The following is a 288358-nucleotide window of genomic DNA, read 5'->3' as shown; positions in this document are numbered from 1 at the left end:
ACTTCGCCAGGTCCCATTAGCATCTAACCTCCCTTTTTCCTTTCTCAACTCTCTTCCCTTCCTGAAACCCATGAAATCTCTACCTACCCTGGGCTGAGGAGGGCACAACAGAAACTAACCCCTTATTCTTTCAAATCTATTTTCTAAATTGGGACCTTAATTTTAAGTTACAAACACAATGAGGTTGACTCCTTTATTGTCACTTGTTTTGCTTTTTGTCTCCTTCCTAAAGTAGCCTAACTTCCAGAATACAGAGGAAGGGTGAGGGTTATAGGAAATACTAGGAGGATAGAAGCACTGGTTAATATCTCAAAAATGATCCCACTACAATTCAGCTATGTTTTCCATTGAGAAGATGGGACATTTTTCACAATATATGAAGAAGAGAATATATTAGCCAGGACTTGAAAACAGATTGGAGTTCACCAAAAGAAGAAAGTAAAAGAGGATCAAAGATGTGAGCAAGGCTTTACCTGTATTTTTAGATCACTAAATAGTATGGGAATTAAGAACAATTTGTGGAACCTCATAGAAAATGAAGGTTCGATATCATTAATAGTATGAAATGTCCACCATGAGTAAAAAACTTGACCATATGCCACTTTATTTTATGTGGTTAAAGGTCAATTATAAATTTACATCCCTTCCTCACTTCAAAAGTTAAAAAACGGAAAAATTTCATTTAAGAAAAATATGACTTGGGTAAGGCCCCAAAGCAGAGGTCAGATACAAAATCAAGAACTTTATTTTCTTTTCCTTCTGTGGCAAGTACCTATTTGACCTGAGCCTTCCATTAGAATAAGTGAGTAATGAAACATGGTATTATGTATGAAAACAGATCCCTAATGACACTGATACTTCTGAACTAGAAATTTTTCAATCCATGTTACATAACTGTATGTTTGATCGACTCTATTGTCAAAGAAATATGGGGACCCAATAGGCAAAAGCAGTTATTTTTAATCACCCATCAATGGAAAGTTTCCTACCAGCCATCTGTATCACAAATTTTATCAACACATGTGTAACCTCCCTTTACTTCAGCGAGAGTTGGGTGGGTGTCTGCGCACTAGAGAAATGAATTCCAAAAACACACATCACTCTTCCCAATTTACATTTTCGGTATCCTGAATTTAAGCATGCTCAATGAATCTGACAGGGAGTGCTACTGAAGTCTCAACTCTAAATAAATAGTTTAAAATAAAAAGTTGTATAAATATCAGTCTGTGCCAATGATGCGGTTTGGGAGGGAGTGCTATAAACACAAAGTAAATTAAATGGGATCTACTTTTGTGGGGTAAAAGGCTACTTAGACTGGTTATTATAGAGAAGATTTTGTTGTGTGGTGCGACAGCACGTACCCCTGTGGCCAACCTACAACTGGTAGAAGAAACAAATCCCACCCATACCTAGGAGCGGTGCCACAGCCAGACCACAATTCCTATGAGGGATGAACTTAATTTGCTGAAAATGAAGGCCAGGCTCTGTTGCAGCTCATTAGCTGGTTACAGACACACTGCGAGAGAAGAAAGTGGAATTTAGTCGATGTTCCAACTTCTACATGTGCTGTGAATAAAACAGACTATTGTTTTTTTGATAAAGAAGTATTGTTTTGAATGTGCAGAGTGGCTAAGTAAAGCCAGCAGAATTTTTTGGCCAAATATAGTCTCTTGCTCACTCCTAAAAATCCTAGCTTTCAAATTAGGAGCTGAAGTCATTGAAAAAAAAAAAAAAAGTTTACATTCCTGCAGCCTGCTGCAGCAAAGCCAAACAAATGTTTGGCTTAAAGCTCACTTACATCTCTTTCATGAGCCTTTTCTTTAACATGGAAGTCTGAAAAATACCATTTCTTATACCGAGTCATTTAATGTCAAGTGTTTTGTGTGTGAGTGTGAGTGTGAGTGTGTGTGTGGACACACACATTCAGCAACAGTACTATAGGGTCCGTGTAGTGGTTTTAAAGCATGTGGGTCATATTTGAATTCAAAGAAACCATGGTTTTACAGCTTCTGGCGTAATTTAGGTCACAGTCACAAACTGTGATTTTTTTTAAGCATCATTAACCACTGAATGGACAGGGAATGTGTTATTTTCAAGGTGCTTCTTTGGTGCCAGTTCAGGCAATAAAAACTTAAGGACAGGGGTCAAACTGGGAGGGTAACCTAGTATGTAGTTGCCCTCCTCATGCACTTTTTTACCATAAAAACTCAACATGCTTTTTGGCCTTTGGTCTCTAAGGCCAAGCTGGGTAACACGGAGTAACAGCACCAGTTTGTTAGCGGCAGGCATCTTGATGACCAGTTTCGGCGTAATCGGTCAGATTGGTGATTGGCCACTCTGAAGAGCCCATTAAGATTTCAAAATTGTGGAACTGAATCTGCAGTGGTCTCGTATTTTTCAAGATCGTGGGTAGGTTCTCCTTACAATATTCTTCATGGATCAGCCACATTTTTGCTATAATACAGTTGAGGTTTGTGATAATGATGACCTTCACTGAAAATAAATTCCTAATCTGAGAGCAGAAAATGAAATGCTTCAAACTGAGGTGCTTTATAACTAACTGGTACCTGACAATCCATGCCCAGACCTGGGGAAAGGAAATGGAGGAAGCCAAGTGTTCATCATTCTCAACCCTCTCCTCCTAGCTGCCTACAGCCCTGTATGTTGGTGGTGTTGTTTTGTTTTCAGGAGTAATTTGATGTTGAAGGTAGATTTCCCAGGTGGAAGTGATTGGTATGTCGGGGGAGGGGAGCAGAGAGTAAGCAAGTCTTCATGGTCAAACATGATGAGAAGCTGGGGGCCTCCACAGACCAATTCTAGTTCCCTTCTCAACTTGTAAACACTGAAAAAAAAGCTCTTTCGTTACAGAGGGCCATTGTTACATGGAAGGCATAAAATAAAGCATTTACTAAAAAACATGATTTATATATTGAATTCTTTTTTCAATATAATATCAAAAAAACTGGGTTTTTATTGTCACATCCACAGGATCCCCAAACTCACTCTTCAGATGCCATTTTTTGTAGTGGCAGCGGCGTTAATATAATTTTAGCCACCCAGATTTACCTGCATAATTTACATCATCAGTGTAATAGTGAACATATCAGCATCAAAGGAAGAGTAGAAGAAATATACATTTTACTGAACTTTTTTCCAGGCATTACAGATATAGATTCTTGTGCTTTTCAAGACTGTTTTAAGATATTACAACTTATACTATGCTGAACACCTGAAACTAATACAATATTGTAAATCAACTGTATTTCAATGAAAAAAAGATAGTACAATCTACCAAAGAATGCTTTTGATTTATATCAAAACCTCTGAGAATTAATCTTGAAGGGGCTATAAGAGAAAAAAGGAAGGTCATTTTTTGAGAGAAGTGATGGGGACTGACTTCAATTCTAAACAGAGTACCACATCATTAATGAGCTGGCCCCAGACATGCATTCTCCAAATAAATATTTGTTGAGTATATAAACTAAACACTTTAATTTTAACCATTTTTATTCAATAGTTTCTAAAATGTTTTCTAAATGCCCTTGCCTCCATAAAAAAAATCTTTTAGAATACAAATTTAAAATTGTTTGTCATATGTCATCATTGTGAAGCTCCACATTATATTACACAACTCTGTGTCCTGTTTGTCCTTAAAGTTGGCTGCTTTCTCCTTCAATTCCAGGTTCTCCATTAAGACATTTCTACTACTGTGCCTCTCACAGATGACATGTCTAATATCATTTCACCTTCTCTCTTCCAATCTGCTCTGAGATAGAAAAACAGATCTAAATTTGTCAATTTATGCTAAATAATCATCAGTATGACTCTGGATAAAAATCTACTACAGAAATTCCCTAGAAGTTTTGCAACTAAGTTTTCTGCCAAAGAGCTTACGTTGCCAAAAGCTCAGTAGTCAGGTAAGGAGTTATTGTAGCAAGTTCTGACTGCCTTTAGACTATTTCAGAAAGTCAAGGAATACATACACAACTGAAACTTGAGTTGACGACCAAATAAATTTTTCCTTAATAAGCATTTAAGTTTTGAGGCTAACTTAGGTCCTAAACTTCTCTAATCCCACCTCATATTTGAACACTAGCTTACAGCTTACAAATAAGTTCCACATAATGTAGGATTCCATTTTACTTTTATAACGTGAGTATGTTTGGCTTTTTCAGGCAACAAGGAATAGAAACCTAGTCAAGCTAACTTAAATTAGTATAAGGCATTACAGAATCTTTAAAACAAGCCAAATGGACACTGGATCTTACTGGATCTTACTAAGAGATGGGAAAACAGTTCAAAGTACAGTGAATCCACAGAGTCTAGTATCACATTGTCACCTTAACAGCAGGAGCACGTTTCTCCCTTTGCCATGACTTCACCATTATTCTCACCTATTTTCTTACTTTAGTAAATTCTTAGTAATATTCAAGACAACCTAATAAAATATTTTTAAAATATTTTTAGTGTTTAAAGTATTTTTATTTTAATAAAAATACTGTATAAAATATTAACTATTTTAAAAGTATAAAAATATTTTAAATGTTTTCATTACTATATGAAGGATTGAATGTTGCATACTTTAAATAACTAAAAATAAAGATGGTACTTAACACTCACACACACACATACAAAATGTTTCACTAGTAAAAAGAAAAAATATTGAGCTTTTGTGTGTGAAACCTTTCTGGTAAACCACAAATAACTTGGCAATTTCTACCTGGGTTTCCTTACATGGTTGATCTTCAATTAAAGATACAGGTCTGAGATGTTATACCTTTTATTTGCTCCAGAGAAAGAGGAATCATTTAGTTATTGAACTTCAACTCTTAAAACGTCAGTTTCTAGTCTGCTTGTTGTCTTGAGTGCAAACTGAGTGTTCTCTTAGATGAGGTGCTTTCACTTAGGAGAGACCGCTTTTTTAGAAGAGAAACCCAAAAATCTCAACCAGAATATAGAGATTTGTCAGGAACATAAAAGTCAGCAAAGAAGCATTAACATCACAGTCTCCTCAGGGGGATGAGGGAGGGTACAGCCATCGTTTTACCAGCTTCTCTGACCAAGTCTACTTTTACAAAGCGTCAGTCTTGGTATCTTGAGAAAAGAAGCAACTGAAAAGGAAGTGTGTTGGAAATTTCCAAAATACAGAGAGTCTGTTTGGATACAAACAGTGAAGACAGGCTTCTATATTTAATGATGGGGCCTGGGTTGCCTGTCTTCTGTGATCACTGGCTCTGTGTGGTACACTTTGGTGAGTTTATGATGGTGTAATCCTCCGATGAATGAAGCCCTCCCTCCCTCCAGCGCTGTTTATCCTTAGCTTATGCACACAAAGACCAAAGAAAGTCGTTGACATGTCCAGTTTATACACTGAACCCTGCAAAGAGCCAGCTGACTCAAGTGAACCAAGAAGCTCTTGTGTCCTGAGCGTCTCTCATTCATTCATTCACACACACCAATATTTACCCTGCACCTACTATGTGCTAGGCACAACAAAAGAAGAGGTTAAGTGGGGAAAAGTGAAGATGAGGGACATGGCAGTGGTAGCTAGGGAGGAAAGGGGAAAAAATAGTTTGTGTTTGTATTAATAAAAGGGGAGATTCTTTTCCTGACATCCTGTAAAAACTTGTGACTGTAACGTGTCAGTCATATTAATTAAATTCATTTCTATTTGAACCATAAGATTCTAGGGAAACGACCCCATGTTGATGGAGCCTTTATTATTCTCACTGAAATCCCTATAGTAGTTAAAAAATAAATCTATGGTAGTTCTCTGAAATAATTCAGACCTAAAGAATATACAACTCCATATATTTCAAGAGCAGAGAATAATGGAGATAATAAAATGATTTGTTGCTTTTTGTAAAAAAAAATAAATTTCATAATTATAACTACCACTATGTGTCCATTTTACGATTAGAAAAATAAACAAATTAAAGTGAATACTTCATAGCACCTAAAGTCTAATACCTCTGACATAATCACTGGAGAGAAGAATTGGCGGAGAATGGAAGACAAGTGTTTTTTAGCAGGAGTTTGGAGGAGTTGTAGATCACTTTATATCTTTAAAGATGAAAGGGAAAAAATTAGTAGTCTGCCCAGTGGCAGACTGTTTTAATGTCATTTTGTGATTTGGAACAACAGAGATAGCACTTGTTCAAAAAACTGTTTTCAAGTCATGATTTCTAGAAGTCACCCCACTTATCACTATGTCAGAATATTTTTCTCCAGACCATTAGAAGCAGGTTTTGCTTCTATGCTGCTTTCAAGGATTCCAAAGGTTCACTCACAATGTCAGACTACAATAAAATTCAGCGTAATGTGAACCATTCTGTGATATTGCCTTTCCTTATTGCCTTTCAGTTACACTGTTCTAAATGCAATAAAGGAGAAGTTGTTCTGAATTGGACAGATAGAGAAATGAGTATCATTCCCTGAGTTGAAAAATCACAGACTGTAATATGCTAACAGCTTAGAGGAGAATTTCTTATATTGATGGTTGGTTATGCGTGTTTGAACATCTGAGTAACCTGAAAAGCATATAAGATTGCCTGTTACACATCGTGGTGGTTTTTATTTGGTATGCATTCCACAATGGGCAATAAAGCAGTGCCCCCGCCAGCTGCAAATGTATTGATGCGTTTTTATGGAGAGTAAACCCAAGCAGTACCATGGTCACAGAAAAGTCGAATTCATGGCCACTTACTCTGCAGAGCAGCCCCTGTGAAAATGAGACACTTCTTTTTACATAGAGGCTTGACTCTTAGCAACAGGTCAGAGCTAGGGAAACAAGCGCTGCCCAAGATATTCTGGGGGCTGTAAACCCAGGAATGCTCTGAGAGCTGCCAGTGGGGCCCCAAATGATCCTAAGCAGTTTGCATACAACCTTGGCACAGTACAGACCAGTCTCTCTGCATTCATTAGCCTGAGGTGAGTTTCTTGACGGGAAGGCAGGAGCACATGAAGAAGCTTAGTTTTCTATGCCTTCCGTGGACACGCAAGCAAAGCAGAAACTTGAGGATAGCAGCACTGATCTTTGCAGGTGATGTCAGGAGCATTCCAAACATGAAAGGCAGATTTAAAGTACTCAGAGTATATAATGGTTATTTTACATACGGTCATCTGTTTATTCGAAGATGAAAAGAAGGACTGCCAGGCAATTCTGGCCTATAAATACCACTAACCCCAGTCATTATTGTAAGTGTTTCCTTCACCCTCTAAGAAAAAAAAAAAAAAGGAAAAAGCTTTAAAAAAAAAACACTCAAAAGTAACATTTCAAAAGTAATTATACTCATATTTTGAAGTAACTTATCTTAAGAGTATGAATGATTCCTGTCCAGCTCACATCTTGGGTCGTTTCATGCAGAATTCCCACTAACGATCCCTTTGCCCAGTACTTAAAATAAACCCATCTATTCCTTCTCCCAGAAAGAAAATAGCAAAAATCTCAATGGTCGCAGTGAAATTATCCCCTGTGACAGAGTGAGTCATCTAAGCACTGCAGGCAAAAGCTCCCTTCTTGCACCCTGTCTTCCTTCCGGGGAACCTGCACCACTGGCATGTGACTGAAAGACAAGCTGCTTGACTTCACTTTATATACCTGGCCCAGTCTGAGGAAGTTTTGTTTAAAGTTAATGTTTCTATATAAAATTATACCTTCTTGCTGACTTTCACCATAGAGTTAAGGCAGTAGACCCACAGCAAGCAGTTCGTAGTAAAACATTTTTAATTTCAGTTAAGAGTCCTAACATTTGCCTCAACGGACATTTCTTGTGACTTTTTCTCATACATAAGCATTAATTCTGCAAAATAGCAGAGCTGATTCTGTGTGCTTATTATAACAAAAGTAAATATCCACAATTTCTTATCTCTTTGACAGTTTTCCTTTAATATCATAAAGGCACACTGACTATAGCAATTTCATAGTTATTTAGTAAATGCTCATTTGTTAGAAAATCATTATGAAGATTTTATTGATTAGATTCCACCAGTCTTACCAGTAATTTTACACATAATGTTCATTTAGTAACATCTTCTTTTTCTCTTCCATTCTACTCCAATTATTAAATTTTTTAATATAAATTTATTTATTTATTTATTCATTTATTTATTTATCTTTGGCTGCGTTGGGTCTTTGTTGCTCTGCGTGGGCTTTCTTTAGTTGTGGCGAGCGGGGGCTACTCTTCATTGCAGAGCGTGGGCTCTAGGCCCGCGGGCTTCAGTGGTTGTGGCTCGAGGCTTCAGTAGTTGTGGCTCGCGGGCTCTAGAGTGCAGGCTCAGTAGCTGTGGCACACGGGCTCAGTTGCTCCGCAGCATGTGGGATCTTCCCGGACCAGGGCTCGAACTTGTGTCCCCTGCATTGGCAGGTGGATTCTTAACCACTGTGCCACCAGGGAAGCCCTATTAAATTTTTAAGAGATGCAAGTTTCATGATTTCTATTCGTACCTCAAATCTGATGAATTGATTTCTTAAGTCACATCCTTTTTATCTAAATAAATAAAAAAGCATAACAAAATACATACTATTGATGACACATTTTACTTCATGTCAATGAAATTAATAACTTTTATAAAGTCAACCCATTTTTTCTGGAAATTTTTCAAAAATTAAAAAAAATTTTCCGGGCTTCCCTGGCGGCGCAGTGGTTGAGAGTCTACCTGCCGATGCAGGGGACATGGGTTCGTGCCCCGGTCCGGGAAGATCCCACATGCTGCGGAGCCATGGCCGCTGGGCCTGCGCGTCCGGAGCCTGTGCTCCGCAACGGGAGAGGCCACAACAGTGAGAGGCCCGCATACCGCAAAAAAAAAAAAAAAAAAAAAAAAAAAAAAATCTTCATCTTAAATATTGAATTTCCATTTTTCTAAAAGTTTATTTCAAGTTTCCCAGCCAACAGAGAAATTCTGAGTTACTCTAACATAAATATATATATATATCTACCAATATTCACAAGGTTCTTTAAAATTAAAAATCTCCCGTCTGCCTAGTTCTAGGCAATGTATTTACTGACACAGGTTTTAAGAAACACAACAGGAAACCATCAGTGAGTGTATTATAAATCCCTCTTAAAGGTACCAGTACTTCCTATCATCTGTAAAAATTTAGAAATACAATAGAGAGAAAGGCAAGAAAATCTATGTACAATGCCATATGCTGAGACAAATATAGTTAGAAATCTTAGACTCATGCCAAAAATTTACTGAATGGTTATCTTGGTGGGATCAGCTCCCTCCATCAAGACTGTGCCCAAACTGACAACCTCAGAGAGATAAGCCACCACCTCGGCACCACTACCCAGTGAGAACCAGAACCAAACATCCTGAGAAATTCCCAAAGGCAAAAAAACAAAGAAAGATCATAGGAAGCGAGGGCTGAAGGGAACTTTAGGGTCACTGGTGGGGAAATCAGTTATTTTCATGGAATGAGATAAGAGTTGAAGAAACCATAACATTTTTATAATTAAAAAGTTAATGAATATATAAGTTCAAATAAAGTACTCTGAAAATATAGGTCCTTTAAAAAAATCAGAAATAGCTCCAGCATGATTCAGTAGATTAATTATATAACTAGGGTTTAGTGATTCTTCTAACTTAGATAAAATGAATAATAGGCAAATTCAGAGCTTCCAGCTCCTACTTTTAAAACCTCTCTCTCCACCTTTTGTTGTCTCTTCCAGGCAACACCTCTGTATCCTATTTCCTTAGGCCTATATTCACCAAACTGATCAATGATCCAATTAAACTGTTAACTGTAGCAGTTTAGCATGTTAATCCTGCAACAGGTATTTCCACTGAAGACTACAAGCTCTCAAGACCCCTAGAAATGACTAGAAGAATTTTAAACAGTTGACAAATAATGAGAATAATGTTCAGTTCACAAAGGGCTTCAAATTTGTCCTCAGGGGCAGCCATCTAGTCACATACCTGTGACAGTCCTGATGGTGGAAGCTACTGGATTATAGCGATGATGTTTGCAACCAAGATGAATGGAAGAGTTTTGTTAGAATTACTCAATTATTAATTGTTCACTTCGTAGAACTGCTAAATAATACTAAATACCACTCAGGAAAAGAAAAAATGTTTCTCCACAACATTTTCATGATGCAATTTGCTGGGAATGGGAAAAGAGATTGATGGGAAGTATGCCTTCCCTCAAGAACATACGCATCTTACTAATTAAGCCATGTGTTGTAATTTTATCTAAGCAAGCAGGAATGCACATAAAAGCGCCTAAATTGTACCATAAGAACTTGATCTAAAACACAAGCGTGGAATAACATAACAATAGTAAATTATCACTAAGTGGAAGGTAGTAACACTAGTAGTTCAAAATTCATAGTCAGCAAAGCAGCGCTACACAAATGAAAGCCCCAGGCATGTGCTTCACTTGGGTGGCATAGTGGTACAGAATCACACATCCATGCTGAAGAATTCTGTCTGTGAGGTTTGTAACAGCCAGCGAGGCAAGCAAAGACACTCACAACATGGCAGTTTTTAGAGGAGAATTATCCTTTGGATAGGGGAGATTGTATCCATGTAGTCCATGGCCTAATGGACAATACTGCTGTGAAAATTCCACTGTTTCTGCAACAATCTTTACCCGCTCCCCTGAGCTTCTTAAAGCCATTGCCACTGTGTACATCTCATTGGAGATTTCCAGTGAGTCAGCTACAAAATCCAGAGCTGCTTCAACGTTATCACCATGAACTTCCGTAGTCAAGTTTTTCAGAATTAGTCAACAGTGGAAGGCCATGTCCCGAGACCAGACAGACCACTGGTCTAGCAGGACAGGTACTGGAGGCATCTAAGGAGCAGGTACACTAAGAAGTCAGGTGAAGACTGGGCACATGCTGGGAGCTCCGTGAAGAACTAGCAAGAACTACAGGAATTCAGAAGCAGAAGTTTTTATATGGTTGGGGTGGGGTCATGTGGGGTGGGCGGGGCGGGGGGGGGGGGTTGGTAGTGAAGTACCCGGATGTTTAGATCATAGATTGATTCTGTGCTTGAATGTGTGCTCGACTCTAAAGGCCCACACTAAGGTTCTGGAAAATTGAGTGGTGTCTATTTAACCAAGCAGAAACAGGGCAAAAGACCTTAGAACAGAAAGGGATAAACAGGTAGGTGACAGAGTAGTGAAGGAGGCCAGGAAACAAGATTGGCCCTCTACAGAGGTGAGGCTAGATTAGCTAGAACTATACTGAAACGTCCCACGGTAATTAAGTCTTTTCATCTTCTACTTTTTTAATATTGCCTTCTCTAACATTCCAGAATCAGATTATCAGCTGGCATTTCTCGTTTCTTTCATTTACCTGAAGTACAAGTCCCATAATCCCAATTTTAGTAACTTGTCCCTTCCAATCTCCTAAAGGCACGGGAACAAACAGAAAGCTCGTTAGAACTGTAACATAAGAATGAGTAGGCTCTGCCTGGGTGGAAGAATGAAGAGCTCTTCTACCATGATGGACATTGTGGACTTGCTTCCTTTGCATTTCTATGCCCTTTTGATTATTTCTTAATTCCTAGCTATGGTCTTAATGTTTAAAATTGACCAGTTACTACGTGAGGTATTAGTATTTCAGGCTTTATAGTTAATTTTCTCTACCAACTTTAGTTCTGAACTGTAGTAAATACTTTTAAAAATGGTGGACAGGTGGTTCTGTTACTTCTTTACGAGTTGCAATGTATCTAAATTAGCTCTTCTGTATGAAGTGTTACGCTAAAAGCAATGATGAACTGCACATGAAAATAAGCACATTATTTAAGGTAAATGAACCCAGTATGGGCTCTTGAATGTCAATTAAATGCATGGAGAGTGTTTCGTTCGTAGATAGATTTCCCAACATGTCTGGTATATGAGAGATTCTGACGATACGTGAACTCTCACTAACAATCAGAGGCTGAGGCACAAATAATGCAAAAAGCTACATCACCATCAACAAATATTTATATGGCATCTACCGTAGCCCACATACTATGCAAGATCAAAGGAATATAAAAATGGATATGATATAATCCTTACGTTCAAAAGGCTCACAGTCTAGCCTGAGGGATAAAGATATTTTCAAGTCCTGTAGGGTGTGATACAGTATGAATAAATGTCAAAATAGGCACAAAGCAGAGGACCTACTGCCTTTCTTGGATGGTCAGAGAAAGTTTCACCAAGGAGATGTCATGTGAACCCTATCTTGAAAGAGTGAATACATGTTCCAAAGGTGGATACAACTGACATGGTTTCCTGGCAAGAGACATTCCAGATATGGTCAGAACATGGTAATGTTTAGTCATTCTTAGCTTGGGTGCAGCTATGAAGAAGCAATGGAGAAGAGTCTGAAAAGTGGAAGTGCAGGAAGTCTTTCTGCGCCAAACGGAGGAATCTAGACTTTATCCTGGGGGTGATAGCAGGTCATGGTATCTCTTTAATCATAATTGATAATCCGTCAAAAACACAAAACATGCAATTTTAAAGTTTGTGATCTATTTAGTTACCCTCTACCCTCACCCCATGTACAAGTCTTTGCATATTACCACTCCCCAGAAATACAGCCAGAGCAGAGTGGCCCTGGGCCTCTTTTGGAGGATCCGGGCCCTGGAGAGAAAACCTCGCCAGTCCACAGGCGGCCATTTATTTTAAACCTAAGTTCATCCCCAAACCCTGGCTAATATTTTGCAGTATACCCAAAAGACATAGAATCCAACCCACCAGTAAAATATTTCCGGACGCTAGAAATGTTCAGTAAAAGGGATTTCATCTTGCACGCCCCAGAAAAACACAATAAAACTTTCATACAAGTATTTATAGCATGATTGATAACATCACTTTTGTCTCATGAAATTCTCAGTATCATGAGAAAGTTCAAAAGCAAATGAGAAGCAGTCACATCCTCCTTCATCCACAAGTAAAATCCAGTCACCTTGCAAAGAGTAGTTTTATGGCCTTCAGGAGTGATAGGGTAAGAAGAAATGCAATTGTTTGAGCTACTTACATGATATATTTCTGATATCTCACAGAAGTCCCTAAAGAACAACTTATCTTCACTTCTCTCCTGCTAGCTATTGTGTCAGGACATGAACTCAAAATGTGTATTGAAGAATATGATTGTAAGTGTTCACTCAGAGAAAGGAATTTCTATTTATACTGTATGCACAAGTAACGGTTTTATTTTCCTCACACTTTGCTTTTGTCTTTCAATAACATATCTATAAGTGGATTGAACCAAAGCCTTGGGAACATATTGGCAGTGAGAAGATCTGAGTTCCAGACAGATTATGCACTTCTGGACTTACACACAAAATCAAAATTAAGGAAGAGGCTAAGACCAGAACTTCATAAATCTCATAAATGAGATACCATTATTCAAGTACAAAATGTCATCATCAATATAATTCTAATGAAATTTTACAAAATAAAAATTTGTGAAAATGAAAATCTGCAGGAAAAAAAGAGCATGTCTATGTTTTGCCTGCCTGCATGCCCTCCTCTATTGATACACAGTTTGCTTCTCTTTATTTACTCATCTCCTTTTTTATAAACCACTCATGTTTTTTTTTATCAGTTGTTTAATCAGAGGAGCTAAATGCTCTATGGGAAATTTCTCCTTTCTTATCCCTTGGCTACGTGAAAATAAAGATGCTAGCTGTGGCAAATTTTTCACAAGGATTTCTGCTTCCTAAAATGTTTAATTGACAACAGAAATAAGACAGGTATTAAAGGTTACCACAATTATATTGATTTTCATTTTGTTTCCATTAGCAACTTTTTGTTAACTTTTCAAATTATGCATTGTAACCTTGACCCATTTTGTAGATGCCTCAATGGAGCTGAAAGGCAGTAATTTGGGGCTTAAAATTTGAACTTTCAATGTTATATTTTTAGTACAACCTAAAGGTGTTCACGGGAAAACGTGGATCTAGATTAGAAAATACATACATGTGTTATGAAAGCCACTACGCTTTCTAGTTCAAGTCTCTTTTTATCCTTAATTTTTCCTAAAATAATTTTTTCACTAATATTTTTAGCTAGTAACTCGCTCAGTTAATTGGATGAATTTTAATGGTGAGTTTTTAAATGGTGTCCCTTTGCTAGTTACAGGAATGAAAATATTTTAAAATTATGTATGCTAATTTAACACTGCAATATAAATGTATACCTTTTTTTTTTTAATTTATAGCACAAAGATTTTAGACACTGAAAATGGTATTCCAATTCCTACAAGAAATTGTTGAGATTCAGGAATCATGAACCATGCCTAAGTTCTTGGAAACTATGTGTCTGCTATGGTGGCTGTTGGCTCCTGTGAATGGAAAAAAGTGCCACAGAGAATTTCAACCAACATGAAGCAACTGTTCCAAAGAATGTGGCTTAAGATTTTCAAAGACCAGTCAGACAGTTAAAGCATGCAGCTGTACTAGAAGGTGACCAAGAATAAGAATAGATGAATCAAATAACAAATGCATTACGAGACAGGTCTGAATTGCCAAGACTAACTTAAGTTTTGTATTTTTACCTGAAGAGCATTCACATTTCAAAAGAAACTGAATTAAAATAATATAAACAGACATAGAGTAAATTTAAAAAATGAGCAGTGGTAAACAAAATGGTAAATAAATCATGTCCAAAGTCAAAAGTTATCTTGACAATGGGAAATACCTAAATCCTATATGTTCTTTTGAGGATAGCATACATGACCATTTTAAATCACACTAAAATTCAACTACAAAATTCTCCCAGAATAAATTAGCTTCCAAAAATCAAACATTTTCAGAGAGCCTATAAAAAAAAGATAAGTGTGAAGTGTAGGCCTTCTGTGGAATCACCAAAATCTCTCAGCACTTTATTCTTTCTAAAAAGTTTCCTGCCGAAATATAATTTAGAGAACATGCAGAAAATAAATGTAAGATGGGCCAAAAAAGTATGAGGCCTGAGACTACAATGACAATTTAGAGAATATAAATGTTATTACACGTCAACCCATCTCTTCTTGGTGAACGCAACTCATTATTTCTGAAGGAAATCAGGCTTGACCAACACCATTGTGAATTACTTATGTAAATTAAATATGCCACTTCTATAGAAAACTTTAGGTCAGCAGCAGATGTTGGTAAATTCCTACAGAAATGCATGCCCAGAGAGTGTTTTTTTTTTAAATGGCAGAAATCTGCTAGCTATTCTTGCCTTATCTGCAACAGCTGAGCAATCTTTCAGTGCCACGCGGAGACGGAAAACTTGGCTCAGACATAGCGTGGACAAGCTTGCCTTAATCACATTGCTCTTTTACATGTGCACAAGGACATCAACATTGACAGTACAGAGTAAAGCAGCCATTTGCTGAAAACAACTGTCAACGTTGTCAAGTTTTTGGAACCTCTTATAATGTGATTTGTATGACAAATCTTGTGGCATTTTGTTTGTCAGCAACAGTAGTGAATTTCCATGTATCTGGGAAGGCAGGAGAACTGTTCAGAAGTGGATTCGGTTTCTTTACACAGACTGCGTTAAGGGAAAACAGTTATTAATTTTAAAATGACAGATTTCAAATAGATCTAGAATTTTTTAAGTGGAATTTCATTTAACAAAATCACAGAAGTCTCTTTTCCCCCTTCCGCTCAAACCTTGAAAACTTGCAATAGTCGTTCAATTTTCTTTCATTGCACTCCGGGTTTTGAAAACTGTTACTGTAAAAATATTAATATTTTCTGAGATGGGAATCTGTAGCAGTCATTACTGGGGTGTGTTCTAAGTGACAACAGTGGGTTCGGTCCTTTCCTCTAGAACTAGGTGTGCACTGCCATGCAGCTCATGAGATCGGATGTAACAAGTTATAACTAACCGAGCACACTCCAGTGTTATTGAACAATGTGCTTATTAAGAGACGATTACAGAGATCTTATGGTTCATTAGTTTTTCAACATTTCCTTTATTCCTGCTCTGAGCTGCATTTTTCATACAGCTCTTTCTTAATGTGCTTCACACGTTTGTCCTCAGCCAAGGTCCTCTCCCGTGTGGGTGGAATTCACTTGGACAGGCCATATGACAGACGGTGTACCCTCCTCCCTGCACCTGCCATAAAATGCCCTTGGGTGCCTGAGACCAACGTACCCACCCAGCCAGGAAAATCTCAGGTTCTGCACATCTACACTACTTATGTTCCTTTAGAAGAGATCTGACAAAATCTAACGAGAGAATCTTTTGTATGCTTCTTCTCATGTGGGTCTATCTGGTTAGAGAATTCCAGAAAAGATATTCTCTCCCTCGTTATGATTCTTTTCCCCTCTCCTCAAAATATACTGAACGTATTGCCTAGAATCACCTCTGTAAATATTAGGTACTCAATGGTTTTTTAACCGAATTGAAATTATAAATAAAACTGAGACACAGTTGGAGAATGAATGCTTCAAACTCCATGATACCCAGTTCACCCTCCTTTTTCTCTTCCCTTTATTTTTCTGGGTGAGTACTGGATGAGGTGCTGAGAGTAGCAACAGGAATATAATGCAAGCCATAGATGCAAGTCACATAGGTAATTTAAATTTTCCCAGTAGCCATATCAAAAAATAAATAGAAACAGATGAATTAATTTTAATAATATTTTTATCTAACCCAATATATCCATAATGTTATGTAAAATATTCCTGTTTATTCGCAGTAATTTTTTGAAATCTAGTGTGTATTTTATATGTACAGCACATCTCAGATAGGACCAGGCACCTTTCAAGTGCTCAACAGCCCCAGCAGCTAGTGGCTACCATGTTGGACAACAGCGTTCTAAAGACCTCAGTTCTAGCAGTACTATTTTGTCCACTTGCTTATGTGACTTCAGGTAAGTCTCTTTTCTATTGAGTCTCATTTTCTCCATCTCTTAAAAGGGCTTTAATAATTTCTGTCCTATTTTATCTGCAGGTAGTTTGTGATGAACACATGGGAAAACATATTTTAAAGTATTTTGAAAGCTAGAAAGTTCTCTCAAGTTTTAAATTTTTGTTGCTACTTCCTCTTTCATTCCCTAGAAATCCCTCACTCTTCCCTTTTTTCTTTTTTCTTTTTTCTTTTTTTTACTGGCTGCTAGTTAAAAATCATATATGATAAGCCTTGATGTGTTTTATGGTTTAAAAAACTATTGTCAAATGCTTAAAGTACCAGTCTTTCCCCTCCCAATAGCAGTTTACCTTAATGAAATCCCAAGCTTACGATAATATCAATAGCTTGCCTTTTCTATGATGATCACTATTTCTAAAAGACACTTACATTCCCTGGTTCTGGTACCCTTCTTCCGTCTTCTAGCTGGGCTTTGATACTTCTAGACTAGAGTTTAGCTGAGTGTCAAAGATAATATAGAGGTAAAAAGGTAGGATGTCCATACCAAGATTTATTTTAAACACCCAGCTTATTCTCTATTTATAAAAACAGTTAAGATTGAAAATTATACATGCAGTTGAAATTTCTATCACTCTATTCTTAGTACAACCTAAAGGTGTTCACAGGAAAACATGGATTTAGAGTAGAAAATGAAGAGTTTTATGAAAGCAACCACCCTTTCTAGTTCGAGACTCTTTTCATCCTTAAGTTTTCCTAGAAGAATTTTTCAGCTAATATGTTTAGCTAATTACTTGCTCATGGGTAGGAAATGCCTGGGTAGGAAACCTCACCTCATATTCCCACTGCTCCATTGCTTTAAATTCTAGAAACCTCCTTTGCCATACCATGATCCTTACTGACTTTTCCCCTCCAGACTATGCTACATTTGTTTTCGTCCTCTCCCTCTCCCCCTCCCTCTCTCCCCCTCCCTCTCTCCCTCTGTCTCTCTCTCCCTCTCTCCCTCTCCCTCTGTCTCTCTCTCCCTCTCTCCCTCTCTCCCTCTGTCTCTCTCTCCCTCTCTCCCTCTCTCCCTCTGTCTCTCCATCCCTGTCTCTCCCTCCCTCTCTCTCTCCCTCCCTCTCTCTCTCTCCCCCTCCCTCTCTCTCCTTCCCTCTGTCTCTCTCTCCCTCTGTCTCTCTCTCCCTCTGTCTCTCTCTTCCCCTTGTCTGCTCAGCAACCTCACTAGGTGTGTTTTCAGCCTAAAGCCACACTGTAACCACAGCCCTTTCCTCCCCTACCCTTTCTCTAGAGCAGCTTGTACCTAGTATCTGGCAGGCTGGAAGCTGTGGCAAAAGAATTCTGAACTTTTTGTTTGTTTACCAACAACCACTATCCTGTGTCCTATAAATAAAACACTTAAAATAAATCATAAATTTAACATATGAAATATATTAAGTTATAAAACATCTTAGAAAGTAGCAGAATCTAGAAGGATCACTAGCTGCCCAACTCTGTCCCAGTAAAACAGCAAGTCTATCTGAAAAGTGATCTAAACGTTGTGGGGTTTTTTTTAATGCTTTTGAATACGATCTTAATCACCATTTCCAGTGATGTGTCTACATACCAGCTGCAGCCCTGCTGATTAGAGCATCAATACCAATTGATTTTCTAACACATTCTTGCAATGTCTATTGTATCTCATTGCACACTGTACACTATTGGTATTTAGCCAAAGCTAAGAGGAAAAAAAGATTTTGTGTACAGAACACATGGGCCCCAGAGAGTTTCATAATTCCCAGGAGAACAGAAGAATCAGGTACTGAATGTCAGGCTAAATGGTTTCTAACAGTTAATGTGTTTGGTGGCCACAGGCTCAAATAATTCTCTTGTCTAGAGCCAGGGTCACTCAGCTGTATAATGACTTCTAAAGTCGCTCCTTCGAAAAGGACTAAGGATTCATGGCTTTAATTTTGCCACCGATCATATGAAAAGTACACTCCATAGAGTACTGAGCAAGCATTCACTCTCAGCTTGCACTATAATGAAATTCTAATTGTTTCTAAAGTTTAAGAAGGATAAAATGGTTAATCTCCATGATGACAAAAGGAAGCCAGGAAAATAAAGTGACACACTTGAATGAACTGTGAGGAAATAAAGTGCACAACATGCGATAATGCCATGACTCCGTGTTATTGTGCATTTCTGGGCTGAAAAGATATGGCTTGATGGGTAATTTGTCATGCTGTGCAATAGAGAACAACAGTAAAGAGACTTCAGACAGAAGAAAATTACACAAATAGTAGGGTGGAAAGGTATAATTGAAGATGGCAAAAGATTGAAAGAAAGACATTTAAAATTACTGTACTGACCTACTAAATGCACTTGGGCGTGGAATCCTGGCCTCACAAGAAGAGGCATTAAATGACTGCGGGCTGTGACACTACTGCGGAGTAATGCCAATCTCCTGCGCTCTCAGAGGAGAAAAACACAATGCACAGCCGAGCTTCGACAGCCTCGACCTGCTTTCTTTCCTAGAGGAGACAGGGCTTCTGGTGAACTTAAGAGAAGTTTCCTAAATAAGTTTTGTTTTTTTTTTTAAATTATGAGTAGATTTCGTTTAGTATCTGGGGGGCTTAACTCCTTAACGTTCTGAAGTCAGTAGATCTCCACTCTGTAAAACTGCAAAACCACTGTAATATTTTTATTAATGAATTCAGGCGAAAGGATTTTGCTTCTCACATCTGGTTAAGTTTCTTCAGCAATGAAGAGTCCAAGAGAGCGGCATGACATTGTGCAAAGCACATCCCTAAGTCTGAGAACAGGAGACACCAGCACTAGCCCGGCCTCCTCTGCAGGCTCATTAATCATGCAAGGCTCTGGGCAAGGGGCTTAACCTCGCTAAGCCCGGTCCTCTTCTAGCAGAAGGAGAAGTGGACCACTACTTTCCAAAGATTTCCAGCAGTCCCATGATTCTACCCCAAACAGCAGAACCTCCAAAAAGCTTCTCAGTAAAGGTTATCTCCTTCTCCTTCCCAGGCTCTTAAAGCAGGGGATGTCCCAATCAACCATACTTTGTAATGGCAAAGGTCATTCATCTCCTTTGTTCCCGTCAGTTAGAGAATATGCCTTCTACTTGTCATGATTACATGGGAAACTTATGTAATCATGACAGGTAGATTTGCAGTGTCGGTTAATCATCAAGTTCTTTCTATTTCTTACATATAACTGCATAACCACAACGTACCATAAAAAGTTCATCTTAATGACAATGAAGAACTTATTACAGGAATGTGATATTTACATTTTGAGGTCTTAATAAAACAATTTTGTCTAGATGACATCATAAGGAATACATTAAATTAAGAGATTTCAAACTTGTAAGGGTACATTTAAAAGTACTTAGAAAGACTACACAAAACGGACTTGTGACATACTCTGGGAAAACATCTAGATTTGCCTTAGAGGTCTTTAGAGACTCACTAGACGGCTGCAAAAGGTCTCTAACATCACAAATACGATTGGGGGCCAGATTTCATTATGAGACATCATTATATATTTTTTCGTTATTCTTTTTCTTCAAGTTAAACATTTCAGATTTTTAATATTTGTTATGTTTTATATTTATATATTATAATACTGAGGATAATGAGTAGCAAGTACTATATACAACTCTATCCAAAAGCATCTTTTCATTAATTTATTTCAACATATGAAGCTTACTTTAAAACTTCAAATGGAAAATGCATCGTAGTAGAATCTACCAAAATCTTTCCCCAACTCCATGGCCTATCACTAGTATAATACACATCAAAGAATAGACAGAAGGGTAATTTCTGACTAATATCAATAAAATCATGTATTAATTATTTAATTAGAAATTCCAAAAATCATAAAACTAAAAGAAACATCAGAAAGTCACCTGAGGGACTCCCTTGGTGGTCCAGCGGGTAAGACTCCACACTCCCAATGCAGGGGGCCTGGGTTCGATCCCTGGTCGGTGAACTAGATCCCACACACATGCCACAACTAGGAGCCCGCATGCCACAACTAAAAGATCCTGCGTGCCACAACCAAGACCCGGAGCAGCCAAAATAAATAAATAAAATATTAAAAAAAGAAAGAAAGAAAGTCACCTGAGCTGGAGTTTTATCATATGGGTTAATCTTTTGAAGAATGTAGTGAGGAAAGACTCAGTCTTCCAACAGACAAAGACGCATCCATCCAACAAATGAGTCCTGATGAATTATAAGGTCTCATCCTACTTTGGGATTGTATAGATACACATACTATGCTTGAGAAAATTCTATTCAAAATAGTTGGTCATATCAGAGTCAAAAAACTCCTTAGAATCCACAAGACTCAGTTTCACTGCCCACATTTTATGACTATTTATAAGTCTAATCAGGACCATAAAAGTTATTACCATTCTTATCAATGTAGAAATGAACAGGTCCAAATGCTGTCATTTAGTAAAAGAATAATAAATCATTCATTCATTTCTACATTTAACAAAATTTACTAGCTCCCTATGATGCTGGGAAGCATGCTAGGCACCAGGAATAGAGGGGCAATTAGACAGGCATGAACTCTGCCCTCACAGAGTCTAGTTGAGAAGAGCAGGCAGTGAATGAGTAACAGTGAAGTGTGGTGAGTGTTAAGACGGGATAAGTACAGGGAACCAGGAGACCACACAAGGCTCCGTTAAACCTCCCAGGCAAGATAAGGTGAAGCTGAGACTTGAGGAATGAGTAAGGAAGCTGCTTTTATGCAACATACTCTCTCACTTCTGTGTCTTTGCACCCATTTCCCTCATTCCCTGCATAACCTTCCCACCTCCTCATTCCTTCTCAGCCTCTTGGATTTAGCTTGGGCAGCATCTCTTCAAGGAATTCTTTCCTGAATCCCCCATCTCCATCAATCTAGAATGAATGTCCCCCCCTGCCCCACCAATGCTCGCACTGAACCCATACATATCTGTACCCACCAGTCCTGTAATTGCCTGTATAGGCTTGGCCTCTTGGGCTAATAAAATCCAAGAAGAGGTTTCTTTGAAGCTTCTGGGAAGTCTTTCTAGCTCTTCTAGAAAGGCTCTGAAATAGCCCCTGTCACTTGATAGCCATCTTGCTACTAGCCATTGATGAAGCTGTTCTACCAAGAAGGTAAGGAAAAAGAATGAAAGGGAAACTAAGTCAAAACTACTGGATTAAAATGTACCTGAATTCCACCCTCTGGACTTTCAGTGGTGGAGCCAACAAATTTCCTTATTCCTAAAGACATTTGAAGCTGGGTTTTCTGTTACCTATAGCCTAAAGCATAGTGACTGACGGAAACACTATAGATGAAAATCATGTCTTTTCTCCTTAGCATCCAACATACTATTTTGCCCATGGCAATTGTTCAATAAATCCTTCTTAAATAAACGAACTAGGTGATTCAAAGAAAACATCTGACAGCAATGAAGTCAAAAATTTTGTACCTAAGAAAACTGAAAACAAATTCAGTTTTCAACCAGAATTTTTAAGTGTTTTAAAACTATAATTAGAGGGACTTCCCTGGTGGCGCAGTGGTTAAGAATCCACCTGCCAATGCAAGGGACACGGGTTCAAGCCCTGGTCCGGGAAGATCCCACATGCCGCGGAGCAACTAAGCCCGTGCGCTACAACCACTGAGCCTGCGCTCTAGAGCCCGCGAGCCACAACTACTGAAGCCCGTGCACCTAAAGCCCGTGCTCGGCAACAAGAGAAGCCACCGCAATGAGAAGCCCGCGCACCCCAATGAAGAGTAGCCCCCGCTTGCCGCAACTAGAGAAAGCCTGCCACGCAGCAACGAAGACCCAACGCAGCCAAAAATAAATAAATTAATTAATTAAAAACAAACAAAACAAAACACTGTAATTAGTAAGTATGATGCTTGCAGAGGTTTCCTATACGGTAAAGAAAGAAAATCTTGTCCTCTGCCGTTCTAATCCTCCTCACTCATAGTCGTTTATGTCGCCCCTACTATGCTCACAAGACAGTTCCTCTTACACCCTTGTTACCCAGGGTCCTCATATTTTTTAGCCACCCCACTTTCAAAACCTGCTCTCCAGAAAAAGCTGGTAAGCTCACTCACACTGAGTTCTATGGATCTGATTTAAACAAAGCGTTTGTTATCATTTCTAGGGATATCTGCAAAATCCAAAAATTTTAATCTCTGTGCAACCTCAGATATCAGCAAACAAGTAAAGGAGGCATTTGGGGAGCCCGATAGCCAACTCTGTGGTCATGAAACAACAGGAAGAGATGCCTGATTTCCTTGCAGACAAGGGCAACTCCAAACATTGTCATCAATGGCCAGCCCTACAGCTCGACAGGAACCTACTCTTGTTCCATTTTCTTAAGAACAAAATAATCCAGTAACCAGTGTACCACATCCACCAAGTGATATTCATGCCTCTAAGAAGTTCTGACTGTAGACTTTATCCCTGCGATGGGATTTAACACCATCTGGTCTGTATCGCATTTGGAACTGAATAACACCATGATAATAAGAAGCATCTATACTAGAAATTCCCCTACCTCCAAGTCCTATCAGGTAATTATAAACAATACTTGCTTTACCCCAACACTGAGCAAACTCAGGATTCTTGGTTACAGACCCCAAACTCAGATGAAAAGTAAACTCAAAAAAAAAGTAGATGTCCCTAATGTTCCAACCTGGAACAATTACAAATTGTTTTGGCTACCTTTTATTTGGCAAATCAGATATTCCAGAGCCACCTTTATTGCCAAACATAAAAGCATCCCACTGTACACCTCAACAGAAGTGCTTGTATATCCTTAATGTCTTTCCAAGCAATTTTATGCAGTCAGCACCCTATACATAAGGAAAGGAATGGATGTGTGCTTTATGGGTTTCTTATAATAACAATGAACCTTCATAATCAGACCCACTCCTTAATTTTTGCTTACTTTTTTATGCAGCTGCATTGATACTACAGAGCGAGACAAACACAAGAATGAACATGAGACTTGAGTGAAAAAAAAAAGAAAAACAGCAACAGTACAGCCATCCAAGGAGCAAGTGCTGAGCTTGTGAAAAAAACAGCTCCCATTCTTATTAAATAATAGTGTTCATGCAAGGATGTCTGAAGTACTCTGCAAGGCTAATTAGCACAGATCAATGTACACTTACCTCTTCAGAAGGCTGAAAGGTGTGTAGTGACTATGTGTCATTAAAAATTTACTTGACCATGGGCATCAGATGTCCATGAGAGAATGACCCTGGTGAGCACTCTAAGTTTCCATTTTGCTCATATCATCCTCAATACATCAAAAATGCCACAGACACCATTACTATCATTCATGCAGCCTCATAGCAGCTGACGTGCTATACATGTTTGAGAGAGTGGTATCAATTAACTATGTTATCTATGAAGCCATACTTGCAATTACTACCACTTCACAATTTATCATTAACACATTTGGCAGATTATTTTTTCCAAAGTAAAATTTATTTAAAGGTTAATCAAAATTCTTAGAACGGCATTTATTATAATGTGATTTCTGATAATTGACTAAATCAGTGGCTCTTAAGAAAAACACCCTTGTCTCGGTCCTGCTCAGTATACACCACAGCGCCATTTGGGGAAAAGAAATACACACTAGAAATGTTCATTTCAGACCTCGTCATGGAAGATCATATATTAATGTAAGCAGGTGGTACATTTATGTGCTCATTAGCAATCCATCATTAGTCCAAACGCTCACTACTAGGAATAAATGTACAGCGAGTTATTCAGAATACCCAGAAATAGTATTTCTTATTTAAACATTCAGAATAAGCTGACTGAAATAAGTGCACACCTTGAACTTGAACTTTCAAGGCGCATCACTAAAGTCAATCAATTATGTCAGGACACTCTTCTATAATAATCTCAATTATAAAATTCCTGCCCCTCCCTTAAGGCAGGCAGCAGTGGGGGAGAGTTCCGATATCTAAATCTTTTTAATTCACTGTAACTGCAAAAATTCCTGACGAAGTGTGTGTTTAAATTTTATGCTTTAATACATAGCATGCCACTAAAAACCATATTAGTTATGCTTTATGCTATTTAATCATATGTCAAAATCTGTAAAATCTGTTCTAGCATGCTAAGGTAATTTAACTGCAATTAATCAATCAAAGAAATAAATAAAATGTAATAAATGCCAAATAATGTAATGTCTTTGAAAACAAACCACTATATACACATTTATTCTAAAAATACTTATTAGCCAACACCACTGAAGGAAAAACAGAGTGAAAATTATATTTACTGAATCTTCTTCCCATTAGTAGCTAGCTTGCTCTAAACTTACAAATGGTTTAAAAAGGTCTTTGTCATGCTCTGGCTTTCCAACTAAAATGTGAGCAACTTGAGGGTCAAAATGCTTCATGTTTTTTATCCCCTGTGCCTAACACAATGTCTTAATTATAACAGGTGTTTGGTATTTATTGGATGAAAGAACGAATGATTCAAATATGCACAGACTAGATTCTTTCATCATAATGTTTAGGACCTAGGAAAATAGTCCTACTTTTCCTTCTGGCAAAAATTGTATATTGTACTTTATTGGCATTTAACTAAAGTTAGTGTCACTTTCTCCATTAATTCTTTCCTTTTTTCATAGAGTCAGTTAGGAACCAGCAACGAAGGTTGGTGATGTGTTTTTGTACTTCTTCCTCCAAATGAAAACAGTGATTGTCTTTTCAGGGATGTAATTTAACAGTTTGATGGAAACAGCTTTGGACCAAGACTAGGAAGGACAATTATAAGTCCTGGGTCCAGTCAGCAAGAATTCATTAAGCATCAAGTACATTCCCCACACTATGCTACAAATATACCAAAGGAGTCAAAACATGCCCCTGTTTTCCAGACCATAAATCAGAGGAGAAGACACATACGTGTTCATTCAACAAGCACTACCGACTACACTCTACTCCATGCAAGGCATTGAAGGGGAGGAGGACAGCCAACAAGTCTCAGTTCTCAACAAGGGGCTATCAAAGAAATGAACCGGTAACTGAATGTCAAGCAAAAAGTCATGAATATCTTTGAAAAAATACAAACGAATTCTCATTGGAACCCTAGAAGAGAAAGCTGGTGAAATCATGGAAGTCTTAAGGAAACAGGTGGCATAAAAAGAGATCAAGAGAATCTCCCAGATAATGTAAATTATAGTACATTCACTAATGACAAGGATTGAAAGTAAGGGTCCATAAGTTTTCAGAGCAAGTTATTTGCTTTCTTGATAATGACTGAATTTGTTCTTCTCATCAAATTCGTTTTGGTGACATAAAATGATAACTTTTAGATTAATGACCAACCACTCAGTACAAGGAACACTGAAGAATTTGCCTTTAAAGGTTCCTGATGATAACTGTAGCTGCGAAATCTCAAGACTGAAATTATCACGAGGATATTACAACAAACAAGACTTGCCTCTTCCACCACTACCCCACTCACCGACATGTGGCTATGAGCACTTGAAATGTGACTAGTCCAAACTGAGTTGTGCTGTAAGGGTAATAATATACACTGGACTCCAAAGACTTAGTTACTAAAGAAAATGTGCCAATAATTTTTATACTCATTACCTGTTGAGATAATATTTTTGGATATATTGAGTGGAATGTGTATATCATTAAATTACTCTCACATGTATCTTTTTACTTTTTACTGTGGATACTAGAAAATTACTGAACTGTGCTAGTCTAAAGGCAATGTGAAGAAGAATAATTTTTTGAAGTGTTTCATGCTAGAAAGGATTCAGCAACATGCACTGGCATTTTAATATGATGGGCAGATACAAAAATTTTATGTAACAAACCACTCAATACATTCCTCCCCAAAACGCATCTCTCTTGATGAACTGAATCTCCTGCCCCACTCTGATCTGATAGTGAGTGGCATCGGCTTTCACATCTCCCTTTTTCTCTGACTGGCAGAACACTTGAGTCTAAAATTCAAGTTACTCAACTTCAGGCTTCTTTGCAGGAAGGCCATGAATTTCTGGTTCAGTTTAATCCCACCCCTTATTTCTTACTTGGCTTGGTTCTGCTCCTTACTGTATGCGTCTTACTGAAAGTTATGAAAAAGCTTTTTGGAACTAGGAAGAATGAAATAGCAAATAAGAAAGTGAGTGAGCCTCTGACTATGGTGTAATCAGTGAGAGGTCACTCTCCGGAGACTCACTATGTCTGTGGCCCTCCTCCCTGTTACAGGTGTGAGGCAGAATGGACTTTTAGCAATACCAGGTCAGTACTCACCTTTGGGATCATAAATACAGCCCGGGCCCCATCCAAGGCTGTCACCCAACCCAAGGGTCAGTGAGATAGACAGGCATAACATTCGAAGGGCACAGTGAGTTCTGCAGTCCCATGCAGCTGTAGGTAACATGGTCTCAAATCAGGCAGAGAAGGAGTGACTACTTGAATACCTAGAAATCAGGAAAGGAGTGGTCATTATCAGATCTGATCACATTCCGTAAGCCACCACAGTGCAATCTAAAGACAGAGACAGCATCCAAAGACCCAAGTTGACTTAGCAGAGACCTAGTCCCATAAAAAGAGAAAAGGGGATAATTTCTGTGACTGTGAGGCCACACAGGCCCCTGGGGCTAGGCTCAGAGTCAGGCCCTCCCAGATCCAGTGGACTACAGAGACTCGAGCTGAGAATGAACAGTGAGCCTAGCAGTTTTAGTTGGGCCACCAGATGTACCCACTGAGGGAGAAAAACTCAGAGGCTCTAAATATGCTTCCTGTTGTCATTGGGTTTGGTCCAGGAACTGACAGGATTGGCTACAGGTGGGGGCATAAGTACGTTCAGCTCAATTTTGTTCAGGTACACACAGGGCAAGGAAGTCAGATGGTGGCAGTGCCTCTCTCTTTATAAAGTGGAGGAATTACATTGGTGCTCATTCAACTCTTATTCCAAAATTAATGTTTCAAGGATATTTAGGCTACCTAGAAAAAACCATTTCAGAGCTTCCCAAATCTATGAAAAAGCCACTGCTTCCTGTTAATCCCTATAGCTCTCCAAGAAAAATGCTTGTAATATTATTTAACAGTATTACAGAACCAGACTCACATGGTACAATCTTAAGGTTGTAGGAAAAGTACACAACATGTGGAATGTTATGTAACCTTAAGAGTCCTTATAATAAATACATTAAAAAAAATAAGAATAAGAAATAAGTAATAATTTTCTAAGATATACAGAGATAGGATAGGATACAGAAAAGATCATGGTCATATAAAAATCAGGACCACCCAGTTGGTACAAATTACCAGAAAACAAGAAAGAAATATTCTGAGTCAGCTGTATCATTGACATGGTCTGGTTTGTTTTCATAAATGGTTTTAAAGGATTTAGCACACAAATAACAAGTTTTTATTTCAGAAAATCAAAATTAATAAAATGTCAAAATAAAAAGTAGTATACAACTGGACACCACAAAAAAAAATGAGAAAAAGTCTCAGGATCTGATCAATAATAAACTCTCTGTTAAATCTAAAATATATTATTTCTATCTTAGCAAAATTTGAAAAAAATGGATCAAGACCCCATCGATTCATCAATTTTTTTTAAAAAAGAAGAATGAGTTCAAAAGATAGAGCTAAGTATGAATTTCACAAAGTAGACATAGGCAATTTCATATTGGCTGCTATGTTCATAAAGGTAAATGACACAAACAAAGCTGCCTAATCATACACCTTGAGACTCTATTTCAGGGAGACTCAGATTGGATTAAAAAGTCTACGGATGTTTGCTACCCAGTGAATATTCCACTAACACACACAGGTACAGACTCAGACACCCTCCTTAGTCCAAGGGCAACTCCAAGGAGGTCTTCCTCACACTGAGAGGAGGGGTGAGTTTCTGGAACAACAAGAACAACAACAAATAACATCAAAATATTTCCAGGGTTTCGCTGGTGGCACAGTGGTTGAGAGTCCGCCTGCCGATGCAGGGGACACGGGTTCGTGCCCCGGTCCGGGAAGATCCCACATGCCGTGGAGCGGCTGGGCCCATGAGCCATGGCCGCTGAGCCTGCGCTTCCGGAGCCTGTGCTCCGCAACGGGAGAGGCCACAACAGTGAGAGGCTCACGTACCGCAGAAAAAATATATATATATATATATTTCCAGCTTATACATTGTAAGCCCATCTAGTCATGGATTTGTGAAATACAGACACAGCCTAATAAAATTCTAAGAAGACAACTGAGTTGTCACAATGTGACAAGAGTATAAATTCACATTGAATGGCTTTTCTAGTGCTTCCTACTAAATATGAATAGAACCAAAATATGTCTCCCAACATATCAGAAACAATATATATATTCTACTTAGTTTCAACGGGGAAAAACTTTTATAACTTAAGAATACTCAAAATATGTGACAATCTGTCACTGAATTAAAATACATTACAGTAACAAGTGACAATGTATGTACAAAACCCACTGCAGCTCTGTGTTCGTCCTCACACACAAGGGCTATTTCTAAACAGGTCAGAGTAAAACTCTGGCTGACGGGGGTTGATGGCAGGATAGGACCTGAGATGAGCCAAAACTGTGTGTAATCCAAAACTCACTGATACTTAAATTTGGAATAGGTCTTTGAACTTACATCTGAACATGTCGTAAGAACATGAGACTCCTGTTACTGTATACAGGCTCATCCTTATAAAATGTTTGCCTTGTATGGTGACGATATTTTACTGAGGCCTTAACGAGTAGGGCACATCGCTCTGTGTGGTAAGGGTGGAGGAGGGTTACTCACAAGCCTTCTGCAAGTCCATTACCACTAATACACGCCTCTCAAATAGAAGCAGGGCCTGACTGGGAAGTTGTAGGAGACAAAGGAGCAGTAGAGACCATCGCCTCTGGACTTGGGAATAAGGTACTCCTCCATACACATACCACATAGTACTTTCCATTAACTGAGTATTATTACAATGTATTGTAACTGGCTATTTCGTTCCTTGTATCTTCCATGAAATTGCAAGATTTTTAAGAAAAACCATTTGATTTTGAAATAATTAAAAATTCACAAAAAGTTGCAAAGAAATGTCCTGTGACTGTGCTGTGTACCCTTTCCCCAGTCCCTCTCCCCACTCCCAGTGTTAACACCTTGCATAACTACAATAGCAAAACCAGGTAATTAACATTGGTACAATCCATAAAGCTTATTCAGATATCACCAGTTATGCATGCACTTATTTGTATGTGTGTGTATATGTGTGTAGCTGCATGCAACTTTATCACATCTGTAGCTTTGAGTAACCACTCCACAATCAAGACACTGAACTGTGACACCACCACAGACTCCCAGTGCTACCCTTTCATGTCCACACCTACTCCCTCCCCTCCCCTCTCACCCCTGGCAACCACTAATCTGTCCTCCATCTCTGTAATTATGTTATTTTATGAATGTTATATATATGGAAACAAGCAATAATGTATCTGTCTAAGGTAAACTCTTTTCATGCAGCACAATTTCCTTGAGGTTTATCCAAGTTGTTGCCCATAGCAATAGTTGATTACTAGTTATTGCTAAGTAGTATTACATACTATGGATATATCACTGTCTGTTTAACCATTCATCCATTATGCTCACTTAGGTATTTCCAGTTTGGGGCTATTAACTAATACAGTTGTTATGAACATTCATGTACAAGTTTCAGTGCGAAAATAAATGGCAAGATTTTGAAGGGGATGGGTTGTGTCATATTCATCACTGTATCTCCAACACTTTATAGAACACACAGTACGTACTCAAAATACTTGCTGAAGGAATGAATGAAAGAACCACAACATTGCCTCTAAATGGCAGGAAATAAAACAGAGCTTATCTTGTGGAAAAAACGTAATTAGTTGGGAGGAAAAATATCAGGAAGAGGTCCTGGAAGTTGCACAGACAGTTTAAAGACTTTAGCAGTGTTCCAAAGTACACACACACACACACACACACACACACACACACACACACACACTTCAATTCCAACATTTTTCACTTTGTTTCAAGTACTGAGCTCCATGTGAAGATAGTGTTTGAATTAATAAGCTATGGTTAAACTTTTTAAGAAACAATTGGAGAGACTTCCTATCCAGCCAAGATGAATTAAGAGGGGCTGGATGTACCCTCCTTCTTAAAACAACAACAACCACAAAGCTCTGACAAACTATATGAAACAATGATTTTTAAGACACAGGACATCAGGCAACAAAGAACAGTTATCCCTGAGAGATGAAGAGCCAAGGAGGTGAATCTTACGAATGTCCTGCTTACTGTCTTGAGGGTTTCTTGGCAGTGGCACAGGGAGGGTAACTCAAGGGACACAAACTCCCTGAGCTGAGGAAACAGAAGTGAAGGCATGGCAGAACAGGGTGGCTGCAGTTCACAGGTCAGAGCCCATGGCAGAGAGCTGCTGCACAGAGAAAGCTCTCCTAAGATCTGCAAAGAGTCCCACGCGGGAGTTTAGCAGAGTATTGATCTGGGCAAATGTGTGAGGAAACTACACGAGGCTGGGTATTCCTAACCCTAAGGAATAAATGGATCTAAGCAATGATCAATACCTGCTAACATCTCAAATAGAGACAGAACCAGTAGTTTTACCCAGCCTTCTCCAAATGAATCTGGTCAGGTTCCTAGTCTTAATTACCAACTAATAGGATAGACATGGTACAGAGGACCTTATTAAACAACTCCACAGGAATGCATCAGCAAATACAAGCTATGGAAAGCTCTACAAGCACAATCCAGTTTTCTCAACAAATAAGGAAAAATAAATACACTGAGGGGGAAACCTATAGATTAAAAGAGAAGAGAAATATCAACCAATTGCAAAGTGTGGATCTTATAAGTATTCTCTTTCAAACAGTAAAAAGTAATTACAAAAAATTTTGAGGCAATTGGAAAAATTTGAATATTGATTGTACCTATTTGACAACAATAAGAAATACTGACTTTTTCAGTGTGGTTTATTTTTTAGATGTGGCTCATTTTCTCAATTTTAAAAAAAAGTCATAATCTTTTAAAGATACCTACTGAAATATTAAAGGATGAAGTGATGTCATGTCTGGGATTGGCTTCAAAATAATTTGGGATGAGGTGAGAGGTGGTAAGGGGATATGATGAAACAAAGTTGCCTACAAGACAATAGTTGTTGAAGTAGGTGTAACTGTATGCAAGTTCATACCATTCTCTCTACTTTTAAATATGTTTGGAATTTTCATATAACAAATTTAGATAAATAAACTTAAAAACACACAAATAAATACATAATTGAGGTGGTAGTTAAGGACTCAGCGGTCACAGTCTGAATGAAAACAATTTCTCAGACACAGCGAGATCAGAGACGATATTTTACAAGGACACTGAAGACTGATTTGCCGGATTTCCTTACCGGAGGACCATGTGTTCTCCACACAGAACACTGTCTTTTAAGCAAGGATAGACCTTCTCTCTGAAAACCGGACAGTATACAAGTGGTTGACTACCTAATCTAAGACACCAAAAGATATCAAAGGAGACCAAAAACCTGGGTCTATAAATGTGGTTGTTACTTCTTCCTGTTCTTTTAATAAGGCAAGGTGTGTGAGAAGTCTAATAGAGCATGTTGACTGCTGTCCTTCCAACGGCATCCTTGCAACATAGCTCATTCCATTCAGTTTGGCCATTCCCATGTCTACCGTTTGCTTAACAACTCCACTTACTGCTCACACTTTTTAGTTTCTGGGTTTTGAGATGAGGGGAAAGGAATCTTTGGAGATGTCCAAAATTCTTTCTCAAGTCAAATAATTCATTAGAAAGTATGTTTTATCTAAAAACTGTTTTCTTTTTTTTTTTGACAGTAGGAGGGATATTTTGAGTAGCTTGTCCAAGGTTCTGCCAAAAGAAATCTCTCTCTTCTTACCTTATATGAATCCTACCCTCCAAAAGGATATGCCCAAGTCCAATAAAGGGAGCTCCTAAGAGGATGAGTGTTATATCTTCCATTTAAAAAAATTCCTCACAGTCTATAGTTCAATATCCTACAAATAACCAATATGCTACATATATGCAAGAAGTGAGTTAATTTACTGATTTTTTTTTAAATGTAACTTTTAAATTCTCAGTATTTTAAGTAATTATTCTGTCTATAATACTACTGTACTAGTACTATTATTAAAATATCATCATGCACCCTAATGTTCATTTTCACTAAATGTCTGAAAAGGCCCTGGGAACAGATTTAAACCCTGATGTGTGCTTTGGGAGCAGAATCAACTTTGGGGGATCAAGGCCCGTGAGCATTTGTGTAGGCTGGTTACATTTTGGGAAATATTTGCATGGATGTATTACAGAAATTGTAAGTGAACTTTTCAAAATATTTATCACCACAGTTAGAACTTTTACTAAAGTGTTTTTCTTTTTAGAAACAGTCTTGCTTACAATGGCCATTTTAAAAGTTGCTAGTCTGAGCTTATAAAACAATATTATAATGTCTTCCCATCAACTGTATTAAAAACACTTATCTTTGGGAAATGTTATAAAAAATTTCATTACAATGATAATTTAAATATTAAAGCAAATATAAAAAATGATATTGTGTGATAGAATACCAAAGGATTAAAAATTCTTTGTGAGAGGGCATTTTAATTTCTGACAAAAACAAAATATAGTACAGTAACCACTAGTCACATATGACCTATGTAAATTTAAAGTAATTAAATTTAAATAAAATTTAAAATTCAGTTTCTCCATTGCACAAGCCAATTTCAAGTGCTCAACAGACACATGTGGCCACTGGTTACCATGTTGGACAGTGCAGATAGAGAACATGTCCATCATCACAGAAAGTTCTATTGAATAATGATGGTCTTTGTTAGAGAGGCCACTACTGATGAACTGATGTGCATATATCAATTTGTTTCTATTGTCATTTTCTCTTTGGTATAGGAGGTTGAATTAAGCCTATCAGATTTAAATGATTTTTCTGGAAAATCTATATTCTAATGTAAATATTTAAAACTGTGCCACAAGCACTGCAGTGTAGATTTTCTTTTTCCTCTCGCTATAGGGAGAACGGAATTTTTTAAAATTCCATTTCCTCAAGATAAGGAATTATAACATTAGCTAGTTTTCCCTTTCAATTTGCATTTTCTTTCTTTATAATGATCTATTCTAACCGTGCACTGCTTCCGAGTTTACCCAGCAATTGCCACCAATTACCTTTATTTTGTGGAAAGGAATTCCTAGTTTAGAGGGCAGTACTTCAGGCCTCCACCTCCACACTTTTGAAGTTTGTAACTAGCATTAAAAAAAAAAAACTCTCACAGCCTAGCCAGGTCCTCCGACCAGGTGAAGGGTATGTCTAATTTAGCAGAGAAACTATGAGTGAGATCATCTCTGTCATTCATGCTTAGCAAGGAACCAGGCTGCAGAGCAAAGTCAGAAATACAACAGTAACAAAAGTAAATACAAATAATATGAAAAACTCCCAAACCACAGGGCTAAACCAGCTGCATTTAAACGCAACTCCTGAAAACCTTGATGAAAAGTAATATGTCTGTGTTTAAAAGACTAGCTAAACCACATAGCTGACGCAAATGGTAAAAAAGATCTATAATTACATGAGTATACTTTTAAGTATTTCATTAAAAAGTAAACTATAATGAATAATCATTTAGCATTGAAAATAATTTGATTTTAAAAGTAGAAAGGTCAACTATGAAAAACATAATAAAGTCCAGGTAAAGAAATACTCGAGGGCTCCCCTGGTGGTGCAGTGGTTGAGAGTCCGCCTGCCGATGCAGGGGACACGGGTTCGTGCCCCGGTCCGGGAAGATCCCACATGCCGTGGAGCGGCTAGGCCCGTGAGCCATGGCCGCTGAGCCTGCACGTCCAGAGCCTGTGCTCCGCAACGGGAGAGGCCGCAACAGTAAGAGGCCCGTGTACCGCAAAAAAAAAAAAAGAAATACTTGAAAGAACAATCCAATTATTTTAGAAATGGATCTTTCTCCAGAATAGCATATTGTTTTGAAACTAAATTTCCATAGTAGATTCCATAGTTCCTGAAAATTAATTAGAGCCTTGAAATTAGCTACAGAAATGTACCTTAGCTTGGGGACAAAAAAAAAAGAAAGAATGAATGAAAATAATATGCCAACCTCCCAAACCGTTCTGCTAACAGATTTTTGCATTTTGGAAATTACACTTGCTTTCAAGATTCTTTGGGTCATTTAAATACTTAACCTCATCTCTTTGCTCACTTGCTCATTCCCCAAGCAAGTCTAAAACCAAACAAATTGCTATAAATGTTTACCAACAAAATATTATTTTCCAAGTCATTTTTCTTAACTTTTGAAATTTAAAAGGTTTTATTACAATTAGGTAACTACTCCTGGCACAAGGCCTCTGAAACATTGTTTCTCAGACACTAATGGGTCTTGGAAAAGTTTTAAACTCTTAATTCATTAAGACTCTGAGTAGCTGTTTTGTACCTAAGAATGAGAATTGATGGAGAAGTTGGGACTAAACACATAATTTTCTCAAATATGAGGAAAACATAAGGGTTTTGCTACGATGCATGTAACAATCAAGAACCTGTTTCTTTTTAGCAAGCTCCTAAAAAGTAGCTCCCATATAATTATTAAATAAAAACACTCACTTATTCAGTACTCAGCTAGCTTTTAAACCCTGAATAAGAGAAGTACACAGTGAGAGAGGTACTTACATGGTTTCCTTGGATACTGGATGATGCCATTCAGGTCTATGTTTTTATCTGAAAGTGGTGCCCTGTGGAGAAATGAGGCTTGGTGAGTGGCTGTTTATACAAAGTAAATAAGAACTTTGTTTATTTTACAAAGCACTTTTGATTTTGACCCAGATTTCTTCTTCTCATCACACCCAACCCTGGTAAATGGCAATAAAAATATGGTAGAACAGGTACTTTGCACAACTCTTTTAAACACCACTTAAGAAACCATAATTAATAAAGCAAAAGCTCTGAATGCCATGGCTAAGCACATTATTCCTTGGGCTGCTTTATATATCTTGACTACTATATTTATGTCAGATGTATCAATGAACACTGCCTGCCTCTCTCTTTTCCTTCAAGAGGAATTGCTCTCAAACCATCAATAAGGAAATTAATCTAAAAAATTCACATAAATGATAAATGTCCTTACCGTAATCACAGAGTAAGAGAACTCTAGCTTTAGCCCGCTCCTAAACACCCAGGTTGCCACAGACATTAGCTGCCATTTTAAATGTCGTAGTGGGATCCCAGATTCCCAATCGTTTAAGTGCTATGAGCATACAATTTTGACATTCAGTCTCTCAGAACTACATGCATTCTAATTTTGGTAGCATGATTAATCCCCCCTATGTGATGAGTTTTAACCTTCTAATATATCTTTGGATCAAAAAGAACAAATGAGCTACAGCAAAGAATGGCAACTAACTTTAATGCTTAACACAATTTAATAACCTGAAATGAAGTAAATGTGTGTTATGTTTCCATTAAAAAGTTTCCAGCCACAATTAACTGAACAAAAACTCGTCTTCTTCCAAGATCATTCTTGGAAATGTAATTTTAAAGTCTGTGTGAAATAAGAAACTTACTTTTTACCATATGAAAGCAATCTCATTTTTCAGGAATGATTTTTGGATAGACTTCTGATTTGATATTTTCCATTTGAACTAGCAGCGAAGGGGCTAGTAAGGGGGGAGGAGAGGAAAGCAAGTCTGTGTTCTTTTGCCAGCACTGACAAAGGTCTGGTTGTCAGTGATACCTTTGCAGCTAAATTTACTCCAGAGTGACAGGAACAGGTGCACCTTGGCCTGCCAGACACTTGTGCACAGGGATCACGCATCTTACGGCTTGACGATCAAGGGGGGAAAGCCTGGGTCTTCATAGAAAAGGAGAGGAGGCAAAGGAAGCCCAAACTGGGGGTTTCTCTTCAAAGCCAGCTGGTCTGGCTTTATGCTACAGGAATTTTTTTACCTGTCAGAGTTTGGACAACAAAGCCCTCAGCAGGTGCTGACGGGTACAACTTCCTGGAGAAGCAGAAAGGCGCTGGTGAGTTTCAATTGCCAAAATATACTTTTTAATCTCTAAAAGTTGATTTTGTTATCTTGGAAGAGGCACTGCTGAGGTACCTACATTCAGAAAGCTGATGAGACCATTGGAATCAGAGCCAACTAACTCAACTGTGGGTTTCCCTGGTGTAGAAAGTAGGGCTGTTACCATTTGACAACTTTTTAGAGTGAAAAAAAAAAAGTTTTTTTAAAAGAAAATGCTTCATATTTTAAATGTTGGTCTCTTTCATTACTATCTTCAGTATCTGAAAGATGAAGAATTAATTATATATATGATACTAGACTATTCAAATAAATATACAAATATCATTTCGTCTCCTTTTTATCTAATTCTGTCATAATCTACTCATTCTAAATAAAATGTTATTTTTCAATATTTCTCCAAGTAAAAATGTGAAATGGTACATGCTCTTTTCAAAAGTTTCATGGGCTAGAATTTTTTATGCATACATGTGACAGGAATATGATTAGAGAGAATATGAAATTAATTTTATTTTTAATACAATTTTAAAACATGTATTGCACAGAATATTTAATAATTAGAAGTGGCAACGTTTTCTTGTTACAAAGAGTTTCTTCAGAGAAAAATTTTCAGAATAAACAATAAACACTACTAAAGCATGTTTTTACGTCATTGATTTCCAAAATTAGAACATTTATGTAATTGGTATTTTTATTTTGTGAATTCAAAAGTTTAGGCAAAAATATTTTTTTCAGAATAGGATTTCAATTAATGCAAAATATGGAAAAATGAGACCACATGTTAGGACATATTTTTAAAAAGTGATTCTATTTCAAGGACTCATTCTTTTAACTATGCTTCACAGCATTTCTCTACAAATTGTTGTATTATAGCAAATTGAAAACATTTAAGCAAGTAGGGAGCTTAAAGCTAGGGACTATACATAGTAAACATATGAAACCATTTTAATAACCAAAATCCATATTCACAAGTAACATGGACTAATGAATGTAAAGGATGCGCAGCATACATTGATCAAGAATGCTATAAATTATTATGCATAAAATCAATTTTCTTGGCTGTGGGGGGCAAAACTGGTGCTTAAGAAGAGAAACGTTCCTACCAATATAAATTAACACTATGAGGCAATTGTTTTATTCAGACAATCCCATAAATAATTTTCAATCTACATGCTTAACACATTGTTGCATAGTGGGAAAATAATAAGATCTGATTTTTTTTAATGACCACTGTTATCTAAAACAATTTTCGGATCAATGATGACACAGATATGTCACAAATTTATACGTATCATACTCTTTCAGACTAACCTAATTGCAGTTTAAAATTATGAAATATTTGTGGTTTAAAAAGTTACCAGAAATTATCCACCCCACCAAAAAAATCTAATATTTTTAAAACACAATCTTATCTACATTTTAATGAAACCATATTTTGAAACCTCAAAACTCAAATCTGATTTTCATTAAAATTATGACATGTAGAATATGGTTCAGAAGATTAAAGCATATTTTATTTTTTAAAAAGGAGTATACTTATTGTGGTTTCAAACTGCTATTTTTATGTGATATTTTGTCATCTTCGTCATATTGATTCTGGCACCTGAGTAACCATGGCCACTGAAATTTTTAGATAACTTCATTAGTCTCTTAAAGAATGAATATGTATTCCATGCACTTCATAATTTTTTTTATTTACCTGGTCTGTTAAATACTATATTCTGAAAGAATCAAAGTACTCGATTTTAAAGATGACTAAGTACTGCAAAACTGAACGTACACTTTTAAGTCAACTTCGAAATTACATTTGTTAAGTTTTTGTGTGCAATACAATTGGCTATAATTATAAATACTGTTTGTCATTAACACTAAGTATAAATAACACAAAAGCTTCTTCCAAATTATTTTTTATGACTCTTGTGAATTATTTAAGTGTGACTGAACCTATTAGAAACACTGTTAGGTATAGCCCAAATTTTTCTAAGTAACTAAAATTTATAATTTTAACCCTGCCCTAAATTGTTGGCTTAATCTAAAATTCTATGATATTTTCTTTTACTTATGAGAAAAAGCTTTAACTCCTAGTTTGACATGCAACTACACGTTTGTCCTTTCTGATAAACTTTCAACTTTCAGGTCAGTAAAATACCTATGCCAACGCCCGCAATGTATGGGAATGGTTTCTTTTAATAAGCCTTAGTTAGAAACTTGGCTTAAAGTTGCAATGACTAAAAGTTTAATTGTAAAACACATGCACTTTAAGCATTGTTTGCAATACATCTTCATATCTTAAGGACAGCTTATAGTGGAGACAAATTAATTATTCTCCCCTTTCAGAAAGACATTTGAAAACCATTTTGTTTACCTTGTATATTCATAGGGAAAATCTTGGTTCTCCCCGCAATTAACTTCAATAAATTTTATTCTGAATATCAATCTATTTAATTTCAGGACAAAGAAGTTTCCAGCTAAAATGGTTTACTTGTAAGTATTTAAAGAAACAAAAATATTTTGGCAGCTTTATATGTATCTCCTCATTGACCAGCCACCTGACTGACAGCTGTCAACTGTCTGTGGGCCAAATGTAACCCAGTAAAGATAAAAATTACATATTACTCATCCCTGTTGATAATACCTGGTGCCAGTAGGTTTTCAAATAGGAATAACTAGACTGTAGATATAAAGAGGTAAAAGAGGAATCATTTTAACTGCCTACCATGGCTCCTTTGTCACTAACTTGTTTCCCCTTCTTTTTCTTATTTATCCCATTTCTCTCAATGTCCATATATCACACCTACAAAGAGTTAATTTCCTTAAGGAAACTTCATATGTAAGTAACAAGTATGTGTCCATGAAAATACTGAGCAGCCAGGTAATGATGGCCACACATTTCCTTCAATCAAATCTCCTTTTAAGCTCATGGAATCTTTGAAAGAGTCTTTGAAGCTTTCAACTACTCATTTTAAAGAAAATGAAACAGAAGCACAAAAATGATATTTACCCAAGGTCACCAACCTGAGGATGTAGATGCAGACTTGGAACTGTCTCACAACCTCATGATTGTTTTTTCTGTTAGACTTAAAACACGTGGACTGTAAAACTATAAGTAAAAAAGAGCACATGGAAAATTAATGTGAGTTACATTTCTTTGGAGAACCATTTTCAGTTACCAAATTTAATACCTTAGTAGAGAGATACAATTTTATCAGAGCATATTAAAATGTAGTTTTAACAAAGAGCAAAAATACGTTAAACTGTCTGTGGTATAAATTCTTCTTTAATTTCTCTTTACCATTTAAACTGATTTCCAAACTGAAAATATTTATGGTGCCTATGAAGTAGCAGAAATAAAATATAATCAATGGCAGCATATATGTTTAGAAGATGAATGCAGAAATGAAAAGTCAGGTTGAAATTTTTTTTATATATTAGGGGATGATTCAAAATACCAAATATACCGAAGTATAAGCATATGTATAATACTGAAGTGCAGAATATATTAAACCTTCACATAACTGACTCAACAACGAACTAGCTTGTGTATGTATGTGTATTAATTACTAAAGCTCTCTGGACCCCAGAGGCTTCGTCAGCAAGTGTTTCCTAACAGCTAAGAAATTCTATAACTCAATAATCCTGTATTGATATAAGTATCTGATACTTATTCATATAATTATTAATTTTATTAATAAAAATTTATATTGCTATAATTTGTTGATAATGCTGTACAACACACTGATTCAAGGTCATGAAAATATATTCAAATTTTTTCTGACCCTTCAGAAAAGAAATTGTTTAGGAGATATCTACCACGTTCTGAATTTAAAGTAATCTATATTAACCCTGGGCTCTGGAGAAATATTTGCCTTTGAGAAGTGTTTGCTTAAAATCCAGACTTGGAAATGAATTCTTTTACAAAGGAGTGGGGAGCTTAAAACATTGATATAGGATATGGGAAGAAAATGTGGGCAGGGTTTCCCTGCAAGGAATTCATCTAAAATAATCTCCAACAGCTCTATGATACCATTTAGCAACTAAATTATATATCTAAATTTACAAATGAATTTGCTTATTCTATTACATTTAGTCCAAATCAACATTAGTCATTAATCAGCAAACCATTTAACAATATGCAATAACAGTATGCAAATCAATTGCAAGCAAAATAATCAGTACAATAATATCCATTTCTAACAACTGGGAAAGACAGAGGTGTCGTAGCAAAATATGCAAAATCACAAGACTTTCAAATAAATTCAGTCATCTCAAAGGGGTGTTAGTGAAAGTGAATGACTTGTTCCTCATCTGCCTTTGAAGGATCATAAATGTTATCTCCTTAGAGCTGAAGACTGCTGTCCAAAGAGCACCAGAGCAGAAGTAGGCAGCTAAACTGCAGTCTCTGTTTCACTACTTAAGTCGTTTTGTAACTGGAAACAACTCATGTAACCTCTGTGAGGCTACTGAATAGATGAGACTCTTTGCTGGGCTGTATGTAAATCATAGGAAAGGAAGTTTTAGTTATCCAGTAGAAGGGGTTTCCTCTGCTGGGCGTGAAGTCCCAAAAGGATTCTAGGACATACTGGTGGGATTCTGCCTGCAACGGCATGCCCTGCCCTCTCCCTATTGCTGTAAGTAGCCCACCATGTCAGCATTCCAAATAATTAAAACACCAGTATTAACCTATGAAATCAGCAGGCAAAACAAAATCACTTTGTAATACACTACTGTCCGGCTGGCCATATTTTTCCCACTTGGGTAAATGGAACATGAAAGGTCTTAGCCTCAAAATGATATTATCACTCATAGCTTTGAACTTTTCAGTGTATTCTATAAGGCTGAGTTGATACAAAGGACTTAATGGTCATTTAATGTTTTCAGTTTTATGAAATGGGAGACTTAAAAATTTTTTTATTGAAGTATAGTTGACTTACAATGTTGTGTTACAGGTGTACAGCAAAGTGATTCAGTTATACATACATATATATTCTTTTTCAGATTCTTTTCCATTATAAGTTATTACAAGATATTGAACATAGTTCCCTGTGCTATACAGTAGGGAGACTTTTTTTTAACCAAAAAAACATTCACTATACTCACTGCCGCAAGCCAGCATGTGAATATGTTTGTTCGCGTCAGAAAAACATTGGTACAAGAAACAGGCGTGGCAGAGAACCCCTAATCTGAAGTGTTATAAATATCTGGATCCCAGAGAGGTTAATGGAAGCAGCTGGGTATGGAGAGAGGTTAAAAGGCTGGGAATGTGGATCCCTGTGTTGCCTGGGATGCCTGTGTTGTAAAGGCCCCTCATGCCTAGTAATTACTCGGCAGACAGAGGTAATTACAAGGACATAAGGAACATTTGTATTGATTGAACGCCTCTTTCGTGAAAAGTCACATCTCTTAAGTGATCAAGAACAACGCTAGTCCTGGGTTTAGGGAATCTAGGCTCACAGCAGCTGGCAGTCACTGAAGCATGCACGTGTTTGTAGGCCAGTTGTCACTAAAGGTAGAGGTTCCTGGATCCAAAGCTCATTTTACAGGTTTTGCCGAGATTCTGGAATCCAAGGAGCATATTCCACCCAAGAAAAGATAAGCACTACCCCTTAGATAAGTGAAGATGAAGAACTGTACAGAAATTTAAGAGAATTAGGTCCTCACACTGCTTAATCAGTTTTCTAATTACCATGGGCAGAGTATATGTGACACGTATTTTTTTGCTTGTTTACAATATGAACCAAGACAGGCAATGGAAAAATTTGTACCATTTTGAACTCTCATTCTTACTATTTTGAAAGGCATTCACTAACTTAAAAGCTCCATAAAACTTGTTAAGATGAGTTGGGAGAACAGGAACGAATAATGGAGAAAAGGGAAGGTTATGGAATTAGGACTTCACAGATTTTACGCTTACCCCTACATTAAGGCAGTGGTTTGCAAACAAAATGTACATTAAGAGACAGCGGAGGAGCTAGTTAAAATGCAGGTTCCAGAGGCTGAGGCTCAGCGGGCCTGCAGTGGGGCCCAGAAATACGGGCACTCTGATAAACTGTTCTCTGTGCTCAATTGTTCAGTCCTCACTAGAGCCTTCTCTTCTTTAAGAGGGTAGTTCTGGTGCTCGCTTCGGCAGCACATATACTAAAATTGGAACAATACACAGAAGATTAGCATGGCCCCTGCGCAAGGATGACACACAAATTCGTGAAGCATTCCATATTTTTAGGGAACAAAACTGAATTATTTGTGGTGAGGTGGATGGACCTAGAGACTGTCATACAGAGTTGAAGTTAAGTCAGAAAGAGAAAAACAAATACCGTATGCTAACACATATATATGGAATCTAAAAAAAAAAAAAATGGTCATGAAGAACCTAGGGGCAAGATGGGAATAAAGATGAAGACCTACTAGAGAATGGACTTGAGGACACGGGGAGGGGGAAGGGTAAGCTGGGACGAAGTGAGAGAGTGGCATGGACATATATACACTACCAAACGTAAAATAGATAGCTAGTGGGAAGCAGCCGCATAGCACAGGGAGATCGGCTCGGTGCTTTGTGACCACCTAGAGGGGTGGGTTAGGGAAGGTGGGAAGGAGGGAGACGCAAGAGGGAAGAGATTTGGGGATATATGTATATGTATAGCTGATTCACTTTGTTATAAAGCAGAAACTAACACACCACTGTAAAGCAATTATACTCCAATAAAGATGCTAAAAAAAAAAAACAGGTCAGTTCTGCTCTACAGTAGCAAGAAACTGGAACTTAGGGACGTCAGGTCCTGAAAGGTCAAAGCAAACGTGTGGATACAGCTATAGATGTTACATGTCCACTGTTACTTACTGTCTGATATAACTGTGCTTAAGTAGTTTATTTATTTTACTTATTTGCATGTGGATTGGCAAATGATAAGGTTCACCCAATACTAGTGATAAGCCAAAAATCATTCTCAAGTTCTACTTAAGTTTCAGGCACTAGATAGTATAGCTTGAAATCTGAAGAATGGCTTGAACTGACTCTTCAGGCAAGTCATGAAAAAACAGCACAGACAGTGCTTATTTTAAGTATGCATGCATACACATTCAAGTTTCGGAATACTCAATTAGTCATCACTGACCTATGGAGTTTAAGAGGTTACAGCCTAGTGATAATGTAAGGAAACCACAGGCTTTAGTCTCCCATGTGCAAGTCATTTTTGTGGCCATAGGCTACACAAACTAGAGTCTCACAGCTGCATAAGGTGAGGTGAGAATGTGTGGATGGATGAACACAAATCGTTCGCAAATACTAGATAAACAAGGCAAGCATGTGCTTTATTCACTGTGAGTTAACCACCATTGTAATCAAAGAGTAATTATAGTGATTAATAACAAAAATAATCATAGAAACTCTTCTATGACCATATTGTCTACAGTATATATCATCGATTGTTTAGAAGTAAGCTCCTTTGTTAGTGGTATTTTATTTGGAAGTGATTCAGAGAAATAGAAAAGTATTATTAATGAAACCCTATGGTTGTGAAACAAAAAATGTAGCTTTCCAAAGCAATGAAAAAAAATCTGATTAATTGTTAATAACCAGTTGTGTCGGGGGTAGGGGGGCTTTGCTGAGTTTACAACCGAAAATAAAAGATTTACAGCTGAAAGGAAAGAGATGGAGCAGAAAAGATGAAGGAAAGACGAAAGAAGGGGAAGAGGAAGGAAATGGAAAAGATGGGAGTAAATCTATTGATGAGCTATTTAACTATTTCTGAAGGGGTCAAAAGGAACAGAAAAATTGTAGAATGTTTCTTATGCATCCCTTTTTAAGTAGTGTTCAAATTTACTTAGAATCATATTTCTTCATTTCTGAATAAAGTGATTCCATTTGATATGGATGCTCCATATTTACAGGTTTAATGCTATACAAGGTTGGAAAATATTTATGTGCCCCATCTTTGCACATAGCAAGATGCTTTATCAGTGATTTCACAGAGGAGATAAAGTGCAGAATGCATTTTTCCCTCCAAGCTTGTATCTCTCCCCAGCCCTTCCAAATTCTTCCCTCATCCAGGTAGCAACACTATTCTCATCACAGGGTTCTTATACCCCCTTCAAGATGTTTCTGGAAGAATAATCACTAATTACACCTCCGGTGGCTTTTGGAGTGGGGACAGAAGGGAGTGCACACAGAGTGAGACCCAGTGACAACCCAGTAGGCTGTGGCCCACGGGACCTGCAGTAACTGTGTGCCTCCTATGCAAAGAGGGAACGGAAAAGGTGACCAGAACAACAGGTACTAAAGAGCACCAATTTTTTTTAAATAATAAGTGGACAATTTTTCAAGGATCAGGATATTTTGCTGATAGAGAACACGTTTTCCAATCCCAACCTTTTCAAAAACAATAAAATTTCTTCCTCAAGTAAGAGCCAGGCTTCCCACTGATTTGCACCCAGGACATACCTATGTCAGCAACTGAAATGGCAGCGGGCAGGAGGGAGCTGAGACATACTGAGAGTCTCCTCCCCAAAGCATCTCCTGACCAACACAGCAGGGAATTTGTGGAATCTGTGTAATCACAGATACTCCTTTGGATTATAAACTTTTTTTCAGAAAACTTTTGAAGAGAAGTTCATTGAAAGGAGTAACACGTTTCTACTGCATCACTAAGTAAATGGGGTTGGAGTGCCTGTCTCCTCTGGTAGAACACAGTCCAAGAGAATTCTGGAACGTAAAGAGACTTCTGAGGAAGGAAAGGACCTTGTGGGTCACATCAGGGAAAGGCCATGCTCAATAAAGAGCTATTATTGATTTTAAGAATTGCTCCTGGGTGGGTGAGTAGAGCATGCCAGAGTGAAAGGAGGACAAGCTGAAGGTGAGTAGAGGGAAGATGGCGACACAAAGACAAGCCTCAGCAGCCTTACCACACAGATAATGTTGATTTGAAAGGACTTAAAAACTCAGATTTAATAGGAAGCCACTAATTTACATTTATGCTAAGTTTCCTTCAATTTAAGAGTAAGATTATGTAATCAATAAGCAATTTAGAAGATGTCTGATGTAGCCTTATTCTGGGCAAATGGATATATAATTATTTTCATAAGTCTGATAAAACCAAATATGAATACAAAAAAAAATTCTCTGAGAAGAATGTTATATGGAACACTGACGAGGATAATATAAATTGGTCACCCCAAAACATAAGACTTCTTGATATAATGTATATTGGTTTGATCAACATACTGTCTTAAATGTTTTATATTTATTTCAAATATGAAATGCTCTAATATGAAATAAAACTGCTTTGAAACATGAAAGCTGATAGAAAAGAAGTCAGCTTCTAAAATTTGTTAGATAACTGACATTGAGATGTTTTTCAAGAATATGTGATAGCCCTCGAAAATGAAATAGTATAATGATGGCTAACATTTATTGAGCATTTTCTACATGCCAAGCACTAAGCGGCTACACAAATACAATTTCATGTCCTTTTGTCAGCAAAATTATCATCCAGGGGAGGTTCTGCCACTTTCCCCATTTTACAATGAGGACATTTAGAAAATTAAGGTCAAACAGTTATTAAGCATCTGAGACTGGATTTTAACCCAGGGTCTCTGATTTACTCTTTCCTGTCTGTTGTACATTCTCTGGAAAGGTATTTCCCACAATGTTCATACAATGATGCACAACTTTTCATTAGTGAAACTGATTTTTTTTTAAGTGATCAGACCTTTCATGAGTGTTAGTCACTAAAATGTCTCCTTAAAGGCTACACCACATTCATATTAGGGACACCCTTGAAATTTCCCTTTTGTATCTGCGATTAGTGTCAATTTATGAGGCAGATATCAAATAATCTGCTGCTTTATAATCACATCATAGTTTCTAACAAGCACCTTGTTCATTACATTTGGTTTGGAGTTAGTTTTAGCAACAAATTCATCCTTAATGATAATGATTTGCCAACAATCAGACTGTTAAGACTGCAGAGCAAATTCCTAAGGATATTTCTGTTGAGACTTAAATGCAAAGACGTCATTACTGAAATAAGCAAATAACCTTCTAAAGCATCTACCTTGAAGAGGATGACACAGGGTTAGACGCATATTTGTGAAATCTTTTCTGGTGGAGAAAAAATATCGATTATATCATCTCCTGCTCTCATCATGCCTGTAAGTGAGCAAAGTTTATTATGAGTATAATGAATCAGTATAGCATTGTAGCTAAAGGCATCTATTGGAAACAAAGCAACATAGTTTCACATCCTTTGGCACTTAAGAGCTATGTGACCTGGGGCAGGTAATGTTACCTCTCTAAGTTTTCGTTTTAAACCTATATAAAATGGAGAGAACAGTACCTTCTAAAAGGTTGTTGTTTAGATAAAAAGAAATAAAGCTTATAAAGCAGTTAATACAGTATTAATCCAACACTGATAAGTAGTGAGTAGCCATTAAATATTACGCACTCTGAACTTACTTATTTCAACCCACATTCTAATAAGATAGTGTTATTTTCGCACATATACTGCAAATATATTTGTATTAATAATATGAATATTATTTATATAGAAATATTTAGCTACAATTTATTTTAAAAACCTTCTATAAGAAATCAGACCTCTTTGGTTTGGGCCTTTGACGCAATGAACTAGTGTCTACTGGTAAAACAAACTGGTTTTAATCACTGACTTAAATTTTAAAGTTTTATGGCATTTTACTTTTAGTTCTCATCATATTCCAAAATAATTTAGATAGACTTTATCCCAAATAATGAAAATTAATTCTCTCTCTACCTAGTAAATTAGAATACAGATATAATTATTTATCTCCTTGTTTTTAAATCTAGTGAGTATTGGAAGCATATAAATCTATGCGTGATCTTGCCTTTTTGAAAAAATAAAATTTTATATTGTTTTGTTTGGTTTAAAATTTTAGCTTATAAATGAAATATTTTAGAAATAATTTTTAAGTTCTCAGCTAAGTAAAAAACCATCATTTGGAAAATTACCTAGAGTGAGGAAACAAGGTAATGTGGTAGCTTTATTTTCTCCTTTCAAGAATCTTTTGTCTTAACTTGGTGTTCTTAGTGAGGAGAGCTAACATGAACACCACATATAAAAGGCTTATTAACGATCTTTGAGTCTGTTTTTTTCCTGTAGTGCATATTTATACCTATCATGACATCAACAGGAATCATACACATCCCAAGTGGGACTTATTAAATAAACAAAAAAATGCAAAATGCCATGTTTCTGTTTTTCAAGAAGTGGCAAACAGTCTCCTAGACATAGCTGTAAAGTTGATTATGTGTCCAACACAGACTACTTCTAGTAGTTCCCCCCTTCCCAGCAGGCCTCTGCTGAGCCCCGTTGCCATAGATGGCCATCAGACATTTGGAATGACATCAGGAGATAATCTGAGCAAGCTCTGCCCTAAAGAATTCAAGCTAGCAGGAGACCAAAGATATCAATGTCTTCTTGGCTGACAACAGCATAAAAAGGTCAACCAGGGTGAAAAGAGGACGGACGTGGAGTTTCCAGCGCCTTTTCAACAACCAAGCAGCTAACAAGTATAAGGAAGCATACCTCAGGAAAACAAATAAAGACAAAGGAAGCCCAAAAGTATCCAAGAGGCACCATTCCTGTGAAAGGGAAATAAGGCAACCTATAGCCACTGAGTCAGGAAATTTTAGGATTAAAGAGGTCTCTATCTCTTGAAGGTAAAACTCACAAACAGATCTCATCCAGAACTAATCCCCACCTCTCTTACAACCTACTTCTCCAACTTTTTCTACTGTGACAGCCCAGTATGGGTGAAGATGGAACTTAATGATGGAGAAGTAGAAATCCTTTGCAGGAGAATAAGAATGGCTAACTTTTACTGCAGTTTACCACTTTCCTAGCTCTGTGCTTCACAATGAATAGCTCGTTGAATCCTCATAACAAAGTTTTGAGGGTAGGCACTTTATGTTCCACATTTTATCCATGAGGAAACTGAGGCCAAAGGGAAGTTCAGTAAGTTGTGCATAACCACACAGTTACCACGGGATAGACCCAACTGGCTTTTGATCACATAGATTCTCCCTAGTCAGACCAGCCTTTCATTAGTCAGCCATGGAGAGGTTGAGGTTTCTAGCACACTGCAAGCACTTGAAGAATTTAAAAGATTTTCTCTTAGGCTATCAGATTTCAGGGAAAATGGGAAGAATGCTTTCTACCATGAACCACATGCAAATGGTAAATTTGTAAGAGAAATAAGACATTAATTCAAATATGCATCAGCTCAGGAGAAATTCAAGCTTTAAAAAACATTTTCTTGTTATTTTTAAAAATTATTTATCATTCATGAGTACTCTTATCTGAACACTTAGGGGTCCTTCACTAAGGGTTAACTTAAAAGCTAATTACCATAAATGGCCAGAATTAATACCAACATTTCACCCGGAAATAGCAATAAGAAATATAGGGGATAATCATGGCAAAACCAACCAACCAACCAAAGCATTGAAGTTAGAAAGTTTGTGCTTTGCCTCTAAATCTGTATAATGCCTTCTGTTGTCTTTCATGTCTCAAATAGTGTAATTTGTAATTAAGTTTTGTTCATGTTATAAACCTTTCCAGTCAAATGCCACCCTAGTGATATCAGTCTAAGACATAATCAATATATCTGATAACACCTTCATCGAATTTGAGGAAGATTATGCTTTGCTAACAATTCTTACCTTATGTAACACCTTTCCTCCCTGCCCTTAAGAGTGCTTTCAGCTGTAACTTTAAAAGGATAATTCCATTTCCTCAGAATTTTTTAAATAGAAGTAAGTACAATATTATACCAATTAGTCTCTTTAAAAAGGCATTATACAAATCCAGGACACTACCAATAATAAATTTTTAGTTTGGGAGATAGCATCATTCCCCATACACCTTATTCTTTATTAAATGGAATTTCTTCCTGGAAGAATACTTAAGAAATATTTTTCTCTTGTAAAAGGAAACTGTTGTCTAAAATCTTCTGTCAGGTCACCTTTCTGTAGAGTTAATTTGCTTCACTAACCCCAGGCAACTGCCCTGGGCTGGCACAAAGTGTACTATACCCTGTCAGGTGACCTTATCTCCTTTCCAAATTGATGTCATGATTTGGGGGCACATCTCTTAACTTCCCTTCCTTGTAAAAAATTAGTTACTGCATTAAGTGTTCCCTAAGACCTCTTTCAGCAGGAAGATACTGAAATTCTGACTTTACAACTTTTCACACTAGTGCCAAGAAATACAAATGCCAAGAGTGTCCTAAAATTTACTGGTATCATAAAGCAGGTTCTTTCTTTTTTAAACCATATTCATTTTAAATTCTATAGCAGCACATGCCAACAGAACTCTATGTCATGACGGAAACGTTAAAATCGGGCAGTCAAATAAGGTAGCCACTAGCCGCCTGTGGCTATTGAGCTCCTGAAATGTGACTAGTGTATCTGAGGAACTGATTTTAAATTTTATTTAAGTTTATTTAACTCAAAGAACCACAATGTGGCCAGGGGCTGCCATATTGGTAGCAGCTTATAGCTTCAAGAACATGACAAGATAAACATTCTACATCTTTGATTTATTCAGCCAGGTACAGCACTACGCCTTTGGAGCACTAATCTTCCCAGAGCTCCACAGACAGAAACACAGCACAGGCATTTCCACTTCGTGCTGATAATTTAGCAAGAGATCCCCGTACTGTTCTCACGTGCAAACCAATAAAGAGCGATGGAAGAGGAAAGGAAATTTGGGGGATTTTTTGTGTTTTCTCCCTCGTATCCCATTTCTCCTTGTAGTTTGTGGCCTTTCTCTAGCCAAGATGCGTACATATCCACTGAGGGAGCTTCACTGCTAGAGCAAACGGTTGTTTGCTGGTTTTTTAAAACAGTCCTATGGACCCCCCGAGAGCTTGGGCTAATAAATCAAGCTCGTGGACCCCCGTCCCTTCCTCCCGGTGTGCCAGGTGAGAAAGCAGGCTGGCTGGCGCTGGACCCGGGCGGCGGCCCGACCTGCGCGCACCACCCCCTCGCTCTCCCAGGCTTGCGAAGTGCTGCGGCGGAGCGCTCGGGCCGCCTGTGCCGCCGGGCGCCGACAGCGTGCCAGCGCTTTGTGCACGTGCGTGGGTGGGCTCACTCTGTGCGTGGCTCGGCGCTTGCGCCCAGAGTTGCGGGGTCGTCTTTCGCCAACCAAGGGTAAATATCCTCCAGGTCCCCCCACCAGACCAGTAGGGCACCTCCCCTGACGCCGTCACCGCCCGTTTCCAAAACCCACCCACCACCGTTGCGTCCTCCTCCGTTCCCGGGAGCCCGCCACGCGGCCTCCTCGCCAAGCCACCGGCCGTTTGCCTCCCCCGCCAACCCGCTCCCAAGCGGTGACTTCCCCGCTATAGACGCCACCCGGTGCACGCCCCGCCGAGGCAGCTCGGCCTCCCCTCCGCGCGCCCAGGCCCAGCAGGCCCCCACAAGGGCCAGAGCCCGCTTCCTCCTCGCCTGGGGCGCTCGCACGTGGCGCACTCACCCCCTACCAGCTGCCTCCGAGCTCTAGACACGCTCCCGGGAGGGAGCCCCCGCTCAGCTCCGTCCGCGCGGGGAAAAGTGGGTGGGGGTAAGTGGAGACCGACACAGAAAGGAGGGTATAGGTGGTGAGAGCGGTGTTAGAGGGGAGGACCGGCAATAATTGGCTGGCTTTGCGGCTGCTGCGCCTCTGCTGAACGCCTAGCCAGCGAGGATTCACTTTCCACACAAATCAACCTGAGGGACTGCTGCTGCCCGCAGTCAATAACTCAGCGGACTGAGCTGCTGAAACTAGAGGCGTCCCGAGTCTGGGTCTTTAAAAGGGGCTGTCCGGACTGAATCCCAGCCTTGTTCTTCCCAGACAAAGGAGTGGGCGCCAAAATGCAGGGCGGTATTTTTAACCCCCATGCCTACCCCGATCCCATGTAAAGATCTTTTGAAATTAAAGGGCACACACATAGAGGTATCTAGAAAAAACAGTTAAAAGGGGAAGTGTGAAAATCCTTTCTTTGAATTGAAGGGTTCTGTGATATTTCAAGAAATGGGTTAGAATCAATGTTCTGAAGAACATTTAACAATTTTGTAAATAAAAGGTAAAGTCTATTAAATTTAGCCATGCATATGGATACTTTTTAATGAGCTACACATTCGCAAGAAAATTAGTGATCAAGCCTTATTTGGGCATACTGATCCAGGAAAAGGAAGAAATGTAATTTGTAGTGGCATTTTAAAAAGCTTTAACATAGCTTTCAGACATTATTTCATGAAGATTGCATTTCTGTAAGGTGAAAAGGCCCTGGGAGATGTGTATTATGATTCCTGCTTAATAGACTGTAAAACCAAGCAGAGCTGGGAGAATGGTAATTCACCAGGTCACCTAGTACTGACTACCAAGTTGAGACTAACTCACTGTGGGCCTGAGTCTAAAAGACTAAACTCACCTAACACCCCTAAAATAAAAGTGGCCAAAATTCTTCATTTCTCCTTGACTGTGAAGCAACTTAAAAATAAAAATAAACTTAAGAATGTCAACCCAAATATAGAGGCTTTGTAAGTCTTAATGACTCTTGACTATGAAAAGTCTTCTTGCTAATACAAATGGGAAAATGGTTATTGACCTTCATGGTCTGATATGTCTCAAGGTTGGGAGGACTAGACCATTCTGAAACCAAGGAAAAGTCCATTTGTGTGTTCAAAGTCATTGAAAGCTGGCTTCAAACGGAGACTAGAACACAAGAGCCCTTGTCTGTACTCAGTACAGTTAAACACTCCTTGGAAGGATCAGGTATTATTGGTAATAGAATTCATTAAGTGTACTGAATTCACATCCTTAATCCCAAAGTATTAAAATTGGCTTTTAAGCATATAAAAAAGCCCTTTCAGCAACTTTAGTTGCAACTTCAGTATCCCAACTAGACAAATTTTGTTAGCTTGAAATATGATGGATTTGACTTTCTTCCTTGTAATTCTTCATCAGATATTAAAATATACAAAAATAAAGATAAATATAGGATCTTTAGATATGAGATAAAGGATATGATTAAACCTTGGCTTGGAATAACAAATCCTTTTTATATTGCAGATTCTCAATCACAAGCAGTCCATATGGTGTATACTGTGCATGGACTGAGGCCGTACCTAAAGAATTTTTGAAATTTAACTATTTGGCACTATTTATTTTACAGGTTATAGGTATTATCACAATTAATGATCATTTTAATTATTTTATATTCAATACACGTTCATTTGGTTTAAAATTAGAATTAACATTAATGTTAGTTCAGATTAGAAGTTTTAGAAATAAATTAATCTGAATGTATTTTGGTATCAACATTCTTTAAAAAAATTTTTTTAACTATTTACCTTGTACTTATGCATTTTAAGGTGCCAAAGAAGAGTTGCAAACTGTGAAGTAACTTCTATGAAGAGATGAAGTGAAGAATGGAAGGCAAATGACTGTATGTGTATGTGGTAAGTGCTTCACGTTTGTTATCATCCATCACAAAGTTAATTCATAAAGGTAAAACTGCCACAAACTTTGTCATTAAGTACTTATAATGTTAACATGTATAAAAGTGATAGAGTCTTGCATAACCATTAGGTGACTTATCATATAGCAATACTATACCATTTTGCTTAAAGCTCTCATGTCACCTTTCAGGGCATACCTTTGCAAGTCTGTTTTACAATTAATCCATTTCAGGGGAAGTTTTGTATGTCATCTCTACTGTAATTATAAAAAGATATAACATTTTTTTATGCTCTTGGAATTTGTATCTTACTATTTTTTATATCTGAACCTATAAGTTCAGTTATCATGTTTGTGTTGAAAGTATTCTGGCTGAAGAACAGATACTATACAGTTGAATAATATTGAGGGGTAGATTAATCTATAGACTTTCTTCATTTTAGGGTGGGTTGCTGTGGCAACCGCCCCAGCTTACTTTAGAATAATTTTTTAAAGCTCACTTCAAGAGCTACACCCAGCGTGGGCCAAGCTTAAAAGCAGGCAGACCCAGAGCACAGGTAGACTGCTGATTTAATGTAGGGAAGTAGTAAGAAGTGGAGGGTGGAGTAAGATGATATGCAACCCTGAACAGAAATTAGAAATGAGCTTTCCCTAGAGTTAAATCCTGAGTCATGCTCTCTGTAACTTCTGTGGCACTTTAGTTAAATATATTGCTAAATGATTCTTTGGGGGGAAAAAAACAAGTTAATATGTATTTACATGTTTAATAAAGCACTTATGATACTTATTTAATGAAGGAAATATTTGGTGATTGGGAAGAAAAAAAGCTGGTTTAAATAGCACATCAGTCCCAGACATCATTTTCTCTTACAGGAAGTGTCACCTTTTATTTAACAGGGTAGGCCACTAGCTTCCAATTGGCTTAAAGGGTATAAGAATTTTCTACTTTCCAATCGTAGAACTGGAATAGATTGGAGAAATCATTTAACGCGTAAGCAAACTGAAGCCCAGAAAGGACACGCTCGTTAGTTGGGCACAAATCTTGAACCAAAGAATCCAGGCCTCCTAACACCTAGTACATGCTTCTCCCGACACCAGAAAATACTCTCATCCTAGCCAAGTACCATTTGGTGGCCAGGATCAGGATGATTTTGGTTTAAAAAAAAAGAAAAATTCAGAAGTATTTAAAGATGAACACAAAGCATGTCTTGGATTAACCACTTTGTGGATTACCAGTGAATAATTTTAAGTCTCAGGCGGCTTTCTTCTATTGTATATTTCTGCACACTTCTGTTCCACTTCAACTATAAAGGCTCATGGGAGGGAAACAAATGCTAATATTAACTTAGGTCACACATAATTGAGAAGCTAAATCTGCTGAGGGGAATATCTTATATTTTAAAAGGCCAACTGTGATATAATCCAGATCTAAATTGTTTTCAAACTATCCACAATGTGGGGTTATACATACATTTGAATGCTTGTATTATCATTGATAGTTATGGGTTTGTTATAATGTTTATTATTAAATAATTCTTAAAAATGTTAAAAGGTAAAACAGTTTTCTTTTTGAAGGAAAATAAAACTAAAGAGTACTGTGGTAAGAGTCATGTATTGCCTATGTCTTATTTGCTCATGTAAAATAAGCTGTTACAATTCATTATGTTAATTTCAGACATTATGGCAATAAATATTCCTACAAACAATTTGCTTTGTCAGGACGTTTGTGAATCTTGAAAAATTAACTTCCACCCTGTATAGACATATCTTAGTATTCAAAATGTCGATGCACCTTTAAATTTTTGGATTTTTTTTTGAAGTTGTACCTTAAATGAAAACCTGATACAGATTATCTCTGCCATATTATTGAAATGAATTCATGGTAGTAGCAAACTCACCAGATGAAAAGCAAACAGGCAAACAAATATATTGTAGATACTAATCTGCAAGAAATAATAGTATTTCAGATAGTTTTTGCTTTGTGACAGTTTGCCATGCTCTCCTATAACAATGGCAAAAGATTCATCGATTCGGGGCTGATAGTCACAATGGAGATGAGCCAGAAGCCTGAAGATTATTCAGATCTAGTTGTACTTGCCTGTAAAATCAACCTTCCCCTTTCAAGTGAAGCCTTGGGGCAGACACCTAAATGTTGAGCCCACTCTTCTGAGAAAAGCTACTCAGATCAAATAGCCCCTATAATGAAGAAGGAGGCTTTTTGATTCACACTGCCCTCATGCATTAAAATAGTCTGGAGGCACAGTGCAGAATTTAACGGGAAATGGAACTAGTCATTGAGTTAAACACACAGTGCTGAGAGGAATTTTTTAAAGTGAGGAAATAGCTTTAATTAGCTAGATATTTCAGTATACTACTATTGTGTACTCTGGTACATTCAGTATTTTTATTTCCCCAATGTATTTTCTCTTCTTCTTTTCACAATATTAAAAATTTTTAATTTGGTTTAAACATTTTATATAGTCTGTAGTTCTACTGGCATGTAATCTTATCTTTTCATGGTTTGTGTACTAGTTGGTATATTTTATCTTTGGCTTTATTGGGCGTGGTGTAATTGGATAGGGAGGGGAGGTGCTCAATCCCTAGTAGCCTTTCCTAAATCTTGAATATTAACCTTTTTTCTTTTTGATAAGGAAAAGTATTTACTGGGCTTAAACCTTAATATAAGTATCTTCCTTATCAGTCTCTATTGCTGCTTCCTGTGCAGCTGAAACTCTTCAGGATAAGTGAAGTCATCAGCTATCGGATAGGGAAGCCTAATGCATTTGGGAAGTTGGTTTAGTTTACATGTTAATGCCTTGGATAAAATCCAGTAAGGTGTGGAAGAGATATTGTGGGAGAAGGGAGGGGGAAATCTCCGAGGAAGCTGCCGCCTCGGTAAATATTTCCAACCTGATTAGAAAGTTCATGGCCCGGAGATGAAGTCGAGAGTTCAAATACTGGTAATCCTTTTATTATTTTGTACATTACTAACACTTGAGAAGCGTTTCGGCTCCCTTTCTAGCCCTCCAGCCTCTCAGGGCCGAAACCCGCGTATTCTGGGCGTGAAGGAAAAGCGCGCTGGAATCGAGTGCTGCAGACATCCTGGACTGGGGCTTTTACGCGTGAGTAACGGAGGAGCGCTCGGACCGGTGGAAGAACGAAGTGGTTAACGCGTCTCCAAACTAGGGGTGGGGGGGGAGTCACAAGAGCAACTATTAGGGTCGCGCTCCTATTGGTCAGAGGAAAGATCCCGACTTTAGAAGGACTTTCCTGCAGGCTGGCTCGCAGCGTCCCCGGGGAGCGAGCGCGCAGCAGCCGGAGACTCGGTTCTCCGAGCGTCCTCGGCGGCGCCGGCAGTGAGCAGGGAGCCGCCGCTCGCGGCGTTGTCTTCATTTCGAGCAATAAAGAATTGTCATTAGGTTTGCGTATGGCATGTGCCATTACCCCACCGTAAAACTAAAATTAGCAAAATGTCAGGAATGGAAAGATTGATTCACCAAGATGCAATTATCATTTAAAAGTGCTTGATTGAGGTACTGATGTTCAGTGATTTATTCTGCATACCATATACATAATTAAAGTAGTGTAGTGGAGTAATTTATCAATCTAGTTGAGACGGGAGGGGTGAGGAGGGAACTGCTGTTATGTTTGTTTTATTAAAATGCTCCGAGGTCTGGTCCCGCCCCCCTTTTGCAAGAGTGAAACTGATGATTTCTCCAGCTCCTGAGAGAGAGAGTCAACGGTTTGGGATTGTGAGGGAGAGAGAGGAAGAAGGCAGCGCGAGGCAAAGGCAAAGGCAAGGACAAAATAAAATAAAGGACAAGAAGGCAAGAGGCACTTCATGGGATGTGCTGCTTAGAACCCCAAGCCGCGTGCTCCGTTTTCTCTGCCACCCCCGCCTCCCCTCCCAACATCCTTCCACTCCCCCCGCCCCCCGCCTTTTTTACGCGATGTTTCAAAGGCTGAGAGCGGCTCGCCTTTTCCCATTCGTCTTCTGTCACTTCCTTCCTGGACGCAGTTTTCTGGACGAGTCTGGTTACTTTTAATCCTGCGGGCCGCTGAGAGCCACTTTCTCCTCCTCCTCCTCCTCCTCCCCTTCCTCTCCCTCCTCCTGCTGCTTGGAGCGGCCTCGGCGCGCGCGAATGCGCGGCCCCGAGCGCGCCTCCCCCGCGCGCGCTCCTTCCGCGCGCGCGCGCACACACACACACACACACACGCGCACACACACACACACATCGTCTCCAGCTCTCTGCTCGCTCTGCTCGCAGTCAGACACTTGAGCACACGCGTACACCCAGACATCTTCGGGCTGCTATTGGATTGACTTTGAAGGTTCTGTGTGGGTCGCCGTGACTGCATGTTTGAATCAGGTGGAGAAGCACTTCAAGGCTGGACGAAGTAAAGATTATTGTTGTTGTTGTGTTTTTTTGTTTTTGTTTTTGTTTTTTTCTGTCTCTCTCTTAAGAAAGGAAAATATCCCAAGGACTAATCTGATCGGTTCTTCCTTCATGTAAGTACCTCTGACATTTCTCCAGGAAATAGAAATAGCCGGGGTATTGTCTCTGAAATCTGCATCATTATATTCCACGGCACTGGGTCTATCGCTGTGCCTCTTTGAAGGCTTGAAGTTGAGGCTTGTTGTGCGTTCTTTTCTTAGATTCCATGATTTCCTTGTGTGTTGCTGAAAGTAACTTTTTAGATAGTCCTATCTGTTTGCCATCAGTTATTGAAATCACTCCTGACTCGTTCTTGTCACATCAGTGTGTTTAAAGTTTCATGAAGTTAGTTCACATCATTAGCATGTTTGATATGGTGGAGCATGTGGAGCCTGGTGGACTTTAATATTTCACAGAATGTTCCGTGACCTTGAAGTACATGCCTTAAGATTTAGCTGTTAGTTCACTGTGGAAAGATGCTCCTATGGGTCCCACTAAAGACTGATTTGCTTTGGGTTATGCTTCTGAGCCACTAAATCTTCGGATTAGTTTGAGCTAAAGCATGGCTGTCTGTCAGAGTATACCTTTGTGCATCTCCTTCCATTACCAAAGTGCTGTCTTGATAAGAGGGCTTCTTAACTGGTGTAGACAAAAAGTAATACACTGGCCATGGTAGTCTACACATTTCACAATTCTTGTTGGGATTTCAGTATGTGCATTGCTCTTTATGTCAAGTCAAATACATAGCTGTTTAAAAACAAATAAGGTTAAGTCACTTAAATTGCCTTCTGTTTGGACTTTGGATGAAAGTTACCAAACTCAGTGATAAAGTTTGGCACAAAGGAAGTATATGTAGACATGGCACATTGTTCATTGTGTTATTAAATATTATGCAAGTATTTAAATTTAATGTTAGTGTTATCTCCTTCCCAGAATATGGCTATTCATTCTTAAAGGAAATTGTATGTCTGAAACATGTCTGAGACTATTCTAGGTCCACTAGTTACCATTTTGGGAGAAAAGCCCTCTTTCTTCACATTTTAGGAATGTGTGTCTTTTGTATAAAATTCCTTTATATGTAAATGCTGACAGTATAAAGCAGAATCAGGCTCTCTGCCAGTTCTTTAACGGTCCTCAGTGGAGAATTGCTTTGACACAAAGTGCATTTTACTATTGTGAATCTGATACTAACTCTAATAGTAACTGTCTTGTGAAATAGTTAGTGACTGCCTGTATTTTCTAAGTGCTGTAAAAGGAACTCTAGCTACCTCATTATACCAGTCAAAAAGAGTGACCAGCCTCTTTTTCACTGGCACCTTGCAATAGAATTGCAGTTGCAGAGTAAAGATGTTTATGTAGAATATAATAACTCCAATCCCTAGAGACTTGGTAGGATGTGGAAATGTGACCACCTGTGAACCCCATTTAACCTCTGTATGCATACTAATTTTAGCTTTAAAGAGATTGACAATCTCCAATTTGAAACTAAAACATCTTATTTAATTTTAAAAATAATATCAGTTTTGGCCAGTCTTTGAAAACGTTGAGTATGTACCAATATGGCACAAGGAGTTTTGGTTGAATATAAAGCAGTTAATAAACCATATATTTGTCTTCCAGTATGTGCATGAAATTATTTATTAAGTTAAAGAGGTAGTTCTAAAGCAAGTAGATTCAGAACTTGACAGGTAAAAGATGTACATGTCTAATGTCCTATCTCAAGAGGGAAAAAAAATCTCTAAAACTAAGTATCTCATTCTCTTTGTAGGAAAGTATATTTGGCTATGTATTAGACTTCTAACTCAAATCTAAAAGTTTTCATGAAAACACACTTTAAACTCAACGTTTGTTTAAGATATGGTCCCCTAGTCGAGTTAAGGAGACAATAGTTGGCAGTTATCCTTACTTCAGGTTTTACTAAACTTTATAAAAATCTGTTTTTTACTAATGTAATTCACACGGCTTTGGAGTATTTGTGGCATATTTTCCAGACTTCTTACTAAAGACAGTATGTTACCTCATTCATTAATTACTCTATTTACATTCTGATTGCTGTGGAATATAGTGAAAGAGAATATTAAAGATGTAACTTTTATTAAATTTTAATCTGTTTCTGGGATTTAAGTAACAAATGAGCACTTTATAATGAGTCAATTTTCCAGCTTTCCTGAGCTGTTCATGCTTTAAAAGTATGCAATCATATATGTTAACTTTTCAGAACAAAAACATATCAACATTAAATACATGAAATTTAAATAACAAGGACTTTACCTTGCCTCTTTTCTTCTTTGTAAACATATTCAATTTTCAAAATTTGGGGGAAGGGGTTCATTCCATTAGGGAAAAGGGCTATCTAATGATTCAAAATTGAATCCTGGAAAAGCATCATGTTTTATATTTTTCAGATGTCTGTGAGTGTCTTCCTTGGCCCTCACTTTACCAAATCAATAAATTGCATAACACTACAACCATATCTTTCCAATAAGTGATTTATTGTATTTAAACTTCTTTTATAAAAAACTAAGCTAAATAACTGCTCGGCATATGTTAACATTATATTTCAAAACTTTCTTCTGTTTATTGTAGTATATTTTGTGGGTTTATTTCCCAACTCTACGTGCGGTATATTTTGAGTCTATGAAATCTCAGAAAGTGACAAAAATGGGGAAATATCTGTGCAGCAACACTTGTGCTTCATAACAACAAAAAAATAGTTATTAAACAGAGAACCCTGGCTTCAGGGACACGATTCAGAACAACATGGAAGAATTTCATATGCAATTAAGGATCACAGAGTGGACTTTAAAGAGACTATTAATAAAGTTCTACTTTTTTTTTCCAAAGCACATCCTCTGAGAAAACACCACACAAATTAATATCTAAAACTTATAAAAATGCACATATTCATTTTATGAATGCACTGATTGCCTGGACATAATGAAAAGATTTCATCACTGGTGCTCAGTCTGTGTGCTGCACGTGGAAGGGTAGGTGATTAAGATCCCGTCCTCGCACTGTACCTTAATCTCATGGGCGCGCGTGGACTGCCCTGCACTCAGTAAAGCCTGACTGTTCACCGAGATCTGTCATCTTTAGGAAATCAAACCAGATTACAGAGGCGATTCACAGAACCAGGAGCGACAACAGAGTCTGTGCACCTTACAAAAGGCGGATTACGCAGTTCACATGTTATTTTGATAGGTCAAAGATAAAAGCTGATTGTTGAGGAACGGCAAGACACTCCAATTTCAAATGATTGCTAGATAAGTATACCACGACCCTGTTGCTTCATCATTATGAAGAGCCATTCACACAGTAGAAAACTCAGTTTTCAAATGACAGGCTTTCAATAGTGAAATAAGAGAAAACGTACTTCTTATATACATCCTCATTGCTTTCATTTTAAGTTCCATCACTTCCTTCTGAACAGACTTAAAGTTCTGGATGCTATATGAAAGTTATTATTATACGTCTTAATTGCAGTAGACATTTTCAGAGGCATTGTAGAGAGCACAAAACAGAATTTGCCAGAAATAAAAGATACTCTCATGGTATTGAGTAACCAAGCAGAAAATGCATGGTAGTCAATAGCCATTATGTTATTCTGTTACCAAATATATTCTTCACAAAAATGTGGAATTACATAGTTAATGAATCCATACATTTGAAATAGATCTTGATAGGTGTTTATTGGTCAAATTATATCTATTTCATGCACGTTTTATAAAGGTCATTCTTTACAAGATATGCTGTTTTCAGAGAGATTATTTCAGAGAATAAAGTTTTGGTTTACATAATAACATTTTGAAAACCCCTACTCTTTACGCATCCAACTCTACAGTAATTTCTTGCTTCTTTAAAATTTGAAGTCCTTTTTTACCCAACTGATGCCTCCTAGTGTTTCACACAATAAAACACTAATGAGTCACCCATAAATGTAAACATTGCATTTTCATTGCCTACATCTTCTGTGATACATAAAATTAATATTTATGTGTTTAATTTTCTGTGCATTATTATAATAAGATAGGAAGTTCCAGTGAATGAGATGTTTCATCTGAGTGGATTTGTGGCACACACTAGCAGGTTTTCTTTGACCATAACAATATCTTATTAAGTTTTAATAAGTTTATTACCTTCAGGTCCAGTTTATATATTCACTTTATATCCACTCTTATTCCAAGTGAAAAACATAGGCGGAGTAGCAGAGCTTCCATTTTGTAGGCCTGGAAATTATATAGCTGAGCTCATCCGCAAATGCCTGATGAACAAATTGCAAAAGGACTAACCGTTTCATTTAAACACTAGAATACCTTAAAAGAGATATAAAATTTTGCTCACACTGTGTCTTTACACTTGCAAATTTCTATGTAAAAATGGAATAAAAAAAAAAAGAGGGTTTAGGAAAATTAAAAGTAAAGATAAATGCACAGATTCCCACCAGTATGGAGTGTGTCTCTTTATTAGAAAATAACAATTAAAAAAAACTTGCTTTGGGAGCATAGTATTCTACATAATAGAAGGAAAACTTGTTGGAAGACAATTTATGACCAGAAATTTGTCAAATGAGGTGGAAGTTAGTGGATACCAACTTTGATGTGAGTTTTCTGTCATTAGGATGGTGAGCGTAGACTTTCAATATTCATGCACTTCTGTGATTTCAGACAACTTTCTGATTCTGCTTATGAAAGATGGATACTTCAGTTTCTGAGTATTTTTTCTTTAAAGTATTTATGAAAGAGAGGAGGCATTTGCCTAATGTCTAAAGTTCAAAGGATGCCCTCAGAAACCTGTAACATTTATGGGCCTCCTCCTGAGTTGTCATACCACACACAAGTGCACAAAAACACTCACAGATTTCGTCCACTAACACAAGTGTTCTGAGCGTCCAAACATAGACACTAGGCTGAGACTGAACGTAGTTCATTTCCGTTACCTCTGTATGCATCAGTTAGTTGTCCTGATTCAGAACACACGCACTTTAACAATATTTGACTCTCATTTAAGATTTTCTAATTTGGTCAGTAATACAGTGCTATTCCAATTCTGTGCATGTTGGACATATTTCAAAGAATGTTAGGGGGTGTGTTTCTTTCGTTCAAGGAAGCAAGCATGTAGAAAGGGGTGGACCTTTCCCACAAGAGCCACATTTCTTCCCTTGGAGAATTGAAGCAAGTATGCAGTATGTAAGTGAATAACAGCATGAGAAAGAAAATAATTTCTAATCATGTGCTATAGTTTGTGAGCAAAGGAAACTGTCAGGTTTTTCTTAAAAGCAGTTCTTATTGATAACCTTTCTCACACTGAAAAAAGTCTATGCTGAAAAAAGTCTGAAAATTTTATTTTAATATTAACTTCTATAAAGTACACTAGAATTAATTTTTCTCAAAAGAAGATTTCAGTAGTAACCATTTTACAGATGTATTGAGGTATACAGAAGTAAAGAGAGCTAAAAGCACCCATTCCCTATCTCTCTTAAGAATAAATAGATAGCATCAATATTCTTATGTTAGTTGTTTTTGTCTGTGCAAGAAAAATAATTAAAGAAAATTCTGTAACAAAGAATACCATTGAAAAAATAAGATTATAGAAAAGATTATCCAATATAGCATTATCTCACATTTCTTTGGTATTATTTTAACATTAACTACAAAAAGGAAAGTCATATTCCTACTAAGTATGGAAATTATATGATACCTGTTGTATACATAATGTGGGTTTGAGGTGATAACATGAGTAGCATTCATTTGTCATCACCATAATGCATTTGTTGTACATTGTCATCGTATTGCCTAAGTTAAATCTCTGTATTTATTTTAAAAATATAACCAGTCGTAAACAAAGTTCAAAGTATACATGAAGATTATCTTTTGAGGATATTATAAACGAAATTGGTGATATTACAAGCGATAAAAACAGTAAACTTATTATGGGCAGATTTCCACAGGAATCATTACTCTTTAATAATGCAGATGTTATAGAGACTTTATTAATTCTTAATGCTGTAAGTCTGAAATGAATGGAGCAATGTTGTTCATCCTGCAAGTGGTTGCGATTCATGTAGAATGACAGTGCAAATCTTCTAGTAATGATTTAAGTAAAGTACCTTAAACTTGTTTCTAGAGACTGGAGAAACTGATCTCTGAAGCAGTCCCTGGTGAGAACCTGCTTTTTCCAAATAGTATCCCGAGTGTGGTCTGGTTTTCCTCTTGTATCTTGTTGTCATAGATAAGATGCACAGGAAGAATTCATATAAATTGTTCTTAGATACCATGGATCTCTAGTATATTGGATATAAAAAGCAGTAGATAATGGTCTTGATAGAATGCGAAGTGTTTTTTAAAACAGCTAACAACTATCCCTCTTGCTTTTTCACACATCTGTGATTCTTTCAGCGAGTTAGAATGATAGCAAGAGAATGCATCTTTCCCCGAACCCGGAGATAGGCAGCTTTGGCTTAGATATGCTTATTTATTTATTTGCAAAATTAGAAAATAGATTCACGAATGTAAATAAGTGGGGACAGACAAGGAAATTAGTCTACTACCTAATAGAGTAAACATGACTTTTTTTAACCTTCTAATTAATAGTTGACCACGCGTGAGGTATACAACCAAGGCTTATTATGGAAAGCTGGTATTATTGCTGAATGTAACATGAGGGATTGGGATTTCTTTAAAGTAATTTTGAAGATGTGATTATTTAGCAGAAATATTCACTGGAGCATTTTATTTTTAGAAATCATGGTCACACAAGGAAGCCTTTATAGGACCGACTACCTAATTGCAGTCAAAAATCTCTTTAATGAATGAACACACACACACATACAGAAGAACACACATTTTAAGAATATAATGGCCCTATATTTTTCCATTTTTTTTGCCACATTCTTTGTATCTGAACAGAATGTATGTGTCTAAGCAGATGTTTTAAGTTATATCCTTCATGTAGGTGAGTCTGTAAATGTACCATTTAACTTAAATGGCTTTGTGGGAAGGTAGTTTGAGGAGTTTAAAAAGGGAAAAAAGAACCCTCCAGTTACTATAGTTTCAGCTCTTTCTTTTTAAAAATAGTAATTACACTCAGGATAAAGAAAGAAAAATAAACTCTTTTAATTCTTTGTAACATCCACAGTTTCTAAGGTAGAGGTCTGATGTATTTTTATTCCTGAATATGCAGGGCAGGTACTGGCAGCAGAGCTACAAAATGAAAACTTCCTGGCTGCAGACCAGATACAGCGCACAGTGCCACATCATAAACTTCCCCTTTTCTGTCTCGGAGTGATTTCAGCCCGATGTAATGTCCTTTTTTCCCCTTGCGTAGGCTAAGGACCAGAGGGCCTTCTTCCTGGGCAATCGCTTTGGGAAAGGAAAAGCATAACATTTCCCTTCTATAACTTGAAAACTCTGCCTCTTAAATCACTAAGACATTAACTGCAAAGTGGATTCAGTATGTTTCCTTTTTCTTCCCATAGAGCAGTTTAGAGTGCCTAAAACAATAGGTGTAAGATAGAAAATGAGCCCTCTTCTCACCCTCCCTCCTCCAGCACATGCAGGCCCAATCAGATGTCTGTATTTTTTTGTTTTGCAGAGAAAAATATAATGGTTTCTTTTCAATGAAGCCTGTGCATTATATTCCAGATATGTTAGGTCATTTTGTGATGCAAATTAACATTGAATGGTTTTTGTACTTATCTCGGGAAATAGCAATGTTCTACCACAATACGTGGCACTACAGTAATTTTTATTGATAAACACTCACACTTTTAATGATTACTAGGTCAAAATACAAAGGGAGAAAATATGGGCTCTAGTTTTCAGGTTTGGTTTATACTCTTCATTTGAAAGGTACCGTGTAAGTAATGTGCTTATTACTATGCAAAATACATCAACTTCTAAATACCTGCATTAATATTCTTTGCATTTGAAACTGTAGTCCGAAAACTCGTACTTCTCCTTGTAAAATAGAGTAAAAAAATGGTTAAAACCAGTCTTTAGTTACCAGTTACATTTTCAGCCGTTACCAGTGTGATTTTTAAAAATAATTTCTAGCTGCCATGGCTCCTTTCAATCAGTGGTAGAATTCTTATTTGTGTGAAGTGTAGTCAGATTACTGCCAGCACACCTTTCTAAAACTAGCCTTCTCTTGTAGAAATGTATTAAGTGAGAGCCTTAAGTAGAAAGTGTTACTACATAATAAATATTTGTTCCAACTTTATTTTTAAATTAGATTATTGATTTAATAGTATACAAATAGCATATAAATGTTAGTTTATTTATTAACCCACTAAACCAATTATTAATTGCCTATATAAAATTTACCAGATAAGACCAACAGTTAAACGTAATTTAATTTTATTTCTCCTTAAACTAAAATAGATAAGAAAGATCATTTTAATTATGTTTGAATATCAAGCAACTATTTTCTGTGGATGCAAATGTTTCCTAATAAAATGTTAAGAAATTAACACAACATGGGTCTTAAAATGTAAAAGGTAACTCGTAAGAGTATGATCACGATGGCCTATTCTTGCCGTAGGTGTTATGAGCAAGTGCCCTATACCTGGCACACTTTCAAGGCCCATTAGCAAGAGGAAAAAATGTTAAACTTTTTTTTGCATATATTAATATACATAGGAGTCAATAATTTTTTGACATTTATTTCTTAGAAAATTAAACATCCTATTTAAAAATTCAGATTCAACCTTTAAAATTATGCTTTCATTTAGGATATGGTACAAGACTTCTTTATCTTCCTGGAATTCTCCTGAACCATAGGATAATTTGAATCATCACCACTAGATAAATATTGTTAGACACATTGCAAAGTTTCAGTTGTTCAGTATGTACACTGGATAAATTTTTAATCGAAAATGGATTAGCTTGCTCTATAAATATTATAGAACTATACATGATTAAAACATTAATCTCTTGGAGGTTCCTGAAGTAGGTGATTCTCTGGGCAAGAATTTAAAAATTTTTAAACTGTTAATGAGTAAATTACCAAGTACTTTTTTTAAGCTGCCTTATTTCTATTCACATTTGACGAACCTTACTAAGTTGTCAGATGGTCTTTAAGTAAAGGTTTTGTGTCCAGAAAGTCGATCTTTTCACCCTTCTTCTGTAACAGTTAATATAAATATGTTTAAAAGGTATAAACCCAGACATAGTTTCGTCAGGATTATTTTTCTTAACTAAATGAAGACGAACAAACCTGGCTATTTTTTTAAAAAGTGTATCTATTTGTTCATTTCTAGTATTTATCAAAAGACCACTTTTAACCTAGAGTCTGTCTAGGTTATAGGTTAAGGAAATAATTTTGACTATGTTTTTCTTTTCTTTCACCTTTGAGTTTTTCTCCCCCTTACATAAACCAAAAAGAAAACTTCACAGTGGCATTAATGGATTTGCAAAGGGCCGGGTAAGATACTCTGAACCATTGCTTGTTTCCTTACTGTCCTTTGGTTGAAATGAATGGGCAATGTCCCTGCTAGGACTATTTGATCTTTCTTGAGTTAGTGTGAGCACTATATGATATTTTTTGACTTCTCTCATTTTTTAGCTTCAGAAATCAAAGAATTCTTGACCTCGTTATTTTCTTCCTCAATTTTTATTGTTTTTGGATTCTCTCCTGAGTTCCCATCTTGCTTCAGAATATTTGGTATTGTGAGAAAGCAAGTGCACTTTTAACTTGTTCTGACTACACGTGTGAGATCATAGAATGGTTTCAGGTGTTAACTTACCATCTTACACTTGAGAGATTGGTGTGGTTCATCACAGCCCAATGCCATGTCACAAAAGAGCTCCAGACACTGATCTTGAAGCAACAAAGGCTGCAGAATGGTGTCTTTGTAAGGAAGCACTGATGGCTTTGGAGTCAGTGAATGGTATGTCCACGGCAAAAATGCATAGCATTATGAAGTCTGAGGAGATGGTACAGTTATTGGACTAGTTGAACCAAATTATGGCCTTGATTATGTTAAGTGAAGTGTTGGGCCAAATCTCCAAGGTGTGTGTGTGTGTGTGTGTGTGTGTGTGTGTGTGTGTGTAGAGGGGGAGATGGGTGGGGAAGAGCAAAGAGAGTGAGACAAAAAGCCTGAGAGGATGAGGATGAATGCAAGTGAAAGAGAAAATCAGTTCTTTTGATTTGCAGACATAAAGAATTTGAAGACCACGTTGCCATACTTAATACCATTTCTTTAATTTTACATATGTGTGCTATTAGACAAACAGACTCATAAGCAATACAGAGTAATGGTTAAGAGCAAAGACCAAACTGGGTTCAGAATCCAGTCTTCCATTTACTGGTTAGTGTCTGTAGGTAGTTTATTTAACCACCAGAAAGCCTTGGTTTCAGTAACTGTAAAGAGTTGTTGTAAGGATTAAACAGGATAATACATATAAAAATGAAAGTAAGTGGTGAGTAATTAGTAAGTTATTATATCATTATACTATATTTTAATCATTTTATCTTCCTGCCAGTGATGATCACTTAGAAATGCTTGGTGGAATAATTATTTTGGACTTTCTTTTTTCAATAATACTTTCATACCATTAAAATTGAGTCACTTTCAGGGCAAGTCTCTAATTCTGCTGTTATATGAGGTCAATGCTAATGATCACTCAATACAGTATACTCCAAGAAAATCAAAATCTTTCACAGATCAGATGTTATTAGATAAATATCACATTATTTTTAGAACTAGAAATGGAAGCAAAGAAATAAAATAATTTCGTCTGTGATTTTTAAAAGTCATTTATTGACAGTTCTGAATTCCACATAGATTATTGCTTAGTTTTAATAAAAATTCAGTTTGGAGGAAGTGTTTGAGGTACATAGAGTTATTTTGTGGTTTTAATAGTGACAACAGCCTCACCAAGAGTTCTAAAGGTTTTTTTTTCTCTTAGCGTTTGTATTAACCATTTTTGAAGGATTTATCAGCATTCTTTATTTTTCTTATTACATAATTTTGATTGTATGTGGAGATAAATTAATTTGTGAAGAATGAGTGTCATTTTACTCATCTTTCTATTCCTTCACAATCACTCTTGCATATAATAGGTATTCTATAGATACTTGTTGAATAAATTAATAAATATTGTTTACTTGTAAAGATAAAATGCATTTTTATTGGAATAGTTAAAAAATAAGTAAAAGACACTTCTATCATCCTTTTTTCCCCAGATTTGAGGGATTGTTCATTTTAATTATAGTTTGTCAACTTTGAGATGACAAACAAATGAACTTATCTTAATCTGGGTATTTTCTTTATGTGAGAAGAAATATAGAGTGGTAAAGAAAATGCAGAAATTTACCTGAGGATTACACCTTTTGATAACACAAATAAACAAATTTAGGTAAAATGTGGATGAAAATGGGAATAAATCTGGTCTCAGAGTCTGCTTACCACTTTTTTGTTCAGCTTTTATATTCACTTAATTTCTCAAAAAAAAATCATATTTTAGTTGACAAGTAGTGTCGATGAGGCCTGCCCCATTTAGACAGCCTGTGGAGTTGCAGCCACTTGAAATTACTCTCATGCTCTTGAATAACACCCCTCCAGTGTGCACCTTGCATTTTGGCTCTCTTTTCTAGCCCTGTTTTAATGCCTGGCTAAAGAGTGCTCAGTGCAAGGAATACTTGCAGAGTGGACTTCCCTATGGTAAAACAGCATGGACAGCTCCCAACACTGCAATCAAGGATGCCTCTAAAAGCTTTAATTTAAAAATAATAATAATAGTAATAATAAGTCTGCATGAAGATGATGGAGCCCTCTAAGGCACATGGGCTTAGAGAATTATTCCCATCTGCAACCCCCTCCCCCTGCTTAGTAGCCCTTTCCAGGGTTATGATTACTGGAAAATGGCTGTTAATCACCAGATTTTTTTTTTTGACTGCAGCTGCTTCAGTCAGACTACTAATCTATTAAACAACTTCGTCTCCAGTTTAAAATTTGCATTGTATACTGTATAGAATAAAATTTCATTGTAATCAGAGCATCCAAGAGAACTTCCTGATATGATTTATAGAAGCACATTTGTTTTTATGTATGGACCTCTCTAGCGCTATTGAGCCAACTGTTTAAACAATACTGTGGTAGATCAGCATAAAATCAAATATTGTAGGACTATTGAGTGCAAGCAGCATTTAAAATAGTCACATTTGCAGAATGTTTGAAGTGTGATATCCCTAGCACTTGGCAATATACTACCCATATAATACAGAACTTAACCCAGATATTTAAAATTTGACTTAAACCTGAAAAGGTTCTTAGAAGTTTAGCATTCTCTTACCAGACTGTGGTAGAGTGGTTTGGCCTCTTTTTCTACCCTAATGCTTATTATATTTGCTATAATTTGAAGAAATAATCCAAAACCTGAGTCAATATTTAGTGCAAGGAGAGGACAAACAGTTCTAATTTACAAAGGACCCTCCCTTTTAAAACACATTCTTATATGTTAAATTGACAGGCTACAAGAGGAGGTTGGATGAAGTTCATCATGTTGGAAAGAATGTTTCAATTAAAGTTGAGCACTTTCTCTTCCAGGTCTTTTTTTTTCTCCGTTTTTTATTTGCTGTGCCAAGGTATCCATGTGCGTTTTTCCACTGTCATCTGGCTCATTCCCAGCAGATGCACACAATCTGTTCTGCTGTCACTAACAGGGTTCAGTTTATGAAAAGAATGTGTCAGAACATGCCACTATAGTCACTTTTACAGGTTTTTTTTAAGAGTAACTGAGAATATATGCGTTGCCCTAGTTTTATTGTACTCAGCCTTAAAGAGATTTCTAAGAAACTTTTATAATATTCAAAGGCCAAACGCTTTCTTCCAAACATATTTTTGACCAAATATTTACTTTTCATTAAAAATAAAATTTTAAAAGTTCACAAACATCTATAATGATGGACAGAATGTATTGTTTTTAAATTTAAGAGTAGATTTTTATAGGAATGTTTAAAATAAACCAAAGATTTTTATGAAAAATCAAATTTCCAATTATAAAATTTATTTTATAATCATTAAATTACATATACTGAAAACAAGCCTACTTTCCTACTCAACTCAAGGATTTCTTTTTTTAAATATTGTGATATACTATTTATCAGTTATTTGACTTGACAGATAGTATTGATTTCCTTAAGTCTTTGATATCATTAAATTAAATCAAAAGCAGTTAAACTATCAAATACACTCTTATTCTGTATAAAGACATTTGATAAACTGTATTCTCAAAGTAATGTAACATTTCTCTTATGTAGATGTTCACATTTTAAAAGCATAATAGGTAAATATTTCTGCACTTAATTTTTACTTGCTAAAGTGTCTCTATTCCTATCAAAGATTCTGAATAAAAATTCAGTTTTGTTGTCTTCTTCATATAAAGCAATTTCTCTGGTTTTATGTACCAGTAAAGAAAAACTGAGCAATGGAAACTTGCATTTATTCCTGAAATAATGAACTTAATAAGTTAGCAGAATTTGAAGTTTATGTGTAGTTAGTACATACTGCATATATATGCACGTGCAGATAGATAATGGACACATTTACATTGTGTACAGATCTGGAGATTAAGTATCTCCAGAACTGAAGATTTTTAAATGTACTTAAGTGCTAATTGTAGATTTTTAAAATAATTTTTGATATGAAGATCAACTCAGAGTTCAGGAAAATTAAACATTTTAAATCAAAGTTATAATTCATATGAACTGAAAATAAAGATTCAGAAACTATATCAATGAATAATCTCATACAAATTAAGCATTAATTATATATATTTATATAGGAAAATTAGTTATTAGGTTTCTACATAAAGAAAATTTATGAAATACATGTTAAGATGTAATTTATGTCATTTTTCTGATTATGAAACTGATATATTAGCACATATAGAACTCAAGCAATACACATAAAGAGACCTTTTTGAAACAACTTTGCAGATTTTAGCAAGAAAATAATTTTCTTGGCATTCAGTGGCTCTGTTGTCACATCATATAGATTAATTGCTAAATTGTCTTTCTAGAGTTATATCAAATGATTGTTATAGTAGGTTTTCTTAATACCTGAAGAAAGAAAAATCCTTGTTGATTATATTTCAAATATAGCAATGTATACATGTCTATCGTAAGTTGATTTTGTTATATTTTTGATGATGGGAACAGGGCACATATATTTAAGATGAGTGACAAAGGTCAGTTCTACAGGTCACTTTTTCTTGCCAACATTTTAATTTATTCATGACATTACATGTCAGATAACTTTAGTTTTTAACTAGTCTGTAGGTATTTGAATTGTTTCGTTTTGGTAATCCTGAATATTTGCTCTTGGGATAAGAAGGCTATTCTATACCAAGAATCACAGAGAGTGAACTGAAAAGAATGTTTGGTCAAACCCCATAAGATGTCGGGGCCTCTTACTCATCCCCTCAAAGCCATCAGCAGCGGGGCTGGGTTAGTAAAATAGCCATTGTGCATTACAAGATGGTAGACTTGACCTCACTAACTACTGCTGGTATTGGGGAAGCAGTCACAGGGACGGGAGAACGATCAGAATCTTTTCTTTTGCTACAATCTAAATATACAGAAGATCATTTCGAGACAAAACTCCGTAAGCAAACTTAATTATACTTATCCTGAAGGACTAATCTTTAAAATCCGCTACTTATCACTCAAAGTGTAAATACAATTTTAAATTTCATTGGGGAAAAAACGCTTATTCCTCTTAGGGAGAATCACAGAACTTAATATTTGCCAGTATGGTTTGCATAGTGAAATACTTTTATTTGTTTATTTATAAATTTATTTATTTATTTTTGGCTGTGTTGGGTCTTTGTTGCTGCACACGGGCTCCCTCTAGTTGCGGCGAGCAGGGGCTTCTCGTTGCAGAGCATGGGCTCTAGGCGTGCGGGCCGCAGCAGCTGTGGCTCGCGGGCTCTAGAGCACAGGCTCAGTAGTTGTGGCACACGGGCTCAGCTGCTCCGAGGCATGTGGGGTCCCCCCGGACCAGGGCTCGAACCCGTGTCCTGTGCATTGGCAGGCGGATTCCTAACCACTGTGCCATGAGGGAAGTCCCTGTGAAATAACTTTTAAATACCAAATCTTCTAAAAAGATAGGCCCTTTTATTCCTTACAAAGAAATAATCAGATTTTTTTTTCCTAATTTTATTTTTAAAAATTAAGGGAAGAAGGCTTCCCTGGTGGCACAGTGGTTGAGAGTCCGCCTGCCGGTGCAGGGGACACGGGTTCATGCCCCGGTCCGTGATGATCCCACATGCCGCGGAGCGGCTGGGCCCGTGAGCCATGGCCGCTGAGCCTGCGCGTCCGGAGCCTGTGCTCTGCAACGGGAGAGGCCACAACAGTGAGAGGCCCGCGTACCAAAAAAAAAAAAAGTTAAGGGAAGAGCCATTTCGAAGCTTGAAATTTTCCTGGCTCTCTAGAATATAAACTGTGGGGCCAGTTTATCTCAAAAAATACTTTTGAATTTTGCCAGTTGCCTCAATTTCCGACATGGATACCACCCTGCTTTGTGGTTGGGAGGTAATTCTTTCTTTGCATTTGCTTAGTCATAGGTCTTTTTGGATCAAAGAAAGCTTATTTTTGTAAAGCTGTCCCCAAAATATGTATTATTCATAGACAAGAAACCCATCAAAGAGTCTCACTGCACGGGTAATGATAGGTTAGACTGCAGTGACCAGAAGGCTCTCCACCAGCTTTCTTTGGGGAATTTAAAGACAGTTGTAGCCTTTTTCCATCTGCATCAACATATGTTGACCAGTTGGTTTTCAATTCTTGCTGGCTTGGTGGCTGGAAGTAAGACTGATCTTCTATAAATATAATTGATACTTTCAACTATGACTTAGGAATTCCACTTTTACTTTTATTCAGCACCACTACTCAAGATGTCTCTGAATTCCAATAACTTTTATGATATGTGTAAAAAGCTTGTATTATTAATTTGAAAGCATTATTAATTATAGCTATTTTTAGGCAATAACAATCATAGCTAACTTTCTTTGAGAGCTTACTGTATGTTTGGGCACTGGTCTAAGGGCTTGAACATTAACAAGCATTATCTCATTTTTTCCTCAAAACCAAACGATATAGGCACTATATATATTACTATCCCCATTTCACAGATGAAGAAACTAAGACAAAAATATACAACTTGCCTAAAAGTCATCTACTTTGTTAATGGCAGAGCTAGAGCCTCAAACTGATAGCCTGCAGAGTTCACTCTCTTACCCACTGTGCCAAAAATCTCTCAGCAATGAGATAAGATAAAGGAAATGACTGAACTATAGAAACTTAATTTTGCGTGGTGTCGTGGGGAAAAGTGTTCAGTAACCCCAGAATGATATGATTATAACTATGTTTGCATGATATGTTAGTATGGTTTTTAAAGAGAAGTGAATTAGTTCTTGGTCGATGATATGGTTCCATATTGTTAACCTGGAAAGGAAAAATATATATATATATTTTATCAACTATTTGATAGATTTTCTTTTCATAAGCAATGTCTTATTACTATTTGTGAACATAGATTTTTCCAGTTATAATATTAGCTTTAACTGAAATGTGAATGCCTAGTTTTATATCATCTCCATCTAGTGACATACAGTTTGCTTCTCACTTTTTGAGCTGTTTTAATTTTTAACCTTTATTTGTAGGAATCATAGTAATTTATAGAGTTTTAATTTAAGAATGTAAGCTGTGTGACAGTTTGTACATGGATATTAAATGGGTTTCAAGAGTTAGTTAATTTAACTAGTGCAGGTGCATATTCTAGAGAATTTTTATTTCAAGCACACCTTTCAATTTTCTCATTATAATTAAAAAAGAAAAATAACAAAACGTTAAAACCAGAGATAGACTTGGAATATTGACAAGTTAGAACAACTTGCATCATATTTGAAAACTAGGAAATGTTATATCAAGTTTATTCATCAAATGCATGGCTTTTATTTTTTAATTGAATATTTCTGTGTCCAGTAAAAGGCCTTTTGAAAAAGGAAAAAGATCACTTTTAGAATTTTACTAGGAGAAATAATATAAACTTTCTTTCTTCTAATAAACAGTTTTCTTGTTTTTCATAAAAGCATTACCGTGCTCTTGACTAAAAGTGAGGACAGAGAGGCTGGTCAGAGGTCAGACAGGACTCAGATACTTCTGAATTACCAAATGCATACACTTTGAACTGCAAGATTAATAACTACTGTATCTTTACATCATGGATTCGTTGACAAATTTCTACAGTGAACTTAAGTAACTACATTTGGTTCCGCCTTATTTCACTGTTGAGGAGAATCAAATGCGTATTTGGATTACCTTGCAAACACCAAAATAATCTGTGTTCTCTGTATTTCACAGTGCTTTCAGTAGAAATGTGACTTGAAGATTTGAGAATTAGATGTGTAATTTGGAATTAATTGGTTACAACGATAAATGGCCTCCATGTCACTTTGTGGTGCCCACTGGCAAGGGGGAGTTTTGTGTGCTTTATGCAATATTAAGTGCCACTGGTAATGCTGCGTTCATTCCTATCTTTCAAACAAAACAATTAAGGCTAGTTAGTGTACTTGCTAATTTGATTTTGACTATAGTTGTTTGAATTTCTTCTTTGGAACCTTCCAACTGTAGAACACACTCTTAAGACTCCATAAAACGCCAGATTTTATTTAGTATCCATATACAGCAACAAGTATTCGAAATGCATAGGAAACAAGGATTCACTATTGAGGTCTGGATTACCCTAAGACTGGGGAGGAAGTCATAGCTCTTGGCTAATTCTGTAAACGATAATTAAATACAGTTATTAGTAATACTTTCTGGAAGTGGATTGTGATGTACTTAATATTGCATTTCGAAAGCCTTCTCAAAAATTTTGATCATTGAAGGACTACAATCAGCTAACAATTTCTCACAGAATCCGTTCAAAAACTGAGCTGTAATTGATCTTGGGTATATGTTAAGTGACAGGGTCATACGTATAAAACATTGGGTGTCCTTCATACAGTTAGTTTAGAGCAGTGGTTCTCAATCGTGACTATAAGAGAGCTTTTAAAAAATGCTCGTGCCCATCCACCTCCAGATTTGGAGTAAATCGGCCTGCTGTCTTGGCATTGCTATTTCTCAAAGCTATCTGGGTGATTTTCACACGAAGTCTGGGTGAGAACCACTATTTAGAAGAAGATAAATGTGAATTTTGAACTTGGTCATACAACTCCATGCATTCTGGAAGTTAAAGAAACGAATAAGCTTATAATTTGAGAACGATCTTGGGCTCTGCCCACAAAATGTCTAGTGCTATTCCCCAACACTTCCTCTTGGACATCAACTGAGAATTTATTAATTAATCAGTCAGTTCATTCACTAAGTGTTTACTGGGAGGTGGCTTGCTAGGTGTTAGGGATACAAAAGTGAAAGATGGAGTCTCTGTCCCTGAGGAATTCAGTCTGATGAGGGAGATGAACGTGCCAGATGCAACTGTGAATGTAATGTAATCACCACTATCTTACAGGTATGTTGAAGGTTAAATGCTTAAGTGATAGAATGTTCAACTTTTTCAGGAGATGACTGGTCAGGTCAGTCTTCACTAGAAGAAAGGACACCTAAAGTGAGTCTTAAATGATGAGTCAAATCATTGGCAGTATTCTGGAAAATGGAATTGTTTTGATTCATCTCCCCTCCAAAGTGTAACAGAATTTAATAAGTTTTTTTATATGGCCTGCCATATTCTCAGCTTTGCCTTCCTTTTTGGAGAGGCTGTCCAAGGCCTTGCCCAAGTCTCTTTTGAAATTGGGAGCAGCTAATGAAGCTAAGAGGATGGTACTGGAAGTAGGAAGAACCTAGCTAATCCGCTTTCCGTTCTCTGGTATGACAGAAACCTCCCTGTTACAGATCTGGAGGTGACTGGAAGGACTTGTTCTTCCTCCACACCCACTCAGGCCTTGTTTCCTGGACACAGCTGAAAGGAAGGGGGGCCTGACCCAGGTCCTCCCCTGCAATTCACTGTTTGGACAGGGGATGTGGAACAAGTTATGAATGAGGGAGAAGAGCACCAACAGTGAGATGCTACCAAGAATACTTCATATAGTGGAGACTCAACTTTTATCTCCTACAAAAAATAATTTTAGAAAAAAACTTCACTTGGTATTTTCCTGTTTTTTCTTGTTCTAAAATAAATCAAAAATAGGGCTTCCCTGGTGGCGCAGTGGTTGAGAGTCCGCCTGCCGATGCAGGGGACACGGATTCGTGCTCCGGTCCGGGAAGATCCCACATGCCGCGGAGCGGCTGGGCCCGTGAGCCATGGCCGCTGAGCCTGCGCGTCTGGAGCCTGCGCTCCGCAACGGGAGAGGCCACGACAGTGAGAGGCACGCGTACCTCAAAAAAAAAAAAAAATCAAAAATAGATAAAAGACTTTAGGGGTGTCATACCCTTATGAAAAAATCTTGTGTACTTTAAAATTACTCTGTAAAGGTACTCTAAAAGAAGAGAATAAGCTTGTAAGAACATAGCAAACCATGACTTTATAAGACATGTAGAATCCAAGAAACTGGGCTTGCTCTTCCTACATTGCCAAACAAACATAAAACACACACACACACACACACACACACACACACACACACACACACACACACACACACACCAGCTTCAGAAGACAGAAAAGGCAAGACATGCAGAGGAAATAAATATACTGGTACTACAAGTTACATAGGAAAATGTTGCATTTCTTCATAACACGCTTTACTGTAAAATGAGCCACATCCAACTTTACATAAAGGGGGGGTTAGATGGTGGTCTTAATTTTATAATGGAATAAAATTCCAAGTCTATAAATAAACTTTTCATTCCAGCTTCTAGGCCATGTTATTTTCACAAACCAGATTTCTCATGAGATAAGCCCAGCTTCATATTGGGAGGGAGGAGGGGGAACTGGACTGCACTGTTTGATTAATCATATCCCAGTGACTAGAGGAGAGAATTAAATTCGTTATGAAAGACTGGGAACTTTGGTCTAATGGACTGACTTTTTTGGAAGTCATAAAATGTACTGGATTTGGTCTTAGATAGATAATGCATTAATATCACACATACAATTAGAAAATTATCACCTTGAGTAAATTAAGTATACAGCGTTGAATTCAATTAGCATATTATTAGAAATTTACAAGTCAATAAATATCGTAAGGTGTGTTTATTTTTTTAATGCAACTGGAAACTCCAAAAATTCAATATGATCCAGATGAAAACAAGTGATTTTATTAAGCCCTCGAAAGTCCTCAATGCTGGTTTTGCAGGAAAGGGGCATATTTATCAGTACTGTTTTATCTCAGAAAGGAAGAGCTTTCTATGATTGCAACTTATAAATCTGTTGAGAGTCAGCGAGGTTATCCAGATGAGTTTTTTTCTCACATCATGCAATAGCTGAGAAGCTCTTTCATAGTAATCAGCTCAGAACTAGACTAGTAAATTTCAGGAACATATACACCCGAATTAAATAATGCTACAATATACCTGTAAAGGGGTGCTGTATTTCTAAGAGATTTGAATAGAGTGGACTTCAGATCTGGCTTCACATTCGAATTCTTGGAGAGCTTTTAAAAAATAACAATGCTGAGGAACCAGCTCCAACAATTCCAGTTTCATTGGTCTGGGATGGGTCTAGGGATCAGTAATTTCTGAAAGTATCTCAAGTGATTCAAATGTCCAGTCAGCGTTAACTGTTAACATTCAAAATCTTTAGAACTTTGGATCATCTTTGAACACTAAGGTGAAGTATAAATAAGGAACATTAGGATTACCTCCCTTCTAGCTATAAAATTGAGAAGAAAATAAATTGATTTCTTAAGTTATAAAAGGGAAATTATCTCCTCTGTACAATCTTCCTTTTACCAGTTTATGAGACCAGCTGCATCATTCCAGTTTCTAAATTATTGGCATTTCTAAAGATGAAGTAACAGGGGAAGTGATGAACTTTATAAATAGACTGCATGAAATATTTGGCATGAGGGGTCAAGATGTAGGCGAAGCTGGAAAAAGACTTTAGCTTGTGTGTTAGCCAGAGGCCAACAGTTGTTAAATTCCCTAAATTTCCTTAAGGAAGGGAAGAGGAAGAATCCCTTTAAGAACATAATTTTTTTTTTTTTCCTCCAATGTGTAGTCAGTAAAACCCAGAGGGAAAAAAATGCACCTTTCAAGCCAAAATTAGGTCATGCCAACCACAGCAAATTTGGAAGCTCTACTTCAAATGTAGTCTTGCAGGATTGCTGTGGATCATCTTAATGTCATGCACGTGGTAACGCTGACGCTTCCAGATCATGGCTGCGGGGCTCTGCTGAGCAGGCCAGCTCTGCTGACTGAGCCTGACCGAACCCAGTTAGGCTGCAGTTGGCACACAGACATGACATGACCTAAGGTTGTGTCTGAAAGGTATGCTCTGGAATATGGCATTTTTTTAAGGTGAAAAATTTACAGTTTCTAAAAAAAAAACTCAAAATCACATAACAGTTCATTTTGTTTTGCTTTATGATTCTAGAGGGGAAAAATGTTAAAGGAAACAGGGAATGGACAAATCTAGTATAGTGGCCTGCAGGCATGGCCTCCTGGTAATTAGGAGGAGGTTGCCAAAGAGCTACCTCACCATTAAAAAAAGAAAGAAAGAAACCTACAAAGTAATAGTTTCATTCATGTATTCACCTGTTCACAGAAGTGGCAGGATTGTTCTTTTTCCAGTCTTGAGGGATGTGGGAGAAAATTAGAAGGCCCTTCATTCATTTCATTGGCACTTATCATTACTAGAACGTTGAGTCTGCTGTAAAATGCAATATATTTCCATTATGTGAAAGAAACTTCTGCTTTTTTCCTACCTGCAGAACATAGTACTTCATGGGTGTTTCTATTCGTTATTTGAGTGATGGACTGGCCATAAAAATATAGCTTATTTCCATTACATAACAGAAATTTATACTCTTTTCTACTTGCAAAAACTAGTTAATAAAGTGATAAGGCTTGTAAGGTTTAAACGTTTTTATTGTGGAATGCGCTAGAGAACTTTACTGAGTTGTGTAAGGAAAGTCTGAATATCTGTCATAGTATCCCATGTGTCTGTTATGTCCTCAAAGCAAAAAGCTAAAGCCTGTCTTTTGTTGAACACTACTGAATTCATTCCCACCAAAAAAACAAAAACTCAAAAGAGTTTTGGACTTGTTCCTAAATGAGCACATATATTTGCAGCTGCGGTCTTTGTCACCATTAGCTTTACATCTGTGTCATACCTGCAGAAAGAAGTTTTTCTCTTCCAGAATAACTTTCCAGTGTGTACAGTTAGTTGCATCAGTCTAGTTTCCAAGTTATTGACGTCTCTTAGGATGAGGTAGCAGTGGATATATAATATTCTATCTGTTATGAACTGGGATATTGTGCAGGAGATTGAAAAAATAAAAATACTCTCCTTCTATTATAGAATAGAATTTCTGCATTCTTGAATGACTTAATATAGGAACTTTCATGTGTTAAAATACATTCCCCTTGATTTTTCTGGCGTGCTGGTTCTACAGTCTCTGATAACACAGGAAATAAAAGGCCCAATCAGTACTGCATGAGGATTCTAGACATACTTCACAGAGGAGAAAACACTTGAAGTGGATCTTAAAGAAAGACCTTGAATGTGTCTTGTGTTGTCGCTGCATATCTTGCCTTTTGAGTAGAGACTCTAGTGTGTCACTACACACCCAATAATACAGTCAAATCCCCCACTTATGAATAATTTGGTCCCCTCAATTTTTTTTATTATTGGAAACAGATAATTTATTTTTCATGGAAACAGTTTTTAAATGGCTGTTAACTTCTCACATGAGCCCACAAAAACCCATTGTACACTTACAGTAATTCCTTTTAAATAGCAGGAAGCCATACAGGTGTTGTAAAACAAATAACTGAATTAGACTGTCCAAACTTTCCTTCACCAGTAATGCTTAGCCAAAGCAGTCTCTGATGAGGCAGGTGGAATTTTTGTGGAAATAATGAAAATAATTTCTAGGTTTCACAATGTAGTCTAGTACATAGAGACCTCAGAATCATATGTAGTGTTCCTTTAAAGTGCAGAATTCCCACTGCCACATTCCTGGGGAGACCTTTCAACAGATGATTAGAATGTTTATAGGAGTTTAAGGATTACTGCTTAAAGATCGCAAGTATTCTTAGTTTATCATTTCTTTTTAGAATAGCTTTCTCTGTTCAGATGTATAATAAGCATCACTCTAAATGTTTTATTGGTTATCTTCAGCTAACACGCGGAACATACAAGAAAGAGAATTTCTTAAGGGATAACTGAACAAGAAGAGAACAGAAGGCGAGTAACAAGCATGTGTGCCTGGATAAAGTGCCTGAGAAGGATTTGACTAAACTACCATTAGGACTCGGGCACTTGGGCTCCGGCCTCCATACCTTATCAGTTGCACTCTGCTGTCCTCCGTGGCCCCTAATAAATTCTTACTGCACTGCCTTCTCCAGGAATGTCCGAGGTCAAATTTAAGGGGTTTTGCCCAGGTTCCCAGAATCTAGGCACGTGCCTGCCAGGCATATGGTTAATAGATACTTACTGAATGAGCAAATGAACTCTGCCACTCACTTCCTCTCAATTATAATCTCTGTGGAGTCTTGTTCGCTTAGGGCCCCTGATATGACCGGGAAAGTGCCTCAAACATATTGTAGATGGATATTCTCCATAAATTGAATTGAATTGAAGAAAAATTTGGTGGGACTTGAATTTAGAATTTCTTCTAAGCCCTGGTTGTGAGGTGATTTGCATATGTAAGAAAGTGGAGATTATGCATTGAGTTTATTTGAATTAGACGTTTTACAAAATGGATTTCATGATCAGAAAATGCCTAAATTTGTTGAAACTAAGTTAACAGAAAGAGAGTACCTTGCTGCATAGTTTTATGAGTCTAAAAACAGTACTCCATATATTTAACTCAGAGTTTTTTTTGGTGGTGCTTTATTAACTTCATGGTTTTTAAAATCCTCCTTTGAGATTTTTCTCTGCACCATCTAGACTTGGACCATAATTTGTGCATAATTCAAATTGCAGGAATATGAAGGAAGAGAATAAAAATTCATGGCAACACAAAGTACATTATTTTATTCGCTGCCTTCTAAATTACTCTACTTATAAACTCAACTAGGTATTTTATTCTTCTCTATTAGAGAAGAATAAAGGAAAAATATCCAAAATTATTAAAAAGAAAGGTATCACCTTATTTCTTCATGTAGTACTGTCTTAAAAACTTTAATGATTCTTTTCTAAAAAGTAAAGTGATTTGGGGGAGTAGATAAAAATATTTTCAGATTATTTAAGAAAATAAGCTTGAATATGGAATATATTTTCAACATTTTTAAATGTTTCTCAAAGTATTCTCTATAGCATTTATCAGGACTCTTTCAGATCCCAAGACAGAGAAAGACAGAGAAAGAATTCCGAAGCCCCTTTATAAGTTTGTGTCTGCTCTTCAGGTTTATTCAGCAAGGACAGCACTGGGACTGACACGCTTGCAGGGTGCCTCCCGGTCTGCCAGCTCATCTCTCTTCCCGCATACAGAGCCACTTTGGAGAGTAAACCACACGTAGAATGGGTCATTCCATTCACATAAGTACTAAAATTGGAATGTGTTCTCAGAAACACAAAAGTAAAACCTTAAAGACTCTACTGAAGACAATTAGGATTCATTGCAGTCCTTTCTTCTTATGACAATAGAAAGAATGTCAACTTTTGTGTCTTCAGTAACCATGCTTCTCAAGGATTTAATGAAATGATATATGTACCATAGCACTGTAAAACGGAAATCCTGTACAAATATCAGTTATTCTTAACCTACCTTAGATTGTAAACTCCTTGGGCTTGGGGACTGCACCTTATTTGTCTTTGTGCTCTCTCTGGCCTAAATAAGTCTGTTACACATAATAGATGTCCCATAAATGTTTGTTGAATTAAATTGAAACAAGTGAATGAAGGGTAATAATTGTTCCTAATTCAAATGAGAGAGATTTAGGAAAAACAATTAAGTGCTACCACTATGAAAACTTTCCCTTTGGAATTATCTTTCCTATGCCTGACTTTTGTAGAATTTTATGTATAGCTATTTTATGGTACTAATTTCTGCCTTGTACTAAAGTTCATGTTTAAATTATCTTTCCCAGTTTTGTAAAATTTAAGCTCTTTGGAGGACAGAGATGAAGTATTATTATATGTATTCAGGATATACTCTCTGATGGATTTATAATATCTAATTTAACAAATTAACTTTTTGCACCAGATCTGCTATACTACCTGACTGGCTGAACGATGTTGATCATAACCAAAGATACTTCCTTGGGGTAGGCATCCAGTTCCTTTTGTGAAATACTACTGCTTACTATTCTATGAACCTATGGTAATGATATTATTTATTGTATACTAATACATATTTTTACAACTGAGGAAACTGAAATTTAGAAGTCACATAGATTAAAACTTTGGTCTCTGATTAGAAAGCATGGTTCTTATATAGCTACAAAAGAACTGCCATCAGTAGCCTTTATTTCATTTCATATGTGGTAATAGATGAATGATGATTCTGCATCTTTCTTACATTATAATATTATATTTCTTAGATTTGCCCACCATGTAAAAATTATGAATTTTTGTGGTTCTTGTTTATGTCATGAGTGAAAGTCATGAGATAATACTGTTGTAGCTGATAAAACAATGTTGAGAGACACATTTGTGATTCATTAAAAGACATAGTGTAACTCATTGGCCCAGTTTGGAGTTTAAGTTTTATCCAACTGATTCACGTAAGTTGGGGGTTTTTTGTTTTGTGATATTCATCTGACTAGGTTGATCTCTTATTTCATAAATATATGAGGAACCAAGTACATTGGAAAGGGTTTATATCTTTTGTAAACCCATTAAGTCAACATCTAATGAAAGCTAATTCAAACGTTTTATTTATTCCATTGCTAGTTAGTTAGCATTGGTATATGATGGGAGTAAGAAAAACAAAATGATAGTCAAATCATGAAGTTTTATTCTTCACCAGCAATCTTCATGATACATTTGTTTCAATGATACTGTTATCTAGAAATGATAGTCATTTTTATTTTGCATAGATTTCATTTATTCAGGCAATTCCTAATTACCTGTATTTATTTAAGTATAGCAACTTACTATTGGTGTCAATTTATTGAATGTCTAGGCATTCATGTAGCTACAGAACATTTCTTCTCAGTTGTCCTAATGGAAGATACTTGGCTAGCAAGAGTACACAATTGTTTGATAATTGACTTTTGTTCAAGGGTGTACAAGTCCAGCCTAGAAGACCTCATTATCCATTAGGTACCCACCTCAGCTAGAGCTACATTTTAACACTGCATTCTTAAGAGCAGCATACATATCATTTTAATTATCACTTGGAAATATAATAATTATGATAAAAATCCTTGTTAAAATTTTTTTCTTGTTGTATAGTACACTTATTTCAAACGATAGTTAATGCAGCCAGAAGCCAGTGTTTAAATAAATTGAACATTGCCTTGAATGTTCTTTTATAGGAAATGACTTTAGAGTATGATTCTGACTCTTCTGATTCTTCTCTCGTTGTGTTTCACGTACTTTCTTCATCTCAGCCTCCATCTCTACCACTGGTACTTTTAGATATGTATTTTTCCTTATATTTATTAATAGAAATAGCTTTAAAATTAAAGTTTTAGTTATATAAAAGAGATATAAGATACACAGTAAAAGGCGTGTGATTTTTTTAAATATAAAGTTTGACTCTGTTGCTAATGAATATTGAATACACACTTCAATATATAGTTCTAAAATTATTTTAATCATGTTATCATATCTAAGAAGATACTAATAACCTTTTGTTCACAACTATACTACTAACAAATATAAAGAATTCTGCATAAATTATTTCCATATACAATCACTTTTAGTCATTTAAATTTCCATTTGTTGTTTTGGAGATGTTGCAACCTAAAAATACAAATACAGTTTGATAGTTTGTATTCTAATAGATATGTAAATCCCCTACAGATTGAGTCTGATTGTATTGGTTGCATTATAAAGCTTCAAGTAATAATTACCCCCATACATTTTAGTACAATTAGAATTCTTTAATCTTTTTTGAGATGCTGAAAATAGATTTTAAAATTTCAAGTACCTAGGATAAATAATTACAGTCTATTCACATAACTATAAATGCATAAATTATTATTTTAATTTTAAAATATAAGATAGAGAAGCATACCTTACTAAATATTGAATTTTTTTTTTTTTTTGCCGTACGTGGGCCTCTCACTGTTGTGGCCTCTCCCGTTGTGGAGCACAGGCTCCTGACGCGCAGGCTCAGCGGCCATGGCTCACGGGCCGAGCCGCTCTGCAGCACGTGGGATCCTCCCGGACCGGGGCACGAACCCGTGTCCCCTGCATCAGCAGGCGGACTCTCAACCACTGTGCCACCAAGGAAGCCCTAAATATTGAATTTTTATACCTTAAATTAGCTAGTTGGCCAGTCAGAATGTGAAATTAACATTGGTGGTTTATAGAATGTTAGCATGTAGAAGCTGAAAGTTAGTAGAAAAATCAGCTGAATTTTAGCTGACAGATGTTCACTGAGTGAATTCACTAAATCTATATCCAGTACTTATAAGACAGGTTGATTGATATCAAAATGTGTGGATGTTTACTGGAAGATAAAGCAAAGACTTGGCATTATTCTAATAATTAAACAGAACAAATTTTAAATTGAAAAAAATACATATTCTTCATTTTAAAATTCATTATGTATAAGTTTTTAATGATATATATATATATATATACACACACACATATATACATATGTACATATCTAAGCATGTAAGCATGTAAGTATGTATGTATGTATGTCAAAGGAATCACCAAAGTCAGAGCCAGTACGTGAGACTGGAAGTTTTGCTCGCTACTCCACTTTAAAATGAAGGGCATTCCAAACATCCTGGCAGCCCTAAAGAGCAATGGCCTTCCAGGGTCTGCTCCAACTCTAAATTTCTCCATTCTGTCTACTTTGGCAGTTACCATTCCTATGTTGTGTTCTTAAAGCAATCAAAGTAAGACCTCATATTTCATTAAAATGTTGGAATCTGTTTAGCATGACATAAAAGGTTGATGCTGGAGTCAGACTGTGTAGGTTCCAACCCCAGAGCCACACTTACCTTGTGCAAGCGAAGTCCTCTTTGTCTAAGTTTCCTCATATGTGAAATGGATGCAGTAATGGTACCATAAGGTTGGTATGAGGATTAAATGAGTTAATACATGTAAATAGAACAGTGCTAGACACAAAACAAGGATTAACAATCATTATCCTTTTTTTAATTTTTACAATCAAGAAATTTTGCATTGAAAGGGATTTTGGTTTTTGCCTTTTGAGGAGGAAGGTCTAGGAAATAGATTTTATAATTACCTACATCATCCTACAAATTAAAGTCATTAAAGGCAGATTTACTACTTGATTTTATCTTTTCAAAGTTTTTCTTTAAATTCTTATAGTAGAATTTTAAAGTTTCAATATTATTAAATTTGAAATACAACTAGGGAATACCAGAATTACCAATTTCTAGAAGTTTCTTAGTTTTGAAATGTTGATGAACAACAGATCATTTCCTGAAGGAATTTGCAGATTCATCTCCCTGAAACGTAAGAGAAAACTGAACTTTAATAGTGGTCAGTCATTAATTCCTTTGAAATTAATTTAAACATTTAGACATAAATCAAATGGATAAATGTGTTGAAACCTTTATTGTAGATTTTTAAATTAAGCCTTAGACAACATTTTGTACTAGCCAAATATCACACATTTTTAGTGTATTTTATTATGTCTGTGTGACTTTTTTTTTTTAACAAACAGGTTTCACAATCCTTGTAAACAAGAGAAATTTACCATAGCATTCAGTAGCATAGCCAAACTCATGTGGGGCTGGCTTTTAGAAATGCGATACTTAAGATTTAGACAGTCGAAGCCTGCGAATGTATGAATGTCATTTATTTTCAAATTAACTGATTTAGAAACAAGCAAATTAAAAGTACTTTAAAGTGCTTGGCACAACCATATTCTTCTAAGAAATATTTTACAACATTGAAGAACTTGTGTATCCATCTGGGAAAACAAAATACTCCCACACAGGCCACTATAACTCTAAATAACCAGTCCATTGGCAGAGGGAATCTTTCAGCCAACTCTTTCACAGAGAACAGTGTCATTAGGAAACAGAATTTTATCCCAAAGTATGTCAATTTTTGACCAAAATCTAAATTTTATTTTTTCTTATCAGTGTGGCCCCCTCATCAGTGGGAATGAATTAATGGCTTTTTTTTTATGTGCTTGCTGAAGTTGCAAATAACTAGTTAACATTGTGGAGTGAGAAGTTACACTACTTAAAGTTTTCAAAATGTGTCTCAGTTTATTACCTTATTGTGACTAAAATAATTACAACAAGAATTAAACATTATATATAAAGCATTTACCTTATTTCCTGCTATTACTTCTATGTAGAAAGATGTAAATATGTGAATTTTTATCTTAAGGAGATGGTTTTCATCCACATATGGTTTACCCAGTACTCTGCAAAGTAAGAGATGTTACGTAGCTAGAAAGTTGTACCCATTCAACCAAACTTCTGGAAGTAGGTTTGTTATTTTCTACTAAACAGTTTTCAGCCTCTATAGCTTCGGATTTCAAATACAGATCATTATTAGGTTATTAAATCATGCAGATTCTCTCCACCACTTCCTCTGCTATGTGCCTTTGGGGAGTTTTTTGTTTGTTTGTTTGTTTTGTTTGTTTTGTTGTTGTTTTTTTGCGGTACGCGGACCTCTCACTGTTGTGGCCTCTCCCGTTGCGGAGCACAGGCTCCGGACGCGCAGGCTCAGCGGCCATGGCTCATGGGCCTAGCTGCTCCACGGCATGTGGGATCTTCCCGGACCCGTGTCCCCTGCATCGGCAGGCGGACTCTCAACCACTGCACCACCAGGGAAGCCCTGGGGAGTTTTCTTAAATAGCAAATTATTCTACATCATCTTTGTAAAAGTTATCGTAGTAAGATTATAAATTTCGCTAAAATATTATTTATGAATTTTAGTTACATCACCATGTGCCCATTTACTAGTTATAATAAGTTTGCAGAATGGAATTTATTTGCACTTTGTGTATTGCCAATTTTTACTCATGTACTTTTTAAAAGCAATATATTTAATCTGATTTTTGTAATTTAGATAATAGTTTTTTGAATTCAACTTCAAATTTGAGAAACTGCTTTGTAATGTGTTTGTGATCCAAGTCATTACCAAGAGTTGGGCAACTATAAATGAGATAAACAAAATAGAAATAGTGATCTTATGTGAAAGCTATAGATTGGTGTCTGATCTAGTCTTGCAACTATGTATCTTACCAGCCTGTTAAAATCTAAAGGTCCTGAAATTATTCTCTTTTTTTTCCAAAGTCGTCGTTTTATAGATGAGTTACTAAATGAAAAAAAGAAAAGTGGTAATAGAGGAAGTTGGCATGGAGAATTGTCACTGTACTCAGCTCTTTTATCTTTTTCTAAATATAGTTTTAAGATATTGTTCAGGTCAGCTGATATAAGCGGGGGAGTGCTTCTTCATGTCTTCTTTCTTTCCCAGTCATTTCAATAATGTTTTGATGAATTAAAGTATATAAGTGAAACAAAGAAATCAGCACCAAGTTCTCATATTAATCTGAGAATTGAAACTGCTAATTCCCCAGATATTTTTAATATATTGCTAATCTCAAAACCAGGACTAAATTGGTATTCCAGGACTAAAGTGGTAAATTTTTAATAGAGATGTCTCTTACAAGCAGGTCTTATTATAACATACTAGAATATCATTTATTCTTTGAGGGTGTGATTTATTCTATTTAAATATAAGCCCTGTAAAGGAGATGTGTTAATCTATTTTTACTCTAAGTACATAAATATGTCTGTTGCATTCTAGTCAGTAGATGTATTCAGAAGCCAATATGCCTCCACTCTCACATTTCTTCTGTAAATGATGAATAATATTGATAAATGAAAATTACAAATCTGCAATAGAGCTTAACTACTGAACACTAAATCATTCTGTTACTAACTCTGTGTTCCAATGACATTTTCTAGATTAAAAAAAAGTCATTCCTACACTTAAAAAATATTTTGTGCTTTTGCAGCAATATAAGCAAATGTGCATTTGAAAGAAAATTCACAATGCAGCCACAAATAATTCCTTTAAGACTCAAAGTGCCATTTTCAAAAATGGTTCAATTTTCAGAATGGAATATTTAAAACCTCTTTCCTGCCAGACTTTACATTCCACATGTTTGGTACAATTAAAATAGGAGAGTTGAAGGAATGGAACTCTTCCATCTATATTTTGGAAAAACATATTCACTCACCTCAATTTGTCAGTGTGCATTAAGAGGGAGGTCATTATGCAGTAGAAAAAGAAGAAGAAGGCAGCTCTAACTCATGTGACTGACATGTACTGAACATGGCCATTAATACAACTTGGCAGTGACCTTGGCAGAATTACAGGTAATCTCCTTGCAGGGTTAAACTATTTGAATGATATTTCTACCATGTTAAGCACAAAGAGAAGTCTCTTTGGAATTTTACCCTTTAATTTTCTTTTATCCTAACAAATATATTTTTTAAATGATCCCTTACTTATTTTCTTTATCCGTTTGCTCTCTGAATTGACAGTTTATCCAAAACATTGTTGCTGTAATTTTTCTGTCATTATGGGGAACTACTGTATATTGGTATCACTTTCATAAAGAGTTGAAGTTGATTTTATTTTTATTATAGGTGTAAGTATGTAGTCAAATTTTATTATACCACTCATAACCAAAGTTCTAAAAAGCAGAAAACCTATATAGAGAAGATATAGGTTGAGAACTCAATGTTGAAAAAATTCCTTTATTATGTATTTTATAAAAACTCTCGGCACTGTTATTATTATTACCATTTAGGATTTATTTGGATTATATAAGTTAAAACATGTATTTTTATCATAACTTCTTGGATTTTGCAATAGAAATTTCAAGTGCATCATTGTTTATTTCTTCCTACCTCAGGTGAGTTTGTCACATAAGAAGGGAACTTTGGCACAGAAAAGATTCAGGTAAATTAATGGAAAATATCATGACAAATAGTAAAGTTGTCATCTTATTAAAACACCCTATTGCCATTGTAATCTCATATTTAGTAATAATCTGTACTGAAATGCCTATAATATGTAAGAAGTTTCACATAATGGAAGTTGGGCTTAGTAAAAAGCCTCTAAGCAGGTCGTAATTTCTTACAGTTGCTTCTACATCATATTTCAATACAGGAAATGAACAGTGACTATAAAGGAAGAGCATTTTTTTCCACAAATGTGGATCCATTTAAAAACTATTCCTTCCTGAATTGTTTCTGGGGTCTTTTGGCAATTTGAACCAGCTGTTGACAACAGCATTTATAGGAGCCATTGACACTGGAGGATATGACAGTTTCTGTTTGGTGTTCATTTTTCGTAATTTTAATTCTAGTTCAACTTTTAGAAGCAGGCCAAATTAGTTAATTTCTGGAATTAAAGCAAATTCACTGGTCATTTACATTTTTGAGTATCACATATATGTAGAGAATTAGAAAGCTGCTTTCAATCAATGAGTCATTTATAGTATACAAGGTGAATTATTTTCATACAGAGCACCCTTACGAATCATTTGATAAGAAGGACATGGAAATTTATTAGGTAAGGCATGTTCAATAGATTACAGTATCCTGAATTTCTCATCAGTTTACCTATAAGTTTAACCTTTAGCAACACCTATTTCCAATTCATTGTCAAGGTGATCTATATAATCAGAATTCCATATTATGTTTATTTTACCCAGGAACCCACCAAATGGAAAATTAGAGGTATCTTATCTCTGGCTATAAATTATAAGTAAATGGTTGCTGGCAGCCATAACACTATTTAAAATCTTAACCATGGGGAAAGAGAGTTGTTCTTGAAATAACTGTAGTAGAAATACATTAAGAAATATAATTTCAATCAGGAAAAAAGTTAATCCAGTTTCAAAAAATGACATGGAAAAGTCAGAGAAAATGAAACACCCTTCTTTAATCTAAGGGGAGTCAAACTTTTAGGTTTGTATTTAGATAAAAGCTCAGATCATGAATGTACTGGATTTTATATATTTTACTGTCAGCTGATTTAGGACTTTCACATATAAAATTTCAAAACTAGATGATGAAAATATTTCGTTAGAAGTTTGTAAGGCCCCCTAACAGATGAGGCAATATAGCAGAGGAATATGAGCTTAGAATCTGGAGTCAGGCTCCCTTATCTCAAAACCTAGCTTTGCTACTTAGTTATGGTAAAGTTGGGCAAGTTTTGTATTTTTTCAGTGCCTTGATTTTTTTTCTGAACCAGAAATATAATATGAATAATGATCATGATAGTACAAAATTATCCAGGTATAAGGTTCAATTGAAATAATAGAAATAATATTCCTGGGACATGTTCACTCAATGAACTATCATTGTCACTATTACTAGGATGATTAAAAATTGTTTCACAGGAATAAACTATCAAACACGAACTAAAATTCTGTTGCCAAAATTTCAAATTTTATTCTTCAAATCTTTTTCTCCTTCCACGTTTCCAATCTGAAATAGACTCTCCTAACATGATAATTTTCTGGATTAAAGAAAGTCATAGATATTAGTTCCAATAGATTATAAAATCTTTCATTAAAAATAGAAGGAACATGTATATCATCTAGTTAATGCCTCTCACTTTGTCATGGAGAAACTGTGTATTAGAAAAAAATGAATTTCAGAAATATTAAAAATTTAGTTTAAATGTGATTGCGTAGCCTACATTGTCTACCTAGTAGTTGGTCTGTCTGATTTTTGCACAATGTCTCAATAGAATTTTAAAGATAGACTTTGATTTTTTTAACTTAATTCCAACAATTTATTGGTTTACCATTGATTTTTAAAATAGAATTTAAATAATACATACACACACAAAATATTTTAAGTGATGGAACGTGTCTGTGTTTGGGTGTTTAAGCATAGAATACAGTTAAAGTTTTAGCAAAAGACAAATGGCTAATGGAAAAACAGACCTAAATAGAAATGCTTTTTGTGACGTGATTTTTTAAAAAATAAACAAACACAAAAGAAATCTAAAGAGACATTTTGCAAAGCAAGGCAACACTACCCCAGACATTAGGATCTTCTAAAGTAGCTCAGTCTGTTGAGTTTCCCAGATGGTTGTCAGTGATGTGCCTATCTCTGCACCATACTCTTCTTCTCCTCCTAGGGCAGGATTGGAGGAGGGGCAGTAAGCTTCTGTGGGTAGATGGCTGTGGTGCTCACATCATCACATGCCCTCTCCAGTTCATACATTTCACTATAGGATGGTGCCTCGATTTCAAGGCTTCTAGAAAAGAAAAGTTGCTTTCCCTCAAAAACCATTGAAATCCTATTCTATGTTAACATCTTTTTAAAATTATTATTATTTAGGTTCTTATAAATACATGAAAAATTTACCAAGGAAGTTGGCATATTGGCACACATCTAGCCACATGGAAGAGTTGTGTTCTCCTTTATCTTACTGTTTTCTCCTCCTGAGAATCTTTTCAGCATACTTAATGAAAACTAAAATTTTGATGAAGAATTATCACAGTATCTCCCACTTCTTTGTTTACTGTCATTTTGATGGCTGATGCTATTTCCATAAATTCTCAGGGAAGGATTTTTCTTACTGTGTGTCTTTTATTTCTTTTCCATAGAGTTGATGTCTGTAATTGCACTTCGTTTCTAATCTTCTATCTTTTACTATACAATAGGGAGCCACTGATCACTTGTTTCTGCCCTAGTATAATAGAAATATCCAAATATTTCAGTCATACCTTACCCAGACATACAATCAGGAAATGTGAAAATGAGTGGCTTTCTTAATTTATTAGAATTTATTTCTCTTTCAGTAAAGCTAAGACTATTATTCATTAATTAGTTTAGTTTTTATCAAACCTGCTGATTGCATTATTTATTTAGATTTACATTATTTTAGGATCCAATCCCAGGCAGGAATTAAATATCTGAAAAATTCAACAATAGAAAAAGATGAATTTAATGGAACAGATTTTCAAAGGACTTGGAAATACTTAAAAGGTATTCTTAGAAAATTTAGTATGTAGGATGGAGGATGCACAAGTAGTCAAAAGACTACTTCATCTTGTGTCACAAACTTTTAGATAGGGAGGAGAATATCTGGTTGGCTAAATACAGAAAGACCTTATGAGGAATGGGAATGAAAAAGTATTATGAGAAAAAAAAGAAATTTGAAATAATATGAAAATGAAAGTTCCAAGAAAATAGTAAAGACTTAAAGTAAAGTAAGTAAGGCTTTTAAAGTAAAGGCTTAAAGTAAAGGAGAGTCAGAATTAAGATACGATATTTACGAATTTATTCAGTTTAACCAAAAACAACAGCAAAGGATAAAGAGTAGCCCAATTTTCATGTGAAGGGGAAAGTAAATATAGCTCATATCAGGAATATTTTAAGTTCCATGAGGGCATGAATTTTTATCTGTTTCATTCATTTTATTCCTTTAGATCCCTTAGAATAGTGCCTGGAACATAGCAGTTACCCACCCCCCCAAAAAAAAGTGGTTGAATGAAGGAATGAATTTAATGATTTTTTGCATATGTAACATAGGTTTCCATATGTAACATATGTACGTATGACCTAAGGAATCAAGTGATATTAAATAACAAAGCAAATTTCATGGAACTCCTGAGCAATTCTGGCTAAAGCCTAAGATAATTTTAGTAGCAGGAATTCTTGTAACATAATGCCATTGCAAGGCCACAAGCTACTATTCTTAAGGATTTTTTAATAAAGGCTAGAAGGTAACTATCACAGTGATAACATTTTTAAAAGAAAACAAAGTGTGACCCAAGGAACCACCATTACTAACTCTCTTATTTGCAGACTTAAAAATATACAAGGAAAAAAATATATATATATACAAGGAAAAAAATCACTATGATTTGTCATACATTTGTTATACATCCTGTAACACCCTGGGTGTGAGTATAAAAACTGGTCCTATGAGAATATTTTAACCTTCACTGTAGAGTGTGAAGGAGAAGGGATAGGTATAATCTCAATTTTCCAAGCCTTTTGATTTTGTTCTGTATGACATCCTCATCCATCAATTGGGAAAATATTCCTTAAACCAGGCAGATTTGAATGGTAGCTAAAGGAACAGTGAAATAAATAATTTGTACATTCAATTTAAAGGGTTCTGTGTAAAGAGAGTTTTTGAAGTCTGGCCCTTGAAAAGGCAAGATCAGAACGCAGTGTGACCTTGGTAGACTGGAGAACTCGTCAGAAATCATGAAGTCAAGGGAAAAAAAAATAAAAACTCTTTAAATACAAACTGTGGAAGAGTTGGCTGGAAGCAAATCTGGCAGGGGAAAAAATACAAAATTGGAATAAATGAAAAGGTAAACATTTACTTTAGAATTCATGCAGTGTGTGGATAATTAAAATTATGTATCTGATAGGAGTATACAAGAGCCTTTTTTTAGTACTATGTATATTTTTGGACTCCAGAGCTAAAGGCAGGTATGACTTGAAATGAAGAGCCACAAAGATGGGGGAAAAAAGAGAAACTAAAGCAAGGAAAGTATGACAAAAATAGATATAATTCAATTCACAGTCTTAAAGCACATGACATGAAAACATGATCACCCGGTGTTGTTCTCTCTACAGAGGCTACAACAACAGGACTGGGCCTAAAGCATTCTGTGAGGGATTAGCTATAAGTAAGAATTTCCTGAGAGCGAGAGTTGTGAGATATCAAAATAGGTTAGTGAGGAAGGTTATGTTGCTCCTTTTCCGGAAGGCCTTAAAAGAGAGGTGGAATCTTTATGAAATAATTTGGGTATGGTATTATCTGAAGGAGGGAAAAAATGATATGACCTTGCATGGCCCCTGCCGCTATTAATATCCGGCATCTCTGCTCTTACCTTGGCTGAATGGAAATGTAGATATGTATTTCTACAAAAAAAAAAAAAAAAAAAGACTTTTGCTCTTCTGTAACATAGCAAAATTTATCTTTCTCATAAAGAGAATTTTAAGGCAAGTGAAATGTCCAAGCCCACCCTGAAATTCTCCATATTAAATTCAGAGAAGCAGTTATTAACTATTCATCTTCACTGATTTTTTTCAAAGGAACTGGATAGAGACTGTGCCATTATTCATTGTTTTCCAATTCATAAGTTATAAAAGATGAACATTTTTATACAGTTTTGACTTTCAGAATCCTCAGGAATGTGGCCAGATAATGATTTGGTGTGTTAACTAGTTGCTTGATGATCATGTCCACTTTTCTAACATCTAAAAGTAACGTGTTCCCCCTCCACTTCTCAGAACTCTCTTATTACTGGATCCACCCACAGGCATGAGTGACACCAACATAAAAGTTATTCCAGAGGTGTCTTCGCTGTGAAAGGCAGTATTTGCCAACAGGTCCTTTCTTACCGAGTTAGAAATCTCAGAGATTTCCTGTTTACCACAAGCCCTCTCAAAGTGCCTGGGATACATAGGCAGCCATTTTGAGCTTCCACTTTGCAGTCACCTGCCTAGCATCTTAAATTGAATTCAGTCTTGGATATAATGTGCCATTGTTGCTTATGGAGTTTTTGAGTGTCACTGACCTATAGTGCTCATCAACTGGTACAGTAAACATGTATAAATATATAAATGAAGACATATGTACCATAGTATTCTGCCTATGAAAGTAGGAGAAAAGGCGATACATGCTGAAAGTATACAATTACATCCTCATACTCTGTAGCTCTGAGGTACAGTGTGGAAAAAAAATGATGTGAACTTCTGTAACACACCAGTGTGTGATTTTTCTTCCAACCATCATAAATATATTGCAAAGTAGGTCAACTGTTATTGTACAGTTAATTTGTATATTTTATTAGGTGTGTGTTTTATAAAGTTGATAGCCATAAAATGACTTCTAAAAGAATATATTTAAAGAGGCAGCATTGCAGTTATACCCAGAGGTCTCAAACACAAAGAATTCTAAAGAAGTAGGTAAATGTATAAAATTCTAAAGTGGAAACTCTACTGCCCATAGAAGAATATTGTAGTAGACCATAATTTGAGGAGATGTAGAAACGTGGGAGAGTGAAGAGATAATGACCAGGGTAATACCAGGGTTGGTTAGATCTGGGTTAGAAACCTCCCCGAGGTACTTTGAAGGAGAGCAAGATGACTGCCCCAAGCCTGGTGGCAAGATATCTGTAATACTCTCTGTAAGCATCATCTTATCATAAATGAAGTTGACTCTTCCGACCCATCCTCAGGAAGACACCTGTTTTGATGGTTACCAAGAGTCGAGATGAATATATGCTGATTCATATACACTCACCTGTTTTCCCTGGTGAGCAGCCACATTCATCTGTAGAAAGGAGGGGGAAAATACCATTGGTGCTGATCAGCCAGTAAATACTGATATTTTAATGAAAGGTATCTAACTCAAGTTTCATCCTGTTCCCGTGCTAGTACAGTGAAGTAAACTCTTTTTTTGCCATCAAGAGTAAGAGAATGTTAGATACATTAAAGAACATTGATTTGAAAAGAATTTCTTAGATTCCACTAAATCCCTCTGAATATCACATTTTCTGTATAGAATTTTAACTTTAAAGTACTCTTTTGAATATTACCTTGCAGCATGGAGAAGTAGCAGAGTGTGTGATTCGAATACGAAGTCTAGGACTGGATTGATAAGGGTTCACATTATAACTCTAACACTAGCCCTGTGACCGTGGGCAAGTAATTTAACCTCTCTATCCTCCAGCCTTTGTTTCTGTGAAATGAAAATGGTAGTAGTGCCTTCCTCATAGGCTGCTATGAGGATTAGAGTCAATATATGTAAAGTTTTTAGTGCCATAATATTTTATAATTTATAGCTAATTATTTATTAAATTTCTAAATATGATTAGTAGTCCAAAGTGCAGAATATAACCTTGATCTTAACTGCTTATTTTGCTTGAGGCTGAGGTGAACCAACTTTTCAATGCAAAAAAAAAATGAAAAAACAATTATATTTACCAGGCAATTAAACATTTTTGTCAGCTTATTGTTTCTCTAGAACTATATCCTTTGGAGAAGCATTCTGACCTCATTGTGCCTTACACCTTTATTGAATTTATACCATTTAGGAACTTGAAAGGGGGCTTTAGAAATTGAACCCAGCTCCCTTTATATGTCTGAGGAAAATTAGACTCAGGGAGTTGACTGGCCCAAAGACCTGCAGCTCCTGGGTAACAGAACCCACCCAAGAGTCTGATTCCAAATAGAGCTTTCTTTCCACTGCACTCTACTGCTTTCTGGTGCTTTGGACTTTGGAAACAAATCACACTAATTGCTAAATATTTTTATTAATATTTTTACTTTAAAAGAACAGCAGTTTTCTGCACCTGATGTTATTTTGTATTCCTTTGTCAAGCTAAGAGAATAGATTGTTGTTTTATCAATTATTCAACAATAGTGTTAGGTTTTTCTTTGAGCCAGGCACTGAGCTAAGTGTTGGTTTGGGGCCTATATATTCAGTAGTCAGAGGAAAGAAGCTTGATCCTTTCTTTAAAGCTAGCATTTCCCAAGGGATATTCCTGATACATTTGTAAATACTACAGATTCTGGCATCTAGCATATTAAAGACTATGAACAGTCCTGTAGCAAAGAAATCTATTTTCCTAATTTTTTTGATTTCCTGATTTTTTTTAGGGTGTGGAGGGGTAGGGTGGGCGGGGGATCACTTGTTAGCATCCTTAGAAACCAGTGATCTGTGGAATCCACTTTGGGATTTCTAAGGAGAGTCATGAGCTTGCTTCCACCAGTGGTTGCTTTTTTTTTAGACCCTAGGTTTTAGAGAATCAGGATGAAAAACTGTCCGTGTCAGTAACTTCTGATTTTTGTAGCACGGCTTTTTTATAGGGAAAGTACTGTAATACTTTCCATGTAGTAGTATCTGCCAAGGATGACTTGGGCTTTCCTTGAAAAGAACCTGGGACAGAATGTGTAGACATGCTGAGATAAGGAGCCTCCCGCCAGGCCTTCAGCCCAGGACCCAACTCCGCTGCCCCCTCCCCGCCCCGCTGCCCGCGGTGCCCGCCCTGTGCAGCTCATTTGCCTGCGCTGCCTGCATCTTACAGAGGAAACATTCTGTTCGTCTGAGAACACCTCTATTCCTAGCTCTTTGACAGTTTCACTTTCCATATCCCCTCAGTTCTAAACATGTGGAAAAAGAGATAAAGAAAGGTGATGAAATGAAAAAATCGAGTGGGGAATGCTTCAAATAGAGGGAAGAAACTCGTATTTATGTGTCTGCTTTGTATGCGGCTATGACTGGGTTTTGGAGGGGGAGGAAAGTGTCCTCCAAAGGTCATCTTACAGGATAGGGAGGGAGGTGAGTATGCAGTGTGAAGTATTGGTTAGCACTGAGAATAAAATAAAACACTGTGCTAGTTTTTACTAGAATAATGTCTATACTGTGATTCATTTAGGAAAGGAAAGAAGACATCTTGATTAAAAAAAAAAGAAACTTTGCAAATTTGTGATTCTTTTTCAGGGCATTTAACCAATAATAATGAAAATAGATTAGTGTTAATTTAGGCTTCATGGTAAACTGTACAACTTACCGTACTTTAAAACTGATAAATTATGTTCACCAAATAGGACATAAAAAGAAAATGATGGAATAAAGGATCAAATTTATACCACTCTCCCAAAACATGACAGGGGAGGGAAAATTGAAAATATATACCCATTTTTCCTTAAATAAGGTTTCCTTGAATAGGAAATTTTGACCCCTCCCCTTACTTAAAATACTATAGTTTTTCATTGGACATTTATATTTTACAACTTTTAAAATTAAAGTGTCTGTTGTTCTTCATTCTAATTTCCTATTTATTAAAATTCATAATCCTTAAATTTTGTATTTTTCCCTTAAAAATACCTTAATTTTAAAAATACTAGATGATTCAATTTGTCTATTCGTTCTAAATTGGAAATTAATCTGTTTGGCTTGAGGCTACATAGCTGACTCCAAAGATGTGTGAATGTTTCCCATACAGTGAGACACTGGGAAACATTGTCTCATTGATTATCACTGAGATCTTAAAACTGTGCTGATTGCTTGGGAGTTGGGTCCTATGAGAGAGGAAATAAGTCAACCTAAAACAATGACTGTTACATTAGTAATGTTGTGAGATTGTTTATTTCTAAAAGAGTTTTAAAAATACGATTTAGGGCTTCCCTGGCTGCTCAATGGTTGAGAGTCTGCCTGCCGATGCAGGGGACGTGGGTTCGTGCCCCGGTCCGCGAAGATCCCACATGCCGCGGAGCGGCTGGGCCCGTGAGCCATGGCCGCTGAGCCTGCGCGTCCAGAGCCTGTGCTCCACAACGGGAGAGGCCACAACAGTGAGAGGCCCACATACCGCAAAAAAATATATATATATACGATTTAAAAAATATAATTCTGTATTTTACATTTGCAGAAATTTTGTGTTGTGTTTGTCAGATTGCTCATGGTACTATCCATATTTAGCACTGCAAAATGAACTTATATCCACAAGACCTATTTCAACCAGTGGGCATTACTTCAGTGAAATAACCACATCTCAAGGGAGAACACACCGTTGGATCCAACTAATATAAATTTAGAAACCTTTTGCATTATACTATATTCTCTGTGTTTCAAAGTATTTATAATTTCCATAAAATTAAACAAGTTTACACAGAGAATTTCAGAAATCGAATTGCATCCAACTAAATTTTTACAAATGAATGTGGATCTATTTTTTTATTTGAGCCTCACAACCTCATTATAGAATATATGTGTTGTTATTCCCATTCTATAGCTGAGGAAACTTAAGGTTTAGGAAACTATGAATTGGCCAAATTTATACCACCAGCGACAGGTGGAGTGCTGGAGTGTTCACCCTCCAAATGCAGCCTTGCTCCATCCATGGTTTACATCTCTCCTCAGATGTCATCTTTTCAAATAACCCTTCCCTGACAGCGTTATTCACCTCAGTCAGCCTTTTCCTGTTCATTCACCCCTACCTAGCCTGTTCTGCTGTGGTATTTTCTCCGTAGCAGTTTTCTCTCTAAAATCATTGTATTCTCTTGTTTATTGCTTCATTCTCCCTTTAAAGCCTCGGGTTCATGATAACCAGGACCTCTGTTTGGTTCACAGTGGTGTCTCTGGCACCTCTTAATCGTGCTTGATGCGTTTATGTCTCTGTGACTGTTGATCAGACTTTTTCATTGATATCTGTAATATTAAACATCATGATTTTGGCTCTTGGCCTCTGATGACATCAACTTGGCCAGGATTTGATTGCCCACGTGGTCCAAGCTAGAGTTTAATTTAACATCTATAATGAGACTACACCAAATACATATGCCTACATATAGTTCATCTGCTCCAAAGCTGGGGCAGATAGACTGCCTTGTGTCTTGTTAGAGGATCTGCACTGCGTACAGGCACCTTAATCACATTTCTGACATTTAACCGTCACCATTCCTGACCACCACCCCTGACAAAAGTTCTGATGTATTCAAGCCATGCGTTACACAGCCCTAGCGTGTTTTACAGTCAGAGGGGCAGTCATGTAGAGTCCTCTTGTCCTGGAGTTTTACACAGATAAAGGGAGGATATAGTTTTGAGAGGAATGCTCCAACTACAAAGTGCATCCTGAAGGCCATTTAGCTCACAATGAAGGTCTGTGTTTTAAAATAGCACTATAACAAAGTAACTACAGAGTTTTGGCAAGGGTTTCAACTATTTATAGAAGTAAGTAAGGCATAGTAAATAGTGCCACAGTACCCAGTTCTCCCTTTCGCCATAACCCCAAACTTATGAGAAGCACTGTAATTATATTTTTCTACTTACGAAAAAAAAAAAAAATCATAGTAGCCATTATCAGTTTAACCATACGGAAGCTCAGGCTGAGATTTCTTTTTTAAATGCATAGTTTTGATTTTCAACAGCTGCACTGGGTCTTTAATCATATATTATCTTTATGAAGCCTTTTTCTAACATATGTTAATTGGCTGTTTTCTGTGACAAATTATGAGCTCTTACTTTGATGAGGTTCAATTGCAATCATGTTGGAGTCGAGTACATAGAGTTTCCACCCCTGCTGGCTCCTCAAACCACTACAAACATCCGCACGTCACTGCAGTGCTGAGTAATGGCAGGATTTGGGCTGGCTGATTTCGCTACAGATTTTTTTTTTCCACGGGATATTTTCAGCTTCTTTGTACTAAATCTGTTGCAGGGTTTGCCCTTTTTAGCAGAAGCATGCTCTAAAATTAACATCAAATCTTATTGGAGATTACTATAATACAGTGAGAAATATTTCATAATACAATACCCGAGCGTCTGTTGTGCTTTACTAAAATTTTAATACATTTGTTAGACATTTTGTAGCAAAGTCAGTCATTTGTGGGGTTGGTGTTTTCTAAATCATCAGCATTTTGTAATAAATATTTTGAATTTTCCTCTTTGCATGAGGAAAAGAACAGTTATTTATTGAGAGCTGATCAAGTATGTATTTAGCTATCATAAAGAAAATGCACATACTCTTTTTTTCCAGGTGTTGCCAAACATCAGTATGCCAAAGATTCCATTGTATTTTCTTTTTTCTTTGTAGTTCCATCTGTTGGTCAAATGATAAAAGGAATTACATGTTCCATCAAGGTTAATGTCCTATAAGATGCATAACATCCATCCGGTCATCTGTCCCAGTGTCCGTTTTTAATGTATGATTAGGATGAACAGATGTGTTCTAATTCTTCTACTCTGAGAACTGTGACAGATAGCCTGCATCAGACACTAGCAGACGGTCAGTGATAGCTATTGTTAGACTAGGTATAAAAATACAGTGCATTTGTTTATATTCACAGGAAAGTAGTCAGGGCAGTGATTAAGGTCTTCAGAAACTGTTTCAAACACCAGTCATATTGAGATTAATTTCACTGTGTTTCTGCCTTGCCACCTAAGGTAAAGGATCTGTGAGCTGAGGTTCTCCAAAGCCAAAGCTAGGGGTCATATTTCCATACAGGTATTAAGAGTTTAGAATAAGATGAGCCAGATGTGAATAGGAGCTACTCCTCAAGAGGCTGTTTTTAATCAGCCATTTCCCTGGAGTAGCACACAATCAATGAGCTCTAAATCCTGAGGCTACCTGCGCACATAGGAAGGCCTGGGAACATCATTATAGAACTTACAATTGAGTATACGTGAAAAAATTAGAGCAGAAATTAAGGGTAAGAAAGGTTAACTTCAGAAGTCTTACTTTGGTACTGCTGTTTTAGAGGGTCTTAAAGAGATCATTTCAAATGTTCAAAAAAGAAGGAATATTAAACTCAACTAAATGCAGGTACTACTCTATTAAAAGATCCTTGTAAGTAAGCCAAATGAAAAGTTGTTATTGATTTATGTTAGCCAGAACTGTTTAAACATGTGTATTGTTTTGAGGAGGTACATGTGCATGAATTTCATCCTGAGTAAGTAAAGTTTTTTTTTTTTTTTCATTAATACCACTACTGCTAGGGAGAAAGGCGTCAGGGGTCCTGCATGATCTTCAGTGTGACTGTGGAGTCAGGCGGTGCCCTGTCTTGAGCTAGTGGACACAAGGAAATTTAGTTCCACTTGATAAGACACATATACTTAATTGGCTTTAAGAAAATAAACCAAGAATGATGTGTAAATGAAACAGAGAACTTGGCACTTGACTACATGGAAGCCGTGAGCCATGTGGCTTAATTGGGGCCAGTTGGGATCATTTAATGATTGCTGTCAGAAGATCAGATGTAATTCTCCTTATAAGAAGACCACAGTGGGATAGAGTTAAACAAATTGTCATCAGAGGTTTCAGATGAACAAAGCCTTAATTAGGTTGATTAGGATGCTGTAAAGGAGATGAAGAGAAATCGAAAAATTGATGAATCACGGGGGTTCCATGTTGAGCCACATATAATAGTAATATCAAATATCTTTTTTTCGATTCGAGGTATGACTGGCATTTTGACTATTATATAAATTATCATAGAAGGTTTTTATATAAACGTTTTAAATTTCTAAAGTTTAGAGACAAAAGTAAATGACATTCAGCGAATGTAAATAGATGATTTATCAAGCATATTCTTCTTAATGTAGAACAAAAACATTGGCAGGAGGACAATAGTATTTCTTCTCATTTCAAGGTCATCCTTAAATGTTACATAAATTGGTAAGGTAAATAACAACAGAGGCAAATTATTTTCAAGGACATAATTTTCAATCATTAATGTAATGTTTGAATACAGAGTATTATTTTTTTACTTAGAATGTCCTTTTAACCATTCATATCACAATCCTAATAATACTGTGATTATTTACTAGTGATAATACTCAGGACTACTCAGTTTTACCCACATATTATGTACTCGTTTTACCCACATATTATGAAAGACTAAAATATGTGTTTTCCATTTTCTGCAGTTTTATAGGAAAATATTACCTCTGTACAAACACATACAGACACACAAATGTATTAGTAAGGCTGAAGACTGTGTCTCATACACTCAGGCTTTTGAGGAAAAAATGTGTAGAATATTTACATTTTAATAATGAAGTATGATATATTAAAGATTAAGAAAATAATGAATGTAAGATTTTTCTGACAGGACCATTAGATGCCTGGGAATTCAGATTTTTGCCATAAGATGAAAATTTTTTTTATTATTTTTTTGTGGTACGCGGGCCTTTCACCGTTGTGGCCTCTCCCGCTGCGGAGCACAGGCTCCGGACACTCAGGCTCAGCGGCCATGGCTCACGGGCCCAGCCGCTCCGCGGCACGTGGGATCTTCCCGGACCGGGGCACGAATCCGTGTCCCCTGCATCGGCAGGCGGACTCTCAACCACTGCGCCACCAGGGAAGCCCAAGATGAAAATTTATAATAGCAACATCTCCCATTTCAAGCCTAGCTTGCGTTGAAGGCGGACAGTTTTGTTTCACTGATATTGGTGTTGTGTAGTGCTTAACTTGCTTTGTTCAATAACAGCAACAAAAAAATCCAGCTGCATTTGCTTTTGGAAAAGTTACAGCTGGGGAACAGAACACACTCTGTGATGCTTAGTAGCTCTTGCTTTGTGATGAGGACACTGCGGATTTACCTTGTGGTGAGCCCTGCCACATCACGAAGTGGCCTTTGGAAGAAAACATGGTGAAAAATTAGGAAAACAAAGACTTGCTAGAACCCTGACTTAATTACTCAATATGATGTAGAAAGACTAAAAACTGTGGTGTGGTTGGATAGCACAAGGCTTTTGACATATTTAGACTGTTTGGAGTTTATTTTAGCGTGGGGGTTGGAGAATGCCGTTTAAGCTCCAGTGTGAAAAAAATGTCCAAGGCAAAATATACCACGGGTGATAATGACTGGGAAGCTGTGCTTCCCTTGTGTTTATTAAATTGTTTATAATGCAATACAGTTGTTTAAAGGTAAGTGTCTCCTAAATTCTAGAATTGTGTAAATAAAATGATTTATATCAGTGATAATGGCAGGTTAGGCCCACTTATTAAATTAATTGCAGGGGTTTTCAAAACGAGTTCCTTTTTAGCCTTATTATATTTCTGACATACATTTCATCTCCTTTTGTCCTTGGGGAAAGATATTAAAGTAGGACTAGAAACATTAATGTAGAGTTTTCAGCAGCCCTGGTCATTGGGAAAATTGATGTATTTCCCTAGTTATTTCTACTTTTGCAGCCTGAAGCTCTTCCATGACTGATACTTATGAGGAACTTCTTAACTTTTATAACACTGTAAGTTTCTCTTCATATAATGATTATTGTTAATGGATAAATGAGGTATTACCTTTAGAAGTTGCCCATCATCATCTCTGCAAAGTAAGGTCTTCGTGGTATATGTAAAGACTATGGTTCACTTGATAACCTTATTGTGTATGACTTTCAGTTTATGCCTCAAAACTGAAGCAATCTTGCAAGTAGTAAGCCATGTTCCCAGTCCTACTATGTACCTAGTCTTCACCTATAGTACCACATTTAATGATTACAACCATCCTGCAGATGAAGAAGTACATTCCCAACTTTTTGTAAGGCAAGGGAAGAGTGGTTCCAAGTGATTAAGTCATTAGTCTTTAGTCACTCAGCTTCTTAGTACCAAGTTAGAGTTCATACCCTGAGCTTTTCTGACTCCAAAATCCATTCAACTTCCACTTCTCAGTATAAATTATTCTTATTCCATATATGAGATGCCATATAAATATAATGAAAGATTAAGTGAGGTTATCAGTCTGCTTCTGTATAAATGAAAATGTTCTTAATAGTCATTAAAAATAGTGACTGAAGAAAATATTCACCTGAGAGAGAAAAATCTTAATGAATTAATTCATTAATCAACTCATAGTTATTAACTCCTACTATATGCCTGGCACTAGGGTAGAAACTGAAAACGCAAAAGTCAGATAAAACAGACTTGGCCCACAGATGTTGAGGAAGATGGCAGACAGGCAATTTCAGTTGTGACAAGTGCTACAAAGGAGGACATGGTGCTATGAGTCCTTATAGGGGAATTTGATGTGATCAGGAGAGCGCGAAGTGCTTCCTGGAGAGATGAAATGTGCTGAGACAGAAAGGAAGGGAAGAGGTTAAGGAGGCACAGAGGGGAAGGAGGAGCGCTCCAGGCCGCAGGAATTGCATGTGCGCTGTGGCAGGAAGGAGCCTGGCAGGTGTGGGGAACTGAAAGACAGTTGACATTATGTTACTGTTCTGAAGATGACTCAAAATTCATCGTACTGGGCTTCCCTGGTGGCGCAGTGTTGGGGGTCTGCCTGCCGATGCAGTGGACGCGGGTTCGTGCCCCGGTCCGGGAGGATCCCACATGCCACGGAGCGGCTGGGCCCATGAGCCATGGCCGCTGAGCCTGTGCTCCGCGACGGGAGAGGCCACAACAGTGAGAGGCCCGCGTACCGCAAAAAAAAAAAAAAAAAAAATTCATCATATTAACTTGGAATAAATTGAGAAAATAACTCTGTTTATATTCATGATAATGAAATCCAGTGGGGAAGAATGGGTAATTTTATTACCCTTAAGAGGATGTCTTAGCTATGTGTCTCTAGGACAAATTCACCTTGCATTCATAGCTAGGGTAGTATAACATTCTATATAATACATGGTAAGCTTAGAGAGAAGTGAAGTGACTTTCAGGACCAAAGAAATATTCCCTAACTCATAAGACATCACATAGTTGAATAACAGTAAGATTAATAATTATTATATCTTTTGAAGTTCAGAATACTTCTTAAGAGAAAAAAATTAAGAGATCTACTTGTTCCTTTTAACCAAAATATAATTACATGCCTCATGTGTCTTTCAAACATATCATAAAGTAGAAAGTTAAATGTATCTAGATGCACCATAATGAGCAAAGTTTTCCACTTAAACTAATAATGAATCATTTAATTGTTTGAATTAGTAATACCAGGCTTGCAGCAACTGGGCTTATGATCATTTTTGTCCCTTGCTAAGTATACAGCTTGTATTTATTTAGCCGTATAATTTCTTGTGTGATATAGCATGCTTGCTTTTCAGCTTGGAGTTTTTACAAAACATTTTATGAAGATGCTAGTGGTAGTGAAAATGTGAGTCAGTGAAAAAGTTATTTGCTAATATGAGTAAAAGAAAACCAGAATTCTTTATTGCAAACTGACATCACATATTTTAATGTTTTGTCATTATTCATAGGCTGTTTTTATTTAAGTGACTGCACGGTGCTTATTGTAGCAAAATACATGCTTTGCACAGATAAGTTTAGCAGCAGAGAATTAATTTCTTCCCACATCTTTCAGTGTGGCATGGCAGCCTCACTCTAAGATCAAAACACAAAACTGAAGGTTATGTTTAATTTCTAAATCAAAGTGTTGTGGGAAGATGATTGAAATCTGAAGATGACTCAGATTCACTTGATATGTGGTTTTCTTCCTACAGAAATCTTATGGTAGACTGCCATTTCCATGTTAGAAAGAAACTAATAGTGATGAGACTAAAATAAATAGTTTCACTGTATACTGAAAGTTTATGTTAGTTACTTTGGTTCTTAGTCTGAATTTTTTTAAGAACTCTGAAAGCTTCAATAACATAGGAATCTCTTGCCCCCCTGCCTCACCACCACCCAGTATATCTTTTTTTTTTTTTAATTATTGGGGCAGAGAAGTAATCCATGTATTTTCCCAACAAACATTGATTTTTCTTAACAGTTTTCATGATTCTGTTTTTTACCAAAAACCAAAGTATCCATCTGGCTCTTTGCTGTATAGAATTCTTCATTTGCCTCGAGGGAGTAAATTAAGATTATATGGCTGCATTAGCTGTGTCAGATGATTTGGGTGAGGTATGGTAAATGGTAATTGCAGTGTATCTCCTACTTCACCAAAATGAACTTGTTTGTTTTCTTATTTTTATTTCTTAAAGCAGTCATATAAAATACTAACCTAGAGTTGAAATGGATTTTTTTCTCAGGTGTTTTAAAAATAGGAGTTAGAAATGTTGTCCCCGTGTCTGGATTTTTCTCCTTGTCCCTTATCTGAACCTCTCAAAGGCCTCTCTGTGTGGGGTGAGCAGCCCAGCACACTCAGACAGTTCTGCTCAGAGAAGGAAGTGAAGAGTTTTGGTTCCCATTTTACACTTCTGGAACAGTTTAGGGAAGGAAGCACCTTTACACCTTTTATTGTTCGTGGTTGCTGACATCATATCCTTCCCTGACCAGTCTGTGCGTGTTTCCTGCCATTCTGTCAAGATTCTTCTGTGTTACTGGGAGGGATTTGTGGGAGGGAGGGAGTGAGGGGAGGAGAGGGGGAAGGGAGGGAGGTGTGTGTCACTCAGGGAACTTGTTTGTAAATGAGAGAGCCAGGGTGGGAGAAGGATCTTTAGCGTCTGTCCACAAGAAATTCTTCTCTCCTTGGGTCTCAAACCACTTTGCCTTCATCTGTCTGCTTATGCCAAACTCAAAGTGAACAGAAGCGTCCCATAATGAAGTTCCCCTTTTTAGTAAGCAGCATGATTTTATTTTTCTTCTTTTTAGGTTGGCAAAAAGAAAAAACGCAGAAGACTGTAGGTCTATAGAGTGTAACTATGGTAGAGTATTTGTTTTTCTTTTCTTTTTTTTTTTAATTACTGATTGTTTCTCTGTAACTCTGTCATTTTCCAAGAATAATTCTTTCATGTGGAAAGAAGTAGTGGTAAGGCTGCTGGAATTATTTTAAGCTTATGGTTGATTGTACATAAATGAAAGTTCTCAGGGTAACTCAAATTCTACTATGTGCAGTTTAGCTATTATATTCTTTTCTTCATATACATACAAAACAATTTTTCAGATTACTGAAGTTATATAATCTCTTTTCAGCCTCTCTAGGCCTCCTACAAATTAACACTTGAAACCAACCTTACAATATAATTTTTGCATAAAAATCAGGTTAGAAAAATAGTTATGCTAAGAAAACAGCTACTGAGCTGTTGTTGACCTTCCTAACTGAATTTTTACTGACAGCCTTGAAACCTGGTGACCCATAATCTAATGTTCTAAGCAGAATGTTCCAAGGCACATTTTACTTCATGCAAACAGTCTCATCCTCACCATATCTTACTCTGCATATGTACTTAATCATATCAAATTTTGCATTTCAGAAATGTTCAAAAGGCAGCACACTTCAAGAAATATTCATTTTTATGGGAAATAAGAAAATGTTTTAATTTTATTGAAATTTAAACTTACATCTCTCTACATTACCTTGCATATTTCAAAATGTCATCTTTAATCGATTATTTTATATATATACATATTGACACGTATCACTTCTTTCTGGCAAAATACTTCCCGTAATGTTTTAAGAATTAAAAAAGAAAATCCTTGCTCTGCTCTTTTTAAGACGCGTCCCTCATTTCAAAGTTGTGAAATATGGGGTGGTGAGATGGAGGAACTCTTCTAAGTTTGATTCATCAAGAACTCTGTCTTTCCAAGGAGACTTTTCTCCAGGGATGTTTCTCTACTCGTTTGGTTATTTGTATTTTGAAATCAGGATCCGCAGAAGTTTTCTTCTTCCCCGCCTCTTCCACACTCTAATCTGTTCACCCTGACCTTCCACCTTAAAGTGAGTAAGCGCTTAGGCAGGCATAGTCCTGTAAGCCGATAGTGCCGCGGCCTCAGCTCAATGAAAGAAAGGAAATTGTCCCATATGCATTTGCTGTGGATTCATGGGTTGGCTTTTCTGTGATCGAGGAAGCCTGTTTGTCTCTTTGGGTTCTTGCACATGCATGGGAAATACCATTCTATCTTGCTGCTTGCTTCTAAGGTAAGACTATAGGAAACACTGGAAAGTTGTCCAGTTGAGTGATATTTAAGACCGTCACTAAAAATAGGTAGATGTACCGTGTTTGACAACAGTGAATATGCAGTTGTGCTTTGTGGATTTTTCATATTTTAATGTGACTTTTTTAAATATATCTTACAGCTAATTTTTTCCTATTTGTCAAATGTGTGTTATTTATATAACTCTAAAACTCTGAACTACTTCCAACATTTAAAATTGCCGCTGGAGTAATAGTTTTGATGAGCACTGTGTGGTCGTGATACTACTCAACATACATATATTCTCAGAGGCAGAAGTGAGCTACAGTTTAATAGAAGGCACTGGGCAAAAGAGAATGGATGGTCTTAGTATTTAAGCAGCACTTAATCCACCAGAACTAATTATATCATAATAGCTTCTGCAATTAGATAATCACAGAAAACTTAAATTTAAAAAATTTACTCAAGGTGATAAAGAATTTAGAAATTAAATTAAAGAAATCAAAAGACAGCCGATGTGATCAGACCAAATGTGTAACAGTTCCAATTCCTGTTCCAATAACTTTGAATTGGAGCCAAATAATCTATTAAATAGCCAGGACAATGGCTTAGTATTACATAATACACGTGGGAATTTATCAGGTCGGTTGTCAGACACCAACTAAAGTAAACAGGGAAATTCTGAGCAATGTGTGAAGTAGTTGCATTCTTTGACATAAGGATAGAATAATTGAAGCTATTGCTTGCAAATGAAGAAGCCACTGTGGAATGCCTTTTTGTTAACTTCCACATTTCACAGCAATTCACTTTCATTCAAATATTTTCAGATATAATTTAAAACAAAGAAAGATACATACTTTTAATACACTGGATTCTCTGGGTTTATCTTACATTGTTGATGATCACTTCTTTCATTTTAATTCATGGCCTAAAGATATCCAGTATATGGCAAGCTTCTATAATTTTATATCTTGCTCCCCAAAGAGATACGATGTGTCTTTTTAAAATATTTAAATTTAAGGAACTGATGGCTTATAAGAAATATAGTCATAAATGGAATAATACTCTAATTTTCATACCATTTCTTTCTTTTCTATGAATGATTATCTTTTTTGACTCTTGTATTCAAGATATAGCTTAAGGGCTTTCAAAAGGAAAAGATTTCAGTGCTGATAGCTGCTTGTTATGTAAGATTAAATATCCCACATTATTTTTACAGCGTTCTCATAGCAGTGACTTTTTAAAAATAAGATTAAAGGATTTAGATTTAAATTCGTTGACATTTACATATATCAAATAGCACTTTCATAATAGTCCATCCTATTTGCATAACGAGGGACGTTATCACCTCTGCTGTCAAAACACGAGATTGTTTTCCCTTCAGAAATGAATTAGCTGCCCTACTTAGCATACACAGGTACATAAAGGTTCATTAACTCTCTGATTTAGGTAATTTTTCATAACAGAAGGGTGAAAATAGTCACCTAGTTTCATTAAAAAAATAGTAAGAAACTCTGCAAAAGATACATTTCAAGTGTTGGGCTTTAAAGCATAGTTTTCATCATTTAAATGACTTGTTAAATTACTTACAAGATTATTTTAATCATAAGAACAAACCATTCCTACTTGATATGCTCCTACATGTGATATACCATGTACTTTTAACAGATGCTTATTTTCATTCATTTAATTTGATTAGTTCCATAGAGTTTTATTTTTAGAAAATTAGAATATTAAAGTGGTGCTTAATTTTTATTTTTTTGTTCAGCAGGAACGAATGCAGGAATTTGGGAACTGAGCAGTGCAAGTGCTGAAGAAGGAGATTTGTTTGGAGGAAACAGGAAAGAGAAAGAAAAGGAAGGAAAAAATACATAATTTCAGGGACGAGAGAGAGAAGAAAAACGGGGACTATGGGGAGAAAAAAGATTCAGATTACGAGGATTATGGATGAACGTAACAGACAGGTGAGTGGGGTAAACTTCTGTGTGTGTTGTTATTTACATGGGCCATTTATTACACTCCCCCCCAGATATGTTAAGTGTACTGAAAACATTTTGAGCTTATAAACATCCATTAAGAGAAGTTTTAGTGAATTAAATGTGGTCAGTTTAAGTGCTGATAGTAAAGGGAAAAAAAATCACTCTATCGGTAAGAAATATACTTTACACATTGATGATTATTCACTTTTTACTTCAACATGAATTTTAAATGGGAACTGCGTTTGCGTAACATGAATAGCTTAATAATTAAGAGTTAATAAACATAATATTGCTCCACTGCATGCATCATCAAGCAAAGATATTCTTATATTCATGGGAACGAGGCCTTTTGTGGTCATCCATTTAGAGGTTTATAATATAGACTAAATATCCTGTATCAAAATGGCTTCCAGTCTATTCACAGTAAAAGAGACTTTGAAATACATCCAAAACGTTTAACATTGTGCTGACAACAAAATATTAGTCTCTTCAAACACAGAAGCGAGAAGTATCAGTTAACTCATACCATTTTCTTTAAAGCCTGAATTTTATAAACCTAGAGGCACATGTTATCATTTTTTTCTAGAACTCCAGTGATATCTGTATGATACAATTAATCTATTCTAAAGACTTTATACATGCAAATGCTCTCTTCAGTGAAGACTTGTATATTATGAATATCTGTGATTTGCCTCTATTTTCCTTCACCCTTGGGGAGAGTGGATTTAGTTAGGGGAAGTAAGAATAGCCGGGTGGTCTGTATGCATCCTAATGTTAAATAATGGTTAAATAACAAATGTTTAACCTGATGTTAAATAGCAAATAATGGTTCCTGAGAGATATTACAGTACTGCCAGATCCCAATCATTGCAGATGGATAATGGAACCTACAGAACAGACATTCCTTGACCACGGGGGAGGAGAGCGTTTTGGCTGTTGCCCATTTACACTGGGGAAAGCTAAGAGGACAGCCTCAGAGACGCCCCACCGAACTGTAATTTCCCCCAACACTCTTTCTGCCCTACTGTGCCTTTCTAGCTTCTTGGACCTTCTAGTGAGACTAGAACTGATTCGTGCTTTAAAACTTTTTATTGCTACATGTGTAAATTATAATGAATAGAAGTTGTTATTTATGCCATCAAAGCCAGTATGCCATTAAGAGGTAACGAAACTTTGTAGATTTTCAGATTTATACTCCTTTAAATTATTACACTTAAGGTACATATGACTTGAACTATTTTTGGCTGAAAATTGAGCTAAAGGATGAACAATGCTAAGATTTACGATGGATTCCTTCAGTGTTTTCCTACACATTGTGTATTGCTATGGGTCAAGCCAAAAAGCAATAATTCTGTCAATATAAAACCACAGTATTTTTAAATTGATTTATAGGTTGAAATTTTAAAACTGAAATATTGAACATCATATACCACTGACTATTTAGATCTTACTGTTTGGACTAGCACCTGTTTGGGGTGCAGTCAAAACTTTATATGAATTAGCATCTACACTTCATTAATAATGCCAGTTAATTTTGGGGTTCATGAAACTTATCGTATCTTCCTTTTGCTTACAAGGACAAAAGAAAGGTTTTGCGGTTGAATTCATGAGCTTTCATTATGCTTTATAAAGGAATATAAAACTCACACAGGCATGCGAGAACGTTAACACTATACTTTTGAGCTAACAATTGAACGTTTTTTCGTAATTTAAATATAGTTGCGTCTACAATTGCTGTTACTCTCACCCATGTTAGAAGTCATGATAACTTTAAGAGAAGAAAACATATTTAAATTCAGCTTAGTCAATCCTACTTTTTTTAATCTTGAAGATGAATTCCTTGGTTTTATTCTATAGAATTTAGGATCTGTGTAGTCTTTTCTTCGTCTTTAGGTTCAGTTGGCCCTTTAATTCAACACTCTTAAATGGAATTGGTAAAATTGAAAACTTCCATGTTTTAATATATATTTCAGTGATTATTTTACATGGCTATTGACAAACTTAAACAGCCATCTTACTTATAAATATTTGTCATGCGTGCCTCTCATCTACTGTAAGAGTGATCATAAGAGCCATTTGGGAGAGAGCCTAAAAGATGTAGGTCATGGGCTTCCCTGGTGGCGCAGTGGTTGAGAGTCTGCCTGCCAATGCAGGGGACACAGGTTCGTGCCCCAGTCCCGGAAGATCCCACATGCCACAGAGCGGCTGGGTCCATGAGCCATGGCTGCTGAGCCTGAGCGTCTGGAGCCTGTGCTCCGCAATGGGAGAGGCCACAACAGTGAGAGGCCCGCGTACCGCAAAAAAAAAAAAAAAAAGATGTAGGTCACTTCTGATAACCAGCACCAGCAAATCTGCAACAGCATGTCATACAGAGTGAGGAGACACCCCTAACCTAGGCTCCCTTTAAAGTATGTGTTCACATGTTGAAAAGAGAAACATTAACTGCTTTGCCCTTTTTGAAGCTTCTCCGCTGTAGACTCCCTAACAGACCCTCACACGATAGCTCACTGTCATCTTTTCTCAAAAGCAGTAAAAGCCTGCCCTGCCATTGCAAGTGTTTATTTGGCTATACAGAGCACAGGGTGTGTTTTTACAGAATAAGAAATACTGACTTAAAGTGTGCAGTGAAATATTACAGAGCTGATCCGATAAGTTGTATATCATTGAGAAATAAAACTGTGGTAAAACAGAGTGGCTGACTGTTTAAATTGAATTTTGCCCTTTATTTTTCATTATGGCAGTAGCAACAGCTAAAAATCAGAAACTCCAATTGTATACATAAAATAGTTTAGGGGAGGGAAGAAAAGTAACAGCTAGTTTTTTGTTTTTTTTTAAATTTTCCAGAGTCTCCAAGTTTATGAAAACAACTTATTTCTCAATCTCTAAGCTAAACGAGATGGATTTCTTAAGCTAGTATGTAAAAATAAATAAAATCATGAATTGTCAATTTGTCTTACGGAAATTTTCAGATAACTTAAAAGAAGCTACGTGTTCCAAGAACTACATATATGTTACTCCATTGAATCTTTAGTAATTCCATTTACAGCTGAATAACTCATTTATTTATTAAATCAACAAATATCACTTGTTTGCAATGTGCCCAACATGAAGTATTCAGCAGTAAGCAAGAAGAATCTCATTCAGCTTATTGTCTGCCACAGAAGTTAGCCAACTGTTTCTGTTAAGGACCAGATAGCAAATACTTTTGGCCTTGTGAGCCATGCAGTCTCTGTCTCAACTACTCGTCTCTGCCCTCTTAGTGAAAGCAGCAAAGGACAATGTGTATATGAATGTGTCTGTGTTTGAATAAAACTTTACTAGCAAAAACAGGGGGCAGGCAGGATTGGTCTGTGGGCCATAGTTGGTGGACCCCTGGCCTGGTGGGATGAACCAGACATGAAATATGCAAATATATAGCAAAAATTCTGTTCACATGTGCTATGAATGCAGCTCTCCAAATGCTATGAAGGAATAACAGGAGGTGCCTTATTTAGATTGCGGGTGAGAGAAAGGCCTCCCTGAGGAAATGCTGAAAGATGGGAGCTAAAAGATGATTCAGAGTTAGGCAGGTGACAACATTCCAGAGGGAACAGTGTTTGCGAAGCTTCTGAGAAAGTAAAGAGCTTGCTAAGGAGCCTAAGGAAAGCCTATGGAGCTTGAGCCTGGTGTGTATAACTTTAGAGAGATGAGAGAAAAGGTTTAGATGCTAGGGAGGGCCCAGATCACACAGAGCTTTGAAGTCAGATAGTTAATACTAGGAGGTGGCCAAGATATGAGCCCAAATCTTTCAGATTCAAAAACAAAACAAGCTTTTCTCAATCGCGTCACTCTGCGTTCTGTATAATATAATGGCTAAGAGCATGGTTGTGTGTCATTGCTTCCCCCAGTTACATCATACTGCATCCAGTGTAGTACCATGGTGAAGAACATGGTTTTTAGAGACACACAAACCTTGTTCTGGCCCTAGTCCTGCCACCTGCTAGCTGTGTGACCCTCCAGCAAGTGACTTAACCCCCCTGAGTTTTCCCTCATCAGTAGAGGGGAGATTAAAAAATAGTACCCACTTCATTGGGTCATTGAGATGATTAAATTGGGGGATAAATGTAAGGCACCTAACATATAATAAATGCTCCATAACTTTACCTGTCAGCTATTCCTGTTAAGACTCACCATTAGCTATTATAGTTAATGTGATTTCTATCAGAACACGTGTGCTGTGTGGCACAGTAAAGAATGGCACCTGAAACCTTCATTTCAATAGGGTGTTACCTTAAAAGGGTATCAGGGAAATGGAAGGAAGAGTGGAACAGAGTAGAGCTGGGGCACAAAGGAGCCTTTGGAAGCTAACAAGGGGCAAGAGAATCATTTCAGAGCAAGAGCCAGATGATGGCAGAGGATGGCTTGTGGACAGGAAGGAAAATCACACAGAACATTTATAGCTTGTGACGAGGATGGGGAGAAGTAGTTTCCCAATTTCTATGCTTGTGGGACTTATTTTCAAATGTATGTTACTGACCAAATTATTTTGAACTACTTATCACTATTTTTAATCACTTCTAGCTTCCAGCTTATTCTCACACTACAATTTCAATCTCTCCATCTGCATTTTTTGTTCTTACTTGTGAGTTACCTTCATCAGTTAGGCAATAATCTTACCCTCCTTCATATGGTACCAGTTGTTACTGTGCTTCTGAAACAGCCATATTTTTAAATGAGTTTTGTCCTCATATGACTCTTTCTGCAAACAGAATATACTTAGAAATCTGTTATATCAAGAAGAAAGATATATGAAAATTAGGCATGCTTAACCTAAGTCTGTTTTCTTGTGTGTTTGTATTTAAAATTTTCAGCTTTCCCACTTTGAAAGGATAGGAGAGGCAAACCCGAATTTATTTGTGTGACTTATTATAAAAAGACATTTAAATATTTGAATAACTACCAGAGAAAAATATTTGCCGAATAACACAGTTACGGCCTAATATAGTAAGTTAAAGAAAGGAGTTTATTAAATGTCTTAAGTTCTTTTCTTCTATCAGACCTGGCACACTAACAGTTTTTGCCAGCAAACAAAATATCATGTAATTATCAGTGCAGTAACTGGAGCACAAATTAAAGACAATTAGCAGCATTCTCTTGTTAATAGAAAAGGAGAATCCCCTTATGACTAAAAGGGATTAGCCATAGCTGTTAAATTTTCTGACTTTTTCCCTTTTCTTATGTCCTTATCTCAGTTTCTTTACATGACTTATAAATTATTTCAAATGGGCTCAGAAAAAAAAAAAAACTGGAGAAATAGTTCAGTGTAGATGCAGCCTCTGACAGTTTCTACATACTGAGGTTTTTCAACTAAATCTGATATTATCTAAACTAAACTGAAAAATAAAGAGTCGCCTTGATTTTCTCAAATGACTCTTTAAAAAGAAGCAGATTTTACTCCTTACTCTCCCCTGTTTTCCTCTATTTTACGTTCTTCTTAGAATTTTAACTAAAATTTCAGTGGAATTTTTACCGTAACATTCCTTCAAGGTGGTATCTAGAATACCCATAAATAAAAGGGCAGATTACAGTTCTAAACTTGAGAGTTACAACCTACTAACCTAATATAAAATTTGTGGAAGTTGAGATAGATTCAATCTTTAAATGTGAGGATAATATAGAAATACAAATAAATTGCTTAAAGAAAATAAGTTTTTGATGAATTCTAAACCATGAGTTAAAGAACAGAGTCATCCAGACACACTGTTTTATTTTGTCATCTCCACAAAGAGAACGTCCAAACTTGTCACTTGCTTATATGCATATCGAGCAAATGCACATTATTTGAGAGGAAATTATGCTTTAAATACTGTAGAATAGTTATCCATGTTAGTCAGTGGATATTTGGAACCTTGCTTTAAATCAAGTGAATAAAAATTTCAATCAGTGCAAAAGTGTTGGGTTTTTTAATCCCTAAATCCAAAGTAAACCTGCAAATAACTCATGATAATGATCATTAGACTCCTTTTCTTCTCAATATCATTTCTTTACAGCTGACTGCCTCCCCTATACTCATATGAAAATTTTTATTAAACTCATTTTATAAAATGAGTAAATAAATAAAAGCAGGGTGTATCATAGTAATACTTTAGGACACAGTAATGCATCTCAGAACTGAATTGCAGGGTATATTGATGCTGTGCATGCCTACTTAAAGGTTCTCCGTGCATATAAGTTAAATCATTCTTTTGTTAATCTTAAAATCACCAAGGGGAAAATTTTTTTTTTTAGAGAGTTGGAATTAACTGGTGAGAGACTGAAAAAGAAAGCCAGAAGGGAAAAATGACCAACTGTATTTTTGCGAGATTCCAAATCAAAGAAAGCAGTAGCCAGGGTACTCAGATGTATGTTTAACAGCTGTGACATCAAGCCATCCCTTTCTCTTCTGTTCCTATCAATTTGAAAACAATTCAGAAATGGTTTCCCCACTCTATAGTTGAATCATAGAGATAGTGCACAGCATACTTTCTGTACATCCCATGTTGTGTGAGACTTTTTTTTTAATTGGCGTATAGTTGCCTTACAATGTTGTGTTAGTTTCTGCTGTACAGGGCAGTGAATCAGCTATATGTATACATATATCCCCTCTTTTTTTGGATTTTCTTCCCAATTAGGTCACCACAGAGCACTGAGTAGAGTTCCCTGTGCTATGCAGCAGGTTCTCATTAGTTATCTATTTTATGCATATTAGTGTATATATGTCAATCCCAGTCATGTGTGGGACATTTTATACTTACACAGCTAGATCTGTTCCTTTACTGCCAAAAAGGTATTGTTCCAACTGCCATCAAACTATTCATTAGCTTTCCTTTAGTAGGAAGTCCAAGAGAGGCCAAAATGTTCACAAGGAAAAGCATTAACTATCTCCTCTTGAATCCTGTCACTGGATTTAAGATAGAAGCTCCTCCTTGAACTTGAGGGCTTCAAGACTTTTTGTTGTTTCAGTTCTAATTTGTGTATTTCACATAATTTCTATTTAATTAACTGTAATTTAGAAATATTCCAATGCTTATATTTATTGTGTCTCAGTCATTTTGTGTAGCAAGTTGACACGGAATGGCACCTTCCACCTGTAAGTTCATACACACACCATTCTGTGTGCTACAAATCCCCTTTTGCTTTGCAAATGCCCGAACTTTGTATGACATTGTACTACTGAGAAACCAACACTAAAAATATTAACATTATAAATAGACCGCATAAACCAAGAGGTTTCTTCCAAACTGTAGATTAAAGAACATGTTGCTGATTGTTTCAAAAGCCATGCACTTTGCAGTCTAGACTTCCTTTAACATTGTAATTTATTCACTTAAAATGAGCTCCTTCTTAGTAAGAGTATTTTTAAAGTTGACATCCCAACATAGTCTTACTGAACACAATTGGAACTCCTGCCCCCGCCAAGAATAATGGCTTTGTTTGGAAACAAAACAAAACAAAACAATGACAACATTGTTAGTTAAATTAAAGTAAATGAAATTCCATAGTATGGAATATGTATTTGTGTTTCTTTTGAAATATGTTGGACCATTAATAGGAATAAGAGAACCACTCTAAATGTTTGGATATTTGACTTTTAATTTTAAGTTGGAACAGTTTAGCTTAAGAAATCACTAACATTTAAGTAACATTTCAACAAATGTAACTGTTTGGAAACTACAACGGAGACCGCCTCCTGCCTTCTGTCTTGCAAGGATTGATTTGGAAGGCCCTGAGGGAGAAAATATTGGAGTTAGGAGGTAAAACTGAAGCCATTGTGGAAAGGAAGAAGTTACACTCTTCCTGTTATGACAGGAAACATAGACAAATGTGCTTCCTGAGCATTTGCTCAGCAGGGAATGAAGTAGTCTTTGACCTTTACCTTAGGTACATTTTGGCTTTGTTAAACTAGTAAACATGTTTTTGCCCCCAAAATATTAATCTGGTTTATTTGATTCTTTTCAGACTCAAATTATATATTTCATGTACATGAGGTATAGAGAAACAAGTATTTATTTTATGACTGCATCTGCAGACTGGATTTAGAATGTAAATCAGCCCCTTAACAAACCAAGCAAACCTCAACAGCATGTATAAAAAAATTTAAAACATATTGTGTTATATATAGTCTTCTCTTTTTAAAATCCAAAACATTCTTAGGCTTAAAAATGGACCACAATAAAATGTTTTAAATCCTAAATTTAATAATTATAACTCATCGTCTACCTTTTCCTCATGTACATAAATATATCAGAAATCAGCTATGACAAGTTTTAAAACCCAAACTTTGAATTTGTTAAGACACTCAAGTTTATTAATATGCGTTCAGTTATTTAACTGTAATCTAACCCATTGTTTTATTATGTTTCCTCGAAATAGTGTGCAAGGCACAAGATTTAAAGTCTTATTTTGGTGTTTGGGGTGTTGACTTAGGGTGAGGGGTCGGTAGAGTCCTAAATTCCACATGCTAAGCCCCCTATTTTAATCCTTCTATCGCATTCAGAATTTTAGGAACTACTGCTTGAAACCCTTTGGAAATCCTACTGCATCGCAGTGAAACGCGGCTCAGTTTGCTGAAGGCTAACGAGGACAATAGTCCTCTTTGCAGCAGAACACACTGCTGTCTCATCCTCGCAAGTTATGCTGGAGGGTTACAAGCACATGGTAGCAGTCTGCTTAAAAGAGTCCCTCACTGCTCTTTAAAGAGCCTTTCATTTATGGTGGCAGGCCCCGTCATTGTATAAAGGAGCGCTTGTCTAGAACACAAGTCTGCAGTGGCACTACTTCCTCCCACCGAGAGTAATCATCAAGCCTAAAGCTCGCAAGCCTTTCTAATGACAGACTGAATTAAACAAAATAAAACTGAAGAGGAATACTTTAGAACAGTTGCACCATTACTTACTGTCAGGAACAAGCCAGGGGAAGAAAAAGAGCATTTAAGAGGGCATTTGCCTTTTTTTCAATTAAAGATTGTCGTTGCAGACTCTTGACTCCATCCCTAACCCTTTAAACACATAGGAAGACCTAGCGGCTCTGGATTAGAGAGCGCATTGTATCCGTGAACTGCCCATCTTGTCCCTCATTAGTCACTCCTTTTCCTTAACTAGGAGGAAACTGGGAGATTCTTTAGGCTGTGGGTGAGGAGGGCTGGATCTAAACTATTTCCATAGGATTACAGTTGTATTCCTCGTGACTCTATTTGGACGAAAAAATCCCTGATAAAACCTCAAAACTTTGAAAATACAATTAGCTAGGTATATGAGTCCCAAACGCATTCTAAAATTATGAAACTAATATTACTTTACGATTTAAAGAAACGAGTAAAAAGTTTCCCCACTCACTGAGCAGACTCACTGATAAGTTCAATAAGATCAGGCTGAAAGAATTCTGATTGGTGGGACGAAGTATTGGAGACCCATAGGTAAAAGTATCCTTGCTTCCCTTAGTAAATGCATCTGAAGTCATTTAGAGTTAGGCCTCAGTTATTCTCAGAGATGTGAATAGCTGCTCTTTCCAAAGGTCTTTTTCTTTCATTTATTCTTTCCTGTAAGGTGCAAGGACTCCTACCGTTAAAATATGGTAGGAAAGTTCTCCTGAGGTGACTTTATGAATGGAGCCAGGATTGGGAGGGTGAACAGAGGCCTGCGTGTGGTGTGGAGACTCATGATTAAATGCCCTTTCTGTTACACAGTAGTCTAACTAATTTCTGTGCCCTGTAGGAAATGATACAGGACTTGTCCTCTGTTTTAGAACTTGTTATTTACATTGACTGTGTGTAAATCAGAGACCCACCTTTTTTTATTCTGGCTGTAAACAGGCTTGTATTTGCTACCAACCAAAATGCCCCTCATTCTGTGAAATTTAAGTAAACATCCATAAATATAGAACTCGTGTGTGCCCACTAGTGCATGCATGTGGTTCTCACTGGCTTTAGTGGGAATGTCTGGAGGTCTGAGGGCAGAGGTAGCTGCAGAGTCCATACAAAAGGAGCTTTGGTTTATTGTCAGAACCTAGAAACCAACTTCTTCTCAATTTTAGTATTATTAGTATTATTTTTTTTATTTTAACCTAGAAAGCTGTCCTTATACTAATTAATAAGTTGTGCACCACCCTGCTGTGCTCATCAGAATTGCTGACAGTTCTAGGGTACCTGTACAGTGCTTGATGAGTGGTTGGAGGGGGCCATGCTGTACCGACCTTCAGCCCCTGAAATGCACAGTTGTCTAAAAGAGGGAGGGAACACTGACTAATGGAAAGAAAGATGGATTTTGTGTGAAGAGGGTTCTATTTCTAGTTCATCAGTGTGGATAAGGCAGTTCGTGCCTTTGTTTACAGTATCATCTGAGAAATGGGGATGATAAACTGTGCCCAATAATAAGTTAAAAGAGATGTTGTCAAATGGAGCAAGATAGCTTAGAAAGTCTGAAAACTTCTTAGAAAAAAGTCACCAAATAAAGTCAACACTCTTATCTAAAAACAATTATAAAAAATACGATATGCTCCAATTTCACCAACAAACCCACACACAAAATTTGACGCAATCCAGTTTTTCTCCTATTCATTTTTACTAAATGTACATTTTTACTATAAGTTAATGTGACAAAAAAGAAAAATAACTGTGAAATTTTCCTCTCTCAGTGGCAAACTTCTTATTAACATAATTTGAGCGTGCATGGAAATTCATTTTTAGCCATTCAGTTTTGATTGCCAAAAAAAATGAGTAATTATTCCATCCATCTATCCATTCATTCATTCAACGAATATTTAGCCAAGTATTGTGCTGGGACTTCAGGTTACAAGAGCAGACAGGAGATGTTCCGGGCTTTGAAGGGAAGCTTGAGGTTTAGTTGAGAGAGCGATCTTTTACAGTAGGTAACAAGAAGTGACTGAGCCTGATGCATCATAAAAAAAATACTACCTACCTTGTATAGTGTTTCACAGTCAACAAGTCACTTACACTTGTGTGTTTCTTAGTTTAACTCTCATCGTAACTCTGTAAGATACCTGTCATTACCTCCACTTTACAGGTGAGGAAACTGGGGTACGGGTAAGTTAAACAATTTACCCGAGGCCAAGGACACAAGGCTCATACATGGCAGAGCTTAGATTTGATTTTCAATTCCCATGTTTTTGCTTCCACAGTACAGAGCCCCAGTGATGATGCATATATATTGCCTCTTTTAAAATATTTTAATGTGAATTTGCTATTTTATCAATCTGGACAGTTGTTTTTCTGTGCATTTTCAGCACTATACCTAATTTAATATTGTCTACTCCAATTCTTTACAGTCTTTTATATCTCTTCTAACTACAAAAAGAAAGTCATCCAGTTTTATTTCTTGGAATATTAAAATTAGAATGACTATGGTAACATATTGATGAGATTGAGCAACCAAAACCTAAGACATTCTACAGAATGAAATTGCAGAAATAGATTCTTGTTATAAACTGTATTCCATTCACTGTAATCTCCCCCTTTACCCAAAGGTCTGTGCTACGTAGGCATAGAATCTGAACATCTAAATCTGGAATAAACCTTTTAAAGGTGTCTAGTCCAGCTTCCTGTTGAATTCAGGAACGCCTTCTAGACCTTCCTTGATATGCAGCCCTACTTGAACATGTTCAGGAATGAACTGCTTCTTACTTTATGGGACTAGATCCACTCTTGGACAGTTCTCATCACTAGGTTTCCCCCTGTTTTGAACCTCTTTATGATTTTCAGCAATGCTTTCTAACTCTGCTCTATAGAACAAAACAGAATAGCTCATCTACCTCTTCACATGGCCACGAAGTCTGCAGATCTTGGGAAGCGTTTGGCATTTCTCTTTTATCTCTGTTTTTCCGGGTTAAACATTCCAGATTCCCTCAGTGATCTCTCCTGCAAAGTTATTCTCAGACCCTACATCGACCTGTTTGCCATCCTATAGATGCTCTAATTTTGTCGGTGTCACCCAGTGTCTTCTTAAAATTCTCAGAGCTGAACATAGTACCAAAGATTAGTTAGTGCTGACTAACTAAGAGATCATTAGGATAATTAGTTCCCACTGTGGAACACTATAACTTTAGATCCTTTTCCCCAAAACAGCTATCATGTTAGTTTTCCTCCAACCTGAGATTATGTAATTCTGTTTTTTTTTTTAATATGAATGAAGACTTTAATATTACCTCTGTTTCTTTTCGTTTGTGATCCAGCTTTCTGTAGAGTGAGCTATGTATGTATAGAGACTCTACCATCTACTGGGTTATCACCCAGATTTGTGTAGTGTGTGGATCTGATAAGCACGCAGGCTACATCTTCATCTACACCACTGATAAAAATGGTGCCTGGGACAGGAAAGTTACTCTTGAACTCTGTGGCCCTTTGCAAGAGACTGTCCTTAAACTTAGCACCAATTAATTAATTCATATTTAAATCATCTACGTTACTACTAGCTAATCTCAAATATATAATATTGTGATGAGGATTTCATCAAATACGTTGCCAAATACATGTTCTTTAAAAATCTGATCTCATTAGAAAGTTCAGTAAATTTTTGCTCAATGAATGCAGTCATCTGAATTCTTAGATCCTCCCCCCTTTACCTCTGTATCCTGTGATTGTAAAATTCAGTTTTTACCTTCACACTTTTCTGTCCTTCATGATGAGTCATCAGGGCAAGGAATAAAGACCACTTTCCTCTGAACTTTTTGAATTATTTTCTTCTTTCTTCAAGAAAAGTAAAACAATAAATTGTCAAAAAGACAAGTTTAAAAATTATTTACTTTTAGCAGAAAATTTTATTGAGACATTCAGTTTAAAATAGAGTATTTCCATTCCATAATCCATTCGTTCATTGAGTATCCATTGGTCAGTCTTTGTGAGGCCAGAGGTGGGGTTTTCAGGGAGCTCAAAAAGCCAGCAGGAGAGGCAGACTCAAACAACCAATCAACTCTGTAATATTAGAATAAGTCTCATAATAAAGGTTTGTAAAAAGCTCTAGAGGATAACAACGAGGGAGGAATGAGTGTTATCTGAATGTGACAATGAAAGCTTCATAGAAGAAGTTGACATTTAAAGGAAGCCTTACAGCACCATGGGAGCCTGCCAGCGGCCAGATGGAAAGGGGGAGGGACGTAATGCCATGATCAGCTTTCTCTGAGTACAAGATAAGAAATAACCAATATGGTAGGTTTCATTTCATATTCCTCTTGATTGGGTTAACATCTACTGTTATTTTTCTTGCTCAGTCTAGAAGAAGGATTGGTCAGAAAACAAAAACTGAATTCACCCAACTCTGGATAAAAATACAATTGAGATCATTACACATGACTGGAAATATAACATTATTAGCCAAGGAATACATTTTGATTCAAATGAAGGAAATTCCTTTGGAGCTTTAAGGAATTAAATGACTGTTTTTCCTCCAGCCATGAGGATGAGACATGAACAAGGGAGATACATATTTACATGTAGTAGAAGCCCGAACACCCAGCACCGATGTCTGATGTGGAGAACGCTCAGTCAGCATTGGTCGGCACAATGTTTGGCATGTAAAAAATGCTCAATAAAAATTGCTTGAATTACTTTCATGTTTCTGTAAATAGATTTTCCTTATTTCTTTATAAGGAATATAAATTGTATGGAGCTGTATTTAATGAATGTTCCTTTTCTCAATTTCAAATTCTAATTTCAATTATTGATTCATACCTAATAAGTTCTAGAGTAATTGTCAGCATGAGATGTGTGATGCCTGCCCTTATGCTAGGATTTAAAACTCGAGGTTAACATAGAACTTAATACTGAATGTCTTAATAAAACATCACCATTACATTTGAGGCTGTTTCAAGAGGTAAAGAAAAAAGAAACATAAAATGCTCAACGTTTACAGAGTAATCTTGCTTTCCATACATATGTTACATATGAAGTCTCTTTAATTTTGAAAACTAAATGTAAATTATAGTGCCCACTTAAATAATATTGGTTTTATTGTCTTCTTGGTGCACCTTGATTGATGTAAACACTGGAAAAGAGCATCTCTTTGCCTAACTGCTGTAAAAACAGTTTTCCATCTCACCTAAGGTTCAAAATATGTTATTGAAATAGAAATGGACTTGTCCCCATTACAAACAATTGTCAAGTTATGGAAAATGTAATCATTACAATGCATTATTATATTTAAGTATAAAAGCTCTGAATTGCAATCTTTGTCATTGAGTGGCATATTTTAAACGAAGGGTAATATCCCAGTTCTCTTAAGAAAGCTTAATGCTGAAAAACAATTTTATCTAACTGTGAACAATGAGAAAAAGCATTATAAAATACATTTTGAGTATGCTATGAAGAATATGAACATAATACAGAATTAAACTTAGTGCAATTAAGAGTAGGTTTTGAAGATATTTTCTTAAATGCTTTAATATAGTCATTGTCATTGCAGTTTGCAGTTTTAATGAAAAGAAGCCATATGCACTGACTTTCTGACAGGTATTATTAAATAAGCATGCATTATCCAGCAGCCTATTTGGTTACACAAAAGTTGAGGAGTACCTAAAAGTAAACAAGTAGTGGCTTTAATGATATTTCTGTGCTGAAATGTACTTTGAGGGTGAGTGTTGTAACGTGCTAAATTCTGAGGTTTGAGTACAACAGAAACCATACTGTATCGAGACATTCCACCTACAGTTTGTGGTCATGAAAGTCTGATTAAAAGTGGTTTTAGATATATGAAAGTATTTTGGGTCAGTGCCTTCCTTCTGCATTGAACGTACTCTGTAGCCTACTTCACTAAACAAAATACCAATGTGCAAGTATATTTGCATGACTAAATTGCATCTAAGAGAATTCTTAAAAGACATTTTGTATAAATCTGTATAATTAATGGTGATACTTTTTATCCATTCCAAAAAGATAGTCTTTATTTAGCTCATTCCTAATACCAATCATGACTCATCTGAATGAACCAGAATAAAAAAAGTTTCTAAAGTAGTATGATAATCAGATATGAAAATAAAACACTGGCTATGTTTTATAAGAACAGGTTAGTAAGACAGTCAATAAACATAAAACAGAAGGTGAGACACTGGAAATAAAACACTAGCTATATTTTATTAGAAGCACTTTAGTAAGACAATCAATAAACATAAAACAGAAGGTGAGACATTGGCAATCATTACAAAGAAAAATTATCCCAGTTGCAACGTAAATAACATATCTGAGCAGATATTGACTAGCCGATGTGGGCTGGTAAATACCTAAATGCTGTATTTTCCAAAGAATGATCAGTGGGAATTCCATAGTTCAGCTTTATCTTTCTATCAGGAAGACTGTAGTAAGATCCTCCAATAGCCTTGATCAGGACTCTTTGAGCCACTAAGACAGGTGTATTTTGTAAGTTCTTTTCCTGTAAGTCAACTAAGAAAGGAATGGGAACTAAGATTTATTGAGCTTCTACTTTAAACACAAAGCTTGATACTGTAACATATGTTATTTTATGTAATCCTTGCAACAACCCCACAAGTAGGTGTTATCTCCGTTTTATAGATGAAAAATCAGACTCGGAGAAAAATCAAATTTGAAGAAGTTAAGTGAATTTCTCATGACTAATAAATAGCAGATCAGCATTCAAATCTAGGGTCCCCTGAATCCAGACCCCATGTTCTTCCCTTTCTATCATGCTGCCTTCAGTGCAGATGTGATTAAAGAATATAATCATTATTAAAGTGTAGATTTATCTTTTTAAAATTCTGTTTATGAGTTGTTAAATAAAAATTCGGTGGGGAAAGCTATCACAGTTTTATATAACATACATCACTTTGATATTTCTAAAAATGACATAATAGTTTTCCCTATTTCGTTTTTTATACTACAGATTTTTAATGTGTGCCCATATGTCTGCTGTTCTAGGCACTGGAGATACAGCAGTGGGCAAAATAAAAATGGTACATGCCCTTGTGGAACGTGCACCGTAGTGGAGGAGACAGACATTAAACAAATGATCACACACAAAATTATACAAGTTATAAAATATGATAAGTACTATAAGAAAAAATAAAGGGGTGATGGGTAAAACAATAAGTATTAACAGAAGTGTGGGGAAATGAGGAGACCAGGAAGTCAGCTTTTCTGTCTGCTAGTGCACACTTCCTGTCAACACATTTATTTAGGCGTGTGGGATAGGGGACATTCCAAGTCCACTCAGCGGTCTCTAGTTTGGGTGACTGAGTTTATGGTGAGATGGGGGACCCAGGAAGGGGAGCAGATTCGAGGGTGAAGGTGAATTTGGGCTTTGGGGGTTTGATATTCCTAGGACTTTTAGATAGACACATGAGTGGAGGACATCCATAGGGTGGCTGGAGACAAAGAGAAAGAAAAGGAGCGGGACTCTAGATTTAGGAGTTACACCCGAGTAGGTAGTAGATAAAACTGAGCTGACCTCTGCAAGATGGGTTGGATTTGAAGTTGAGGAAAAAAAGTTAGTTATTATTTTCAAAGGTGACTATTTAAAAGTCAGTCAGCATTTCCCAGGGTAGATGCCTCAAAAACCTGGTTCAGAAGAATGATAGTAAGTGCTCCTCAAAATAAATAAATAAGCAAAGAAATCAACGTTCTGTCAGCAGTAAGTTTGGGAAGCAGGTTAAAGTTTAAAAAGTTCCTCAGCCTTTAATATACCGCTGTGCCTCATTTCCCAAACACATTGGACCATTGAACTTTCTGTCTTAAGGAGTATTTTGTAGAAATAATATTCTACAAAAGACCTGCTGGGAAACACTGGACCATGAAGTATAAAGGCTTATACTTAAGAATGTTCATGGTTTTTGGTGGGCAGACTGGAGTTTAATCAAGAGAAGACTGAAACTGGGGATAGTAAAATGCATATTTGCGCTGGCAGGTAAAAGTATTTGAAGCCAGAGAGGGGAGCTGTTGTAGCCGGCCCATCAGGGAATGGCCGTGACAAGAGTAAGGTTTTGAAGATTAGGATGAATCGAGGAGGGAATGGTTTCAGACAGGGAGATCGTCTAGGACAGGAAGCTGATAAAGACATGAATGATAGAGATGCCTGGGAAATAGACAAGAAAGTGTGAACCTGAGAAACATTTTGAGGGGAGGAATTGTGGGACTTGGTAATAGATTAGAGTAAAAGAAGAGAAAGGCAAAGATGGCAATACAGTTTCTGGCTTGGGAGAGGAAGAAAGATACACAGAAGAATGAAGCCAAAGCCCTAACAGAGTTATGGCTAAAGCACTTCCCAACTCCCTGCTGGATTTCTAGAAAACAGAATACAACTTTGTCTGAAAATACAGTCAGATCCCTTCAGCGTTTTCAGTTCAATGGCATGAGACTAAACAGTTTTGAGAAATTTTGAACATAGATCTAAAACACTATGTCCATAATGTCATGTCCAGTCTTCACATGGCCCAAAAATAAGCTCCGAATTTATAATTAAGAAATATGCTAACCCTGCTGAAATGGACTCTTTTAAATCTTGAATTGCTCAAAGAAACATGAACAGTTCTCTGGTCACCTTCATTGAAATGCCCTACATTAAATCTGGCATTTACAGTTTCACATTCAGCAGCAAGCTAGAAATCACACATTTTCAAATTCTAAGCAGAAATTAGTTTTAGATTTATTTGCTTTCTTTCCAAATGTGTTAGTGCCCGAGGGCTCTGACAACAACACACGTTGTTTTACAAAGGAAAAAAGTACTGTTTTATTTTTAAAGGCATGCTTTTTTTTTTCCTCTTTAAAAAAAGTGTCTGCTTTCTTTTTTCCAGGTGACATTTACAAAGAGGAAATTTGGGTTGATGAAGAAGGCGTATGAGCTGAGCGTGCTGTGTGACTGTGAGATCGCGCTGATCATCTTCAACAGTACCAACAAGCTGTTCCAGTACGCCAGCACGGACATGGACAAGGTGCTGCTCAAGTACACCGAGTACAACGAGCCGCACGAGAGCCGGACGAACTCAGACATCGTGGAGGTGAGCGCAAACAGGCAGAGCCACGGGTGTTCAGACCTCCCCCCTCCCTTCCCCCCCACACAAGCACATCTTCCTTTACCCAAGATGTTCATATTCCCACAGGTGTACCCAGGTTTATCGCCCCAACTATTACTCCACCCTCTCTCTTTCTCAAAATGCAAGGTAGGGCGGTATGATAATAGGGACTACATGAATCTGGTCCTTGCTAGAAATCAGGCACCTGTGTCAGATTATTAACCTCATCCTTCAAGAGTCGTCATTGTCGACCACAGTGTCAGGCCGCCAGAACGGGGAAGTGTGGCCAGGGGATGGCTCGCCCACATTTTAGATGACTTCTCATGATTTCTTTTAAGTATATGCTAGTTTCCCAGCAAAGAAAAAAATATTTAAAAATGAGCTCACCCCAACTTTTCATTTGTTTTTCATTTTATGTCTCTTCTTTCTAATTCATTCTTCCTAATGTATTCATGCTGAAGGAGTAAAGACAATTATTCTCCTAGAAATCTTTTCCCCAAAATTATATCATTTAATATAGCACTGTTAATATACATGGGATCAGAAATCTGATGGAAATGAATTTCTAAATGTTACTTGGTATTTTATCCAAGTTAGATTTAAAACATTGTTCCATTGTGCCAAAAATAAATAAGCATGGTGTTGAAACTCAAAAATATTTTTGATTTGTTAGCATAAGTAACATTGCTGTACGATTTTAAATGCTTCTCACGTGTATCCTATTTAAATGTTATTGCCTTATAGTACCCTTTGTAAGCAATGAATACTAAACCAAAAAGGAAGAGGTGTAATGAGGTATATGTCCCCGTTATACAGATATAATGCCCCCCATCTGTCTGTTTTCCTCACCTATCTATCTCCTTGTGGTTTCCTAGATTGTGACTGCTTTCCCAGAATTAAGAGAAAATAAATGTTTCGAAAGTATGTATTCAGCATCAATCTGCCAGAATACAAGTTATTCTTGCCGTTGCTTAAATTGTTTAAACTGGTTTAAAAAAAATCTAGTTCTGATCAAACTAATCCGCCTCTCACATCCATCTTCTCTTTACCTGTTATAATTGTCTAAGATTAATTCTCGTTTCTTTGCTTTTATTTGGAAGTTTTTTTTAAGTATTGAGCTGATCAATTAAATTTTTTTATTTTTTGCCTAGTAGGCCAAGCAGATAATTTCAGAGAAACAAAAGTAGTTGATGAGTAGACCAAATGTGGTGTGTATTTAAAATACTTTCAGATTCGCATTACTACACATTTAGTTTTTCATTGACTGATAATTTTAATTGTGGGCTTGCCTTGATCTTGAAATTTAAGATCATTTATAAAACTTACCTAGTATGTATTTCAGATAGTATTTTATTCATGTGCACATATAAGTATGAAAATACATAGACATAAATATTAACAGACAGTTGTCAGTTGTCAAACCTCATGAGTGCTTTCGTGTGCATGCTTGTGTACATTCACGCACATTTAACATAAGTTCTGAACAGAAAACAACTCTATACTCAAAACTCCACCTCATTACCAAAATCATTACAATTGCAGGGTAACAGAAAAATCTGAACTGGAATTTGTCATCAGATTTGAACTGCTCCAGTTCTTAATATGATGGGAAGTGCAGTAGAACCATATTAAACTAGTTGAAAATGTGCTGACTTTTAAAATTTGTTTTCTAAGGAGTTTAAAAATCTATAAAATTGTATTGTGAGGGCTTTGCTCAGGAATATACTATGTGGTTTAAAGGAGATTTAAAACTTCGCATACTCTAGAGATTTTCATATTCTTGGACAGATGGGTATCTGAGGTAGACTTCTTCAAGGTCATGAGAAGAACATTGGGTTGAAAGTCAAAGGGCTTGCACTTTAACCCTTGCCTTGCACAGTCTTACTGGGTGACAAATGAGCTACTTCTCCCGGGGTGGGGAGCAGTTTTCTCATCTCAAAAATGAAGGCAGTGAATTTGAAAGTCTGTACAATGTAATTCTTTAAAAAGCAAAAAGAGAGTAAAGTAGCAACTCCACTATTATCCTGCACTTAACATCAGTAGATGAAAGTTGTGAATCTCTCAAAACGACATTCTGAGGCTCCTAGACCAAAACTAGAGATGGTTTGATTCTTTGGATGAAAATAACATATAAGTCTAACACGCTGACAAAACTAGAGATGGTTTGATTCTTTGGATGAAAATAACATATAAGTCTAACACGCTGTGGGACTGCCCTGCTCAACTACATGAATTACACAGTCTTCACCCATTCGGCTTTCCCACACTTTAGTAATAACTGAGATGATGGAGAAAGAAGTAAAGTGGGACCCCTAAGCTTGACAAAGTTTATACCATAAAAATACATAGAGTACTCTCCAAAGTGCATTTCACTAAAATCAGTATGCTTGAGATACTTGGTGGAGAAGAGGGGATCTGGGTAGGAAGCTGCGTTTTTAGTGAGTTTCGCAAGTAATTCTTATACACACTAAGTTTGAAAACCTCTAGGAGACTAAGACATAATTGTGTTGGAGGCTAAGAACTTGTGATACATCAGCGACTTGAGAAATCCATTCTTAGAATGGATCTAACACAAAGTTGAAAGTTAGGGTAGTTTGCTACTCCTGGGTAAAATTTTAAATCCTATTTATTTTAATTTAATGTAATACAGTTAACTAAGTTTAATGAGGAGCATAATATGTTTCATGAAGGGTCATTAGTTGTATATTTCCCATTTGGACCATTACCCCTCTCCCTTAGCCTTCTGAAAACAGTTTACTCACAAGAAAAGAAGATTGGCACAGAGAGAGAAATAATACGATTCCCTGCATTCAGACTGAAATACAAATTTCTGGGCCGTACCAGAGTAGTGTTACAAGGTCATAGGAAATTGTGCAGCACGTGGGTGTTGAAAAAGATTCCTTCTTTTAGCAAAAAAGCTCTTTGTAATTATCATATCTTTGCTTGATAATTAGCACTACTGTTACAATGGCACAAAGACTTACAAAGACTTAATAGACAAACTGGGATCTTTTTTTTATTATTATTACATTATAATGCAGCTTGAATATCTGTTTAGCTACAATATATAAATATGCCAGATTTTGTAAATGTGTTAAATTTTTAATCCATTGGTTAGAAAAAAACAAAAAACAGTTATTGTATTAAAAGCACTTCCTTTGAAGAAAGTCCATTTTATTTAACTCTGTGATAAGTATACTAGATACTTATCCAAAATGCTAGCTTGTGAGGCTGTGGAAATTCAGTAGAGGCTCTGATGGTATTAAGGAACTGCCCCCTTCATCTCTTCCACCTGTCTAGCTCCACTCCTCATTCTCTTAGCTGCCTTCCTGCTCTCACAGTTGATGCTGAGCTCTATTCTGGAAGGCGATGTGGGGTTGAGCCCTTCAGGATGACCTGAAGATCGCAGATCCCACGGAACATGCTGTAAGCCCGTAAGGCCATTCCTTCACTCAGTGATGATTTAGCAGGCACCAGCTTATGCTCAGCACTGGTCATGGAATTCTGAACCAGGAGACAGGCATTTGTGTTAAGGATATAAAAAATATATAAAAATCAGCTTGGAAACGATTGGAGGGCAAAGGAGCAATAATCTCTTTAATGTAGTACAAGCTACTGAAAGGAAGGCTTAGGCTAAACAATTTAATAAAACTTTCAAACAGGTCGTTGATCATCAGATAATTCCAGGTGACCCTTGGAGTGACAGAAGTCCCAGACAGGTCACCTCCATATCCAGCACATGTTTTCTAACTGCAAAACCCGTATGGGAGCATCACTTAGCACCCTGCCAGGAGGGAGCCTCTCACCACTCAGTGACTCAGTGATTCTATTGAGCTACTCATCTAGTCTGGGCCAGTGGCTAAGAGACTAAGTGTGGACGTGGAATAAAACACAATGCCCCATGCTGCTCCCTGGCAAATCAAAAAGATGGATGTAACACTTATAGAAGGAACCTTTGATCCACAGCTCTCTCAGTAGAAGATTATTGGCTTTTTTATTTTTTTCAGATGCAAGGATGGGCAAGAAGACAGTGTGTGTGTGTGTGTGTGTGTGTGTGTGTGTGTGTGAGAGAGAGAGAGAGAGAGAGAGAGAGGGAGAGAGGGAGAGGGAGAGAAGAGCAGGGGCAGGGAAGAAAGTAAGGGGAGAATAAGAGATGATATTTACGTGAAACTTTATTTTCTATTACCTGATTCCTGTTTAGATTTAACGACTTCTAAGAACAGTTGTTCCAGCAAAATATCTCCTTGCACAGTAATACTTAAGGTCTGAATTGGGTCTGAAAAGGCCTTAAAATAGCTTATAAACTTCAGTGTTCCACAGTGCTACTGGAGGTTATCAATAAATTAACTACCTTTACGTAGTTGGTGAAAATTAAGAACAATTTTTGTAGAAAAGCAAATGCAGTAAATAGTGGAATTGGACTTCTTTACAAACTCTGTATTACAAAATTCGTAAGTAGATGTAAAATATAAAAATATGTCTCTTTTACTTGAGCTTTCATTGTATCTAACCCAATTAAATAGGTTCCAGTTTTATACTTATATAAAAATATAGATACATGACATTATTTTTATGCATACTTTATAGATGCTTTTCTTAAAAGAAAAAGCACATTCACTTATTTGTTTGGTCATTTGTTGAATTTTCATTCTTTCATGTGTTCACTGAACAAAGATTGGCTGAATTCCTGCCATATGCTATGTGCCATGGAATGCCTGGAGATATGAACATAAACAAGGCCCCTCAAGGACTCTTGGTCCTTAAGATTGCTCACAAGGCCATGCATGATCTGGCCCCTGTATTTCTCTTCCTCTCTAGCCTCACCTTTTGCTATTTCCCTCCAACCAAACCCCCCCAGTTCCCATTCTATACTCAAGCCACCTAATGATGTTTATATCCTTCAACTTCTCCAAACCGTGTTTGTTTTGTCTTCAACATTCCTTACTAGGCCTTTACTTGGCTTTTATTTATCCTTCATTCAAGTCAGGTCCCAGTTTATACTTTTGGAAGTGTCCTGGAGATGCCTCATAACTTGTGTTAGGTGCTTTTCCTGTATTATAGTCATAATATGTTCTATTTTTCCTATCAAGGCACTGTGGAAGCTGTTATTCAATTGCTTGTTCCACACTAGGTTTTAAACTCCTGGAGGGCGGGGACTGTGCACATTTTGTTTACTATCACATCTCCTGGGCTTTAATGTGAGGTCTAGAGAATGTTAGGCCATCAGAATATATTTGTAGAAAAAAATAAACAGGGGAAGACAGTTATAATAGGATACAGCCACATGATTATCATACAGCATAATGTTATTCATTTAAAGTATGAAAAATATTTGTATACCTCCAATGAAACAGTTTATTAAAATTTTATAAATTTTATCAAAGCACAATCAAAAACTACAGTAATCTAGACCTGTGCCATCCAATACAGTAGCCACTAGCCACAGACGGCTAGTGACTGTCAAGTGGGACAAGGGGAGATGTAGAATGCATTGATATCCGGAAAGTTCTATGAGACAGCACTGGTCTAGACTGAAAGATGAAAAGGGAGGCATTGAAACTTATGGTGTTTTCAAATCAACACCAGGATTAATCCTTCAATATGAAATTTGAGCAGTGCATTTCAGAAGTGAAGAACTGTGTAGCCTTGAGATTTTAGAATCCAGAACATAAATGTTCGAGAGACACCAGTTTGGAACTAAACACTCCTCATAAAACTAAAAGCACATTTTACCCCTCACACCAATAACCACGCAGTCGATCGGTAAACTCACTGTCTGGTCTGAAAGCACTTTCGAGTTGTCCAGGCTGACAGGGAGCACGAGCCACGTAAGCTAGGTAATGTGTGCTGTTTTTTTTTTTTAAATGTGAAGCTTGTGAAGGGGAAGATGGTTAGGTCTTTCTTGTTACTGTTTTAAACTTACTTGAAGCAACGTGGGCCATTAATTTAACTTTATAATTAGTAATTAATTTCTTTAGAAAAGCAGTTTTTTCAGGAACTTAGAAAAATAATTTTCTTGAGCTACATTAAAAATTCTTCTTAGGTTACTATAAATTATAATTAAAATAGTTCTTACTGCGAGTAGCTCAGTAACTCTGCCCTGTCCTCTGTTAAACCAAGTATATAATTGCTTTTCAATAGATAGTATTGAAAAATGAAGATAGGATTAGTATATTCTGTAAAGATTTAAACCTTCAGTGTTGAGGCTTCTAAGGAAAATGAGAAAGAAGTGATTTTTGTCAAAAAAAAAAAAAAAGGTTTTGTATATTTCTCCTAAATTGTAATGCTCATTTTTGTTTATATATCTTTAAAAGACTTTTACTAGTCCCTGTAAATCGTATTTATATTTGTTCCCCAAAGTCTAAAAGGAGAAACGTGTCTAAAAATATATTCATATTTCTCATTTCTATCACAATGGATTTTTTATATGTCAAATTTGAAAATCCATTCCTTTTTTAAAATAATGCTCTTGCTTAATTTGCATACGTTTTGTAAACATGAAAAGCTGCTTCACATCTCAGTTATTAAGAAAATCACTGTTGAACAAATGAAGTGCGTGTTAGATTACTTAAGTTATATGCACAAGGCAATAAAACTGAATTTCCTCTCATCTCTTTCATTGCACAGCTCTAATGGCTTAATACTAACACAGAGTCAACAGAAAATTGTTTAATAATAGTAGGAGCAGAAAAGACAATAGGTTTCAAAACACAGCCTTTTGTCAGTAGTGAAACTGCTTTATCATTATCAACATCACCATTTTATCATTATTATTTTATATGAACCACCTTGAACTGGAGCAGACCAAAGTCCTCATGATTTTTTTTTTGTCAGTACCTGAAAGTGAAAGGGGGAAACATATTTAGCCTGGATCATAATCGTCAATATTTAATGATATTTACAGAGTTCATGGCATGTAGAACTTGGTGTTGGACAGCACATTTGAACCAAATGTTGCATTCTAGCCCTTGATAGCCCCTAGGTAAAAGTAACATTGTTTGGTTTAAAACATATCAAATAAGATATCAAAGAGAAGAACATCTTTACCTCCTCAGGATTGGTATTAAATATATGGCTGTGAAATATTCAAAAGTGAAGTTTTAGGAACAATTTCAGAGTCCTGCCTAGAGTCAGAATAGAAGATGAGTCTTTGATCAAAGGATGTTTATTATTTCAACTGCCTCACTGCGTTTTTTAAAATTATTATTATAAATCTATTTCCCTCCCCTAAAGGAAATGATGATATTTTATTTATCTCTGTAACTCCAACTGCCAGCTCAACGTATGGCATATTGTAGACATTTAATAAATATTATATATATATATATATACACACACAACACACACATACATATTTACATATATATACATACTTACGTGTATATATAATATGTATAAACAACTTACTGATGATCATTATGGTATATTAAAATTTACCAAATTTTCTTCATTGAAGTCAGATCGGTTCTAATAGTAGTAAAAGTGAGAATCTTTCAAGCGAACCAGAGATTAATAAAGGTTGCTGCTGTGTAAGGAAAGAACAAATAGGCACAGGAGACCACATAGGAATATTCCTTGTAGTCCTGGTGGAAAGTAAAAGACTTTCAGACCAACCTATATGGATTCCTGGGGAAAAGAGACACAATGCTAGTACTTTGGCCAGGATCTGACAAGAGATATCAGAGGGTCTCAAACAAAATGCCTCTGGCCCCGTCTGAATCACTGGGGGATCTAACTGAAAGGCCGCTTCTAATTCAGTGAACATGGGGCAGGGCCCAAGAGTCTGTATTTCTGACAAGCTCCCAGGTGATGCTGATGCTGCTATCTGTGAACCAAGCTCTGAGTAACAAGGATCCAGACTTCCCTTTCCAAATATCTATTTTCTCCAGCATGGAGTTTGAAAGTACATTTTTGAACATTTATCATACCGTAAAAAAAAGATTTTTTAAAACCGCTATTTGGTGAAACTGACTCTTGAAAGCAAGTGTGTTAACATTTTTGGAAGTACTACAGTATAAAAGGCCTGTCATCACACAGTGAGGTGAGCACTGCTTCTCCTGGCCACCTCCCTTGTGAGTGCCCATCAGCTGGCAGTGGCTCCCTAGAGCATGTGTTGAGGGAGCTTCTGAGTTCCAGACCAGACTCGGCAGGCAAGTGTGACATGAATGGTTGGGGGTGTGTGCTTGTGGGTACAGGGAGTAGTGGCAGCTATGCTTTCCTCATTATCCTCATGAGCAAAATAATTCATAGGACATTCTGGGAAAAGACTCCAGACTCGATCATTAAAAGGACTATAATTAGGCAAATGCTGCATATGCATACAACAGATTGGGTGGATAGATTATCTTATTGGAAATATATCTCATTTTACTAATAGCTGTTTGGCATGTTATCCAGTCATGTCTCAGCGGCATTTAGTGTATTCTGTGTTACCCTGAAGTTTAGCCACCTGATGGAAGTTTTGAATAAGGAAAAAAAAATTCCCTGTCAATTATTTCTAAAGGTCATAGAGTTAATGACTAGCTGAGAGGTTAATTAGATTCTGAAAGCCTCTTCATATCAATTAAATCTCTTATCTTTATGTTTTAGTAAATAAACTCAGTAACTGTTTAGAGCTACTGTTTTAGGATAAGAAATGCTGTAAACAGTAAACCCTACAATGGGTATTTGGTTTTTTTCCTCACATATGATAAAACATTATTACAAAAAACCTTATGTATGAATTACGAATAGTAACTCTTATTCAAGAATTTCTGAATTAAAAACTTTTTGTTTTGAAATACCATGCAGATTACTCCTTAGTCATAAACAAATGCCATCACTATGACCTCAAGAAAACCATTTAAGGGAGAAAAACTAAGATCAGAGTTACCCTGAGAATGAGCTGCAAATCTAAATCCAACCCCACTCTCTGTTCCCCACTCTCTGTTCTCTAAACTTTTGGTTTGAAAAGTAACCAAACCCTTTTCAAGGTTACTTGTACACATTTGTGAATAAGTAGTATATTTAGTGCTTATGGCTGACAATTACATATTCAGTCATTTCTATCATGTGAATTCTCTTTGGATAATATAACCAGATTTCAGATGAAATGCAACAGATCTGCACTAATCATTAAGGTACCCACTAGCTGCATGTGCCTATTTACATTTTAATTAATTGAAATTAAATAAAAAGTTTAGTTCTTCAGTCTCACTGACCACATTTCAAGTGCTCCATTGCCACATGTGACTAGTGCCTCCCGTATTGATCAGGATAGGTACAGAAATGTTCATCACCCCCGGAAATCTTCTACTGAGCAGCCCTGATGTAGGGGTGAAACTGGCAAATCTAGCGTTCTTATTCATGAGGTAACTAGCATGATGGTTGATGGATACAGCCTAATAAAGGACCCGTAAACTGGAGAGGCTGCATCCAGCCATTCCATCTTTCATTTCCGCGGCAGGCATTGGTTATGTCCCCAATGGGTGTCAAGGTCTGTGCCAGGGCAGAGAGAACTAATTAGGAAAGCTGGGTCACTCAGCGTTTACTCCCAGGAACAGAATATTTGTTAAAGTAAATGGGGTTCTGTGGAGTGAGATGAGAGGATGGAGGGAACACTGAAGCTGAAGTTAACCCGAGGAAGAAGAGAAAATGGAGGAAGGGACAGGAAAGAGACGCAGGAGAGCAGAAGCAAGACAGATCAACTCTAAATTTTTCCACCAGGAAGGGAACGCGCAGGCGTGCACAGGTTCTTCTAATGTTTCCTAATTACGTATGCGAGGAATTTTATCTTCAACTGGGCTTCGTGATTGGGTTCTCCTTCAGTGTGGTGGTTCTGAATTAATTTCACATGGGGAAAAAGAAAGCTGCAGAGTGATTCCCTAAAGAATGTTTGTTGATGCATCATCATGAGAGTTTAAATTTTACATTTGGGAAATGGAACTTTAAAATTCCCACAAATTTGGAAAGAAATTAAGTTCCAGTGGTGGCACCACACATTAGTTCTCTAACGTGGGGCGAGTTATTTAACGTTCTCAGGCTTCAGATTCCTCCTCTGAGTATTGTCGACCCTGACCCCATCCTTCCTCACAGGGCTGTGGTGACGATTACAGGCTATAAAAGATGTCAGAGCCCATTGTCAACTGTTAAGTTAGATAAGGTGTTTTTATTTTCAACATCAAGGGAAAAGTTCAGGTAATTAAAACTGTTTTTACCAAAGGACAAAGAAGAAGCAAATTAATAGGTATATTAATTTTATATTAATAGGTATATCATTTAATAAATATTGCATTCTTAAGTAACTATAGCATTTATATAAATTAAGAAGATCTAATAAAGGCCAATGAATTGATTTTCTTCAACAAGCATTTGTGAAATGTTCCCTATATGCAAGGCATTGTGCTGAGTGCATTAAGAAATGCGGCACTGGGGCTTCCCTGGTGGCGCAGTGGTTGAGAGTCCGCCTGCCAATGCAGAGGACATGGGTTCGTGCCCCAGTCTGGGAAGATCCCACATGCTGCGGAGCGGCTAGGCCCCTGAGCCATGGCCGCTAAGCCTGTGCATTAGGAGCCTGTGCTCCACAACGGGAGAGGCCACAACAGTGAGAGGCCCGGGTACCGCGCAAAAAAAAAAAAAAAGAAAAAAGAAATGCAGCACTGATTATGATACGCCACTGCCCTCCAGGGCCGATACCCCATTGTGGACACAACGTGCACAGTATTTGTTCTCTCATTCAGCAGATACTGATGAACGTGAAGGCCGTGTGCCAAACATTGTGCTAGTTACTGGTGATGCACCGTGACCCTCCTATCCCAACAGTCTGAACCACGATAAGACTGAGAGTACAGTGGGATAACTGAAGGAAATGAAAGTAATTACAACTGTGAGCACCTGACAGTATCCACCTCTTGCTGGATTACAGATGAAAGCACAACTTTGATAAGTAGAGTAGGTTGATAGGCTAAGCCAATCTTCAAGACATTTATTCCCATTTAAAGTAAAAGTGAGACTAATAAAGGTAATGATATAGAGATATATAAATGCCTGTGTACACACACACATATCTATGTGTATGTGTGTTGGGCTGGCCAAAAAGTTCATTTGGGTTTTTCTGTAAGATCTTATGGAAAAACCCAAACGAACTTTTTGGCCAGTCCAATATTTGTAGCAGCCTTTAATTTTGTTTCCCATTGGTATTGGACTTTTTAATATATGGTTTCTCTGTAAACGTGGTTACAATTTTTAGGGAAATTCTATAGAATACAAATGTTTGAAAAATGCGGTCAATATATTATTACCTTTAAGTTTGATAAAAGGGTCTCTGGTGTTGAGAAAGGAAACCTTAAAGTTACATTGGACATCCTCCTCTGAACTTTACAGATGAGGTTCCCCCCACCCCTCTTCCTTAAATTCTAAAACATGCTACATCTGGCTGAGAGGATGGGAAATTGTTACATGCCTGTGTAACATTCTTATAACCTAATAGCTCTACAACTCTTCTTGCAGTTTAATCATTGGAGAATGTTCTTTGTTTTTGCAGTCACTGTTTCACATAGTAACAGCTTGTTGTATTTTGGTCTGTTTGCCAGAGGGAAGGTTTATTTTTAAAACCCTGAACTCTGAATTTTTCTTTATTTTTCCAAGATTGAAAGCAGCTGAAATGCCTGGAGTTACAGGTTGAAGGCTGCTTTACAATATGTGAAGGGAAGCTTCTTTCCCTCCTCCCTTTGTGTGTGTGTGTTAAAATTTTTTCCTAACAAATGTCTTCTAACTGGTAGTTGTCTAAAAATAGAAAACTGCCTAACTAAAAATAGCCTGGCTCTCTTTCGAGCCAAGGAAAATGGAGAGGAATAGGCGTGGAATAGAAGGCTGAGTAATCCAGTTCTATTCATTCAGAGAAACCTTTGAGAATGCGGGCGATGATAAAGTGCCCTCCAAAAACCACAGGCCTGACTCTCCCTTCAGACTTCTAGGTGCCAATAAACATTTTAGCCCCAGGACACATTTTTTTCTTTCTCATAGGTTGTAAACATTTTCTGAAAGACAAAGCTTTGTTTCACAGAACCTGACAAACTGCCATAACTAACTAACTTTCCTAAGGTCTTAAAAATTCATATTTATAACATGTATTTTAAAAGAGCATTTTAAATGAAAGTATTGTAAAATAATGTACATAGTGTAATAATTAGGAGGCAACTGTTATAATAAAAACCGCTTACTGCTTGCAATTAAACTTGAAACTTCAGAGTTTCACAGAAAGAAAATTATCCTGTGACTCATTGTAGCTAAAGAGAGCAGCTGACTTATTTTAGTTTAGCTCCCCTAGATGTAAAATTCTCTTGTTAAGTATATATCCCCTTGATATACCAATACTGAGTCTCTTTCTTACAACTATAGTTTTCATCCAAGCAGATTTTCACTTTTAATTTTTTAAATGGAGTAGAAACTACTTTGAAAAAGAACATTTTGAGAGTAGGATGGCTGTCAGTTTAGAGAAATGGAATTCTGAATAAGCCATAAAAATATATATATATATATAAGCCAGTTTTGCAATGGTAACGCTTTTTTTTTTTTTTCCATTTTGTTTTGCTTCAGTAATCTGAATAACCAGGTCAAACATAGCAACAGGGTGTGGAAATGTCAGCACAGTTCATGGGGTTATACGGGTCTGAGCATTGTTATGTTCAGTTCCTGTAATGCTGCTGGTGATAAGACTCTTGAGACAAAGGACGATAATTGATGGAAAGAGACTTAAATCATTGCTAGAAGAATCAAGGTCCTTGTATCTGTGTACATCGACTCTTTTGGTCTCCTTCCGTCTTGTAAAGCATTTTGTCATCTTGCATGGTGGCCCCCTACTGCTCTTTGTAATGGATGCAGACCACAAGTGATTCCTTCATGCCGCATACAGGGTGTAATTGTGTCTGTGTGGTGTATTAGTAATTACCAAGCTGAATTCCCATATTGTATCTTTACTGCAGGCATGGAAAAATAGGACATACAACCCTGCATAGCCATTTTCAACCTAGATAGTGAGCCACTTAGAGCTACATTCCAGAGACAAAGCCTTTTATATGCACACTTTTTAAACAAAATTTTCATTGTTGAGTCATTTGTGCTATGCAGGATAAATTCAGTTTTGGAAATAATTACCTTTGATAATATATTCACTTCTGACTTTTTAGCAAAGCCTTTGTAATATGGAAAATATTGCTATTTTAATTGCTAAAAAATCATTTTAACATTGCTAGATAACAGTGATACAAGCTAGAATAACCATGCTAGACTATCATATGGCGAGAACAGTGCATGAATTACTACATAGAACAGATTGTATAACATTCATAAACATTAAATAATATAATTGTTTTATTAGCACTTTTACCTTACATAGTGATATTTTCATATATAATTTATCCGTCTTGGCTCAAGCATTGTTAAACTTCAGAAAAAGCTGACAAATTTTTGTTACAGTGAGCATATATAAATTAATAATTATTTCTTTGCTATAAAATTTGCATCCATTCTTTATATATTTTGTAACCAATATTGATTTGACTACCTCCTAATCACTGAGGATTTGCAATGTCTACAGTATTATTTATCTGTAATAGAAGCCAAAATAACACAAGCAGGATGGTTTAAACATGAGAAGGTGTGTTTATTCTATGCATCAAATGCTTATAATGACAGTTGAAAACTATTAAATACAATAGGAAAGAAATTAATATGGCTATTTCATTAGTGATAACCAATGACATTAGATTTATTTTGTGAATTATCAAAGCATGCAAGGTTTTAATTCCATTTTTACCTCCAACTTTAAAATTGGGCTTCCAATATGTATATTTTAGAAGTTTACTTCCACTTTTATCTGTAGATGTTTTTATTCTAGCAATAATTGTTAAACTCCTAGGATGTACAGAACTTTATAGTGATGCTAGGAGAGATGTGTTTGGAAGATATGATCTGTGACCTCACAAAACTTACAGTCTAGCTAAGGTAGAAAATACACATGTGAATCAACCAGACAAAACAACATAACAGGCATTATGAGATATTGGGGCGGGGGGCAGCATATAACGTAGTGTTTGGGAGCATCAATCAGTTCGCAAACTGGAGCTAAACTGCCTAAGTTCTTATCCCTCTCCACTGCTTACCGGTTGTATATCCCTGGGCAAGTCACTTAGGCACTCTTCGTCTTAATTTCCCCATTTGTAAATGGGGTTTAATAATAGTACCTAGTACATAGTTATTATGACAATTAAATGATTGAACATTTTTTAAATGCTTGGAACAGGGTCTGGCACATAGTAAGGTTTATGATGATGATACCTTGTAATCAAGTAATAACTATAGGAAGTAGAATATTTTAAAAGTCAGGGAAGATGGCCATAATACGTAGTCACTTTTAGGCACAAACAAGTCAAGTGCAGAACGGTGGTTATGAATTGATGAAGAGGATGGGGGCAAACCTCTCAAAAGACAAATTATGCAAAGATCCACAAGAAGAAAGGAGCAAGGGCATGAAAAATATTGGTTTGATAAGAATAGAAAGTTAGGGCTTCCCTGGTAGCGCAGTGGTTGAGAGTCCGCCTGCCGATGCAGGGGATACGGGTTCGTGCCCCGGTCCGGGAAGATCCTACATGCCTCGGAGCCGCTGGGCGCGTGAGCCATGGCCGATGAGCCTGCGCATCCGGAGCCTGTGCTCCACAACGGGAGGGGCCGCGGCAGTGAGAGGCCCATGTACCGCAAAAAAAAAAAAAAAGAATAGAAGGTTCACGTACAGAGCAGTAAGAAAACTGGCAAGGGAAATGAGGAAGAGGAGGAAACAGGTAAATCACAGGTAAATGTCTGGTGCAGAATTAGGTGCAATACGGGAGGTATGAGAATGATACTGTATGGTCTCAAGCAGTAGAATAGCATAATGACAGCCAATTCTTGAGGAAGATTCTACAGGAAAATGTAAATAGATAGAAGCAATATAATTGTAAAACGTAGATGTGCCAAAACATTTTAATTTTTTTAAGTAATGTGTATGTGTATATGCTACAAAGCCTAAAACTTTTCATTATACTTAAATATTTTAAGCCATTTATGTCATCCTAAAAACATCTATGATTATAATATAAAAAAGTTGTTTTTGAAATACGCATGTAATTTCAGTTTGCACTGATAACATGCACATGGATTTCTCTGACTGAAGATGATATGTCAGCTGTAGTGTCTCAAAGGAGCAAATTATAGAGACCTCAGCAGGTGTATTTAAACTATATAAGCTTCTCTAGATTAAACTGAAGAAGAAATCAAAATCTATAAATTTTGAAGTTCCTAATGAAGTATGTGCACTTTGAATGACCACATAAACAGGTCAGGATTCTGGATACAATACTGCCAAATGTAAACACTCTATCCTTACACTTTCATGTCTATAATCTAAAAGTCCAGCCTTTTTGTTGTTGTTGTTTTTACTGAAATATAGTTGATTTACAATGCTGTGCCAATCTCTGCTGTACAGCAAAGTGACTCAGTTATACACATAGAGACATTCTTTTTTCATATATTCTTTTCCAGTATGGTCTGTAAGACAGCGCATGGTGTGGGAGAAGGAACAGATGCAAGTTCTAGAGAGTCAGACAAGTGGGTTTCTCCCACTTTCATAAACTCCATTCACTTGGGCAAGTTTCTTAATCTCTGCTGAAGTTTAGCTTCGTAAGCAGTAAAACAGGGATAGCAAATCTTGCTTTTGGTTTTTTTATAAGAATTAGCTTATATAAGGTACATATATAGCCATTAGCACATGTTGGGCGCATGATGCCCATAAACATGTTATTTCCTCTCTTGCTGCTCCTTCCTCCTACATGTGTAAATGTAGGCAATATTTTCTAACTTTCTACTCTCTCTGTCTCTTTCTCTCTTTCTCTCCTTCTCTCTCTCTCTCTCTGTCTCACACACACACACATTCATACCTTGGACATTGACTCTTCAGTATATCTTGTGATTACATTCAAACAAAATGTCACACTTTGTAAATTGTTACATATAATACTTGTGTAATAAAGTCATGAAATTCTTCAGAGATAAGATCTTCACTCTACAGATTTTAAAACTAGGGAAAAGGAAGAGAAAGGGAAAAGCTAGGAGTCACAAGTAACTCTATTAACTAAAGCCAAAACAATTGAAAGAAATAGGTGGAACCCTGTCAGATAGAGGGGCTTGCCCAAGTTCTGTTGGTGAACTCTGGTAAATAGAGTTAGGATAGAATTTATTCCCTGGTGTTCCTTTTGAACTACTATGTATCCAGGGAAGAACAGAGTGAAAAGAGAGAAGGGGGGTTGGGGGGTGAGAGCACATGAGGGGGTGAGCTTGATTGAGGTTTTAAGGCAATGAAAGAAATTAGCAAAGCTAAGACAAGAGGGCCCTACACTACTAGTTTCTTTTCTGATGCAAAAACAAATAATTGATTTCATTAAAATACTAGCCAGCCAACAGTGTTTATTATGATGATATTGTCAGCAATAAAATATATCTCTCTTACATCATTTCTAGCTTGTATCTTTGCCCTGACTCCCTCAGTATTTTGATGGCAGTAACAATACATGCTCTTGGAAGTGAGCCAAGCACTCTAAAGCATTACACATTTGGCTTAGTTCCAAGTGAACAGGTGTTTTAAATATTCCAGTCACATACCCACAATGTATATTGCTACTGGGGAAAGGATATTGTTTCTGATGTTTGTTTGACACTCTCCTCTGAACCACACCTATTTTGCACTCTGAAGACCTAGCAGAGATGAATTGTGATTTGAGGAAAGACAACCATCAGAGCCCTAATATTACCTATAGGAGGTGCAACAAATTTATAGTTCTGAACTCTGCACCTGATATCTGGTTACTGAGGCCAAAGCACATGCTGATCAACATTCGAAGAAATGAGGAAACATTTTAGTGCTTTCCATGATTGAGTTCCTACAAACATGAGATATTTTATTTATATCAGAGAAAAATATAGTAAATTATATGATAGCAAACTATTTGTTACATTATGATTAGGGAAAGAAATTTGTTTTCCATTAGACACCGTCATTCAGTTTGCAAACATCCTAAAATAAAACAACCTAACTATTGTGGAATTTAAATTATGTAAGTGAAATATTTCCTTCTAGGGGAAAAAGATTAAAACAGCTATGCAGAAATACATCTACCCAGAAATAATTCTGAAGATCTTTTCAAAATTCTTAGCTTCATGGTATAGTGCATACACACACACACACACACACACACACACATGCAGTGCATGTTTTCTAGCAGATGAACTCAGATATATAACTTCCATCTTCCTGTGTACCAGTTCCTATGTAAGATCAACAAAACTTTCATTGATTTCTATCTGTCCCTTTAGCTTCAGCAATGGAGTAATGTAATCATTTGGGGTAGGGGGGCTTCCTAACTTCTCCAGACATCTGCTTTGACTTCATACCTCATCTCGGTATAGATTGGATTCCTCTGACCATTAGTCAATTATGTGCATTATCTTATGGAAACAGATTTTGGACTGTGTTTTGCTTCCTCTTTTAATGATACTGTTTCCCCTCATCTTTTAACAGTGGACTTTAAAAAGAAGTGGGATTCTATTCAGAATGATGGTGATGGCTGTTTGAGGCATTTTTAAACCATTAGGTGGTTAATATGTGGTTAATATTATTTATTCAACAGAAAATTGACTTTAAGCCTGTGTAAAAAGCCACGTATCATAATTGTAAACTTCTTTTAAATGTTATGCAACTTTGTTTAATTTCAATTTTCAAAAAGTCCAGTTTCCCATCTGAGAGACTTGTGTGTGTTGGCCTGGCTGGGGAATCCTCCAGAGAAAACAGGGCAGCTAAGCCACTGCGGAAGCAGAGTGGGTGACTGTGGGTGGCATTTCTCTGCTGAGTCAGGTCCGTGCCAGCCCTTCCCCAGGCTTTTATTAACAGTGAGGATTTTCTGACAAGATGCAAAACCCAAGTCTTGTGGTTCTTGAAATTCTCCTGCAGTTTTCCCCTTTTCCTTGGGACTGGGAAATTTTCACTTAAGGAGATCTCACTTCTTGCTCTGTCTTCCTGTAACTGCTGGAAAAAATTGGGAACTTTTACAGTCGTTCCTTTTACTTTTCCTCCCATCCAGCCTATAAAGTAACAGGGTTATCAGTATCATTTTGAAAACAAAGGAAAGGAAAGAGCTTATGTACCCATGTTTTAAAAGAAGAATTTTTATAATGCATACAAGATCTCTCCTTGATCCTGTAGCTTTGCCCAGAGAGAAACAATAGTTTCTCCATAAAAACATGCATTTCTTCTCTTTTCCCCAACCTACCCCCCTTCAACCCTGCAACAATGTCATCTCATAGTTACCAGCCTTGCATCACTTATCTACTCAAGCAAATTGAAGGGAAGGGCTGAGCAGTTAGAGCGTGAATCTAAAGAATACACGCACCAAAAAATATAAAGCAACCTTTTTTCCTTAGGAACAGAAACTTTTTCCTGCAAAGTATTGTTTTAATAATTGCAGCAAACCTACACTTCACCCAGGTAGATACAGCCAAAACGTTATTGCAAAGGACTTCCTTCCTCATCTTAAAAATATAGGGGGTTGAAAAAATTAAGTCACCTTTCTTTCCTTAGGTTTTCAACAATCTCCCCTTCATTTTCATTAGGTAGCTGCATCCAAAATATTATTGAAGGGGCCTTCCCCTCTCTGCAGTGGATATTCCAATAGCACAACAGGGAAAACATTTTAGATAAGATCATTCATCAGAAAATGAATTCGATTACAAATGTATCCCTTTAGGGAAAAATAAGATTTGTCAAACATTAACCAATTTCACCTGAGAGTAAGTGTTCAAAGAACACATAGGCATAATTTAGGCAGTCTTTATAATGGGGCGAATTTGCAGAGGCCGAATAGTGAGATAGCTAAGAGAGCTAATTCTGGAGCTTGGACATGAGTTGGTTAAGTTGCTTCTACCACTAACTAGCTTGGTGGACTTCAGCAAGTTCTTGAACCACTTCGCCCTTCTTTTTCTTCATCTGTAGAATGACAGTCATAGTGGAGGAGTGGCTGCGAGGATTAAAAAAAGATCCATGCCAAGCTACAGGCTCAGTCCCTGGCACACAGTATGTGCTCAATAAATGGTAGGTGTTATTACTGAGAACCAGATTCAGTTAAGGCGAAAATTAATATTTTGATAGTGTGGGAAGACTGGTTTAATTTCCTCTTTGCGCCATAGAAGAGGAAATGTTGTTTTTATAATCACCTAATGAATAATATGGAAGAAATTATTGCACAAATGAAAAATCTTAGTTCACCACTGAACTAACAAAATCACTGAGAATTCATAAGTTACGGAAGTTGAAATACCAAACTTAAAAATCAGGCTGCAGTATATTTCCAGTGATAATGCCTGAAGTTATTAAAGCCATCCTGGCTACAAAAGCAAGCAGCTACCACCACAGGGGCCTGGAGCCCAAGGCCACACAGACTCATCAGAGAAGGCCGTCTGGGGCCAGAGGACAGAGCAGTCTGTGAGGCCGGCAGCTGCCACTTGGCCTCACTGAGTTAGACAACAGGTGCTGAGCCGCTGCCAGGGGTGGGTATCAGGATGAGTAAACTGGCTGATGGCCCGTGATAAAGCTTTATGTTAGATCATAAAGTGCTGAGCCCGCATACCAGGAGAGGCCAGCTTACATACCAAGGGGGATCACTTGATGTGCTCACTTGATTATTTTTTCCCTCTCTTTCACAACACCTTTAGCTTGTCTCTTTCACTCATTTTCATTCCCTCCCTCCCTCTTTTCCCACTGTGTATTTTCTATCTCCTATTTATCCTCTCTTTCTCGCCTTCATTCTTGTCATTACTTGCCTTAAATATTTACTCTCCTTGCCTTTCTGATTTTCATTTGTCAATACTCTCTCTAGCTTTTGTAGCACCTTGTGAAATGCAAGGTGACCGAATATAAAAGCTAAGAATGTTACTTATCTGTGTAATGTATGACATCATGGGAAATGTGATTTTATGAACTACCAGTTGGTCCAAGGTTCTGGGCCCACAGATTCATATATAGATAACATTCATAGCATAAAGAAAGTGAATTGAAATGAGTTTGATTTTAATTACTAGTCATTTAATTTAGACACATAAATTTACAAAAATTTAAATTTGCACATAAAATAATAAGGTGACAGCGTATGTAGGCCTTGATCAGCACTTGATAATAATACTAGGCTTTCTAAGACATTTCTTATGAATTTTATCTTATTTGTAAACATTTAATCCAGAAGGGAAGATCCTAGTTTGCCATAATGGAATGTATCTTAGGTATTTTCAGAATCCATTTGTAGATGGCCTATGGCCTATTTATTTCTAATTATTACCTTCAATTCATAATTGTCTATACTAATGAGAAAGGACCCTTCACATCAAAACTAGAAAATAGCAGGAACTACAATGTGAGTCAAGGAGATAGCAGCCCCCAATAACAACAGAGCCAGGAAACTAGAGGGCAAGTCCCTGTGGAAAGTTGAATAAAGAGTCCTGACTTTGAAATGCTACTGGCATTCTTGATGTCTGTCGCATAGATGCTCTGGTTATTTTTCTGGTACCATCTGGAAATAATTATATTGTTAGGAAAGCGAATAGAGAGGCCCTTTGACTAATGAACTCAAAATTCATATTAATTTATGAAATTCTAGGTGCCAGGTGCTCTGCTTGGTCCTAGGGATTCCCAGATAAAAGGCGCAGCCCTGCCCTCCAGGAGCCCAGTCTTGCGTGGACACTGAGGCAGGTGCATAGTGACCGCACAGAGGGAACCACACTGAGACTGCAGGGCGGGTTAGTTAAATAAAGACCACGACTAGAATGATAGCAGTGTGTTTTGTAAATACAACAAAAGCCTTAAAAGGGCTAGAACTGAGCAACTGCCTGAGGATTTTGAAGCACTTTTATTTTTAAGCACCTTTTATTTAGCTGATGCTCCTTGATTACTAAGAAGTACAGTTTTAACAAACTTTTTTTCATTGGACACCTACCCAAGGTAATTGAATGTAAAGTCCACCACTTATTACCAATCCATGTGTTATGTTTGTGATAGTGACATAACAGCTAAAGAAGATAAATAGATTAGACCCTTTCCTTCCCCACAGTAGTTTTTTTTTTTTTTTTTGGGCGGTACGTGGGCCTCTCACTGCCATGGCCTCTCCCGTTGCGGAGCACAGGCTCCGGACGCGCAGGCTCAGCGGCCATGGCTCACGGGCCCAGCCGCTCCGCGGCATGTGAGATCTTCCCGGACCGGGGCACGAACCCGTGTCCCCTGCATCGGCAGGCGGACTCTCAACCACTGCGCCACCAGGGAAGCCCCACCACAGTAGTTTTTAATGTAGTGAGTGAGATAAGAAGCATAAACCAAAATAAACTTATTTGCAGAAAAGAAAGGAGGGAGCATTGTTAGGCGTACTGTACTGCAGTGCATTTGGAGGTTTAGTCTGAGGGACTTTCTTAATGCCTAATGTGAGTGTGACAGGTAGAGATTTGTTCCCTGACCAGTTGATAACATCCTGCAAACCTAACATCCAGCACAACTACCTTGCTTCCAGGACAACCCTTGGAACCTATAAGGAGCCTTTCTTCCCTGCATCTTGACTTCCGGCTGCCAGTGCTGGCCTGTTGTTTGCTTGGGAGTACATCCTGCTTTCCTGTCCACACACCAAGACTGATGAAGTCCCGTGGTGTCCTTCCAGCCACTGGTGTAGCTGGCCCAGTCCCTGACCAGTGACCATCCCACCCATATGATATTTTGGGCACTCTCTGTTAAGCAGAAAGTCTTCCAGTATATTAGCCAATAAAATGAAAATATTAATACCGTATTAACCAAGTTCCAGGGGATTCTACATTGAAAGAGGCAAGTCATAAGAGTAAGGCTAGAGACCAAGGTTGCTAGCCTTTGACAGACCTCACAAACATTGCTAATGTTGAATGGAGAGAGAGAAGGTTCAGTGTTAAAGGAAAAGCTTGGATCCCCACTAGCTTTTGCTTAATCGTTCTGAGCCTCCTTATTATATATCACCAGGCTCTCCTTAGAGGTATTCCCATGTATGACGCCCATCCAAAAGAGTTAACCAATTTCTTGCAACGTTCTACTGCCTACTGCACTTGTTGCCAAGGATAAACAGAAAGCGCTCAGGAGACACTTCCTATCTACAGAAATCTTATAATCTAGAAAATAAAATAAAACAAGACTACAGAGAGCAACATTATAAAATAAATATTAATTACAAAATTCTGAGGAAGCATAAAAGAGAGACATATTAATTCCATTAACTCTCTAGTTCATGATTCTTTCCGTTTATAATTTAAATCCATAGGTGGAATTAGAGAGAGCGGTTGGTAGGGGTGAAAGCAGCCTACGCCCTGAGTACAAACCTAGCAACTGCTCCCTGTGTGTTTTCAGATCCCATTGTGGTTCCATCTTAAATAAGAACCTCTGATGCTGCAGCCTAGGATTCCATTATTCTTTTACTAACAACAATATTTACTGGGTCTTATCCGTGTGCTGAGCACATTCAAGTTGTTGTGGATACAGAGGTGAAAAAAAAAGTTTCTGCTCTCATGGGGGTGTGTTCTAACACATTGAGACTCTTCCCTCCCCTGGCAGCCACAGTAGCTGTGACTCGTATATTGTTCTCATACAATACTCTACAGTCCTGATACCTCATTTTGACATATCAGAGCAGTATAGGCACTGAGCAGCGTGTGCTAACACAGTTGTCAATACTAGTCTTCCATTTGGCATATCACAGATCCAGGCAAAACCCTCAGAATTGGTACTTAGGCTCTTCAGTATACATGGTATACTGACTGGGGAGCTGGAGTATAAGAGGCCCTTTCCTATCGTTGCTGCCCAATCACTATAGAATAACCAAAATCAAAACTTTTCTCTTGAGAAGTGTCAATAGAGAATGGCTTATTGCCACTCATTGGAGAGCAGGCTAGTTTATTGGGGAGAGAGAGAAATCAATTAGGAAAAGAGTTTGAATGTCAGGTATCATGGGGAAGAAGGTGAGGAAACCGTAAATAAAATCTGTGTTCACAATCCAGAATTGGTCCTTGAAAATCTCTCTCCCCATCATTCAATAAATTGAGGTACAGAAAGAAAAAAAAAAACTCGGTAAAGTATTTTCAGTGATATCTCAGGCTAAAGTCTGTTAATGGTGCATGTTGGGCTGGCCTGTGACCTAAGACATGGCAACTACAACAGTAAGAATGAATGACAAAGAGAGGGTTTCCCTCTCAGGCCAAGGGCCAGCTCAGGAGAGAGTGGGCCAGGGCCAAGCCCACTGGAGCTCTTTACCTCTCTTCAGCCTGGCAGAGGCTCAGGGTGGGCGAGAGGTATTAGGAAAGGAAGCAACTTAACCTTCATCTGGGAGTGGCTAGCTGTCTCAGAAGTGAGATTTGGCTATCCCAGGTACCATTCTCAGGTGTGATCAAAATTGTCAGGACTTGAGTCAGTCAGTTGTCAACCTCAAATCGTTTTATTTTGTGTTATTTTATTTTGTGTTGCCTTTTATGAGTGTACACAGAGCGCTCTTCTTTTCTGATAAGCTAGTGATAAACTATAGATCCCAACTAACAAAGGCTCTTAAACTTACATCAAAGGTAGTGCCCTTGTTTCTGAGGGAAAACCTAGAAACAGAGAAGGGAATGCACAAAAGCACCTCTTGCAGTATTTTTGGTTCTTACTGTGTGTATGTCCTCCTGGTGGTAACTTAGAGCACCAATAGCCACAAAAGACTTGAGAGCATGGAAAGGATCAGCCCGTGGTTCCCAGGACTCAGCAATTCTAAACACAAAGGATCCCAACCCTTTGCGTCCCGTATACAGTATTCTATGTTACCTCCACTGTTCCCTCTATTCTCCACAGGGATATCCTGGCCACAGTCATGAAGTAATTACAGAGATTGCTTTAACCTACCAGAACTCATGCTCCTTGAATTTTGACTTACCGATCTTATTAAAATAAAAAACACTGTCACCTGAGGAGACCACCCAACTCATTTCAGTTAGTCTGTCACCGTTAGAAAGTATGACTGTCAAATTTGTTTACTTATTCATTCATCCGATGAACAGTTACTGAGAACATATATTGAGCCCACATATATTAATCAGACCCTCTGTCAGGAGCCAGAAATATCCAGCCCTAACAGAACTCACTGTCAGGTGGTGAAGCAGACATGTTAAAAGATAAATAACAATATAAAGCACCACATATTATTTAAAACACAAAAAGGTAAGGATTCTAGGGGTACAGAGAAGGGAGTCTCTAAGCTTCTAGAAAGAAACTTCGCAGAGTGAGTGATGCCTTAGGTAATAGATGTCCTAGGATGACTGTGGTTTGTGTAGCAGAGAGGAGTAAAGAAGGATATTCCAGACAAGAATAAATGATACATACCGAAACAGTGTTATTAAAGGGGCTACCTAACTTGGGAAGTGGTGAGAAGTTCCCCCTTGAAAAAACCTAGAGTGCTGGGGGAGAAGAGGGGAAATAGTGTCGGAAAGGCAGGCGGAGGGCTTGCTGTGAAAACTAGTGGGTGAGGCTGTTGGAAGCCACCATGGTTTATAAGGAGAACAGTGATACAGTTAGATTTGCATTTTAATAAGACCCTGCCGAAAGAAGGAAGAATGATTAACTGGAAAGTGGGGGTCAGGGGACAAACAGACTAAGGATGGGAGACCAAGTAGAAAAACAATGATGGTTGAGTCAAGAGATGGTGGAGTCTCGGGTGATTTCTGGGTCTCCAGCTCCAGCAACTAAGTTGTGATGTTTCCTAGGAAAGGAAAGTTGGGAGGGGAATGGGTGAAAGGAGAGAATGGAATCAAAAATATAAATGGGAAAATCAATGATGTAGCAGAGATCAGGGGAATCCTACAGAAATGAGGAAGTATGATGACTAAGTATAATCCTGAGCTGACTGATAGATAAGGCAGTGAAGGCTACTCCCTTTTCAAATGACTAATCACGCACTGGCCCAACTTGAATAAAAAGGCATTTACAACTAGATAAGAGCTACAGGGAAACAAAAATAATGATTTGACCTTACTGTCATTACTCAAGATAACATAAACATCTTCTTTTGTTAAAATAAGCCATTAATGGTTTATAAATTATGCTTCAACATGTTATTTTTAAAGAATCAGTGCCCCAAGATCTGCTTTGTTATCCCTGCAACCTATTTGCGAGTAAAATGCCATAGTCCAGAAAGGTTAGTAGATGAATTGCATTCATATTTTTTACTTTCAAAAATCCTGCTTCCTGGTCTTTGTTCATTTGCTCCTCTCCTCTCTGTCTCAACCTTTGTTTAATTTATAATTCTGCCTATCTTTTCCTTCCTTATTTAAGAAATCACTAACATCATCCATTTTTCAAACTCATCTACAGTTTGATCCTTTATATCTCAGATTTTTGTTTTGTATTCCAGCCTATATTTTCTTAGCCTGCTTTATAGAGATTATTAGGATTACCTGCATATTTTAGCATGCATTTCAGTCATTGTATATTAAAACGTTCCCTGTTTCATGTTTCACTTCAGATCTCTCCTGGACTCAAAATGTCAGGAGACATTTCATGCCAAACTTCCCCATCTCAGTCCTGTTCTAGGCCAGCCTCCTTGATGCATGCCTGTCCAGGTTCCAAAAGAGGTGTGGTGGAAAAAACCTTAATAAAAACGTGAAACCACTGACCTGTCCTGAGGAAGCCTGAATCATTTGCTTGGCCCTAGCATCACCCTGATTTTCCATGAATCCTCCAGGCTAAGATTGGCCCAGAATAAGACCGATGTCAAAGCCAGAGAGAACAGTGGAGCAGGCGACCAGTATCCAGGAATGGGGAAAAACATGAACTTTGCCCAAGAATTTTGAAACATACTCATTTCAAATTTATAGTATCTGACTCACATTCCCAAAAGTTTCCCTGTATTCCTTTCTTTAAGCTTTCTGCTTTTCCTTTTCTAACCTTATACATGCTGCCTAAAATACCACTCCCTTTTTTCTCCTTCTGTGCTGAATTGTGTACCCCTTTTTCCTGCTACCCATTTCATCACTGAGATGATATACTAATGGCTTTTCTCCCTTAAAGATTTCATGAATGCTCAGTTTTTCTGACATTCCATATGTAGACCAATACACCAGATTTTAAGTATTTAATGATATAAATCTCCTGATAAGTTATGATCAATTTCATTCCTAGTACACATTATGCCTCTACTGCATTGCTTTCTAAGTTTAAAACGCTACATTTCGGAAAATAGTCACTTTGTAACAGTTACTTAAAAAGACTAAAATAATAACTGACTTTTAACAGTGTGAAATAATAATACAAAATGTGAAAAAAGAAAATTGCAGTTGCAAAACTCCTACACTGAGACTACACTTTCTCCCTCTAGCATTTCTTCCTGTTTTGTTCATCCATCCATTCAGTCTGTCATTACTACTGCAAACATTTATTAAGCTTCTACCTCATGGCAGGCCCTGTGCTAAGTCCTCGCGATACAAGATGACTAGTAAACAATGCCTAACCTCCAGGAGCTCATTCATGGGAAGAGAAAAACATGTAAACAAATTATCTTGATCATATATTCAGAAAAAGCATTCTTAACATCCAGAGGACCACAGACAACACCTGACATAGTAGCACTTAGTCATATGTGTCAAGAGGTCTAGATCCCACTACCATTTTCACCTTCAGTCAGCCAAATAGCCTCTGTCCAGTCGCAAAACCTCTGCGTGCAGTGTCACTGAAGTGGAATGTGTGTTCTGTTCATTCAGCAAGCATTTACTGAGCACCTACAGTGTGTCAGGCTCTGTTCTATATTGCAACTTCAAAAGTGAATAAAGGAAGTTGCTTTAATTACCTAGCGATTTAGCAATGGAGACAAACACGTAAACAATAATTTGCGATAAAAGCTCTAATAGGGGGCTTCCCTGGTGGCTCAGTGGTTGAGAGTCCGCCTGCCGATGCAGGGGACATGGGTTCGTGCCCCGGTCTGGGAAGATCCCACATGCCGCAGAACGACTAGGCCCGTGAGCCATGGCTGCTGAGCCTGCGCATCCGGAACCTGTGCTCCGCAACGGGAGAGGCCACAACAGTGAGAGGCCTGCGTACCGCAAAAAAATAAAAAAAAAGAAGCTCTAGTAGAAAAATGTATACAATAAATGAGTGCATGAATTAGGGAGCAATTAATTCAGTCCTGGTGATCAGAGAAGTCTACTGAGAGGAGAGGATGTGTCAGCTCTCCCTTGGAGGAGGACTGTCTGCATGCAGGGAACAGATACTGGTGGGGTCATTCCAGTAGGAGAGCCTGGCTTGAGCAAGGGCATGAGATATGAAAGGCCAGGGCTTGTGCAGCATTATCCTCCCTCTGGAAGGCATGGGGAAGACCCAGATAGTCCTTGGTGGTCTCATCCAGTATTAGAGTATCAGTAATTCTAGGAACTATCACCCTCTAAATACTTATATGAAAGAATTTGTGGCCATTAGGGGGAGTGGCTGGATATTTCTTTTTTTTTTTTTTTTTGTGGTACGCGGGCCTCTCACTGTTGTGGCCTCTCCCGTTGCGGAGCACAGGCTCTGGACGCGCAGGCTCAGCGGCCATGGCTCATGGGCCCAGCCGCTCTGCGGCATGTGGGATCTTCCCGGACCGGGGCACGAACCCGTGTCCCCTGCATCGGCAGGTGGACTCTCAACCACTGCACCACCAGGGAAGCCCTGGATATTTCTTTAGGTCTATACATTAAAAGTCTTCAAGTCTTCAATCAGTCTTTTATTTCCAGTATTTAAAGATGAAAAATTATTCAGTGAAAAAAATTTCAAGTCCAACTTGAAGATTGTCTTTTGAGGAAAGGAACAAAAACGAAACAATGACACTCTCCAGCTCTCCCCAGCTTTACCCGAGTAGGAGTTAATATCTGGTTAGAATGAGCACTAATAACCAAAGAAAGGTAGTGTTGTTAAGGTTTATGTTTTTGATTTCTTATGAAAATTTTCACCACAAATGGATAATTTAGGATAATATTTAATTTTTGCATACTCTATGCTAGCTATGATTTGCTTGTCTAATTAAAGTCTACCTACTGATTTACTAAATTCACAGTATTTTAATGTGCCTTTTCACTTCTATATTAAGAACAAAGAAGAACGATGGAACAAGGAAAGAATATAGACAATGCTTACAGTTTTGATTATGAAAACTTGTGGAGGAATTTCTTGGCACCTGATCTTCCCCCAGCCTAAGTAATCTGTGCTAGAAATCACCAAAAAACATACAATATTATAGGTCAGGTCAGAGCTTTTAGTTTGAATTTGTATTGCCTGCTTCTCTACAGATACACAAAACAGTGTCTGGTATATAGTAGGTTCTCAGTAATAATTTGCTGAATGTGTTTTAAATGAAGTAAGTCATTGAGCACAGTCCTTAGGGTGGCAGCCACTCCACAGATACTGAAGGGCCTGGAAGGAACAGTGTTGTGAGTATCAGTACCAGGGTGGGAGGGTATTTGTGAAATGCACTTAGAAACTTCAGTGAAGGGCAGTCTCCATTTCAACTGCACCTCCTGTGCCTGTGTGGATTCACTGCTTTCTAAAGATTATTCAGCTTGTGAAGAGCAGACACTTATCTTCATAAAGCTGTGATAGACAAGCACAAAAATGATTTAATATCAGAGAAAGTAAGCCATTTTTCCTAAGTTGATGTCTTTTTTTTCTTGGCTTTTGTGTGAACAGGCCATTCACTCAACTTGTAATAACAGTTCCTGCATGTGTTCTTGATACATCAGCCCTTTGAAGGGTAATGCTAGCTGTGCAAGAAAGGGTGATTATTTGAATTTTAACAAAAATTAGTAAGAGTATTTTGGGTTTTTTCACAAGGGGATTTGAAATTTCTGCTGTGAAATGGGGAGGCACAGAAAAAGGAAGATGATGGAAATAATATATTCTTGAGAACTAAGACTGCAGACATGGAAATAAATTGAATGATTGGAAGCTTTTAATCTGTGATGGTGGGTCTCTGAAAGAAGCTAAATTTTACTTAAATAGCATCAACATAAAATATTATAGTCTTCATACATTGAAAAAGGCCAATAACTAGATATTTCTTTTCTACTAACAAGAAATAAATTAGGAAGGGGAAGCCAGTTTTAACCACTGTATACAGAAGGGATTTTCTAGTTGATAACATAATGTCTAAGACAAGATATGAGAGCTCCATGTGGCATTCTTTTTCATTTATATTCCGTTTAGTAATGAAATAGAATCTGTTCCCTACATGTATTTCATTAGAATTTTTGAGGCACCTGTCACCTATCTTTGTCAGTTTATATGTATTTCAAGTTTTCCCAGTGAACAAATGTAATAATGCAGTGTCCATATGTCCACATGTCTGGGAGGGGAGATTCCACGTGGTTTTTGGATTACCTGTCTGCACTCCTTTTCCCATTTATTGTTTGGAGTATGTCACCTTCTGTCAATCTAATTACTTCTCTCAGAAAAGGCTGTTCTCAGCTCACTGCATGACAGTCTCTGCCTTGTGAAAACATCCCAGAAGCCTCTGCAGTCAATGATCTACCCCACAAGTGTCACTCTCACATGGAATGCTGACTCCAGATTTACAGAGTTCTCTGAGGGAAGAGTTTCTTTAGATATGAAGCAAGGGAAGTTGGTGGTTTCAGTAGATGTCTTGCCTTATCTTGACATACAGAATAAATCTCTCAAAACATAGTCAGCTGAGAGACGCTTAAAATATATACATCCAGGACTTCTAGCCCCTGTGAAAGAATAATGATTTAAGTGCCTACATTACCTGACCAGTAACATTTATAAAAGATCAGAGAATCTTTCAAAGGCCAGTGACAGAGATTTTGATTTTACTAGAAAAAGGCCGTAGGGAATAATGCTTATTTATCCATCTAGTAATCCCTTTAGTTAATATCAGCTATTTATTACTGTGATAAAGACAGACTTGGCTGAATCTAATACTGATTCTTTTGTCATAATTAAGCAGCTGTAGATTTTTAATATAATAAAGATAAGATCAGTCTTACGGTTCCACATTCAAACTATGGTAAAGTTTGTGCCATTACTTCCATTTTCAGAGCTTTATAATTCCACTGTAATAATCTGTACTTAGCAGAAATGTGTTCTACAAGCTCTCAGCTGAGAGTAATATTTTTGAACAGTTTTTTCAATGTTCTGATTATGTGATTATGGGAATTTAGAGCTCAGTATGCTCTTGGGTTTTGTGTTTGTATTTCTCAAAATGCTCCTCTTTTAAATAACATAATATAACTTGAAATAAGACTATAAGTGCCTTTAAATGGTAGAGATATTTCATTACTTAAATAGTGGTGATATTCATTGTAGGATGATGTAGTCAGATATGAGAAGAATTTACTGGGAGAAAATGAGCCACTGATTCCCTCTTATTCCCATCACTGAGATTTCCTTTGTGACCTCATGCCACTTGCTTTGTTTACGTAATAGTTTATATAAGTCTTTAGGTATAAAGGAGCTATCGATCTAATTCATTTTTTAACCTATAAACTGAGAAATGTTTTATTGAACAACAAGCATTCCCACTTGGTCTAAAACTTGACATCTAAGAACTATCAACATTTTAGCCATATTTTTATACTTACAATTTTCCCACACCCTAATTTTTTTTTCAATTCTACCTAATTTGTTTCAGTGTTCAGTCCACTGCTGTAGTTACATATGCGTGGGAGAGGTCTATTCCACATCTCTCACTTTGCACTTCACAAGTGTGGGAAAGCCTAGGCAGGGGCAAGGTGACCACACAGTGGCCTGGCAGGAGGCGGGAGCCTTGGGCCGTTGTGCTGGGCCATGCTGGCCTGAGACCCAGCATAAGGTTTCCTGAAATCTTCATGGAAGATTTGTGAGAGATAATGAGTTAATATTTGTGGAGCTCTTTCAATAAAGTATAATTGATGTTTGAATTTTTATAAACCACACACAATATCTACCCCTGAAAGCTTTGTAAGAATATTTAGCACACATGTACATGCCAGATGGATTGTAATGACAGTTGATAGACCTCTCCTAACCCTTGCGTTCTGTTGTCAAAAATCTGCACATCAAAACAACTATAGTTTTCACAAGAAGATTTATTGGATAAAAGATTCGGGTGCACATTGAAAAATCTACTGTCTAGATAAGACTGTAAATTAATGTTATACCAGATAAGACCTTAAATGAGGGGTTTATATAAGAATATTCTTAACAACATGCCCTAGAGAAATATCAGTAGATAAATTCTGAAAAAATATCAGATAATATGTTCTTGATCTTACATATTTTTTTCTGCATAAGTGAATTTTTATGAAGAATTCGTGGAGTATGATGCAAGACACTCAGAAATTATTCTTAAAAGCTCAAGGATATGTGGAGATCAAAGCAGAACCACATCATAATACAAATAGTCATCACCCGGAAGAATGCTTTTGTGATTGAGATAATGCTAACAAAAGAGTTTAAAATATAGGAAATTAAGTTAGCAAATAAAATTATTATTCTAACGTATTGTGACATCCTCTATAGTATTATTGTAGGAACCCTCTAGGAGTACTTATTCTGGGTGAAAAATGATAGCTGTAGATCCATGATAGGGGGCCAGGTGGCCCCACCAGTTATAAATTCCCCAAGATTGTAAATGTATATTTTATCGCCGTGTGTCAAAATATTCATTTTAATATTCAAACATTGTACCACATAATAAGCTGTAACCATATGTTTATTTGTTATATTATATCACTGTAACATTAATAAATATTTACAGAGCCACAGTGTATCATAGACGTATTCAAAATGGTCTCAGTTTGATTTGAACTGAAAATCTTTAGTGCCTCAGAAACGAATTTTTAAAATGTTACATTTGTTACACATCAATAAGAGCCAAGGAGTTTAAATTTTTAAGACTGACACCCCCTTTTTAACTCATGCCGTTTTATTTGTTTTCCCCAATTGCGTGAATTAAAAATGGAGTGTTATCTCAGCTTTGAGTTCTTAGCTTGATGTCACAGCTCTTGCTTTATTTGTACGTGATTTCGGTCTTTAATAAAGATGAGCTCTGCTGAACTTTCCATTGATAAGAGACGCTTAGGTACACAGCTCTTTATAAACGATTTGGTAGTACCAGGAAAATTCAGAAATGTTGCTAGTCTATTAAAAGTTCACATGGCAAGCTGTGTGATTGATTAATCAGAAGTTTTATAATTTCTAAAAACGTCACTATCTCTGTAAATAGGATCGTGTCCAACTAAGTTGACAACCATCAATTTTAAAAAGAAAGTCAAACTCCTGACTCATACTTTTCCTGTTACAGTGTTATACATGAGTATTTATCCTTCTGTGACAGCTGAAACTAGACCAAGACATACATTCAGGAGACAGGAGGTTCGAGAAGAGGCACTGACTTTTCACTTTCATGTGTCAGGAGGCAGTCTCAGGGTGACCCTCCTCAGCTGCAGCCAGGAGGAACTTTTGCTACTTCAGTAGTTACTGACTCGGTTACCTCTCTGCAGTGTTCTTTGGCTTCCTTACTCAGGTCATGATAATGAAGCCCTAAGCTCAGCTCTGTTGCCTTTTCTTTCCAGCCTCTGTTTAGGCAGACAACTTCTCAGTATTATCAATTTCAATACAGGTTTTCACACATAGAGAAGTCTAACCAGACTAAACAAGGGTGATTCACCTTATGGTCACAGGGTCTGAACATTCTTAATGGGTACTTCGTGAGAATGTTAGCTGGGTTCTCCTACCACCTTTTGCTGTCAAGTGCACATCCAAAGGGGTGGCAGGACACTTCTAGTGCCAACCATTATGTTAAACTCAAACTAAGGATCTGTTGCCACTATTTCTGCTTTTGTCATGATCACATTTTCTGAAATCATTGTGTAATGTCCTAACTTCTAATTTTTCTGTGGGAAAATAGTGTTGCAATTTGCCCCCTTATCTGTATTCTGTGATCATCTGTCACTAGATGTTTGGAGCACATATGAATTCCAGATCATGAAACTTCAATCCTCATACCATCTTTGTTCATTGAATTTGGTTGCAGAAGGAATATTTCCCTTTTACTTTTTTTTTTTAAGTAGTAATGAGTGCACTGTCGAAATGACTCATGGTGTCTTTCTACGGTTTTTCTTTACCCTAATGTAATATAGCACATGTAATAACCTAAAATACTGGCAAGCTTGAACGTCTGTGACACCCCTGAATGTCTTTTACAGCCTTTGTCTAGGTTTGAACTTTCCAAATTATGTATTTCAGACGTTGAGAAAGAAGGGCCTTAATGGCTGTGACAGCCCAGATCCTGATGCAGACGATTCAGTAGGTCACAGCCCTGAGTCTGAGGACAAGTACAGGAAAATTAACGAAGATATTGATCTAATGATCAGCAGGCAAAGATTGTGTGTAAGTACTCAAAACACCCTTCATTTTTTTTACTCTTGATATTTCTCTGAACCTGGCAGGCCTTGAACAAGAAAGAAAACAAAGGCTGTGAAAGCCCCGATCCCGACTCCTCTTATGCACTCACCCCACGCACTGAAGAAAAATACAAAAAAATTAATGAAGAATTTGATAATATGATCAAGAGCCATAAAATTCCTGTAAGTACCAAAGGTAGATGGCTGGTCTGCTGATAGCTGCTGCAGTAACATACCTTAACCCTTTCAGTGAGGGCTTTCTCTAAGAAACACTGCAAAGTCAAACCCAGAAAATAGCCATCTCATCCCAAGGGCAGTCACTTAGAAAGCAAACCCTAAGGGTTGCTGAAATTTTGTCATCTAAAAGATGTGCCATCAAGAAGTGCATTCGGAGGTAGCAAGTTCACAGGAGGAAGAGAAAGATCTGTGTGACACACACTGAATTTACGTAATCTCTTAAACACACAGTCCGCACAAATCACCAGGCACTCGTCAAACACTAGTCTCCTTCTGAGCGAGGATTGACTGTAAAGATACACGAGTGAAACTGCAGTTCTCTCGTGTAAACTGACACTCATCACCCAAGTACAAGCTTATTCCTGAATGAAGCTTCAGCCCTCTCCCTAAATATGAAACTCAGCAGCAGCACTGAAGGGTTAAAGCTAATGCTCGCTGCAGAGAAACAGACTGCATGACAACCTAATGGTAAGATTTCAACATGTTTGTGTGATGGGGTGATTTTAAAGCTTTGTCAGAATATTCGCTTTGCCTATACCAACATTTTCCACGCTTTAACATTTGGCTAAATTTTGTCTTAACCAAGTCAAAAAATTCCTAACAATCAATCATATGCCTTGCCAGATATTTAAGAGAAATAACTCTGCATGTATTATTTTGTTTGCCCATATGTAGAGGGGGAGAGTACATACCTTTTGTTCTATTCTGTCGTCAGTCAAGTGATGTTCATTTTGTGACATAAAGTGATGCAACTCGAGGTTCACATGCTTTCTGAGTAACTTTCTGTTAGTGTCCCAGCTGTCATTGTATACAAGCTCCTCAGTAGATAATTAATCCCGTTCTCAAAAAAGTACATTTTTTGTAAGTTAGGGAAACAGCCTAAACCTGAGGATTGAGAGAGACTGCAGTGAAAACAGGCCTCAGTGCAGATATCTGGGGACAAAAGCTCCAGGCCAAATCCACAACGGCACTCACAAGATAAATTAATGCTTTACACATAGTAGGTGCACAATCAACCTGTACTGGATTAAATTGAATACTTTAAAACTTATTTATAAAATGTATGCATATTAAACTTCATGTCCTCATAAATATATGTCTGCTTCATTTGTTAAATGAAATAATGTCAACAGGAAATCTTTTATTGAATCAGAATTATTAATATACTGTATCATGAAGGAAAGCTAACTGCTGTGAATTCTTAAAGGTTTTCATAAAACCGAGTACTACATACAGCACTTGGTCAAATGAAACATTTCCTCTCAGATGCAGCAATACATACTTGTTATACCCAGAATTCTTTTTTTTTTTTTTTGTGGTACGCGGGCCTCTCACTGCCGTGGCCTCTCCTGCCGCGGAGCACAGGCTCCGGACGCGCAGTCCCGGCGGCCACAGCCCACGGGCCCAGCTGCTCCGCGGCATGCGGGACCCTCCCAGACCGGGGCATGAACCGGCGTCCCCTGCATCGGCAGGCGGACCCCCAACCACTGCGCCACCAGGGAAGCCCTATACCCAGAATTCTTAAATGAAGCCTATTGGGATTCTATCTTGCCCAGAAGGAGGAAAGAAACAGCTCCTTTGGGCCAATTTTTAGTTCTGATGGCCTGAGTTTCTCCCACGATTTAATATACTAGTTTAGAGCTGCTGGGCAGATCTGTGAATGTAAGGTGTTAAGGTGAAGCACGTTAGGTGTCTCAGGAGGAATCCCCAGCACAGTGAGGAAAAGGGTGGTGTATGTAAGACTGGTAATCACTCTCCATGTGTGTGTGGAGCTTTAACCCCCAAAGTTCTGGGAGAACGCCTGTGTTTGCACATTGGATCATTTCTCCCATGCTCTAGGGGGAAAGAGGTGTAATGCATACCTGGATTCCTTCACCATATTTCATCCTGTCGTGTAAAGAGTTCAAAATCAGGATACATGATTTCTTAAGAGGTGCAGTGATGTGCAGCAGGGGATGGAAAACCACATTAGAGTTTACAGGCAGAGCTGTGAGAAGGAGCCACACAGCTCCAGACTGTGCCTCCAAGTCGTCGTTTCTTCAGTAAGTGCTTCAGTCTCCACGATGAAAAGCCCAGTTTTCGCACATCGCTTTCAGTTGCTGGAAGTAAATTTTGTTGAAAGTTTCCACAGCTGCTAAAACATTTACAGCAGGGCAAGGACACTCTGCCCTTTGTATGGAGAGAGTGTCACTACCTCTTTAAAAACATTACAAGACTGTTTTTCTATTTCAAAGACCCAGGTTGAAGAGTTTCCCTTTTAAAATAGAAAAATTTAATATTGCAGTCACCTGTCAGTATAATCTAATTTATGCCCTTATTCCTCAATTACATGAAATAATTCATGGATGATTTGGAATCATGTTGACCAGCATTTCCTCATGTGGGGTTTGCCATGGTTCATGCTGGGCTTCACAGTGAGAAAAAACAGCTCCATTTGAGGAACCAGGAATTAGGAAATGGGCTGAGGGAAGGAGGGGCAAATGCAGGACTGGTTGAGAGAGACCAGGAGGAAGTGGAAATAGACAGTACAGATGCATTTTCTTCAAATAATGGGCTGTGAAGAGAGAGAAATAATACTGTAACTAGGATCAAGGAGAGCGTTAAAAGGAAAAGCACTTGAGATGATTTATATGTAGAGGAGGAACGCTTGAAGGAAGGAAAAGATGGGACGTGTAGGTGCAATGGAGATAAAATGGCAAAGCTTCTCAAGGAAGGGAAGGGGGCTGGGATGGGAACGGGAAGGATTTGCAGATGTAGTCAGGGTGGTAGGTGGGAGAGGGAAATCGAGGGGGTGACCACCTAATGACCTCTGTTTTTATACTGAATTCAGCTTCTATAGCTAATGAGATGGGGGAGCAGGGGCTTGGGAGAGAGTGACGTGGGTGTAGATATTGTGAGGAACTGGGGATGGAGGGGGTAGTGAGCACAGGCCAGAGTCGTGGGGCAGCCTGGAGGGGATTTGGATACCAGCACACGGTAGTCACTAGTCATCAGCATTGTGCGCTTCTTTTCTCTGCTAGTTCTCAGCAGCCTGGTAATGGTTGATCAAAAGTTAAGGGTGGGGGCTTCCCTGGTGGCGCAGTGGTTGAGAGTCCGCCTGCCGATGCAGGGGACGCAGGTTCATGCCCCGGTCCGGGAAGATCCCACATGCCGTGGAGCGGCTGGGCCTGTGAGCTGTGGCCGCTGAGCCTGCACGTCCGGAGCCTGTGCTCCGCAACGGGAGAGGCCGCAACGGTGAGAGACCCGCGTACGGCAAAAAAAAAAAAAAAAAAAAAAGTACGCAAAAAAAAAAAAAAAGTTAAGGGTGGGCTTCCCTGGTGGCGCAGTGGTTGGGGGTCCGCCTGCCGATGCAGGGGACGCGGGTTCATGCCCCAGTCCGGGAGGATCCCACATGCCGCGGAGCGGCTGGGCCCGTGAGCCATGGCCGCTGAGCCTGTGCTCCGTGACGGGAGAGGCCACAACAGCAAGAGGCCCGCATACCGCAAAAAAAAAAAAAAGTTTAGGGTGTCAGTAGTGGCCCAAAAAAGGGATTCAGTTCAGTCATTCACATTGAATGAAAGAGGGCCTATTAAGTAAAAATATTTTATTAAAAATATTTTATTGGACTTTTCCTTGTGGTAAGTTTGGGAAAATCATGGGGTTTGGATAAGAGTTGATACCTTTCTTGACCACGATGACTCACTTTGGCAACCATGATCAATTTGTTCAGGGATAGAAACTAGAAGCTGTTTAGCTTTCATGCCTATATGAAAAAGCCAGTGCCAGTGTCATGGGTGTGTGACCTGTGCAGTTACGCAGGGCCCTGCTATCCTAGGGCCACACTTGGTTAAATCCTCTGCTGTCACCATCTTGAAATTCTTAGTAATTTTTTAACAAGCGCCCCACATTTTCATTTTGCCCTGAGCCCTGCAAATTATACAGCCAGTCCTACCTATAGCATTTTAATCACCCCAAATTCCTTCTTCCTTCCTATCTTGAGGGTTCTAAAATTTGAAGCCTGGCCCTGAAATCTTTGCAAGTTTGGAGTTTTTAATGACTTTTTGGCTTTCACTTTTTAGACAAAAATTTTAAAAATTTAGGTGCTTTTAAGTTCCTTAATTTTGAAAAGTCAAGAAGAAAAAGAAAAATGCCAATTTCTAATAGGCATGGGTACATTATTATAGCCTTGGCATTTCCTAAAGCATCTAGAGCTGGTTGGTCTCCTTTATGGACGCAGCCACTTCAGGTCCCACATAAGTTCGAGGGAGAGTAAGTGACTTGCCTGCTTAAGTTGCTTTTTATTACACCACCTGGACTGCAGCTGAGATTCCTGATACAAAGGCTGATGTTCTTCCTCATTCCCTGAAACACCGTACTATGGTCGTACATAAGCTTATAATTTGATTTTTAAATTATTTAGCCAGTTCCTGATACAGATAAGGAAACAAAGCAAAAGATAGAATGCAACAGATGTTACCGTATTTTATGAATTGTGAATTTTTGAAGTATGCTCTGATATCAGAATTATAGCTGACTTCTGTTTAGCCAATCACAAGAGAGTTTTATAATAACTCTCATCGAATTGTTTACAGTCCAGAATTCTGGAAACTGAGTAACTCTTGGGGATGATGGCCAGAGGAAGAAAGGAGTAGAGAGACTTTCACTAAATTGGTTAGTAGAGTGGTTCAGAATTTATTAAATGATTATTAATCATCCTGTTTATTTTGGATGTGGACATAAGCATGGGGGAGGAGGGAGGTATTGGCTTTGATCTCTACTGAGACACAATCGATATTCTGTAGAATATTCAGGGGAGAAGTAGTTTTACAGCAGATCCTTAGGTTCCCAGGTAAACATTTATAAGTAGTAATAGTGAATACGCATTAAAACATTTGTAACCAAAAGAAAGCTTTAAAATACCAAATCTGAGTAAATATGAATGATAGGAGTCTTTAGGGTGTATTTTTTTCCCCAAGCCCTCCGTCACACCCTGGCATCAGTGGGCATAAGCATGCACCCCACCGTGGATGTTCAGCCACGTTCCGTGAGAATCCAGTTAATTCATTATGTTTGTGGTTCATAAATAATAAGCCACTAATATGCAGCCCATACTCACTTCACAGTATAATTTCTGACTGAAATATTTTATTTCTATCCAAAAACATATACTGTGTTGCATGGTGATTTAGTACCAAAACCAATAGGCTCATCACTAGTTAGATGACCTTGGGCCACTTACTTAATCTCACCAATTTAAAAAGGAAGGATTATATTTATAGTGAAGGGATGTTGAAATGGTTGAGTCTTATCATGTATGTAAATTATAGTATAGTGTCTGCTCAGAAAATAATATACAGTAAGTTGTAAGCTTGTACTTTTTTATATTAATATAGTATCTTCCTAAACATTCTTCTTTGAATAAAAATATTCAATTACTATAATAAGAAGTAGACTAGGGTATGTATTACTTCATAGCAAAAGACCTTTAGCACCTTGATGAAAGGGAACGTTATTTGACCAACACCTTAATTGATCTTGTAAAAATAGGGAAAGAAGAGAGAGGGAAAGAGATCAGGAGATGCGGGGAGCAGGGGCAGGATTAAGTAGAGTAGTCAGGGTGGGCTTCCTTGTAAAGAACAGATGTTTTTAAAATTTATTCAAGTATAGTTGATTTACAATGTTGTGTTAATTTCTGCTGTACAGCAGAGTGACTCAGTTATACCTACATCCTTTTTCATAGTCTTTTCCATTATGGTTTATCACAGGATATTGAGTATAGTCCCCTATGTTATACAGTAGGACCACGTTGTTTAAACATCCTGTATGTAATAGTTTGCATCTGCTAATCCCAAACTCCCAATCCTTCCCTCCCACCACTCCCTCCACTCCCCACAGCCCCACCGCCCCCCAGCCCCCACCCCCCACCCCACCCCCCGGCAACCACGAGTCTGTTCTTTATGGAAAAGACCAGATTTTGAAGGAAGGAAGTGATGGGAGTTAGCCAGAGAAATGAGACAGGAATGAGGCAGGCAGGGAGGAAGAGGATGATAGGAAATCAGTAATGGAGCCTGGCAAAAACTGGAATTTATAGGGCCTTGTGGAACATTGGAAGAAGTTGGGCTTTACTCCAACTAAGATGGGAGCTCTCACAGGGTTTAGAATAGAGAAGTGCCATCATCTGATTTAAGCTTTTAAGGGATCTGTTTGCAAAGTTGAAAATAGAAGGGAGGGCAAGGATAGAAGTGGGTGACTATTAGGAAGTGACTGCAGTGATTAAGGCAAGAGATGATGGTGCTAGAACCAGCCATTAGAAGGTGAGAGGTGGTTGGAGACTATATGGAAGTTAAGCCAGTAGGATTTCCTGGTAGACTGGATGTGGGGAGTGGGAGAAAGAGAAGATTCTGGGATGACTCCAAGGATTTTATTGTGTGCAAACAAAAGCATTGAGCTGTCATCAGCTGGAGATGGGGAGAGTTACACTGGAGCTAGTTTTGAGATGTCTATCAGACATTTAAGTAGAAATATTGAGGGTATAGCTGGATATGCAAGGCTGGAATCAGGAGAGAGATCTGAGCTAGAGATAGAAAAAGGGCTGTGGTACTCTTACATTCAGAGAGCAGGGAGAAGAGGAAGAACCGGCAGCGAAGACTGAGAAGGAGCAGCTATCAAGATAGAGGGAGGGCTTCCCTGGTGGCTCAGTGGTTGAGGATCCACCTGCCGATGCAGGGGACACAGGTTCGTGCCCCGGTCTGGGAGGATCCCACATGCCGCGGAGCGGCTGGGCCCGTGAGCCACGGCCGCTGAGCCTGCGCGTCCGGAGACTGTGCTCCGCAACGGGAGAGGCCACAGCAGTGAGAGGACCGCGTACCGCAAAAATAAAAAAAAAAAGATAGGAGGGAAAGTTCAGGGCCATGGAAAGGGTGGAAGTTTATCAAGGAGTGACCATCTGTGTCCCAGTTGAGGACTGAGAAGTTACCATTGGATTTAGCAACCTGAAGGTTATTCACGACTATGACATGAGCATTTTCAGTGAAGTGGTGAGGAAAATTTTTTAATGGAGTGAGTTAAGAGAAAGCAGTGTGCTGTATTTACAACAAAAGTCACAAGAGCAGCATTGTCATGGATGACATGATTTTCCAAAGTAGTGAATAATTTTTAATAAAGTTCCATACCAAACAAAGTGAAACATTCCCTCACTGTACACAGTAATTGCATTTCTGGGAATTTCAGTGTTTAATAAAATCTGCATTTCAGTGTATTAAAAATACCTTGTGTCTGCAGAACAAAGTTAGTTCTGACTCAGAGCATTATTAAATAGGTTTTTCACCCACATGAATGTCAAGTGGGACATTTGAAAGTTGGATGGGGTAAGAGACAATTCTTTGTTGTGTAGAACTGTCCCACGTGTAATAGAATATACAGCATACCTACCCACCAGGAAAATACCAGCCATGCCCCCCAATCATTGTGACACCCACAGATTTCCAAAATGCTCCCTAAGGAGATAGTTCACCTGTATAGAGAACCACTATTCTAGATCTGGAGAGTTACTATTATGGCTCCAGTGGGAAACAGATGGCAAACTCAAAAGGGTAATTGAAGAGAGTTTAATAAAGGGACTATTTACAGATGGGTAGAGATCAGGGAAACTCGAGAAATAGTGAAGTACATTAAGGCTTACAACCTAGAAGCTATTACCACATCTAGGTCTGAAGGTGCAAGAGGAGGAAGAAGTTAACGGAGCACAGTTAGGTCTATGTCTGTAGGAGAGAGGCCCCAAAAGGGGCGTGACCTTCACTAGGGGAATGCAGCCTCTGCCATCCTGTGGCCCAGCAAGAGGGATGCTACAGTACAAGAATACCCTGGCCTCTCTCCTCCTACTCTCTGTACTTCTGACGGTGCCTCCACTGGCCCAGCCAAAGCCAGAGGGCCAGGGGAATCTGGTGGATACAGTCTGGAGCATCAGCCTTCTGGACCCAGAGCAGTGAAGAGGGTGGAGGGGCAAATGGTGAAAACCTAGAAGGCTACTTCGTTTTCTTAGGTGTGCTAGAGTAATTCTTTTTTTTTTTTTTTTGCGGTACGTGGGCCTCTCACTGTGTGGCCTCTCCCGTTGCGGAGCACAGGCTCTGGACGCGCAGGCTCAGCGGCCATGGCTCACGGGCCCAGCCGCTTTGCGGCATGTGGGATCTTCCCGGACCAGGGCACGAACCCGTGTCCCACTGAGCCACCAGGGAAGCCCTAGAGTAATTCTTATTGGGCCTTTTAATAAAGGAATGCAATATTTTATTGACTGTATAGACATTTATTTTACAGCATACACTAATTTTTTTGTTGTTTAAAGACTCTGGGAATTGGATATATTCATTCTTTGATGTCTTATCAAACATTCATGTTCGATTATATCATAGTGTTTATCCAAAGTTGTTTTTGTTACCCTGTTTACAACAGATAAAGCCTAATAAAAAAAATGACTATGTTAACATAACACTTGAACATTTTTATTTCCCTCTAAAAAATGAAGAATCAAAGACATGTAAAAGAAAAGAGTTATGACACGTTTGTTCTTGTCAGTACTGCCATGTCCAGATCAGGGAAGAAAAGACAAATAGGAAAAATAAAGAAAAAGGGAGCAGAAGCATAGAAAGAGGACAGTATTGTAATTATCACCAGGATAAACAAAGGACTATTGCAGAGCACAACGTATGATGCAGGCCAGCCAATGAACCAGGAAAAACAAAACAAAACAAAACTTGATGTTAGGATTACAGAAAAAAATAGTAAAACAAGAAAACTTTGAGCCATATGCACTTATGTATTTAAATTTGTACAGTGGCTTATTAGAGACTCCCTGAGGGAATGTTCTATATAAACCCTAGTATACGTATTAGTTTCACACACATACACATACCTATATCCATTTTATATTAAGAATGCTGTATGCTCTGACATCATGAGTCCTCTGGCAATATATGGAAACAGTATTTTCATTTATAATGTTAAAAACTAAGAAAAAGAGGGAGGGAATTACAACTATGATTATCTAGCTAATGCAAGCAGAAAAATAAGCATGTTTGGATTAAATTGCCAAAATAATACCAAAAAATCAATGATTGGGACTTGAATTACTCTAACTAGACATCCACAAAGCCTCAGTTCACTAAATGCTTGCAGCTCTCTCATTGAAGATATAGGTCTTGCCATTTTTCAGTGTCAGTATATCCCAAAATGTGAAGTGTAACATACATTCTGAACTATCAGGTTAAAATATGAATTATTGAATGATACATGCTCTGTTGAATCCTATATCTTAAAATGTCTATTATCTTTAGAGTTAACTTTCAAAAGACAGACTTTTAAAAATAATAATTAAAGTATATATGCTATTCACACGCCTGGAGATGATTTTATATCATTAAACTTCTGCATAAATATGCTTCAATAAGCAATTAAACCAAAGGCTCCAGTTTGCATTTTAATCCTTTTTCTCTGTGAAGTCTTCACAATCATATACCTTTGATCTTGCAGTCATTTCTGGCACCAGATTCAGATACCACAGATGAACAATCACTACTTAATAGACCGGAATTCAAAGACAACGGAGTCTAATGAAATGGGGCTTTGTTTGAAACAAAAGTGAAACGTTTTCTAATAGTTGCAAAGAAGGCATTCTAAGCACATTAAAGAAATCAATTTAGGATCCGCACATCCTGAGACCTCTTCTTAATGGTCTTCTAGACACCAAGCAGTTTGCAATTTGAAATTTTTCTTAGAAAAGTAAAAGCTGTCTGTACTTGGAGGGCTCTGTTTCTGTTCGTTTCGTTTACCCGTGGGTTTTTTTCCTGCTCCTACAGGCTGTTCCACCTCCCAACTTTGAGATGCCAGTCTCCATCCCAGTGTCCAGCCACAACAGTTTGGTATACAGCAACCCCGTCAGCTCACTGGGGAACCCCAACCTTTTGCCACTGGCCCACCCTTCTCTGCAGAGGAATAGTATGTCTCCTGGTGTAACACATCGACCACCGAGTGCGGGTAACACAGGTATGTTCTCATAAGAACGCAATGGTAACATACCATTGGAAGGAGCCACCCTTGGCAAAAAAAGGCTATTTTACCTACAAGATGTCGCGTTTTCCAGTTTTCCATGTCTTATGTCCCTTCATTGCTTAATAACCATCCCCAGCTAGGTCTTCCACATGATAAAACCTAACTCAGAATATCTTTCAAAATGTTTCATAATCTGCAGTTTATCCGTTGAGCCTATCTGTCACCAGTCTCCTCATTTGGCTATATTTTAACCACATAGTTTCTCAAACAGAACATCAGATATCCTGTCTCCATGCTTTTGCTTCTCCTCTTCTCCTGCCTAAAATGCCCTTTTCCCTCTTCCTCCTAGCCAGATATCACCTCTTCTGTGAAACCTTCCCCTGTGTCCTCTGATAGCATTTATCTCAGTTATTTATTATTTTGGTCGATATTTATTTATACAGTAACATAGCACAAAAGGATTTAAGGCAGAGAAAGAAATGTGATAGGATAGCATAATTTATAAGAACAGTGAATTAAAAACAAAACTAAGTCAGTAGTTAAGAGCACATCACAAGGACGTACACACCTGCCACAACTGTGTGTCTACACTTCTAGGAGACGCTTACCGTTATACAGTTCACAGTGTCCCAGAGAAAAATCATCGCTCAGGAAAAGTTTGACCATTTTTAGTCCTCAGATCAAACGATACACAATATGATGTACTGTATTGAGTATGTGTCCATTTCCCCACTGAACTTACAGAACCTTGAAGGGAAGAATGTCCTCTTGATTTGTCAGACTCACCATAAGAACTAAATAAATGTGAGTTGAATATAACTAAACAATTCCTTCATATTTCTAAAATAAGCACCAAAAAGTCATTGTATTTCTAAATCACATACAGCAAATCATTATATATTTACATTTTATTTCTTTAAAAGCACTTAATAGGAAAGTTTTAATGTCTTAGACACACTTTTTATTAAAAACGATTTATTCACAGAATTTTTCCTTTAGAATATTTGACTATCTGCCTTCTAATTAGAATTAAACCTGTGTTACTTTTTTAGTACAGAAACTTCATGTGGAGAATACAATCAAAATCAGCCACATTAAAAAAAATGATAAATCTTGAATCTGAGAGATGTGTATAAACACCTTATGCTATTCTTTCTACTTCTGAATATGCTGAAATTTTTCATAAGCATTTTCAATAACCATATGTATTCCTTTCAGATCATACTCAAATGCTATTGAATCTTCTATTTGATGAACTCATGCTCATTTGTTTTTAAAATTCTCGTTTATTTCCAAAATATTTATTTGATTGGAAATAATAAACATTTTCCTAAAATGTAATGAACAGTTTCTTCTAATTCCAAACCCAGAACCAAATAATAATTATAGCAATTAGAGAATAATCTAGCTGATATTCTGTTCTTTTGGCTAAATTTTGTTCCTTAAAAAGTAAAAATAATTATTATATTCAGTATCTTTTTGAAACATCCCAACTCTCATAAATAAACACTGCCAAATTTTAACCTACTTTCTTAAGCTAACAGTGAATAAACATATGTTTCTAAATTTGTAGTCAGTAAAACCTGTTTTATTGTGTTAGTAAGTAAAATCCAGATAGTAAATGAGATCATTCACTGTTAGAAGATTCATGAAATGACCAAAGTTCTAGACAATTAGCATTGCACAGAATTAATTGTATAAAATACACTTACAAAGAATTAAACATCAAATATATGGTTATTTGAGCATAGAGTAAACCTTACTCTTTTCCTTCACTCTCTAGAAAATATCACCTTAGGGAAAACTAGACTTGGAAATATGATAAAAATTTAGAGACCATTCAAAGACTGGATTTTTTTTTAATTTATTCATTTATTTTTTTAAATTTATTTTTGGCTGTGTTGGGTCTTCGTTGCTGTGTGTGGGCTCTCTCTAGTTGCGGTGAGCGGGGGCTTCTCCTCGTTGAGGTGTGCGGGCTTCTCATTGCAGTGGCTTCTCTTGCTGCGGAGCATGGGCTCTAGGCGCACAGGTTTCAGTAGTTGTGATACGTGGGCTCAGTAGTTGTGGCTTGCGGGCTCCAGAGAACAGGCTCAGTAGTTGTGGCGCACGGGCTTAGTTGCTCCGCAGCATGTGGGATCTTCCTGGACCAGGGCTCGAACCCGTGTCCCCTGCATTGGCAGGCAGATTCTTAACCACTGCGCCACCAGGAAGTCCTAAAGGCTAGCTTTTTAAATGTAATCTTTCTTAGAAAGAAAGATTCTGCAAAATGTCAGTCAGTGATTGTATTTTTAATGTTTGAGCACAGCATGTCATAGTGAAACGAATATCAGCCATCTGACCTAGGTAGTACTTGACAAATTTAGGACTCTTGGGTGAGGACCAAATGCTAGGGTTGCTAAAGGTAAAGTGTGTTGCTCTGTGGGCCTTTTAGCCTTTCTCCTTTTGATCTTCCTCTTTCATCCATAGGTGGTCTGATGGGTGGAGACCTCACATCCGGTGCAGGCACCAGTGCAGGTGAGTGGAGACTTCAGTACTAGAGTACGTTTCATTGTTTAGGGTTCCTTTACTTGGTGATTTGCAGAAGTAAGTCTTTTGAACAAAGTCAAGTTGAGAGATCAGTGAGAGGCATGGGAAAATGGCCCCAAGAATTTCTAAAGCACTTTTATGAAGCAGGAGTGGTTGGATAGTAACTCAGAAGACTATTTATTAACTAGACCTTTCCTTAATAAAACTTCAGCTAGTCAACATAATCAGAATTGGGGGTTCTGATCAAATCAATTTAATCCTAGGTACCATCTGTAGCCACAAAAGTACCTTTAACAAGCCTTGCTAATCGTGTTCTTTGTTAATCATTTCACGTTAAATGTGAATCACTTTCTACACAAAGTACCAAACTTCTGTACACTTCAAAAGGAGAATACATAAAGAAAAGGAAGGAGTGAGATTATAACCCTTCCACAATACTGTTAATAAAATAAAACCACATTTGGCATTAAAATGAGTTCTTAGAGAATATGAACACAGTGGACCCTGCGAAAAAGCCCCTTAAATATAGTTCAGCTCTTAAGAACTTCTTCCATTATGGCCAATTGTCTCCTGGTCACACTTCTCCAGGGTTCCATATTAATTCATATAATTGTGATTATTGAGACATTGATGTCATTTTCAACGCAGCGGTAAGACAGGACAATACTTTCTGATGCTAACTGCAGTTCACTATTGGCGCAACAAGTAACCATGGTAATTCCTGCAGCGGGAACATGCTCTACATTTAAAATAGTAGGAGGCAGGCATGATAACATAAGGTTATGTTTGAAATGTCAAAAAAATTCAAGTTTATTGAAACTATGGACAGCCTAATTAAAATATTTTGCCGGGTTCAACTATAATAGCCTGCTAATTATAAGAAAGAAGATTAACAAATTGGCATATAGGGCTTCCCTGGTGGCGCAGTGGTTGAGAGTCCGCCTGCCGATTCAGGGGACACGGGTTCGTGCCCCGGTCCGGGAGGATCCCACGTGCTGCGGAGCGGCTCGGCCCGTGAGCCACGGCCGCTGAGCCTGCGCGTCCGGAGCCTGTGCTCCACAACGGGAGCGGCCACAACAGTGAGAGTCCCGTGTACCGCAAAAAAAAAAAAAAAAAAAAATTAGGTAGATTCAAATTAATGAGTAGACTGAATATACTATTTTGCTGGACATTGAAGCAAAGTGCTCATTTTTTTTCCCTCAAAAAATACTGTATGGTTTGTAGTCCGAAAGTTACAGAACCAGATCAAAGCTAGACCATTGTAGCTTGGATTCAAGTCTCTGTCAAACACTGGCTAGAGAGCGTGATGGGGGCTGAAAACTGGATTGTCTCAAAGACCAAGAAAAAGATAAATAAGAAAAATGGTTTCGATGTTATGGTATTTTATCCAGTATCTCAATGCATCAGTTTGCTTGCTCATGTGGGAACAGCCAGTAGTGGTGATGAAAGTTATTAGAAGTAGTAAAAAAAAAAAACAAAAACGCATGGGGTTGAGGGGATGGGTCACTCATCTTTGATGAACGTGGCCTCTTGTTACTGCTTAATAGCTAGAATGCTTTAGAATTCTATGTTGAAAATAAGTGTTGTTGTTCAATTATGCTGTCATTGTCAATTTCCTGACAGTCCACTAAGGTAAATGGCCCTCCGGGGACAAAGAAGACACTCAATCTTGTAAGCATACAAGTTAGCCACATATAGGCTATAGCGTCACTGAACTAAAAAAAAAATCTTACAGGCTTAGCAAATTCATCCCCCTGCTTCAGGACCTCTGCTGTAGCACAAGAATCTTCTACTTCAAAAATGGAAGGGAATAAAAGAAGCACTCAGTTGCTCCAACTTGATGATAATAAACCTTGTATTTTGATAATTGTATCTTGTAGCCATGAGCATATAATTGTCACAATTTCTGTATAGTTATGAAAGAGTTACTTCCCCACTTTTTAAAAATAGAGGAAGAAGCCCTTTCTAACCCTGGTTCCACAGAACACCTGTCGCACATGCCACTGAGTCTTGGGCTTAGCTGCCATGTCCTGCTCACAGACTCAGCCGTCTGCCCCTTCTTTCTCATGCCAGCCAGTATCATGTGTCAGAGATGAATATATCGGTGCTGATGTCAGACAATCACATAATACCGAGGGAAAGAAGGCCAGCCAGAATGTCTCTACATTTTCAGAAAAGAAAACTAAAGCAAAATGACCAGAAGATATCTTCCAAATTTTGAATATTGTCATTGAAATTCAAAGTCTCAGATAAAGTTAGAAACTCTGAGGTCAAGTGGCAAGACTCTGCAATTAAGTTAAATATTTTTTCGCCTATAATTTTTTTTCAAAATCTAGTCATCTCAACTTGTAAAAAGGGTATAGTCTCATGAGGGAAGGAAATACATTTTTTTAATGAATTTATTTTATTTATTTTTGGCTGTGTTGGGTCTTCGTTGCTGCACACAGGCTTTCTCTAGTTTCAGCGAGCGGGGGCTTCTCTTCGTTGCATTGTACGTGCTTCTCACTGCGGTGGCTTCTCTTGTTGCAGAGCACGGGCTCTAGGCGCGTGGGCTTCAGTAGTTGTGGCACGAGGGCTCAGTAGTTGTGGCTCTCGGACTCTAGAGTGCAGGCTCAGTAGTTGTGGTACACAGGTTAGTTGCTCCGTGGCATGTGGGATCTTCCTGGACCAGGGATCGAACCCATGTCCCCTGCATTGGCAGGCAGATTCTTAACCACTGTGCCACCAGGGAAGTCCTCGGAAGGAAATAAATTTGGCATTTATTGTTTTCTTATAAATACCAAGAGACCAAAGCGCTCTCAGCTCAATCATAAGGTATAGCATCTTTCCCATCCACTCCCTGCACTGCACCTCTCCCTCATGCCACCATCCAGTGAGTCATCAAATGTTACCAACTTTGCCTCGAAGGTATTTCCTAAAGCTAATCCTTTCTCTCCATTACTATCCCACTGCCCTGGTTCAGGGTTATAGCAACACTCCAGAACTATTTCCAGAGATCCCTAATTCATCTCCCAGCTTCACACTGCGTCTCACTCCAGTCTCCTCGTGACTCATTAGTCTTTATCAAAACCTTAAACTAATTGTAGGTCATCGTTCAGCTACTCAAAATCCAGCCATGGTTTCCCAGCTCTTTCAGAATTAACCATGAGCCTCTTATCTCTGGCCCATCCCTACTCTCCAGTCTTCAACCTTCTTACCTTCTTCCACTGCCATCAAAAACCCTGCACTCCAACTCTAATAATGGCAAACATTTAAATTGCTCTTACTATGTGACTTACAAAAATTAACTCATCTTTTTGCATTAAAGTATACCTTTAATGTATGTATTCATATTAATGCCCTTTCTATAGTTGGGGGAACTGACGCACAGAGAGGTTAAGCAATGGCCCAAGGTGGAACCCAGGCAGTCTGTCTCCAGAGTCCATGCTCTTAACTGCATTGTGCTGCCACTTTCCAAACAGTGTCAAGGCTTCTTGCCTTTGTGTGTGCATTCCTAGAACTCTCCTGCTTCATGCTGCTGAGCACTGTTTGTCATCCCTCAGAATTCAGTTCAACCATTCAGGAAATCCTTTCCTCACTCTTCCAAAAGGAATTATGCACCTCTCCTTGATTCTCTCTTGGCAGCCTGTGCCTACGTTATTTATTTCCTTGCACTGTAATTGCAATATCTAGGCACACATCTCTCTCCTGGACATTCATCCCTCTAGGGGCAAACTGTGTCCTATTCAGTTTGTTTTCCCAGCTCAAGAAATAAGTGAGAGGACATGGCAGATATTCAGTAAATTTTTGTTAGCTGAATAAAGGAAAAGTTGATCTTCTAGACATAAATTTGTAATACTGTTTATGTGAAAAAAAAGAAAGAACACTTCAAAGAAATAATGTAATTTTAAATACAAAAAGATACACCCTTGATCTGTAATTCACAAAAATAATATATTCTTCTGATACTGTGTATAACAAATAGTGCATTCATTATTTAATTAAATGGCTGAGCACTATTGACCAATGAAGTTTTACTAACTTTAACTTACTTAATGGAAAACCTAAAGAGCTGATATACAGCAGTAAATGAAATGGAGGTTGGTACCTCAGACCGTCACAAATTCCCTCTTAAAATAGTGACCCTCTTATTGCTTAAGTTGAAGTCATTTCAGAGATGAAGGCAAGTGGCGATAAAGAAGAAACAGGATGGGGTTGTGCTCTTGATGTAAGGGAAACATACAGCAAGTCATTATAATACATTAGTAATAGTGACACTTGTAGGTTTCAGTTGACAGTTATTCATCCACTATTTAATCCTTTCCTTTCAAGAGACAAAATGAAAAGTCACTGCTTTTAAAATTACATTTTGTCATATCTCCGTACATTAAAGCTTTTAACATGCTAATCTTAGTGGTTACAGATGATTTTAAGATCAGGTTCAACTGAATTTTTGTTAGATTTAATAGAAATAATCGTTAGCACAGCCATGCCTTGTGTTGGATTATTCACTTCCCTCTTGGTACCCTTTGTTTTCACTTGGATAACATAGTTGCTTTTTTATTGAGTCAAAAGTACCAGTATGTTCAAGGATATACTGTTTCCTGGTTGAGACCAAAAAAGGGAGGTAGGGGAGCAGAAAAAAACCCTTTAGGAACCTCTTTGAACATTTAGGAGAATTCTACAGTCTACGTAGCTATTTGACAATAAGGCGAAGGATATTTATGTATATTGATTAATAATTTTAAGTGGCATTTATTGTAAATTAGATATAATTTTATATAAAAAGAAACTAACAGCTGTTTCCTTATTTTGATGTTTATTGTTTACTATTTTATGCATTTGGTTGTCAGGCACTGTCACTTCTAGAATGCTTAATTTATATCAGCTAAATACATGGAGACTTGGTGGTGGCAGTGTACTGCTGTGGATAAACCACTGAGCAGTGGCTGAGTAAGGAGACCTGGCTTCCAGACTCCAAAAACCCTCCATCCAGTTAAGACTTTGGGTCATAACTTTGAGCCTCTGAACTTAGTACTCACATTAAGGATAAGACACAAAAGTCTTTAAAGTCCATTTACATGCAGTGTTTTATGATCATATAATCACAAAACTTTCCTAACATGAGTTTTTTGTAATTCATTTAGCATTGGAAAAGAAAAATTTAGCATATTATAAAATAGAACTAAATGAGAAGAGGAAAAGGTCATACAATGTTTAATTATTCTATACTAGTACTATTGCTTTGCAAGTATTTGTTTTTGAGAATACTTATCAAAAATTTCTTGGCTGACTTTCTTATCAACCAAACAGACTTCTGCAATTCTTGCTCAATAATTTAAACTATCAGTGAAGTCGTTAAAAATTCGGTTTAAAAGTATTGGCTTTAACAAGTTTATATTTTTGTTGTCTAACAAAACACAAATTCAGAACGCAATATTCAAGAAAAGGAGGTTGATACCATTTACTTACTCTCAAATAAGAAAACTTTTTTGTTAGTCTCAAAATATAATTTTATATTACTTTTAAAAAAATTGTTAAGCAGACAATGAAAAAAATCTGAATTAATAGCTGGATTCTTTTAAAGTATTATGTTAGTTTAAATTGTCCTGAATAAAAATTCTGAACTCATTTGCAGTTTTACCTTGGGAGTTCACCCAAAACATAAATAAAGATCCAACAGCATTGCTTTATTATTATCTATGCAATTAAGTAACAATGATATTTTTAACCCAAACCAAGGTTATCTAGATTTATTAAAAGGAAAAAAAATACTGTCCTCTAGTTGGAGAATCTACAGCACGTGATAATCAGCCACTGCCAAGAAAATCAGTGTCAACTTCCCGTGTACAAGACCTGGAAGAGGATGGGTAAAGCAGTATCTTCACACCATTCTCTAGGGGTCAACGTTGAAGTGGGAGAGGCAGGTCAAAGAGGAGACAGGTGAATGTTACAGGCTAAGCCAGGGCACCATCTGCTTTCAACCCTTTTGGTTTGGCTTAATTCTTAAGGAGTTTGATTTCTAGAGGGAAAAACAAAATTTCAAATTATAACTTCCCTAGAGAGGGTTTCAGCAGATTTTAGAGCCTTTTGCATATCCATGATGTCTGACCTCACAAGTTGTATTCCTTTTTATCACCTGTCTTTCTATTATATTCAGCAAAGCAATGTGAAAATTGGTCTCTTCACTCATATCCCATTGATTTAACCTAAGAGTGTGATTGATAATAAAACTTTGGTCTTTTTAATATTAATTAAAGAAGTTAACATTTCCTCCTAAAATATTAGTTTTACTCAACGTTTGTCTCTTAGCATTTTTCTTTGCCCTCGCACAGTGTTGGTTTCTCTCTTTCCTGTTTTTGACATCGCCATAAGATTTTATTTGGAGATAATACAGAAGGAAAAGCTCTTTTCAAAATCATTAGTGATATGAAACTGTACATCAATAGACAGTAGATCCTGACGGAGGGATGTGGTTAAAAAAACCCCTCTTGGAAATCAATGTTTTACCTACCAGGGACTTTTCGGGGCTTCAAGGCTGTCAGCCAAGAGTATAATTTGCTGTTTTTAGACAAACCTTTGCCAGTCTTAAATTTTAGTTAGACTTATATAGAATCTTTCACTTGAATTTCAATTCTAAGAGTGTATAGTCATGAAACAGTCTCATATTTGAAAGATCAAGTCAGATATATTCCTTTAGTTAACTTTCTACTAAAGGAAACTATATTGTACCAAAACCCTGGCTAAACAGTTTCAATTTATCATCTATAGATGTGTCCATAGGGTGCTAAGTATTCACTAGGTTTATTTATTATTGCTCCATTTCAGTTATTTTAACTGAACTTAATATCTACTTAGTAACTGTCTTACTAAACACTGTTCCCTCCTTTCACGATTTTTTGACCTTAGACTCCACTTACAACCTCTAGTTATGGCAAAGAACGGATTTGTCGCGTTTGTAGTGTGAGCAGGGGAAAAAAATCCCTGCCAAATTAGGTTATTATAATATAGTAATAATAGCAAATCTAAAGCTGTGGTTAATTTACATATTCAAACATGATAACATTAATTTACATAACAATCATGGGAAAGAAACCTTTAGTATTAAGCAACTCAGAGAAAACTATGAAATCATGGAGCAAAATTTTTGCTCAAGCAGTAATTTGGGAAAATATTCTGGAGGCAGATGTTCAGAATAATAAAATCACCAAGAAAAATACATGATATACCAGTTACTTTAGAGATGACATCACCCTTGGAAAGTCTGTGAATTCCCATTTTGCAGGATTGTTGGTGAAAATTAAATGAGATCATCAATACAAGGCAGCACCTAGCACAGTTTCTGCCCTAGAGTAATAGATGTTGGCTCTTGTTAGTATTATAATTATCTATATTCTTGACTTGCTAAGCAAAAAATAAAGCTTAGTTTAATCTAGTCCCAGTAATATTTATTAAATGTGCAGGGTGTGAGTAGTGCACTAGTAGGCCTCACAGAGATGCCTGCCGCGGCCCCTACCCTCAAGGGTGGGAGTAGAGAGGAGATATTAATAAATCTGAGGCAGAAAGGGAGCGCAGTGCGATGCAGTGCAACACATTTCATTTGAACATTATCATCTTCTGATGTGTTTGCAGCAGTTGTGTAAATGTTAAAACCACAAGTAATTATTCTTTCTCTTCTGTCATGTTCTCTCTAATTTGAACTGTCTCAATATTTTTGTTTATAAAAATGACTGAAAGAATGAACAATTGTGTCAATAATGAAGACACCCCCTCATTTTTTAGTAAAGAGACAGCCCCCAAATCGCAAGAAGTGAACAATTAAGTGAGTCATAAATCTATCATTCATTGTTAAGTGGAACTTTTTTTAAGATAGCAAGGTTCCATATCATTTTTGTGGTACGATGAAAAACTATCCCTTCAGTAAGTCAGTACTAAGAACAGACCGATAGAGTGCCTTTGTGCATGGGAAACATCAAATTGTCGATTTCTTTTCTTATTTGCAAGTGGAGCCTTTATTCCAAGAGAAGGAACAATTCAAGGATGCATTCTAAATCTGAAACATCTGGCTTTTGTGATAATGTAGTGGAAGCAGTTTGTGCTTTGGATTCAGATCAGAGCTCTCCCACTTACTGACAAGTCTCAGAAACTCCCGGAACCTCAGTTTCCTCATCTGTCAAAAATTGGGATGATAATGCCTGACCCACATGACTTTAGGAAAAATGAAAGTGGTCTGCCAACACAAACCTGCTTTATAACACAGACTCCAATCTTTAGGAAAACAACTCAGTAATAAGTAAAAATTCTTTACGTCTGCCTCACAATCCAAAGCCCATTGTATGTTCTGAATGTTTAAAGTTCTAGTTGGCAGATAGACTTAATTTCACAAAAGATACTAAACAAAACACATCTAAGAAACATCAAGGACAAGTGGGGTAAGTAGGAAATCCGTGAAGGCATGGTTCAGCATCAGGGTGACATGGTCAAGCAGAAGAGACAAGTCCCTTTTTAGAACGTCTGCTGCCCTCTAACTGGTATAGCCAAGAATAGCCTTGGCTCGGGTGTATTCTTGGGGTATTTTCTAAGAATACACCACAAAAGGCACTGAGGTTTCACAGGAGTTTCTTCTTAGTCTAACATTATACGTTATTATATTATTTCCCTGAGAAACCCCCCGATAGATTGGAGACTTGATTTTACTTTTAAGAATCTGTAATCAGGAGTCTTTAGCTGGATAAGAATCAGAAATCTGATTTGCCCCCATTCTGCAGTAGGCATATTGAAATTTTCATCATTCCCAGATTTCTGACCTCCAAATGTTTTGCGGTTGCCTTTTCCCTTAGAGCCATCCCATGAAAAAGATCTCCTTTCCCCTCAAAAAACAAACAAACAAACAAAAAAAAACTGATTGTGATTTACAACAGCTGAATAACTTATAGCTGGTAGTGCTTTCAATAGCGTTTCAGGCATTCAGGGCAAAGTGAATATAAGACTGAAGTCTAGAAGGTCATAATTTTTTCCCACTAAAAACTATTTTAGGTGCGTTGCTTCCGGTAGAGCAGTGGGTTGTATGAGCAGTTTTACTATATACAAATAAAATTACATGAAAAGCCGTAGGTTTATTTGAGACACAAAACAATGTCCTGATATTGGAAACTAACTTACCTTAAAACTTTTAAAAAGTCAAATGTAAAATTAATTGATAGTAGTGAACGTTATCATACATGTAACATCTCTAGTTTAACAAGATTGTATGCTGTAAATATTTTCAAAATTGTTCTGTTGAAAGAAAAAAAAAACCTTAAGTGGGCAAAGCATTTTGCTGAAGTAAAACCCGAAAATCAATACATCAGAGGTTCAGCTGTATGTTCACTTTAATGTTTTCCTGTGGCAGTTTGCTCCAAATTCCCAAAAATAAGATACCATTAACAAACTACTAAACAAAGTAACTTTTATAACCTGTGTATGAGAAATTATTTTCCAGATATCTAATAGTGGATACTATAAAATACTGGGCGCTTCCCTGTCATGTTGAGTGGTTCTGATGAAGCTGGTCTCTTAAATAGACAGTAGGTGGGTAAACATCTTCACCCTCTATTACAGAGGAGAAGATTATTGACTAAAGTATTACAAAATCTACCTTTAAAAGCATACTTAATCATCCACTCAAAATAGCATGCTGAAAGTTAAACAGCTGTTCTGGCATTTACTGTAGCTAAACCCAATATTTCCTATTTGTAAATATTTATTTATCCAGAAGGAGACTAGAAATATGGTTTGGAACATCACCATTCTGTGCCCCTTATGTAAGTCCAGTGTCTTTTGAACCAGAATTGCTATTTTTGATGCCCAGGTTGACCATGTTCCACATCACTGCTGACTTAGGAGGCCCTTTGAGTCTCATGTCCCCGGTCTCACCCTTTGTTTCCTCTCTTCCTTGGTGTTCCTGTAATTTTAGGATGAGGTTTGACAGAGAAGGGTTTTCAAAATCTCAGAGTATGACCAATTCCCAGGAGCAGGGCCGTGTTGTGCTTCAGAGCATGGACTCCGGACACACTGCTGGATTCAAACCATGGCTCAGCCAGCTGATAGCTGTTTGACGCTGGGCAAGTTACTGGACCTCTCTGTTCTTCAGTTTTCTCTTTATGTAACACAGGGATACTCTTAGCACCTCACAGGGTTGTTTTGAGGCTTAAAGGCGTTTTATATCCAGGTATAATAACAAAACACATTGCATAGGTGCCTGTACTGTTCTGGGTACTTAAGATGCATGCTTGCTGTTGTTGATACTATTGGTAATTAGTACTATATAAAATGCTTGCTGTTGCTAATATTGCATGGTCGTGTTGGTCAGCTGCCTTGGGAGAGTAGGTGGGAGTCTCTGATTCAGATGACTTTTATGCTTCTCTCACCCTGATGAAATCATTACTTAGCGTGTGAAACCCAAGGCTCAGTATAGTTGAAGGAACTCTAATGGAGACCTCATGACTAGGAACTGGATTTATCTACTTAATCCTCCTTTGTCCTCGATGCCCATCTGCCTTGTAAATGTTCCCGACTCTGCTGCCTCACTCAGACCTCATTCCTCATGTGTTCCCTGGCAGATGTGTCCTAACTAGCTTCCTTATAACCGTCTAACTCTGTAATGTATCCTTTCCACTGCCACTATTGCTGTTTTCCCGATACACAGCTAACAACGCCCCTTCCTACTCACAAACGACTTCGGCTGTTCATTTTCTATGGTATAAAGTTTAGTAAAAGTTTATTATAAAGTCTACAGTAGAAAGTTAACATGATCTGACAGGCTTGTGTTAGCCTAGCCTACTTTTTCAACTTCTGAAAACTGCATCCTCTGAAATGATCTATATTTCACCTTCATAGGAATACTTATCCTTCTCAAACGCAGTCGTGACTCTGAGATCTGTCATGAATTCCCTCTCTCCAGGAAGTCTCTCTCTGAACCACCTAATAAAATCCTGTGCACTCTTAATTGCCACCCTTCTACCATTCTTTTTCCTAGGATATCATGCAGCCCGTCTTTTGGTAGAAAGGTCTGTATGAGTAAATTATTATTGAAATTCATCTTGATATAGAGACAACCTATGGCAGTAAACACTTGACAGTGTAGAAGAAAAGATCCAGAATCTCAGAGTTTTTTTTCATTAGGGAAAATTTCTACTTTGAGTCTACTGCTTGCAGTTAGCTAAGGTAATGTGCTTTGAAATGATTAACAGGTGCAATAGGTGAAAACGAAGCTTTAATTAACTCTCTATTAACAAATTTAGTAGGTGGGCACTTGCATGATTTTCTGACTTTTATATTATATGGTTGATAAACAGTTTGTCTCAGTGCTGTACTTGGTCATCAGTGTGTAATCATTATCTAAAATAGAAAATGTTCTCAAGTAGCATAAAGAGGAGAGACCCTTGATGTTTGAAATTAGCAAGTTACACATTATGTTTTCAGTTCTCATCCCACATTCCCTCCGTAACTTGACTTTTAGTCCCATTCCTGAATAATTCTAATTTTTCCAGCATAATCTGCATATGTGTTTTGTGAGCATTTGAAACGCTTAACGGACTAGTGCTCTGTGTAGTATTAGCCTCTAATTATGCAGGATTTTGGAGGAGAGTGAGTTCAAGGTGGGCTGAGGTTGACTGAAAGGTATCATGAAAGCACTGGGCCTTTGCCGATCCTTAAAAATGAATTTGAATTAAACAGGAAATCAAACACTGCCAGTTACTGAACTGCTAGAGCAAAGACTCAGGCTTATTCAGAGGATGGTGAGCTTGGCTGTGGCCACTGGAAATTAGGTTAGATAGACAGAGTGGGTCAAACTATGCACAGTTTGGAGAGCCAAGCCAGGGCACTGACCCACTAGTGTTAAGTATGATCTGAAAAAGGAACATGAGAGAAGCAACAGTTGAGAAAGATTTTTAAAGAAAACCTTGGGAGTGTACATTAGGTTTATTATAACACATATGCACAAAAATTTGCATACAGCTTCAAGGAGCTCACAATCTTCCGGCAGCCCATCTTAAGGCCTGGTGAAGAACCCTTCAACTAGAGACCAGGAACCCAAACGGGGGGTTATGGAAAGACCTAGTCAAATGGCAGCAAAAGCCTAAATTAGGATGGTGGCAATGGAAATGGAGGGAGACATTTTTGAAGAAAAGTTAGCAAGGTTTGGAAACTAATTGGATATGGAGTTGGAAGAGGAAGCGGGAACGAATGAATAGTCAAAGATGGCGACTTGAGAGACTCCAAAAACAGATCGTGCCAACGAAAAAATTAACCTTGCTCCATGAGGACTAGTTTCTGTTTTGTGTTTATTAGATTTATATTCTTGTATTTATAATTGAAAGTCCAGGAGAGAAAAAAAAAAAAAAGTGACGTGAAAAGACTCATAACGTCTAAACATCCCAATAAGAGAAAGTTTCAGAACTTTGGGCTCAAAGAGAGCTACATACTCAGTTGAGCTCTGTGAGACAAGGCAAAAAGTCCTCCTCACAACATCTTAAGCCAGGAATATGTTCTTTGAATTTACAACTTCTTAAAATAGGAGTCAATTTAAAAAAAAAAAAGAAAAGAAAAAGCAGCAAGTGTTTTCAAGTTAACTGGAAAGAAAAAAATTTTTTTCTCCTAACACCACATTTGAAGTTTTATGTATTTACAGTAGTTTTAGTATGAGTGTTTAGAAACTTGTAACCAAGAGACGTAGATTCTATTATCCTTTATGCAAATTATATCGTGAATGCTTAAATTGTTTTCTGTGAAACAATATTTTTAATCAAACGAAACGATAAAACAAACGAACTCTAAAGTTGGTCTGTTCTTCGTTTTCTTATAATCTATAATCAGGAAATCCATTCACTCATGCTTTATAATTTGGGGGCTTTTAAGTGGTCAGGGGAATGTGACATCTGCATGCAGTCACATCCAAATTGATAATGGTCCCAGGCGGAGGGTAATTTTAAAACATGAAGGAAGGTGGAATCTGTATCTCAGAAGGTTATTGAAGGGTGGCGGTTCCCACCTCCCGACCCCTGACTTTGAAAGAGACTGTTCTTTTGGGAGGATTTATCTTAAGGTAGGACAGCAGCCTCAACCAAGGCCAAAGAGTCCTGAGTGGGGAGGCGGCTGCGGCTTCCGAGCCAGTTTAAATGCAGGCTCTTCTTAGCAGTAAACCACACGAATGTATTCATCACTGATTTTCAAATGATAGGTTTCTCTAGCACTGGTTTAGGATCCACAGCCTCACATTCCTGAATCTATATTATGCCAAAAGAATAACAACTTGGTGGCTGGAAACAGAAATGGTTATTATACGGCTCCAAAATGCTAGCTGGCACAATACGCTAAAAACAGCAGAAACCCACCGGTAAAAGGTAGAATGTATTTGTTCTCAAAAATAACTTTATGCTCTAAAAATAGGAGTCTAAGAAGTGTCATCGTGGTTCAAAATATTTTACCTTCCATATGTAAACACCTTAAAATATATGACTAATCTTCGAAAATGGCATAATTTCCAAACAACAGGAAATATTCCAAGGGGAAAAATAGAATGCTTTTCCAATCAATTTTTTAAGTTTTGAGGCATTTATTGGGTGAAAAGCTATAATATATGTTTGCTTTTTTTTCTCCCCGACTGCTGCCCCAAATCATTGTTTAAAATGTGGGCAAAAAGGGGTAGGCATTGTTGGAATTTCTCAGAGTGTACTGTAGAAGATGTTTGTTTTTTTTTTAATTTAAAAAAAAAAGAGCTTTTCTCAGAGCCTTCGTGCAGCATTTCCATTTTCACACACTGGCCCAGTGCTCGTCATATCACAGGACAACACATTTCATAAAGTGGTTTTACTTCCTTTTAGCAAAATAACTCCTCCATGCAAACCAGTATCGGCATCTACGACGCCGGGGTTTTAGTTTCTTCAGATCTGTTCAAGCTTCATTGCACTGCTTAACTGACTTTTTTTTCCCCCTTTCTTTTGAAATTACCCAGCTAATTTTCCATTTGATTGTTTATTTAAACCAGATCTCACGCAGGCTTAATAGATAAGTGACATAGGCATTCAGTGTGTCTGTCAGTCTGAGCTTCAGCTGACAGGAAAGTAGAGAGCAAACTTTGTCTTGGTTTTCTCGCTCCCTTTTTATCCAGTGGAATCTATTAATTAAAACGAAAGCCCTAGCATAGTCACGTTAATGATTCAGTAAGACACCTTAAATATAAGACTCCTGTGAGCATTCCATTTGATCGAGCGTTTTTCTAAGTGAACATATCCTTTGTGTTTCTCCTAGTGGAAAAAGGTAAATTGCATTTGTTTCATAAAATAACTTTTGCCACAGAAAACAATCCAAATTAACTGTAAAAAAATGTTTTGGGCTTTTGACATATTTAGCTGGCTTTAGAGAATTTAGCTAATTTTCTTGAAGTTTTATTATAGAAGAGTAATTTACATACAAATTCAACCAACACTTCTTAAGCAACTACTTTATACTTGACACGCTTTGGGGGAGGGGTTGTTTGTTTTATTTTGTGGGGTTTTTCTTCCAGTAAAGTGGAGAATTTTATGCATAATCCAATTGACAGATTTAATCTTGTAGTTATTTGTTATATATTCAGCCCGTTTATTCATGCATAAAATGAGACAAGTAAATGAATGGGGTATGAAGAACCAGTGTGCTCTACACAGTGTGCCTCAAATAGATTCTAATTCAAAAGATGTACCCATAAATCTCTCCTGAAATATACCTGGGCTTTGCCTTCCCAATTCCTCATCATAGCTCAGGTCATCATAGAAGTTTCCAGACTGGATCACACTATCAGGCCTTCCTAATGACAGAATATCCCAATACCAGTATATCTCTCTGTCCACTTAAAGGCCTGTGTTACCTCTGCTCTGCAACCTTCAGGGGTCTGCATTTCCACCATTTAAACCCAAGACATGTTAGCCTGGAATTCACAGGCTAAACTTCTGTGGGTTCCACAGCCCAACCCTCCATATTCCTTCAGGGTCTCTGACACTCCCCTCTCTCCATGGGTTGCCTTCTCACCAGGATGCTCACATGCCACCTTGAACCTTTCCCAGTGCCTGGTCACAAGCCCAGAGATCTTACTACCTCCTCTCTTTTTTCAAGACTCACATCAGTTCTTGCCTCTTCCGTGAATCTTGTTTGGATAATCTCTTCCCTCCTGGGAACCCAATAGCACTTAATCTGTATTGCTGTGTGGCACATCACCCCAGGCTGCCTTGTCTTAGTGCGTATGTTTCACGCGTGCCTGTATTGGATTGCCACAAAGGTACTGCAGGGCCTTTGAGGACCGGGGGCTTGTCTCTGCATCCCCACTGGGTAGCACACAGTACCATTCGTCCTGGGGTAATAGATACTTGTGTTTTATGATAATGATAATGATGACAGTGACAACAAGGTTTGACTGTCTCCTTTAGAGAGCTTTAGAAAACAACTGTCTAGGTAGGTTTCCAGCACGGGTTGTTGAATCACCTAGGTGGTTTCACTTATTCTCCAATCAGAGATGGTAGAGGAAGCCAGCAGGGGACTTTCCGGTTCAGCTCAGGTTGCATCGACTCCCTCCACAGCTCTGCCTGTCACGGGACAGTATATTTTGAATTATGACAAATGGACACCTTCAGGTAGCCATTTGTCTGTTAGTGGAGGGCTAAGCGTCAGAGACCAAAGAGAACCCTTTCAGGACGGTTGCCACTCAGTGGCTACTCCTGTGCCCTGTGCATCAGCACTTTAGTGGAGGCGTCATCCCCTCACTTCGGCTCCTGAGAAGGAGCCCCGCTTTTCGAAGTTCTGTGCGAGCAAGAAAGCAGGGCTTCAGGTTCGTACACTGAGCTTAGCGAGGAGAGCAAACCAGATGGAAGAAAGCCACAGGGAAGAAATCGCTCAAAGACAAGGGGAACTGAATAGCAAAGCGTGTGAGAGGCTGCTACACCTCCTGCGTGTCCTAGAAAATTATAGTCTTGCTGGTATGCCCTTTCTTCACTTAAGGACACACAGATACACAAAATAAAACCCAAATCGCTGAACCAAAAGAGTGAGTCATGCCGGCCAGGCCTCCGCCGAGCTAGTCAATTAAAGTGCAGGACCAATTCAGTGCTTTTCTTAGACCGTGAACGACGGACTGTCTGACTTTCTTCCCAAATTTTTTTTTTTAATTAATGAATTTATTTATTTTTGGCTGTGTTGGGTCTTCGTTTCTGTGTGAGGGCTTTCTCTAGTTGCGGCAAGCGGGGACCACTCTTCATCGCGGTGTGCGGGCCTCTCACTGTCGCGACCTCTCTTGTCGCGGAGCACAGGCTCCAGACACGCAGGCTCAGTAGTTGTGGCGCACAGGCTCTAGTTGCTCCGCGGCATGTGGGATCTTCCCAGACCAGGGCTCGAACCCGTGTCTCCTGCATTGGCAGGCGGATTCTCAACCACTGCACCACCAGGGAAGCCCCCGAAATTTTTTTAATAGAATAAAAGTATATGCTGGTTTCTGGGCAAGTTGCTATCTATTAGGTCTCTTCTCATTAAGAGTTTTTAATCTTCCTTCAGAGGAATGTTAAGTAACTGATTGGGTTCCTGATGTGGAGGCTGTCAGTCATCCTGTGAACTTTCAGTGTACGTTATTGTCTCACCCTGTTAATCCTTTATTCTTAATCTCATGTAGTGTATTCTCTAGAAACATTTTTGAGTCTAGATTTTTTTTTTTCCTCAGTGCTCTCATTGTTTTGTGTTAACAGGGAACGGGTATGGCAATCCCCGAAACTCACCAGGTCTGCTGGTCTCACCTGGTAACTTGAACAAGAATATGCAAGCAAAATCTCCTCCCCCCATGAATTTAGGGATGAATAACCGTAAACCAGATCTCCGAGTTCTTATTCCACCAGGCAGCAAGAATACGATGCCATCAGTGGTAATGTGAAATTACATTTTAAATAAATGTTGCTGTTTTGTATATGTTTTGCTATTTGTATATTTGTCTAACTTTATGAATTACTCACATGCTCCCAGAAAATTAACACGTCAGTGCTATTGCTGGGGCCCTGTTGGATTTAGCTATTATTTCTGGTAACTAGTGTGCATTTTCCCTTTTCCGTGGAAAAAAAAGAACCAACATCCAAAAAAACTCCACTATAGGGCTGGTGTTCTGGGGCAAAGAAAACATTTCCTTTTAAGGCCTCCAATTTATAATTAGAAAAAAATCATTACCTAGTACTCTGCTTATGACACATATGATTTGATTTGACCAATGGTAGAAACACACTCACAGAATGAGGTATTTCATAACAGATTTTTACAGTATTGAACTAAATAAGTATGTCCTTAAGGTACTGACAATGAAAAATCTTTCTCAAAATTCCTAAATGAACTTTCTCCCGTTAATTAGCAATTCTTTTCTTAGGTGTATTGCAATGATAATGTTTAATGTATCACATGCCTATGCACTGCCTCAATTCATCTTTCCAAATATGCATTTTTTGACAGTAGTTACCTCTCAAAAACAAATTGTCTTAAAATTCTAGGCGTTTTGAGAACAAAGGTTATATTTTTATTTTACATCAAAAAACAGTTGTGGCACTTATAAGAATAAATAAATATGAAATATAAATAATATCCCTGGAAGCTATCATTTTTCTTTCTCCTGGGTCTGCAGGACGAAGGTGAAGATAATATTGTGGGACCACATTCAGCAACAAAGAGACTTACATCCGTGTTCTCCAAATTAGCTTTGCTTAAGAGCGAGAACATTTAAAACCAAGATTCAGTAGACAGATTTAGATCATTCTGCAAACACATTTTTTTTTTCTTTCTCTGCTCTGTGGCAAGCTTCAGGGTAAAACAATCCTGCAAGCTGATTAGTTTATTATGGCACAGTGCAGATTAATTTTGAATATCAGCCCCCAAAAATTCACATAATGTGCAACATTCCCTTCGGAAAAGGCTGGATAAATAAAACCTCCCACAGGGCCACAGCCAAGCAGTGTGGGCCATGCATGGCAGGCTGTCTCTATCAGCAGATTTATTCCCAGTCCCTTAAAACTGAGGCTTTCCCAGGGTTTCTTGTGAGCCATCCGTCAGGTCTCTCACTGGCAGCCAGGTGCGGTTTCCCCCCTCCTCCAGCAAGTGGGGTTTCAAAGTACAATCTTTTTTTTTTTTCCTCAAAATGTGGTGGTGAAATAATGAACGTTGAGACACTGACCTGTGCTGAAAACTGGATAGATTGTCTTCATGTTTGAGACAAACAGCTCATTAAAGAAAACAAAGAATGTCTTTGTAAGGAGTTATCTTTAGAGTCTGAGTTTTAAAACTGTTTAAACTGTTGTGTCTATCAGAAGATGCTTCTCCTTTTGTTGAAAAGATTTTGCCCAATTATAAATATTTACAGACACTAATTAATAAAACTCCTTCCGCATGCTCTCAGTCTGAGGATGTCGACCTGCTTTTGGTAAGTGGTGAGGGTGCTTCTCTTCAATGGCACGTGCAAGGAGAAATCCAAAGTGACTGTTAGGTGGAGAGGAAGCAGTAGTAAAATGGAAAGATTTCAGGAGTTAGTGTGTGTCAATATTGATTATATTTAAATGCCATTCATTTCAAGTATCACTCATAGGTGAGATATCAGGTTATCTATTTTTCTGTGTCAACCTCTGTAAGTAAAGGCCATGTTTTCAGTTTATTTTAGGATTTAATTTATAGTAAAATTGTAACAAACAAAAATATCCTTAGTTATTTAAAACCATGAAATGCTTATTTTTCTAAGAATTAAATCCTCAAGATATTTAAATGTATATGAATTTTTAATCTCCTTGCTCTAAGGAATTAAATATATGTTAGCTGCTTTGCCATCTAGTTTGAGGGAAGGTTAGACGAATCTGAAAAAAGGTGGTCAGAGCACCACCTGCTGGTCAAAATATAGCATGAACCCGCTACCCATCTGCTCTGGTGTGTATAGAACTGAGCATAAAAACCACCATGGTTGATTTTAATTTTTTTAATTTGCATTTGAATAAAAACTGAAACAATAGAAGTACAGTATACATATTTCATCAGTTTTCAACATAGTCTGTTTTTACCCATAATAAAGCTATGGTACTTGTTACTAGTTCAGTTGCCTAGGAGATACTGATGTAATGGGTTACTATGGCAACAACTGGTCTCTTGAAGGATTGTAAATGATAGGGTTGGCAGAGTTCATAGAGACACATGTTAAATGATTAATTTCATGAGATTTGTACCAAGTTCTCTTTATGTGCAACACTAATACTGAAATCTAGTATTTTTAACTCTTAAAAAATTCTATAAGTAATATCTTTTTATTTACTTTAAAAGAATCAAAGGATAAATAACTCCCAGTCCGCTCAGTCATTGGCTACCCCAGTGGTTTCCGTAGCAACTCCTACTTTACCAGGACAAGGGATGGGAGGATATCCATCAGCCATTTCAACAACATATGGTAACGGTGAGTAGTTTGCCATGTTCAAATAGTACATTAAATACTTTTTATTAAAAAAGCAAGATGAAAAAGATATTACTCTTTAGTCTGCTAGGAAGCTTTATTTAATACCTGTGGAGTCCAGAGCACTATACCATTACCTATTCATTACTAAGACAAAGTGAATATCCACATGTTTCTTTCTTAGTGAGCAAAAGTTTTATTAACCCAACCTGAATTCAATATATAAGAACAATTTCAAGAAAATGAGCTATTGTTTTTTTGATGTAATAGAAAGCTCACTTTCTCAAGGTTGTTTAAAAAACATTTCTAGGTCATCAAATACTATGTACCTACTTGTGATACCAGATTGTAGTTCTAATAAACTAGAATTGCAGGCGGTATTACATTGAAGTTTTCACAGAATACTTAATTTTTGGTATATAGTATATCTCTTTTAAATTAAAATTGTCCCTAATGTTTTATCTCCCTCCCTTCTGCAAATAAAAAAAAAGTATAACAATCATTAAATAATACTAATAGAATATTTTAAAAATTGAAAATGATTATTCACCACTTGATAATTTCCAAATTGAATATGTTCCCTGACTCTCTTATTCTCTTCTCTAGAGTACTCTCTGAGTAGCGCAGACCTGTCGTCTCTGTCTGGGTTTAACACCGCCAGCGCTCTTCATCTTGGCTCAGTAACTGGCTGGCAACAACAACACCTCCATAATATGCCGCCATCCGCCCTCAGTCAACTGGGGTAAGCAATATTACTTCTTTCATAATACACTTTTAGAATGCATTGTTAAATGACAAATGGCAGTCTCTAACTGTGTGCTCTAATGTTCCTCTAGAGGATGTAAAATCCTACTTTATCAAAATCTGGAAGTTTAATACCTTTCAGGTAGCTTAAATATTACTTTCCTTCTTCTTTATGAGGAGGGAGAGCTCTGTGATGATAGGGTATGTTATTTCCCAGTTGTTTTAGGCTATATTTGTTTCTACTTCTGTCAATGATAAGTTTTTCTTCAGTTAAGTTTTCACATAGTTCATGTGGGACATAAGAAAACATTTATAGTTATTAGTTTTTTAAATTTTTGAGATATTTGAGAATCCTTTTCACTTAGCATAAACCACATAGTTCATGCCTAATGTAATGAACATAGTTAGCCTAATACTCAGAGGGTCAGCTATTCCACTGATATACAAACTTCATATATTTATAATGTACTCATAATATAGTTGTATATTCATAGATATATGAATTTAAATATATGTATATGTGCATACATACACTAATTATCTAAATTTGGGTATAAAAATAATTTTTGTTGTTTTCTGAAGTCAGAAGATGTCTATTTCTGCCCCCTTGTGGTACTTTTGAGATATGTCTTTATTATAGAAATAACTCCTGTCATTTATCAATAGGAAAGTTCAAATCTTAAAAGGCCCAGAATTCACAAATAATACTACTTGTAAAACCATTTTTAAGTTTAAAACATGAACCAAAGACATGACTTTCAGTTTAATAACTCCAAAACTTCAATTAATCTTCAAAAGAAATTACTAGGAGGATATAAAATATTAAAGACAAACCATTTTTATATTTTTATACTTATATTTTAGAAAAGTGGGGTATGCCTACCCCACTTTTACTTTTCTGCTGAGATGTTGGTTAAAATCGTTAGCTAATTCTATGTTCATATTCTAAGGAGATAATGAGAATAAAACTCTGATTAGAATAAAAATCACTGATTACTATCACAACTTCTCTCTTACTCCGCTCCAGTCCCACTAGCTTTCATGTGGAATTGATTTCACATAGATTACTGCTCTGGTTGTGGAGTCTTCACCCATTTACTATTTGCTTATATGCATTTTACTCACTAATCACTATTGTTGAAACTCTAACCTCTCATGTAAAAAAATAAAAGAAATTCACTTGACACTGTTGCTCTGCTTTCTTGAAAGATTAACTTTGAAGATATGTTATATGTTGAACAGCAACAGAATGTCTCTATTTAGAATAACATTTAAATTTAACCAGAAATGTTAACTATCCAAATAGACATTTATGGCAATAACTTTTTCAGGCAGTTATCACTAACTACATCGTATCAACCAGGCAATCTTAAAATACATACACGTGGCATTGTACTTCTGTGGTTCGGCAGTGAATCCACTGTTCGTGCTTCTTGTCAAAAATAAAGGTAGCTGTTTACTTCTCATTTTTCACAAAATTCATCCATTATAGGACTGACTTTCCCTAGAAATTATTAATGTCAAAAGCCATATTATTTTCTCCGACTATGGCTTTCTTTTCAGTAACACCCAATAATTTGCATTTTTACATAGAAAACACATGTATTTACGTATTTTAACTACACTACAATTTTTAAATTCTCTTCTATTACATGGGAAGAACAAAATTCTCTGCTGCCTTTAATAGAGGCTTCAGTAAATGAGAAAGAAGTGACAGCCCTGGACTAGAGAGGAACTGAATTACAACAGCCAAGGATGAAGCATTTTGTTTAATTCCAGTTTCTTTCAACACCAATTCTCATGGTGCATGAGTTGACTCTGAGTTATGTGTTTTTATTGCACTTAATCACTTCCCTTATCCCTCAAATAGATACCCCTTCCAGGCCTTCTAATTTTAGCCTGCCTGCCTGCCTGCCTTCTTTCCCTCCTTCCTTCCTTCCCTCCTTCCTTCCTTCCTTCCTCCCTTCCTTCCTTCCTTCCTTCCTTCCTTCCTTCCTTCCTTCCTTCCTTCCTTCCTCTTTCCCTCTCTTTCTCTGTCTCTCTCTCTCTCTCACACACACACACACACACACACACACACACACACACACAGTAGTTTTCAAAAGGAGATTCCTTCAAATGAGCTAGCCTATGCTCACACGATTAAATATTAAAAAGAAAAAGAAAATCCCAAGTTGTAATATTTTTGTAAAATAAATTACATGAGCTGCCTTTATTCCTTACAATGTAAATCAGTTTTTAAAAACTGATATTTTTGCAGGCCAAAGTAGTCCCAAATGCTTGTGTGGTGGACTCACATTCTTTCGGATAGATACAGTATTCAAAGCAGAGTAAAATACCTTTCAGCCCACCTAAGTAGTAATTCCTCGCAGCCCAAGAGGGTTGCCACAATTCTTTCTCAAAATTAAAGAAGTATGAAAGAGCTCTTCATATTCTGTTCATAGAAATACCTTTAAGTCCTTAAAGCTATACTGTTAGCACTATCTAGTATCTGATTTTATCTAAGCAAGTTAGATAACCAGCATAAACTGACCTATGTAGGGGGCAGAGCAGACTGGCAGAAGGAACTTGCCATCGAGGGTTAGCAAAAGTCATTCGAATACTAATATTTGAGAAAATGACCCTCAAATTTTTTGGTATTTTTCTCCTACCACCTAAAAAAAAGACAACCTATTTTCTAGAAGCATTTCCATCATCATCCTTGTTGATGTGGGTATTCAGTACATACTGAGAGATGACTTTTAAGCAAAGATGATTTTTAAAAGGTTAGGTTACATATAGTTTGATAGTCTAATTTCCAGGCGGGGGCAGGAAGAAATTTGAATAAAGCTACCCAGTCATGTTTCATTTCTCAACAATATGGGGAAGGTCGGTGTTTCCCCAGCTGGAAGGAAGGCATCTGTAGTAGCTGGGAGCTTGCAGCAGGACTGGATATGGGAACGTGCATATCTGGCTTCTGTCTCCCCATGTACCTCCTCACATAGGAAGTATCTCACAATTATCTGTGTCTGTAAAAATTTTGTTCTCAAGAACAAGTAGACCAACATGCTTATATCTGAATCTAGTATATATACAGCGAAGTGCTGTTAATGCTCCTTTTTCAAGAACATACATCTTTGATAATGGAGACTAGCCAATTAAACTTCATTCTCTTTTGAATCCCATAGCACAGTATAATGAAGCTGAATCTAAGATATCACTTACAATGCATTACTGTGGATTTAGTGTCCCCAGAACTACTCAAAATGCTTCATGAACGCTTTCACTGTCAAATGAAATGCCACCAACTAAGTTTATCTTATCTCAGGGACTAGCCTATTTGTTTGTAGGAAAGGATAAACAAGTGAGTGTTGTATCTTTCGTGGGGAAGAGATATAGCAAAATCTATACAAGCCAGCTGACTTTGGGAAATGGAGTGAATAAGTAGAAAAAGCAGCTTCCAAAAGCTGTATTAAAGAAACAGCATTTTGATTTTATTATTTTTTGCTCAATTTATGCAGATTAACTGCTTATACTGGTTCAACTCACCAGATTTTTTTGTCTAATTTTCCATGTCACCCTGCCTCTGAATCTAAATGTCAAAGGGCAGGCAAAGGTATTTATTGATATGCCACTTTATTTTCAGACCCCTAATTGACATTCATTATTAAACAGTTGTGTGATTCATAGTAGAAGCATTTAATTAAATTTTAGTGAAATAGTCTTTCTTATCCAGAGCCAGGAAAATTCTTTCTTCCGGAAATCAAAAGATGATTTCCTGTGACATCAAAATGAATCATTAAGTAACTCTGAACCAAGATAAAATAGTCCACCATTATGGATCCTTTTGAAATACAGGTGTTCCCCTCCTCATTTCAATATCTTTTTGATTTAAAGAGTATTTAATTAAAAGTCTTAGAAAATTAGTGTACTAATATACAATGTAAAATAAAAACAAATAAATGTATAAACAGATGATTGAAAATTATATACACTCAATGTGTAGTATCTTGATTTAAATGCTAAGACTGCTTTGATTCTGTAAGATCATAAAAGAGAGAGAAAGAAAGCCTTATTAGGGAAACAAACAATTCTCCCTTACGTTATTCTCTACATTAGCTCATCTATTAATAAGAGAAGGGAAGTAATTCTTTGCCAGTAGGTGGTGCTTTTGTATAAAACATCACTCAGAGATAAACTCATTTCTAATTTTGTTATCTCTATGTATCTTGAACCTGAATTGCATCTTCCAAAAGCCCAGCCCCAAATTACTCCACTTTTTCCTCTGAAATACATGCCCATTTTCTCACTGCTTACAGTGACATTTTTAATACTATCTAATTCTCTCCATTGGAAAGTAACATAATCACATACATGAGTAGGTGGGTTTGCTTTCCTGTTTAAAGTGGGTGTGTCTGTATGGATGATTCTTTACTGTGACTCTCCTCAGTAAAAGAGATATCTGTTCCCTCTTGACAATATGGACAAGTAACACTGACTCTAGCCGTGGATGTCAGTGCACTCAGAATGTAAGAACAGTACAAGCATCTTAAAATTGATGTCAGCAATATTACTATGGTTTATCCTGATCAAAGTCATTGTGATTGCTAGCTACACCTAAGAGCTTAATGCTTTTCCCTCCAGAACTTCCAAGTATCTAAATTCTCCCACACCTTGGAAGAAGGGCAAGTTATGCTATCCTGGAATTAAATGAGGATTAAGGGTTATAAACCCAGTAAAATCACACTAGATCCTTTTTTACAACAACCTTTCCTTAGGCAAATCCAGATTCATCAACTAATGACAATGATAAATTAGAGGAGTGGTCTTAGTATCCCAGCAGGGAGAGACTAGCTATAATAATATTGAGGAAATTATGGGGAAAAAAAACAGTATTTTCATCCCATGTAACTGAGAAAGGATGAAGAAAGTCAAATTCTTTCTCAGTTTTAGTGGGATAGGAAGTCTTAAGTGTTTTTAAGCCAATACTTAAATTTTCCTTCCCCATCTTTCCCCATCCTAAGCTTTTCACCAGAAGCGGTTATAGGTAGCATTTTATGGATTCTATTTATTTGAAATTTGAACTCTCTTCACTTTCTCTGAAGACTGTGCAACTTAATATGCATATTAAATTCAGGGAAACATTTATATCCATAATAAGCCCTCTACAATAATTTTCAAACACAGGCATTAGTAAATCAAAGAAGTCTAATTCAGAACCTAAACCCTGTATTGTTAAACCCTATTGTTAAGTCTTGGATTACATTTTGGAACTAGCCTAGGGAGAAATTCCATGGACATAGAAAATGCTTTTTCCAGCGTGTCTTGTTAAAAATCTTCCTGAACCAGTAACCCGTACATTTAGGGAGGCTGTGAGAGACTAGAGGTATGATTCATGAGGCCTGGACTAGTTAAATGCTGGAATTATTACGGGGCAAATCAACAAAAGCATCCCAATTGCTCTAAGAAGGCGACGCCCCCAGGTGCTTTCAAACACGCTCTCCTCTGGGCATGCTCTGTTGTCGATGCAAATCTTTAAGCTGATGTTTTAATGTAATTGTGAGTTCCTGGGGGCTCCAGGCCTCCTCCATCTGTAACTGGGTTTCCTTTCCTCCTACAGAGCTTGCACTAGCACTCATTTATCTCAGAGTTCAAATCTCTCCCTGCCTTCTACTCAAAGCCTCAACATCAAGTCAGAACCTGTTTCTCCTCCTAGAGACCGTACCACCACCCCTTCGAGATACCCACAACACACGCGCCACGAGGCGGGGAGATCTCCTGTTGACAGCTTGAGCAGCTGTAGCAGTTCGTACGATGGCAGCGACCGAGAGGATCACCGGAACGAATTCCACTCCCCCATTGGACTCACCAGACCTTCGCCGGACGAAAGGGAAAGTCCCTCAGTCAAGCGCATGCGACTCTCTGAAGGATGGGCAACATGATCAGATTATTACTTAATAGTTTTTTTTTTTTTTCTTGCAGTGTGTGTGTGTGCTATACCTTAATGGGGAAGGGGGGTCGATATGCATTATATGTGCTGTGTGTGGAAAAAAAAAAGTCAGGTACTCTGTTTTGTAAAAGTACTTTTAAATTGCCTCAGTGATACAGTATAAAGATAAACAGAAATGCTGAGATAAGCTTAGCACTTGAGTTGTACAACAGAACACTTGTACAAAATAGATTTTAAGGCTAACTTCTTTTCACTGTTGTGCTCCTTTGCAAAATGTATGTTACAATAGATAGTGTCATGTTGCAGGTTCAACGTTATTTACATGTAAATAGACAAAAGGAAACATTTGCCAAAAGCGGCAGATCTTTACTGAAAGAGAGAGCAGCTGTTATGCAACATATAGAAAAGTGTATAGATGTCTTGGACAGACCCGGCAAAGGGTGGCCACGGTTAAATGTTAGGAACACATCAGGTCACCTAACACCCACCCCGAGATCGCTCACAAACCTGCAGGCACATCCTTGGTGTATGGCACTCATGAGAAAGGATCGACGACCATTAAAAGAGGACCATACCTATTTTTAAAAATGTGGAGTTTGAGGGCTAACGTATTTAATTAAATAAATAAATAAATCTGGGTCTGCATCTCTTATTAAATAAAAATATAAAAATATGTACATTACATTTTGCTTATTTTCATATAAAAGGTAAGACAGAGTTTGCAAAGCATTTGTGGCTTTTTGTAGTTTACCTAAGCCAAAATGTGTTTTTTTCCCCCTTGATAGCTTCGCTAATATTTTAAACAGTCCTGTAAAAAAACCAAAAAGGACTTTTTGTATAGAAAGCACTACCCTAAGCCATGAAGAACTCCATGCTTTGCTAACCAAGATAACTGTTTTCTCTTTGTAGAAGTTTTGTTTTTGAAATGTGTATTTCTAATTATATAAAATATTAAGAATCTTTTAAAAAATCTGTGAAATTAACATGCTTGTGTATAGCTTTCTAATATATATAATATTATGGTAATAGCAGAAGTTTTGTTATCTTAATAGCGGGAGGGGGGTATATTTGTGCAGTTGCACATTTGAGTAACTATTTTCTTTCTGTTTTCTTTTACTCTGCATACATTTTATAAGTTCAAGGTCAGCTGTCAAAAGGATAACCTGTGGGATTAGAACATATCACATTGCAACACCCTAAATTGTTTTTAACCCATTAGCAATCAATTGGGTCAACTGACATCCATTGTATATACTAATTAGTTTCTTTCATACTATTTTTTTTGGTTTTGTTTTTGCATTTTTATCAAATGCAGGGCCCCTTTCTGATCTCACCATTTCACCAAGCATCTTGGAATTCAGTAAGTGCATACCCTAAACTTGCCCATATCCTAAATGATATGGTTGGTTTTCAGCCTAGAATTTGATAACGCTTTTAAGAAATATGCCCAGAAGAGAGAGCTGTGTTGGGGCACATGTCCCGCCAATATAGCCCTAGAAACAAGTGATATGGAGTTTACTCTATGCATGAGTTATAAATTCCCACAGAAGAAAAATGTGAAAGACTGGGTGCTAGATAAGAAGGAAGCAGGTAAAGGGATAGTTGCTTCGTCATCCGTTTTTAATTATTTTACCTGACCCTTAACAATCTTGTCAGCAATATAGGACTGTTGAACAATCCCGGTGTGTCAGGACCCCCAAATGTCACTTCTGCATAAAGCATGTATGTCATCTATTTTTTCTTCAATAAAGAGATTTAATAGCCATTTCAAGAAATCCCATTAAAGAACCTCTCTATGTCCCTTTTTTTTTAATTTTCAAAAAATAATGATGACTCTTGTCTAATATTCGTCTATAAGGGATTAATGTTCAGACCCTCTAAAAAGTGAGTGCCATAAAAGAAAGTTGATATATATTGTTTAAAAGAGATTTCAGTCTAGGAATGATTTTCTCTTGGAATGTGAAGATCTGTCGATTCATCTCCAGTCATACACATTGACATACACAGCAAAGAAGATAGACAGTAAGATTGACACTGCTATATCAGGTGTAGGACATTTCTTATCCAGTTTTTTCTTTTTCTTGCATAGTTGCTATGTGTTTCTCATTGCAAAAGGCTGCCGCTGGGTGGCAAAAGCCAAGAGACCTTACTAACTAGGCTATATTTTTCTTAACTTGATCTGAAATCCACAATTAGACCACAATGCACCTTTGTTTCTATCCATATAGGATGCTAGCCTGCCTTGTACTAACGTTTTATATACTAAATCAAAAAAAATCATTTCATATATCCCACTACTCCAGGTATCTATGGAACATGAAAGAAAAACATTTATGCAGAGGAAAAACAGAAAATCATCCCTGAACACACACACACACACACACACACACACACACACACATACACATTCACACATGGGAAAAACAGAAAATTATTTTCCTCGCCATAAATTTGATCCCATTCTTACAACCCATCCTTATAAGTTGATATGTACAAAATATGCAAATGTCACAAATGTTCTTTGTCATTTCAAAACTCTTTATCAATAACTTACCAGTGGGTGGGAAAGGGTCATTATGTGAAAATATGAAAAAATAGCCATATTAATTCTTTACCTGCAATTTGCCTCAGCAAGAAAGAAAAAGTGATTTTCTAATGCTGAAGATAAAGTAAGCTAAAGTACCAGCAGAAGCCTTGGCTATTTATAGCAGTTCTGACAATAGTTTTATAAGAACATGAAAAGAACAGAATCACTTGAAAATGGATGCCAGTCATCTCTTGTTCCCACTACTGAATTCATATAAAGTGGTGGCAAGATAGCAAAGGGATAATCTGAGAATTTTTTGAAGATGATTTAATGAGAAGAAGCACAATTTTGATTGTGATGAGTCACTTTCTGTAAACAATCGCTGTCTATCTTTACCCTTATACCTTATCTGTAATTTACCATTTATTGTATTTGCAAAGCTAGTACGGTTTTGGGTTTTTATCATGGTAAATCCTTTGTATTCAGGAGTTTAGGGCAGAGCCCTGAGGGAGTGTTATTTTACATAACCCATCCTAGAGTAACATTTTAGGCAACATTCTTCATTGCAAGTAAAAGAACCATAAGTGGCATTTTACACAGCTTACGAGTATTGTTATATCTAATCCTATTTTAGAAGATTTTTTGGTAATATTAAGCTTAAATACTGGTAAAACTGATGCAATATACGCAAGCTGCACAACCTGTATGCATTGGTGCGTGGAAGGCTGTTCATTTCAACCTTTTTTAAAATTGTGTTTTTTAGTAAAATGGCTTATTTTTTCCCAAAGGTGGAATTTAGCATTTTGTAATGATGAATATAAAAATACCTATCATCCTCAGATCATTTTAAGGTTAACTAAGGTGAAAATTTAAAAAAATTCCAATACACTTTTTAAAAAAAATGTCTGCCCTCTCACACTTTTATGTATTTATTTTTCTTACATACCCATCTTCTAACTTAGAGATAGCATTTTTTGCCCCCTTTATCCTTGTTTTTGTTTTTTACTCCAGAGAGTAAATGCTTTGTATTTCTTTCTTTAGAAAAAAAAAAGATTTTTTTTTTTAAAGAAGAAGCCGCCACTTGAACCCCCAATAAATGCTGTTGCCTAAGCATGGCGTACTTCATCTGTTCCCGTTTGTGCCATCTGCTGTGATGTCATCACTTATATGGCGTTAATTTCCTGCCACTACAGATCTTTTGAAGATTGATGGAATACTGGTGTCTGTTAGAATGCTTCAGACTACAAGATGTAATTAAAGGCTTTTCTTAATACGTTTTAACCAAAGATGTGGAGCAATCCAAGCCACATATCTTCTACATTAAATTTGTCCATTTTGGTTATTTTCATAATCGGGTATTGTATTTTGCCTTCCCTGTTCATACCTCAAATTGATCCATACCTCAGTTTAATTCAGAGAGGTCAGCTAAGAGACGGATTCTGTTGTGGTTTGAATGCATTACCAGTGTTCTCTTGGAGCGAAGCAGCCCTGGGTCACTGTAGGCATAGGACTTGGATTGCTTCAGATGGTTTGCTGTATCATTTTTCTTCTTTTTCTTTTTCTGGGGACTTGTTTCCATTAAATGACAGTAATTAAAATAGCTTGTAAATGAGGGCATACAAGCATTTGCAACAAATATTCAAATAGAGGCTCACAGCGGCATAAGCTGGACTTTGTCGCCACTAGATGACAAGATGTTATAACTAAGTTAAACCACATCTGTGTATCTCAAGGGACTTAATTCAGCTGTCTGTAGTGAATAAAAGTGGGGAATTTTCAAAAGTTTCTCCTGCTGGAAATAAGGTATAATTTGTATTTTGCAGACAATTCAGTAAAGTTACTGGCTTTCTTAGTGATGCAGTGTCTGTGGTGCATTTTTTTAATTAATGTTTTGCTGTTCAAATTTATTCCACTTTATCATGTTTTTTTAAAGCAGCTTCTCCCACAAGCACAAGTGAGCTTTCTTGGTTTTCAACTCAAAATACTCAAAAAGAGGGATATTTGTGTTTTGGGGGGAAGGGAGAGTGTGAATTGTTTCCCTGCTCTTGGGGTGATATATGTATCCAGCCAGTGTGGGAAGTTCAAGGTTCTTATCAAGTGGCTCAAGTTTGTTATCAAAGCAGTTCCGTGAAGATCTTTGATAACTTGCTTAATTACACAGACTTTTCCAAAACTCATTGTGCAAGATATCCCCATGTTTAATATTTTTTAAACTAAAGTGTGTAAAAAGCACTTCCAGACTTATTTCTTTTTTCTTCATCAGAATAGTCTACTTAACCAAAAGAGGTTGAAAACATAGGCTTCTATCTAAATATTTGGGGAAATTAGTGAATTCATCCATTTTTAGAAACTATAAAATATATCCATTACCAAAATTTAATTACTGATATAATTTCTAAAGGAAATGTCCTTAGAAAGATCAACATAGAGACTAATTTAGGAACTGAAAAGGAAAATAAGGAGGCCCTGGCCAGCCGACTGGAGAACTGGACTTTTGCATCAGCAGTGACTCCTCCTCTGATGAAAAAAAGAATGCCTCCTGCAGAAACGCTGCATGTGGCTTCAGAATAGCAGTGCTTTTCTCTTTGTTCTCTTTATCCATTTTCAGCAAGCATTTATTAAGCAATTATTATGCATATCTCGTGGTAGATTCTAGGATGAATCAAGATGTAGCCCTTGCTATTAATAAATGTATAACCTAATAGGAGATTAAAAGGCTAATAGGAAATAGGAAGTGTTTTCAGAGACATCTGCAAAGTGCTAGAAGGGAACCACTTTGGCCATCTTTGGAACAGAGCTGAAGCCCCAAGAATAGGCACTTCGTAACCTGCCCAGCAGAAGCAGCCTTTGACTTGTCTTTGGAGGTGGGTAGGATGGAGAAAGGCCCAGATGGATAAGGACAGGGCTGATTTGTGGGCACAAGACCTCTGCAGTCACACGTGGCCCTCCACTTAGCTTCATGTTCCGTTGTCACCATCTTGAAAATCTAATCTTTGAGCCTGTGGTTTTTGTTTGTTTGTTTGTTTTTGCGGTATGCAGGCCTCTCACTGTTGTGGCCTCTCCCGTTGCGGAGCACAGGCTCCGGACGCGCAGGCTCAGCGGCCATGGCTCACGGGCCCAGCCGCTCCGCGATCTGCTCAGCCATGAAACAAAACTTTTAAGTTTCTGGTGAGCGAGTGCAGAGATTCACTTATATTGCAGCCACTCAAGATAAGCCTTCTGTGTAAGTTTCCTTGCTTATTAAACCTGCCACCCACCAATCTGGAGTGGTCTGCCTCTTTCTTTGGTCTCTCCTTACCCTCCGTGTACAGAGGCCGGGAAGCTCCCAAGGCACAAGACTGCAAGAGTTGGTTGGGGTCTGATCATATAACTGCAGTTTAAGAAGTCTGGGGTTTAAGGAATTAAGTGGAAGATTACAAGAGATGGAATTGTTAAAGTACAGCAAATGATGAGGTTTACGGTAGGAGTGATGATAGATAAGGAATTGTTTATAGTTTCAAGCTTAAATGGTTAGGATCATAGTAATGTTCAAATTGGATATGGAGAGGTCACTGCTTTGTCAGGAAGGTAATTAATTCAGTTTTCAGCCTGTGGAGGTTGAGTGCTATCCAAGAAGAATGTGAGAATTTTGTAAGTAGAGACGAGCTCAGGATACCAGTCAATCTGAAGGTTTTGGATGTTTTGGAAGTTACTAACAGGGAGGAGCCGTGCCTTTGAAAAGCGTGTCAAGGGGAAGAAAGGGCAAAGGGAGAAGGGAGAAGAAGGCTTGGAAGGGAATGTTGCAGAGGGGAGACCTACAGAGGGAAAAGGACAAAGTCAGGAGGGAGCAGTGAGAAGGAAAACCAAAGAGTGCGGTCAAGGCATGGAGAGGTTTCAAGGAAGAGAAAAAAAGGAGCGTTCAACAGTGTGCAGTGCTCTATTGGGGTTCCAGAGGACGAAGATGAAAGAAGGGTGATATCTGAGAACTAGTTCAACAAAATGGTGTGGGAGAGAGGAGAGACCACAGAAGCCCGTCTAAGAGATGTTGTGAAATTTCAGGCAGCGAGTATGAACTAATCTTTTACAATGTTTGTGATTAAAAGAAGAGAGTGGGGTGGGAGTGGGGGGCTTCCCTGGTGGCGCAGTGGTTGAGAGTCCGCCTGCCGATGCAGGCGACACGGGTTCATGCCCCGGTCCGGGAAGATCCCGCGTGCCGCGGAGTGGCTGGGCCCGTGAGCCACGGCCGCTGAGCCTGCGCGTCTGGAGCCTGTGCTCCACAACGGGAGAGGCCACAACAGTGAGAGGCCCGCGTACCGAATAAAAAAAAAAAGAAGAAGAAGAAGAAAGCGGCCACGAAGGGAAAGGTTGTTAAAAGGCCGGGTAGAAATTGAACGTGTTTATGGGCTAGGGGAGACCTAAGGGGGCAGAACACAGACGTGAACCATCCTAACCAAAGTCTAGAGGATTACACTTTGTGCTCCCTAAGTCCAATTTGGATGTGGTTATTTTATTTCAATGATGTTTGGGAGTCTGGATTAAATAGAGTTATTGAATTTGATAAAGGCAAACCACCCAGAGCAGGGCATCTTGAGTTTTCATTTTGTGAACCAAGTCATTTTTCCATTTTGTTTGCATATTTTACGGCATTTTTCCTACACATTCTCCTTACAGACAGACTTCTAAGCGAGATCCAGTGATGAAAGTGGAAAGTCAAGTTCACTTCCCCACTGTGTGTCTCCCTTGAATTCCCACTATCTCTATTTCCAGAGAGCAAATGCCTCCATCACCCAAAATGAGGCTATTCCTTTAACCTCTCCTCTTCTAGGTACAGCCTCTTTCCTGGGGGACTTTTGCCTGAGAGTTATAGTTAGGAAAACAGGTAGGAAAATGTTCATAGTTTCTGGCCCTAAAGTGGTTTCTGGTTTTAGCAGCAACCTTGCCAGATCATCGGCTCCATCAGACCCCCAATCTTGACCAGCTCCCACTTGAGGAAGAACCTCCAGCCCTAAAGCACCCATCTCTAGCAGCCAACCTCTGCTCTAGGCCAAATAGAGATGATAATCCCCTTTGAATCTGGTAACTGGTACAAGGGCCAGGCTGAAAGGGAGGAAACATGAACTACCAGTGGGGCAATTCCGCACTAAACTGAAAGTTGTCAAGAAAGCACTTTCCCCGAACTCTCCACAGCCAGAAATGCGAGGTCCAAGTCAGTTCCGTTGCCCCACCTTCCTCTCCACAAAAACAGCACCAGGGCCTGGAGGTTGCAATGGCCAGGCAACCTGAGGAAAAAGAAATTGCAGCTGGTGCATGAGCGAGGGCGAGACCCATTGTAATGGATGTTGAATAGCTTCTCTGTGATGGAGTTGACTTTCATTTTCTTATTTTGCCTGCTCAGTGACCCTAGATGCAGTTTTTCCAGAGGTCATCTAGTCTCCTGGTTGAGAATCAGACCAGCTTTGCTCCTCACAAGCTAAGTAGCATTTCATTTGTCAAGTTATTTACTCTCTCTAAGCACCAATTTTCTCATTTATGACTAACTCACAGGGTTGCTCCGAGGCCCAGTTAAGACCTTCATAGGTGCTAATCAGTGAAAGATCCTTACTCGCCCGAAAAGTTACTCAAAATACATGCTACCATACTCTGTAAAATAACAGTAAGAAGAAGCCAACAAAATTCAGATTTCTCCTGTGATGATGACAATGTGCTCTTTTGTTTCTTGGGAATATCACATCCTCTCCCCAAAGACAATTTGGTACGCCCCTTTGCTGAGGGCCAAAGCACACACTCTACCTATGGAGAAAGCAGTGCTTTGCAGGTGTTCATCCCCAAACTTCCCACTAGTGGTGCCAGATATATCAACACAGAGAGACTTTTCTACAAGTAATTGTTACAGAAAGAGAATTACCTACTTCAAGCATTTATTCCATGAATATTCCATATGGTACACTTGTTTCTCTTTACTAGACCATCTGCTTGGAAATGCAAACCTGTTTGTATGCAAAAGTTTGTATGTGTAGCATTTATGATTAAAATATTGGGAAGGTGCCCATCCATAAAGGAGTGTTTAAATAAATTGTGGTACATCAACACATTGAATACAGTTATATGATCAGGCCACCCAAGATGGCTGTTCTCTTGCTCTCTGTACATCTCCTGCTGAAGCAGTCCCTGCTTCACCTGCACCCGGCTCACCTGACATCAATGAGTCAAGAGGCATAGAGCCTAATCAGTAAATGCCTACGCACTTGTTCCCGGCCCCAGCCAGTGATGTTCTAATCTTTAGATCCAAACATCTTCACCTTGAGAGCTTATCAAAGGGGTGGCGAGGGGCCTGCCCCTCTGCTGGTTTCCCTGGTAACCGATGAGCCCACCTGACATCAATTCCCCCTATAACTGGTAACCTCCTCCCTCCCTTCCGGAGCGAAGACTGCCCCATGTCCTGCCCGCCTGTGTGCCGCACGCACGGTGGGGTGTTGCTCCAGGACCTTGCTTCAGACATGTAAGGTCCCCCATCGTTAAACCACTGATTGCTCTTCGCTGACTCTGGGCTCTTTCCTAGGTCTTGTGGCTGGGCAGCTACAGAGCGTGCAGGCCTGCGTGGTCCAGCCCAACAGCAGTAGTTCAAAAGAAACATAAAACAAACAAAACTTCTATGTACTGATATGGAAATTTTCCAGAATATATTGTTAGATTAAAAAAAGCAATCATAGAACGGTATATGGTACGCCGATTCCAGAGAAAAATGGGAGACGTAAACAATCAATGTTCTTATATTTGCAAAAAGAAATACTGGAAGTATATACAAGGAAAACAACAAAGTAGTTTCAAAGTGATGGCGGTTTGGGGGAAGGGGTGAGCAGGGTGGAAGCCAGACTTGACAACACAGACTTTCTAATATTGTTTTCATGTTTGAACTGTAGGATGTGTTACTTATATTCAAAAAGAGAAAGGTTTTAGTTTAGAAAAAACCTCTTTCCAAACAAAACTAAGTGCCACACAGTGGATTTACAGAAAGCTCTCTGCTGACTGAAGAGGCCCTTGGAAAATTCCAGTGCATTTTCAATTTCAATTTTCAAAACCTCAGGACAGGTGAACTTGCCTTTAGGCTTCTCCAGGTGCAGAAGCTTTCAACTATCACCTTCAGCTGACCGGGAGGAAGCCTTAAGATTAGGAGTTTGCTTCTCTGTTGACTACACTAGCCAAACCAAAAGGCTTACTAAAGCAACAAGCGTCCCATAATTAAATCACAAATATTATTTCCTAAGAATATTTGTGTTTTCTTGGCCATTTTCCCAGCCGCTTACCTGCATTTCTTTTTGACGGACTTCAGAATTCATCCCGTAAGATTTAATTTTTTCTGCCTAATCAAGGATCTGTTTATCCGATTGAGCCATCTAATTTTTGTTTTGTTTTGTTTTTGTTTTTTTTGTTTTTTTTTGTTTTTTTTTTGGTTTTTTTTTTTGCCATCTAATTTTAAGACTGCAAAGTCGAGGGATCCTGACTGGATTTCTGTTGAACTTAGAGCTGCCTGGCTCATGGTCATTGCAAGCTGCTCCCACAAGTGGCCAACACAACTCAACAGTATTAGAACAATGAAAACATGTCACCCTTGCTAACCTCTCTGTCCATACCATCAGCTGAAATGACATGGAGAGTATACCACTTTCTGGTACTTCCTAATTCATCAGCTAAGTTACCAAGTACGAGTTGGAAGGCTAAAAATAATCTAACTTTTCCACCCCACTTTCCTGTCCTCCGAATTAAATATCTTGGTTTATGTTCTTTGCATGCACAGAGTTTTACCTTTAAAACATGTTAAAGAAATTATTTGGCCAAATCAAAAAAACGTATTCTCTACCACAGAGTTCTACTAAGATAAAAGGGTAATACTTTTCAGCACCTCTCCTCCTAAGCTCTCCGCTAGTGCTTGTATTTTTCCTTTGAGTTCATTTATTAAGAAAAAAACTCAGAAAAATGGTTTATTTTTCCTCAGTCGGGCATCCTCTCCAGGATCCTTTTTAAAGGTACTGACAACAATACGAGAGCATATACAACAGCCCTTGAGAGCTCAACTACTTTGCTAAAGGCCAGTTTTCTTCCTGCCTTTAATAATGCATTTTGTAAAATCTGAGAATAGAAGAGAAAGCTACTGTGAAATATAGAATCAAGAAATATGAGACAGGATGTATTGAACTTCTGTATTTAGAAAATTATACACAACTAGTTATTATATAAACCAGAATGTAACCGATGTTGGTGCTAATTGTGATAATAATTATTTAAACATCACTCATTAAAATGTAAGCAAGGATTATATTGAATGAAAGACATTGAGCACAAAAGAGGTCATACTGTACAATTCTATTTATATGCAGACCAAGAACAGACAGGACTCATCTATGGTAATAGAAATCAGAGCAGTGGTTGACTGTGGGTGGGGGGACTGACTGGAAGGGGGGCACAAAGGGGCTTTCTGGGGTGATTGGGACACTGTCAAAATTCACTTAATTGCACATTTAAAGTCTGTATTTTCACTCCATGTAAATTTTACCTCAATTTAAAAAATGATTATGTGAAAAGAAATCTCATATTCAGAATATTATACACGAAGTATTGATAGTAGTGGGAGCTCTCACTCCATGGTGCTTCCTGTTGAGGTGTAGTAAGGCCTCCGTCAATATAGAAAATCATACTTCATCCAGCCTCGATTCAAATCAAGGTAAGCTGCCCAAAATTATTCTTTCTCTTGCATACCTTGAACCTACTTTCCCACAATATTCGTTGACAAATATTAACAATGTTCATAGATAAAGGGAGGTAAACTTCAACTCGGTCATGATCAAATGATCACAAATGCTAAAACTGAAGAGATAAATTAATATGATTATATTGAGACTGATGTAATATAACAATGCACATCAAATAAATTGACTACTTCAAGGATGGAGGCATTATGTAATCCAGAATATTAAATGACTGTTTTGCTATCGAGGGTTCCTATACCATATTCTTACCAAGTTTTGCTAAATATAATGTTGAACCTCAGAAAATAAAAGAATAAGAAAGCTAGAATAAAGACACAGACCTACTAGAGAATGGACTTGAGGATATAGGGAGGGGGAAGGGTAAGCTGTGACAAAGTGAGAGAGTGGCATGGACATATATACACTACCAAACGTAAAATAGATAGCTAGTGGGAACCAGCCGCATAGCACAGGGAGATCGGCTCTGTGCTTTGTGACCACCTAGAGGGGTGGGATAGGGAGGGTGGGAGGGAGATGCAAGAGGGAGGGGATATGGGGATATATGTGTATGTATAGCTGATTCACTTTGTTATAGAGCAGAAACTAACACACAATTGTAAAGAAATTATACTCCAATAAAGATGTTTAAAAAAAAAAAGTAAAAAAAAAAAGAAAGCTAGAATGTTTAATCTTCTGTCTCTAAACCATCCAAAAAGAGACTTCATTTGTTTTTCTCCTGTGGAAACTATTTGAAGCTGCAATATGTGTAGAACGCAAAGTGATAGTCAGTGCAGCCAGTAATATTAAACCACTTTCCTATTGACCATGCATCTACCCATCCCTTGAGGGTTAAATACAGGAAAACACAAATGAAAGTAAAAGGCCCAGGTGCATTTTGAGGTGCCCTTAGTGAAATTAAGTGCAAGGCCTATCTGCTTAAGTACTCTGGAGCTACCAGTCGGAGGACATTGCATTCTTCTCTTAATTAGTAAGAAAAAAAGATCCCAAACCATAAAAACATAAAATATTTTTCAAGAAGCATTGGGACTTTGTTTTTGTGCATTTAATCAAATACATGTATATAACTGATTAACATTTGGTACTTACATACACACATGCCTGCACATACACACACATATGCACATACATAAATAATGTGTATATAGTTCATGAACACGAACCAGGTTGATACAATAAAACAGCAGATGGGCTTCCCTGGTGGTGCAGTGGTTGAGAGTCCGCCTGCCGATGCAGGGGACGCAGGTTCGTGCCCCGGTCCGGGAAGATCCCACATGCTGCGGAGCGGCTGGGCCCGTGAGCCATGGCCGCTGAGCCTGTGCGTCCGGAGCCTGTGCTCTGCAACGGGAGAGGCCACAACAGTGAGAGGCCTGCGTACCGCAAAAAAAAAACCAAAAAACCCCAACAAACTAACAACATTGTAAACCAACTATACTCCAATAAAAATTAAAAAAAAAAAAAAAAAAGAAAGAAAGGAAAGAAATCCTCATTCTACAAAGTAGGTATTTGGGCCTAAAGTATAAGGTCACTAACTCCTCTATTTTTCCTGGGTAACATCAAAGAGTGATTCTTGTATTACCTCCCAGTGTTTCTTCACACTGAAGAAAAGGATGTAAAGATACACATGTGTTAAAAAGGTGAGCAGGCAAGGAAGTGTCCCACAGAAATACAAAACCACCAACACTCATTTTACTATAAACTATCATATAGATTTAAATAGTCTCCAGTCTTGGTCTAGTGCTATTTTATTATGTAATAAGTAATATCTTAAGTCCTTAGGAATAAGATATAATTTATTATGGATTAAGAAATGTCTTAAATCCTTATGGTCTCACTTAACAGCGTTGTGGACATTGGTAAAGCAGCAGCACGATAGTATCAAAAGATTACAAACGTTGAAGCAAGTGAATCTGAATACCCTCTTGGTCAACTATGAGCTGCGGGGAAATTTGTTTAACCTATCTGGGTTGTTGCCTCATCTGTAAATAGAAATAATAAGATTTACATTTAGAGATAGTGTAAGGATTTGAAACATTTTGAAAATTTAGGATTCTACTCTGACCATTCCCGGGTATGATACTTCTTTCTTTTTCCTGACAGTGACCGTAAGCCGACCTAACCAATACGTATTCCAGGTGGCAAGCTAGCCAAAACAGGGCTTCATCAGTTCTGTTCACTCTGGCATCCTAAGCAGCTAGAATGGTACCTGGCATAGAATTAACTTTCAACAAATATTTATTGAATTAAGAAATATATGGTATGAGTAATATAAAGTATTACATAACTTTTGAGTTCTTTCAGTTGGTTAAAAATAGCTTAATACGCTGATACATTCAGATCTAGTTTATTCACTTTTATTTCTAATACTATATTCCTAGTGAGAATAAACCATAGTTTTTCATTTCTCCTACTGATGGACAGATAGTTTGCATGTAATAACATGGAAAAAATCTAAACATAATTTTTTGAAAAAAAGCAAATTTTTAGATATAAATATGTAGTAGAAGAATTTTTTTAATGCACAGGAGAAACACATACTAACTTCTGGATAGTGGTTATCTCTGGAAAGAAAGAATAGAAAAGGGATTAGAAGGTTGAGGGATAGCTAATTTATAATGTTTTATTTCTTTTCTTTTTTTATAATTTATTTATTTATTTTTAGGTGTGTTGGATCTTCGTTTCTGTGCATGGGCTTTCTCTAGTTGCGGCTCGCGGGGGCCACTCTTCATCGCGGTGCGCGGGCCTCTCACTGTCACGGCCTCTCTTGTTGCGGAGCACAGGCTCCAGACGCGCAGGCTCAGTAGTTGTGGCTCATGGGCCTAGTCACTCTGCAGCATGTGGGATCTTCCCAGACCAGGGATTGAACGCATGTCCCCTGCATTGGCAGGCAGATTCTCAACCACGGCACCACCAGGGAAGCCCTATTCCTTTTCTTAAAAAAGAGAGACTAAGCAAAAAATAAGATTTTTCAGGGACTTCCCTGGTGGCACAGTGGTTAAGAAACTGCCTGCCAATGCAGGAGACAGATCCCACATGCCGCGGAGCAGCTAAGCCCATGCTCTACAACTACTGAGCCTGCACGCCACAACTACTGAAGCCCGCGCACCACAACTACTGAAGCCCGCACGCCTAGAGCCCGTGCTCCGCTACAAGAGAAAAATAAATAAAATAAAAATAAATTTATATATTTAAAAAATCTTTCAGGGCTTCCCTGGTGGCGCAGTGGTTGAGAGTCTGCCTGCTAATACAGGGGACATGAGTTCAAGCCCTGGTCTGGGAGGATCCCACATGCCGCGGAGCGACTAGGGCCGTGAACCACAACTACTGAGCCTGCGCGTCTGGAGCCTGTGCTCCACAACAAGAGAGGCCGCAATAGTGAGAGGCTCGTGCACCACGATGAAGAGTGGCCCCCACTTGCCACAAGTAGAGAAAGCCCTTGCACAGAAACAAAGACCCAACACAGCAAAAATAAATTAATTAATTAATAAGCTCCTACCCCCAACATCTTCTTTAAAAAAAAAAAAATCTTTCAAATGTGGTTGGTGGTAATAAAGATTTCTGTTATTTTGTTTGTTTTTTTTTTTTGGTCGCATTGGGTCTTCGTTGCTGCGCTCAGGCATTCTCTAGTTGTGATGAGCGGGACTACTCTTCCTTGCCGTGCATGGGCTTTTCACTGCAGTGGCTTCTCTTGTTGCAGAGTGCGGGCTCTAGGCACGTGGGCTCAGTAGTTGTGACTCGCTGGCTCTAGAGCGCAGGCTCAGTAGTTGTGACACACGGCTTAGTTGCTCCGTGGCATGTGGGATCTTCTCTGACCAGGGATCGAACCCCTGCATTGGGAGGTGGAGTCTTAACCACTGTGCCACCAGGGAAGACCCCCTGTTTGCATTTTTTAACATTTGAAATATTTTATACTCAAAAAATTTAAAATACATAATTTTAAAAATATGATGATATCTTCTGACTTTAACAAGCTGTTTGAAACATAAGGACATAAGCTCAATCAAAGAAGAGTACACTAACATAATATTTTCATTTACGCTCAAAACAAATGATTTCTAATACAACAGTGCTTATTTTTATCTGTGTGAAAATAAAATTAAATTGAATTTTTTGAGGAGAAATATTATCACATTTCCCATTTTATTTGTAGTCCTATAATCTTACAGATATGTTAGTGTCATTTCTCATATCCATTATTTGAGTAGCTAGTAATGTCTCATTCCTGGTTAATTTATGCAGAATTTCCAAATAAACTTAATCATACACAGATATTTAAGGATTACGTAGCTTTGCAAGAGATGGTCACTCCATTCATAATAATGAATAATTCCATGGAAACACGTTCTTCCTTTCTAACACTTTACACATAACCCAAATCATTTAATTATCAGGAGTTGTATTTTACTTACAGATCCAGTCTCCTGTATGTTGCATCTTATTTTACGCAGACCCCTTGGGGGATTTTCTGAGAGAATTCTAGCTAATTTAATAATGTATGTCTGCCATACTAGCAATAAGTCATATCTATAAGCAGAAAGAAGCCAGAGTTCTTTAAGGTGGCTAAAAAAATGTAGTCAAAGCAAGTTAGAATATTCAATAATCTTAAGTTGAAAAACCAGATATTATCTAGATAACTTATAATTTGTTCACTATTATGACACATCAACATGAAGTTTAAGTAGGAATAGGAGAAAGAAGCAATTGCATGTCATCATGTGCTCATTTGCATTTTTTCCTACAGGTCAGTATTCTCTAATGGCAAATTTTATGGATTTTGCAATAGTGGACTGATGAATTTCTTATTCTTGCATCACAAAATACATCTATTCATGAAATAGAGCCACCATAATGAAGAGTTTTACAAAGTTCTCAGGTAACTGAGTATGTAATTTCATTCAGGCTTTGACCATGAATTTTTTTCTTTATTGAGGAAGATGATGACTTGAACAAGAAAGCATAGTCTTTTCAGTCATTTGGGATCAAAGGACATGTCTGAGAGATGGCTGGGATGCTCTCTTTGTTTTTCTCTTCGCTAAACAAATAGATTTTAAATCCTGGGTACAGAACACCGGTAGTAGAGGTGCTTTGGCAAATAAAATAATTTTTCTAAAGCATAGCCCTTGTTGTCAAGGCAGTTTGAACATCCTGGCTGGTTTACTCCCATCCTCCGCCAACTTAACCAAGTTGTTTATATGATGGCAGTAATACTAACACATGGGTTATACCATAAGCAATATCATCAAAGCGGATCTCTAGGTAAAGACGAAATATACACTACAAAGTAAGAAAGGAAACATAACTACAAAGTCAAGACTTTTTTTCTTTTTTTGGCTGTGTTGGGTCTTCGTTGCTGCGTGAGGGCTTTCTCTAGTTGTGACAAGCAGGGGCTTCTCTTGTGGAGCTCGGGCTCTAGGTGTGCGGGCTTCAGTAATTGCAGCAGGAGGGCTTAGTAGTTGCAGCACGCGGGCCCTAGATTGTGCAGGCTTCAGTAGTTGGGGCATGCGGGATCTAGAGCGCAGGCTCAGTAGTTGTGGTACACGGGCTTAGCTGGGATCCCATGGCATGTGGGATCTTCCCAGACCAAGAATCAAACCCCTGCACTGGCAGGCGGATTCCCAACCACTGCACCACCAGGGAAGTCCCCAAAGTCAAGACTTTTTAGTGTCCAAAATACTACAAGTTATTTTCTTTTACTTCAATTAAATAACATTTTTTTCCCAAAACAAGGGCATCAGATTAAGGAAAAGATACCTGCTGTATATTAATGACTGTATTGTTGTCTCTTATGTTTAGATTTGTGTTTATATATCTTTTCTATCTGGTTATTTCCAGTTTTTCTTTTTCAATTCAGCATGCTGGAATTGAGTTTTAAATTGTGATGGCAATGATTTAAGGGTTTGTGAAACACTGCATTTCTAGGATGACAAATTTTTCTGTTGTTTCTACTTTACATAGAAAATTTAATTTGCCATGTGGAGGCATAGAAGTTATTTTAACCCAGCTTAGAATGTGAATCCCTTTGGGTATACCTAGTGTATGTTCCTCTCATTCAGCGCCTGGGTGAACAGCCGGAGGTTCTTTTCTTCTTCAGCAATGTCAAAAGGATGAGGGGCAGGCTGGGTAGTGTGACGCTATTCTGCGTTGATGTAATATTGAGTCCCGAGGCTTCGTGTTTCTGAAAGCTCCATAACAATGTGGAACGTCATCCTGTGTTTTCCTCTGCCTGTATTTCTGTCTGTATGTGCACACATGCATGTGTGTGGTGACACAGATAACTGTTTGGATAGGTCTAGGAGTGAAAACCCTCACTTTACAGTCTTTGTATCACTAATCTTGCAGCTGTTTCTCTTCCTTGTTTAAGAAAATTGTATCTTATCTAAAGACACCATCAAGCTCATGTAGCAGCACTGCAGTTACATCTCTGACCAAAATGACAAGACTCAACAATGAGCCAGAATACAGGCTTAATGAATTAAAAATGTGGCAGGCAAGAGCCTGGTAATCTTAAAACTGAGACAGTATTTTTTTTAATGTAGGAAACCAATTGGAGATGTCCATAAACGATGTGTCATCACAGCATTGGTCCCAGAAAGGAGTACTGAAAAGCATAGCTTTGTTAAGGCCACACAATTTCTTTAGGTAAAGACACTAAACCCTTCATTAAATCTCCATCTCCTCTGAGTCTTTAATAGGCAATGCTTCGTGAGAGGGCTTAGTCTGAACACTTGTGAACGGCCAGACGTGATGCCCTCAGCGGGGGTGATGTCACGATGTTGGGGCCACCCAGCACTTTCTCTTGGAGACTGCCACCTAGGCCTGCTCTCTACAGGAAATGCCTCTGCTTCAGGCCGTTCTTACCTGACTTTTGGGGATTAAAAACCTATACATCTGTATCCATTTCACCAAGACTCTACCCTCTCTTGTTCCAAGAAACAAATTCATGCCACCATAATAATAATAACTATAATAATAAGAGCTGACACTACTCAAGTGCTTACTATATGCCAGACACTAAGTGCTTTACATGCATTAACTCAGGGAATCCTCACAATGACCTTGTGAGGTAGGCATAATCATTAAACCTTCTTCACAGGTGAGAAAAAATTGAGGCACAGAGGGATTAAGTAACTTGCCACAACGTCACCCAGTTGATAAATCAGGAAACCAGGACTTGAATGAGATGATCTGAGTCTATGAGCCTTAACCAATAAATTCTGGGAATTAAGGCACTGACACTTTCTAGAGTGTCTGCCCCTCCCCTGACCAGTGTAATGAGGTTTATTCTAAAAGTAAGACTTGTAGGTATTATATTAGATCAGGATGTAGCTTCACAAGCCAGTGGAATTATAAGCAAATCTCCATCATTTCCTTATGAACTGGATAGGGACCCATGCTGCCATAAACTAGGTGATTTCAAGAACTCTTTCTGAAGTTCATTTAAAAATTGAATCTAGGAGATATAAAATAAATGTTACAAAGAAAGATAGCTTTTTTCAAGTAAAGTCCCAGAACCCACATAACTGTAATAAAAGAGAAACAGGAAACTCTCCAAGATACTCTACAGGATTTGAAAGGGAAATCCGTATGGCAAATGTACTTATTCAAGGCAACTGTTTAGGCAAAGCCTGTGTCAGCTTGGGTCTTTGTGACAAGGCATGGACAACTAGTAAAAGTAGTTAAAGTGTCAAATATGGTGCACAATGAAAATCAAAAAGGGGAAAATGTGAGAGTCAATGTTTGGACAATTGACGTAAAAAAAAATATGGGTACAATATGGCAGAAGGTGAAAGAAGGTGGCTTCCCCCTACAAATGCAATATGCTCAATGAAAGAATGTTTTATCTGGGCATGTCAACAGTCAGCCTAATCCGAAAACCCAACCATCAAGTGCCAGACGAAGGTGCAAAAATGCCAAGAAACACATCAAGAGGTAAAGAGAGCCAATAAAAAAACACTTGCATCTTGTGGCAGTCTTATGAAAAGGATTTACATAGAAATCAAGGGCTAATAATGAGAGCATACAAACTACTGTGGAAAACGATGATTAGTGATAATAATTGTTCGAGAAAACATGTGCGTCACCTGCCTCTAAATGATAATTTACGTTTGACTAATGAATAATTCAAGTCCCTAGGCTTAGGAGAGACTGCTGTTGTTACTAACTAGTATCCTAGTGGGACCAGGGAGGGAGGGCCGCAACTGAAGAGATCCCCAGAACTGACCTTCCCTCCCAAGCAATTCCTCCACTGCCACTGACTTCCTGGTCATGATGACTGAGGCCTGAACATCTCTCTCTCTCTCTCCCTTCAACCCTCCTCCCACCCCAGTTTATTCATCTGGTTCACCTTCAAAGCCTGAATAAAACAAATAGCTTATAACCTCCAAATTTCTAGACACTTAAAAGGTTTAGTGTATATAACATGTGAGACTTTGAAAGAAAACATATGAAGGAATAATCTGCTTGGTGAACTAGAGGGAGAAATTGTCTGAAGATTGACCAGAGTGCTCAAAAAAATGTTTCACTCTGTTTCTCTGCAAACTCATGTTCTGAAAAATAAAATGCATCAGGAGAGCTGTTAGAAATACTATTTTAAGGTTGAAAAAGGCATTAATGGAACAGAGGAGTTACTATCACCAGTCTTCCCAAATGAGAGGTGTCATGATATCATCCTCAAAGGAAAAGAGCTATTATTACTAAAGAAAGGGGAATAGGCCTGCTGTAGACTGTTTGTATCCACCAAAAATTCGTATGTCGAAACCTAATCCTTTGGGGATGGTGCCTTCAGGAGGTGATTAAGTCATGAGGGCAGAACTCTCATGAATGAGATTAGCACCCTTATAAAAGATATCCCAGAGAGATCCCTCCTTCCGTTTTGTGAGGTTATATTGAAAAGACCACTGTCTATGAACCAGGAAGTGAGTCTTCACCTGACACTGAATCTACCTTGAACTTGGACTTTCCAGCCTCCAGAAGAGTGAGAAATAAATTTCTGTTGTTTATAAGCCACCCAGTCTATGGTATTTTGTTATAACCGCCCGAAGGGTGCAAGACAAGGCTCAAAGTTATAATTTTAAATATACTCGAGTGGGCTTCCCTGGCGGCGCAGTGGTTAAGAATTCGCCTGCCAATGCAGTGGACATGGGTTCAAGCCCTGGTCCAGGAAGATCCCACATGCCGCGGAGCAACTAAGTCCGTGCGCGACAGCTACTGAGCCTGCGCTCTAGACCCCGCGAGCCACAACTACTGAGCCCAGGTACCACAGCTACTGAAGCCCACACGCCTAGAGCCCATGCTCCGCAGCAAGAGAAGCCACCGCAATGAGAAGCCCACGCATCTCCATGAAGAGTAGCCCCCGCTTGCCGCAACTAGGGAAAGCCAGCGTGCAGCAACGAAGACCCAACACAGCCAAAAATAAATAAATTTACAAAATATATATATACTTGAGTGGTAAGTTTCCACACCTCTTATTGCCCTTGATGAAGGGTTTATATGACATTTTGAATTAAATGATCACAAATCAACTTAGTAAAAGTAAAAGTCAGCTATTCTCCATAATATATCTTTGCTACAGGTAAGTTATAGAAATAGATAGCATTTTCCTTTTTTTATTTGTCTGTTGTTTGTTTTAGGAGAAGCAACTTCTTTTTTTTTTACAGTATTTCCTGTATCTTCTGGATTTCCAGAAGAAAAACAGCAAAAATAATAAAGAAAGAGGAGGAGGAGCATCAAGAAGAGGATGGGGCTTCCCTGGTGGCAGAGTGGTTGAGAGTCCGCCTGCCGATGCAGGGGACGCGGAGCGGCTGGGCCCTTGAGCCATGGCCGCTGAGCTTGCGCGTTCGGAGCCTGTGCTCCGCAACGGGAGAGGCCACAACAGTGAGAGGCTCACATACCACAAAAAAAAAAAAAAAAAATCCATGGAGTCTTACCTGTTAGATCTTATAGAAAACTCCTTTTGCTGTTCAGTGTTAAGTTCTCAAAGTTTACAAATAAGCAAAGTAAGCAGTATCCTAGGTAGTGTGATTTCGAGGACACTGGCTTTAAAAATAACTATTTTTTCCTTTCTGGTTTGGAAAGTCCATAATTAAATGGCTTGTCCTTTACTTTCTAATTGGATACAATGTAAGTATATCTAGGAGACAGCCAATGTAAATCTTTTACACTTCAGTATGAAACTTTATCAGATACTTTTTCTACAAATGATTGAGGAACAGGGAGAGCCTGATATAAAGAGTGTCTAAAGAAGGGGGGAGTGAAAGTGAATGGAGAAAGGACTAGATGCACTGCAATTCGTTTTCCCTGCAGTTCTGTCGTTTTGCCTAAAAGGATAGTGCCTGTCAAGGTAGTGCTCTAACCTGCCAGGGAAGGAACCACGTCAATTGTCTTTGAATGCATAGTATCAGCCTTAGAATAGCCATTCTATGGGTGTTTGTTGAATTAATGAATAAATGAATGCAAGTAACTAACAATATATTCTTGATACTTTGTATAATCTACATGCAACATGAAACTGACTTCTAGAGACATGGCATATATAGCAAGTATTCTTTCCAACTAGCTACTTCTCTGCATTAATTTCTAAACAAGGTTCTGCCTTCCCGCACAGCATTTTAGTTTCTGGTGAGGAAGTTTATTGTGTTATTCGAAAAGCAAACCAGAACAGGCACTTTTTTGTGGATATTATAGTGAAGAATGGCGAATGATAGAGACATCCAAAAAACATATTTAAAATACAGAAAAACATATTTAATAATTTATTCAATATTTAGGGAGTTACATGTCATGTGGCAAGTAAAGAAAGCAAATTCTCTGACTTCTTGGGGGTGTATAGTCTAGCAAAGGGAAGTAGACAAAGAAAAGAAGTGCAAATAAATAGAGAAACAAAGCTCTTTCAGATTGTTATAGATTTTTTAAAAAATATGAATGTGGCAGAGAAAGACTGATGGGGTAGATTTGGCCTGGGAATGCTTCCTGACAAAGCAATGAGAAGGATGCAGCCGTCTGGATTTCTGGGGGAAGAGTTCCAGACTTAGGGAACAGCAACTTCGAAGACTAAGAGTAAAGTGTTCTGGGGACAAAAAGGTGAATGTATTTTTTTATTTTTATTTTTATTTTTTTTGCGGTACGCAGGCCTCTCACTGTTGTGGCCTCTCCCGTTGCGGAGCACAGGCTCCGGACGTGCAGGCTCAGCGGCCATGGCTCACGGGCCCAGCCGTTCAGCAGCATGTGGGATCTTCCCGGACCGGGGCACGAACCCGTGTCCCCTGCATCGGCAGGCGGACTCTCAACCACTGTGCCACCAGGGAAGCCCGGTGAATATAGTTTTAACATAGGAAGAGAGCAGTCTTCTTTCTCACACAAGCCCAATAATTTAAAGTGCCATTGAATGCTCTTTTAAAATTGTCTGAGAGTTAGAAACTGGTCTTCCAAGCTGTCTAAATTCAAATCCTGTCTTTGCCATTTTTTGACTCAGCAGTCTTATGTTCCAGAGATGTCTGTCCCAGTTCTTTCTCTAATGGGTTTTCTCTGTAATTGCACTGATGAGTTTAAGCATGAAGACAGGCCAGCCTTAGAAAAGTGAGCCTGTGTTGTATGACTATGCAGCCATCACTTGAAGTTAGATGGCAAAAGCAAGAGTATTCCCTCCAAATACATTCATTAGAATTAACTCTGAACTGGGAAGCTTGAAGGGACTGTGGCCTAGGATTTGGACATTAACACACTTATAATCATCAACACAATAGCATGGATTCATTTTATCATGTGATCTAATCATTGTCTTGGAAGGCAAAGAATGGGAACCTAAAAGACTAGAAGAAAGGAAAACTAAGTTTGGCTGATGAAGAAGAAAAGAAAGGAAAGCTAAATACATGAAGACAAAGTTATTTACACTCAAAATTTCAGCCATTCTAAATAGCGGTTCTAGAGTATTTTTGGAAGAAAGCATAAATGTTTCCTTGCTACAATAGAATATGTACGACTACAAAGCAAATGAATGTTTTTCCCTAGAGCTATGATGAAGTGCAATGTCCTTGTCTGTGTGTTGTGATTCTGTCCACTGCTGATTGTGTCTTATAAGACTTTGCGCTTTCCTTAATTTTAAAAGCACTTGCAGTACTAAATACATCACGATGGTAGCTTTAAAATGTTATTTTTTAATATTATAGTATCATCTATTTTAATGTTAACCTAATAGTAAATCTATTGTAACTGTGAAGCAACATCTTAAAAAATAAATGCCATTGCAGACTTTCTCTGAGATTGCACCTATTGTTCTGAGTATCTGCCGCAGTTGGAAAAGGTATTCAAACTGGCATATCAGAAGATGATATTTCTTTTATATGTTTTCAAAAATACCACTGGAAGTAAAAATAAAACTAATGAGGCTTATTTTCTTGTGTCTCAGAAATAGATTCTAAAGGCAAAAGGATAGGAGGAAGTGGAGGGGGAAAAGGAGAAGGAGAAGGAAAAAAGTAAGAGAAAGAGAAGGAGAAGAAAAGGAAGAGAAGGAAAAGAATCCAGATATATTGCGGGAAGTGACTTTATTCAAAGGAGTACATAATCTCCCCAGATGAATGCTTTGCATGCATATTTTGATGCCTTTATTTCAAATTTTACTTTATTATTCACATCATAATGTATAGGATGAATCTCTTTATAATTTTATCTCATTTGTCTTAAATGAGATACATAAAATGCAAAGATACACTAAATTTTAAAAAAACTTTGAATACAAAGATTCTCCATATCAGAACTAATAAAATTAAAAGTAATTTTTTTAAAAACATGACATTTCATTAAACTATTACTTAATTCCCTCTCTGTGTTGGTGTTATTACCAACAACCTTTGAGGGACTAACACCTTTATAATCTTTATTTCTGGTACTTGATTTCCCCCTTTATGTCATTCAATTACGTCTTTCACAATTCTAACCTCACATTTTAAAAATACACCATCAAGGAGAGTAGCAAAATATTTTTTGCGTTCCTGACAGAGGTCTGAAGGACTGGCAAAGGATAGGACCAGAATTAACATCACACAGGATTTGACTCTGCCCCTGTGAAGAGCACTGAATGGGGTGGGAACACAAGCCTGTTTCAGGCTTTCTGTACTGGAAGTCAGCTCCACTTAGCTACCCACAGTTTCTACTTCTAAACCACAGCTTTCCCTTTTAGTGGGCACCAAGAACCATTGGTTGGAAGGTACTGGAGAATACTGGAGGTATACGGCCTCACCTGAAAACCCTGCTGACCTCTGGTGTGTTCAAACTCTGCCTCTGCCACTCACTAACTCCTGTACCTTCCTGAAAGTCAGTCAGTGTCTCTGCACTGCAGTTTTCAAATCGGGAGGAAGGGAAGAAGAGAGAAGAAAAAACTGTCTTACATGGTTGTTGTGAGACTTCACGAGAGTAAAATAGATAAAGCATTTAGCTCAATCCCTAGAGTTTTAAAATTATTAAATAAATGGTAACTATTTTAGCTCATAAGCCAAATGCTTTCCAGATATATTTTTTTAATCCACAGAAATAAAAATTAAGTAAAAATAAAATTCCATCAACAGAAGTATATGGGCAGGTAAATCCTGACATGCAGTTTTGTAGTTCTTTTAAATTAACCCTAAAAAAAAAAAAGATTTATGATTGGGGGCGCGAGGGGACAAGTGATATATGGGGTGGGGGAATCACTTTAGTAAGAATAAATATCCTTAAAGTTCATCTAAAGCAGATAGGGAGACTGAAGCCAAACGGAGATTATCACTCGCCCACGGTCACAGGAGCGGTAGAACTGCGCTCTTCAGGGCCTCTACCTAACCTTTGCTGGAGACCCGCCCCACCTTTCTCCCCACCCAGGTGCCCTAGTTCAGAAGAGCACAGAGTCCTGAGCACCCCGCCTAAGCTCCAAAGTCAGGTCCGCCCCGAGGCTCAGCCCAAAGCTCAGCCTCCCCCGGGCTGTCCTAAGCGTCTTTGAACCGCACCGTGGAGTTCCACTAGGGAGGTTCTGCCTGGAGCATCTCGAGGGATGGGCTGACAAAAGCACGTAGAGGAAATGGAATAGGATGAGATTGGAGGGTCAGTGGTGTGGCAACGTCAGGATGGGGGTTAAATGCGCACAGGGAGTTTCCGAGGCGGCTCCCAGGGGTTCCGAAGGTGCTGTCTCCCTAGTCCGAGCGGGACAGTCGGCATCCTCCCTCATTCAAAAGTTCCAGGACAGGAATCGAAGTTCCTGCCGTTCGATTCCCAAGATTTTCCCAAACTGAAAGGAGGATCAGCAAAATAGACTCGTGTCACCGCTCAGATTATCGTCGTCGTCTTCGTCATTTAAGATGGAATGAGACGTTGAGGGTAAAATAGGTAGTGAAAAATTCACTTTCAGACCTCGGGTCCCACGCGTCAGTCTCCAGGCGGTTCATCCTCCCTACCCTCCGCCCAGGTGCTAAAATTTTGCAATTTCAGGGAAAGAAAGATAGGAAAAAGATCAGAGAAAAAAAGACCGCGAGGCTTTTCGGGTTCTTTTTAGTATAGAGAATCGCTTAAATAGTTCAATTTTATTTTTTAAATAACTCCACACGTAAAATCTATAATTCTAGCCAAGAAAGAAACGTTAATAGCCGGGATCCGGGAGAGAAGGATTCAGCACCACCCTTGCGCGGAGCCCCGGCGTGGCTGCCGGTTCGGGGCCCCGGTTCCGGGAGCCCACCTGCTCTTTGGCCTCGGGGCTCACCAGGCCTTGGGCGCTCTGAGCCTGCGACCCCCTCTCCATCTAACATCCCAGACTCTAGATTTGTCCCCCACACACACACATTTCCCAAATAAACTGTTGGGGAGAGACAGTTGCTCCGATTCCCAGCGGGGCGGCGGAAGAGCGCGCGGGAGTTGGGGAGGAGGGGGGTTTGCCCTGCGTTTGGGTCTTTCCATCCCCACTAGCGGTCGGGAACCCGGGGGAGGACGAGCAATAAGAGGTGGCCACTCGCTGGCCAAGTTCTCGGAGGTTCTAGGGGCCAACTATTCAAGTTCATCCTTTTCTAAATCTTACTGGGGAAAGATCCAGAACACGAACCGTTTGAGAAGAGGGCGACCCCTTTAACAGCAGGAACGGGCTGCTGGGATACTGAAAACCGGGAAGCAAGCCCTGTTGCCTCTACCCTGGCGGAGAGGGTCCAGGGCGACGCCGAGCGCCCGAAGCTCGCTGTTTTGACTCTCCAAGACAAGCCCGAGGCTGCTCCTCATCGGCGCCCACTTAGATGTTGGCTGAGGAGGGCTTCTGTGAGCGCCACCAGCCAAGGTGAATCTGGGCCTGAGACGGGGTCCCTGGGGGCCTGGTGGGCTCAGGTGCCCCTTGGTAAGTGCCAGCTTACGGTGAGGAGATCCCTGGCTTGGCCTCTACTGGCGGGGCGAAAAGGGCTGCTACGTGGCCAAAGGTAAGTCCCCGCACTGACAAGGGCCCAAGCCTGGCAGGACTCCGTTCTGGAGACTGCTCGAAGCTAGGTATATGTCCCCAACTTTGGCCTCAGGTGTGCGGTCGCCTGGCCAGCGGGCGGGAGCTCCGCTCTGAGCGCCCCAAGTGGTGCTGAGGGTGACTCGCGCCACTTCCCGGGGGCACAGAGGTTAAGCGAAGGGGGCAGGAACGCGAGTCGGTCCTTGCTTGGGGCGCTCCAAGTTTTCTTCTTATTTGATTCCCAAGTTGATGGGTTTTTCTCACCCCGGAGTTACAGGGAGCTCCTGGGGCGCGGTGGCGGGGAGGTCGAGGAAAATGCCTACGACCGAAGCACCTGTGCTGTGCGGGTCACGTCTGGGAGTTTTAAAGTTGAGAATTGTTCTGTTTCCTGGCTACTTTACTGAAGAGATCATTTCTTAAACTATTACCATTCGCTTTTATCTATCAAAATCGATTATTTTATTGTTGTATTTTTGTTATAAGTTATATTTTATTTTGGAAACTTAAAATGCTTGTATTTCACTCAACCCGCTCTCAAGCCTTCCTCTCTGGCCTGAAGTGAAATCTTCTTCGGCCCCCATGGGGTCCCTTTCACCGCGCATTTCTCTCCCTGCTGGGGTTCAGTACCACCACCACCACCCTGCTCCCCAGCACTGCAGTTTGACATCCTTGCTCGGAAGGTAGCTACTGCTGTACCCTGTGGCTGGCATCCGGCTCTGTACGGTCCCACTCACAGGGGCAAATTCACAGGGGACCCTCAACCTCTCTGGCCGAGAGAGGAGGGGATGGGCGGAGCTGAGCGCCCCACGGCCAGAGTCCACTGGGAAAGGCGGACACAGCCCTGCGGAGAGAGGCCTTACTCCTTCCTCAGCCTCAGGGCCTCTGCGGCTTACTTCCAGGACACTTCCGAAGACACAGAGGGGAGAGGGGAAAGTTCGGAGAAATAACACTGTTCTCCTCCCCCGCCCAGTGCCCAGTTCTGCTCTTCCTTCTCCCGTGGTCCAAGCTTTATTCAGGCGTGACTGTCTCTCTGGCCCCGCTGTCCCTCCCTAGGACTGCTGTCCCCTGACAGAGGGTCCCAGACGCGCTTCCTGCCGTACGTGCAGGCGCCACCCGACTACCGCGCTCCAGGCACGGATTCTGTCACTGGCGGTGTGAAACCAGCCCCAGGCGGACTGTGCACGCGGTTTGGGAAGAGGAAATGCCTCGGGTTCCCCAGATCCGCCTCCTGGTCCATAAGGACAGATTCGGGTACCCGATTAACGGCTTGGCACAGAGGGAGGCAGGACCCGCGACCCTCGGGGGAGGGGATCATCCCCACTTTCCCGCTCCGAGCGACTCGTAACTCTGGCTTCAGCTCTCAGGGAAAGAGTGCCCCGGGGGTGGGGGGCGGAGAGAAAGGAGACTAAAAAAATCCTCAGATGCCTTAAGGGCGGGACCCGGGAGGAAGGGCCCGGGCAGCCACAGCGGTGGGCAAGATTAGCTTAGCCACTGCCAGACGGCGGGACTCCGAGCTCCGAGGCGGTGGGATTTTATTGGGGCCTCTCCAGCTTCTGTGTTCTGCTGAGGTGTGCTCGGAATGGGGAAAGAGAAAATACAGACTTCCATTTATTCAGAAAAGGGACGTTCGGTCTGAATTACCAAGGCCCACGTTTTGCTTTTGACGCACGCAGCGCGGGGACCATCTTTTCCAAAACAACTTCTGCACTAGTTTAGTAACTGATAAAATAAATGAAGGGGGTGGGGGGTTACAGGTCATTTTATCCTCCTGGCCTTTTTCTTTGTTTTTATTATGCGAAAAGGCTCTTATGTGTTATTGTTATTAGTTTTTCTGTGGTGTTGTCTTATTTGCCTGAAGGGTGTAAACTCAGAGGCATATGGTCTGTTCAACACATCATTTGTTCTCTTGCTTTCCTCTTGTTGAGCCAACTAAGCGTCTTCGTTATTTATTTTTATTCTTGAAAGCAGAAATAGGTGATAGGAGTACTGATGAACTTTGTTTACAGAAGCACATTCTGACTCCTTTCCCTGACTGGCTGAAGACCCCCGAAGCTTTGAAAGCCCTGCTTTCCTCACCAAAGTTCTTGGAGCCCATTTCTCAAACCCCTTCCATAGGCTCTCCCTCCGCTGCCGAAAAGAACGGTAAATAACTGTGTGTGTGTGTGTGTGTGCGCGCGTGCGCGCGTGTTTTTAACCGCGTTTGGTTTAGATTTCAGATACACCAGAAGAGCTAAGGCCCTCGCTCGACATCACTTGCTGAGGGACTTTTCTCCCTTAATTTGGGGACTAATGTCACTCCTCGTCGCTGGATTCCGAGGAGACACCAGGCATCCACGCAGGCAGAAGTTTTCTCGGCTACCGAGCCCCACGGGCAGACTCGCCCGAGCTGCATATCCCCTCGTGTCCACTAGAGGGCACTGGCCCCTCGCGGCTCGCGGCGCGGCCGGCCGCCTCCCGCTCCTCCAGCTCAAATTAGCCGCGCGTTAATTAACACCCGAGTCCATCAAGGCGAGTTCCTCGGTACCGTACTCCAGCAGGGCTTATATAGGCAATCCAAACCCAGCCAAAGCAAACCTCCCCAAACCCAACACTTCCAGCATGTCCAAAATGGGAGACAGGTGCCTGAGTAACCCGGGCCAAGGTATAGTGCCATCACGCTTTAACTTTTGTTCGGTGGGAATTGCTAAATTACTGTGAAGATAGCGTTCTCCGCAAGCGCAGGCTCGGCGGGACCGGCTCTGCGCGCCAGCTATTGGAGGCTGGGCAGCGCGCGTTCTTGCCCCTCCAGCCCACTGATCCTCTGGGCAGATTTCTCCAACTCGGTAGCCACCAGGGAGAGGGGCCCATGTCTACACCGTCTTAGGGGCACACGAATGTAAAGGAATATTTATTTAGGGTGTAGAGTACCAAAAAAAAAATGTCCAGATGTCTTTGAAATCGGTAGAGGAAAGAAACAGGAACGACGACGTTTCTCATGCCTATTGATTCTGTTTGGGGAAGTGGGGATGGGGGACATTGAGAAGGACGCAAGGAAATCAGTCGATCCTGGTGATTTTAACCCGCTAGGAAGGGGGAGCCTGCCGATGTCCAGGGAAGGTCCCTGCTTTTTGCTGAGTGAGCGTGGTTTTGTTTTTGTTTTTGAAAGATCCACACGGAACTTGAGGTCTAGCTTCCCCCCCACCCCAACCAAAGCCCAAAAAGCATTTTCCACTATGAACTAGGGAGACTTGAGTCATGTCCCCAGGGGCTCAACTAAATCCCTAAGAACGGTATGAAAGGAAGCCCGGGTTTATTCCAATAGCAGTATCCAAGTTCTTGATATTTATAAACTGCCACGACAAATTCCTTTGACACTGTGTCCTGGTGGGTGGAAGGGTCACCTGAGGAGCTTGTAATTCTTTTGTAGAAAACTCTCGGAAACATTAATACAAGTTCTGACAGAGGAGTTTACACGGTCCGAGGTCTTTTGCCTTAGCTGGGGAGCAGGAGGTTTGGGGAGGAGGATTGTGGATATCCTAGCAGTCTGGGGACTCATCTTTTTTCACGGAGGCATTGGTGCAGACCCCAAAGATCTGGACAGTCAGGTCTTTGGGAGAGCAGGATTCAGTGCTTTAACCACCGTTTGCCCAAACTGCTCATCTACAGGTAAAAGATACCGACGCGCCCTCATTGCCGGATAGGGTTTCTCTTGGGTTGGTTTAGTGATGGCCGATTAATGAAGCCACCGTCCGCCTTCAGGGTAAAGTGGTATCCCATCAGGCTCCGCCTTGAGTACCTCCAAGATGGGCATAAATAGTACCCAGGAGGCGAGAGCGGGCCGCGAGTGAGGGCCCCACAGCAGGTGAGTAGCCCGCGTCTAATGAGGCCGGAGGGGGCGCCCCAGGGAGCCCACCCTAGCCTGGAGCAGCAAGGGGCGTCGGATGTCCTCTGAGGACTCGGGATCCTCAAAACCGCGGCTTTGCCTTTTTCGCGTCCCGGATGTACTGGGGAGCCACCCTTGAAGGCTCCCCTCCAGGATCCGGCCCCCACCTTTCCCCCAGACCGAGGCGCCGCCCTCCAGCCCGAAATTCGTTCCTCTTCCCCTTGGCCTCTGGCCGGGGCGCTGCCGAGCCCCAGTTCCAGGCCCGAGGCCGCCAGCACCGGATCTAGCTCCAGCACCGCACAGGTGTCAGCTTGAGCTGGCATTATGTAATGGATTTGGCAGCCCGGACTCTAACCAAACGGAATTAAGGAGGGTGGAGTTTTCTCTTTTCCTTTTTCTGTTGACTACGTCTGGTATCAGGTGTACTTGATCCGCGGCAGCAGGTGTTTTTTTTGCAGGAAAAGACCAAAAGGAATGGCGGTCCAGGTCAAGGCGCTCCCGGAGAGGGACCCGAGGCAGGCCTGGGGGCTGGGACGAGCCTCCAGCGCCCCCTTCCCTAGGCGCTCACCTGAGGTCGCCCGCCGCAGCCTCGCGTGGCCTGAAGTCCAGGCGCAAGGGGCGTGGGGCTGGTTGCTCCCGCTCGCTCTCTGTTTTGTGGCCAAAGTCCCTCGTGTAGAAACAGTGGGGTTCCACCCCATGACTATTCGACTTTTATTAGCCTACCAATCCCCTTGCAAGTGTGGCTGAGTGTGAATTAGGACGCAAAATCAGAAGATTCTAGGTAAAATACCTTGGCAGGCAACAGGGAGCTCCGCCTTTATCTGGGTAGTTTTGCCTGAGAGCCGCTTCCGCCGGCACAGGTCTCTAAAAATCATCCAGAAAGAGCCAGTTCGGGACCCTTTCTAAGATACAAGACCATGGGACTCTTGCTCAGAGTTTTAAAAAACATTTTACCAATTTTGGTAAGCTGTAGAGGGAATTTAATACAGTCCGCCTCCATTTTATTAGACAGAAACGAAAGAAAATTTAGGATTGGTGGCATCTCCCTCCCCAAGCCTTCAGTTTACTTGTGGACACCAAATAGTTGTCTTCATGCAATTCGATGCTAAGGGCTGGTCTGAACCCTTAGAGACCTAAGGAAAGGTTTGAGACTTAAAAGCCAAATGCTCAATTTGGGGGAGTGGGCTTAATTTTGGATGATAAAATGAGGAATGTTTAAGTGACCAGCTCTAAGGCTAAACTTGAATCTGTGTGTTTAGTCCCGACAGCACTGATTCATATTAAAAGTGATAAGAAGGTTAAAAACAAAGGCTTGGAGAGTTGTGACAGTAAATGTGAAGAGGCTGGGCGTCCAAGTGGCTATTTACAGGAGATTTACAGGGGAGTTGGGATAAGTATCCCAACTCCTTAATTCCTGACTAATGAGTTCAGCCAGAAACTCACATTCATAGAGACTTGAGTTGCAACTCCAGAAATGAAGACATGTCTCTTTCTCTGGAGTAGCTCCCATTTATTAGATAAAGCTACCAGGTAAAGCGGACAGACCCTTTACACTGATATTTACATGGCCCCAAAGTGCCCCTGTATCTCTGTGTTGTTAATTGTAGCAGGACCCCAGCAGTGACTACCTATAAATGAGATTTTAGAAAATCTTGTAAAAGATAATCAGGGAGAAGAGTAATATCTGCAGGAGAATTTTAAAAACAAAGTTTAAACTAGCCCCATTAAATACATCGTGTCCAAAACTGTTTAGTAGTGAATGCTTGCTTTCTTTGATGCTGTGATCACCACTGATTGTTATCACAGGAGCTCTTAGCAAAAAGAATCAGGAAGCAGCACCTCCTTAAACCCCCCCCTCCCTTTTTTTTTAATGCACAAGAATTTCTTCATGAATCCCATTTGCTGGATCTCATCTGCCAGCTGAAGATCCTGTCCTGATCCGGGTAGGGACCAGCCCTGACATGCAGCCGTCTGCTTCTGGGCGGAACTTGGAGATAAAACAATGTTTTCATGCCAAAAGGGCAAAATGATTTTGCCCAGAATCAGGTTGTGTTTTCAAGTTACGTTTCCAGTCTGATCACGCGGTGCTTAAAAGACTGATAACTTAAACTCAGTGCAGTCACCGCCGAACCAGTTTCAGATTTGGGGTTTTTCTTGAGTCCTCATAAAGGGTCCCAAACCTTCAAAAGGGGCAGGCCAGACATCGTTGGGGCTGCTTGGCGTCTAATTCAAGCCTTTGGGGGCATTTTGCTAGCAAGAAAGATAAAATCTCCGAGGTTGTAGATGATTTAAAAGAATAAGAAAAGGAATGGAATTTATAAAGTTCGCTGTTTAAACTACAAAAAGAAAAGTTTTTGCAAACTGGTAAACCCTATTTAAATGTGACCCAAAGTTTCTTTTTTCCTCCTTTACCTATTAGATAATCAATTACTTTCTTTCACATTAATTGTTCTGTACCTCAAAGCTGTGCCTTGTTGAGCCTCACCCCCTCTGCCAGAAACTCAATCCTAAGGTCTCAGAAGCAAACTGTGGCTGATAATTTCAAAGAAAGAGCCAAAATGGTGTTCAATAGCAGAGCAGTTTAATTATTAAGCAATTGTTAAATGATTTTTAAAAAATGAGTTCTATCTCTATCATGCCATTGTACTATAGCCTGAACGTTGCCCTTATACAAATACCCATTTCTAAACGGGTGGCTGATCCACGGAGATTGCCCTCATTCTCAGAAACCGAGCCCCAAACCGCGCGGGTGCTCGAGGGCTGGGATACCGCTGTGCGCGAGCGTGCGTCCCTGGCCCAGCGACCCCTGAGTGCAGGCTGGGCTAGGGGCTGCATGTTTCTTACTTCCCCTCCTATCGCCGCTTTCCTAAAGAATTTTTAAAACTCCATTTCGGATTAGTAAAATATGATCCTTGTCTAACAGATTGCCCACCAGCTCGTTTTGATGACGGGAAATATTTTTATTTGCCTATGACTAACAATTTTTAAAGAACAACTTCGTTTGTTTCATTTTCCTTCAAAACTATGGTGGGCACAACGTTTTATAATCCTTATTCTGGAACAAGATGTGACAGGTAAACGGGTTCTAAAACACGCCAAATGTTCCAATAATTTAATGTTCAGAGATTTTTTTTATGCCACAGGATGGCTCTATATAACTCTATAGCAATAATAATCCCTTAACCAAAATATACAATGCATTGTTCACCAAGCCATCCAGTAGTTTCACTGGAGTGGGAGAAGGAGGATGGTTACCGTGACATCATTGCTATTATTTAAACAGCTAGGGGAGAATATAATTGTTAATAAAAGCCATCTCCCCTCCCCTCATGGTTTCCTCTCCCCCTCTGGCATTTTATGACGTGTCATCCACGATAAATGTAAGCAGAATTATGTCGATCCGAGTAGCCTACAGTATAACTATAATATTGCATCCATAGGTCAGCAAGGAAAGACGGGAAAATTACCATATTTAAGAGATAGTTGTTTGAGAAAATATACGTATTTATGAGTTTAGGGTGCTGATGTTCGAAGTTTTTCTCTTTATAAATGTGTATGTGTGTATGTGTGTGTGTACACAGAGTTCTATAAACGCTTGTGCGCACCCTCTGTAGTATCCCCGTGTTTGCACATTGAAGGCGGCCACGTAATCGTTCCATGGGGCTGGCTTAATGCAGTTAACAGAGAACTAATGGGTCGTCTATGTCGAAAAGCATGCTCCTAATTTTTAATCCCATCACGTAATGAATTGGCTTCCACCTTTATGCATCATGGATGGTCCTGTCTAAAAAAATTTTTTTCAACCACTTTTGGTTCATTCATGACCAGAAATGACCCCCTTCTGTCTCTGCAACTATTCTTTGTATTTTAAAACCTATTTTCTTATTTAATAATAATAATTATAAACAATCCTTGCTGTATAGAAACTCAGTTGAAATGATCCGGTGAGCTCCCGCCTTGGTCCTTGCTGCAGACTGTAATCTCATATACTGGATATAATCGGACTAGGTCGCGGGGCTCCAAGCTGCGGGAGACCGAAGCTACTTTTTCGTGCCGGGATTTCACCTTCTTTCTAGCCTGGAGCTTGCGCGCTGCGCGCGCGCGCACACACACACACAGACACACACGCACACACACACACACACCTCCGTAATAACAAGCTGAGGGGGAGCCCCAAATGTGAACAGAGACACAGGGCTGAGGCTGACTGAGCCCGGGCAGTGTGGCAGCCGCCCGGGTGAGCGGCGCCCGGCCAAGGGGCTGTGGCTAAGGTGGGCGCCGGCAGTTAGGGCGAGGACGCACGAGGGCTGCGCGGACTTTCAGCTCTTGTCTGAGACGCGGGCGAGGGTGGCCAGGAGCCCAGGAATGAAATCCAAGTTCCGTGGAGCTTGGAGCCCCTAGACAGCCACCTCCGTCAGGGCGGAGGAGAGCCTTCCGCGGTCCGAGCACGAGTGTGGAGCGGCCTCCGGCGCTCGCTCTGGCGGGATAGAAGCTCGCGAAGGGGGTCCCGCGGCGCTTTTGTACCGCCCCGCCTGAGCCAGCCGCGATCTGACGCACCTGCTCCCCCGGGACGCTGGGGGCGTCGCACTGCAGCTGGGTGGGGAGCAATGTATTCCTCGCCGTCCCATCCCAGACCGTCTTCGGTTACTCCACCCTACCCCTCCCCTCCCTCCTCCTTCTCTACCTACGCCTTCACTACCTCTGATTCTCCACCTCCTCTACATCCTCCATCCCCCTTCTACTTCTGTCTCCCCCTCTCTCTCCTCCCTCCCGCCTCCCTTCCGTCTCCCCTCCCTCGCGTCTCTGAATAAGCAAGCTTTTGCCTCTAAAAGTCACAAGTAATCCTCGTGTGTGACAGAGGGGAGAGAGAGAGAGGGAGAGGGGGAGAGAGAGAGAGAGAGAGAGAGAGAGAGAGAGAGAGAGTCCGCCGAGAGGAGCAGCAGGCAGAAGGAGAATCTGGCACAACGGCTGGGAGAGGAAACTTGACGCTTCAGGGCCACCATTTGCCAGGGCCTTACTCGAGGTAAGTACTCTGGGGACAGCGGAGTTCGATTCCTGGTGTGGTCCAGCCTCTGGCCATAGCCCAGGCCCGGGAGATGGACACCATTACCTGGGGCTACTCAAATGAGGATAAAATGGGGGTGGGGTGCGAGCAGGCGGGTGGGGTGAGGTGCGGCCGGCAGGGATCCGATCAGAGGGCCGGGGTCAAAAGGGTGCTTTGCGCCTGGGAAGGTTGGACTTCCGGCTCCTGTCCTGGGGCACCCTGTGCGTTCCGCCAGGGTTCCAAGCTATTACAGGACAGGGGGTTCCCGCTACCCGATTTCTTTCCCTATGCTGAGCGTCCCCAAGCTCCCTTCTTTCACACACTAGCGTGCAAATCAGCCCCTGCTCTGTCATTAAGTGGAAATTTGCGCCTCGCTCAAATCTTGGAAAGGGAAAGTTTCGCAAGGCGGGTGCTGCGCAGCTCTGCGGTTCCCTGGAACCTAAACTGGGAACCCAAGACTTGCACAGGAAATCGACAGATTTCCTTTTTTATGTTTTTAAAAAATTACCTTGAACGAAAAATTGTATGCATTCAAAAAGATTATTGGATTACTATGTCTGATCAGCTGCTGATGACCTACCAATAAGCGTTTTAAACACACACGCACATTCGCGCGCGCGCGCGCACACACACACACACAAACACACACACACACACACACACACACACCAGGGGCAATGTGCAGTGGGAAAGGCCGTCATAAGTAACCAAGAATTCAGAGGAAGTCGCGAGGGCTTTTAAATGTGTAAAGGCTGTGTACGTGTCCTCCATGTGTACAGAGAGCAGAGGGAGGGGGCAGAGGGAGCGCGCGTTGGCTCGGCGTTTTCTCTGTGCCTGTGTGTTTCGTGTGTTGTCAGCTGGCTCTGGTTTCTAAGCGCTGAACGCTGCCAGGGGCGGGGGCCGGCATCCACCATCCACCTCGGCACCCTAGTGGCGAAACAGGACTCATTTGTTTGGTGCAGAGCGGGGACGACCTAGAAGAGACTGAAGTGTGGTTAGGTCGGCCCCCTGCCATCCATTACACCTGCGGCAGACGGCTCAAGTGGTAGAATGGTTTTGTTTGCGGGGATCCAAAAGAGAGGAGGGGGAGGCTAGAGCCTCGCCCCACTCTAAGGAAGTACCATAGAGAACCAAAGACATGAAAGAAGCCATATTCGTACCATCAAAAGCAATAATGTTCCGCGGTCCATGAGTGACCCTGGACATGTTGGTGACCTTGGTGCCTGACTCCAATTGATGATATGGCAGAATTTTAGGGTCAATATTTTTTCAATGAATTTTTGATGAAGTACCTACTCCTCACTACACGCACACACGCACACACTCACACAGACGTACGCACACACACCTGTCTCCAACCAGATGCACACATGTGTCCTTGGAGCTCTACTCCCTGAAGCCAAACGTCATTGAGCCCCTGCGTGTTTCAACGCAGCTGAAAGGGAGGCCGCTCCAGGCACTGGGAGCCTCTCCCTGCTCCCCAAGTGATTTATGTGATCAGCCTGCTAGCTACCACACACAAGTCCCCCCACCCCAGATAACCATCTAGCTGGGATCTAGCAGGGTTTCAAATATTTCCATCTCATTTTACATTCAATGATGTGCCTTTCTGATCAATAATCCCATCCTTGCATCCCTTCCTTCCTTCATGCTTCTCAACAAGCAGGAAAGGAAGTACATACACACACACACACACACACCCTCCAAGGTGAGCCCAGAGGGAGGGCAGGTGTGACAAAGGAACATAGACACAGTCTAATGACAGTTTAGCCTGTCTTCATTCCTTAATTTACTTGCTAAATAAGAGGAATTTAAAGAGAAATATATTAAAGCAGACCTAAACAGAATCAGAAGCCTTGTCTCCACCCTTACTTCACACACACACTGTAACAATCCACTGTAACATTCATGGATATCCATGGTTTATATATTTATATATATATCCATTTTATATAAAATGCTACATGTAATATAATAATATGCATACATTCATATTTCTTGTGAATAGAAACAATTTCACTGGCCTAATTTTCTGTTCAAAATAGAGAAATAGTCCTTTAATTAGGGTTTAACATGCTTATGCTTTGGGGGTGATTAGGTATATACAGAAATTCCACTATTTTGACACTTAAATTCTATTTTCTATTTTCTTTAATGTTAAATCAACAATATTTAGACTAAATAAAACCAAAGAATATCAACAATAAGAACCCATTCTAGATAAGATCTTCAAGTCACAAATAAAACTACATTCTAGAAACTGAATGCTTCTTAAGAAAGGAAAACATTTCAACCCCTCCATTTTTCAAGGTGCTTTCAATACCCAAAGACACCTCTGAACTGGGTTTGATTAACACTTGCTTGTTGTGTGCCCAGTGTAATTTAATTTTTCTGTAATCATTTTCTGTTTTATGAAGATTTCCATTGTACCAGGAAAAAGCTGACTTTGATATTCAGTGGGGTACAGGATTCATTGACAGAGAATGTCATTAGAATATAGCTCTGTTTTATTCATTATTAGTAATATGGATTTATTCGTACATCATACATACTGCTAAGGGCCTGCTCTGGGATGTGAATTCATATATTATCAGAACACATTCAGATACACTTGAAGAAAAATTTTATAAAAAAGAAAAAATACTTGCAAAACTGAGTTGAAGAGCAGCCTTCATAAGCATTTAAGAGTTTTTTTTTTTAAAGCAGAAATCTTGATCTAAAACTCTTGACTTTAGGGTCCCTAAGGGATTCCAATTGTATTTAAACAAAACAGAATTAGCAAAATTTTGTAATTGTAGAGAATGCAGACAAAAATTTAGCCCTAACAAGACCTTCCTCCCCTTTTCCTCAAAACACTTTAGACCCTAGTTCCAACCAGTATCTAAAGATAAGGAAAATAACTTCCAAGATGAACTCAAACTTTAAATGAAAAGTGTTTGTTTTTTTAATTCTGGAATTTTAAATGAGTAGTAATTTAAATGGGAAATCTCAAGGATTCAAATTAGTTCAAATAGCACAATCTTTCTAGGCAAAGGAATATATTTTAATGTTTAAGCAAGTTAACACCTGAATCACACTCAGGTTTCTCAGGCTCAGGTGAGCCCCAGAACCCAACACGGAAACGGAGGCATCTGGGGAAGAAGAGCCCTCCCTCCTCCACACAGTGTGGGACCACCTACTTCTCCTTTGCATAGGAAATAGTTATTTCCTTGATAGAAAAGACTGAGCAGAGAAAGGAAGTCTGGAATACACTATTTGGTTTCTTTTCATCCCCATCCTTGCTAGGTTTTCCTCGGGCCTCGCCTTCCCTTGGCACTCTCTCCCACCCTTCCCAACCGAAGCTAACAATCGAAACATTCACATTTACATTTAGCAGGATATCTCTCTCTCCCTATCTATCATCTATCTATCATCTATCTAGTCATCTGCCCTTAGGTCTCAAAATATCACTATCACCCTAAATTTGCCTTTACTTCCTGTGTAATTAAGAAGATCATAATTCTGAAAGGAAAGCTACCAAATCTCAATCGCCGGCGGCGGTGAGGGTGCGCTCAACGTGCCCGAGGCTAGCTAGCAGGAGGGCTCGGCCGGCCGCTTGGCGCCAGCCACTGCGCGTGTTGTGTCCTTGACTCGTACATTTCCCTTCTTAAGGGAGGATAATGAACTCTCCTCGGTTCCTAATTTGTAAAGATACCGTCTTTACTCAGCACTGAAATGGGGGTGGTGGAGAAGAGGCCTGGGTCATGAACCCGGAGAGGTCAGGGCTCCAACCTCTGGCTGGGTCTCTCCTACAACCGGGAGACGGTGGCCAACTGTGTCTGCGGGTCCCTCGGTTCCCCAGAAGAAAGAGCCTCGGGCTGGAGGGCGTATGTGCCCGCGCGAGTGTGCAGGCCCGTCCTGCAGTCCCCCTAGGGGTCTCTAGAAAGGGGAGCTTTGCCTTTCCCGGGGTAAGCGAGGCCTAGAGGGCGGGGCCGAGCCTTGGGCGCAGATTCCTGCGGCCTCCAGAGTCCAAGCAGCCGGGTACCCCCAGCCCAGGGCCGCCCCGACGGCCTCGACTCGGTGCCCGCGAGGCCAGTAGGTGTCGCTGTTCCCCTGCTGGCCGGAGCCGGGAGCCCAGCGCTGGACCCCCGAGCCACTCAGCCTTCCGTGCCCGGTGGGTTCACAGACCCACCAGAGCTCCCGAGAGAGGGCCGCTGCCCCCGGGGACCGTCCCCTCTCTCACCTGGCCAAGACCGCAGCGACACTGGCCGGCCTAAGAGAGCGCCTTCGGGGAGAGAAGGAAGAGGAGTCTGTTGGGGCAAAACGCGGGGCCCCGACGGAAGCGGCTCGAAGCCACCAACTCTCCCTCCTTTCTCTTCTTTTCACGTGCTGTGGGTAGCGACTGGGCACTGGGACCATCCTGGTAAAATCCCGAGCCGGACATTCAACCGGGGCGCCACACTGGCTTTAAAAATAAACAAGAGGTTGAAATCCCAGCTTCGTGGGAGCTAGCCACAGAAACAGTGGATTGGTTTCGATTTCTTGCCTTAAAAAAAAAAGAAAAAGAAAAGAGAAAGGAAAAAAAAAAAAGGAAGAAGAGAAAGAAAAGAAAGAAACCTGGGCCTGGCCACATGCATGAGCTACATACCATGTTGTACGCACGTCTGTACGCAGAAATGCCGGGTAACGGCGACCGCCCCCCTCCCCCGACCCAGGAAGGAGTCAGTATTTGGAGGCGGTTGTCTTCACCGAAAGCACTGCTTGCCAAGTATTATTCCCCTTCGGAAACCTAGCAGTTAGCACGTCTTTGGAATCTGTATTGAAATTCTAGGTATTGAGAGCTCTGCCCCCTTCTTTGGCGTCCTGCGGCTCCCGGCCTTCAGCCTCGGTGTGCCGCGTGAGAGATTATTAATCAGAAGAGTTCTTTTTGTGTGTGTCTCAAAAGGAGGGGAGTTTGGCTTCTGAATACCGAGAGGATATTTACAATGGGTACATCCTCTAGGTGACTGGAGATTTTATTATGATTCCGATTATTCTGTACTGGGAAATCCCTGCTCCGATTTGAAGATAGGGAGGGGGGGACCGTATTGAAAACGCTAAGTTCGGAATCTCAAGTTATTGAAAGAATTAGTATGCAAAATGGAACTGGCTATGTATTTAAACCAACGTTTAAAATCATATCCTCAGTTAAGATGTGGGGATACTTTGCAGTAAAAATGTTAAAAGACCCACACTTTATCTACATTTTCTTTTGGTAAACGTAATCAGTTCGTGTAGGAGAAAAATGTAACAATCAAATGCCAAAGAGGAAGAAGGAAAAATTCTTACTTAAAGTCCAAAATATTTCGGAAAACCTCTTGTTTCTGACTCTGGGCCTCGGTCTCGCTATCTCAGAAGACAAGGCTGGGCAAGTGCCAGAGTCTTCAAGGCAAGCCTTAAATTTTTAATGTGAGGTGGCCAACATCATCTTTAAATGTCATGCCTTTCGCTGTTTCCCAAAATTGGCTCCTTTCGTTAAGTCCTATATCTGTTATACAATTCTAAATAATTATTTCTGATTGAGATGGCAAATTAATCATTCGGTGACGTGGGAGGAGGGGAGAAACACGTGTCTAATTGGAGGTTGTGAAGTTCAGTGAGGTGGTATTTTTAGCTTGGAGAGTCCAAATTCAGATATTTGGGCAACTCTCCCCCTCCCATCGTTTCCCCACTCCCTCCCCATTTTGCTCCCTCTTTCACTCAACTCTTTGGGCTCCTCTCCCCGATTTTGCCCCTGTCCTCAGCTTCTTTCTCTCCCCCTTCCCCCCCTCAAACGCCTCTCCTCTTTCCTCTCCCTTCTTCTCTTCCCCTCCACCCCCCCATCTCTCCGTGTGTATCTCTCTCTGTTTCCCCCTCCCCTATTTATTGTCAGATCCTATCAGCCAAGTTAACATAAAAGTAGCAAGTGGGAGGCCCAACACCTTCCCTCCCGCGCTCCCAGGGCACTTTGGGGAGGTGTCAGCCGCTGACAGGTTACCGGCCGGAGTGTTGGCCCTTGGTGCTGGGCACGCTGCCTGCGGGAGAGTAGGGGTCTGTGCGGGTTGCGGGCCTTATTCAAATACCGCCCGCTGCTGCTGTGATTCGCAGGGACTCGGCCTCCATATGGTAATACGTGGCGGACGGGGAGGGGGGGCGGGGAGGGGAGGAGGCGCAGAGGGGAGGGGAGGATGGGGGTGAGGGCGGGGTGGGAGGGGGCTCCGGCACCGCGCGCTTGGCTGCCGGGCTGGGACAGAGCACCCGGACCCACGGTGGCAGCGGCAGCGGCGCTACCCACCCTCCACAACAACATCCACCGAACCAGCGAGCCATCGAGCCGCAGGCCCCTGGGGTAAGCTACAGCGCGCACACGGCAGTGATGGTGACGGTTCAGAGGCTTCAGGTTACTACCATGCGCCAATAAGGGAGATTAGAAACAGAAAAGGAGATTACAGAGAGATCAGAGATAAGAGGTGTACCTCTCTGTGTCCCTTGTCACATAGCGCGAGCGCGCGCGCGCACACACACACACGCGTCTGTACACAGATGCATGCACAGACATCCCTACAAGAACATTCCTTGCTACTACCATCTAAATATATGCACCGCCACTGTATGCCCTGCAACGTGGCTGGTGTGTTTGTCCTGATTTCTGCATAAAGGCGGGCAGGTATGTGCCAGAGTCCAGGTAGGAACAAACCGCCATGCGCGATTGGATTGCAGCCAAACTCGAAGAGACATTTAACCTGCTGAATTGTTTCACTCAGCCGGGTGCCCCCCAGAAACTGGCAATTCTGCAACCGTTCATAAAATGTGCTGAAAATGTACTTTAGGAAATGTAATCTTGCTATATATGGCAAAGTAGGGACAAACCTAAAGGATAAGTGCATCTCCATTTTTAAATGTTTTACGTGTAGCCATCTGACCACTTTTTATTGGGTAACATACCATAAGAGCACTTTGGTGTAGGCTTGGAAAAACTACAGCCAAGGGTAAGGCTGGAAATGCCATAAGAATTAAGGGTGCTAAAAATGGATGCTGGATAGCCCAGCATGAAAGATGGCATAGAGCTGTAGCTTTAAAATGGGGGAAAATACATGTGAATATTTATACATGAAAGCCATTGGGGAGGGTGAGTCTTGCCCTGAGTATCTGTGCAGGTAAGTCATTCATAAGAAAACTAATTACCTGTGCATGTACTCGGATTTGTTTAATTGAATAAGCTGCATGTGTGCCTTTTGCTGTTCTTTGTGGCTGTGCAGTTGTGGATTCGGTCTTCTTAAAATTATAGCTTTGTGGAAAAATTTAAAGTGGACTTTATACATATATATTTTTCAGAAGCCATTGTGCTGAATAGACATATTGCCAGAAAGAAAAATTCGACCCTATGAATAAGATTTCCATTGCTTGAAATCTAACTCAAGGCCTGTGTATTTTAGGGCAAATCAACTGGCTTAATACAGTAAACTGTTTTGTTTATTTGTTTTAATTCCAAAGTCAGGAACTAAGGATGCTTTTGAATCAAGATAATATGCCTTGTTTCCAGTCATATTAAGATAAAAATGAAATTCAATAAATTTTGAATGAAGCAGATAAGGTACAACATACAACATGGTTGAAAATGTCTTCCTTGCAGAAGGCTGTCCGTTGCTGTTTCTACACATTTTAAAATAGTTTTTTTTTTTTTTGCAATAAGAAATGCTAGAAAGCAATAGGGTGATGAATGCTGCACCTCTCAGTTAATCAGCACAAACATTCTTTAGAAATCTTTGGGGTCACTTTCTTTTATACATACATTATCTCAAATGCACTGGCCCAAACTGTTTTGCTAATATGAAGTTAATTAGACAATCAAACTTTGAGCCTTGAGCGATGGGCATCACAGCCGATCAAGGAGGGTATGTCAGGAAAGAAAAAAAAAATGTGTCTTTTCTTTTATGACCAAACCAGGAGGTTATACAGCTGGCATTACATACATGACAGATGTGCATATTTGGAGCCTTAAATAAACAGAAGCAGGGAGGCAACTGTACATATTATCTAGCAAGAGACAGCAGCAGACACTTGCCAAAAAATAAAGACAGATAGAAAGGGACAAGAGAGACAGAGAGACACAATAAGATAGCAAAAAAAAAAAAAAAAAGTGGGGGAGAGAATCAATAAAACGATAAACCTGAACTTTTCGCGAATTAAAAAATGCAAATATACCTTTTACATATGCATCAGTATTAAAAATAATACACGCTGGAACCAACAGGAGCGGGAGGAGGAGGAGAGGAGGAGAGGAGGAGGAGGAGGAGGAAAGAATGGAGGCGCCGCGGAGCCCTGATTATGCATGGGCTGGAGCTGCCTCCTCTAACCTGTTCTTCTCCGAGCCGGGCAGCCGGCGGTCCTCAACCGCCCACAGAACAGGAGCCGAAACAACCGTTCCCGAAGGCTACAGCGTTTATTTTTCTCTTTTGGGGGTTTTGGCGGTTGTTTCAGGGGCTCGCCAACTAGCCCCTTTAATTAAAAGCTTCAATAAAAGGCGATCGCGCCAGGAATGCACAGGCTCCTCTTCGCGCAGAATTTGCATATTTTTTAATGCCCTAATTTCCTTGATGTATGTAAATGTAGCCGGACGTAGAGGGAGACAGGGAGCTGACGTCAATGGACGTGACCTCGCAGCTAAACCTTGAACGTGAAGCCGGGATGGGAGAAAACACGGAGCGGCAGCCGACGGAGCCCGCTCGTTCGCGCGGCGGCAACGGCGGTGGCAGATCCAAGGCCCGAGAGGGCCAAGGGAACCCGTGTGTCGACCCCGGGGGAGGACGAACCGCCGCCTTCTTTCTCCACTGCTCGGCTTCCAGCTTCGCCAGCCTTCAGGCCGCACCGCAGGCTCCTGTCCTGCACCTCCAGCCCCACCAAACACACGTTCTCTTGCTTCCCTCAGAAAAACAACACACCCCAAAACAACAAACCAAAAACAACAGATAACAAACCAAATCAATCAGCTCCCCAAATGCTTTAGACCAATGCTCGGGTAGCTTATCAGAAAGAAGACTCTGACAATGGAACATGATTTTTTTTTTTTTTTTTGGCTTCTCTCCACAAGAAGAGGAGGGGGAGACCTCAGACAAGAGCAAATCACTCCTAAAACACGATAAGCTACACGTGTTTCCAGTAGGGAGAGGTAAATCGCCCAGTCGAGTGGTGGGGGCTTCTCGTTTCGGTACCTATTTACCTGTGCACTCATTAAGCGCGTCGGCTTCATTAACAGCCATGCCTGGAGCGTGAGTTACAATGTGATGCGAGTGTCGTGTGTGTGTTGGGGAGGTGCTTGGGCTGGTGAGCACCGAGGCAGGCGCTGTGAGCGAGACGAACGAGAGATCAGTGTCTCTCCACGGCCACCTCTGGGACTTATCTTCGGGGCCATCTAGGCCAGAGATCCTGGGCTGGAGTTCGAGTTACACCCATTTGAAGGGGGAGGGGTCAGAGAAGTCTGTCTCTGAACAGCCAGGCCCTTTCGATTACATTGTCTGGGGAGGGGGGCTTGAGGTGCGAGCGATTCGGTAACCGCAGGCCCGGGCGCTGTCTTGCCGGATTTAGCCTGGTGTACTTTTCACTTGGAGCTCGGCAGCCTTTGCGAGGAGGTAGTGGCTCTTGGCTACGCGGCAGGGAGGCCTTCAGATTCCGCCCCCCAACCCTGCCCCGCGCGCCCGTGTGTGCGTGTCCGCGCACCCGGCGGGGTTCGCTGGCACCTCCCTGCGCACATCCGCCCCTGCCTCTGCTTGCCACCCTCTCCTAGGCAGCTAAGAAACGGTCCTCGGCCTTTTCTGGGCCAGGGCTGTGCAGAGCCAGGAGCGGAGGGCCGGGCTACGGGCCGGCAAGGAAGGGGCGCCGGAGGCCGCGGTGTTGGCTTCCCAGTCCTGCCCTTGGCCTCCAAGGCTGCCGTTTCTTCGTTCCACCTCGCAGCCCTAGCTTTGTTTTCCTGACATGCTCGTGGCCACCGGGCCCCACGCAGGCGATGGGAGTATGTGCGTGTGCGCGGGGGCAGGCGGGCGCGGCGGGCGGGGGCCCTCCCGCCAAGGACACGCATGGCTGTCTGTCCTCCCGCTGCACTTGGCGGGAAAGCTGGGGGCCGCCGGCGGGGCTGCTCGCCCGCGGCTCTCATTACCTCCTCCCCGCTCCCCCTGGACCGCATTTACATACGGGCCACTCGTCAGAATTTTTACAGCCCCCCCCTCCCGCCCCCTGTCGCACGCGCGCAGGCTCGGAACAGGCGCCCGCGCGCTCTGACACTCGCGCTCAGGCTGCGGCCGGCCGGGGCGCGCGAACAGGCCCAGGGGTGCAAGCCGCCCTCGGCAGACGGATTCTCGCACCTCCCCCTAGCGCCTACACCCCTGACAGCCTCCCGGCTCGCGTTCCAGGAAGCCCACCTTCTCTTCAAGGCTCCCACCCTTCTCTCCCTGCACACTCCCACCCACACCCTCCCACATCTCTCTGCCTCTTTCCCTGGAACACACACACACACTCTCACACACACACGCTTTTCTTCCCCCTCAAATAGCTAACCCCTATGGAGCGTCCCTCGTACCTTTTGAATAGCTCTGGAGTTTAAAGAATAAAAATCCTTATAATGTATTACTGTCTTTAGCCAAACACATTTAAGGACCACAACAAAAAGAAGAGGAGGAGTGAGGAAGGGGGACTTGAACCAAAAGACCTTTCTTTAAAAAAAAAAAAAGTCTGCAAGTCAAAAGGTCATTCTCCAAGTTTGTAAATAAAATTGCAAAGGAGTCCTTTAAAAAGAAAGAAGGGGAGGAAAGAAGGAAGGTAGAAAAGATCCACAAGTTACATAAAAATCATGCATTGGGAAAACAAGACAGGGCTATTCTTTTTTAAAAAAAAAAAGTCTAAAGAAATCAAGAGGAAAAAAAAACTGGAGGAGAAAAGAAAAAGAGGGAGAAGGAAATAAAAGGCAGAAAAGGCAAAAGAAGTTTCCAAAGAAATGTGTGCTTTGCTTCCTACAATAGGAAAATGTAGCTATTGCCTCCTTCAGACGAGACATTTCTAATTTGTTCCGTCTGTCAGGAGGGGACTATGAGAGGTTTGGGTGCAAATTCATTATCTCTGGCAACGCAGAACGTAGTGTGGGGACTGAAAAAGACCATGGCAATGGATGAACAATAGGGCTTCAGTTCATCAGTAACAAAAGCAGTGGGGAAATTGGTTGAGTTTCAGAGCACGTCCTCCTCGGCAGAGGGGGCTGGACTAGACCTTGGACAGCCCCCCCAAAAACTTGCCGAGCCTCGCACACACCACTTCACTCTCCACTCCGAGGCTCAGGGAGCAAGTGCCTGGCGTGGGGGGGAAAAGTTGGCTTTTTTCCCTCCTTCGTCTTTTGCGCCTTTCTCTCTCTCCCCAGAAGGGAAGATCCGTTTAAACTATTTTAGACGCAATCAAGCAAGAATCACCGTGTGGAACTGAGCGGCAGTTTTAAATGTGCGAAGGAGAGGGATGGTCTGAAAATTTTTTTTCTTTTTTCGAGACGCCGAAAGGAGGCTGTTTGTGTACTGCGGCTGCCCTGTGATTCTGGATCTTGTCTTCTGGCCGGCGCCTCGATTCCTGCCCAGCTGGATTGGGGGGCAACACTGCCTGGCGCAGGGACGAGAGCAAGTGAGTATCCTGGCGGCCCGCAGGCGGCAACTCGGCCGGCGGCGCGCGGCCAGCAGTGCCTGCCGCGGCCCGGCGCCCGCGCTCCTCACCTCGCCCGCGAGCCGGTGTCCGCAGAGGCCCGCTGCGGGCCGCTCCGAGGGCCAGTCCGGGGCTTTGCTTCAGCTAATTGATTGTGTGTTTCGATGCTAGACCTGTTGATCTCGTGAGTTGTCTGAACCAGGACTGTTAATTATCCAGTGGCCTGACCCCCCAATTGAAGAGCGATTCCAGGAAATTTTCGCGTTGGAAAGGGGAATTTTGTATGTAATTTTTGTATTGTTGATAGTGCGACTTTTCCCTCTTAAACCTAGAGCCAAGTGCAATTGTATTTTGCGTTCCTGGATTCAGGATTCGCATTTTGAACAATTTTTTTAACCACCTCAAAGTTGCAGTTACCTGGCAGTGAAATGAGGGTCTGATGGGATTCTGGTGGAAACTTATATACAGTAGCTAACTAGAACTGGGTGGATTTCCACTTCCTTTTTCTCTTTGCCTTTTGGATTCAGGGAAGCGAGAGGCCGCTTTACAGTGTTATCCCAAGTTCAGATTCATCAAGATGCAACCATCGCGATTACTTATTGGAGCGTTTCAGCTTCTGACTCTCCTGGTATCTGAGCGAAAGCGGTTTGCTAGGAGCCCAGGCCCCGCTGAGGGAGGCAAGACCTTCCTTCCTTGGCTTGGAATTGTCTGAGGGAACCCAGGGCGGTGGGAACCCAGGCAATGTATTTGCATTAGTGTCTGCGACGTTTTCTCTTGCAAATGTACCCGCGGTGTTTGAATGGGGAACTGTCTTGAGGGGTCAGGGCAGCAGTGGAATTGATCAGAAGTTAGTCCGGAGGCTCTGTCAAGTCACGGCCACGGCCGGGGGCTCTTTGGGAGCTGTGGCTGCCTTGGGCCTAGAGCGGCGGGGTCGGATCCAGTTTCCTCCCTACCGTGGTGCCTACCTCTGCCGGCCACCCTCCTTCCCCACCTTGGCACCAGTAGTTCGGGCGCTGTCTCGAGAAATGAGCTCCCGTAGTCAGCGTAATTGAACCAGTGCAGTACTTTCATTTTGCAAAACCGGTAGCCCCACCCTGGCCACTCCAAAATAACAATAAGCATTAAAAAAAATCATAAAAGAAACGCACCTATTTTCGGGAGTGTAAGACTTCTTGAACATTGAGTCAAGGAAGGATGGGGGAAGGGAATAAAAAAATCCACCACTTTACAGCAATCAGGTTTTACATTATTCATTGATTTACTGGAGGAAATAGCCAATCAGGAGCCATAGATATGAATGCACATCTCACCGTGCTGTGTGGCCTTACAGTAAACTATTTGCATCTTTCTAATGGATTAGATATTTATCCAGGGATTCCCATTGTTTGAAAGGCCTGGAAATTCAGTGCCTTAAACATTTAAAAAATATGACTTTTGTTCCAGTCTTGAGATTCTTACATGGGAGAACTCTCCCTCCTCTTTTGTATGGCAGGTTACAATGTTCAAATCCCTAATGTTTCTTAAGAGTCCCTCTTTCTTCCAAGCTAAAAATAAAAGAAGAAAGAAAAAAATTAATTTCCCAAACCCCTCCAGATTCTGCATATTTTGCATTCCCATTATCATGCATGTCTCCATTTAAATGCAAATTAGCATATTTAACTCTGTGGGTGCTGGAGCACAGGATATCTTGTACTGGGGTTTTCTGGAATGTCTTGGCATTTTAAGGAATCCTGGTAATTGCAGTACTGTAAATGAAGCCATGATTATATATATAAGTATATGTATGTGTGTATATATACATATAAAACTGTGATCATTTGTTTTCTTGACTATTTTTCAGATGAGACTACAAAGAAGCATAAAATGAATAGACAATCCAACCAACCAAAGGTAATTTAAAAATTTACATTTGATAAAATTAAAGCGATGTACAAAATAAAAATAGAATATTATTTACTGGGTGACAGACCTGCAGTGTATTGCTTATCTCCCAGTTCAGGCAATAGAAACAATTCCAGAAAAATCTAAGTTTCCAGTATGTGCAGTTTTCTCCCGAGAGGTAGCCTATGTATATTATATATCAAGGATAATGCAAATATAACCTTAACTGCTTATAAAAAAGAAATTCAGGATACAGAAGAAATAATAGGACACTTTTATTAGAAAATAAGCCACTCAAGTACCTTGCCTGAACTATACAAATCGCTATAAATTAAATGACTTTTATGTGGAAAATGGTAGTCTTGACTGTATTAGTGGACTGTGGTTTACATGCTTGAGAATCATACAAACTCAGTATTAAAAAGGGAATTCGGTGATAGGCCAATTTCTTTATATACTCTGCAGAGGTCTGAACAGGATTCAGAGAGATGTTCTAAATATTAGTGGCAAACCTTATGTATTTGCATTTATGGAATAGCATAATTCTGATCTAAATATGTGGAAAATCATAACTTTTCACTTTTAACTTAAGCAGAGATTGTTTATTTCCAAGAAAACCAGGATGTTTCATGTTTCAGCTATCTGGAGACCTACAAAAAGATTAGAAAACAAGCATGACAATCATGTCCTAATCTACTGGCCATTAATGGGAATTTATTAGAGAATGAGTAGGCAAGCCATATGAATTCAGTATATCCTTCAATATGCAGATTTCAAAAAGGGTATTCTGTAGCTCAGCTAAATAGCTTTTTGAAAGCAAAAATAACTGAAATAACAACTTGTAGGTGTTAATAGTTGCTCACAACAATGTATGGCAGACATTGCTAAGAATCTTTAGAGTAGCATAATTGTTTCAACTTGTCTCACATCCTAGATAATAATACAGTCCTTGAAATGTGTATGATAAATCTTGGCAATATTCAGAATACCCAGGTGCTCAGTGTTAAGCCTTGCTATGTATCTTTTATTTCTTCATACCTTGAAAGATGATGGAGAGGTAAAACATTTAATTGGCTATATATGGCTAATGAACAGACTGCCCATAATCATTACACTGGATAAATTCACTTTTTGGCACTCTCATAATGAATCTACAATGTATGTGACAGGCAAGGGGCCAGTCCTGGAGTTAGTTGATATGACTATGTGGCATTGCCACAGAAGATGCTATTTTAAGACGGTATATGCTGTAGCTTCTAATTGTAGAAGCGTCTCAGATGTTCAGTGTCTTGGCTTTCATGATAGTTACTTGGGTTCTAAAAATGCATTTAATTGTTAAATGTGGAAATGTAGTCACATTAATTTGCAAATTCACACAAATATGGTGGTGATACACACACAGACATACCTGCCTCACATCTCTCTACTTTCACCAACCCCCATGCAGACATATATAAAGCAAAAAGATATTCTAAAAATATCTGACATTTCTTGGGGTTTGATTTAAGGAATTGAATTCATCTGATCATATGCTTCTTTTATGTAGTATATGCCAAATCACTAATGATTCTGCTTCTAGGTCTTGGAAAGCAAGGCCAAAATACTCTCAATCTTCCAAGGAAGCAAAGCTCATTAGGGTTTTACATAATGTCAAAAGTGGCATGTGCCTCAGTGATGTGTTCAATTTTTATCCAGTAGTTTATGTTGTGCCTCATAGTTCAAGAAGGAACAGTAACTCTATGGGTGTGTGTTTCTCTGATTTAGTTCGTAGTTTGCATGTATGTTTTTTATACAACCCAATGCAGCCATTTCTGATTGTACTCCTTGTTTCAAAATTTGAAAAGAAAAATAGATGAGCAATTTCCATAGCTTAGTCTTTTCTAAATAATCAGGACAAGAATGCTCACCAAAAAAGTAAATTACTAAAAAACTAAGGAAAAGTTGGCATCCGTGTTACTAAGTTACATATTTAATTGGTGTAATATTGTTGTTTGAACTCTTAATTGGGGGCTTTTCTTAGCAATTCTGTTTTCTTTACTTGTCAGTCTTTTCTATAGGATTTACATATGTGCGCTCTGTAATTTGATAACCATATTCACACGTCTTAAATGAATAAATTACTGAATTAATGAAAGAGTGTATATTATGAAAGTGTTTTAGTGATGGGGGAAATAGTCAACCTATGAAAATGAGAGTATTGTGATAAACTAGTGATGTGTGAAATGAATATGAAGATTTATGACATTTGCTTGTAGCATATATTTAAAGAATGGTAACAGCACCAAACATAACTCATAACAGTCCATAAAGCTCACCCATGGTGAATATGCATTTTATGTGGACAGATGTTCTGCTGAGGGACATCTGACTGTTAGAATTGTACATGTCATAGGTGCATTAGACATAGATTACCCATTATGAAGGAGAAGAAGAAAAGAGGTCTTTAAGTGGTCATACTCACACTTTGAAAAGTCCTAAGAAAAAGAATGAGGCTAATTAATTAATAAAACAACATTCCTCTCTAGACAGAAGAGAGGTGGGGGTGGGGAAGGGGATTGTAGGGGCAGAGTTAAAACATCCAGGTATTTTATCTGTCTTTTTAACGAGGTAACAATCCTTTTTAAAATTATTTCATAAGGAAGACTAGTACATTTTGCCCTTCTGTATGAAAATTGATGTTTGAAACCACAGACAAAGCCTCAGCATTTTTGTTACAGCAGAGTTGTGTACAACATTAGAAACTATTGCTACAGTGTTTACCTGTGCTACAATCTAAGGCACACCCTGTATACAGTTATTTTTTTAAAACCAGGATGAAGTCAGCTTGCTTAGAGCATTCACTTTGAACTTACAGAACAAAATACGCTGCCCTATCGCCACGGTACATAGATACAAAACATGCCTGAACTATGAAGCCATTAAAAACACACCACCAGAGCAAATTGTCAATGTAATCACACATCGACTCACTGCGTAATACAGATCTGATTCCCAGCCCCAGAAAGCAAGGCCCTGCTTTAAGCAATCGCCAAGTGCCTTCCATCTGTCCGCCCATGCAATCTGCCAGAAGAGAAATGCAGGTAAAGATGTTCCCCAGATCTGAAATGCTTTTATCTGTCCTTAGAGAGAGATTTCTTCCAGTCTTTGGATATTAGAGCGATCTGCACTAGCACCGAGGAGGTAAAAGGGCGCGGGTTGCTTTTCCAGGAGCAGGCGGTAGTGCTAGCGGAAGAAACATTGATTGAGAAAACAGGGCTGTTGAAATGCTGCCGTTGCTGCTGCCGCTACCTCTGCTCGGGCAGCAGGCGTGGGGCAGTTGGATGATCACTGATGCATATCAATAACCGTGTACTTGAGATTTCTCATGACATCATCATTACCTTGGTCTCCTGCGGTCTCGAACCTTTGACCTTGCCGGGCTGGTCCACATTTTGGCAGTGAAAGCCCCTCCAATGATGGCCCTTTTCTCCTTCTTTCAGAGCCGGGGCAGCAGCACACCAGCAAGACGGCATCTTCTCCTCCCCAGCCTAGAAGCCCTGTGAAATCGAGGATCTTCCCCCTAAAACACACACACACAAGATATGTGCAATCAAGCTGCCACCGCTTGGTAAAAAGCTCATGGTGCCTAAACCAAAAGGATCCGGAGCAGATCCTTGAATCAGCTGTCACTTCTTCTATAGAATGGGATTTTTTTTTTCCCTTCCTCCTTAACCTGCGCTGGAAATTGCTGTTGGCTTTATACGTCTCTATAGAGGGAGGCTAAGGAGTCTTGCGTGAGAAGGAAGCAATTTACAATGCAAATAGAGGCCTGTGAAGGGACGGATATGCTGCTTACTCTTAACCGCTTGCTGCACCTTAATAGCTGGCTTTATTTTCTGATATTAATAGATGAATTGTTGGCTAACGCTGCTGGAGATTACTTGCTGAAAGGAAAAAAAAAAAAGTTCGGAATAAACTTTGAAAGCAACAGCTCTCGTTTGGATGTCTAGCCGCACACACAGACAGAAACCAGGTCATATTTACATACAAGGAGGAATCTTTTGCGCGGCAAAGTATCCTGGAGGACTACTTACTCTTCGGTACTGCCAGAAAGATCTGGATCTGGAGTCTGGGCAGAAGAAGACAGAGGCTGTGAGGGAAGCGAGTTGTTATCTTTGGTTATCTAGCTGTATGAGTGTATTGGTCTTCATAAAGCTAGATAACCGAAAGTAAAAACTCCTTCAAGATCGCCGGGGAGCGTGTGAGAATGAACTGCAACCAAGAGACAGTAAAAACCAGAAAGGTCAGGAATACTTATTGAATCTAACTTTGTTTCTGTGTTTGTTTTTCCCTTATGACGAAAGGTGGGGTTAGAGGAAATTGACACACGTATGCCAAAACATTAAGGTGCCGATATTTTGTGAGGTTGTTACAGCTGCGAAGAGTTGTATAGTGCTAATGAGTAAAGAGGCACATGTAGTTTGTCCTACTTTAAGGTAAAAGTTTATAAATGGAGGGTTTTTGTTTTTCCTAGAGAGCTGTTGTAGAGATGTCTGGTACCTAGTTTGAATATGATTCCATATACGTAGACTTAGGCTATTCCTTAACGAGGCCCCTCCCCTGAAAAATTTGAAGATTATGCTTGGAAACTGCATGTATTTGGGTTGTATGTCAAATTATATGAAATTAGACTTTCAGAAGAGTTTATACTGGAAGGTTAATAATCTGTATCTACTGAGGACATAGAGCTAGGAAGGAAAATGCAAAAAAAAAAAAAAGCAAAGGCTGATTTTTTATTCTTCTATTCAAAATACAAGGACAGATGCTTCTGTGTTCCAAGAGGGTTTCCTTGAGGAAGCTACTGAAGCAGAAAGACATGATGGAGACGAGATCGCCTCCCCTCTTGTCAAAGTGTTAAAAAAATGTTCTGTCTTACTCTGCGCCTAGCATTGGAAATGAAAGTGACATTTACGCCACAACCCACGTGTGCGCCTCCTCTCTTTTTGTTTAAGGATGATCAGGTCTATCCAGGAAACAGCTCTGGCATCCCAAACTGAAATAATTAGGACGTATATAGACCTGACAAAAATGGAAAGGGGGTGGGGAATCTGAGGGTCTGTCTTGCCTAATTGATTCCGCTAAACGGAATGCAGGAGATGTGAACGGCAGGACGCTCCGATTCCCACGCTCGGGGGCAAGTGGTAAAGCGGGGCCGGCAGCCTATGACAGACAGCCCTGTTGGGGGGTGAGGGTATGAAAAAAACATCAAGTACACACACCATACTCATCTCCATCGCTTAAGAAAGTAGAGGCATTTCCCACCCACAGCCATCGGCAGCCTCCCAAATGGCAGTACCAACTGGTCTGTAGCTGCTGTGTACTGTATGTTTCTGTTAATTTTATAACCGCTGTTTAATCTGGCCATAATTAAGTTTGGCTTTTTTCTTCGGTTGAGATTTTCAATATTTAAGGAAAGCTAGTAGAAAAGTTCCCAAAATGTCCCATTACTGCCTGCCCCTCACATCAAATTCTCAGTCCCTACTTGTGACCACCTTTTGGCTTTTGTTTTGGGAGGGTTATATTTTAAAATATGTCTCTGTATAACAGACATTATAATCACTTCATCAGGCTGTTTACCTCTGAACATGATATATCTAGGAACTTGGTCTAATTATGCTAGTAGGCACACACTGGAAGTAAAATTATAAAATCATCAACCTAAAAAGTGTTAATTATAATATGATAAAAGTTTGTTCTAGTATAGTACCAGCTAGATGTGTTCTAAACAGTCTTTTTTTTTAATCTAAAAATGACTCTGCTTAGCAGAAACCTTTGGCATTTTAAAGGTCCCCATTGTAATCTTTTCATAGAAGTCCTTACATTTTTCCACATGTCACCGATCAAACGTTTGTATAGGCATTTATATATAAATACAAACATTGCATTAGAAAATGTCCAAAATGACCTGTTATCTTCCATGTGACCTAGATTACTGACAATCCCAAATCCCAAACATATAGTTTTTCTTCAAAACCATTACGTGTTCCGTTGTAGTTTCAACTCCTTGTAAGACTGCAGACTGGAGAAGCCTGTAAAACCACTGTTAGTTTCAGATAGAAACTCTGAGAGATTTTATTAACGTAAATTCTCAATTTGGCTGCTGAACACGTGCCAAAGTTTTACTACTGTAGTGACCGTTGAGAAGACCCTTGTTTATTTACATTTGAAGTACTGTTTGTGCAAACAACCTTTCATTGTTAAGTGCCTGTATTCCTTTCATTTACTTCATGTCCAGGGGTGCTATTTACCTAGAACCATTGTCTACTACAATTAACATTTACATTACAAAGTGTGTGGTTTTCTTTCTCAAGGAGGTTCAATTAAGGCAATAAGATGTTTGCTGGGGAAACCTATTGTTTACTAAAAGCACTCAATGGAGTCAAATTACTGAAGCTTTTGCCTACATCTTGGTCTTTTATGTAAATGTGTTAAATATAACATCTAAGGAAAATAAACAATATTATAATTATGTGTTTGCCATTGTCATATCAAACTTGCTTTGTATCATACTAATGTTACATGACTTATCGATCAATAAAAATGCATTTCAATGTTATTATTTTCATTTTATTTTTTGCCGTTCCACTGCTCTTGCTGCAACATGTTCCAATTTTTCTTTTTCTATTACACATCAAATTTCTGACATTTTGTTTTATTTGTGTGTGTTGAAGAGAGGTACTGTATCTGAACATGGGTCTGAAGGGTGTCCAAGGTAATCTCTACAATGACCTTATAATAAGGTGATATTTCTTTGAAATCTGAAATATTCCAAAGGCATGTACATTTAAGTCAAAAGAAGTGTAAATATCAGTTAAGTAGTTCTTTGAAAGCTAGTTTTAACATTGGCAGAAACCGGATCGAGTTTATTTAGCATACCACTGCATTGTAAAACAGTTGGAGCGAAGTTGCAGTTTGCGTGAGTATGCATGTTAACTAGTGGGAACCAAGCGCAGTCTTTGTGAAAGGGGAGCAGCAGATTGCTGTGCAAGGCCAATGTTAAAAAGGCAGCTGAATTTAACACCATCTGGAAGAAAAGATCCCTTCACGACTTTCTCACACCGTCAGACAAAACTAGTGTCTCTTGTTCCGAGCCCTTGTCTATGCAACCATACAATACTGAGTCATTATACTTTTTGCTGAGAGAAAATTTGAGAACACAATATGGGTAACCAGTGAATGACCAAGTTTCATTGTGCCCGCTTAAGTCGATTGAAATCTACGTCTAGAGCTATGAATGGTAGTATTGTCTTCCTCACCAGGGCCGTACTAAATGTCAGCACAGTGTAAAGAAAAACTTGAAGTCTGCAAATAACTTACCAGATCTCAATTATAATATTTTCCCACACTAGAACTAATATCATTGCGAGGGGCTACATTGCAGAAAATACAAAAAGAAACGAAAAGAAATAGAGGGCTCATTTAGAAGTTATTTTATCCAGACAAACATTTTAATTTTCTGATGGGAGCTTCCATTTAGGCTGTAGGCTGGGTTGAGAAGTGGAATGCATTACTGGGAAGTTCAAGTTACAAAAATGCTTCTTGTGCAATTAAAATAGAATAAAACAAGCATCTAGTCCCACCTAAAACCCTGCCTTCTTAAATATAAAGAGACTCTAAAGCTTTTACTGCTTTAGTTCTACTTAGAATTATTAGTATGGATCTAGCTTAAATTATGCTTTAAATTTTGGCAGACATCGCTCTTTCAAAGTTTGTCACTGTGATTGACATTGCAAAAGAACATCACAGATGTACATTTCCAAAAATATACAACATTCTGGCACTTCCCTAGGTGGAATCTGGTGCCCTCAGGAATACACCTCCCTTTATATTACTTCCCCTCCCCATTTTCTAACTTTTCTTTGCTCAAGATGTGTGTGAATCAGTTATTATACTTAGGTTTAAGGTTCACACAATCTATTTGACTGTAAACAGTCAGAAAAAGGAAATAAAACAGTTCAAAAAGAGTAAAAGGAGTTGGTTGTGTATGTTTTATTAGGATGTCTGTTTTAAATATAATTGACTTTGCAATTTTGTTATTGTGTCACCAAGTGTCGCATAGTTCTTAACATGTAAGTGCAAAACAATGAGTAATTGCTGTTTTGGTGAATAATACATCTGAGTTGCCAACGTCAAAGGTATTATTTTGTGTATTTCTAAGCAGGAACATTAACTGCAGGTTTTGACATCTAGAATCTTTTCATGCAATACTTAGAAATAGGCCGATAAAATGACACCTGTAAAAGTAAATATAAAGATATAACCAACTTATTTTCCTTGTCCTACTTTATGCCAGAAAATTAACAATGAAATGTCACTCAGTGATAGAATTATAGAGGATATAACATAAAAACAGTCATACAGAAAAATCCAAAACAACAGGAATGGAAATTAGATAGAGGTGAAATAAGGTATAGGAAGACTTCTGCAATATCCTTGCAGGATATGAATGAATATATTTACCAGTATCAGCCCCCTAGTGCAGTTACCATTAATGTGCATAGTAATGAGATAAATGCACTATTTACAGTCAAAATGAATTTTTTTCTCCAAGTGGCCTTTCTTTAAGTCTTCTTAAACACTAAATTTCTTCTACTTGTGCTCTGTGTTTATTTTAAAAATTAAAATAATTTTCTTATTTGGAAAAACGTGAAATGCTAATTTGATTTTGTGTAATCTTTGATGAAAATTAAGAAACCACTTAAATAGTAAGAGATAAGGATAAGTACATTTCAAGTTCATAAACGTTCTTCCTATTCATAGACTACATATAAACAGTTCAAGACAGTTTAGCATGTTAAGAATTTTGACTTTTTAAAAATGGAAAGATGAAACCAAAGGTTTTATTTTCCAATGTGGCTAGAAAATAAATGTATTAAAGACAATGTATAACTATATATCTAGTTTTTTTCTATAGATCTGGAAATGCCATTGTGATAAGAATATTGATAACCTTTCCCCACTCTGTCTTGCCATGACCTAGCTTTTCTCTAATTAGTTAGAGTAAAACACACCATAATATGATGTTGCATTTGGATGGGTGCTGGGGGTGGAGGTGGTGAATCGGGCAACAGGAGACAAGGTGTCCTTTAGAAGTTGATGAGTAAAAAGACATTATAATACTGGGTCAATTGTTTTTAACACTGGTACTTCGAGAGAGTTAAACAGGTCGTACAGCGATGGGGCATGTAAGGTAGTTCTTCAGTGTCTCCAGATTTTAATGGATGGCTTTGTTATCCTGTCTTGTATTCATCGGTTTCTTAGCACAAGTTAACCTAGTACAGAAGTCAGCAGAAACCTCTGTTCTCATCTGCTTTGAGAACCCATTTCATCCCTTCTGGGAATTGTTCGATTTTATTGTGGAATTAATTCTAAAGATAGTGAATGAAAATGAAAAGTATATAGTTATGATTGCTAAGGAATATCTGCTTGCCCTCAATCAGGGCCACGAGAGTTAGTGCACTTAGAAAGGTGATGACCATCTTTGAGGTGGGAGCATGTGGCTTTCTGCTTTGCAGACAACTGCCAGACCACAGGGGGTAGGACTTTAAAAAGTGAAGATAATCGACTTTATTCAGGGAAATATGGAGTTCTGAGCCATATCTGTTCAAAGAGAAGCACATCACTGTGCTTGGTTGTTTGGGTTTTAGCTGAGCTCTGGCACTACGTATTCTTGAGATCTAAAAATAGCCAGGCTTAGCGGCCGCCTTGCAAGGTGCTTGGCGTGGGCGGCGCACAGAAGAGACAGCCGACTCTGTGACTGGCTGCGAAAGTGGTTGGGTTAGGCAGTGGCAGCGGCGAAGGCGGCCGGCCGGCCGTCGGGCAGCACGACGCCGCCCGGCTACCGCGAGCAGCCCATTCCTGAAAGCGGGCGTCTGATTGGTGTTTCCCGGGAGACCGGCTGCCTGAGCTGCCTGAGCTGGTGCGCCGGCGCGCGCGCTCCCGGGGCTGGCGCGCGCTCAGGGCTGGCGCGCGGCGGGGTGGCTGGGGGCGCGCTGCGGCCGGGGTGGCTGGCTAGGAGGCTTCCAAAGTTCGCACGAGCTCAAATTCCAGTGCCCGCCCTCCAAGGCTTGGAGACCGCCGGCCGCCCGCCCCACTGCCAGAGTGGGGCCGCCAGCGTTCCAATGCCTGGCTTGCTGAGTTGCGTCTACGAGGGCCGTTCTGTGTTTTTTGATTTGTCCGCCTTCGGCCCCTCACCAGCGACCTCGGCCCTGTCTCTGCGCCAGCTCTGGACTTCGGTTGCTTAGGAATCCCGGGAGTTGGACTTGTGGATGGGGGTGGCGTCGGGGTTTAGTCACGCCAGGGGTTCGGTTGTAGGCAGGCCTCCGCCTTCCCAGGGATCCTTCTTCAGGCAACTTGTGGTTAAGGAGCTTTTTTGCTGAAACTGTTTCTCTAGTTCTGCCCAGGCATCTTTTCTGGGTGTGATCAATATCAGTGATAAAGATATTGTGTTTCCTCCCTCCCCCAATTTTTAGCCTAGTGAAAAGCTGCTAACGGAAAGGCACCCTCACCCACACCCCACGGGGAAGATCTTGGGGGAAGAAGTTCTGTGAATCCGGAGAGGGGGTTCGGTGAGCGTAAACCGCTCTGGGCCCTTCCCGAGATCAACTTGCACCTCTACCCCCATTGTCCATTAGGGACCCTGAGAGCATCTTCCCCCTATCAGATTTGCTGGAAATATTAATCTCCTTGTTGGGTGGATACAGTAGAACTTGTTCAGTGATTACTTTAAAAAGAGATCTGGGTCTTAAGCACTTACTAAAGCCAGTTAATAACATCATGCATGGACATTTAAACTTGTTGTAAGTTGCAGAGAGGATTAGTGGGAAGTCACGCTGTGCGCAGCTAATGATACCATCTTAACTCTAACGGGACTAAATCCACCTCGCCCCGCGCAGGTCTGGCTCTGCGGCCCTCGGGTGGGGCTGGGAAAGAGGAGGGGTCTTGGAGGGGCGCAAGAAGGGTGGAAACAGGAGGAACCGTCCTGGCCCTCCCTTCAGGTGACGGTCCCTCGTCCTGGGAGGCTGAGGGCGGTCCTGCTGCTGGGTGGGCACAAGCACCGGGACTAGGGCCCAGGCTTCCTGGTGTATACGGACTCGCCACAGCCCACGGGCTGTGCTTTAGTGACTGTGCTTTAGTGACACTGAAGGGCACTTGCCTGTATGTTGAAACAGGTTTGATTCCATTAACTAGTGGGTGCACCAAGGTCTGTTGCAAGCTCAGGTGAGGGTGAGGGATTCCTAAGGTGGTCGCTTTTTGCTGCCGATCGATTTGCATTACAAAGGCCGTTTACTTTCAGTTCTTTTTCAAAAGTAGTCAAGCTCAGTATTTCACAGGTAAATTTCGAAGCATATTATTAACAACTTTCTGTCATAGGCTTGCACAACTCATTTCAAACTGATTATTGTTGTAAGGCAGTTTGCGACTACTTTATGACAGGGCCAATTAGAAATCATCTTGGGAAAATGCTTCCAAAATGCTGCGTTACTAAAACACTCACATAACAATATTCATTTGGTTCTGACACTAAGTAGCTGTCTGACGGATTTCTTGTGTTCTCTGAGTTTCTTTTAATAGTAACTGGCCCTGGGAAAACAAACTACAGAAGAATTTTAACTGCAACCTGGCTCTTGGAGGTTTTTGCTTTTGTTTAGTTTAAAATTCAGACTTGACAAGGTTAAAATGTTTATGTCTTAATTGCTAGTGGGAGATTTGGAAATAACTATAGATACTAATCACTTTAATAATTGGTGAAAACCTGTAAATAAACCACTTGGGGAAAGAGATGTGTGTAAAAAATATTAATAAATAAACACTTCTCAATCCGTCCGTGAAAAATGACTTGCAGAATATTGCACAGGATGTCTCTTAAATCTTTGTCTTTCAGAGAAAAAAAGAAAATCTATGTATATATATAACCCCTCCCCCCAATACACACACACAGGTATAGATATGAGTGAGATTTACTGGAATGGAAGAATTTCTAACAAGTATGATTAAGAAATATTTTCACTGAATAAATATCTCAAATATAATTAATTTATGTATTTATCAAACCTGCTGTAATGAAAAAAACTTCCTATAATTTCTTTGGAGCCAATGCCTTCATGAAGACAATAATAGATTTAATATCGTTGAAATTCAGAATCCATGGACTTACTTCCTGTCGGGGCCAGGTCTCTTGTATAGTAATAACAGAAGTGTACTTAGTTCTTATTTTTAATTCAGTGAGAATTATGAAGGTATCTGAAACTGTTGCATGAATTTAATAGTCTTTGAGAGGAACTCAAATCATGGATTTTAAGCCTTATTTTTAGAAAGCACATAGTTTGTACATAGTAGCTGCTCAATATATATTATTTTAATGTATTGAATTATCCTTGAAATAAATAATCTATATACGAAGTTAAATTAGCATTGGCTGACGGGAGTTTAAAGTTGAGGATGTTGAACAGTCTGTGGAATAGCTTGAAAACTGTTTAGGAGATTTAAATATGAAGTTATCACCATGACTCATTCATGGCAAGTGGGTTTGTAAAGAAAGGAAGAAAAATAATTTGATAGGTCTTCATCTTTAGTGTTTGTAGTATATGCCTCTTGAGTGTTTATGGTGGTGAAAATGCCTAGACAGCAAGGAGGTAGGAATTAATCGATAAATTTATATTTGCCTTGTCATATAAAGTAACTCTTATGACAATTTGTGGATACTTAGATTTATTAATTTTTTTATATTTAAAAAATAAAAAGTTTAGCTCTCCCCAAATAAGGTTAGAAATTGTTGAGTAGCTTAGATTTTCACACTAAAGACTCATGCTCAATTATAGTCTAAAATTTGAGTTTGCAAATAGACATGGGACTCCAGTGATTCAAACGGCACAGTACAAATACTGCATATATTTCTGCCAAATTTGTCTCAGATGGACTAGCTGCTAAGGAAGAATCCATAGCATGACTGAGCTAACAGAAAGCTACCTTTCCAATAGGTAATCCCTCCATTTGCATGCTGTGCTCACTGACAAAGGAGAAATCTTGAATTTCTGTCATTTTTCTGGACTTCAGCCTTAAGGTCTATATCGTCAGTTCAAAATGTATGATGTGAACAATGTTTTTGGTTAACCAATAATTATTATTAAGGCAAAATTATTTTCTTAGCCAATATAAATAGAAATCTGGCTGTATTTAAGTTAAATTTAACTAGCTCCATTTTATTAGAGATTGTCTAATTTTGATTTTTCAAATTGCATTTTATACCATAAGGAGCCCTTCTGTGTAAAGTGCAGTTTGAAAAGAGAAAAATATTTATGCTTTTATCATTTTAAGTGATCAAATACTGCAGTGGTAGATAGAATATCATGTGCATCAATACATTATTAACTTAATCTAACGCTCAGTCATTACCACATTCATGGGTGTCTTTCTGATATCTCTCCAGTCCACTGGATTTTGAAGTGTGATTATGTAAATTTTCTACTGATAAATAAATGACTATAATTGTACTTGAAATACCACTCAAATTCTTAAGACCATGGCATCTATATATTATGCATTCCTTAATTATTTATCAAGACTAATTCAAAATAACTGTAGGGTAAAGCATACATTTATTTTTAAATAGCCATCCCCTTCCCCAATTCTTTCTGTACCAGGTTAAAAAATAACCCAGATGGTGAAAATATGGAGAGATGTGAAAAAGGTTGATGAGTAGAGTGAGTTAGCAGCGAGTTTATCCTTCAAGGAAATATCTGTGGTTTGCCCGATAATACTATCACCCTGATGCAGTTTTTGTGGCATGTGATCTTAATGCCAGTTCAGTAGGGGTATTTTGTTGACAGAAGAAATCATGTTTATATGTTAAACATTAGCGTAGAAAATTCCTCACCATTCCTGGACAAGGAAAAAGGGAAAAGTTAGCAAACAAAAACATTTTACCCATGGGTATTTTTTAAAGTTATTTTATAAACATAGTAGGGAAATTGTAATCTTGAGTTATAAAATTTGACTAAGGGTTACACAGTCAAGTGATACTAGAATTAATGTATGGCTATCCTTCATTTAATTATAGCTATAGAAAATCACAATAACCGAATGGTGCCTTTTCATTGTTTAGCACTGCAAGGCTGTATTCAGAACTCTTGTTGCACTGTGCCTTTAAAAGAAGCGTGCGTGTGTGTTTTACCTACATAAATTCTAATTGCAGAATCCACTCTAATCACCATGTAGAAATCGTCTGAAACCTCATAAGTTCATGAGCTACACGCTTTTCTTTTTTATTCTGCAGACCACACCTTATCTGGTTGCTAATGAAATACAGGAGATTGATTGCAGAAAATCTTCAAGGGAATATTTGCTGTACCACATATAGTAAGCTCCATTTGGTGCATTAGCATTTAGCCATTTTATGCAAATTTAGAGAAAATGACTCATGTATATGATTTAATATGCATCAGCGATAACTCATACCACCCTTATAAGAAAAAAGAAATTAAAAATTCATTAGAAAACTAGACTAGTGTCACTACATGGTTAAAACGTTATTAAAGCATATTTCAATGTTTTGCTTACACTAGTGTTCTCATCATGGTGCCACCATTTCATGACAAAGGCCGTAGAGGAGAAAACATTCAACTTAAAATGTCTGCTGGCACACATCGCTGGATTTGTGTGTCACTAAACAATGAGCGAGCATAGTCTTGAATACCAACTATTTAATTAGCACTTTGGGAAGCCATGCATAGAAAATAGCTCATTTACATGCATCTGCTTAGCGATTAGTCCCATAAAAAGCTACCATTTTTTTGTTGTTGTTTAATATAGCGAACATTTTACCATTCGGCCATGAAAAAAAATCAAAACATATGTTATTATTTTCAAATCCTGAAATTCAGAGATTTAATTAAAATAGGCAAAAGTCTTCATATTTCTTTTCAAGGTATATTTAAATTTTTTAATTTAACCTTAAGTGTACCATAAAAGGCTGGATACAAGTAATAATTAAGAACTTCAAAGGGCAACTGGAAACCCTCTAACAGTCCTTGGTTTAATTAAAAGCTATTATTAGAAAGCTCTCAAATATACAGTTACATTTAATGACAAGTGACGACTAGTAAAAGCAGTATTTGAAAGTTATGAGTATCTTATTTTAAATACAATTGATAGACTCTAGAAAGTATTGCTATCATTCCATTTTGAAAATAAATGACATGTATTTCTTGAAAAATCAAACTGATAACATTAAAACCCTGTTAGTTTAAGATGCTTTGCTTTTCATTAATTCTCTAGTCTGCATATACCTGTCATGATCACAGATTAATTGTATGCTTCTTAAAAAGCATTTCTGCCAATTTAAACGTCTTTAAGAAGGTGTATTTTTTGAATACAGTGGCATATTTATGAAGTCATGTATACCAATGTGTATGGATGCATTAACAATAAAAGTGAGCTTAACTCGTGCATTTTGAAATATAACATTCTTTTTTGGGATATGAATTGATATTTAATATAACAGTAATAAATTATCTTTTAGAAGTTTATGTTATCTACCACATTTGTGTGAGAGACAATTGACGAAAAAAACCAGGTGATTCTAAATACATTTTGGAAGGGGTATAAACCATATTGAAAATAGTAATAGGCCACATGTAAAATTTGTTATTATAAGTAATAATAATGAATGTAAGTAATCATAGTCATTGGACTCTTTGCTTTATATGTATTTATTTATATGCGGAATTTAGTTGCAATTTGCATGGTTAAAATTCAGGGCAGATGAGTGCATAGTGTATGTATATATATTGTCAAGTGAAATTGATGACTATTTTAAAAGTTCGTTTAGAACATTTTACTGATTCTGTTTGTTAATTACATTTAGTAATTGGCTTATAAAACATCTATAATAAAAACGCCTATTTATTAAGCATATAAAATTTTACTTTTATGAGTAATCTATTATTTTGAAAATGTGATACTATTTCCTTTGTTCACTATGGGCCAGTGAATACCATGGGATGTTTAGTCTTAGAAAGACTATGCAGATTAAATACATAGATATGAATCTATATCTGTACAGCTTATCTATCTAGTTAAGTAATGCAGTGTATGTGTATAGTCCACTGTGTAAGAGAAGTATGCTCCTAATGTGCATTTTGTATACATTATTTAATTTGAAAATATTTTACTTCGGTTTCTTATTTTATCCTCCTTGTAACTGGTATTATTCTTTGTTTATTATGCCCACCTCTTTTTTCCCCCTGCATAGAAACTCAGAATATAAGGTTTGTAGAGTAGGGAACTTACCTATCTTGTACTGATGAATATCCTGCACATAGAACAGTGTTGGACACATAGTAGATAGATGCTCAATGATTACTGGTTGATAAAAAAATGAGTAAATTTAAATATGAGATTGATCTTTCTGAGATAGCTGTTGCCTTATGGATCTAAAAGATTGATTCATATAGACAGACTGGTTCCCCCAACACTGGAGCCCTTTTTAAGCTGCCCAGCTGTGTTAAGAGATTACCCTTCTTAGACAGAGTAAGACCATTGTTTTGTTTGGGGATGAGCGATGATGGCAAGCAACTTCTAAGCTAGATTTTAAAGTCCATTTGTAAGAGAATTGTGTATATATTTGAGATCCTATCCTTGATATAGGGAATAGTCAGTGGTTCATGGAATAGGGCCAAGTTAACTGGACACATGGGAACTGAATCCTAGAACATAGAAACAAAAAATATTTTGTAAGTAATTTAAATATTTTTATTTAACTTTGATTAAAATATCTATTTCATAGAAGCATTGCTTGTAAATGGTCTGAAATGCTTACAATTTTAACTAATGATAGAAGAAATAAATGTGAGTCAGAGTCTCCCTGGTGCCTAACCTTCTTGACTAAGTTAGGACCATTTTTGAAAGCTCCATTAGTTTCCTTTGAATACTAGGAAATTATGAATACTGATAGGTCTATGTTACTAAACTGTGCCCCTGTGACTTAAAAATTAACCCCTCTAAGTATCTAACATGCAATTCAAGAGTTACATGGAGATTTTAAATCACTGATTATATTTTTGAGCAGACATTGGAATTTATGATTTGGTATAAACACTGAAAATTTGTCTTTTTACATGTTCACACAACATGGATTCAAAATAACAAACATAAGATGGGAAGCTCAAATCAATGAGATATTTATTGGGCTCTTATTATGTTCCTACCAATAAGGCTCTAAAGTTCTTAGAAAATAACCATCGTAGATTGTCAAGTGCATAAACAACAAGAAAATATATTCACAAGACCAGGTAGTTAGAAATGTGAGTCATCAAAGAAATGCAGCCCTTTTCTATTTATGTATCATTGAGAAAGAATGTTCTTGATTTGGGAGTTGGGTGAAGTATTTGATTAACCCCATTAACTCTTAGAGATTATTAAGGTACTATTTTGGTCTATGAACACAGTTTTGGAAGCTACAGTGGATTCTGTGTTGGTGCAAAAAGGCACTAAATGATACCCTGGGAGATATAATAGGCTTTTCAAGTCATCTGCCTTGAACATCATGACTGACTCTGGAATCTGGTAAAATCAGATCTGAACTGATACTGTCAACAGATGTTATCATAAAGCAAAGCAGAGAATTCAGATTACATATTTTACCTGGGCTCCATTTTCATGCTTTTGGCTTTTAATTAGGAAAGACGTCTCCACTATGTAAGTGGCCATATTGTTTACTACGTTAAAGATAGAGCTAAATATGAGGGAATCAATCAAGAACTTCTGGACCAATAGAAAAATCTATTAACCAGAAAGTATTTACTAAGTAGCTTATAAGAGTACACAGTGCAAGGGGCTACTTATATTTTTGGGAGGGTAGGCTTGGGAAATGTAGAAATGGAAAGCTTCGGAAGAGGGCTTAGAAAAAGTATAAGAAATGATGCTAAAGTAAAAGTATAAGAAATGATGCTAACTTTAAGAAACATAAGATTTGGTTGAGGAGACTAGATTAATAAATATTAAAAAATAGTGAATAATGTAAGATAACATTGAATTGTGGAATACCTATTAATAATATTATAGGAATATACAGTAAAGATAAATCAGTATGAATAGCTAAGGAAGGATTAGTAGAGAGAGTAATATTTGTAGCTTTGAATTTGCACTTTGAAAGAGTTGTAGAATTAAGACAGATAGTGGGGAGAGCATTCTGGGCCAGAAAAACAAAATGATTGATGATGACCTGGACGCATGAATGAACAGAGCATGTTTTTGAGAGTGAGAAGAGAGAAGAGCTTCATATTTGGTAATAGTGATTAATATTTGTGGATAGGTAGGATAAGGCCAGATTATTTATGTTTTTGAAACATTAGAGATAGACATGATGATGGAAATCATGGATAGTTACTGCGAGTTTCTTCTTTGTTATATTCAACAAATATTTATTGAGCATCTACTGTGTGCAAAGTACTGTGCCAAGCACTGGGAGAACAATGGTGAACCAAATCTAATTATTGCCCAACCACATGAAATTGTATTCTAGCAGGGAAGCTAGAGTTTAAATAACTAGTTACAGAATTGACTCTTTAATTATGGCTTTGATTAGTTCTACAAAGGGGAAGTACATGGTATCTATCATGAGTAAGTAGAACTAGTCTGGGATAGAAGGCAGTGTTAGGGAGCTTGCCTTAAGAAGTAGTGTTTGAGTTGAACCAAAGGAGGAGTGAGATGATTGAATAAACAGGAGCGGGTGGGTAGGCAGAACTTTAGAGTCAGAAGAGACAACACATGTCAATACACACAGGCAGGAGAAAACCTGCCATGTTTGAGGCACTTCAAGATCAGTGTGACTAGACTTCAGAAATATACAGAAAATAAGACGAGATGGTCTAAAATGCAGTTTGAGAGGGAGGCAGGCCAGATGGTGGAAAAGATATTCTAGGGTTTTGGTCTTTGACCTAAGTATGGTGAAAAGCCACTGAACGATTTTAAGCAATGGAGTGGCATGATTTAATTTACATTTTAAAAAAGCGATTCTGACAGTAGTATGGATTGGAGGAAGGCAAGAGTGAGGGAACCACTTATGAAGCTGAGGCAATAGTTGAATTAAGAGATAAAGATGGTTTTGGCCTAAGGTGGTTGTAGTGAAAATGGAGAGGGGTGTTCACGAGGCAAAATGGACCAGATAAACAAAGTAAGGAAAGTAATACTTAAAGAATGGTTCACTATCATCAGTATTCAAGTGGGTCAAAGTGGGCATAATATGGACATAGGAAAGCCAGTTGGAAACTGTGGCAATAATCTGAGACAGTGATGGAACCTGAAATTGGGAATGGAGAAGGGAAGACATGTTCAGAGACATTTAAAAACAAACAACATATAGATTTTTTGACTCAAAAGGTTTAAGTCTTAGTGAATTGAGTGGCCTTAGTGGCTAGAAGAAAGCAGTATGGGGAGGAAAAATGACTGAGTCATTTCACAAGTGTTGAGTTTGCAAGGCTAGATAGCTGTAAAGGCAGACATGAGTGTGATTCTATTTGTGAGGGCATCAGTAGATTTGAGATCGAATTAAAGTAATAAAATATGTGGAGTTTGCCAAGGAAACAGTACAGAGAGTGAAGAATAGCAAGCTAAGGCAGCGATTCTGATGTTGGTGGAAGGAATAAGTAGGTGTCACCCATGGCTTAGAGTACATTTGGAAACAAAGTCCCTCTCAGTAATTCCCTTTTGAAGGCCACTTAAATTTTAGCTGTTTAGTATATGTTCAACTATTGAAATAGAGTCCTCCCCAAAATGTCTGTAGTTTGCCACATTTAAGAATCTTACATTGTTATTGTAACTAGACTTATCGTGATCACTTTGAAACGTATAGAAATATTGAATCACTGTGTTGTATAACAGGAACATAGTGTTGTAGGTTAATTATACTTCAAAAACAAACAAACAAACAAACTCATAAAAAAAAGAGATCAGATTTGTGTTTACCAGAGGTGGGGGAATTGGATGGAGGCAGGCAAAAGTTACAAACTCCCAGTTATAGGATAAATAAGTAAGTAAATAAGGGATGTAATGTACAACATGATAAATATAATGAACACTGCTGTATGTTATATATGAAAGTTAAGAGAGTAAATCCTAAGAGTTCTCATCACAAGGAAAAATTTTTTTTCTACTTCTTTAATTTTATACCTATATGAGATGATGGATGTTGACTAAACTTACTGTGATAATCATTTTATGATGTATGTAAGTCAAGTCATTATGCTGTACACCTAAACTTATGCAGTGCCGTGTGTCAATTATATCTCAATAAAACTGGTGAAAAAGAATATGTTACATTGAAATAAGAAAGGGAGGAGAGACTGGTTGGAGAGTGTTCATATAATTCTAGAAATAATTGGAATTTAAATAATGCTTCTTAAACATTTAATTCAAATTGATTACCACATCATCCAATATATTTTCAAGTTCATAGAAATGTCTTTTAGAAAAATATAAGCTTATTCTTTCATCCAGTAAATATTTATTGAGAGCTTACATGCTTGGCACTGTTCTTGGTCCTATTGATTTTAGTTTTGATTATGGAATCTACATTTTAAAGGGGCGAGATAGTCAATAAATAAAAGAAAATATCATATAGCTGTAAGTGCTATGATAAATAATGCCAGGTAATGGGGCTTACTTTAGATTGGGTGGTCAGGCAAGGCTTACTTGAGGAAGCAATGTTTAAAATGACACCTTAAAATATAAAAGCATAATAGTTACACTATTTAAGTCTATAAAGAGGTACATATACTTGTCTGTTTACATAAGATTAATGAACCTCTTTTAGTTTAACATCAATAAAAACCTTGACCTAATCTCTTTTGATTCTTCATTCAGGTCCATAAAAGACAGAAGGGTAGAGAGAAAAACACTGTACATGAATGTGACTCTTGGTGTGCTTTACCTCCATAATTATGCATCCAAGTTAAGAAAAAGCTAAAGGAATAGTTTTTTTCTTCGTTTCTTATTTCTCCTATGAACTTCAGAGTTCACTTTTAAAGGCACTTTAGAAAATCAACATGATATTTTAGTGGAGACTTTTGAGCTGCATCATGATAAAATGTTTAATAAAACAATACTATCAGTAACATCAGGCAAGTGTATCGTAGGTATTGACTGGGTAATGGAGTTATTCAAAAGTAGTGATTGGAACTGAGGCTAAGAAATTTAGGCGAACTGTTAGGATAGTAACAGGAGAGTGAGGGCTTGAGCCAATTCACAGCTAATCAGTTCCTTATCAGTAACTACAATTTGTATTTATTTATAGAGATTAAGGATAATTTTTTCCACAGCTAATGATGGTTCTATTTCAATGTATTATAAAATTTTTAACTTGTTGAAGCTATCAAGTAAAATTTATCTTTTCAAGACATTTCTTAATTGCCGACATCATAGTTTTGAGGAATATTGGCATTTTCTAATCATGTGTGCTTAACGTAGTTTTGGAAATTCATGTTCAGACTTGATACACTGTTTAACAATTTTAAATAGTCAATTAAAAAAAACACAGGCACACATGCACATGCTTTTAAAAAATTAAAAGTTGCACACAGCTATATGGTAAAAAGCAGGCTCCCAGTCATTTGAGTTTTACTCCGCAGGGGTAACTAGCAGTTTCTTGAGGTTTGGAAACTGTTTTAAAATTTAAATTGAAATTACTTTGTGTGAAAGTTCCTCAAATTATAATTATATTGGACTTGGGAACATCTTTCTGCCTTTTTACAACTTTCTCTAAACTACAATGTCAAGATTGGATTTAAACATAAATGATTAAATATCTCAGAACTGTTGTGGTTATCTTTGATGAACGCTAGGCTTCAGTGAAACCATATTGTTTATTCTTTTTGAAATTCACAATTCAAGAGACTTAAAGGAAAGTTATGGGCAGTGTCCCTCTGAAAGGTATTTATTTATGCCTTCAGGGATTTCATGAGCATTGTTATGACCACAGGGGTTTCACAATCAGGTTTAGTTTCTAAACTGTTTTCCTCACAATCCCATATACTTGACCAACTTTCAAAAAGCCAAGATAATTAGTGGTTCTCCACTCACGTCAAATTAGCTAATCTCTAAGCTTTGGCCTGGACCCTCATCAGTAAACTTCTCTTCAACTTCCGAACACTTATGAATCAGTTAAAAAATTTCAGGACAGAGTGTCCTCACGGAATCAGAAGAAGATGCTTTTTGGTTCCTAACCTCTGTCCTGCGACGATAACAAGAATAGCAACAGCAGTGCCCTAATGTCCAATCCGACCCTCCCTTAGTAGACAAATTAGTAATTCACGTGTCTATTCTGCCGAAATCCCCTTAATTCTTACCATTTATCCTTCTGTCAGGGTTTAAGTTAAATCCGACATTCTGTGAAGCTGTCACATTCTTCTCTCTAGTTCCAAAGCTAGACTTTCAGTTCAGATAGCCCATCCTGGAACAACAGTGGCTGCCAAAGGAAAGGTTACAGCAGTGCTACCCCAAAGTGTCCCCTGGTAGAATGAAGATGGAGCATTATGCACTTAGGTAAGTGAATAAATAAATGACTTTGATTTTCTCAATAGCATATTATAAAGAAAACTTTGGACATCAAGTATATTGTTAACCAGTGCCTAAATTGGGGAACAAACCAAGGATGTGAGCAAACATTACTTTCTCATCCATCACTATTACTCTGACTGTTCTAGAATTGACAAGGAAAAGTGAGGTGAGAAGAAAAGAAACCTTATTGTATTAGACACTGTGCTAGGTGCTTTACATACACGCTCTCATTTAATCCTCCTGAAAACTTTGTAGTTTATGTTAGCCTCATTTTTCAGAGCCAGAAACTGAGGCTTGAGGGGATTACTTAAAACAAGTAAAGAAAAGACGGGACAAAAGGAGAAATGTATAGATATCATAGAATCAGGTCAGGATAGTCTTATATTTAAACAAAAACTCGGTAGAGAATATTACAATTTGTTTGTGTATCTCGGTAGTTAAGGCTCAAGTCAGTAAAATCTCAGCACTTTGAATTCATAAATTGTCAAAATATCAGGTCATTTAAGAGAAAAAAAACCAGAGACCATTCAATGGGGAAAAAACATAATATCTACAAAATGAACTGAATATTTCATATTGCGTTCAGTTGCTATGGTATCATGTAGATATAATTTATAAACACACTCTTGCTTCACATTTTACATATTTAGAAATTAAATCTACATTCATAATTATTTCAGTATTTGAATTTCTTAACAAAAAACACCCCTTTTTATGTCGGTTTTTTCCAGCTTTATTGAGATATAATTGTCAAATAAAAATTACATATATTTAAGATATACAATGTGATAATTTAATATACATATACACTGTGAAAAAATTACCACAATCAAGTTATTTAACATATCTACAACCTCACTTAGTTACCCCTTTTTTGTGTGTGTGGTGAGAACTCTGAAGGCATATTCTCTTAAACTTCAAGCATACAGTACACAGTTTATTTATTTATTTTTTCCTTCAAAAAGTTTCATTGTTTCCATTTGGCCCAAGGCTTGGGAGAGCGCTCTCGGGTGGTTAAAAAGCTGCCTAGAGGCTGCAGAGAGGGGCTTCAGGCAGAAACTCTGACACCAGAGGAGCTTTTCAAAGGCCACAGGCTCCAGAGGCCCCTAGTCGTGCTCGAGGGTGAGCCTCTGGAAGAGGTACTCGCCCAGCCCCGCCTGGGGACCACGCAGCCTGCGGAGGTTGGTCAGCTGGTCGCCATCTTCTTGAGTTTCTCCTGCTCACCTAGTAAGCGGCTCTTCGGGAAGTCTCTGGCTCTGGCAGGCACAAAGCCAGGGGATGTAGATTCAGAAGGGCCTGGTCCAGGGTCCTCTCGCTGAGAATGGTGGCTTCCCTAGCGTCCCGGGTTTTACCGCACCCATCTTGAGGTGGCTTCCGCGCGTCCTGGAAGAGGGCGTGGCTTCCGCACTGGTGTTGCATTTTCAAAAGACGCTGGGCGACTTCGCACGTCCCCTCCGCCGATTTGTGGAAGAAGTGGCTCCGTGCTCTCCACAGCGACGTCGTCGTCGTCGCGGTCGAAATGGAAGCCCAGAGAGAGAGAGGTAGGTGTAGGGGGCCCCTCGATGCATGTTGACCGGGAGGTGGATGGCGGCCTCCACCTGGGTGGAATAATTGTGACGAATCTGGGAGCTCACGGTTGATCAGCAGTAAGGAGTTAAGCTCCAAAAATGGTGTCGGCTCGTGCCGGAGGCCCAGGGTGACTGACTGGTTGGTTCTGAAGGTTGCGACTGGGAAAAAGGTACAATACAGTATTATTAACTGTAATAAATACGATGTATATTAGAACTTATTAATTTTATAACTGAAAGTTTATATCCTTTGACCAACATGTCCCGATTCCCTCACCCCCATTCCCTGGCAACCACTGTTCTACTCTCTCGTTCTATGAGTTTGGCTTTTTCGGATTCCACGTATATAAGTGAGATCATACAGTCTTTGTCTTTGTGGCTGCCTTATTTCACCTAGCATAATGGCCTCAAGTTTCATCCATGTTGTTATAATTGGCAGGATTTTCTTCCTTTTTATGCTGAGTAATATTCCATTGGGGGTTAAAAAAAAAAATATATATATATATATATATATATATATATATACCACATTTTCTTTAAACCTTCATCCATTGGTGGATACTTAGGTTGTTTCCATACCGTGGCTATTGTGAATAATACTGCAGTAAACATGGGGAGTGCATATATGTTTTTGAGTTAGTGTTTTCATTTACTTTGGATATATAACATGAAGTAGAATTGCTGGATCATATGGTAGTTCTAGTTTTGATTTTTTGAGGAACCTCTGTACTGTTTTCCATAGTGGCTGCACCAATTTACATTCCCACCAACCGTGCACGAGGGTTCTCTTTTCTCCATATCCTTGCCATCACTTGTTATTTCTTATCTTTTTGATAATAGCCATCCTAACAAGTTGCAGGTGATATCTCCTTGTGGTTTTGATTTGCATTTCCCTGATGATTAGTGATATGGAGCACCTTTTTAGGTACAGCCGTTTCTTGGTATCCTTGGGGAACTGGTGCCAGTATGCCCCACGGATACCAAAATCCAAGGATGCTCAAGTCCCTTATGTAAAATGGTGTGGTACAGTCAGACCTCTGTATCCGTAGGTTCTCCATCCTCAGATTCGGCCAACTTCAGATTGAGTTACAATTCGAATGTGGAACCTGTGGATACAGAGGGCTGACTGTACCTGTTTTCCATTTGTATGTCTTCTTTGGAAAAAAGTCTGTTCAAGTCCTTTGCCAGTTTTTTAATTGGGTTATTAGCTTTTTTGATACTGAGTTATATGAGTTCTTTATATAGTTTGGGTATTAACCGCTTATCAGACATATGGTTTGCAAATATTTTCTCCCTTACTGTAGGTTGCCTTTCATTTTGTTGCTTGTGTAGAGAAGCTTCTTAGTTTCATGTGGTCCCATTTGTTTATTTTTGCTTTTGTTGCCTATGTATGTGTGAAATATATTTAATTTCATGGAAAGAAATTTCATGTGCATTGGAACTATGTTTACCATATATGATATTATGACTGTACAAACATATTAACCGTAATCTTAAGTAAGTGACAATTTGCTCTGCCTTATGTCCAAGTATGTGAGGAGAAGGGTCTTTGATGATCAAAAGAAAGTTGATATTAACATAACCCACACTGGGCACTCAAACGTAATCAAATATATACTATCATTTTGTTTTTTCTTTAAGCCTTTGAATTTAAACACACTCTTGGATTTGTGGTTCTGCATGCTCTCCTAACTGCATGGAAGGCAAGCTGACACTGGGCAAAGTTATTAAGTAAGGGATGTTTGTAGCATGTATTTTAGCAACGGATCGTCTTTGTTCTGAAGACGATCTTTTACCTTCATAGTTGTTTTCTCTTCCCACACCCTTATTCCTCCTTGAAGATACCCAGTTCTTTCTTGTCTTCTCTGATTTTACCCTGGTAATTTTTGCTCTAGGGATGGGATTGAAAGAAACTAACTCCTGAGGTGAAAGTGGCTCATATGGTTTAATGCCGTATTTCTTTTTTTATTTTGCGGTACGTGGGCCTCCCACTGCTGTGACCTCTCCCGTTGCGGAGCACAGGCTCCGGATGCACAGGCTCAGCGGCCATGGCTCACGGGCCCAGCCGCTCCGGGGCATATGGGATCTTCCCGGACCAAGGCACGAACCCACGTCCCCTGCATCGGCAGGCGGACTCTCAACCACTGCGCCACCAGGGAAGCCCAAATGCCGTATTTCTTAAAACACAGTGTAGGTCAAAAGAATGAAAATTGTTTTATTTAACAAGCACTCACTCACTGTTCTGTGTGTTTTATAAATGTTAACTCATTTAATTCTCACAGTAACCTATTAAGTAGGTTTTTAATTGTGGAATTTCAGATAATCAGTAGGGGAAAGATTGGGAAACAACTGATCCTTTTATCTTTGAAATCATCTCATAAATTGAAATTCTATTTCTATGGCCAGCCCAATTTTTACTCCCGTGATAGTAATCATGAATCAGGGCAAATCAAGCACAGGATCTTGTGGTCAGTCTGGTTCTTCGTGGGCCAGTGACGATAGACTCAATTAGACCCTCAGGACAGGGGTTTTACTGACTCATACTACAAGTAGAAACATTCACATCTAAGTTTAAAAAGTTTTACAGAGGTTTGCCAATCCTTGAATTTTTACTATTGTTATAACTGAAATGTAAGTTAATTTTTTGTTGTAAGTCATGTTACACACCTTTTATATCTAGTATTTTAATATGTTAAAAAGTTTATTTTTGGACTTTTGGAGTATCCTAGTATGATTCCAATTTTAAAATGAGTTATCCATAAACAATAGTTGCTTTCAGTTTTCAAAAACACACTCTTCTTCATAAGAATGAGAATGAACTGTATATTTGTAAGAGTGCTATACAGATGTATAAATGTTTTAAGAATATCATAAATTATTTTTTATTTTAGTTATTTAACCCTGTTCAATGGGTGACAGTATTTAAATGTGAAATACATTGTCATTTTTAAAAAAGTACACTTATTTATTATTTTATAAATTTATTTATATTTATTTAGTTTTGGCTGCATTGGGTCTTTGTTGCTGCGCGAGGGCCTTCTCTAGTTGTGGCGAGCAGGAGCTTCTCTTGTTGTGGAGCTCGGGCTCTAGGTGTGTGGGCTTCAGTAGTTGTGGCACATGGGCTCAGTAGTTGTGGCTCGCGGGCTCTAGAGCACAGCCTCAGTAGTTGTGGCACATGGGCTTTGCTCCGCTTCATGTGGGATCTTCTCGGACCAGGGATCAAACCCATGTCCCCTGCATTTGTAGGTGGATTCTTAACCACTGCGCCACCAGGGAAGCCCTACATTGTCGTTTTAACTGCTGAATAATAATTCTCTGTCAGGAATCTTTAAAAGCCCCTTCTAAGTATATGAAAGAATTAAAGGATTATAATTCACACAAATACTCACTTTAATTGAATTTTTACCTAGCTTTTTTAAATTTTATTTTATTTTTTTTGCCGTATGCGGGCCTCTCACTGTCGTGGCCTCTCCCGTTGCGGAGCACAGGCTCCGGGCGCGCAGGCTCAGTGGCCATGGCTCACAGGCCCAGCCACTCCGCGGCATGTGGGATCTTCCCGGACCGGGGCACGAACCTGTGTCCCCTGCATCGGCAGGCCGACTCTCAACCACTGCACCACCAGGGAAGCCCTTACCTAACTTTTTAGAGTATATGGAAGAATCACTAAGAAAAATTATATAAACGGTGAATGCAACAAAAAGGAAAAAGTACAAGAGTAGATTGATTTTAATTAAGGAGTATCAAATTTCAACTTTAATTGCAATCATTGTTTGAGTTTTTCCAATCTCACATGATAAATTGACTGATAGAAAATTTGTCCACTCTGAAGCTTATTATTAAATAATAATTCTAATTGTCATTTGACTTCTCAACTTATAATTTCTCAAATAAGTCTTTGAAGAAATAGTACAACTTTTTGATTAAGGTCAATACAGACAGGTGTAAAACAGTAATTCTCAGCCTATATTGTAGTTATGGGAGAATTGAGTCAGACCAAAGAAAAATGTGCAACTCAGTTTATCATTACTCATTTAAATGGCTAAGTCATATTCTATGAAACGTTTTGTTGACACTATAACATTTATAACGCTTAGCCAATTGGAACTACCCAATATATAGGACCCCGCACAAATTGTACACATTGGTAAGAGTTCAGCCTTCCTTATGAATATTGTTTAAATTCAGAAAGCATTCATCTGTCTTGCAACCTCACTTTGAGCTTAAGAGATGTAGTTCTAGTTTTTGCTATACTGATGCTTTGCAAACTTATTGTTTAATAAAAATTGAATTCTAGATAATTCCCTTTCATATCCCCACCTACCACAAGGAATTACGGAGGAGGAAAATAAAAACTTGTATTGCAATACCTAGGGAAAAGATTATAGGTCCTTTTATTTTTCCCCAAACAGCTATAAATTTAGGGCATTCAAAAGAATTCATGCAAAATCAAAGTTGAAATGAAAACTTTCTCTCTTTGCTAGGGAATTTAGTTCAGTGTCTATAATGTGCCCTTAGTACTTCTAAAATTGGAAATGAGTCAGTCTGTCTCTTAGCTATGTACAAATTCCTTGAGAGGCATCATACAATTGTTGGTTTCAAATAAGCATTAGATTTATTACCTAAATGTTGTCAACCACTATAGTAGATTTACTACAAAATACGAAAGACACTTTTTCAATGATTCATATGAGAGTTTATCATATTTTGAAATATTTTTTGCAATTTATTATTGGTCATCCTTCCTTGCACAATTGCTCGTACCAAGCACGTTTTACAGATTAGGAAATAATTTGGATATATACTAAATAAAGTCTAAATAAAGCAGAATAATTATCAGCATATTTTACAAAGATGGGATTTGGGGATTGGTTTACAAAGATGGGATTTGGGGCATGTCCTTGGACTTGAATGAAATTCTGAGCTCTGTGCCATAGAATATGAAATACTCGTAATCCATGGCATGTGGTGGCATCACAGTTAATAAAATTATTGCCTATAATTGGTTGTGATGAAGTACCTTCCGAAAGAAGTACCCTGGGAGCCTAAGTGGTTACCACAGTTGACCATCATGGTCATCATTAATGACTAAAAGAACCTTAGTGTGGGTAAGATTCTTCTGAATGAACTGGAGCATTTACAGAAAGAAAATTCAGAAGCACAGGTTTTTAACTCTTAGTTTGAGGCATGGTCAGAGAACCTGTGAACTTCTATGGTAGCCTTAAATCTCTTATTTCTTATAGAAACAATACCAATATTGCTGGAAAGTAAGCACAAAATTTAATTGTAATGATTACAAAGTTATAAGGTAAATTCACAGGCTCACCAAATCATGAAAATCAGGGCATCCATTGGAAGATGTTGGACTCTCAAACTTGGAATGGAGGCATTGCCAATGAAAACAGCTTGCCTGTGAGAACATTAGTCTTCCCTGGCTTGCAAGTGCTGTAATGACCTTACCCAGGGCAACACCGTGTAAGGGGATGCCCATTCTCCTCAAGACTCACCCCAACTATTCTTTGTAGACTCATTACTGGGTCATACATAGCTCACTATGCTCCAAAGTACAGTCTCATCCAGGGAGAAATAGTTTATATGCCAAGAGAATTGTAAAATTCTGCTAATTTATATTGGCAGAAGTCTGGGGAATACATGAAGGAATGAAATCTAAGGGTGTTGGAACAAGGAGGGTGGAATAGAACATTGGGTTGGACCACATTTATGGATATGGTGTACTTACTAAAGATTCTGAATTTAATGCATTAGCTTGTGTAGCTGGAAGACTCTTAACAGTTTACTAGTTTGGTTGACTGAAATTTAGATTCAATGAGGAAGAGATGCCAGAAATTCTTTGAAGTAGTAGAAGTCAAAGGCTTATGGAGATAGGAATGTTGAGTAGGTTTATCATGTATGTCATACATAGCCAACCATTCCTAACAACATCACCTGAGCCAGCCCAGAGGACTCTCACTTTATAAGGCTTGGAGAAGTAAACTAGGGAGGGAAGCACCTGTATCTTTGAATAGCTCTGTGGTGACTTCCTCTGTAGGCCAAATAATAGCACTTAATTTCCAAAAACAAGTTGGGCACATTTACTATAATGAGTAGCAGAGACGTGGTAATTAGAATGTTTGGACCTACAGGGATATTTAATGAAGGGCAATCCTCTCAGTGGGCAGGATTTCAAGCTGCCCATTTGCCTGATCTGAGATATAGGTAGAAGTACATGGTATTAGTTTGCTAGAGCTGTCATAACAAAGTACTACAGATCGAGTGAGTTAAACAACAGAAATTTATTTCCTTATAGTTCTAGAGACTAGAGCCCAAGATCAAGGAGTTAGCTGGGTTGGTTTCTTCTGAGGTCTTTTTCCTTAGCTTGTAAAAAGCCCTCTTTCTCCTATGTCTTCACATAGTCTTTCCTCTTTGCATGTCTGTGTCCTAATCTCTTTTACAAACTTGCTGCTTCCCAAGGAAGGAATGTTTCCACCTGGGGACCCACATGGTTCCATTGAATTAGAATGTCACCTGAATATTTTGGGCTTCTCGTTCCACTAGACCAAGAAGCTAAAGTGATTAATCCCAAATTACCAATTACTCTTTGGAGGTGTGTGTGTGTGTTTGTATGCGTGCGCGTGCAGAACAAGCAAGAAAGAAGATGTGCATAACTGATACTGTCTTAATGTCTATAGCTGGTCATGAGACCATAGTTGATGTTTAAAAATTCCTTCTTCGATTAACCATTTCCTGTTTCCTTTGCCTTCCCTCAGCCAGGGCTTCAGCTGGTCAGTCCTTTACTTGGCAAGGTGACCCACCCAAACTTTAATTTGTGATGGGTCTGAATCCTGCTCTTTTTTAGTTGGTTGTAGTTTTTCATTAATTTTTACCATTGGACATGGAAGTACTAAGAAGTGCCCAGAGAATTCCAGACATGATCTCTTTGCCCTGTTAGATAGGTCAGTGCCATCACAATCAAGAAAATGAACACATCTAATACCCCAAACAGTTCCCTCCTATCACTTTTTAAATAATTTCTCCCTCCTGGCCTTTTCTGTCTCCCTCCTGCTCTCATATACCCAGATATCCTCTAAATTTTATATAAATTTGATCACCCAGTACATACTCTTTTTGTTTTTTGCACTGGCTTCTTTCACTCAGTGTTGCAAATCATCCATGTTGTTGACTGCATCAATAGTTCAGTCCTTTTTATTCCTAAGTAGTATTACAGTATATGGATATATCACAATTTGTGTACCCATTCACTTATTGATGGATATTTGAATCATTTCCAGTTTTTGTCAATTAAAATAAAGCCACTCTGAACCTTTGTATCAACACTTTGTATGACATATACTTTGATTTCCCTTGAGTAAATACCTAAGAGTGGAAATGACTAAACTATATGATAGGTGTGTGTTTAACTTTTTGAGAAACTGCCAAACCTTTTTTAAAAAAGTTATGCTGTTATTTATCCCCACCACGGGTGTGTGACTGTTCTAGGTCCACATCCTCAGCAATACTTCGCATGGCCAGTCTTTTTAATCTTAGACATTTTAATAGTATCATTGTGGTTTTCATTTGCATTTCCCTAATGATTAGAGAAACCATCATTACAATCAAGATGATAAACATATTCATCACCTTGGAGAATTTCCTTTGCATGTTCTTGTTTGCCATTCATATATTTTCTTTGGTAAAGGTGATTATTCAAATCTTTTGCCTAATTTTCAAATTGGATTTTTAAAATTTATTAGTGAGTTTTGATTTTTGACTTGTTTATTCTGGGTACAAGTCCTTTATAAGATATATAATTTGCAAATATTTTCTCCTAGTTTGTGGCATTTATTTTCATTCTTTTAACAGTATCTTTTGAAGAGTAGAAATCTTTAAGTTTCATGAAGTCCAGTTTAACAGTTTTTTCTTTTATGGATTATGTTTTTGTAGCTAAGAAATCTTTGCCTAACCCAATGTCACAAATATTTTTTCCTGTGTTTTCTTCTAGAATTTTGGTAGTTTTAGGTTTTGTATTTAGGTCTGTGATCCATTTTATTTTTAATATTTGTATGTGGTATGAGGTGCGAATCAAAGTTTTTGGGTTTTTTTTTTTTGTATATGGTTATCCAGTAGTTCCAGGACCATTTGTTGGTAGTTGACAGTTCTTCATATTAAATTTTCTCTTTTCAAATAACCAGTGTGATTTCTGTTTCCTGACTGCACTCTGACTGATACAACCTGGCTATCTCTTGAATCGTGATCTGGATTTCTAAATTTTTTAACCAACATTTTTTTCCAGATTGTCACAGTGTAATGCATAAATAGTGTCAAAATGGGATCCCCAAGATAAACATGTAGTTAGTAATATTCACTTTGTTGTAAATAAATTTAAAAGTCCTGGTTACCCAACACATGGTGATAAAATATTTTAGGAGAAAATGAGTAGTTTCCCAGTCAGTGCTCCTATATGTTAAACGTCAGATTCTGAACACATCCAAGGTTTTGGATTGGAGTGTGTATATAATATTAAGTGTTAATACAATACCCAAGTCAAGTATTAAAAATAAGTGACTATCAATTTTTTTCTTACATATTTCTTGGGTATATGGGATGAATGGATGGATAATTTGGGTTGGATGAAATCAACCCACCAATCAACCAATTAATTAACCAACGAACCAACAGATAAACAAATTGATGCCCAAATCCAAAGTCAAAACAATGGAGTCAGTGAAGTAAGACATGTTAAAAATGAAATGTTTTGTACCTTCATGGCAACTTAATCACTCATTCTTTTCAACTACTTTTAGGCCATAATACAGATAGAATAGTGATAAAAATGAAGGCACAAGAGTTTGGAATCCCTCAAGTATCTGAAGTTCCTTGTCATTAGACTCTTGATCGTTGAACCAGATTTTGTTTTGGATCTTGGTAGGAAGCAGAATGTGGAAATCATAAAGCTTAAAGTTTATGCTTTTAAACCAACTGCAGCCTGTGCATTCTGTTTTACAACAATCCCAGGTTTAGGGCATGTTGTGAATTAATGAGTATATAGTTATGACCAAGCCTATTATTTAATGAGAAAGACTACTCTTTTTTAAGTTAATGATTTGAAAATACACATACCCTGAAAAGTGATTCTTAAATTTCAAACGTATATAAAATAGCCAATTGTGCTGTTTCTTCTGCAACTTGACGAAGAATTCATTTTCTGTTGTACAATGAGGAGGAAAAAAGTTAGTAATATTGGGAGACTTTCTAATGAGGCCCAAAAGAGCCAGAATACATTTAAAATACTGAGAGAGAATCAAAAGTCAGTTTTTAGGCCAAAGAATAAAAGAGGGGTTCGTTGATAAACTACTCAGAAATAGAAACCATGTTAAAGGTGATGTTTTGGCTGTTAGGCTTTCTTCAGGCCTTAGTGTATAAAACTAACATTTTTATATTTCTTGTTCTGCCCAAGGAAGGCCTCAAAGACAGAATGCTGCCTTTAACCTTATTCTACATTCCATGGAGTATTTTAAAGACTAGAAGAATATTGCTGGGGCAAAAATGATTGGGGCTCTGAAAGATCAGAAGAAATCTATCATTATTTTTTTTAAATAAGCAGACACTGAGAACTTCATCCACAAAGTTATTCTGAATTCAGTGTTCTAGCCAGAAACTTTTGTAGTAAATAAATAAGACTGACCTGGAGTTCACTGTATTTCTGGATCTGAGTGTTACTTTCTTTTAGATTGGTTTACTTGAAACTTTACCTACCTTTCTGTAATAGATTACTTATATTTTAGTTTTAAGGCAAATATTGAATTCAGAAATAATTTTAATTGACAACTGAATTGCTCAGTACATTTTACTTATGTATACTTTCATAACAGCTTGAAAAAAATTTTAAATTATATGAAGATATTTTCTAGAAATTAAAATCACAATATTTTATTTTTTCTCATTTTATTTTTCATCTCATTTTTATTTAAAAAATATAGAATTTTTTAAATAAATGAATTAACAGTTTAGAAAAAATAAAAGTGACAGAAATCAAAGCATTAATTCAAAAAACTACTGGCAAGTTGGTCTTCATATCTTTTTTTTGGAAAAGGAAAAATTTTAATATGTATTATATATTAGATAATATTACTATGTCAATGCTAAATTTCTTTTTTCTAAAAATTGAAGTATAGTTGAATTACAGTATTGTATTATTTTCAGGTATATAACATAGTGATTTGATATTTTTATACATTATGCACCATACAAAGTTATTACAGTGTTATTGACTGTATTCCCTGTGCTGTACATTACATACCTGTGACTTACTTGTTTTATAACTGGTAGTTTATACTTCTTAATTCCCTTCACGCGTTTTGCCCATCCTGTCACCCCTTTCCCCCGACAACCACCAGTTCTCTGTGAGTCTATTTCTGTTTTGTTATATTTGTTCGTTTTGTTTTTTAGATTCCACATGTACAGTACTTGTGTTTCTCTGTCTGACTTATTTCACTTAGCATAATACCCTCTAGGTCCATCCATGTTGTTGTATCTTTTTATTTGTCTAGTGAGCAAACACATATGTTCTGAAAAAATGTTTATCTTGACAGATATGGCCAGGTGCACGCATGGATTGTGACATTCACTGAGGAGTGCAAGACTGTGTTCTAAAAACCTAGGTAGCTGCCAGAATCACCAACTATTTGGGTCAGCTGTGAATACCTAAAATATGGAACAGATATCTATATAGAGTAAGGAAAGAGAATTGCAAAAAGGAGGGGCACTATTGATTACTGAAAGCCAACTCTGAACCAAATGTTTTTGCACATATTACCTCGTTTAATTCTCACAATAACCTCATTAGGGATAAAGCAATTTTCCGTTTACCCTACAGCTAGAGAATGTCACATCCAGCACTGATGTGTTTGCTCTCCAAGCCTGCTTTTTCTCCATGACACAGAGCTGCCTCTTAAATATATACCAGGTAATATTCATTCATTAATTTGGTAGGAAGCAACAACTTTATAACCAAATAGTATTCCATCTAGTGCTATGAAATATATTAAGTACTCATGAAAGGCCACACCTTTAGTATTAACTTTTATATATTCTATAAAAAACATGTAGATTTCATATGCTGTTTTTAATTCAAAGATTTTTAGCTTCACTTTTATAATTTTCAATGTTGATATTTTATAATATTTATGCACCTTAATTTATCATATGTTTTTCTGGGATGAAATGGATTAAGGTAGCCCAAATGACTAAATAAATAAAACAGGCATACCTCTTTTTATTGCACTTCACTTTGTTGTGCTTCACAGATACTGAGTTTTTGACAGATTGAAGGTTTGTGGCAACCCTGTGTTGAGAAAGTCTGTAGGTTCCATTTTCCAGTAGCATTTGCTCACTTCATGTCTCTGTGTCACATTTTGATAATTCTTGTCATATTTCAAATTTTCATTATTATTATATTTGTTATGGTGATCTGTGATCAGTGACCTTTGATGTTACTGTTATAATTGTTTTAGGGCACCATGAATGGCACCCATGTAGAATCTTGAACTTAATCCATAAATGTGTGTATTCAGAGTGCTGCATCTATGGGCCATTCTCCTGTCTTTCTCCCTCTCCTCAGGCCTCTCTATTCCCTGAGACACAACAGTATTAAAATTAGGCCAATTAATAACCCTATGATGGCCTCTAAGTGTTCAAGTTAGAAGTCTCTCACTTTAGATCAAAAGCTAGAAATTATTAAGCTTTGTGAGGAAGGCCCATCAAAAGCAGAGATAGGCCAAAAGCTATGTAGGCCTCTTGCATCAGTTACCCAAGTTTTGAATGTGAAGAAAAAGTTCTTGAAGGAAATTAAAAGTGCTACTCCAGTGAACACATGAACGATAAGAAAGCAAAACAGCCTTATTACTGATGTAAAGAAACTTTTAGTGGTCTGGATAGAAGATCAGACCATTCACAGCATTCCAGAAGCCATCCAGAGCAAGGCCCTAACTCTATTTTAATTCTGTGAAGGCTGAGAGAGGTGTGGAAGCTGCAGAAGAAAAGTTTGAACCTAGCAGAGGTTGGTTCATGAGATTGAAGGAAAGAAGCTATCTTTACAACATAAAAGGGCAAGGTGAAGCAGCAATTACTGATGGAGAAGCTGCTGCAAATTATCCAGAGGATCTGGCTAAGATAATGAATGAGGGTGACTACACTAAACAACAGACTTTCAGTGTAGATGGAACAACCTTATATTGGAAGAAAACACTGTCTAGGACTTCATAGGTAGAGAGGAGAAGTCAGTGTCTGGCTTCAGAGCTTCAAAAGATTGGATGACTCTCTTGTTAGGGGCTAATGCAGCTGGTAACTTTAAGTTGAAGCCAATGCTTTAAAAATTTTAAATTATTTTATTTTTGGCCGTGTTGGGTCTTCGTTGCAGCGCATGGGCTTTCTCTAGTTGTGTTCGAGTGGGGGCTATTCTTTGTTGTGGTGCATGGGCTTCTCATTGCTGTGGCTTCTCTTGTTGTGGAGCATGGGCTCTAGGCATGTGGGCTTCAGTAGTGTTGGCACATGGGCTTAGTAGTTGCAGCGCGCGGGCTCTAGAGTGCAGGCTCAGTAGTTGTGGCACACGGGCTTAGCTGCTCCACGGCATGTGGGATCTTCCCAGACCAGGGCTCGAACTCGTGTCATCTGCATTGGCAGGCAGATTCTTAACCACTGTGCCAGCAGGGAAGTCCCACCAATGCTCATTTACCATTCTAAAAATCTACTTTCTGCCCGTGCTCTGTAAATGGAACAACAGAGCCTGGATGTCAGCACATCAATTGACAACATGGTTTACTGAATATTTTAAGCCCACTGTTGAGACCTACTGCTCAGACAAAAAAGATTTCTTTCAAAATATTACTGCTTATTGACAATGCACCTGCTTACCCAGGAGCTGTGATGGAGATACACAAGATTAATGTTGTTTTCATGCCTGTTAACACAACATCCATTTTATAGCCCATGGATCAAGGAGTAATTTCAACTTTCAAGTCTTGTTATATATGAAATACATTTTGTAAGGCTATAGCTATCAGAGATAGTGATTCCTCTGATGGATCTGGGCAAAGTAAATCAAAAACCTTCTGGAAAGGGTTCACCATTCCAGGTGCCATTAAGAACATTCATGGGGGACTTCCCTGGTGGTCCAGTGGTAAAGAATCCACCTTGGAATGCAGGGAACGTGGGTTCGATCCCTGGTCAGGGAACTAAGATCCCACGTGCTGCAGGGCAACTAAGCCTGTGTGCCACAACTACTGAGCTTGTGCGCCTCAACTAGAGAAGAGAAAACTCGCATACCACAACTAGAGAGAAGCACACGCGCCACAACGAAGAGCCCGCGCCGC

General features: G+C 38.5%; 1 protein-coding gene, 1 non-coding gene and 1 pseudogene across 10 annotated transcripts; 2 read left to right on the top strand and 1 right to left on the bottom strand.

The window, feature by feature from the left end:
• Positions 1-42989: 42989 nt before the first annotated feature.
• On the top strand, positions 42990-43096 carry LOC115801651 (U6 spliceosomal RNA). The gene has a single exon (XR_004021966.1). It is a non-coding gene; the product is annotated as a U6 spliceosomal RNA (small nuclear RNA).
• Positions 43097-57481: 14385 nt separating this feature from the next.
• MEF2C (myocyte enhancer factor 2C) lies at positions 57482-206058 on the top strand. 9 transcript variants are annotated; one of them, XM_089909106.1, is made up of 11 exons: positions 57492-57860; positions 83100-83160; positions 111079-111271; positions 129053-129256; positions 162618-162761; positions 172843-173029; positions 175502-175549; positions 192289-192461; positions 194876-195005; positions 195609-195744; positions 201346-206058. In XM_089909106.1, the coding sequence occupies exons 3-11, from the start codon at positions 111218-111220 to the stop codon at positions 201665-201667; spliced, it is 1398 nt and encodes a 465-aa protein (XP_089765232.1). In that variant the 5' UTR covers positions 57492-57860; positions 83100-83160; positions 111079-111217; the 3' UTR covers positions 201668-206058. The 9 variants fall into 9 exon arrangements, with proteins under 9 accessions (XP_022448834.1, XP_030615538.1, XP_089765232.1 ...); XM_089909109.1 differs by lacking the exons at positions 57492-57860; positions 83100-83160 and adding exons at positions 108817-109311; positions 162821-162958; XM_022593126.3 differs by lacking the exons at positions 83100-83160; positions 162618-162761 and adding an exon at positions 162821-162958 and having other exon boundaries at positions 57482-57860; positions 111076-111271.
• Positions 206059-274451: 68393 nt separating this feature from the next.
• LOC115801635 (ferritin light chain pseudogene) lies at positions 274452-280070 on the bottom strand (annotated as a pseudogene).
• Between the last annotated feature and the right edge of the window lie 8288 nt (positions 280071-288358).

The sequence above is a fragment of the Delphinapterus leucas genome, chromosome 3, assembly GCF_059928025.1.
Source record: "Delphinapterus leucas isolate spDelLeu-1000000601 "Yukka" chromosome 3, BTC_Dleu_Yukka2, whole genome shotgun sequence".
Classification (NCBI taxonomy): domain Eukaryota; kingdom Metazoa; phylum Chordata; class Mammalia; order Artiodactyla; family Monodontidae; genus Delphinapterus; species Delphinapterus leucas.
Note: the sequence above shows the minus strand (reverse complement) of the source record. Positions and strands in the feature narration are given on the sequence as shown.

Excerpts from the sequence above, each read along its gene's own strand:
- MEF2C (XM_089909109.1), top strand. The coding sequence starts at position 111,218 with ATGGGGAGAAAAAAGATTCAGATTACGAGGATTATGGATGAACGTAAC. Across the intron at positions 173,030-175,501 it reads ACCGAGTGCGGGTAACACAG|GTGGTCTGATGGGTGGAGAC; the intron begins GTATGTTCTCAT and ends TTTCATCCATAG. Across the intron at positions 192,462-194,875 it reads AGAATACGATGCCATCAGTG|AATCAAAGGATAAATAACTC; the intron begins GTAATGTGAAAT and ends TTACTTTAAAAG.